The 287,451-nt window shown below is 32.3% G+C and overlaps 12 protein-coding genes across 35 annotated transcripts; 5 read left to right on the forward strand and 7 right to left on the reverse strand.

Moving 5' to 3' along the window:
• The first annotated feature begins 1,563 nt into the window (after positions 1–1,563).
• Rim (Rab3 interacting molecule) lies at positions 1,564–23,548 on the forward strand. Of its 13 annotated transcripts, none has more exons than XM_064220879.1 (23): positions 1,564–1,951; positions 6,204–6,408; positions 7,226–7,724; positions 8,135–8,155; positions 9,536–10,074; positions 10,499–10,715; positions 10,825–10,986; positions 11,188–11,324; positions 11,649–11,894; positions 12,014–12,148; positions 12,342–12,500; positions 13,432–13,509; positions 13,602–13,719; positions 14,724–14,851; positions 14,943–15,054; positions 15,641–15,827; positions 16,113–17,797; positions 17,939–18,085; positions 18,234–18,378; positions 21,449–21,611; positions 22,033–22,230; positions 22,557–22,691; positions 23,256–23,548. In XM_064220879.1, exons 1-23 carry the CDS (start codon positions 1,842–1,844, stop codon positions 23,256–23,258), a joined length of 5,529 nt encoding a protein of 1,842 aa, XP_064076949.1. In that variant the 5' UTR covers positions 1,564–1,841; the 3' UTR covers positions 23,259–23,548. The 13 variants fall into 13 exon arrangements, with proteins under 13 accessions (XP_064076949.1, XP_064076950.1, XP_064076951.1 ...); XM_064220880.1 differs by having other exon boundaries at positions 14,946–15,054; XM_064220881.1 differs by having other exon boundaries at positions 1,565–1,951; positions 14,943–14,994.
• Positions 23,549–24,641: 1,093 nt separating this feature from the next.
• LOC113392225 (host cell factor-like) lies at positions 24,642–29,997 on the reverse strand. Of its 2 annotated transcripts, none has more exons than XM_026628531.2 (13): positions 29,676–29,997; positions 29,409–29,504; positions 29,178–29,278; positions 28,885–29,044; positions 28,182–28,293; positions 27,734–27,868; positions 27,457–27,584; positions 27,089–27,294; positions 26,939–27,019; positions 26,705–26,866; positions 26,428–26,598; positions 25,514–25,700; positions 24,642–25,092 (listed from the first exon to the last, which is right to left on the reverse strand). In XM_026628531.2, exons 1-13 carry the CDS (start codon positions 29,824–29,826, stop codon positions 25,004–25,006), a joined length of 1,779 nt encoding a protein of 592 aa, XP_026484316.2. In that variant the 5' UTR covers positions 29,827–29,997; the 3' UTR covers positions 24,642–25,003. The 2 variants fall into 2 exon arrangements, with proteins under 2 accessions (XP_026484316.2, XP_026484315.2); XM_026628530.2 differs by having other exon boundaries at positions 28,864–29,044; positions 29,676–29,996.
• Positions 29,998–31,004: 1,007 nt separating this feature from the next.
• Positions 31,005–32,105, forward strand: LOC113392227 (small integral membrane protein 8). The gene is made up of 3 exons (XM_026628534.2): positions 31,005–31,262; positions 31,669–31,783; positions 31,854–32,105. The coding sequence occupies exons 2-3, from the start codon at positions 31,673–31,675 to the stop codon at positions 32,007–32,009; spliced, it is 267 nt and encodes an 88-aa protein (XP_026484319.1). The 5' UTR covers positions 31,005–31,262; positions 31,669–31,672; the 3' UTR covers positions 32,010–32,105.
• Positions 32,106–34,827: 2,722 nt separating this feature from the next.
• On the forward strand, positions 34,828–41,758 carry LOC113392226 (rab-like protein 6). Its single transcript, XM_026628533.2, has 11 exons — positions 34,828–35,098; positions 35,205–35,359; positions 35,649–35,839; positions 36,978–37,124; positions 37,628–37,802; positions 38,356–38,511; positions 38,658–38,806; positions 39,501–39,653; positions 40,141–40,421; positions 40,904–40,944; positions 41,053–41,758. The coding sequence occupies exons 1-11, from the start codon at positions 34,987–34,989 to the stop codon at positions 41,242–41,244; spliced, it is 1,752 nt and encodes a 583-aa protein (XP_026484318.1). The 5' UTR covers positions 34,828–34,986; the 3' UTR covers positions 41,245–41,758.
• A 6,332-nt stretch (positions 41,759–48,090) lies between these two features.
• LOC113392250 (uncharacterized) lies at positions 48,091–57,584 on the reverse strand. The gene is made up of 10 exons (XM_026628573.2): positions 56,228–57,584; positions 54,270–54,480; positions 53,876–54,029; positions 53,618–53,778; positions 52,707–52,873; positions 51,938–52,078; positions 51,685–51,849; positions 51,054–51,276; positions 50,299–50,455; positions 48,091–50,206 (listed from the first exon to the last, which is right to left on the reverse strand). The coding sequence occupies exons 1-10, from the start codon at positions 57,041–57,043 to the stop codon at positions 48,337–48,339; spliced, it is 4,065 nt and encodes a 1,354-aa protein (XP_026484358.2). The 5' UTR covers positions 57,044–57,584; the 3' UTR covers positions 48,091–48,336.
• Positions 57,585–58,015: 431 nt separating this feature from the next.
• Positions 58,016–114,590, forward strand: LOC113392315 (uncharacterized). Of its 9 annotated transcripts, none has more exons than XM_026628682.2 (14): positions 58,016–58,294; positions 60,442–60,732; positions 82,893–83,005; positions 96,451–96,568; positions 97,612–97,694; positions 105,461–105,585; positions 107,730–107,941; positions 108,113–108,465; positions 108,638–108,742; positions 109,767–109,939; positions 110,629–110,784; positions 111,993–112,329; positions 112,600–112,766; positions 113,116–114,590. In XM_026628682.2, exons 2-14 carry the CDS (start codon positions 60,662–60,664, stop codon positions 113,254–113,256), a joined length of 2,154 nt encoding a protein of 717 aa, XP_026484467.1. In that variant the 5' UTR covers positions 58,016–58,294; positions 60,442–60,661; the 3' UTR covers positions 113,257–114,590. The 9 variants fall into 9 exon arrangements, with proteins under 9 accessions (XP_026484467.1, XP_026484463.1, XP_026484464.1 ...); XM_026628678.2 differs by lacking the exon at positions 58,016–58,294 and adding an exon at positions 73,059–73,528 and having other exon boundaries at positions 60,443–60,732; XM_026628679.2 differs by lacking the exons at positions 58,016–58,294; positions 60,442–60,732 and adding exons at positions 67,137–67,431; positions 73,059–73,528.
• Positions 114,591–115,624: 1,034 nt separating this feature from the next.
• Positions 115,625–120,986, reverse strand: LOC113392503 (zinc finger CCCH-type with G patch domain-containing protein). Of its 2 annotated transcripts, none has more exons than XM_026628972.2 (10): positions 120,771–120,986; positions 120,496–120,699; positions 120,318–120,422; positions 119,616–119,753; positions 119,025–119,119; positions 118,493–118,610; positions 117,892–118,078; positions 117,517–117,677; positions 116,279–116,449; positions 115,625–116,118 (listed from the first exon to the last, which is right to left on the reverse strand). In XM_026628972.2, exons 1-10 carry the CDS (start codon positions 120,810–120,812, stop codon positions 115,696–115,698), a joined length of 1,644 nt encoding a protein of 547 aa, XP_026484757.2. In that variant the 5' UTR covers positions 120,813–120,986; the 3' UTR covers positions 115,625–115,695. The 2 variants fall into 2 exon arrangements, with proteins under 2 accessions (XP_026484757.2, XP_026484758.2); XM_026628973.2 differs by having other exon boundaries at positions 120,496–120,716; positions 120,771–120,850.
• Positions 120,987–121,990: 1,004 nt separating this feature from the next.
• Positions 121,991–124,162, reverse strand: LOC113392511 (uncharacterized). The gene is made up of 3 exons (XM_026628990.2): positions 123,740–124,162; positions 123,504–123,671; positions 121,991–123,386 (listed from the first exon to the last, which is right to left on the reverse strand). Exons 1-3 carry the CDS (start codon positions 123,787–123,789, stop codon positions 122,039–122,041), a joined length of 1,566 nt encoding a protein of 521 aa, XP_026484775.2. The 5' UTR covers positions 123,790–124,162; the 3' UTR covers positions 121,991–122,038.
• Positions 124,163–124,945: 783 nt separating this feature from the next.
• Positions 124,946–128,448, forward strand: LOC113392417 (cytoplasmic 60S subunit biogenesis factor ZNF622). Its single transcript, XM_026628845.2, has 6 exons — positions 124,946–125,609; positions 125,696–125,896; positions 126,109–126,263; positions 126,486–126,623; positions 127,644–127,772; positions 127,870–128,448. Exons 1-6 carry the CDS (start codon positions 125,133–125,135, stop codon positions 127,979–127,981), a joined length of 1,212 nt encoding a protein of 403 aa, XP_026484630.2. The 5' UTR covers positions 124,946–125,132; the 3' UTR covers positions 127,982–128,448.
• Positions 128,449–129,840: 1,392 nt separating this feature from the next.
• LOC113392563 (arginase, hepatic) lies at positions 129,841–133,399 on the reverse strand. Of its 2 annotated transcripts, XM_064215019.1 has the most exons (7): positions 133,146–133,399; positions 132,412–132,600; positions 131,920–132,106; positions 131,178–131,288; positions 130,670–130,797; positions 130,107–130,154; positions 129,841–130,061 (listed from the first exon to the last, which is right to left on the reverse strand). In XM_064215019.1, the coding sequence occupies exons 1-7, from the start codon at positions 133,312–133,314 to the stop codon at positions 129,916–129,918; spliced, it is 978 nt and encodes a 325-aa protein (XP_064071089.1). In that variant the 5' UTR covers positions 133,315–133,399; the 3' UTR covers positions 129,841–129,915. The 2 variants fall into 2 exon arrangements, with proteins under 2 accessions (XP_064071089.1, XP_026484842.2); XM_026629057.2 differs by having other exon boundaries at positions 129,850–130,154; positions 133,146–133,398.
• A 25,787-nt stretch (positions 133,400–159,186) lies between these two features.
• LOC135194842 (uncharacterized) lies at positions 159,187–161,928 on the reverse strand. The gene is made up of 4 exons (XM_064221021.1): positions 161,804–161,928; positions 160,179–160,346; positions 159,809–160,060; positions 159,187–159,544 (listed from the first exon to the last, which is right to left on the reverse strand). The coding sequence occupies exons 1-4, from the start codon at positions 161,841–161,843 to the stop codon at positions 159,318–159,320; spliced, it is 687 nt and encodes a 228-aa protein (XP_064077091.1). The 5' UTR covers positions 161,844–161,928; the 3' UTR covers positions 159,187–159,317.
• Positions 161,929–163,025: 1,097 nt separating this feature from the next.
• Positions 163,026–170,203, reverse strand: LOC113392486 (odorant receptor 4-like). Its single transcript, XM_026628947.2, has 9 exons — positions 169,927–170,203; positions 169,704–169,856; positions 168,736–168,918; positions 167,827–168,028; positions 167,116–167,209; positions 166,834–166,935; positions 165,727–165,815; positions 164,869–164,935; positions 163,026–163,085 (listed from the first exon to the last, which is right to left on the reverse strand). The coding sequence occupies exons 1-9, from the start codon at positions 170,201–170,203 to the stop codon at positions 163,026–163,028; spliced, it is 1,227 nt and encodes a 408-aa protein (XP_026484732.1).
• Between the last annotated feature and the right edge of the window lie 117,248 nt (positions 170,204–287,451).

The raw sequence follows: 287,451 nt of genomic DNA on the forward strand, positions 1-287,451 counted from the left end.
AAGAATGACGAAAATTTTAAGATTGACGACCTCCGTGGTCGAGTAGTGTGTACACCGGTTTTCATGGGTACGCCACTCCGAGGTCTCGGGTTCGATTCCCGGCCGAGTCGACATAGAAAAAGTTCATTAATTTTCTATGTTGTCTTGGGTCTGGGTGTTTGTGGTACCGTCGTTACTTCTGATTTTCCATAACACAAGTGCTTTAGCTACTTACATTGGGATCAGAGTAATGTATGTGATGTTGTCCAATTTGTATTTATATTTATTATCTTAAGAATAGTCATGAAGTCTGGAAGGATGTCTTGGCTTGGCATTCTGTTATTTAACAAAAGCCTATTATAAAAATCCGTGCTACATCTCAATAACTTTGGTTAGGCAATTATGCCACTTACAATTATTACACTTAGGTTTAAGCTCAGACTCAAGCTCAAGCACATGCTCAGACTCAGATTCGAGCTCAGGTTTGGACTCTGTTGGATGTTTATGAATGGGATTAGGTACAGCTAATACAAGAACAATAAAATACTTAGGAAAAGCTTACAGATTAATAGTTTCGGAGATATAGTTAAAAATATGTTTCCACCCCTTTTTTGAAGATGGCGGGCGCGGGTCAAGTGCGGCAACCCCACAAACTTGGGGTTAAGGTTGTATTTACACCCCCTACATGTTCCACAAATAAAATTGCGTCCTCTAGAAAATTTTCAGTTAATTTAACATTTCAATGGACTAAAAACATTTTAAGGCAAATAAAAATAGTAGTTAGACAATGACAACACATTTGAATGTGGACTGCCTATCCTAAGAGGTCAACTGTATGCAGGTTATATATTCAACGAAGCAAAAAGAATAGAACTGACTGATTTCTTTATATTACTAATGAATAAAAAGATCTTTATGTTTCGTCATTAGTGTCAATAGAAATGATTTAAAATTCTAAGTAGCTACTAAAAACTATGTAGACTTATTTATAATTTTTATATAAACAGTTATATTAAATCTAAAAAATAGTATGTCCATATATTTAACCGTTTCATATAGAGCAGTAGTAAACCGCGCGTTGAAATCGCGTAGTTACTACTGTCCACCTGGACCGCCCGCAGGCCAATGCGGATGTCCGCCTGTTATACCGGGAGCAGGTAATCAAATCAACCAACCTGTGTGCTGTCGACCATGCAATATACCACCTAATCCGTGTTGCCCTCGCTACCACAAGGGTAAAAACACCTGGAAAAAATATAAGTACCTTGCCTTATTAATATGTTTTCCACTTATTATCTTTCAAATGTATAATGTTTCTGGACACGCAATGCCATACAAGGGAGAGTGTAGAGATTATGAGTATATGCGCATACGCACGAAAAAATATCCTTGGAGAGACGGCGTACAAACTCTCTTTCACAATGACCGCGTCAACCATGTACCAGGCGAATGTGTGCCTCCGCCTCTTGACTGTGACTGAACATGAGCTTTCCACCTTGTGTACTTTTAATAAATAAATGATATTAAGCATTCGTTCAAGTTTAAAGATCGGATATGAAACAATGTTATTATTAATTAATATACGAGGAAAATATAAATAGACCCTTTGGTGTATCAACGAGGAAAAGGTGCGCACGCATTGGGATGAGAAAGGGCGTAAGTTGACGACGGCGCGCTAGGGTTGGCCTAGAGCCGACGATCAATAGCCGCGCTGACGTCAGTGTAGTGTCGCGCGCTATTGGCTCCCCCGGCATTATTAAATAAACCTCCGGAGCGAGTGGCGCGCTAAGCGACGCGCCGCGGGCACAGCACCGCAGCACGCGGCGGGCCCGCGCACCGCTCGCGGCTCGCCGCCGCCCGCCATGGACGACATGCCGGACCTTTCGCACCTCACGCCCGAGGAGCGCGCGATCATCGAAGGTGTCATAATGCGTCAGCGACAAGAGGAGCAGCGAGAACACGAGATTATGAGGTGTGCCCTTGTCTTGCGCCCCGCGGTCCGCCTCCACCTCCACTAACTCCCACCCACCCCGCTCGTTATATCTTTCTACTTACTGCACCATATGTGACAATGTTGTGAACGTGCTTCCATGTTATTTCATTACAAATAATATAATTTGGTTGTTGAAACGTTTTGTTTCTTTAATAACTCAAGTGTATTTTGGCTATAATAATATAAGCTTGATTGTTATGGAACCTGGGTATTGACGTGTATTCAGTGTCTCATCTGCGCGAACCAGCAATCGTGATTACGTATAAAAGTACGTATTCCAGGAGCGAGATTAGCACAGTAATATCTTTTATGCGTATTTTAGAATAATAGTTAAATGGAATAATAAAGTTATTGTCTAGAAAGAAAAAATAATTTATACGGTAAATATAAAAATAATATTTCTATTCAAATTAATTTATCCATCACCTAAAATAAGTTAGAATTAACAAATTTGAACAAGTCTGCATTAGTAATATAATGCAATAATTAAATTATACCGCATTCATGAACTTATTGCTTTGTGTGTTTCAGGACGCGTTAAAAATTAACAGTCTCAGAGCAAAACGCGTATTATTTTAATACTTGGTTGCATTTGTGACGATATTAAATTCAGACACGTTATTGATCTCTGTTTTACTTGGCTCGACATTTGCACGAAGTACTAGTGGTTATTGACGCTAAGTAGGCGCTTCGCTTGCGGGAGCGTGGATGCAGTAAGATATTTTAGTGACCTACTTTCTGAACTGCATAACTTTGTACTAAATTTTCTAAATGTATGTAAAAGTGAATAATAGATTGTATCGCACTATACACGATCTCGTATGCTCGTAATATTCACTTCTTTTTAACTATATATTTCTATTTGGGTAAAAAATGTTTCTGTAAGTAATTTTCGAGGCAGGGTATTAAATAAAGTATTATAATTCGGTTTTTATAATCATTATAAGACAAAAGAAACCTAAATATTCTATCTAGAGATTGCTGTTCGTCTTTTATACTCTAAAATAGAAATAAATTTCAAGCAATAACATTTAAGCAATAGTTTTGGTACTATCGGGTTTTTTAAAATAAATTTGTGTCCTGAGGAGCCTTTGTTTTTAGAATTATGTATTTTTACTTTGGATGTACAGATTTACCTTAGTTGTTTTATTTGTGTCGCATACCTTGAGTCGGTACAAATTACGCTATTGAATTTTGAAGTCATTTCAACGGAAGCGTATGTAATTACATAATCAACAACTGTTTTCGTTATGAAATACGATCCAGTATATTTGTTAAGGATATACCTATAATGATTATTTTTCTTTACTATTTATATTTTCTTTCATATTAAATTCTAGCTACGCCTGACCTGTACTAGGTTAGGCATAAGAATTACATCAAATGAAATGAAATCAAAATACTTTTTATTTAAGGGGGGCCCCTAAAAAATCCTCAATCGTTTCTTGATTAATTTAAATAGCCAATATTAATGGCTACTCGTTTCGCAACATGTATCATTCTCTGGACTTTGATTGGGTCCCCGAGGTAGTTACTTATTAAAAAAATTTGAGTCAAACAATAGGTGTATTTTTGACTAGAAGAGAATACTTCAAAACATATAATTAAAATGCAGTATAGCGGGAGTAATAATCAAATCTATATATAAATAGACAATGACAAAACAATTAATTAACCCTTTGCGATTAATTTTTTTTTCGTTTCGATGATTTTGAGAAAAAATTCATATTTAATAAGATTCCTCCAGTTTTCAACAACGGTTAGTCTTGAATTTCGACCACTGGGCTAACACTAGTATTTATAATCTGTTAATAAATTAGTTCAATGTACCTTATTTTAATTACTATTAAAAATATAAGATTATTGAAGTATGTATTTAGGACTATAAAATTAACGGTGTTTTATGTGCAATTTAATAAAATTTTGGCATTAAAATGACTACTCAAGTGAATTCAAATTAGACCATCTGCGAAGCAATTAAAATACAGTATAAATTATTTTTACACGAAAATATATGTTCTCAGATAAACTACAATTTATGAATGAAGCATACAAAATAATATTATTTATGAACACATTTTTAAATCGACGTTTTTGTACTATAAGCTTTAGTTCCCATTATAAATAGTTTTTGACTAGTTATATAGTCTTTGATTAAATACCTCATATGTGTGAAAGAGTAGTTATAAACATATACATTAAATATATAATGAATTTCTTTTGTTTGTGTTTTGTATCACATGAAAATTAAATATCGGTGTGAGACTATAACCAATCGACGCGGAATCGTCCGTAGATAGTTTGACACTATTCATTTTTTGAAATCCGGTCCTCTTTCCGTCTTTTTTCATTTAATGCTCAGCAAAGCGGGAGGTAATAGTCAGTATAGGTAAAGTCTAGTGACTGGAATTTATAAATTATAAATCTGTTAATTTTATTGGTAGGCTGACGGGAAAATGAGCTACCTGATGTATATAATGATGTATGTAATACGTACCTAATTGCCACTGTCTATGAACAGGGCCGGATCTACCATATGGCTTTTTGGGCTTATGCCCAGGGCCCCGTGGATTCAAGGGGACCCCTGCTAAGTCAAGTCAAAGTCAAAAATAGACGATAATGCGAAAGAATCTATAACTTTATTAAATTAAACAAATCGTATGGTTTGCAGCCCTGCGAGTCCTGCAATTAATCAAACCCATTCAATTAATTTAATTCGAGTCTACGTTCAGATATGTCTTAGGTGGGCCCCTAAGTAGTGTTAGCCCAGGGCCCCCTAAACTTACGATGCGGCCCTGTCCATGGACACTAGCTTCGTAAAAAAAAATCTTTACATCGTCAACGCCATCAACTTTGCCAGCAATTAAACCGGCTCTCCCCAACTGGAACACAACAATACTAATTATTGCTTTTTGGCAGAAGAATATGTGATGACTGACTGACATTTACCGAGACATGTTTGAAAAAAGCCCTATCACCAAGTCGTAGTTGTCGTGTTAAAAATGATATTAATCATAAAATTCTATTTAAGTATTTAAATACCTACCTATCTTCGTTAGTTATGAAAAGCTTAAGAGCTTGATTTCATACTATTTTCGTAAAAACTGAACAGTAAGTTTTGTTACCAGTTAAATATTGATCAATGAAATACTCAATAAAAAAATATATGTATAAATTATCTTATAAATCGCTTATTTATAAATCGCTACGTTAATAAAACGAATATTCATTTATTCGATTTAAACTTTTATTAGTTACATCCATAAAATAATTATATAAACGTTTAAAGTCGTACAGGAAAAACAGAAAGTAACCTGAAAATCACATTATAACCATGTTTCATCTTTGTTTTATGAAAATACATAAAGCTTTGTCGGATATCTATCTCATCTCTCAATAGGTACAGATTGATCTGATTAAAAAAACATATAATTTCGTTCGATTTTAATCATGAAGGTTAAATACCATTTAAAGTGCATTCGGTATATACTCGCATATAAATAAAAAATAACAAATGCCTATCTATTAATTTATCTATAATTTATGCTGTATCTATTAATAGATACAGCATAAAATATCGTCTGCTGTATTGTTTCTGTTAATGAGATATGGTAAAAAATAGATTTAAATTGATACTTTTTTAAATACATTTTTGAACAATAAAATCTAAAAAACGTAATAACTCAAAAACTAGCAATGATTCAATTTTGCACTATGCATATGGGGGTTAAAATTATCGCAAATACCCTCTTACCCCTATTACCCTAATACCTCCTAACGGGAATACGTCGAATTACCAATAAAACTATCTACATTTGCTTCTTCTATAATCCCACACTTAAAATTATTTGTTACGATTAACAAATACATACATACATATATAGTTAGGAAGAGTAAACCTCATACATATAGAGGATCTAGAGTTTATTTGTTTTTTCTTAATAAACTCGTGATATTTGGATATGAGGTTGATGTGCTTAGCTTGTTTATAAATAATCACCTGCAGCATGGTGTAATACAAGGCTGTGATAAAAAAAAAACTTAGTAAGGAAAAGTGCATTTTTTAATCAAATTTTGGTAAACACCCGCATTCTACCAAAGTGGTATATGTGGAATATCTTCCAAACCTTTTCATTAAAAGGAGAGGGCAACCTTATCAAGCAGTGGGACATTTATGAACTTTAGTTGGATTTTTAATTTACGAATCTATAAGTTACTTTATGAAACACAGACGTAAACAAGATGAAGTGGCAGTGCTCGAGCAGTCAATTCGCACGAGGAATGAAATGCAACGAGCAGCAGGCGTAGAGCTCGCGGCCACCTGTCACATTTGTTTGAAGACTAAGTTTGCCGATGGTGTCGGCCATTCCTGTCACTACTGCAGAGTTCGTTGCTGCGCGAGGTGTGGCGGAAAGGTTACTTTGCGTTCAAACAAGGTAACTATAACAATAAAGGTTTTAAAATTATAATAATATTATTATAATACAATGCCACTTTGCTTGCAATTTTTCATATGAAATTCCCTCTAGAAATTTTAGATTAATTTACACCAACACATTTTTTTTATAATTCCACTAGGAAACGTCGTATGTTTGATTAAAACAAATTTTAAAATGATTAAAAATACTTGTATAAGTATGGAAATTTGTTGCTGAATTACAGAAAAAAGGGCAGATAATGTCATTTAACTGATTACATTCACATCTGTGTGCATTCTCTATTCTCTTCAAATCCAACACAATCGGAGAGAGACATTCCGAGTTCAGTACAATCCTATAATTGTAAGCACTGCTATCTTCTAATCGGAATTTAAAATCTGCTCAGAATTTTTTGACCAAAAAATTCAATAACTGTATTTTTTTATTGGCCTCACCGATATTTTATAGTCTATAATTAACGATAGAAAAACAAATAATTTCGAATATGCATCTGGCGCAAAGATTACTTACTTATACTTTACGAATACTTAACAAAATACTTACTACGTTTATTTCATTCGCGCATTTTTTTTATTATTCGTCCGCACTTTGTTGCTAAAACTATATCAGCGCCAGTACTCAATACTAAATAATTTTTGCCCAGCTAACTTACAATGTAATTCATTATGAACATATAAAACATCAGAACACTTTTTTTAGTATCATTTTATACATATTATGTTTTTTATGTTAATGAAGCATATAATACTGGATATTACTATTTCCCTACTAGAATTAGTAGCTGCAAGGATATTCAAGGTAAATAAAATTACAGGTTATATGGGTTTGCATACTTTGTCGCAAAAAACAAGAACTTTTATCAAAAACTGGTCAATGGATACACAAAAGTGCCGGTCAAGATTCTATGCTTTGGCGCATGGAATCAGATTTGAGAGGCTTACCACCTCAAGGGGATACCTCATTGGATAAGAGACCAAAATTAGAAAGGGCCCACAGTGCCGCAGAAAAGGAAAATCAGCCTTTACAAAGATCAGGTAGTGCACTGCGTCGGCAGTACAGTCAACAGGAAGCACGGTGTTACGGGGAGCTCGAAGGACTGGCCCGGACCCATCCACATCTTGTACACCCGAGACAAAAAGCATCTTACGGTGTTGAAGACACAGGAATCCAGATGCTGCCACCTCAGGGCACACAACTGCTGCCACTGCCGCACACGCCCGGGTCGCATCCGCCGTTGCCGCCTCGTTCGTCCTCCTCGGACGATGAGGTACCGGAGTGTATCTCCGATGAGAACGACGAGTATCGCGACCGTGGTAAGTGCGCACGCTCTCCCAGCGCCACTCTATCCCACCTGTGTCGTCACAAATCCCTTCCATCCAAGCGATTTTTATTTGTCACCCACACGACAGCTACACTTTACAACACGCAAATATTTATACCGTAACTCTAGTGTATTAAGTACGTACGTTCATAAAAATTCTGATCAAAAGTTTAAAAGTATAATATCATATTATCTTTCAACATTTTGTAGCGATAAAGTTAAGGTGTTCCGTGCGAGGTATACTATTTTATTAACGGTTGTAGTTCTTAGATAGTGTCAGGTTAATTAAAAGTTCTAAACGAATAAGCCAATTTTCACAAAGAAGTCTGTTTTCTAGAGCACCTAAACTTATCCATAGGTACATATACATATTTTATGTTTACATCATGTCTGTTCATTTAGTATGTATGAGAGAAAAAATAAGTAAGTACTCTGACTAATCATTTCTCTGAGACCGTGTATAACTGATATTGTATATAAATAGTATTTTTTTCAGATATATACCTGTTATATGTACGTTTAACAATATATGTTGTTAATCATTCGTCGATATTCATATTGTAACAAGACTTGTTAAAAAAACACTTGAATGAAATAATGTTCAAAACGCCGCGAGCGTCTCGCGCGCCTCTGCTATACGCCCGGTTCCGCGCCGTGCTCCGCGCCGCGTCTTCTCGAACCTCACTTCGCCCTGAACTGTTCGCAGGTAATGCTAGAGATAGGAGCGCTCCCGAAGCTACCAGAAACCAGCGCCAAGCGATATTAGATGAAAAAATGAAAAAGTTTTTATCGGTGAGAGGGCGTATTTCGGGAAAATGATGCGTTGTAAACTAAGCTAAATATTATAGATGTTTCAGTATTGTTATTGTTCGTTTCTCGTTTTGTTGAATCTACTTCTTTGGTCGGCCAATTGTGATCGCTATTAAATTTAACTAAATTTCTATCTTTCCTAATACTTGAGTCATTATCATCATCAAAATCATCTTTCGCAGAAGTACATGATTATAATATGAAATAACATATAAATGTTGATTTTGTGTATCTAAACAGATAAATAAAATAAGATATCTTAGCATATATGAATGTACCTCTGCTTTTTATTGCTTGAACCAGTCAAAATTAACACGTTCCTTTTTATGTATATATCGTTGCGATAAATGCATCTTTTCTGGTCATGGATCTCTTTTGTTTAACCTTTTCTTTATGATATACGCCAAGATTGCTTTATCTTGAAATCATTATAAGTACTTATATGCGTGCAAACGACTACTTTATTTTTTAACAATGTTATATAGAGATGAAATAACTGATACATATTGAATTATTTTTTGTCAGGATGAGATAAATATACAATTGATCAGATTAGAAGGCAAATATAATTTCTGTGACATTTTTTTGTGGTTCAAGCAATGCATGTTTGGGCGAAAAGAAGTGTAACATACTTGGTTCAATGTAAATGTCTTAGATTTTGTTGCAATATTTTTTTGGAACGGTTGTTTATTACTTTATTAGTCTTAAATAAGTTGTCACACATTCTTTCCGCTTTTGCGTGTTCACCGCTTTACTTGCGTTTAATTTGTTTTGTGCTAATAACGTAAACGTAGGGTCGTATCGTTCTCAAGTAATCACCGTGATAAATGTCTAACAATAAAACTTCTACTCAAATTAAATTACAAATTAAACAATGAGTATCTAAATATTGAATTTATTGGTTCCGGGCGCGTACGGGCGCGCAAGTCGTTGGACGGTTAAAGAACATTGGCCCGTATCGACTAGTTGCTATTTAACCGTTGTCATTCTTAGGACAACTTGAGGCGTGTTCATCTCTTCGGAACCCACACCTGCGCAGTACCAGCGTGGCTACCAACAATTATTACAATTTCACTAATCATTCACCGGCTTCGTACATGCCGGAGGCGCGCGGAGCGTTCGATACGGCAAGAACGGCGCCGGCTGGCGGTCGTAGCTTCGACTCGGTCACAGATTGTCGGTGGCGCGCCCGTGACGATGGCGAGGGCTCGTACTTGCGACCCTACGTCACTGATGGGGGTCCGCGTCCTGATCGCGCCGTATATAAGAGTGCTTACTTGTGGGAAGACTCCTCCGATAACAGACGTTTCACGGAAAGGAGAAAAAAAACAGTCCGCTTCGACGGCCACGAAGGTGCTGCGACGTTCCCTCGTGGGGGTCGCGATGCATCTGGTGGCCCGCATGACTGGGCCTCCTTGCGCTGGGAGTCCGAGAGACAGACTAGCCAGGACTCTGCTACCAAAGACTCGGGCATCGATACGTCTAGCACTTTCACTTCCAGCGAAGACTCGAACAGGGGCGATTGCCCTAAGGTATATAATGAATATTGCACATTTCTTATACTATGGGTTGTAATTAGCTTGCTTTTAAATCGAGAAAATTATTCAAAGTTTAATTATTTAAAGCTCAATTATCGATGACTTTTTGAATTTCGGAATATTATAAATATATTTTTTTAAATACGTGCCCATAAATATTAACGGCTTGAAGTTCAAATAAACAGAAAGTTACGTAGTTTTTAACTTTTATAGTAAACAAAAACAAATGGAAAATATGAATGCGGGTAATATGGCATAGGATATTAGTGTTTGGCTGCAGCATGATTGCATTCGCAGGCATGAATCGTTTCACTAAGTGTGCACTTTCGTAATTGCGACACACTTTTAGCCAAATTTGCTGACTGTGATATAATTTTTATATGTTGACTTTATCCTAAGCGCGTTACATTTCTGACAGTTCCCACTTAACTGGCAAGTCTCCGCTGACGGAACGCGAATGATCGGCCATATGGTTTTGCGGAAGAGTTTGATGGAAGGAAGTTCCAATTACTCTTCAGCAATTCTAGGACTGAAAGTAGTTGGGGGAAAAATTCTACCAGACGGTACACGAAGTGCCGTCGTTGAAAAAGTGAAAAAAGGTTCGATTGCAGACTTGGAAGGGCAGCTAAGAATAGGTTATTAACATAAACTAATAACATTTATCTTAATTATGCACCAACATTTGTTGAATTGCTTTTATTAAAAATTGTTATTATATATCTAAAATAACGTTTAACTCTTCAGGAGATGAAGTACTACAGTGGAATGGATATGCGCTTCAAGGTCGTACAGCAGACGAAGTGGCTACAATAGTGGCCAACAGTAAACATGACTCGCATGTCGAGCTCGTAGTATCGCGGTCGTTGGCTCCCAACAGAACTGTCCAATCTTGGAGAGCGCATAAAGGTGACTTTTTTGTTCAAAGCACATTTCACCGCGAGGAAATGTTTTGATGATAAAATAATGCATTGAAAAGATATATTCTTAAGCTAATTTATTTCATTTTGATTTCATAATAACCACCTAGTTAACACACATATCACCCGAGATTCAGACTCAGAATTTCGGGATTGTATGCCAAATCATAACTTCACAATAATTATGTAGAAGTGTACACTGAAATCATGGGTGGCTGCGAGAAGCCGAGCGTCTTGGTGACTTCACCTGGCTCACCCGACATCCACTCCCGCCGCCGCTCCGCGCGACACAACCACAGTAACATCAGTGTCGCTGGTCGAATTCAGGTAATAATGGTTGAGCACGTACCACCCAGTCCTCAGTTATTCTACTGCCTAATACTAATACGTTGTTATGATAAGCTCCACTTTAAGGCGGAAGCAAAAGAGACATAACATAATGTAATATTTTTGTTCACATTAATGGTTCATATCACCTCCGTTTGTATAAAATGGAGTATAATGTTCTCAGGGTTCATATAAGTTCTGACGTGTTCTTCTTAAATTCACCATCAATTTTAAATACGTGACCAATTTTAATGTATAGTAATTCTTTTTTAATTACGACTTGTTATAAACGGGACAAAATCGAAACAATTTTGTTTTTAATAGTTAAAAGTAAACTTCGACATCCCGGCACTGCAACTGCTTGTAACGGTGCTATCAGCAACCGGTCTCAGCCCCAGGTCAGATGGTTCTCCGCGATGTCCGTATGCCAAAGTATTTCTGCTGCCCGATAAAAGCGAAAAGAGCAAACGCCGCACTAAGACCCTCGCAAATACCCTGGAACCGAGATGGAATCAGACCTTTGTATATTGTGGAATACGAATAACTGATATCAAGAAACGAACCCTTGAGGTAAGGATATAAAATAGTCTTAAAGTTGCGATTACTTAAATACAAGATTTTTCTTACTTTTGTCTCAAATATTTTCTTTGCTTAAAATATTTACATCTATAATATTTTGTTCTGATCAGGTCACTGTATGGGACTTAAATCGTTATGGCCCAAACGATTTCCTCGGTGAAGTTCTCCTTGATTTGGATAATATTATTAACCACGAACCTATCTGGCACATCTTGAAACCACACGAAGAAATAGTTGGTTATGGTGTAAGTAGATACATATGTATATACAAAGATCTTTATGAAATAAAATACCAATGTACAATAAATTTACCAAGTCGGATTCCTGTTTATATTTGTAAAATGTCAGTGCATTGAAGATTCACAATTTGAAATATATTTTTTGTCATAATATGTTTATATGAGAATTGTAAAATAAAAAAATCTTTATTCGTAATAGCGGTACCGCGACGATGACGTGGACGGAGAGCATCTGTCGCCGCCTTCCACATCGACTTCGCGTCTCTCAGACTCCGACACTCCAAGCGAGTGCGACCTTCGCAGACATCATTCACTCTCCAGCCTCGCCTCTAGCTCGAGTCCTCCGCCACCTCATGAGGTTACTTTATTGTTATTAATGACGTAAATGTCATCTCACTAAAACTTTGATGGACCAACCTGTTTTGTAAAAGAGATATAAAGCATACACCAGGCAAAATCACCGTAAGGTAATGTGTTTCTCATCGACAGTGGATACTATCCACAACCAAACCTTCGTAAGTTATAAGTCAGTGGATATTTTTGCATTTAAAGTTTTATTAAAAAATGACTTAAATAATCCTGCACATTGAATTTAAATGCATGCAAATCAAACACGTTGGCAAGTGAACGCTATAATCGCGTGGTAGACCTATTATTGTATTAAATATTTTTTTTATTTATATAGGTAGGCGGACAGGAAACTTATCCACTTGATGGTAAGTGATCACTACCGCCCATAGACACAGGCGCTGCACGAAATATTAACCATTCCCAACATCGCCAATACGTCAACAACCATTGGTCCAACATTGGTTAGAACGCGATTTTTCTGCGGCTACACTGACTCACTCAACCTTATTCGCTGGAAAACAACAATAATAAGTATTGCTGTTTGGCGGTAGAATATCTGATGTTTGAATGGGTAATGAATGGGTGACTGCATCGTCGGTCTAGTGGCTTAGAAGTCCTGATTTCAAACCTTGGGTTAGGCCATCAAAAATTATTGGGTTATTTTGTCGAGAAATTCTCAGTAGCAGACTGGAAGATATAGCACACTCGTTCTGAAAACACCCTGAAAACACAAAAACGACGACCGGCGTCCTGTGTCAGAACTCTGTACAAGTTGGATTTGATATCCAATCGGATGAAATGAGAATAGACTAAGGGAATAGATAATGCACTTAAGCTTGCCCACAAGATAAACATGCAACCACTTGTCAAACACACACACATATTATGCTCTGTGCAGTAGTGTAATAATATTATTTACACAAAATTTTGCTTTTTAGATTGAAGGAACGCGATGTAGTCGTCGGGACATGTCACCAGCGGGTCGAGTGAGAACCGCCGGCATGTCCAGAGATCGAGTGAGACTCAGTATTAGATACTTAAATTTGAGTCATGATCAAAATAATAATTTAAAATAATTGACAAAACAATCTTAATCGTGTACCCGCAGAGCGGGTGCGGCGTGCGCTCGCAGTCGGCGGCGGGCGGGCGCAGCGCGTCGCCGCGGCGCTCGCTGTCGCCGCCCGCGTCCGTGCCGCGCTACGCCGCCCACGACGCACACGCCTTACGTATGGTCACTTCAACACGGAACTGTCTACTCATATCGCTACTTCCGTTTGAATCACAGAAGTTTACCCGATATCGACTCTGTTATTTAGGAGCGTTTTTCTACTGAGACTGGAGAATGCGGTACACATTTTCACGATCTAGCCTTTTCGTTTTGAAGGCGTGCAGGTTTATATTGTAATTTTACGACCCAACTGTCCTATAATCGTTGGCTCGCAAAATTAATACAGCTATGATCAATTACGCGAATTGAGCATGATCCAAGTATAGATTTGCGTTTGTGTTTACTTAAACGCATACAATGACACGTCTTCTTCTCCTAAAGCTCAACATCGGTATGTACAAGTTAAACTTTAAATGTTCTGGTACATCGTTAAAATGTTTCTGTTTCCTTATCGTGGTCCTACAATTTCGCTGTGTATACGAATGCCACTCATAATGCGACGTATAGCGGAGGTGTTCGGCCACGGTAGACCGCGGGCCCGGACCCCGCACGGAACACATCGTCGCGACTTGCACGTATCGCGATCATCACCACTTTACTGCCACTTACTGTTCTACCTTCCTTCATTTTTGTTTCACGCATCTTCCGCCCTCGTCCTGTACCTAAGAGCACGCTAACCACTCGAATTATGATACGTTGTAATCATGATTCCTCATGAATGCAACTTTTATTTTCGTCAATCTCGCAGTGTTTATGATTGCATGCCATTCTACTTACTACCTTAATTCTCTTTCAAAGCCAACTTCGTAAGTTATTTTTCAACTTATATACTTATTCGGTGTTTTACTTCGATTAAAATCTTATATTATTTGTCATTGGTCATAACTATAACTAAAGAAATAACTTATAATAAAGCAATTTGCAATACTTTCCAATAATTTCCTTAAAAAAATCATCGATAAACAATAGTAGAAACAGATGTTTACTTTAGTCCGGGTCGATATTGAAACAGTCAAAGTTGCTGCTACTAAAAGGTGGAAAGCAGCTTACGTTACTTTGCAGTGTGTGAGGAGCGGGGCGACACCAGGCTACCGACGCATGCGTACGCGCCGCGATTCCAATCCCGCTCCGCCACCGCCACTCCCACCACTAGCCCCAAGAAGCGACAGCTGCCGCAAATACCACACCAGGTATACTGCACCAGAAAAATCATTGCGATCACATCGTTTCAGAGTTGCTTTTGGTAGTTATAGACAAATGTAACTATTATTTTATGTGCAGCAGAGTGGGCAGAGGGCGATGCGCGCGCAAGTGTCTGCGGATCTTGAAGAACGTAAGTGGATCGCCCCGCACCACATTGGCGCCACACTTACCTACCGCAGCACGCCACAAGGTCAATACATCCATACCTTCACTTGCTATTCCGTCGTCATCTGCAATCTTCTGGCGTTATTCGAAAACGCAGCGGCTTATTCATGCCGAAAAAATCCTATGAATGTCGATTCAAATCATCGTATCACTTGTTATAAAATAAAAATATATATTTTCAACATTCAAAAAAGGAAAAATGTAGGCGTTAGCACTTTAAAAAGGATCCATCCAAATTTAAAGTTGTGTTCAAAATTTGGAGGAAATGCTGAAATTAAAACATTGACTACACATATACTAACATGTTTTCACATAGTATGCTCGACATATATCTACATAATACAAAATACAAATAATATAATACCGATGAAATCGCTAACCACATAGACGACATAGCTCATTTAAGTAACATGTAAATTGTAGAGAATTATCTTAAATTCTTAAATGGTCGTAGCGAGGTCATATACTTAATTGGCGATATAGTTACACCACACACATATTACTCCATTACTATAGACATACAAACAGTTTGCGGTTGCTGAAGACGGTCTGTCTATCTGGTTCGTCCCACGAACTGTGGATAGTATAACAAATGCAGTAAAATTATATAGGCTGGGAGAGACACTATGCAGGGTTATCTGACTCTGAGCTTGCGGCGCGAGGCGGCGGCTGGGCGCCTCGGCGTCGCCTCTCGCCGGACGCGACCGCCGCCGATTCAGACCTCGAGTCTGTCGCCTCCGTCACCTCTAGTGCTTTCAGTACGCAATCTGAACGACCTCGTCCCACAAGGATGTTAAGGTGACATTATATTGAATAGTTTTCTACTATTAATTCATGATATACATTTTCTCTAACTTTTGAACTTATTGAAATTATTAATTCGAGCAGAACTTCAGATATCACAAAAATATAATCGATTTTACAATATACTATATTCGGCCTCTCCCACCTACATGTGACCAAAAATACATAAACCAAAAACATCTTATTTTGCTTTTCGTTTAGTTTAAAAAATAATAATATTGAAACAAATTATCTTGCATGAAAAAAATATTTATTATTGGTTGCTTCCATGCTTTACAGCCGGACGCAAACGCTTCCCACTTATAGCACATCCTCCTTTTGTGATAGTTCTCCATCCGCCCTTGAGTATCATTATGATCAGTCGGCGGTCGGGATATCTGACGGTACTCGACATTTTTTGCAATACAGTTTTATTGCACCATCGGAAAAATCGCACCGTGTGCGTCCCAACCGCCGTCAACGTCGCACCTTAGCACGCAGTCGTTCTGCCGGTGCCTGTCCTAAAAGCTTAACTGAATTAAGTAATAGGTACAATGAAAATCTTGAACTAAATAGTTATTATGATGAAACAAAACACAATAAATCACTTTATTGTAATACCGATAAACTTCATATACCTTGTAAAATACGAGTACAGAAAAATCCTATTAAAAGAAAATTTCAAAAACAGCCTCTTTACTATCAAAATATAAACAATGTGAATGAAAACGATCTATACCATAGATATGATGAACTAAACAGACTCCAAAACAAAATATTAAACACAGATAATATAAAAAAACTACACACAAGAACATTGCCCGACGTCACTTTTTTTGAAGATGCAAACGAAACCAATACAGGCGACTTAAGCCGCGATACTCATTTAACAAATAAAGATGAATACAATCACCATTATCACGGTTACGCAAGTGATGATAGCATACCGGAAACTACAATACACATTAGTGTCGAAAAACAAAATAGCTTAGACATAGAACCTTATAACATACATCGGGATGTAACTTTAAGTCCTAAAGTTTTGGATTTGCACAATAATTCTCATTCTTGCCCTTTAATTAGAGATATCGATAAGAATACTTTTGTATCGTTAGATCTAAGAACAAATTGTAAGGATCAAATTGACTTCTCAGAATATAATGCAGCGAGTGATGAATTTGGGTATATGGAAAAATACAAAATACCTAGTAAAATCATTAGAAGTCATTCAGACTCAATCGTTTCAACTAGAAGTTCTCCTTCTAACTCAAAACCTGTAACACCAGATGAATGTAGTACAATTTTTAAGAAAATGTACCCATCCAATGTATATAACCAAGCACCTGAAAGTATGCATGTTAAGGATTATAAAATAACGAGTAATTATAATAAAAATGTAAGCAATATCAAAACACCATCCTATAATATAAAAAATCATCAAACTCCAAAGTCCTTACCTAACCAGCGTAGTATAGATAACTCATTAAACAACCCCTTGTATATCGAAGAGAATGCTTACACCCCGGCTTTTCCTAAAGCTGAAACCTACCATCTAATCCCAGATTATAGTAAAATGGCTAATTCTTTATCTGTTGGTCTTTCTCCCACGAACCTCGGCTCGCCCTGTGGTCTGCTTACATCCGACGCCCCACACTTATCACCCGATGACACTCATCACAAAACTACCGAAGCGACGACATACCTTCCTGGGGATGGTGACTCTACTATTGCTGAACAAACCCGAATGCCGCGACACGTGGAGCATAATTCAAAACGAACTAACGAAAAATCTTCAATGGAAACCACAAACAAAAATTCTGAAATCAACTCGAATACCACTAACTTGGAATGCAGTAATGATTACGGAGGACGTGAGAATGGACGTAATCATAGCCAACAACAGCCCCTCGAGAGACGCGAGTCAAGGCGAGGACAATTCACCAGAAGTCTTAGCAATGCTGATGTTCCTCCTGATGAAAAAGCAGGTAAATTTTTAATTTACATTAATTTTTCAGTTATATCATTTGTACTCTTAAATTATAAGGTTTTGAAAATTATAAATTAATGAAATACACTTTGATATATTATTATGAAAATAATAATTCCCATAAAACATACATCTCAAGACGGCAGTCTCAGTGACACCGCTCTCGGCGGAACCAGTGAAATAGAACCTGCCAACGATGACGTTCTACTTAAAGCTGAACCAAGAGATTACTTCGGTCCGGGTATGGGGAAGAAAAGCAACTCGACCTCGCAGCTATCAGCCACAGGTAAACTATAGTAGAAGCTTTATTAGGAACCGTTGATGTCGAAAACGCATCCTACATAAATAACTTATATTTAATATTTTAGGATTAAATATTGTATTAAAAAAACTGGTAAAAATGCTATATTTAAGTGATGTGGATTGATCGACAGGAAGGAAAAGAAGGTTAGGTTTCGGTAAACGTGGGAAAAATTCGTTCACGGTTCAACGCAGCGAAGAAGTGGTACCCGGGGAAATGAGGGGGGGTACCGGCGTCTCACGAGCTTCCTCAGCCTCAAGCGAGAACGACGACGGCAGGTTCGCGGCGCTCATACCCGTCACATTGACACAATAGTGCGGGTTCTGAGGCGGTAGATCTTATGCGACGCGTTATATTCAATTTGTTCAATCATCCGATTTAGGCAGCCAGTTAGGACAACCTGTGTCTACGTTTAATGTATAATGTGTAATATAACACAGCATGCACCGAACATCCACTTCGATAGATGTATCTGTAATGTTGCTTTGCAGCGTCGGCTATGTAGAGCTTTTACTGGTAAATGTATTGGCCTATAAACGAGCGAGTATGTTTTAAAAATATAAAAGATAATTTCAATGCTCTGCTATAAACGTTTACATTTTTAAATAAAAAAAAACATACATTGTCGCGTAAAGTTTGTTTAATCAACATTGTCTCAAATGCTAAATCATTTACTACATGGTTTGGAAACTAGGTTAAATTTGTATAAAAAAAAACTAAAAAAAACATTGTATTATAATTTTGAAGAAAATTTGTTTCGCTATGATGGATAGAACTATTAAGTTCTATCCATTTGCAAAAAAAAATATATATATGTTAATATTGCTAATGATAACTCCGTTCGTGATATCGTATATACTAAACACCAATATAAAGCAGAAACCACAAAACATGTAATTAAGCAGTGGAGCAAACACATCAAGAAAGCCGTTCGAAAAGTATCGATCGATCCGGGGCAGACAATGTTGATTGACAATTAGAATGTACAATACAATCTCAATGAAATTGAATATGATTAAATATAGAGATAATTATATTTCAGGAATAATTAACTTAAGATATAAATGTATATACAAAATGTTTTTGTAAAGTAAATGTAATTGGCATAAATATATTACGGTATTGAATGTGTTGCGTGTCCGCGACGGACGCATTTGTCGCGTAGAGGGCGGGAAAGGCGCGCGTCGCAAGCGCTCCGGGGCCGCTACTACCTCCTTCCAGCGCTCGCACGAGGTGTACTCCGACAGCCTCGCCTCCATATCTAGCTCGGAAGGATCCTCGTAAGTCGCTCGCTCGCCTCGTCCTTCGCAGCTCCAAATCTCTGTGTGCATCGATGTTACTCGCGTCTTCTCCTCTAATCCCTCTTTACGCCTTCGTCTTGTAAGCATGATGCCATTTTGTATTGGTGTTTTTTACTTCACTATATTCCGTTCAGCGCACACGCGTCTTTTCACGTTTAGGCAACGCACCCACTCGGAACTAAAAGGTATATCAAACGGTGGTCTTGACAGTATTCATCAATAAAATTAAATTTTCAGAAGTATTGCAGGTGTTATGGCGCTTTACTGTAAACGCTGCACGAATGTTGATGGTAATTAAATGTTGCCTGAAAGCCTAACGATGTTTGCACATTACTGTTCTGGATCGTTTGTCTTCCATTTTATCTATTGTACACTAATTTTAATTTTCATTCATGCATGCATCACGATATTATTAATCACGTAATTTTACGAAACTTATTAACTTTATTCCATTGAAATACTCATAGTGAAGGATAAATTGTAACGTTCAATATTTGAATTAATAACGAACATAATTATCACATTATCTTAATACAAACATATATGTTTTTTCAACATAGCAGATGTTTAAAATATCTATTAGGTATAGGTAATAAATGGATTAAGTAAATCTATATAAATACAGGTGTGTCATAAGTTTCCTACAAAACTTAGCCGAAGCAATCAAGTGTACCCAGAATAATTTCCTGGATACGAAAATGTTACTATACGTACTTGCCGAGTTTAAAATGTTACGATCTGAGTCGTATTTTAGTTAATTGTTTTAAAATCATAAATAAAACCTAAAGGTCTTTTACGTTGAGATTTTTAAAACATTTCATTTAATTAAAGCAGCTGCAACGCTTTGTGAGTCATTGTTGTACACTATAAGGTTAAAACAATCGTTGAGTGTTTTACTTCTTAAATTTTCAACGTAAAGCTAAAACATAAAGAGCTTTTTTAAACTTATAATAACAGAGAAAATATGTTTCTTATTTATAACGTAACCTAAATTCCTTAAAAACCTAAAAATATATGTATACATATTATGTTAGAGAGGTATATTTTATCAGATAATAACTGCGACCATGCTTATCTCCTCGTAGTCAGCAATATGTATCAAGGACTGCTTAGGTTGAAGATCTATAATACTGATAAAAATTGCGATCTCTACAAAAATTAAAAAGTAATTATGATCATGAGAGGTTTGCTACGCAACTTTTACGTTACTCAAGTTCGATCGATTCGTAGTTTATGATTTTGGATAGACAGCGTTGCGGTGTTCAGTGTTTTGTAGTTAAAATATATTAGCTAGGTTTTTTCGTATTTAATAGGCATATATTCATTGTACATGAATACTTGCAATATATTATTATATTAAAGTATATAAATAAAGAAAATGTAAATTGAATTTGAATGTTAATGTGTAATTAATGTAATCTCCAAACCCAGCTACTAGAATAGATAATTAGATATATAGATAATCTGACACTATCCTTATATAATATTATTATACCCGCTCTAAAGTTTCGACTTCTAGACATAGTTATTATTCTTTACTGTAACCCAATGATAAGTAATTATTGCATACACCCGTTCCCAATAAAATGTAAAGCCATTCGTTGCATCTAAAGACTACCGCCCTTTTCTTCACTATTGTATCAATGTTGTTTTTTTTTAAGTCTTATTTGTTACTTACTATGTACCAATTCCGGTATTAGCAAAAATCCGAGTTTTGTTTACGTTTCAATTAATGTCTATAGAGATGAATAAGATATAGATTTTTTTTTCAATATTTTATTATAAAACAAAACTTGGTTTTATTTCTTTAATTTTATTCAATTAAAACCAATGCTTAAAATTTCAAACTGATATAAAAGTATATTTTTGTCTTTCCTAAGAATACTTAAAAATATTCTACGTGATTCTTTAACAGTTTAAGGTAAGTAAAATGAAATCTAATGAAATAAATGTATCTCTTTTGCACTAAAAAAATTACAAATTTACACATTAATTATATTAACTCATAAATAATTTGGTATCTTAACGGTTAAATATCAACAAACAGATTTTCCCCTGGAATGCGAGGTTCGGGATCTTCTGATGGCGGTGGCTTATCGGACTTTATAGACGGATTGGGTCCGGGTCAATTGGTCGGAAGGCAACTTCTTGGCGCGCCAACATTAGGCGATGTACAGCTCTCCATGTGCTACCAAAAAGGATTTCTGGAGGTAACGTTTATGTTCTATTTAAAATAACTTTATCTTTATCATAGCATATCATCTTTAGCATCATAGTGATAAATTATTTTTTATTACATAAAAAGTCAAAAGATAATTACAAAATCCTTTATTGTTAGAATATTACTCACATCCACAACAAAATTATATGTGCCGTAGTTTATAATGTAACTTAATTGTGGATTAGTCACGTCACGATATTATTAGGCTATTACCTACCATTCACACAGATAAAAATATAGTTTTATTAATTATATAAGTTCGAACAGATACAATGGCTAAGTAATTTTTATAACATCTATAGCATTCTCTATCTCATTAAATGTTTATAATTTAAAGATTTCCATCTAATGACTTAATCATTGATCATATCACTTCAACAAATTGTAGTGTCATAATTTAATTCACAAAGGTGGAGGTAATTCGTGCGAGAGGGCTGCAAGCAAAGCAAGGAAGTCGAACTCTGCCCGCTCCGTACGTAAAGGTCTACGTAGTGAGCGGCAAACGCTGTCTCGCTAAGGCAAAGACCGTTACAGCACGACGCACTCTCGATCCACTCTATCAACAAACACTCACCTTTAGGGAAAACTATAAGGGATGTGTTTTGCAAGTAAGTAACTTTTTAAATTGCTTCTACTCTTAAAGTGCATTCCGAATAACCAAAAGGCATATTTTTATAACTATAACAGTATGGTGCCGAGCCAGCCAGCCAGCCGTGCCAATAGATAGAAACTTTACCAAGGGTTGCGGATTTAAGTCCGACCAACCTTTTTTTTAAGTTAATTTTTCTGTTAACCTTCGAACTGTATTATATTTTTTTAAATAAAGAAATATACACATGTTCAGGTCCATTTAAATTGAAATAAATTATTAAAGTTTGATTTTATAAAAGTTAATATTAATAGAAAAATAATAATTTCCTTTGCTTATACCCAGGTAACGGTATGGGGCGATTACGGTCGTTTAGAGGGAAAAAAAGTTTTCATGGGCGTGGCGCAGATTATGCTAGAAGACCTCAATCTCTCCAACATCGTCATCGGATGGTACAAACTATTCGGAACAACGTCACTGGTAATGTATATTTAATAAAATTATTACTATAATGATTTACAAAATTCAAATTAATATATATTGATCTACATGCATTCTGTAATCACAGTAAAAAAATGTTTACAATATCTTATAAAGACAAATCTAAATTAATTAATTGTAAACTCTTTATTATTTTTAGTATAAAACATTATCGCACAAAAATATTAATTATTTGTTATGTTTTTAATAAATTAGTTTATTGTGTTATATCCTGCTGTGCATATTTATAATCATCTAATCTTTTCACGTAAATGTACAATGAAATATTTTTATCGAAAAATAATAAAGCCGACTTCAAAAATTTGCCTAAATGTACGCTTTAAATAAAAACTTATTTAATGTATAAAATAGATATGGGAACACCTTGCATTTAAACAAAAAAAACTTTAGAGTATTTTATCGGTTCGTAAATAAAACAGTTCTATCTGAACATACATAAATTGCAAGAATTTAGGAGCCATTTTTTGAAGTTGGTAGGAAATAATATTGCATGTTACTTTTGTATTATTTGCACATTTAATTCGGACATTTACTTGTTTTCAGTAACCAAAGTGCAGCAGTGGCTAGTGTGTTCGACGAACTTATATCAATACAATAAATATTAACTTTGTCCAAAAATACATTTAGTGATACTGCTTTAATATCATAATAAACTGCAAAATATCTTGAACATAGGTAATTTTCTATAAAACGAAAGTTGTATGTAAATTATTTGTATTATTATTTTCTTTTGGAATGCCTACCGGAGTTTTGAATAGATAGCATTTTATAGCAAGAAAATAAAATGTATAGTGTACTCGATAATATGTAATTAAGTATTAAAAGCCAAATGCTAAGTATTTTTTTTATTTTCCCAACATAACTTCCTTGTGTGAACATGATAACTAAATGCAATACACACATAATAAATCATATTTTATTTAGCGTTACATAGTTATAATGTTTTAATTTTAAAGATAAAAACTACTACTACTACAACTAACAGAAATTAAGTATTGTGATAATTCAAGACTACTTTTGTGAATGTTATATAGATTTATTGGTATTTATAATTAGGCTTTCTTCATAATATCTATACGAACTACATAATAACGTCTATGTACGAGAAAATCTATTGAAAACGAGAGGCATAGAAATTATACATATACTAAAAAAAAATATACATAAATAGTAATCCAACATTTAATGTTTCCATGTATCATGGAAAATGGGTGGCCGAACATTATAATACGATTAAGTAAATATTAAAAATGGGAAATACCTACTTATCTCAATGGTTCTCAATCCGTTATCTGCGAAAACACCGTTGCTTTTATTTAACAGTAACATTGAATCGAAGTTAGCTGCAAACAGTAACCGGTGTGTTTTATTATGAAATATAATTAAACGATTTTATATTTAAATGATCAATTTTTAACGTCGCTGTTAATTCGTTCTTAAACACTACAAAGTTATAATACGAGTTGATCTAATCTTAATTAGAGAAAGTAAACTGACTATAAACTTATTGTAATGGCGATAAAACTAATCATCAGTATCATAACTTCCTACCAATAACATCCTTGAATTAAAAATGACACCCCTAGTCTCCTTATGATGTAAAAGTGTATTAATTTAACGTGAAAGGTAATATGATGATGTAATAGATCTAAACACTCAACAGTGAATAGATCTATAAAATATTAAAGCCACTTCTACTTTTTCCATGCTTCACACATAAGATTGAGAACCATTGTATAGTATGAGCCAGCTTAAAACGTAACGACATTTATTCACGGCATTCTAGCCCAGGAACAACTACAAATTGTTTTTAATAAACTTCTGTATCGTTAATTGTAATGTAAGACAAAATTATATAATTGTTAAATTCAATTACTTAAAATAGTTCAACCTCAGATAACAATCTAGAATACAAACAAAACGCATATCTCTAAAAATCATGTTTATTTTCTGCAAGGATATTTTATATAACAGTTATAATTTTGCACTTATATATACTATTCACTTGAATACTTACAAAACATCTTATCAGTCACTTATTGCGTTAACAATAAAGGGAGTCAAATTATTTCATCATTTAAACACGTCACACTTGAACGCCGTCCGAGATGAACATCCAAGATCATCATTTTTAGTTGCTATACAACATTATTACAAAATATAGTTTTATTTGCGAAATGTGTACGATAAAAATGTGCTAAGAGCACATAAGGGCAGATTAATCTATTCACTTATTATCGATACATTATGTACTCTAAGTAAAACCTCAGAATTATAGTTAAAATTAATATTTAGTGCAATAATTGTTTTGGTTGTTTCGAAGGTGATGCGCCAGGTAACCGACCTTCGCCTGCTCTCTTCACCCCCGTCGATTTGATGTCTGCAACATAATTACATAGAAACATAACTGACATGCTACTTCTATACCTAGTTTATAAATTCATGAAATAATAGTTCTAGTACTATATTACAAATTATAAAAATATATTGTTTAAAAACTTGAAAAAGGTGCTAGATATTGGAATTAAAATTTGTCATGTCGAAAGCGAATTATAAAATGAATACATTATTGTTAGCATTCCATAGTATTATTTAAAAAGTAATTTTAAACCCTTAAAAAATCGTTGAGAGTATGAAAAAAAACTGCCTACAATTTTACATAAACTACTGAATTCCTTATTTCGTTGATTGCACTACTAATTGTACAGTGTCACTGGATGTATGCAGAATATCGCTTTGACAAATCGAAATAAAATACATAATGTATAATATAGGAAATAGTTCCCCCTTAGTCCTTGTACCTTGCAGCCACCTGACTTGCGTGGCGGGCCCGTAGCCCTTCTCGTTGCGCGCCGCGATGCGGAAGATGATGGCGGGCTTGGTGGAGGAGTCCACGTGCGCCGCGCTCAGCGACGCCTGCGGCACCACGCACGTGTTCGTCTTGCCGCAGTACACGCGCACGAACGCCAGCTGAGACTTCGACGCTTCCTGTGGCAGAGAACACAATACATAGTGTATGTACGCCGCTCACTAGTACCATAGTGATATAACGGAGTATTTAAATAAATATACTATTATACTAGCACAGAATGCAAAGGTATGTTATTGAAATATCGAATCGTGTATCTATTAATCAATTACTATTACCACATTAAACATACAAAACATTTTGTTACCTCCAAAATATGCAACGTAAAAGATCCAACACCCTCCACAATACATGAGGCACGGGGGAGAGATAACGAGGTTACAAATGTGCCATACAATTATTGCATACACGGAAACTTCCTAATTTGTACCGAGAACGCATTGAGGACACTGGTGAAGATGGCACAAATGGCGACCGATAAAGAGATTCTGGATTACAATCTAAAATGTGATGACCCACATATGGATAACCTGGCCGAATACCATCCAAACTCAAGAGACTCATTTCGAATCAATGTAGAAGTCGTCGATTGCATTAACATACAAGCACTTAAAATAAATCAAATAATAAATAAGACACAACAGCGGCAGGGCCAGCACATCTGTGAAGATACAATGATAACTATACAAAAAAAAATACCCAAAAACATTTTGTTTATCGTGTCGGGCTTTCCTTACATAAAACAGCATAAACAAAAACAGCAAACATAAAATCATATTCCTTCCTTCCAATCACATTCTTTACATAAAACAGCTTTCATAAAATAACAAACATAATCATAAAAACCTTTGGTTGTGAGTTAGATCTGACGGCGAGGTACACTGAGTATTCAAAAATGCCCTCGGCGGCCACCTGTGGCGGTTCCCATGACAGATGCGCACCCTCCACTGACTTGGAGATCTTGATGGCGGATGGGGCTCCAGGGAACCCAGGCAAACATGTCTTAAATGCTGATTCCTGTTGATGGTTAAAGTTAAGTTAAACATGAATAATGTTTCGTTGTTTTACATAATGATATTTAAAAGGTCAAAATATTGTTATTCTTTAAATACAAAATGATTACCTCACTAAACTCGCCTCGTCCGCACGAGTTAATTGCAGCTATTCTGAACTTATACGCCGTGCCATTTTCCAATGGGGAAGTAGGTAAGGTGGCCAAGTCCGGTAAACTATCCAGAGATAAATTTGAAAGGTCCACATTAGGATCCGATATGTAGTTTTGTACCTAAAAATAAATAATGTTTGAAAACATTCTGGTTCCCATATTGTACAAAAATTATCGCACGGTATCACTAACCGTAAACGTGGTTCCCTTCACGAAGCCGACGGTATACCAAACGTCCTCGTCGTTTTGTTGCTTCTGATCTTCCGGCTCCGACTATAATAAATATACAAATTACATGAAATGCTCTAACGACCTTTAACGAGATCGATCCGACGGGGCGACCTGCTCGTGCTGGTGGTGCAGCGCCGCACTGGCGAGCGTGGCGAGCGCGTGCGCGGCGTCCGTGGGCGGCAACGGCGGCGCCCCGTTGGCGCCTGGCGCCGCGCCCGAGCTGCTCACAGCGCCCTCGCCCTCCGCCCCCGCACCGGCCCCCGCGCCCTCTGCGCTCGCCGCGCCCGACGACGATACGCCCGCTCCGCTCTCCTCCGCTACCGGATGTCAAATAACGCTATGAGCTTCAATTTTAAATTATAAAATTATAAATGAGAAGTTTCTACATTATTTTTTATTTTGTTAAAAATATGTAAGGTATGAAAGTGTTCGAAAAAAAAGAATGAATTATATTATGTGAAAATTATCATAAATGAAACCTTGTAGTAAATTTGGTGAGAGCAAGGCGGATCCATTTGCAGACATAGTGAGAAGTGGCATCGACTCGCTCACAGAAGGCATCGTGTCAGCGGCACCTTCCATCTCAGATGTGTCGGCATCACTGAATCTAAATATGTATGTTAAAAATAATTAATAACAGAAATAAGATAGTATACATTAAAGACCACAATAATCAGTCATTTAAATTCTTATAAAATTAATATTTCAGAATATGCAGTATGCACATATATAAATAAATGAATACATGATACTGACTCATTGGCTTGCTGCTGCTGTGGTAATACAGAAAAAGAATGCAGAATAGCAGGGCCATTGGCCGTGGACGAAATGAGAGCCGCTTCACTCTGTCCACTGCTAGATATATCTGCACCACCTTCTGTTGTACTTGAACTATGAAAGAAATATTTATATCATTTCACTTTATTCTACCATATACACCGAAAATAAATGAATTGTGAATACAATGAATAGAATATTTTATTACACCAAATAGACTGTAACGAAAATAAATTAATAGTAGTGAATACAATCAAACTATTTTTTTAGACTGATTATTTTACTAATTAATTATTCAATAACTTCAAAAATAAAGTGAACTTATAGTTACCGGTTTAATAAAGACTAATTGACATTATCTAGAAAAAAATATTAGTTCTATTTTTAAAAAACTAAGTTTCTCTAAATGAAACTGATCTTGTTCTACCTGATGCCTGTACTGAGAACTTCGTGAGCAGCACTGCTTATATCATTCACATCATCACTACTAGCAACACCTTCTCCTCCGCCCATATCCTCATCCATTGTACTGGATTCCTCTGAAATGTACAACTTTCTGTAATTTAAAAACTATTTGAAACTAGTCTTATAGTAGTTATACCTATTAGATATTTTAAATCAGTTTTAAAAAAATAGCTTCAATGTTTTTTTATTTTACATTCATTTTAGAAATGACATTTTAATTAAATAATTCATGGTAATTGCAAAAATGTTATTCAATTAACTTATTTCAAGTTTTTTTTTACCCTAAATATCTGTAATGGTGCTGCCACACTGCAGTTATAAAATGTTATAAAACAATAGTGAACATTAAACAAAACTGTAACATATACTAACACACCTTATATTCTGTTATGATTCTTTAGATGTTTTTCACACCACATTGAAGAAAATATTTACATTGTTGTATAACATTTTATAACTATAACTTTAGTTTCCCAGGTAATTTGTTCAATTACATTTACATAATGTTATATTCATAAAAATATGACATTTATACATTTCATATTTTTGCTACAATTTGTGTCAAAATGTTAATCAACAAATTTTCAATAATATTTTATAACATTTTGTAACTAGAGTGTGATAGCACCATAATTAAACCATACCGTCTTGAATCAAAGGTGCACCTTCTCCTTCAATAGGCATAGCAGAGCTTATAGACTGATCTGGAGATTCTTCTTGTGCAGTATCTGCTCCTTCTCTCTCGCCATCCCCATCATCCAAACTTTGATCTTTTGACAGAGGTTCTAGATGTTCATCTTGAGGGGAATTGTCTTCTGTTTCTGCCTAAACACATAAAAAAAAATTACACATATTTTCAAATATTAATTATATTCTATCTTAAATACAATTTGTGAAAATACATTATTACTGAAAAAAAAATTGTAAAGAGAATAAGTTGATAAGTTAAAATACTTACTGGAGTTGATAAACAATTATCTCCAATATAGGCTGACTCATCACCAACAGTTCCAGGAGTTGTTTCATCTATATCCATTTCCTCTTCAGCCTCAGGATTTGCTACAAATATTATTGGAACATATTAAGACTTTACCTAATTAATACATTTTTACTGCGACCAATGATCATTAGTTTTTTTTCAGTGATAATTTATATGATTTCTACTGCCTTATTTATATATATATATTACCTGGCTCATCCACCGGTTGCTCTTCATTGTCAGGATCAACACCAGGTTCTAGATCCAAAACATCACTACTACTTGTTGGAGCACCTCCATTTGTTGCTACATGTGAATAATATTTCATATATTTTAGTATTAAATAATATAATTTATAGATGTATATGGTACTTCATTATTTTAATTATATTATAACTTAAACATTTAGAAAAACTTTAAAAAAACACGCAGCAACATGAGTTTCATGTAGAGTTTATCATTGTAATTATAACACACCTCCATCTTCTGTAGTTGGAACAGCTTCCGATTCATCGGCCGCAACATTATTTTCCGCCAGATCTCCTATTGTTTCTGCTTGATTTTCGATCAAAGGAGACATTTCCGCGCCATCGGGAAGATCACCATGAAGGGCAGAGTCAGACTCCATATTATACAATTTTTTCACACTGACTTTATTAAACACAAATAAACATTGAAATATAACAACTATTAAGCAATATAACGTAACATTTTAAAAAATATTAACAAATTTGCAACCTTTTTGACAGTTAATAAAGGTTGTCCATAGTGCCAAGCCAACTCGGCGTCATATTATTTTTTTTCACATGTACTGTATACATAGACAAAGGGCTCACTGCGAACAAATATCAAACAAAAAAATAATAATAAGTAAATAAATAAATTTAGAAGTACATATGATATAATTTAACATAAATAAATACTGTTTAGCATTGTCTTTGCTTGTATTTTTCATGCCCTCTAGCATGTACTTTATTTCAATCTTTACAGTTTACGCACATTCGTACTATATAAATAGCAATTTATTTTAATTTCTAAAATAGATTCTGCTTGTTTCGACGAGTACTTTTATTCATACGAATTCTTTAATTACTTACAGTTTTCTGTTGCTTACTCTACATTATAAATCTTCAACCACAACTTACAACTACCTCTAAATGTATTTTTTTTTTCATTCTGTCTTAGAAATGTATTCCTACTTACTGTTAGTACGATATTCATGATAATTTAATATAAAATATATTTTTTTGTGTCGACAAAGTCGTCATGTCGACAAAGAATCGAAAAAGTATAAAAAAGTTTTTAAGACATTTAACGTTATATAAAAGTTAATAGGTTTTTTGTAATTAAGTAAATATCTACCCGGATGTACATTTCAATTTTCCTAGTCTCATATTAATGTAACTTTCATATATCAAGAAGTCGCTGTAATCTAATTACATCAAACAGGCTAATTGATGATTTGATGAATCGATTATGAGGTGTCATTAGAAATCAAGGATATAGATATCGTTACTCATTAGTTACTAGTAGCGACTAGCGTACCGTAATAAATGTCTTTCGTTCCTTTAAAATTTTCAGTGTTGACGATCAATATTTATTATTATCTAAATCAGTTTATTATCTATTGTAAAGAATTTCATTTAAACTTAAGTATTTGCACGACTTATGATGCGAAGCGCTGGTATGTCAATTTATTAGACCATTATAAAATTATTGCGAAATTAATTTTTGATAATCTTCTTTAATGCTTCTAAGCGAAATAGATAAAATGTCAAGTGACCATGTGTCAGGTTTGTTGACATATTTGACACCTCAAAAATGTCTTAATAATTTTAGGGTTATGATTATAAAATATTTTCAAAATTGGCTTAATTACCAAAATAATCATTATTATCACAATTTTTAAATCTACTGTTACAAGAAAACTCCTTATTTAGTAATCAATAACACTGTTAATAATGTGTTATATCTATAAATTAATCAACACTAAAGTTAATTAATACTGAAAATTATTCTTCAGAAAATAGGAATATATAGAAAAAGTCACATTACAAATTGATGGTTTGTAGTTATTTAAGTAGTAGTACAATAGAAGTTGCAAATTGACTAAATTATAAAATAAAGTGTAGTATAAGACGGTACTATACTAAAATTAGACTAAATTGGTGAGCCAAGTATTCTTTATAAGTATGTAGTGAACTTTACACTGGCAGGTCATATTAAAAGTACTGGTATATTTTATGTCCGTTTTTATTTATTTAATCTACCACAAATAAAATGTTTATTATTTTATTATTATCTTTTAAACAACTGTTTTTATAGGTGTCTGTTATTATATATAAAAATAACTTAATAATAAACTGAGGAAAAACCAAAAAAAAAGACAGTTGACTTATGGCATTGCTAAATTAAACTTAATCATTGCTTAACACTATTAATTATAATGATAATTTTATTTTATTTACAGAAATATGTCTGAAAACAGTAAAAGTAATAGTAATGAAAAACCTGGTGATGGAATTCGATCAATGCGATCCTCAACTGCATTTCGAGTTGTTAACTTTGAGCTTTATGCAAAACCTGTAAGTAATTCTATAAAAAATATATAATAATCCAATAATATGTGAATATAACTATAATCTTTTATTTCAGAATATAGTCATTATGAGTATTGGCTTGACATGCTTTGGTCTAGCTCTTGGCTATATTGCCTATATGAGACATAAATATGAATCTATGGGTTATTATTCTGCTATCAATGAAGAAGGAAAAGAAACTTTTGAGAAAAAGAAATCTAAATGGGAATAAGACAATGGATATAAAAACAAATAAGAAGAACAATTTTATGGTTATGCTCTGTAATGTACATAGATAGTGTTAATTTTAGTATTTATAAATAAAATAGTTTTGAGCAATATGATATATTTAATCAATGTAATTAAAAATGTTATACTCATTGTTTAATTGTTTCTGGTGATATCACATGGTAGTTGATGGTTATTATTATATTTTTTAAAAGGTATTTTTTATTATAATTACCTACTGCCTATTATAGTTGGTCTAGTGGCAAACATCAAAGGATGTAGATTCCAAAGTTTTGAATACAAACTTTGGGTCAGCCTAAAATAAGGTACTTGTGTTTTTCTGTTAAGAATTCTCATTAAAAGCAGTATCATTATTAAAAGTTAGGACGTTGGCAGTATTTACACTCTCATGTTTAGCACCAAGTCTTCACATCTTGGACTCTTTGGCTGTGTTAGAAATATTTCAATTAATAATTAGTATTAAAATGATTGTATGTCAAAATCTCATTGTCTTTGATTAATACCAATTAGAATCTATTATATTTGACAGTGTGACAGAAGGCTATGTTAGAGTAGGGTCTATGCCTGTAGTAATAATCAAAACTAGTGAGTCGCCCGCGAAACTATTCGTTTATTCAAGAGATTTATAAGAATTTCGAAACCTATACCAAGGTTTTGTTTTGATTTAATTTCATTTGAAACTAACGACGTCTGTACGCAAGTTTTACATTTGTTTTTTTTTTATACAGCCATAACGCCGCTCTCTACCCAACCAGTAACTATTTCCTCGCTTCAAAATTAACTCTGTTAAATTGTTATAATTTAGTAAATTGCAATCAAGAATCTTCTTTATTTTTCTGCACATTTGCGGCTGGTGCTCTTCAAAATAAAACCATAACCGATCTTCTATGTGCAGCTATTGTCCCATAATCACTGGGACAATAGCCGAGATGGCCCAGTGGTTAGAACGCGTGCATCTAAACCGATAATTTCGCTGATTATGTTTTATGTTATGTTATTAAAATATAAGATAGTTTATTTAGCAGTTCCAAGACAATAACATCAGTCACATACAATAAAACAAATAGATTATGTCATACTATTGTATAAGCTAACGGCTAATATTTTTGTTAAACAGAGACACTAGGTAAAACTGATTACATTTAAAATAATGTTTTCTTATTGCTTTGTGATATTTACGACGACCACTGTCAAGATGATAGCAACAATGATAGTTTCATATTTTAATCACTGCTATCTGATAACTCCTACATTTATAGTAAAAAGGAAGGAACAAAGGCAGATATTTTCATACTGCCTTTGTTCCTTACTCTTGATTAAGTTTTTTGACTCTGGTAGAAGTGGAAGTTAAGCTTGTTGAATTGTTTAGCAAGTGTTGATCCAATTTATATTTTTATGCTTCTGTCTCTTGAGACTTTTCTTCTCTGTAATCTGTTCTTGAAAATACCATTTGAGTGAAACACTCATCTATCTTGCACATCCTACCATTGAGTTTATAAATAAATTATAGTTTGTATTATTATAAATCTTATATACATTTTATAAGTCTGTCATTAGATAATAGTTGATCTGATAACAGGGTTGATAGGTTAAAAAATAATTGATGTAAGCAAAAGCTTGGCACACAGTTGAGATGAGATTTTCAGATGATGATAATGTCCTCCTTACCGGCTTCGGTTAAGGCCAGGGCCGGATCTACCATATGACTTTTTGGGCTTCAGCCCAGGGCCCCGTGGATTACCAGGGACCCCAGCTAAGTCAAGTCAAAGTCAAAAATAGACGATAATGCAAAAGAATCCATAATTTTATTAAATTAAACAGTTCGTATGGTTTGCAGCCCTGCGAGTCTTGTAATTAATCAAACCCATTCAATTAATTTAATTCAAGTCTACGTTCAGATATGTCTTAGCTGGGCCCCTAGGTAGTGTTAGCCCAGGGCCCCCTAAACTTACAGTCCGGCCCTGGTCAAGGCGACCATTCTCAATAGAGAACAGCCAACTACGCACAAGTTGTTGTAGTGCAAATACAGCTGGTGCAGTCTATCACTCTTATAATCTAATGGGACAATTCGACGTGATTCGGTGGAGAGTTCAAATAATATACTTTTTCCGAATAAGTTTGGGCATTTAGTTGCAACCATTTTAAGGGGAAAAAATATTAATCGACCCGCAAACTGATGATGAATATGGAACGGCCCAATGATCTCTGGATATTCTTATTAAATTCAAACAGCTTTAACCAACGTGGAACCTCTGCTTTAATTGATTTGTATAAATTATGAAAAAAAAAAGATTTGAACAGTTGTTTGTAACGATCAGCTCTATTTTAAAACTGAAAGTATTTTTGTAAAGTTTTCGCGGCTCTAAGTAGCTCCGAGAACCACACTCTAATCGTTATTTTCTAGTTTAAACTGGATCTCATAAAAAAAGAAGATAGATATTAGCTTAATAAGAAAATGGTAGAGACTATCTCCAAACAAAATATTCAAATATCATTAACAGATCTTATAACAGCGATTTATCTGAAATTTAAAATATTTTTTTGGTCCAAAATAACATCAGTTGCAAATGGCCTGACAATTTTCAGCCCTCAGCTGAGTCTCAAAATACATGGAATGAGGATAACTTGTGTAGTATAACTACAGTTCCGAAATCCGCCTTTTTCTAATTTTATATAGATACTTTGCAGTGTTAATTGACGAACGTGCAGACACTGGGCCTTTAGTTTTCGTTTGTCAGTTGTCATTGTCATTATCATTTGTCCAATATTTCAAACAAATTAACAAAAGTCAAAACTTTGAATAGTGTCAAATAATTTATTACTAAATAATCTAAATACCTATACTATGTTAGTAACTTTGTAGCTTGTGTTCCACCTATGTCAGATTCATTTGTATTTATTTGTATTATTCAATTACATGTAATACTCTGATATTGTCGTTAGTACAAAAGTCATTAATAATGTTTTCTGCTCTTAAAAAATTAACAAAAAGTGGCGATGATCGCTGTCCAGCACCAATGCCGATGTCGTCTTCTTTACAGAAGAAATTCTCAAGAGGCGTGCATTTTAATAGTAAATATCAAATATATCCAATATGCAATATAATTAAAATATAGAGGAAAATAGTCATTAAATTTTTGTTTTTAATTATCACTAAGTGATGAAAAAATTGTTTTAGTGAAAATTTTAATAAAAGGAGATAGAAATGTTGGCAAATCTTGTCTCTTACAACGTCTACAAGGTGGAGCATTTACAGAGGAATATGTTCCTACAGAGCAGATTCAAGTTGCTCCGATACACTGGGCTTATAAAAACACTGATTATATAGTAAAAGTAAGTAAAATATTACTTAATATAAATATTGTAATATTACATTACATCTTAAATGAGCTTAAGTTATGTACATGTAAATTTTTTTTGATATAGATAGGATAGATCAAAATAATATTGAATTATTAATATTTTTATATTAAAAAATGTCTTTGAAATTAGTAGATTTCTAAAATATGCAACTTCAATCTTCTATGACCCCCATATTAGATAATTATATCCCAGAACCTCTGGGATATCATTATCGGGATATATATTATTGGGTAAAAATTTAATATTATTGATTTCTTAGGTTGAAGTATGGGAAGTGGTGGATAAAGGACGCACAAAGAAGAAACCTCCCCTTGGGCTTAAGCTTGAAAACCAGTCAGCACCATCAGCAATGGAGGAAGAACATGAAACTCCGGTATTAGATGCTACATTTCTGGATGTCTACAAAAATGCTACAGGTGTCATACTAATGATGGACATAACCAAACCATGGTAATTCTACATATAACTTATTTAAATGGTATTACAGCATTTATGATTACTTAATGAATTAAATAAGGGACAATATTATTTTTCAGTTCACTGTGCTTTCTATTTAATTTATGAAGTTAAGGCTAATTCAATGTAGTAATTCTGATTGGGTGCCCCTTTTGAATGACAACACACACTGTTGAATATTTTTTCATATGACACATCAGTCTTATTTTTTTTTAAACTGATAATACCAACCAAGAGACTATAACATGGAATCTATAATACTAATTTTATTGAAAAATGATTATTGGGATCACTCTGATTTTAATGCTTTATTATAAATACATTTCATATGCAATACACCCCTGGGAGAGATTTGGGGAATTGTTATATAGAAATATTAGTCGCAATTAAATATTTATTTTCTAAGAAAATCCAACAGAGATAACAGGAGCTATAATATATAAAACATATAAAATAAAGTGAATTGCCCTTCTAAATACAGGATGTTATGACTAGATAAAAAAGTTTGCTGTAGAAAACCTGGTCTAAGAGCGATTTATTTTGTGAGGTCAACAGTATATATGCATACATATATATAAATAAATAGTTAATTATGCCTATTTTAAAATTATTTTCCGTATTATCCAAACATGATATTGAAATAGTTTAGAATCATTAGTAATTTCTTGTATAATGATAGTCAAACATCACTGAAACATATAAATTAAACAGATTGTTGAATACATTTAAAAAATGGATATTTAAAATAATCATGAAGAATATGAACGTAATCTTTTAAATGACACTCAATGTTATTAAGCTTATATTTTGCTATCTCTTCATGAGAACAGAGTAAGGAGTTACGTCAATTGATAGTACGAACTTTATATATTGTTAAAGAAAGAGAAAAGAAAAGTATGAGTACATATTTTAATTATAATAAAAATATTTTTACGGCGTCACCTATAGTATCGTTCAGGGGAAAATTAGTTAAACAATGTTTGTGTTTCTTCTTTGAAATAACAAAACAATGATGTCAGAAACAGATAATTAATTTTTAACTTAAAATATTATCGTTTGTAACTTATATGTAAGGCCAGTTTTGAAAACAATCAAATTATATATTTAAGATTATTTTAAATATTGTTTTAAGGACTTTTGAGTATGTGGTAAAGGAGCTAACGCGTATACCAGCGGATTTGCCTGTTGTTATACTGGGCAACCACTGTGACATGCAACACCATCGCCAAGTGCATCCTCATCACATAGAACAAGCCATGCATCATGCTAAGATGACAAGGTAGAGTTTCTTGTTAAACTACACTCACCGCTACTATTTACGTCATAATTATTCACATTCAATTCTCTTGTGTTTCATAAAATTATCAGGTTTCATTAATTTAACATTAAATACAATAAAAATATTAAATTTGGATTATCTGTACTAACAATATAAATGCAAAAGTAATTGTTACGCTTTAACGGCCAAACCACTGAACCCCGACATAGGCTTATTTTTTTAAGCCTAACCCCTGACGACCAAACCGTAAAATAGGAGAGAAGTCAACAACAACAACAACAACAACAACAATCGATAACTACTATTATACATATATGTATGTTTTGGACAGTTTGCCGTAATCGCTGCGTTTACAGCAACTGTACCGTTTCCTGTGGTGACGTTAATGTCCATAATTTTCTTCAATAAAGAGGCTATCTAATCTAGTTCCTTAGAGTTTTACCATACAAATTCTCGAGCTATATAAGAATAATGTAGATTTAAAAGTTGTTTGAATAATATAGGACAGCTCCAATCCGTTATGCAGAGTCTTCGATGCGAAATGGTTTCGGTTTACGATTACTACACAAATTTCTAAGTGTGCCATTTCTAAGACTACAAAAAACGAGCTTATTGGAACAGTTGCAAAGAAATCAGAAGGATATGGAGGAAATTGAGAGAGAACTTGATGATTTTCAGGTAACAGTTTGACCTAATCAGAACTTATTTTGTCAAATCTATTGAGTTTAAAAAGTTAGAAAGTCTAGCAAAACTGGAACTGCGGTTTTTTTATAACAACAAAGTATTTTTTCTTTGAAGTTAGAAACATGAAAAGTAATTATCACTACGGGTCGAGAAGGGTTATACAATTTTAAACTTAAGACTCGTCGGTCTAGCGGCCGGCTTATAAGATTGATGATTTCGAAGACGCGTCTTCGAATCACAAATCGTGTCATAAAAAAATATTAAGTTTTCTTGCAGTATATAGTTTGAAAGTTAACACTTAAAGTCGTTGGTCCTGGACCTGTGTGCGTTATAACAGTATGTTTTTGGCAAACGTCTGCCACGGTGGCGTTGCCGCAACATACATTTTATACTGATCATAATATAAATTAACGACTCGACTTATAAACGTTGTTATAAACTTATTAGTGTTGTAAAGCGGGTGATTATTTGATCAATCAATTATTATTTCTTCATTGATTTCACATTCATGTCATTGTGTAATAACTTTATTCTCATATTTTTTTAGAATTCCGAAGAATCCCAGTATAATATATTCCTGGATCGTCTGGCGAATAAGCGTAGACAGAGTACTGAGCCCGAGACTCGTATCAGTACAGAACGCTCGCCGAGCATTGTGCTTGGAGGTGGAAAACCTATTATTCCACCAAGTGTCAATCCACTTGTAAGTACTAGTTTTATGACTAAATTTAGCCATTTTTGAAAATCGTATCTTTATAAAAGAAATGTATATATGAAATAAATAATGTATGTTCTAGTCTATGAACATTTTTTTCGAAATGTGCTAATTATGTTTTCATATTTTTGCAGTTAGCACAAGCCCTTAATCCGAATGCAGGAAAAATAAATATCAATGAAAATATACAGGTGAAACAAAGTCAATACGTAAGCTCGGAGTTATTAAAAAGTAAACCCCCGGTTAGTATGGACATGACACCGTCAAAGTTACCTCAAGACAGGTTAGTAATATTTAATTAATAATGTGGAATATTTTTGCGATATCGCTTAATAAACGTAATATTTAATGTCGTGCACATACGACCTCATTTAAAGCGACCTCTGACAAAACTATCACAGATAAAAAAAAAATGTTTGAGAGATTTGCGAGTCAACAAAATGTCTACAGATAACTTCGTTACATAGTTGTCTGTTATAGATGATTTATTCAAGATGTTAGTTTATTTTCGAATACATAACGAATACTGAATACATATTAATTTAGATATCGACAATGTCATGTAAATTCCTATCGTTAGCTCCGTTGAAATCGCGCCTGTAATAAAATTTACTTGTAAAAATACTTGTACTATACGTATAGTAAATACGTATGGTGTTTCTTCGTTACTTTTTAACTTATGATCACATTTATAACATATACTATTCCAATCGAAGAAGGAATAAAGGTAAACAAATCTTAGATTTGCGTATGCCACTCGATTTGCTTATAGCTCAGCCATATTGTGCGCTAGTTACAGTTGACTAATATATCTTTATTTTAAAATGCCACACTATTACACTAAATAGCTTATAGCTACTTTAATTTAACATGAAAATCGAAAATCCATAATGCATAGGTAGATTAATCAAGCTATCGACGAATGACATCGCTTTAATTCGATGTCAAATAAAAATAAGCAACCCATTTATTTCCAGTATTCCCAGCACACCATCCGGTAACAACATATCTATGTCAGGGTCCTCGGGAGCTTTGGACGAGTTCTACGCTGGCACCTTGGATAGCAGTTTCCTAGAAGACCTTGGACCGATTAGTAATAATAACCAGGAAACTACCTATGACAATGATAGGTAAATATTATTTTGACCGAAATTTTATACTATTATAATATACAACCCTGCGTGTGTGCCTTTTAATGCTTCTATAATTCTAAATAATATGAATGCCTGTAGTGTTGTATGGCAGATTACGGTCATGGTGGATTTCAACATAGACTTGCCAACTACGCAGGACATATCAGTGCACAAGTGTGCGTAAACAAAGGTGCAGTCTCATAATCTGTACACACTTCCAAACTATGGGGTGTTACTGAGAATTTAAGACAGAAAAATCCTCGGGCCACTAGACCAACGACGCAGTCAGTCACACTATACAAGAACTTGTTTCCTAATTGTATTCGATGATCAGTATATAAAAAATAAATAAATTGTCGATGTCGGAAAAGTAGCCATTGCTGGTCGAGTTGAGTTAGAATAATACGAGTATTGGAAATTAATTAATAGAATATTATTTTGTATTATAAATGTGGCTTAATATTATTTTTCGTTAATTTTTTAGCGACGATGATAACACAATAAATCCAAAAGTAATCGTAGATGAAGACGATCTAGACATTGAGAGCAGTCCACAGATAAAAACTAAAACGGGCATAGACAATTTAGATATTGAATCAAGGTCAAAACATGAAGATAATTTAAGAAATGATTTTATGAAACAAGCCGTCATAAGTAAAGACCACGAAGGGAATAGCATGTCTGTATTAAGTAATCAGAATATTAATATCCCTAGCGACTTCCCGCTGTGGGCTGGGGATTCAAGTGTGAGAAGATCTCCTGAAGGTGATGTAACTTTTGTATATTTCTTACTAATATTACAAGGCGAAATTTTTATATGTATTGATGTTTGTTACAAAAACAGTGTATGTACACAGATTATAATTTATAAAGATATTGTGTAAATAATACCTGCCAACCAAATCCTAAAACGCGCGCGTAGCCGCGGGCGAAAACTAGTTTATAATAACGACAACAGAAAAGACGATCTGGGCGTTGAGAATAGGACACATTTATGTTTAGAATAAATATTGTGTTTAGTGGAGAAAAATGTGAAATTACAGTCATGTGTGGGATGAAACCTATATGTTTATAACTATACATCACCCGTATATCATGTTAATTATATAATATTAGTTAATGAATCAGAAGGATGTTTCAAGATAATATGCAATAACCAAATATAGACGAGCCATGTTTAACTCCGCCCTTATTGGGCCTTGTTATTTCTACTAACATATATATTATATTTACATTGTTCATTTTAGGTGGCGAAGATCCAGATATAGCAAAAGAACCAGATCTGAAGGTTGGTTATTTTTTATGATGTTTTTAATTTATTCATGAAAAATTGTAGTACTAGAATTTGTCTAAGGAAATGAGTTCAGACGATAATACTATTTTATTTTTATTTTAGGCTGACAAAAAGCATAAAAAGAAGAAATCAAAAGATAAAGAAAAGGGCGATTATAGCGATAAATCTGAACGTAAGGAGAGAAAACATAAGCATAAAAAGGCAAAAGGTGAAAAACAGCCGCACCCACAGGACGGACTGCTGGCGCCCTCTGCGAGCGCTGGGTTTAATTACGAAGACTACGATAGCATTTAATGTCGCTATATTTCATGTCTACTGTGCTTACAGATGTATGTGTAACAATTATTATTACAGAAGTTATAATTATGGCGGAACTTCACTTGGTAACCTGTTCGCGTATTTGCATTGATTATCTGAGCACGGTAATTACAATAGCGGCAAAGATCAATAAACAATGTTGACCCTCGAATGTGAAGTAAATAGTTAAGGTTTTTTTTTATTTTTTATAATGTATAAATGGCAAACGGGACGCATGTGTGCAAATCGTGTTTATGGACCGGAATACGGATGGTGATTAGCAAAAATATATCCTTACACGAACACGCTATTCTAAGTGAAGTGATTGCTGCCTTTAAACAGGAAGTAAGAACCAGTCTATCGCGATATACAGACATAATCGACTGAATACCATAGAGATTTATGTTGTTCATATGTATTATTTTCTGAATAATGACGTTTACACTTGCATAAAATATATATATAAACGTAAATTTCATCTCGTATTTATGTATCACATAAGGGGGAGGTTTGATTTATGTGTTATGAACTAAGATGAAATGAGTAATATTATGTACTTATAATTAGTTAAATATTAACAGTGTATGTGAAAACATCGTCGGGAAACCTGTGTCTAGTTTCAATGAATTAATCCAGCAGTCGGAAATTTACAGGCTGTTTCTTTAGTTTCTTTCTAGCGTCTGTGAGGATTATAGAATTACGTTATCTGACTTGGATTCCAAGTCATGAAATTATAAGTAAAAGTTTGATCATAGTTACGGCTAGTATTCATCGTCCTCCATCGCTGCTGTTTAGGATAAAGTTTGGACCAAAATCTTCCAAGCTGCTCCAGTGTGAGCTGATAGATTTTTATCTGATACATCCAGGCTTGCTGATTTTCTTTACCGCGAAATTATAAGCAATAATAAAGCACATTGAAATTGATGATATTTAATATCGGCCCTGAGACTAGACTAATCTGATCTATATGTTTTATGTACTGGCCATTAATATTATTGTATAATGTATATTTTAAAGCAAATGTATATTTATACTTATTTACGTAAGTCAGTGATAGATAAACTATCATTATAAAACCGGTATTAAGTGTAAACCCTTTACACATTATCTCTTAATAAATAAATCGTTTTAAATGATAATAAAATCAGTTTCAAAACAAAAATTGTATTGTATGACGAACCTGGAGATCATTAAGCGAGTACATGACGGAGTCATTGAGCCAGTTATATAGCTGTCTGGGGATCTTAGGCTTCACTATTTTATTCATCATGAAAATTATAATCGAGTTACAAAGAAAACGTTACAGTTTTTTTTTTTTATTCTAGTATTTTTAAGGGGCCTTTATAGGCAGCCTATATATCGGCCCCATCGTTACACGCTAAATTAAATCAAAATTAGTTCAACAAGTATGACTAAATCAGTTTGAGAGAATCACTAACAAATTCATAGATTTTAATTGCTGAAATACATGTAGGGTTACTAAGGATAGAATTAAGAGCACCAATATTAAACAAATTTAAATTTAGTTCATATTTTAGTGTTTCTCTCAAACTATGGTTACGGACACGTGCCAATAACAAGTGTGAGACATCTTCTAATACACCGCATACTTCACAGTTGGGAGTGTCACTTTTCCTCATTAGATGTTTAAACTTGCCTAATGGAATGTGTCCAGATCTGAGTCTGATGCTATAACTAACTTACTTCTATTAATATTACTATTTATAAACCACGGTATCCGAGGAGGCTCGGATTGAATTGTCTTATACCAAATTCCCTTATCGAGCGATCTCTCATTAAAGTATTCGTTCCAAATTTTAGCACAAATAATTTTGAATATTGAAAAAACTTCGGTATAGTGTGGTTTTATATTATAAAAATCTCCAAGAGTATGAGCTAGCTTTGCCAATCGATCCGCTTCTTCGTTACCAATGTGGAATGGAATCCACTGTAACTTTAAAACAATGCCCTTATCTCGATATTTTGTATCAATCTAAGGATTTTGTATGCTATCGATACTCTAATATAGCCTTTTATACACCTAATAATATGTTGCAATGCACTTTTACTATCAGTGAGTATAACCACCTTTCGCACGTCCCTCGCATAAACATACCTAACCGCTTTATAAATAGCTAACAACTCAGCCGTTCATATAGATACAGACTCATTAACCGTAAATATTTTGAAGTAATTTTGTTTCGGATCGTATAAAACGGCACCTACGCAAGATTCACTTTTGGATCCGTCAGTATAGACCTTGTAAAACTCTCCGTAAATGTTATTGATTTCCCGAATAATTTCAATCTTTAGAGTGTCAATTTCATACAACCTCTTAGGATTTACGACGTTACAGTTAAAGACAAGTGTAATTATTATCTGACGTTCGAAGTAAATACTAAAATGTATGGATATTACCTAGATGTCATATTTACCACATTTCTTAGAAACGACGTACGTCAATACTTTTGAAGTATCGACTTGTTAATTAAGAAAGGATAATATTCCGCACAAAATCTAAATACAAACCACCGTTCATCAAACAAACAATCATTTCATTCGTTTGGCCCCAGGCACCTCATGCTAGGCTTATTTTTTATTTATTTATAGGCATTCTGTTTATAAATATTACGGAATGTTAAATTCGTAACTTGAATATAGATAAGTAACATCCATAAAACTTGATAAAATTTATCATATCAACCCTTGGTTGATTGGTTGGACGAAATTATTTAATGCTTCGAATGAGACCTCTTATAATAAAATTTACTTAAAATGGGAATTGAATTAGAATTGATATCGTAGTTACAGATTTTTTACTGTTGACCTGGGGGCCAATTCTATTAACAAATTTTCACTTAAAATATTAGCGTTGTCGTTCATCGGTTTTCCTAGAACATATCGTAACCGTTATATTTTAATAGAATTGGCCTCACATTTTTAAAGTACTATTACGACGTTAAAGCATAACAAATTGTCTAGTATATAATATATATTTTAAAGTATAATAACAAGTATTTAATTAAACGTGTTGCTTAATGTGTAAATTTTGTAAGACAAATTTGTTAAATTACAAAAACCAGCAAAACGTGTTTAAAAATATACATTTATTTATTGCGTCTTATAATTATGAGATTTAGATGTAATTTATATTGCTTATTATAATGGATTGTTTAAAACTGCTTTCAGTGTCTAAAAATTAAGTAAAAAGTATATAAGAAAACTTAAAAATTCTCATTTATTATATATGTAATATCGTGCCTAGCAGTGGCAGATTATCGATAGCGAAATAGGCCGAGGACATGGATGAGAAAATCTACAAAAAAATACATAAAAGTGCTATAAATGTCCACATCCTCGGAATTACGATTTTTTCGAACCTTCTTCGCAGCAATTCAGAAAAAAAAATCTTACAAAAATAATTAAAAAAAAATAACATAATGATCATGAATGATGAATTGGCATTAAATGAATTAATCCTGTTTTGATTATTAAAAACGGGGCAAAAGTTTAATACCTTGTTCTAAAAATGCGTCCTTTGTTGAATCCTTTGTTCAATAATTGGGCTGCCAACCTATTATAAATGTTAGTTTATGAATTTAATTGATATTCTTATATAACAATGTGCTAATGCAACCAAGTTAAATATAAATCCATGTATTAAAAACAGTCGTTACAGGGTGGAAATTTAAGATTATTTAAGTAAGGCTCTACTTTCTGAATCTATCTTGATGTTTTCTACGGAACATTGGATGTATAAGGCTTCATTGATTTTTTTAGATATTTTATCGTCAGATTTTGAAATCACTTTCAGTAGACAAACAGTAATTTCCACTAATATTTCAAATGTCCTTCGAGACTGTTTCTTTTAGTAAAACCTAAGAATCACTTAAGTACTAAAAAAATAACTTAATACGAAATATAATACTTTGTATCTGTATATATAAAACAGTTTAATTTTGTTAGTTGAATTTTTCTAAGTAAATAATCACAATTTGTATGATTTCATTCATTTAATCACGATTAAATGAAAACTGCTTTATATCTAACACCTTTATTAAAGATTAGCATTTGAATTCCACCTTGTAATACAGAAAATGTATTTTTATACGAAATATGTAATTTTATTTAAAAAGATAAAATACTTGTTTTTTTTTTAAATGGTGTAGCCTATTCAACGTGTTAAATAAAAAAAACATTCCAGTGATAGCAGTATACAGTTAAGTATCTGATATGATGTTTAATCTAGTCGATACAATAAAATATTATTTTGAAATATGATCTCAACTTTACAGAGAACAATGTTTCTGAATCTGATTTAAAAGTAAATTCCAAAATATTTCTATTTAAAAAATAATAATTGTTGTATCTACAAGCTTTTAGTTTAAGCATTTAAAAATTGTATGTTTGCAATTATTAAAGGTTAAAAAACTAATAATTTAACCAATATATTGTACTATATTTTGAAAAATAATTTTATTGTGCTTGTTAAATAATAAATAAAATATTGCAGTAATATCTTTGTATACTTTAAAATCCGTATTTTTACGTTGCATAGTAATGAAAAATAAATTTATTTGCATTTCAATGCATTCCAAATTTAAAGTAATTTTATTACCATTAATATCTCATATATGGTTTGTTGCTTTCTGATTTAGATGGGAGAAGGATTAAACTTTGGGTGGGCAAGGATAATTTGGTTTTGACAATGACGGGTGGTGTTGATTTCAACGAAAGATTTTTAATAAATAGATTACAATCTATTCAAAATGTAAATATACAACCACATCGATATTTTATTGGTTAGATTATAAAAATTGGACCACTTGTGTGAAGTCCACGCAGTAATGTAACAATATTACAAACAAAAATCTCTACATAACAGAACTTACAGATATTAGTCAACTTTATTTTATACATTCTATAGTACACGATTATTTAACATTAATATTTACCTAATATTATATTTTATACATTCTATGTATAGTAGATAATATTCTCCAATTTGTAATAAGTTAATAAAACTATAAAATATTCTCTTCAGTTATAGGCATTCAATAAGGCTAATGTAGGTAATGAAACAATATTTGGTGAATTTACGGTTCTCTTTGAATACAACACGAAATACTTAATTGATAAAAAATTTATACAAAGCACTTTGTACTCGCCTTTTCATATATATTTTTTTCAAATTTGATATTTACTTTTATATGCCATGGACTATTTGTTTAGAAACTTTCAAAACAAATAAGATTTCATGATTTATTTTTGTTGATATCATTTTTATGTACAAAAAAAGGTACAAAACAGTACAAAATGCTGTAAAATTATATTACAATAAAAAAACCAAAATCAAACAAGACAAATAATTAACGTAATTACTATATAATCTATTGTACTTTATTTTTAATTTGAGAAATGAAATAAGAGAAACCATAATGTTAGAGTGGGACATGATTTCATACCGATTCATTGCAAGTGAAACAATTTAGATATAGTTCATAATATTAATTATTGCGTGACTACAACTGATCTAAAAAATATTTGTGTCAAAATTATAAATGCAATTGATTTAATTATCAAAATAGTTCTATTACATGGATTGATGATTACTGGTAGATAGAAATTTAATCTTCTTGATATTATCATAAGAACAAAATGATAATATCGTATTTTAACAAATTGTTTATAAAAATATAAAAAACCTGCATTTGCATCACATAGATTAAATATTTTTCTGTCTTGATTCCGACTATTGACTAAGAAATAAAAAAAATGTGAAGTTCGAAGTCGACTCGCAAACCGGATGTTCCGTACAATATTGAGATTTAACATTGACAGCGAAGATAATTATTATATTTCATTGAAAATTTGTCACAAAAATATAACTTTTAATTTAAAATATTACAGGTAGATCAGTATTACAATGATTGCAAATTTTATCAAGCAATGATAACTGAGGTAATTCGCCGAGTTACACAGATAGATACGACGAACCTTTGAAATACATTTTTAATAATTAAGGTACAGAACATAAGGTAGATTTTATTAAAATAATTGAAATTGAAAACATGCTCCCAGTTGACAAATCCGATAGGATACTGATAGTGTTAAATAAAAACTTAATAACTGTATATGTCAAATGTTAATATTAGCAACATTGCATCAATAATAGCTGCATTTCCAATCATTCGTTATGTACGCATTGTCAAAGTATGGTTTCAGAAAAAACCAGGAAGCGTTCAGTTTCAATGATCATATTATATCTTTAAAATTGATTAGTTTTTTTCTGAATCTAGATATAAATCAGCATAGAAAGGAATGTCGTTTTGTTTTTTTTAAATGATATAAATGTATTGAGCTATTTAGGACATCAATATTTGGTATTTATTTGATATTGTATAATATATACTCATTTGATTTTTTTAATTTGTTAACTGCGAATTTGCACATTTGATTCTTTTATTTCTATTGTTATTGCTTTTCATAAGACCAATTTATATACAAAAAAACAAATAACCATAGCCAGTATTATAACACTCATTATATATACATTGTTTTTAAATAAACATTTCATTCTTTAAAGATATTAAGGCGATATGAACAATACAACAAATAATATTTTCGTTGAGTTTCCAGATCAGAAATATTATTTCATTTTTAAAAACAATAATGGTTGTGTAATAATTGGCTATGTAGGTATCATATATTTCAGTTTGACTATTTTAAATTCTCTACTTCCAGCTAAGCACATGTTTATGCACCTAGCGCTGTAATTTAAAACAACAATATCTATCTTGAATGAAGTATTTACTAATTACTATTAGTAATTAGTAATTTACTAATATAATTAATCTGTATCTCTCATAAACTATGGGCTGCAAAATAATTTGAATGCATTTCTAGCTTCCTTACACTTATAACTAGCTAGATAATCTTATTTACAATTACTAACAATAATTGTTCAAAACTATAATTACATCACCCAAACTTTCTCCGTGAAGAAGTCTCAACAGGTATTGTGAAAGGGATCCTATCGAGAATTGAAAATTCGTTCGAGGGGTAAGACGGTGCAGACAATTGGGATCGTCAGTCCACGCGTGAAGTTTCATTAAAACCATCGTCTAGATAACTCTGTAGCACATGTGACTGATGTCCTATATGGGCACTTAACGATTCAAAGCTTATATTTTGCTCCACAAAATTGTTGTGTACTTGATTAGGCGGTTCTACTCTAAACTGACCTAAGGTCCATGGATCACTTACATCGTTATGTCTTCTTATAGCACTGTCAAAAGGTGATAATTCATTCCATGGCTGCGGTGGTGGCGTGTTCAACATTGTAGGTATGTTGTCGACGCGCGATTGTAGAGGAGATTGCGTTGGCTCCGCATTGAACGAAGATCCACCCCATACTAAGGACTCCATTGCAGATGTTGGATTGCTCATATGATTAAATCCCCATGAATTTGGTATTTCAGGCGGTGGGATATTTGGAGTAATTTCGGGTACTTTAGGCACTGAGCGGCCATACACGTCCTGTGTTCTTCCACTTAAATGGGGTCTTGACGTAAGACCGCCATCAGGACTGGGCAAATGGCAGTCTGGGCGCATCATAGGGCTGTACTTGCCCACTCCCGGACTCTTTTTGTTATAACTATTCTCCACACTGGGTCGTGGAGAATATGGGCTGTGATGTTGTTGTCGTGACATTGGACTGTATTGACCTGGCGTTTTATTAGGATTATTTCGAAGACTGTCACTTTTCATTCCAAGGCCAGCATCGGGACTGGTATGAGTTGAAGGATGAGGAGAAAATGGAGCGTGATGTTTAGTAGGCATTGGACTATAATTGCCAGTATTCCAAGCCCCAGTTTTTTGCATATCTGGTTTAACAATTTGACTTGTGTCTGGACTTGGTTGCGCAGAGTAAGGACTAGGCTGCGAAGAATATGGACTAGGCTGTGTAGAATAGGGACTGGGCTGTGTTGAATATGGACTTGGTTGAGCAGGACTCGGTTGAGCTGAATATGGACTTCTTTGAGAAGAAAATTGAGTTTCCTGTCTTGGCATGGGACTGTAGCTACCATAATTCCAAGTATTAGGATTTTTTATATCTTGTTGCTTTAATGATAACGTTTCTGGACTAGGTTTATTTTCTAGAGAAGTTGTTGGACTACACTGCTCTATTACTTTGCTATGTCTAATCTTGGTATGGCTTTCTAGCCTGTTAAGTGGACTTGCTTCAGACTTATGGGTTGGAGTACCTTTGAACTGACCTAAATTCCAAGAATGATTACTTTTTATTGATTCAGGTTGAACATCGGGACTACTAGGTATTTGACTATCGGGTTTTTGGACGGGACTAAAGTGTGGACTTCCCAAGTCAGTCTTAGAATCTGACCTAGGAGTACATGAAGAATCAGGCTTTGATTGAGCAAGAGGACTCGAAAGATTTGGAGTAGTTGAGCCTTTTGGAATTAGCGTATTTTCCATAACATTTTCTAAATTATTTTTTGTTTTTTCTAAAACTTTACCGCTGGAAGTAGACATTGTTTGGATTTCTGAAGAAATTCGTTTCTCAGATACCCTCGTACCAGGATCAGATATACTTTTTGGCTCTTGAAACACACACTGGGAAGACTTTTCTGGAGATTTAATATCTGATTTGCTACCAGAACTTTCAGGAATGTCATTATTTGCATCATCTTCAGGTTTAGAAACGGACACTTTCGATTTTTTCTTTTTGGATTCGTCACTTTTACTGTCTTTAAGTTTTGCTTTTTCTGGATCTAAGCTATCTTTGAGGTCCTGAAGTTCTTGTCCGGTATAAAGTCGTTTCATACCTCTTGGTAAAGCTCGACATGAACTGAGATTTAAAGATTCTATATGAGGACATTTCAGTAAAACTTTTTTCACAGCTTCGTAAGACACAGATGATCCACACAAGTTGAGTATTCTGAAATGAAAAAATAATAGTTAGGTAAACATTAGTTATATATCTTTGAAAATAAAAAAACCAGTAACGAAATAATAGTCTTCAAATAGTACCTTAGTTTGCTGTTTGGTGAATCTGCGAGCGCGGATACAGCATCGTGTAGTACTTTTGCAGCGGAGGCCCAAGATAAGTCCAACTCTAGAAGACTGTGCGACCACTTCTCGCAGATCAGTTCGAGGCACGCGTTTGTTTGACGCAAAACATTGCAACCTAACAGAACAAAAAGGATGTATATAATTTTACGTCTATCATTTTTGCATTATTATATTTCGGTATGTTTTGAACAAAATATTATATTGATAATTTTGATAGAATAGGTGACACTCATTAACAGTAGTGAGGATAATATAACGTGAAGTTTCCAACTCCGCAAAATCAAATAAACTTTCCTGGGGTAAGGTGTTCGATTCAATAGTAAAATTCTGCAGATATTTTAACTTTGCTCCTTGATAAATCAAAATTGTTAGTTAAAGAAACATTAATTAATAAGGCATCTTATTCAATACAAGATAAAATAGATGATAAAAAGCAGCTAGTACTTTTTGAAATCTAATTGCATTGTATTGATATAACTTTATTTTTCAAATGTTGGGAAACAGAAATTACTCCTGAGTCACTCGTTGGCTCTTCTCGTAAAAATCTGAGCCAGTGGTAGCTTTAAGTTTACAATTCTGTAAATTCAATAGTGCCCGTAAAAGCCTACTCGAATACAGCATATTTTGATTCGACTTAATATACAATAATTTCTCACTAAGTGAGGTATTCTAGAAGAATCTAAAACGTCTAGAGACAGAAAGTAGTGACTTACCTCCCAGGAAGAGGTGCTGCAGGTCCCAGGCGGGCACGCGCACGAGGCCGGAGTCCGTGAGGCGCTGCAGGCCGCGCAGGTCCAGCAGGCGCAGGCGCGTGGCGGCGCGCACCAGCCGCGCCAGCGCGTCGTCGCCCAGCCGGTACTCGCCCACCGCCGTGCGCTCCGCCGCCGCGCTGCTGGCGATGGACACCTCCTCCAGCTGCGACCAGCCCGCCTCCAGCTGCCGACGCCACACATGCCACATTTGAGCCGAGTAAACACGTCAATCCTAACCGATGATTCCCACCTCAGACCTGGGCGAGCTTCTTTGAATGTTCATATGCTATAATTTCTGTTTATGACTCGACTCGTACACCGCAGTGATATCAACACACGTCTCGAGTGTGGATGAAAAAAGAAGAGGAAGCCCCAGCCCAGCAGTGATACATTTCCAGGCTGTTACTTTACTTTAAGTTGTATAATCTTTGTAACTATATTAATGGATTATTAAATACCTGTATATGTATTAGTAGATGTATGCCATGAAATAAAGTACAATTTATTAATCTGAAATATTTTTTTTCTACTTTTGTTCAAGCAGTTGTTTGATTAATATATAAACGTCATCTTAATCTTAAGGAGGCTTTACCTGCTGTGAAGTTGTCGCAGAGGCGAGTACTAATTGAGCGTTGGCTGCTCTGAAGACTCTCATTTTAGGGCAACCTTTCTGTAAAGCTTCCAACGGAATGGGCGCCGGATGCGACGTAGCCAAAGCGCCTGATATATCCAGTACTTCCAGATTAGGACAATGGGTCTGTAAATCAAAACGTATACAATCATTATACTTTTATTCAAGGATACTTGAACATTTAAGTGCAGCTAAGAAATTGAATGTAACTTACAGCAACAGAAGAGAGTATCTGCGGTAATGCAGAGAACTTGTTATTTGCTAAAGTCAGGTGCGTAAGACGAACGCCAAAGTTCGTCGCAATACGAGCCATCGATGCCGCCGACAAACAGGTACTCGATCCTCCGGTTTCGGACTGTTGGCAATATTATAGTCTATGGTGAGGTGCTTTGACTTATTGACGTTACAATGCAATTAGAAGCTTCCTATTTATTAATCTGGCTACTAGCAATGAGTTATATCTCCCATCACCAAACATATATAATGTATATTATGTGATGGTGTTTATGTTCTGCTAATTATTGTCAATAAATAGCACACTATATATTATTTTACATAAGACTGTACGAACAAGTGCACTCTATTCCATCAATTTTCTTATTTTTAGTCACTAAACCAACAAGGCAGTTAATATATTACATTTATATACATACAAAATATAATTACATTTTATTTGGCCGTATGACCCTTTTTATAATCACGTTTCGAATAAATATATCTTATTTATTTTGTAAAAAAACATTAGCTAATGAAGTAGCAAACAGACACAATTAAAGAGTTATATGATATAAACAGTGTAGATATACAACATTGTCAAATTTGAAAAATTAACTATAAATAGTGTTATCTATATTATTTCCCTATTATAAAAACCCATTGTCCTGACTGACTATCAATGCACAAACAAAATTAATGGCGTTGGGCGAACAACTTTTATCGAAGTCGGGTTGGGCAGATACAAAATGTTTTTTTTATATATATACCGTTAGAGAGAGATCGAGGCGTTGCAAGTTGGGCAAACCCTGCACTAAGTCATAGAGTTGCTCGGGCGTGATGCGGCTCCAGCCTGCCACGCTAAGCTCCACCAGTCCTGGGCAGTAGTCCACTACGCACGCTAGCACCCAGGACACGTTGCACACTTTCCACTGAGCTGAAATAACATAATAAACTTGACTTCATTTATGTTATATAAAAATAATATAAAACTGATACTAAATCGACATTAGGATAAGTTTTCCAAATCATTGTATATTGCCGTGAAATATAGAGTACATCCCACAAGAAAAAGAAAATTGGCCATTTATGTTTTCAACATGCACTTGTGACAAAAGTTTCTGTAATTTTCTGTAATTATATCAAATAATTTAATTATTTTTGTTTTTTCAATCTCTCTGTTCTCTCAGCCTAAAATAAAATAAAAAAAGATGTTAACTTCAAAGTGATTATTTCAATCGGGTGGCTATTATGGCACAACTATTGAGAGTTTTTAATTATGCTTATATAATTAAAAAAAAAAATACTTTAGAATTACTTATTTAGACAGATTAATAACAGTTACTATTTTTTTTGCTATTATTATGCTATTCATAATATTTCAGATAATAAGGTCTCCATTTAAGTATCCAGCCAGAGCTATACCCAATTAAGAAATGTATGCTTATTGTACTTGACCTCAGCATGGTCTTGAGCAAGATTTCTTCATCATTAACTCAACTTTTTAAAAGTTGCATATAGTAAACGAATTTTATAAATACTTGTATTATCGTTATTTGATACGAAACTTAAAGAAAAAATGTTCCATTCTAATACAATAAAATTGCAGGACACTACTTTAAAAACATCTAAAAATAATAATATAAGACATGCCTATATAATTATATACCATTCTCCTTACCAATATTTAAACTCTGGCATTGTGTTAAGCGATTTTCAAGAAGCCAGACCAGTTTGTAGTCTGTTTTACATTTTTCAACAGTATGTTGCGAAAGGTCCACATTCTTCCAGAGTTCTGGCCTACAACTGACACTGTGCCATAATTGACATACTCTACCCAATCTGAAATAAGATAATGTAATATATATTTTTTATATTAAAAACAAATACAAAGAATATTCTATAAATACATCTTTTAATAAGTTGAGAGTTATCTTACCTAATGATAGTTGGTAGCGTGCCTTGCTGAACAACATATTCAAATATTTTTGCTAAAATCTCCTCAGGCATGGAATATGCCCATGGACTTTGAGGTCCATTTTCCTTACTAACTGTTGTGCTACTTCTATTTCTCTCAGTCTTTTGAGCTTTATCTGCAATAACATTGATATAAAAATATTTTTATAGTTTACTTTAAAGTGATTAATAACATTACATGACAAAATATCATAATATATTTTTTTCCATAAAATACAATGCTTTTTCAATTTATTAATAGGATTAATGAATCACAAAGATACCAGTAAGATTTTTGATATTAAAACTAATGTCAGTTTTTTCAGGTAAAAAAACCCATACAAACAATTCAAAGTTTCTAAGGGACCACAACATACCTATAGTTTTGGAGTTATTATTGTTAGATTTCTTAGCCTTAGGGCGGGGTTGCCTTGGTTTTATCGCAGCAACGCTCATAGCAGCCGCAGTGTCTCCCCTAGAAGGATCATATTCTTCACCAGAGCTAGCACTGGCGATTGGTGATGCTGCTCTCTTCTTTTTCGATTTTCTTTGCCCAATATCCGCTATGGAAGTTGGTGTAGGTGTTACCTGAAAAAATTTTTTTTTTTTTTAACTTGTTGTTATCAGTTATTTCGTAACACATATTATATAATTAATACTAATATAGTGATAAAAGTACTAGTAGTCCTAAATCAATTGATAATATTTTATTTATATTTGTTTCCCTTTTTAATTCAAAATTAAATTTTTAGGTAACTATGTCAAACCAACAATAACAATTACTTGTTATAGATATCATAATTATTGTATGATATAAATAGTGTTTAACAGTTCAATGTATTCATTCAAATATCACTACACTATTCAAAGTTTTTGACAATGATATTTTTTTAGAATAATAAATTTAGATATACTTCAGAAGAAGGACATCTGAAACAGATAAGTTATCCAAGAATCTTCTATATAGATTATTCATTTAATTAATGGTATAATCTATATGACATACATAAAATATAAGTTTTTTATTTTTTTTACATGCATAAAATAAATTGGAAAGTAGATATTTTGAAACCACTACTTTGCCTACCAAATAAAGTTTAAATAATCTGTTGATTAAATTCAATACACATTTGCAATTCTTTTATATTTACATTCTACTATTAATAGTTGAGTTATATTTCATAGCCTATTGAAACTTAACACATCATTAACAAGAATAATTGTGTTTGTACTGTAAAAACTCTTAAAGGTATTATAAAATCATAAGTGAAAGTAACATTGAGGATAAACAGAAATACAAAATAGTTAGACACTATTACTATTTTGTTTATTTTTTATATGAGAATAATGTACATTTATTTTATATAAAACAACAGTTGATGGAGACTTTTTATGAGTACATGCCCTTGACAAGTTTTTTGTAGATGTTGAGATTTTAAGTAATAATTTGTTGTATGGTTAAAATATTATTTTCTAGTTCATCAATGTTGATCTGACTTAGATTACTTCATATGTACATATCCTGCATCCCTCATAGAAATTATAAATTACAGTTATTTACCAATCAACCACACCGCACCAATACATAGAATAATCTCAGGAATTTCTGTGGGAGATTGTTTTAAGAGGATAGTATAGGTGTTCTATTCAAAAATTATTTTATGAGCCTTCTTGAATACTTAATATTTTGATTTCAAATGTAATTAATGAAAATTTTCACAAATTAGCTAATGACAATAGCGATTCTTAAGTTCCTCCTGAGAATTTCCATTGTATATTGTATAAACAAATAAACAACATAAAATATCTAGTGAAATCATTCAATTTAATTTCTTCTAAAGAAAAGTTCACTGCCCTTTATCTGTATAAGTGATTTATTAAAAATATAATTTGGTAACATGAATAGATCTACCACTTAGATGATATAAAAATAAATTAATTTAAAATATTTTCTCTTTCTCTCTTTATCTTTCTTTTTTTTTGTCAAATAGTTAGTAGCTAAACTATATAGGCTAATAATCGACCATAATCTTATATAGCTTACACCTGATTAAAAACAAGCACAAGGAACAGGGAACTTATTAGCAAAAATGCATTGTCATTAGCATTTTATGATTATTATATCTATATTATCAGTGGAACCTAAGGCTAGATTACTTCAATTTAAGTTTGTATTAATTTTGATGTCATAGTGTACTGTGAAACACAGTTACACTATAAAACTTACAAGAGAATGCTCCTTTTTGACATATTACATCAGATTTATTACTATATTCTTCAGGGTTTTCCAATACGTAATATGTAGTTGTAAATTCTTATAAAAGAAAACACTTACCATTTCTTGAACACTTGTCCTTCTAATCTTAATCTTTATTTTAGTTTTTGTATCCACTATCTGACTTCGATATGTGGGTGTACAATCAGACTTCTTAGATTTCTTTTTGCTACGGGAACTACAGAGCCCCAACATGGAACGAGGTTTACCACTACAAGGTATTACTATATGAGTCCTTTGTTCCTTTGAAGATTCCTTTGACTTACTCTTTTTTGTTGATAATTGACTAAGTTCATGACTGTAAGGTTTGCCACTCTGTCGTGGCAAATTAATTAACGGTAACTTTACACTACGCTTTAGCACTTCATCATCTGAACTTTCACTTTCTTCTTCTTCTTCCTCTTCATCCTCGGCTTCTTCATCTCCCTGGCACTCACTACTACTTACTAAGTTTAAGTTTTTACCACCTTTCACCATAGACACTAAACTATTAGAGGTGTGCGTCCTTTTATGAGAATTATGAGAACTTTTTTTCCTTTTTCTCTCTTTAGGAAGACATCCATTAAGAGTTGAATGATCTGTATGGCGTCTGGAGTGCTGCTTATGTTTTCTGTGGCGAGGCCGTGTCGGGGACGGCAGTGCTCCGTTGACGACCTGCATCCTTTGATGAGCAATATCGTCGATGCTCTGTTCAAAATCTGTCTCTAATTTAACACAAGAAACGCTTTCTAGCTCATCTTGTGCCGTATCTGAGTCAGAGTCGGAACCTATTTTAGGTAGATGAATATCGGGAAACAGGTCCTTGCGGACAGAGAGCCTCATAGCGGGCTCAGCAGCATCATAGCCGCCGTTTACGGGACTCGAACGGCCCGACATACCGCCCGCCTCCCGCAGCCCTCACGTACCACTTCTACAATCCGCTCACCGTCACCTGTCCGTCGTGAAGTAAACAATCGGTTTGACACATCACATTTTCACTTTTGATGCTGAGACACTCACTAACTATTAAACGATAGTACTATTACGTTTGATTGTCGATAATCGATGTACCGACCTGCATCATATTTTTTAACAAGCACTTTTAAAGACAATTTAAAGCATCTTTTTTTCTTTACATATTCGCATTTTAGGTCATCCATGTTCATGTAACGTTGTGATTGCGAAAAACAAAGTACAGATCATTTTCGCGGACACTAACACTTTTATCTTAAATAAAGACAGATTGATTACACCAATTCTCAGACCACGTACTGATTATTAATTATTTTTGTCGACTGCGAGTTGATGAAAACTGTTGACCTTGTTAAAAGCTTATTAGGTTTCAAATTTTAGTCAACAGATGCAGACATTGTCACAAAGGTTGTTCTTTGGTTGTTCGTCGCAAGCACGCAATATACTTGTCGGGTAGTCATTGTTATTTTAAAAATAATTTTTTATAGTACTAAATAGCTATAAGAAAATTGAATTCAATACTATTTTTAAATCAAAATAAACTCAGTAAACTTGAAAAATATATGCGTGCCAATTTCGTAATAAAAAATAGTAAATTAAAGTTTGACTTCATTACAAGCATAACATTAATGTCAAAGGAATTGTCAAAATCAACGTAGTAAACTTTTCTATTTGGTAATTCCATAAACAATATTCGCACCAATCAGCGGACATCCAAACTCTTTTCCATGGCTTCTGATTGGGCTAAATACTAAACTATTTCTATGGTACCTATCAAAAATCTGAAACATTGAGAAAATTACCAAATTGCGCACTAAGCACATCTGGTTGGGTATGAATGTACGGATATGGATTGAAGAGTTTCTTTAAAAAGTTCATAGATGGCAGTAGTTGTATGATTTACAGAAATTCAATACAGAAATTGGAACATGACTATATTTTTTGTTGTTTCTCTCTATTCCTGTCTCATGAAACGTTAAGATTTATTTATATTTTGTCTTTCGAGTAATCTCTTTTATTTAAGAGAATGTCTTTGCACTATAACAATAGCATTATTACATTTAAGTCTCTGACCTCTTGAATAATATTGTAATGTGTGCTATCTATGACGTGTGTGTTGTATGTACTGTGATAATGATAACCTACACGGTCTTTCTGTAGCTAGTATATAAACGGGTGAGTCATATTTAAATTTATTTGCTGTATCGATGATCTCATAATACTGTAGGTATAGTACAATATTCTGTTGTGAACATCATTGCGATTGCCATTTGCTATGATTAGTGAGACAGAGATTTCGTTAATATCGTAGTGCGTAGTAAATGGCATATATATATTTAAATCTTAAATTAGTACACGCTTAAGATTTTCATATACATATTTAGTAAAATTTAAAAATACCGACATAAAATGATTCAATAAATGGCCTGTACTAAATACTACTATTTATTAAAATATAAACGTCAGTGCAAAGATTTAACAGAATATAAATGTATTTTAAATACCCATTATTATGCCAAGTGCCTTTGTTATAAAAGTTTAATGTAAGCACCGAATTATCAATTAGGTACTTCTTAATAGAAGATTGAATCAATATTATTATTTTAACAAACATTTAAATTGAGATGAAATCAAATCGATTTTATTTCATATAATTTTGTTCGTTTACTTAGCAGGAACTAGGGTATTACAGTATAGTCCTATTTCCTTAAATTTTTTATTTATAATGTTAAAATGTCCTAAATACTATCCATAAATTTGTAGGTTAGGTGTATGAAATGGACAGAGTAGGTATAGATTTTTTTTGAAGCATATATTGCTTAAATAAAAAATATAATAAAAAATATTTACTTAAAGGCACCATATATTTAATATAAATTATTTTACTGTATATAATCGCCTCACTAGAATATAATATCGAATTACAAACATATAACAAAATTGCCTAAAAATATTTTCTTTAATATTATATTTATTATTATATAATATGAATTTAAAAATACATCTTTATAATTATTATGTTTTAAATTTAATAAAATCGATTTTTTTTTGTGTATAATTTAATGACTTTTTGGCATTATTACTATTATTACTATGTTTATTTGATTTATTCTGTAGTAGTTTATTATAACTTAATGTATTTTATAATATTTTTCTTTTTATTATATATAAAAAAATGATCTTATTACTTTATTAATCTGTAGAATTATGATATTTAATCACCAATATTTATTTAAAAAAAAAAGAAAATATTTTTACTATTTATTCATTGTATAACTTATGTCCGTAAAATCAAATGTCTGTAAAAGAATATCAGACAAACAAAAAATATTTACTGGAATTATTGTCGCCAGGAGTAAAATTTCTGATCTATTAGTTGGATAAAACTGTTTAAAAATAAAAAAATAAAATTAAGAAACAATTATGTAGTGTAAAAACATGTCCTGAAACATTGTTATTTTTTAATATTTACAATTAAACTATAATTAAGATAGTTACCACACGTGCTTTAAAAAAACCGGACACGGCCGAGCATTGCCAAAAATATGTTTAAAATTAGAAGCAAAAACGAATACTTAAGTAGTAATAATTATAAAAATATTTAAAATCAATTAAAACACGAAAAAAACTGACACATTAAAATGTTGTTAAGTTTGTAAAATGTATTTCGTTAAGTTTTTAAATAATAACAAACACGCTTCGCTATTTTCATTTTGTAATTACTCAAAATTGCGTCGAATTTCCCAAAGAGGATTTAAATCGGTTGATTTAATGAATTTTATAATAAAAAGCTGGTACAAATGCGTCAGGTAAATAAAGATTCTATCAAACAAGTCATATTCGGTGAAATTTAATTTTATAATTGAACTGACCTTTTGTTTTTAAAAAAGAACACTGATAAAGTCGTTCTCCTACGAGAGGCTCTAAAGCTTAATTAATTCAAGTGGTTTTTTTTTCCTCTAAAATCTGAGCATGTATACAAAGAACAGTAAGCGGTTTTACGAATAACAGTATATACATATATACAACAGTATAACAGTACATACAGTACATACAGCATTGATAAAAATAATCAAAAAATGATTTTTAAGGTCAATGAAATTTAAGTTAACGTTGTGTCAAATTATATGTAATTTTCAATACAAATAATTACAACTAAATATGATATGAATCGTAGTTAATATTCTGGCTCTCTAATTCTAATTAATTGTATATATAGTAATTCGAATAAACAATTAAATACTAAAGGATAATTCTAGTAAATTTAAAACAATTTGTGCTACACCTAAATCGACGCTTCTAAAGCAATTTCCTTGTTACAGGTACAAACGGGTTTCTTCGTTCTAATGACAGAAAACCACAAGTCTGTGCGATTGCAATCCATAGGTGTTGAAAACTGACATTTTATACGAATATCGAGTTCTTAGATCAGGTATCGAACGGTCGCAGGGTTGTTTATAATGTAATGTATGTGCGTGTGAGTGTGGTAGTGGAGGTGCGGTGGTGGTGATCAGTCAGTGATGCACGCGGTGATGCAGAGGCATGGTGGACGCGGCTGCGGAGCGCCGGGCCGCCGCCGCCACGGGCTACGAAGCTACCTCCAGCCTCACCAAGTGAGTCTTCTAATCAAATTATTGACTTACTAAATTGATAATACATAAAAATAGGCCGGGGACTTTAGTTTTTATTTTCTCGGAGCTTTACTGCATGTGATAATTTCATAAAATAAGTAAGTTCTAATTAAATAATTAGCTAATTAAATAAGTAGTTAAACCGAAAAAAAATCCAACTACTTATCTATAATATAATAAATGAAAAAATGTGCATAAATAAATTACTGCGATTAAAGCGATTTTCATTATAATAAATAAATAAAAAAATAGTTAAAGTTTCTTTTTATTTAAATACTGACTCTAAAACGAATAGTTTCGATCGCGTTAAGTTAAAAAGAAAAAGGTTAAAGTTGAAAATTGTACAGTACAGAACCACTTAAAATCATAATTTCGACACATTATAAATACATGCATTAACGAATGTTTTCGCTAATTTTCGTGTTTCTGTGACTTATAGTTTATTAATTTTGCCTTTGAAATATTTAAGTACTAGATGGTAAATTCTCATCTATTACCGTAAATTATAATTTACGGCCTTAATTATTATCTATAGCCGTTGTTTGCCGATTTTTACTTTAACGTTGATTTTTCTTTTCTGTCATAGTTAAATTGACATTTTGAAAGGAGAAGACAGTAAGTATGTTTAATCGCCCATGCACTTTAATACTTTATTTAAAGTAACTTATTACCTACACATCAACTTTGGAACATCGTCAAATCGTTTAAAATTCGTAATTTTGTTGTTACATAACATGTGATATGATTTACAATTTATTGCGTAAATAGTATGTAATTAATTGTGTTTAAATTAAATTATGTCACGCGTAAAATATAACGCGAATACCAGCCGAAATAGTATTCAAGTGATATTTATTATACGTTTGTATGTCGATTCGTAACACTCTTCCTCATGAATCGGTGGAGAAGTTTCTGGAAGAGTAAGAGCAATAACACAAATCCATGTTTTACATAATATTGTGATGGATATGCTTCAAGAGTCAATAACAGTTCAATTAGGTACCATCATGTTTTTGGGATAAAAACCAGCCGAAATGTATTATATTCGCGGTAATACACAGCAATAAGACAGTGTGTAGTGCGTAAACGCGATTTAATCTTTGTTCCATTCCTCTAGTCGTGTCTTTAACTATATCATCATAACTTCTGTAGAGCAATTGTTTGATTACATGTAAACCGAGCCGGGCACGCAATATGAGTTCGTTAATGAGAGTACCGATACGTCTCGTCACGGCTGTGTGTTATCAGGGCCGTGGGCGACGGTGTGCTGTACGTACACGATTTAAACGTGTGTGCGCCAATAGTAGCGCTTCCAGGAAACACGGACGGATTTCTCGGAACCGATTGAATGTCGCACGCGTTTTCAGCAATGAATGGTCTTGCAAGACGCTTTCGTGAACGCTGAATATTGTAAAACATACTGAAATACAAACTGTTTACAGATTCGCTATCTTATCTGGGCCTAGCGCTATATGTATTATTTGTCTTCGTTTTAGTTACAGCAACGATAAAGTATTCCCATTTGAAATTGTTGAAAACGAATATTTTACTAGGAATATTATGCTTTATCAAAAATATGAAATAGAATAGAATCACATACATATTGATATTTAAATTGATAGTTAAAACAACAATGAATATTATTATTTATCGGATAAAGTATATACCTACCTAACTATAGTCATTTGACATCGGCATCGTCGGAGTTGTTTAAATCAAGTTTTTGTCATCGACAAATATGGACTTCCGGAAAGTAGCATCTGGTGTGAGCTGTCAGGAGTCAAGGTCGATAACATTTTATCGTGAGTGATCGTTTTGACGTTTCGATTCGCTTTTTGCGCCTTTAATTAATTACCAATCATTGAAAAAAACAAACGAATGAATGATAAATAACTAATAAAAGGCCAAAATGGTTTTAATCAACACATTAGCTTCACGACTACCATTGTTATTAGCGCATGTTAAACTAAATATTCCGGATAGCTAATTTTGCTTTGTGCAAAAACAAATAAAAAAATAAATCATTGATAATTACGTTATTCTGATAGTGTGTGATACGATTTGATCTTGGGAATTTATTTGTTAATTTATGGAAAAAACAGCCGAACACGAACGTCTCGCTACAGCTCTATAAAGACTTCCTTTCATTCCGTTAAGAAGTTGCTGCAATAAAGTTCATCCTCGTGATGTTTCCTTCAATGTCTTTAATTTTTTTTAAATCACTCACATGCTTAAGGGTTTCTACAACGTAACATTCAAAAAGTATTAATAACACTACTACGATTTAATACATTTCTTGGATAGACCAAAACTGGTTCAACATATCTTGTAACTTGTAAAGTTAATGTTTAGGATGTGATAATAATTATTCGATAATTTAGTTATTAATAGGAGTCCAGTGTGCGTCTCTCAAAGTAAAACTTGCTCACTACTAGTTTTACTGCCGTCTAATAACGGTGCTGTGCATTCCTGTGTTTCGGTATGAAGAGTAATTGGCAATGCAATGAACAGCACCTTACATATATGTATATAACAATGCCAAGATCTTATATTATCGATTTGTTCATTAACATTCCTACTATTAATATAAAAGTATTCTAAAACGTAATAGGTACTTAAACATTTGAAGTTGGAGAATTAAATACAACTTTTTTCTTTTTTTTTATGATATAGGTAGACGGACGATCAAATGGTCAGGTGGCCCCTGATGGTAAGTGTTGAACACCGCCCTAAGACAATGGCGTTGTAAGATATTAATTATTCCTTGCATCGCCAATGTGCGACCAACCTTGGAAACTAAGATGTTATGTCCCTTGTGAATGTAGTCACACTGCCTTACTTACCCTTTAACCTGGAACACAAAAATACTTAGTACTGCTGTTTGGCGGTAGAATATCTGATGAATGAGTGCTACCTATCCAGACGGGCTACTGCGCAATGCCCTACTACCATGTAAAATAAAGATAATTTATCATCTATTTATGTGTTAATTTTTAGTTAAAAATACTTCTATTTAAATGCTACCCTAGTTTTAAGAAGCAATCACCTCGTGATCACGGTAGATGCATTTTTGATGAAGCGTCAAGGAAAATAGTTATTGAAATAGATGCCAATCAATACCATAGTTATAGAAAAATAATCGCCTTGAAAGTGTATAGTGACAATATATTTTGAGGGAGAGAGAGACTACAGAAAAGGATATTATTTAAATTAATATACAATTTGTGCAACTGAATTTTTTTTAGTTAAGCTATTTATCAATGGATGCTCGACATGTTGGCGACGAGTTTTTTTCGTCCGCTTTATGGTAATACGAACCGTAATATTTCAATAATTATTAAAATCATAAACACCAACAATTTATTAGTAAAATATACAATTTAATGGGATATATATATGTAAAGGCTGCTAACTTAACTAACTTTTTAAAAATGTACACTGGATTGTGCTCATATTAAGACATCTTAACCACAAAACTTCATAAAGTATATGCCTGTAAACTTAACACTGCTGGGCTAAGGCCTCCTGCTCTCCTCTACTTTGAGAAGGTTTAGAGCTTATTTCACTACACTGATCCAATTCAGGTTGGTGGATACACACATGGCATAATTTTTAATAAAATTAGACACATAGTTTCCCCACGATCTCATTTACCGCCGAGCATGAGATGCATTATAAACGGAAATTTTGTATATGAAAATTCAACGATGCTTGCTTGGGATTGAACACGCAACCATCGGTCTAGATGCAACCGTTCTAACAAATTGGCCATCTCGGCTCAGAAAAACCCCATAGCGCGGCTCCGAATGATATTTGTCAAATTTCATTTATAGTCAAGTCGTCTTAGGCAAAATTAGGTAAGTACCAATTTCAGAATTCGAGATATTCGGCTATAAACTTTTATTTTGACACCCTAAAACCTAGAAATATGTACGCGAAAAAAGGTGTACGCGGCAGCCCTTAACAAAAGGCAAAACATCGATTTTGTGACCTTCGTTTATAGCCGGGTATCTCGAATTCCGAGGTGAATCTACTAAGATGACTGGACTATTATGTCAATTGTCAACTAGTGTTCATCCAGTGGTCGAAATTCGATCGTAATAATTTGAACTGCTCGAAACGCTGTGTACGTGAAGGATTATAATAAATATGTTATGATAAAAGCTCTTCAATAGCTACCAACCAAAAAAAATATTTATGGATTGATTTTATTATTATTCTACCAGGGAATTGAAGATCGAAGATTCATAGTCAAAGATCTCAACTGAAAATCTCTTATGTATTTTGCCTGTTGACTTTTTTTTGGTGGTTTGGGTAAGAATTTATGATGATGTACAAAAATAAAAATCACATTTAAAACTAAATTTATTTTACGATTATTATTTGAACACCGGCACCGGTGGGATAAGGTGGCACTTTACCTCCCTGAGTTTCTAGATTTGAGTTAGGTATGCTCATCAGTCATCAGAAATGTGAAAGGTTCTTAGAAATATTTCTTAATTTTTTCATGATGTACCTGTTAACAAATGTTAACAAAACATCAAAATCCATTCATTTTTATTCAGAGTAAGTTAAGTTTTTACAAGTAATTTTAAATTAAGTTTTTTAACGTAAAGCTTCCTCTGCTTGTATGTATGGAATGTATTTCAAAAAGAACTGGCAGGAAGCTTAGCTAACACGAAATTTATACACATTGCTAATACATTTTATTTACACAAAACACAACAAAAATAATTTTAATAGCTTTGGTTTTATTTAAATTAGCTGACACCTGTTATTAAAACAATATATATAAATATAATAAACTATTAAATTTGTGGAAAAAAAAGTTTGAAAATAGTAAATATTACAGTTACTAAGAAAATACAGAACTAGCTCAGCGTTCCGAGACAACAGTGCGTTCCCTTGTTGAATAATTTTGCGTAGTTTTTTGCATACATATTTATTAAGTACGGTATTAAATAGGTTTTGTGCCAATGTTCAAGGCTAAGTATAAACTAAAAAGTGTCGGATATGCAAGTGGATGGTTGTCAAACATCTGACTACGAAGGCTGTCCGCTTCGGGCCGACTCCGCTCGCTAATTTTGTCGGTGACGGTGTAAGGGGCCTGTGGTGGGGCGGGGACTATTTTCGTCTGGCGGCCACGTTTGGAAAATGCGCGGTGACGTCACGATCCTCCACGGCGATGCCATCATCGGGCGCTCGCGACTCGCACAGACCGACTTGCCAAAATATCGCAGCGAGCTCCCCGCAATCAACTTTATTTTGGTCATTGTTCCAAGTCGAAAACTTGCCTCACGCGATGTATTGAACGTCTTGGACGATGAACGCGCATTATCTTTCTGTATCTTGAAGCGGGATTTATAATATTATAATATATTATTTTATCAGAGCAAGTCGTTTAAATGATCTATTAGATAGTTTTGTATTGGATAATTAATATAAAATCATAACATAAAAAAGCTTCCTACTCTTTGAGGTCTCAAAACTAGACCAATTTGATTAAAGGACACGTAGTTAAAATAAACATTATACATACAAATGTGATTAACATAAATCTTTCAAAAAATCTCCGTGTATTTTTTATCATAACACTTTAGGGATTTTTTTAGTGATAAAATATAAAATATAAATCGTAATTGAACATTTACAAAATATGGAAACGCTAAAAATAAAAAAACATTTATATAATGAAAAATTAACTTTCATTTTATAAAAAATATACGGAACTATGCTTTATTCTATTTAATAAATAAATTATTTAAAATAAAAGCATGTAACTATGTATAGTGTAAACACGATTAAATTTTTTCTTGTGGCATTATGTAAGAATTAAAAAGTTATTTTTAGATATTTAATCGTTTAAAACGTGGAGGTGCGTTAAGACCTTTCCTATCACCGTAAGGTCTTTGACATTTATTGGAATAAACCTGCGACTTAATAATAATACTAATTTAAAACTATGCTATGCTATGCTGAACCTCCTCCGAATTGTACGTGACTGGCGTTATGTAGCTACCTTTGCGTCTCTCTTATATTAATACAGGTTTGTATAAATGCTTCGAAATATATTATTATGTTCTCAAAGTAAAACCGAGATCAGTTGTAAATATATCATGAACTGTCCTCCTACACGATACTTTAATTTGTACGCGTTTGTTTACCCGTCATATGTACATCTGTGTACTTACGAGTGAAACGAGAAGGTATATTATGTACCTGTTATCAGTGTCAAGCCAATATTGTGCGCCTCGTACCAAGTTGACTTGTCGTGAATAAGTTCACAATTTCTGTAAGTAAACTCAGCTTAGAACGAACGATAATGTAGCGTTTCTCTGTTTCGTCAGAGATGTCGAGGTAGGAGGTATAGGGTCGAGCACGCGCTATCGTTCGTCAGTCATCAGTGCTGCGCGACCGCCGCCGCAGCGTGGTACAGTCCGCCTAACAGTAATAATAGAAATGCTAATTTAACAATCACGTCCGTTTATTTACAGTGACGTTGTGTGAACTATACGATCATGGTGTTAGCAATGGAAGGTTGCCACTAAATTGTAAACAGGTGACTAAAATTCAAGTTATACCGATATCGCGTGGTTGGCGTGGACCCTTTGCGTCTTCTCCGAACGTTATCGAGTATCGAGGAGGGATATGTAAATCGTAAAATCGTGTCGTGCTATATATGTAATTGACATTTTAAGGACGTAATGTAAGTTTACATGTATAATAGTCAACGGCTATTTCCTATAAAATTCCTGTTCTTATTAAATCATTTCAACTTGTTTGATTCCTATAAGGTTAAATTACATTTATTATATTATTCATAGTCTAGTTTCCTTTACATTCCTTCGTAATCGTGTCGTTATTGTATCGAAAACATAATTAAAATATTTTGAATTTATCGTTATAATTTAGAATTGAAACGATTCTGATTCTAAGTTAAGCCTTTGGTTGTTACGTTCTACAATTTTTCATCATACGTTTATCACGTTCGTGTTATTCAGAGATTGATTAGAGAGAGAAGATGAATTAATAGTATCCGCTGTGAGTTACGTTACCTGGCAACTAAGCAAAAATTTTCCGACGACAGCGAAATAAATATTACATAAAGTATACTTTGAGGATTCTAGCATTTCTAAGGTTCAAGTACGGTCATGCCCGTCTGTCTTTTGGTTACATTGTTTCTAAAGTTTTAATATTTGATAACTATGTATTTGCTTCCGATTAACTGCTCAACTAATATACCTATATAGATACAGCATAAAATGATCATGTAATAATTTTACGATAGAAATTGTTTTTTTAGAGATTACAGCGGTTATGCTAATGTTGAAAGATACTTCAAGGTTGTTTGCTGTATCGCCCTCCAGTATTTATTTTAACTGGTTTGCTTGAAAACTGAACCAAAGGTATATCAAACGTAAAAACTGACGATAAAATTGAATACAATAGGATTATTGATATCTTATTGTGTACATATACCGTGGAGTTGTACTTATATAAAATAAATACGACATATAAATGAATTTGTTTTGTGTGATATGTGACTAAAGTATTACATGTTACCATCAGTATATCCGCAAACAAATCAAAATCTTCTCTTAGGTTATTACCATGTTATACTGAATCGTTATCTAGCATTATATTAAAAGGAAAGCTACCGCCGGATCGGAATGAAAATTCTAACAGAAATAACCAAACAGAAACCTAATAATACCTTTTTATCAATTATTTACATAAAGACAATGAGAGTATACACAAACTAGCTATAATTACTACTTTTGTACTTATTCTTAGAGAGAGGTCTGTTTTGAAAAGGACTACGAACACTCGGCAACATTATTTTATGATTTTTATTCATTTATTTTTATAAAAAACTTTTACATACCCACATATCAATATACAAATATACACAATATTTTTTAAATTAGATAAATATGTCAGAGAACTAAAATATTTCCTTCAGATGAATTTATATCTTAGTATTATGTTTATTTTATATCAATTCCAGTCTACGAGGTTTAATTTTAAATGATGTTATTAATATAATATGTTTATAAAATGTGTTTAATAATTTAGTTTTAAAATTTACTAAATCCGACGAGGTCAAATGATATAACCCAATGGATTTTATGAGCCTGTAACATGAAAGAGAGTTATTCATTTCGTAAAAATAACATAAACAGCAATTCTTTTATTAACTAAGTTTTTGATAAAGTTCCAGATCGCTCATTAAGATATCACGACACCGTAAAGTATCTAATCCAATATAAATATTAGGTAATTTCGAGAGAGTAAAATCAAATGAATGATACCTTTTAATTAAAACTACCAGGATGTCAACAAGACGAATGTCACATTCTTAACTTGTGTGGTTAACATAAGACATTTGTTATTGTGGGAATTTAATCTGATACAATAAATTCTTAGTTATTTCCGGGGTCGATGAGAGGGCAGTAGGTAACATTAATTCTGAATTCTAAATTATTATCTTTTTTTTTTCTATATGTAATAGATTTTTGTTAAGATATTGACATTGGTTTATTTTTTAATTTTAATAGTAATATTTTTAAATTATTTAAAGCGAGTAGGTATATATATACGATAAGAATATATAAGTGAGTGTGTACACTACGATTTATTTGGTTTTTCCCTATACGATATTTGATAGATATCATATGATAAATATAGATATTATACTATGTATAGTATATTTCTTTCGAGATGTAGCTGATGATGTCATTGTAGGCACGAATAGGCAGAACATTAATAAGGTCTTATTTGGTGAACATTGGCAATAATACTACAACTAATATCATGATATGACAAAACTTTACTTTATAAGTTAAGTTTATTGAAGTATATTTTCATCTTTCATCATAGTCATCATAGATATCAAAAGATATTTAAATAAGTTCTATAAAAACGTGAGGTTCATGAGTTCACACAAAATATACAATAGTAAACGACTATTACCATCATGTCTTCAACAGGATACGTATATCTAGCGAGCACACTGGTGCCAGGATGTCTTGAACTCGTTCGAGATGAGAGTACAATCGATACGTCTAAACCGTTGGCCTCTATCTATTATTCACTAACGGACATTTGAGTTCTCGCATCTTTTGTGAATAGGTCTCAAATTATCACATACCTTGAGATGCGTACTTTCAAACTTGCTCGGGTTATTTAGTCAACGGTTTTTATACAGCGATGATCTTATGTTAGTTGCATGACCAGTCGAAGTTACCGTTAGCAATTGTTTTTTTTTGTCGTGGACTTGTTACTTTGCAACAGTTAAAAAACTTTCTAAGTATCGACGAAATTTTTAAAAATGTTTTTTTTTTTTTTTTTTATTTTAGGCCTGATTCTCAAAATAAATAAAAACCTTGTGCCAAATATTATACTGCCAACGATATGACTATGCTGGGTTAAATATGCGTCACTCCTAAATTAAAACGAAAATGTATATATTAGGTCCTCACCATTAACATCTAAATTAAATTTCCAAACTATTTCAAGATTTATAAATCCTATATTTTATTTGAACGCATCTTAAGAAACCATCACACTGTAATTGTCACTTCTCCTTATAATAATAATAAATAATAAATGAATGAATCCTTGATACGCTAATCTGAACCGCACATATTTTATTGCTCGACTCTCGATTTAACGTACCTACATATATAAATTAATTTGCACTTAGATTTTCTTAATTCAAATTTTCAATATGCCGATCGAAACAAAGATATGTTTGTTATGTAAGCACATGGATGCACGACTTCGATCACCATATCCTCGTTCACGACCTTTAACTAATCGCAAGATGCGGCTGGATCTAGATAAACGTTCCGAGAAAATATTGATAATTTTTTTTTTCCATAGTTTTGCATATAGAGTCTGTGAGATGTGACATGTGACATGTCATTTCATTTGTCTTATTCTTTACTTCCTGTGATTCGCGGCTGTATCTGCGTTAATTTTGTTTTAAAATAGGGAGTACCTAATAACGATTTCTAAACATAACAATATTAACGCAAGCAAAACATTTTTTGTTATTATAATTGACTACTTACATAAATGTATCCAAAAAGTTATAAACAAAAATATGCCTTACACTTTGTAAAACTCCATGTAAATATTACTATCATTATTGGCGGTATTATTTACACATTATTACATCTGTCAGATTTTACAATTTGGCCTTTACAATTTTTTTTATATAGTAAATCCAAATTTTTCTTGTTTTGATTACGACATATTAAAATATATACATGACTTCAGTGTTAAGATTTATCAGTGGTTTAATGTTTATATTATATACATTCAGTGGTGAAACTGGGACCCTCCGCCCACGGACGCGTCGGCCACCGACACCGCGGAGCATCCGCCGCTCTGTGATTGATAAATCAGTTTAATATCATTGTCGTGAGAAATATAGGACACTCCTCTTTTCGCCACTGTTTCGCCACAATTTACCCCTGTTTCGTTCGATATACTATTAAAATCGTTAAACTATAAAATTCGGCAGCTTATAGTGGTTTTTCATTAAAATAGATACGCAGTTTATCGTACTTCAAAAATGTTCGTGCAATTAAAAAAATATACGGTCTGCGCTAACTTTGTATTATATATATGCTTCTCATATTAGTAAACTATCCCGCTCCTTATGGTCGTAGTGAAAACATGTAGTCTTGCTCAATAAACGGGCTTTTTAACTCAAAAGTAATTATTTAAATTTGGTAGTTTTTGTGATTATAGCGTACAATCTATCTAAAATATGATTATAAATATAAGGTTAAAATTATATATTTTGTTAACTCGCTAGTTGCTACTAATGATACTATTAAGAACCATTTATGTGACTTCTCCATGTGTGATGTCACTAAGTAAGAAATAGGCCGTGTACAGAAGCGGTCGTTATATTATTAAAGGAAACCAATTAGGACAATTATGAGTTAACTGACATGAAATCGAGTAACTGGTAGGCATAATTACAGATGTACTGTGGGCGATATTCGTCCTTGATCTCTTGGTACCGGTTTCTAAGCTGCGTTTAGTTGTGCTCATTAAATAACTGCTAATATTATGGTACTGATCACCAGCAACGATTATCAGGTTGTTATAATTATTTATTGAATGTTAAATGTTTATATCTGTAAGTGATATAAATAATAACAGTTTTTAATTTTAATGCAGAACGGGTTTCAATACTATAATGTATCGAGATTTCAAGCTAGTGGACTGCTAGTAAAAATACATGTTTTAAATGAAATCATAAATTATTTATTTATAACGATTGCGATATAAAAATAAACTGTAATCGTTCTCTTCGTTATTGCTGATAATAAAACTGATAACTAAATCAAATAAAGAGACTGCAGATCTATAATAATATCTTTATTGACCGTTCCCGAACAGAATGTGTCGACAATGATCTCGCATTGTCGTTTGAATGAACGTGGGCGGTGATAAATTGTTTTGTTGCACTTACAAGTTCGTCTATAACCTTTGTTTCTCTAACTACGATCATTGTGTTACGCTGTGCATATTGACATTTGGATTATATCAAAGTAACAGGTACTGTGACATAATGAGTTATCTAAATAAATTAATGTGTTCAATTTGCCTATTACATACTTTGTCTAATGACAAAATATTATCAATACTATTTTAAAAGAAAATCGAAGGTTTTGGCGTTCGTTCAACGCCAGCCTTCTGTCACGATGTGTCTTAGTGGCAGAAGGGGCGCGGGCGCGCAGGCGTCAGGCGGTGGGAGGCAGCTGCCAGCCGCTGATGTAAGAGCGGCTTCGACGGTGATGTCAGCGCGCCTACGCTTTGCCCCCACCGCACCTCCGCTGACCGCTTCGCCCGTGTCCTAAAAGCCTTCCGCAAATCTAAATGAAATATTTAAAACTAAAACCTGCCTTACCAATTTTGTATAAGTCGTCCAAGATTAGCTCCATCTTTATGTAATGTAGATCTTACAATTAGTTAAATCAACTAGCGGATCTATAAGAGTACATACCCGTTCTAGATTTGAGGCAGTGCTGCAAAATGATATTGTTCATTGTCAAATCGACTATTACTGAAATGCAGTCGAGCGACCTGTTAAGTAGACTAGAGATAAAGTTTATCTAATATTATTTAGAAATTAAAGTTATTTATTATATTACGTAATAAATATATAAAGTACAATGTAATTATATAGCACGATTACGATTTTATCAGTTTTTGCAGATTCATTCTCGGTTTTTTTTATTTATAACAATATTTAGCAATTCTTATTATTTCATTTTTTTTTGCAGCACATAATCGAGTTTGTTTGCATAAAATAATAAAAAATACAGTTTAAAATGAATAGTGCTTTATAATATTAATACTTTGGACAAGTGCAGTGAAAATAGAAACAATGGATACGAACATACACTAAGTGAAGTGATTCCTAAAAGTGTTAAAAAATGGAGGGTGCAATATTGAGCACCCAAAGTAATAATAGATTTCGTACGCATTTAAAGAATGCAGCCACAGTTTTGTGCGCTAGGACGCTACCGAAGTCAAGATGCAGCGAACAATCTGCTAGTTCTTCCCGACATCACACATACCCGCGGACAACTCCCCCGAAGAGGGCATCCATTCCCTGTAGAATGGAACCTCTCATGTGTGAATTACCTCAAGCATCGACGCTAAAGCAAGCCGAAACTGTTCAACGTGAAATTGTCTCTCAAACGACTAGTACAGCAAATGGCGTCGTTAAGTTGAAGAGTACATTGGCGAGGTAAGTGTTTTATTATGTTACATTAAAAAATTCTTTTGTTATTTTAACTTTTTAATAAGTATCTAAAACGTCACACAAGTGTCAATTCGCTTGAATCCGTTCCGTTAACCCATCTCCTACTTCCCATGTAATGGTGTTGCTAGCCCAATATATCGTTTTGGCATTTTCCTAAAATTTAAATAATAAAAAAAATTACGTTTATTTTAAATGGTGCAGTGAAAAAATTATTACAATGAGATTTTATTATCTAATTCGTTTGCTGTATTTGTGGGAAGTCATTTTGCATTTCAGATCAATTTATTAGCTGTACTTAAAAAAGTGTACTTAAAAAACTATCAATTTTGTTAGCGCGATTCAGTGCAGTTATTTGTTCTATATTGCCATTAATTTCATGTTTTGCGATTACATAAATTACGGTTTAGACAATTCGGGGAAAAAATAATCGTAAAAAGTTTATAAATCTAAATTCATAATTATGAAACGTCGGAACTAATTAATTTCATTTCGTTAAACTAAAACATTTTAGACTTTCTGTCGAACATTAAAAATAAATAATTGAAAACTAATTTTATAAAATGGTATTATTATGATTTTCTTATTAATAAAGGTTATTTGTATATTATAAGTGTTCATATCGTAAAATGTATTCAAAAAACGAATGTCGGCTCACATAGCGGTTGGGTCAACAACATGAACATGACATCATGGCTTGTTTACACCACGGGGCGGAGGTGATGTCGCTAATTACGTAGCCGCCGCTTTTGTTGATTCAATGCGCATTCAATTTTATCAGGTACACATTTTGAAACCAAGAGTTTTATTTCGGTGACACCAACCGATTTGATATATAAAATTAGCTTAAACTAATAACGTCCAATGACAAATCCTAAAATAATAATGATTAATATAAGGGTACTGAAGTAATCGATTTTATCTTGACATTGTACTATATTTGATAAAAATCGAAATTTGTTTTCTCATTTACACCTTCGAACGTTCTGATAGAAAGAAAAGGAATGTGACCATTGCTGATTGCTTCGTACCTACTTGGGTCAACAACATTGTATGACGTCAGATCCAAAAGCTTCGCACTTAGTCACGACCTTTTGGCATCAAACTGACATTATAGGTTTTTGCCTTATATGTACCATACGTACTCATATATGCGTAATCATGTGTTGTCATAGATGCCTTCTTAGTAAGACAATACTGGACTTTATTGTGCATAAATTTTGTGTTTTTATTTGTAATTAAATTAAGGCACACTTTAAAAACTTTTGTTTAATATTTCCTAGTAAATATGACAGGAGTGCTTATTCTGTTTCTGTGACGAGCGAAACGCATTTCATTATTTTTTATACATAATGATTGGAATGTACCGTTCGTTTTTCTTTTCGCATATATATAATCTATTTATTCACATTTTATAAATGAGCAAGTTCGCTTGATGATCCTCTGACTCTTAGTACTCTATTCGAGTACCGATAAAAATCTATGAATTGAATTATGTGCTAGTGGTTGAAAGAAGAGTGTAGTATTCGTACAGAATCACTATAAAATTATTAAAATTTTAGTTGAATATTTAACAATTTTATTTTTATATTAAAGGTTATAGTTTTTTATTTCCGTCGCCGAACACTTGTATAGAAAATATTTTTTTAAGGTAACGCAATTTATTTTAATGATAAAGTATTCGTATAATTCATCAGAAACCAATTTTAATTTTACCGTTATGTAAATGTTTCGTGTCGAAAGTAATCGACGAGGGGCCGTATGTCGGCGTTGTGGTATGCTTAGGACTTTCTCTTATCTCCTGTGAACGTCCGAATCGCGGAATCGAACGTTCTTAATTGAACGCGAATGGAGTAAATGCACTCGCTAGTGTATTTATAATAAGCGTGCTGTGTGCGAGTGGGAGGGAGGAGTTGATCTCCCTCGCACACCATGATGTCATGGTATATTTTTGTAGACGCTCGCCAGCCTGGGTCGCACGCTTGTTTCTAGTCTTTGCTCTTTTCCGACATTGGTATTGCTTTTGCGGTATAACATAAACTTTATAAATATATATTTTTTTTATTTCAGTTAAATTAGCTAAATTTAATATATTATTTTATTATTCTTGTACCAAAACGAAAATAATTTAGTGAACCATGTAGATTGTACTGTCACCAGCAGCAACATTTTTATTCCAAATTTCAATTCTATCAAGTTTTGATCCAAACATATGAATAGGTGATGTGTCAAATTATAAAATACATTAATTTATGTCCATTTTATTTTTATTTTTCAATAAAACAAATTCAATATTTGTAAGTCAATTAGAAATTACGTCATTTACATATTATTTGTACATACATAATGAATCGACTTTTAATTAAAAATGTTAAGTATTACTATAAAATTGCAAAGTTTTTGTTTCAGTTCATAGTTTTTTCTTTTGATTCTTAATAACTGAATTGCAATTAAAAAAAATATTCTATCTCTAACAAACGGTGTATAGCAGTTGTATTGTTATGCAAAATAAGTCTTTATGTTCTTCCGAATGTCAAATTTAAGAAGACCGAATAAGAGAACTCGGTATGTAACGTAAAATTATAAATACCGTTATATTATAATCTATCTTGCGAGATTGTAAACTGACCAAAAAATATGAAAGGTGATTCAACTTATAATGTAACGTTATACAATTTAGATAGTTTATAATGTATTAAGTTGTCCTTTCATGAGAGTGTTTTAATTGAACTGAAATTCATTTCGATAAACTATAATATTAAATTGTAAGCAGTATGTTAAGGTTCGCAATCTTTTGACAGTTTACAATCTCGCGAGATAGATTATAATCTTAGGGTTTTCCAATTTGATTTTCATATACATTATATAACTCACTCGCTATACGACATTTATTAGTGGGATCGTTAATATGTACATACATTTATCCTAATGTAACACTTTATGAAGATGCCATGTCACCTGAATCTTAGTTAAAGGAGTCGTGATCATTACATACCCCGGAAGTTATTAATTCTCACGAACTCAAGTAAATTAGAGTCTACTATATAAACAAGCTAGTGTTTATTATTTACTTTCATATGTGTAGATAAATATTAAAGTACTGTTGCTTATTTACTTAGTATATATATAAAATAATAAGAAAATTGCTATTGGTATATTATATAAGGTGTTGTACTGAATAACGTTATGTTGTTTTTAAAAAGCCTTTTACAGTTTTTATTGTATTTTCACGTTACACTCTATTTAATCCGTGTTCTAAAGTAATATGTACATATATTGTTTGAAGAAATAAATATTTAATGACATCGAGAAAGTAATTTAAGCAATATTTTGTACTATTTAAAGTATTTTGATTAACTACACTAGCACTAGACACCTAGTGCTAGCGTAGTTAACCATACAACCGGGAACATATTATATTTGAAAAAAAGTGTTCGCGTTTCACATAGCGTTTACAGATATATTTGAAACAGTTTGCTCTACTCATTAACGTGATACGTATTTTTAATCAAAGGATTATTGTGTGTAAATCTTATGTGTCGTAACATGCTATATGGCTTATAATATTATTTTGATCAAATGAACTAACAAATTAAATCAGACTCCTAGTTGATCTGATATTAGTAAGTTCAACCATATTTATATTTCTTACTAACATCTTAATTTCTTCTTTTTATTAGGATATGGTTGAGTCCATTTGAACACGGGGACAAAGTTGCTCCTTAATATATATCATGGAACAGTTTTAATTTGATTTTATAAAATCGGTTAAAAAATCTAGATTATATGCTTACAGACGGCTAGTATGAGAAACAGAAAAATATTAAAATTGCACTACAATATACCAATTCTAATTAATATTAATAAACATATTTGAAAATGTTATACGCAATACGTTGACTCAACAGTTTTTGTTTATATTTTTTGGTCTTCATTATACGTGGAAGTGATATCTCATAAAATAGTAGGTACGTTTGTTCTGACGAGATCGTCGATAAAGGAGCCGCGCGCTGACTCTACCCTGATTGAATTACTGCCACACTGACCTCATCAGTCATTTTTACGTTGGTTAATAATCACCGAACAATGAAAGGTTCGTTCTCTTTGTTCTCTGATAGTAAAGAATTAAAAAAAAGTCGTAACGACAAAATCATGATTTAAATTATTTGGGATTTTGTTTTCATTGATAGGACTTTTAATATCAGAAGGTAAGTTCTCGTAAAGATCGTCCAAATATAAAATTTGTGTGTGAAGAAAAACATTAGATTTAGGTCAAGGCTAAGGGACGGGTGTGTACACACTTGAGATACAAAAAATACTTAACTAATCAATTCAATGCTTGTAATTGGTTAATATGCTTAGTTTGAGAAAGTTTTAACCGCAAAATGAAATATAAAAACTTCTAAACGGTGACCTAACTAGAAAAAAACGAGAGATGTCATGGGACACCCGGTCGCAACGGAGTTCCTTTCGCTTTACATTGTGTATTAATTAATAGTAACAATAAAATTAATTAACTATCTTTAATTAACAATAAAAATAATTAAATGACACTGAAATTGTTATTAAAAATTAAATTTTAATGAAAACGAGAACGAGAGGGAATGATTAGGCAATCTGGAGGGGGCATAATGCTTTGTCTTGCGTGACGATTTCTCTCACTCTACTGTAAGCCGTGTAAAAGAACTTTGTACCAAAAACATTTACACTTATACAAGTAGAATAATATTTTGTATAAATCAAAATCCAGACGACGCGTCGAGAGTGTTAGCGCTGTGTCTAATTTTGTACGAGAATGCAGTATCAAGAAATGCAAATGCAAAGTTCGTAGCGTTAATTGTAATCCTAATTGCCATTAAGGTTGCCATGTTCTAATAAACTATTAGCAAATGTGCCTCCAGATTGGTAAATATGTAGTTACTTTCGCCCATAGAGATTCACACTGTAAGAAATATAAACCACCGGAAATGCGATGTCTAGCACGATATCTATAGGCCTACAAAAGCCAAGGATGTTATGGACATATTGTTTCGGATATGGATACGGATATATGAATAATATTTTTCGGTTTTAGATACAGTTGCTCATACGAAATTGTTTCGGTTTATCCGATTGTTTCGGAGAGTTTCGGTTACTGATATTACATTGGATGGACGAGAAATTGTAAAGGAAAAAATTACAAGACTAAATGATTAAAATAATTGAAAATTAATGTTACTTTGTTTTTAGATTCATATTTAGATATAATCACAAAAGAAAAACGATAAAATAGCTTTAAAATACAATTACATATGTACCTACTCTCTTTATGCGTAGCACAATGCAAATCAATATTATAATAAATATTTGTTATCGGAGTTTCTCTTATGGTTACGGATCTCCATAACTTATACTTACCGATATATTATAGTAGTTGAATAGCCATGGTGATCCAGTTGGGTAGGAATGTTACCCGATGATTGCGAGTTTAAATCCCAGTATTTAATTCAGTGTTGCTAGAATTTTCATGTTCTAAATTTCTGTTTATAATTTAACTCGTGAGGTAGTCTACTTGTGTTGGATGAACCATCAACTCGTATTGTAGCAGCCGTGTAATAAGTTTCAACCCTATAGGAAAGGAGGAGTTTTCCCAATGGTGAGACTCTTACTACCTATATATTTAATAATTATGTACAGGTTTTCGTAAACATTAATAAATCTCTTCCTTTAAATAAATCCCAATGAATCTCTAAACAGCTCGCTTTATTAAAATAAACAACCAATAGATCGCCTTAGTTGTTATCGCCGAGGTCATGATTGACTGATTCGTATGTTCACGTCACTCCCATTTACTGACAAATCCACTTAATAAACAATTAATTAAACGACGGTTGTCCACTTGTTCGGTCTCGTAAGTTGAATTACAATTCGTACTATGAAAATTTTCAGTAGTATTATTTTTATAATGTGTCATAAGGGTTCGTTGTTGTTGGAATATACGGCTGATCGTTGTGACTGTGATCTCCTATCTTCAGTGATACATTGTACGCCGTAAGTTTATTTGTATATTCGTTTTAGCACTTCAAACTATAAAATTAAAATATACACCAGAACTTACAATAATAACATGATGTGCTTCTGGCGGGTTTATCGCTAAGTTGTTTTCTCTTTGTAATTTAATTAATCGCATATTTCTATAATTATATAAAACATTAAGCAACTAATATATTTCTTCTTCTTCTCAATAAATATAAATGAATATTTGACGTCTATGCGTTGCTAAACCACTCATCCGATTTGTAACTTTGGTGAATTCATCTGCGTACGACCGCAAAGGTTTTGAAAAAAGAAAAAATAAGTCTTTTTTTTATATACGTACAAAATTGTAATTTTAAATCTCTAACGCGTCCGCGAATATTTCCCGTTTAGCTAGTTTATAAAACGCGAAAATAATAAAATTATTCTAAATTATTTTCATATTAAATTCGGTAAAGGTGTTCTAAAATTATTTTCGTCGGAAACGTTTCCACGATGAAGGCACGATCTATATCCGTTTAATAGTTTACAATAAACCCCCACGGCAATTAATGTTGGGCGACCAATAAAACATTTCTGTTACAATAGTAATTCTTAACATTGATGGGACTAAATTAAATTCGGATTTACCTAAACTATAATTTTGCAAACTGCTATGAAAAACTTGTTTAATATTTTTTTTTAATTGAGGACTTACATATATGTTGCCCACTTCTATTCTTATATAATTATATGTAGAATTATTATTAGTATATTTTAATAAAAAGATTTAAATAAACATTGTAATACACACAGTATCCCAGCTAGGCTACACATACATCTCTCCTCCGCACTGAGCATACATTTACGAGCAAATACGTCTCCCCCCACGCAAATAAAAAACGCTTTCGAGGTATGCAATAGCAATTTATAGTATTGGCATAACACTTATTATGAAGGTGTGTATATATCTATTTATCGCTTTATTTTAAACTAAAAATATGTACATATTATATAAGCTATGCTTTGATATGTTGTGATCTGTGGTCTTTTCAGATCTATACCCTTATTAAAGTTTAAGAAAATCTCAGTTTTCTAGAATACACCCAAATATATACAAAAACTCTTCTGTGTAAGACGAAATGATAGACGATATTTTGCATATTTTATCATTTGCGTTGGAATTACAACCTAACAGCTCAGCATCGCCGTATTAGTAAAGTACCAACTAAACCAACGTGTAATAAATGTTATTAAATACTATTTCACATCTTGCGTTTTCACTGCGTGGAATTTATTCTTAGTGGGGGGTTTAGCAACAAATAGTTTCTAATGACATTGCGATATGTCCCTTAATGTGTATATACTTAAGTTGTAGTTCTCTATTTTTCTATTCTTCTAGTTGTAATATTTGATGTATTATTATGGACAAATATTGTCTAAATTGATACGGTACAAGTCGCGAAATATTGAAAAAGTTTTTTTTTTTTTGTGAAAATAAAATCACTTGCATTTATTGTGCATAGTAATTTGCATTAAAAACATATATATTAATCTAAGCTTATAACAATTTGAATATATACGTGCTTGATTCGGACGTTCTTGATCATCATACTTTAAGTAAGTTTTATATGAAATACCTTTGATAATCTACGTAAGTACATACTTTCACAACACCTTATCTGTTAAACTAGCTGCCGACTCACAAACTTTCACGTGGGAACGGTTTAAAGCCGCAGCTTCTTTGGTAATCAGACCCTTGGCATCCATTGTTATGTCTAAACTGCGCTTATTAATCTATACCAAGTATAAAAAAGGAACTATTAGATTGACTGACTTGTATTTTACTGTTCAAGTATTTATACTTTATGAACAACTCTCATATAATACTTAAATAACCGTTCTTTATTAATTATTTAAAATCGTATTACAAATAAAAGTTTAAATAACAGGTTTTTATTTAATAACTACATAAATGAATATGATTTAATATAGGACGTCATTGTTCAGTTGCAAGATTTGACGCAGTTGTTGTCACGTGCAGTGGGTTTTTATGGTTCTACCATTTTGTTACTGTAACCCATATCCCAATGCTATCGATACCCAAATATAATCAGGTGACAAAAGTAGGAGATCTCGAGGTAAAAGTCGGCATGTTGGCATTTGCGTGCAGTTTTCTCGCATAGTATCAATGTTCAATGGGAATCGATGGGATCGCATCAAATGTAAAAAAAAATAATAGTAATTTCATCGAATTCATATAACATAACGGCTGTATATTAGGTAATTCATTACATGAATGTATGAATACGAGACTTGTTTTGTCTATGTTAAAAGCGGTCAACATACTCGTACTATGCATTTATGTTGACGTTACGAAATATAATATGTATTCAAAATAAAACGTTTCACCTTGACCATCACCTCGATATTTTTAATGATCGTATTTCAATTAATTGCATATTACGCTTACATAAGTCGGAATAGTTTTTAAGTACGTACATACTGTCAAATGTTAGTAATGAGTAGATATATCCATTTGTTTTTAAAATGTGTATATTAATTTGTATAATAAATAAATGTTTGTATTTTATATAATAATAATATTTATAATCACAATATAATGTACGTATTTATTTTCGTAAGGATAAAAATGTTTTCGTTACATCCTGGGACAGGTAGGTACTTAGAAACAAAGTTACGTTTTCGCTATAATTTTTTTAATGACTACCGACCCGCCCCGGCTTCGCCCGGGTGACATTTATTATTAAAGATAATAATTATATTATATAAATATAATTGATACCTTCGCGCTCCGAAATAATGTAGCTTTCTACCAGTGAAATAAAATTGTATTAGATTGTTATTAGGAACCAATGACGTATGTATGTACGGGGTAATCCCCCTTACATATAAACAAACAAATTGACGTGTGATATGATGTGTCCTAACCACTGTGACATCTCGGTTCATCATACATTATATCCCACGTCGACGTTAACAACTTATAATTTAGTCATATTAATAATTTCATAGTTTGAACAATTAAATAACGCAGGATAAATCACGTAACTTATATTTAGTTACTAAATTGTTATTGTGTAATCATTGTAGCTAATTTAATTCATTAACGATCTTATAAAAATATGAATTAAAGATGTGGCTGGGTTTGGGTTGGAAGATTATTTGTTTCAACACTGATTGTGTTATAAATTATAATTTTTAATAAAACTATATCGCTGTAACTTTAAAATCGGGAAACGGGATAGTAAGCTAGTTTTTAAGTCATGGCAATCGCCTCGTTCAAGTAAAGCAAGTAAGTTCTTTAAATGTATTGAAATTGAGTTTGTTTTCTCAGGGAGGTGGCGCATGCTTGGGAGTGCCGCATTGGCCCGCCCGACCAGCCGGCGCCCGCCCACCGAGTACAGAGCCTCTTCAACGATATCGAACTGTATCCAACTAAAACCCAGGGTAAGTTACTAATTTAACTTGCATTCTAAATTTAAATAAAAAAAAAAACTTGTTTTTTTTTTCGTAATGTATGCGTAACGCGCTCAAATCGATTAAAAATTTGTAGGTACCGTTTTTGTTGGCACTTGGCTGAAAGTATCCGCCGGGATCACGTTAAATCTGTTTTAGATAATTGTTTACGATATTATTTCAAGAGGAATTGCAATGCTTTCTGATTTTTATTAAAAACTGTTCTTTATAAAATAATGACGTTTGATGCATTGTTCATTTAACTTATAGCGAAACGGTAATTATGGTAATGACGTCAGATCAATGACTGAATACTGAAGGTATGATAACATGAAAGTATGATTTGAATATAAAAAACAGGTTATTAATAATTTCCTAATCTTAATAACTGATTGTAGAAAAAGAGTACTACTAAGTTACTTGCCGGTTCTTCTCGGTAGAATCTACATATATTCCAAGAAATTATAATAGTAGATCGATTTTATGTTCTCTTTACTATGTGGGTGTGAGATACATTTTAAAGGGCTAGAAAATATAACCAATAGGGCTATATAACCAACTATGGTATTTATGCCTGCCTTGTTAGTCTAATTATTATTACTGATAATAGAAATTAAATGAGCATGCCTTTAGAACTGGTCATTATTATTCAATGTAAATCTAAAATAATTATTTTAAATTTAGTATTTTCTTTAAGTAAATTCGATCGTCGCGTATTTTTATAATGCTTGGTTCGGCCTATAAATAATATGTCATATTGACAACCTTCTCGACTTTCATATCAGTTTGTACCTATGAAATCCGTCGCTCTAATAACGGGAAATGGAAAGCGGTGGAATCATACATTTTTTAACCGACTTCAAAAAGGTGATTCCGTTTGACATGTAAGTTTGTATGCCAGCAAATAAATAAAAAAAATGACCCGGTTTTCATTATAAAATATGTTTTTTTTTTCAGTGAAAGTTTTATTATGTATAAGGATCTTTGAAAATAGATTATTAATCTTTTCATTAACAAATAGGTCGTAGATCGTTTCGTAATTAAATTATTAAATTTATTTTTGAAGTCGTTTACTTTTTCTCATATTTTATTCAGTACGATTTTCTGCGAGAACTTTACAGAATCAAAATTTAATATAATAAGGTAACAAATGTAAATTATGAAAATTGAAAAATCGACTGAGGCACAATTTAGTATTGTGATTTGTCAACCTTTTATTTTTATAGTATAAGTGGTTAGGTATATTGATAGCCCAGTAAAATGTAGATATCATGACATCATCAGATATCGAATAAACTCGTTTGTTGAGAAATGACTCATAATAATAAATATATATATATATATATGGTTCGAAAATGATGTTTTGTTTTTGGGCTCTTTACCGGAACTATAATGACCAATCGAGCTATTCTAAAAGAATAAACTTGATAATCCCCGCGGAATACGATCGTGATATGTCAGCAGTTATATGCGACATTGACTATAAAATTATAACATTTAAAGGATCAAAATCGTTCGTTCCAACGTTTCAAGTGAGATACGAAGTGAGTTCTAACAGAATAGAACGTCTACGATCTATCAATGTTACGAGTTTACGACTAACAATATTGATGATCACGCTATTTTTTGAACGCCTGGTCTTTTTAGATCTATGGTATATTTTTCCGATTTGTTCGTGATTTTGATAATCATGAACTATTGAATAATGATTTTTGACTTTAGACTCTATGGTGTTCATTTTTATGTATAACACTAGTTAACACACATTGAAGTGCCTCTCAAGATTTTTTTGTAAACAATACGAATCGCGCTACACGTAGCCACTATTCCATATATTCCATATATTCTATATATACTAAACGAAAATTACGAAAAGTATAAAGATTTAACTCAATGAAGCGTGCGTTATTCTTTTAGTTTTACTGGTACCTAAAGATTATATAAAAACCATCTTAAAAACTTTAGGTTTTTAATTTAATACAAAGGAATGTCAAATAATATTAATGGCGTTCGTTCCTCTACGTGCCTTCCCTTTGCAGGTAAGCTTTTAAAAAACATAAATTTAGCGAAAATTCGATTATCAATATGTAAGATATTTAAGAGAAAATCGGTATTACGGAATTAAATGGCACACCCACTAATATGTTAACATAGTTATTAGGTAGTTGTGATTGAAAAGTAATATCCTTAAAACGACATTCGTCAACCTTTACAAGTTTATCAGCATGTGTGTGTTAACTAACTATACATGAACTAACTTTAGACTATTACATAGTATGTAATAAACTCATTCATTTGACCGTATATGATAATACATATGTATTATATTTTCAAAGCTAACGATTGAATATATATTACTTTTCGTATAGGATGTGAAATAAGCTTGATTAATATGTTGTTCTAAATGTAGAGTTCAAAATATTTCCTGGTCTACCAAATTAGTTTTGGTAATAAAATTTGAATGTCATACAAATCCTGGTACTCTCCGATAGTACGATGGTAATCGATAGTGTACGGTTTATCGAGCCGTGACGTCAGCGATAACGTAACATGTTATTATTAGAATGTACTCTCCTAAATGAACACTATACTGTAAGCTTCTTAGGATGCTAATTGCTACGCACGCATATCGTTCGAATAATTGAGTTCTAATAAGGAAGAGCACTTCTACTAGTCCATTTTATACTATATGAATATATAAGTCAATAAACAAGTACTATATTAGTTCTGAGGACTATTAGAACATTGGTTAGTTTACGTTAATCATGACCAATTATTGCGGATTCAAAGCCAATTTTCATGAATTTAAATATGTGTTTATAATTCATATAGTGTTAGATGACGACGGAGGTAAACGTGATGAAACCTGCACGTGTTAATTGAAAATCTACCTCATATTTCTCCACCAATTCGCATTGGAATTTGGAGCAGAGTGGTGGAATAAGCTCCAAACCTTTTTCTTATAAAGAGGTGAAGGCTCTTTCTAGTTATGGTACATTTACTTTAGTATGAGTTGTTTATTTTGTACTAGAGAATTCCACATGAAAGCATTACAATGTCTCTTTTATTTTATTCTAATCAATATATACCATACGATTAACGCGCCTCCAATTATACGTTACATAAAACATAATAACATAAACAGCCTGTAAATTTCCCACTGCTGGGCTAAGGCCTCCTCTCCCTTTGAGGAGAAGGTATGGAGCATATTCCACCACGCTGCTCCAATGCGGGTTGGTGGAATACACATGTGACAGAATTTCGTTGAAATTAGACACATGCAGGTTTCCTCACGATGTTTTCCTTCACCGCCGAGCACGAGATGAATTATAAACACAAATTAAGCACATGAAAATTCAGTGGTGCCTGCCTGGGTTTGAACCCGAAATCATCGGTTAAGATGCACGCGTTCTAACCACTGGGCCATCTCGGCTCTTAATTATACGTTGATGGTGCTATATCAGAAACCCTCTCATAACCGCCAATACAATTATAAAAGTTTCAATTCAATCGTATGAATGATATTTAAACACAGAGTACGAACCATTACTCATCTTCATCATCTCTAAGCAAATAACAAATGTGTCAAGATAAAGTAACGAATCACCTAAAATGATTTCTAAATTTCGATGTTATATTGACACTGTTATGTATGTGAAATTATTTTTTTACGTAGCTACTTTTTATTTGTATATAAATACTTTTTTTAATACTTACTATAAATGTTCGTATTTATATAAAATTATACTATTTATTTATATAACTGTGGTATATGTGCTATATAAACATAAAGATAGATCACAATAAGTTTTTCATACATTTCTTCTTATCTATATTTTTAACTATTTAAATTGCTTTAATCTTTGCTACGGTTTCATCGAATAGAGATTCGAATGAACTTGGTACATTTTAACCGCACAAACGACCTTTGTAGAACCAAACTGTCCTTTTATAGATGGCGTAACTTGTACACTTTCATATGATATTAAATATTATGTACTTAATGCATAGAATCGTTTCTGTCATGTGTGTCGCTTGATTGCTTTTTACTTTTATTTGTACGTCCGCTTGATAATCTTAAACGTCTCTATAGGTCTTAAAATATATATAAGACGTATTTAAAGTGTGAATTGCTATGATTATTTAGTTACTTATTATTCATTTCAAATAGGAAGATAAAGAAATGGTTTACCTGGTCGATTAACCACCCCTTAGCCCGTGGATGTTGTAAAGTAAATAAAAAAAAAAACCCTTATATCGAGCAACAATAACCTGAGGAGCGATCATATGTCCCTTGTGCCTGTAGGTACACTTACCCTTCAACACGCAACACAACTAAGTATTGCCGTTTGCCAGTAGGATACGTAATAAGTGGGCGGTACTTATCCAGAAACCCTCTCATAACCGCCAATATACGATAAGATAATAAGCCCTACCAAGAAGCCCTTGCTAATTAGGCGACCTCTGTAATCCGACATGAGCAAAAATATCAGTGTATACTTTAACACGTTGCATTGTCACGTATTGCAAGTTCGAATTGACTCGAGTTCTTATTGAAAATTTTAAGAATTCATTGCCTAATGTACTAATAAGTTGCCTTATTAGTATAAGTTTTAAATAACAACTATACTGAAGGTTTATACTGCACTTTGTATTTCAACAAATTTAATAATCCGTCATTGCTTTGTAGAACGTTTGATGAATAACCGAGGTTCTATTGAATAGAAAAAAATACTTCAATCAACAGTTCTATATACTCCGAAGTAATAAGATAGACAAGTGCAGACCACGACAAAATACATCTTGACCTGCTTGTCGTGAAAGGAAATCGAACTGATGACTTGTTTAATGTATATTATCCCAGAGGCCATTAACGACTGTGCCAATTAGTCGTCCGCCATTATGTTTTTTTGATTGACGTTTCGTTCGTTTCGTTTGTCGGGTCTTTATGACTAACCTATATTAACTTCAAAAGAGCCTTGTTATCTTATTATATATCAAAACATCACGGACCAAATAAGTTTAGTAACGATTTCTATTTCGATTGAGTCAATGAGTAATCGCATCAGTCATGTTTTTAAATCTAGTTACCACCAACGCTATTTTAAACAATGAAATGTTATTTGACTTATATTTAATCGTTAGTTGTACCTCGCGGTCTGAATCGTGTTCAATTATTGTTATACATCTATGGAAAATTTAATTCTATAGCCTTAAAATAATCACGGAACCATTTTTTTATCCTAGAAAAAATTGGACAAATCTTGAATATAGTTTTTAGTGATTACTTACGTCCTAAAAAAGAGTTACGCAATTATATATATATATATATTGGTTTAAAGGACGGCAATTGTTTTTTAATAACATACAGACAATTATATATATTTTTGTATAAAAATATACATACTTACATACACATTTCATATACACAATAAGATATATACTATATTTTTTTATAAATAAAGGTTAAAATGAAAGTTAAAAAAAGGATTAATGGTAACTTTTACTTGTTAATTTATCAATGAACGTGATCCAATGTGAATACTCACTTATTTATCTCTTTCTAACATCCTTGATTTGACATTTAAACGTAGAAGTCACGGCATTATTTAACTACTCGCCACATAAATAACCTTGTATAAGTAAAGCCGTCAATTTTCGCAGCTCTTATCATAAGACGGACAATTAACGGTCGTTAACACAACTTTTAAATGAAATAGTTAACACAATAAAATGTTCAGTATTTCTAATAGTTTTTTTTTATGTAAAATATATTAGCAAGTTTATTTGTCTATTTTATAAATTAAAAAAAATATATTATTCTTATTTTGAATGCACACGTTATGTTGTTGTAATATATATAAGTTTTACCACGAATATAATACGAATATTGGGTTGTACCCACGATGAGTTGACATCCTCGTCATATTCATTAATTAATACTATAAAGGCGAAAGGGAGTTTATTGGTTTGTTACGATTTCACTTGTTTAAAACTCAATCATCATGAAATTTTGTATATATAGTCAAGAGTACAGAAAAGGCTTACACCCGCTCAGTAAGTTATCAAATAAAGATCAGCCGTGCTCATATTTCTTTAACCTAACTCTCAGATTATTTGATTAAATTTGATGAGACGCTTAGTAATCTTATTTCGCGATACATCCATACATAATTATCACCAAAAAACTAATCGATTGTACGCGATATGGGAACGTCATCAATGAATCAGCCTCGATAAGTTTGATTCGGTTATATATTTAGTGTAGAATTGTAGATAGATTGAAATCACGCGTGGATACGATTTACAAGCAAATTGTTTCATATTAAAATGAATGATATTATACCAGGTAATTGAAATTTGGATTGTCCAGATAAAGGTGATTCTGAACTTTATCAATATTATATAGTATTTATTAATTACTGATAAGGATAATGAATTTTGTATCTTATGTGATTTATTTATTTGATTTAATAAGTTGTTAAATTGGTATTAATCTTTGGACTACTAGCGTATTTGGTGATTTTTAATTTTGATATATAAGAATTACGTTTGTTTTGAGAAGGCTTTATATTTTCCGACTGATTGTTTTCTACTTTGCATTTTTTTTATTTGGTCGTTAGTCGTAATGCAATTATCGTGCCGGCATTATTTGTTTTGCCATTGCAGTTACTTCTCAATACAATTTTGTCGATGAGATCCTACTCTCTTGATTCTTTTCCCTTTATCAACTACTATATTAATACATAAACATTAAGCGGTTTTTGTAATTGCAAGTAATTCCATGGCTCTATCAAAAGTTTTCAGTGAAATAAAAATAATATATTAAAATAATGACTGCTTTTTAATAAGAGATTTGTAACCAATTTCATCGGATGTTATATGTATATGTGAATATATTATTATATAAATTATATTTTAGACGAATAATAAGAACGTTTGAATGCAGCTGTAAAATGTATGTTTGCATTTGTATATATTTAATGAATAAGGTTGTATGTAGTAAGAGTTACTTACTAGCCTCGACATAAGTATCAATATTTATCTTTAGCAATTCACAACCTACACTTTTCTAGTCATAGACAATTCTAGGTTAAAATGATTACGATGATAATGATTAATGTTTTGTCATGTAGTTGTTGACAGTAAACTGTAGACATATGAGCAATAACCACTTACTTTTTTTTTATTTAATAATGACTAAGAAGTAAATTTAAAGAAAAAATAATCAATTATTATTCGCGTAGAATGACATTTTGAAAGCCTCGGTGTTTGTTGTTCGTTATATCCATAATATATTATTTAAGAATTTAAAATAGTTAATAAAAATACATAATATGACTCTTAACCTCTCTAGTAGAGGCGAGCAGAAATGCCTGTTAGTTGAACTTGAAGTCGGCTGATTTTATCATAAACGACTCAAATTGACCGACCAATATCCATGTCATATGAAACAATTTACAGCCGTATGGGGTTACGCCCCATTGTTAATTTGTGACTCATAAATCACGGCGATCACTCAGTTTACGTTCCCATTAATACTGGTTACGATGCTTTTGTTATGATATAAACGTTTGTTCAGATGCGACTATCATTTATTGACCTCAATGAAAGGGCAACGGAACATTAGGCAGCGTTATTCACATTTTTGTTCCAGTTGATTAGAAGTTATGTTTATTATTGTTACCTTGTTTGTCTATTGGTTATCTTCACAGCAATTAAATTAATTGGACTTTTCTATCCCGATCTAGGAAGCTGGTAGTGATTACAATCCCGTGCTTCGGCAAGCCCCTGAAACCTTTGGTCCTGAATTATTTCCGACCGAGGAGGATTACCGTCCCATTAAACCATGAGTTTGAGGGAATAGAAACTTTATGTGTGTGAAATACTTGAGCATTATAATATTCCCTGCGCAGTTAGCTAGCCTAGTCCTAGAAATAGCAACTGTGACCGAAAACGGTAATTTAATTTATATCTAATTTACTTTTATATCATCGAATAACTATTAAAAAATTTAAATTGCATATTAAAAACAATAAATATAAATAAAGCTGATTGTTTGATGAAAGATTAAATAGATTGTAAAAAGGGTGTAGTTAATCGCTGATAAACGTTGTATTTAATGCAGAATAAAATATAGTATTATATATAATATATCATCTTATATATTAATAACGTAAGCCGATTTTTGTCCTAGTGATTATGGGACGATAGCTGCACAGAAGTTCATTTATGGTCTTATTTTGAATAGCTCCAGCCGCTACTTTAATTTTTAATTAAAAAGGATTTTTGTTTGCAATTTACTAATTTGTTATGATTTAAGAAATAATTAATTTTAGCGGCGCTACGGTTGTATAAAAAAAAAGGTAAAACATGCGAACAGAAGTCGTCAATTTACAATGAAATTAAATCAAAACAAACTAGAATTAAAGAAAAATAAAAAAAAAAATCAGATTCAGAAGTCGTCAGTTTACAATGAAATTAAATCAAAACAAACCTGTCATAGGTTTCGAAATTTGTAAAAATATGTTGAATAAACGCGAAGTTTCGCATGCGACCCACTAGTGTAATATAATTGAGAGAAAAGAGTAACTACATACTGCGATTCTCTTCGAACTGTCGGTAGCAGTAACATTAAATTTTATCCTGTAACATAATGATTCAAAAGTGATAATAATAGCCTAAATTAATAAATAATATTTAGAATGTGTTTTAAGCACCTTAGTCATTTAGGAAGTACAAAGACTTACAAATTATTGCGACATATTTTTTTTCTTCCTTATTTATGAACGCATTTCAACATAATTGTTTACCATCTTATACGGATATCGTGCTTCTTATCTGTTAAATACGAAACGATTCACAACAGTATTGTGCGTGTTTAACAGATCTTAGTAGTTTTTGTATAAGTTTTAGTTAACTTCGTTCCTGAGAACAGTTGATTTGTTTTAAAATTAAACTAATTAGTAGGTGCTACCCTCCTTTGTGTTAACCATTTAAGTCAGATTTTATATGGTACACTGGTTGGTATTGAATTGGTATTTTTTGTTTTTATATTTTTGGATCATTATTTCTAGGCATTACTCTGGGGTTTCTGGGATGACCTATAACCTATTCTGTTACACTTGTGACATTTCGTACATTTATGTCGTCCATACTTTACAAGTCGGAAGTGTTAAGTATTTTATTTACGTCTTAATGTATAGTGCGTGAGGCAGGTGGCTATGATCTCATCTATTGCTCACGTTGGCAATTATTGTTTTATTATAAGTGGATGGCCCTTATAAGTATAATGGCTCGTTTATCGTGTTTTTTATATGCCGACAAGCGCCAAATTGTTTTTTAAGATATCGAATTTTAACACGTTTATATCCTTGGTCAATATTACGAATACAATTATATAGGCGTTGTTTTATAATTATTGTAAATCAAATATGTATATAATTTCAATTTAAATCAGCTTCTGATATAACTAATTCTATGAGTCAAAATAATTTGCGATATAATTCTCATATAATCAAAATCTAAGTCGTCAAATGACTTATTTATTTTCTGCCCCGTTCGCCCTGCTCGTAATCACTCTGCTCTTAGAAACGTCATTCACACTTGTTAGTTTATAATAAGTAAAAATGCAAATGTTTTTTATTACCAAACTACATGTGACAATTGATTTTGTAAATTAAAATACTTTTGTTACCGATGTTTGCCAATTCACAATATTTATCCTGTAGTACCTACTAACAGTACGATAGACATCATGCAAAAATATCACACGATTGTTGTAGCTCGTATTTCATACTATACGCAATAAAAAAATGAGTCCGAAAGAATAAATAAAAAGCATTTTTTTTTAATCTTCTAAACTATTATCTTGATATTTTAGTAGCCTTGAATCGTGCATTTTAAATATCGACACGCGGATGTACGTTTATAACAAATGCGGATTAAAAATATACATTACATAATAACTCTGTCATTACTACGCGCCGTGTTATTGTTGTATTATATTTACTATCATAGTGTAATTCATCGAGCGAGAGGTGGTTCACAAAAAGTCGGACCGATAGTTTCCTCGCTAGTCCACCGTCCATTCTTGCTAAACGTATTCTCCGGCCGCTGAGTATTTCTGGCAGGTTGAGCAGGTAAAACAAAACAATATTTGTTATATTAGCTGTTATTGTTTGTAGTGCATCAATAGAGAAACCAACGGAAATACTTCAAGAACGCATTTTCTTAGCGGCCGAACTTTAGCGTGGAACCAATCCAGCCTACTGCTTACATTTTTATCGATGACAGGATTGTCACAAAGCACTTGTTGAGTATGCTAATAATATCCGACCCGACGGTTAAATCGTGGAGGAACGTCCGGTAAATGTGTCGTGACTGACTTTGATCGTAATGGCATACGAATGTAATTAGTGCTAAAAATGAAATACATGTTCTATACCAACATCCGATACATTTGTCGGGACGATAAATATGTCGGTCCAGGTTTATGTAAACGAGCTATAGCAAATTAAATACTAAACTACTATTGTTATTCTAGTACCGTAAATAGTATTTTTTTCCATTGTCATTGTTATTGAGACACTAATAGAGTACAAATTTGTAAAATACATTAATCACATGGATGTTAGTTGGTTATTATCAAGCTAGGTTTGTGTAGAAAGAGCGATAAACGACACAGCTTTTTTTAAATATTAGATATAGTCGTCGGTACATAAATATAATATCAATATTTGAATACGAAATTAACGAGTACAGCTACCAGTATTGTTACAAATTTCCGTCCGTCCTATTAAATTAAGACATTATTTCTTTTGATTCTTATAATAAAAAAAAAAACTTGTACTGCTTTATTGCAAGTAACAAGTACGTAAGTGGTTAAGTGGTAAACAAAACGATGTCTGATCATATGGAAGAACATCTTAATAATTGTTGTTTCTAGTTAATGCGAATGAATATTGCTATATAGTCAGTTTAAGCCAGTTATTCTCGTTCAGTTGATAATGAAATGTTTAGGTATAATTGTATACAAAGAGATCTTACCTACCGTTATTAAATCCGCTTACAACCGTCACCATTATATTTAATCATCGTCTAATGACAGCATAAAGCAGTCGCTTGGAACTGTAATTGAAGGGTTTTCCTTTATTACTCAGCCCCCTAATGAGTTCATGACAGAATTTGTTCCACGAAGTATATTAGGGACAAAAAACTCGTGTTTACTACGGTTAACATTACACATTTATAAAAATAGTATTTGTATTTTGGTTGTTGATAGGTCTTTGTGCAAGTCCGCCGGTAGCCACCACCTCATCAGATACTCTACCGGCAAACAACCATACTTAGTATTATTTTGTTCCGTTTGAAAGGGTCGAATGAGCTAGTGTAACCACAAGTACAAGGGACATAACATCTTAATTCCCAAGGTTGGCGGTACATTGGCTATGTAAGGAATCCTTAATATTTCTTACAGCGCCAATGTCTTTGACGGTCACCGCTTACTGTGAGATGGCAAATCCTTCTTAGGATTTCTTTTAAGAGAAGGTAATTAAAAAGTAAACAAATATGTTTTTTTTATTGTACTTTTCAAGTCTTAACTTTTGTTTACTTGTTGTTCTGATTATTTTCGATGTAAACTTAGATTTTATTCAAATATTATCAATTTGATATTGCATATAATCAATCAAGATATACTTTACTCAAGTAGGCTCTTAAGGGGGAACTTCACATGATATTATTGGTTATTTTACACGATTACATTAAAACGTAAAGCTACCTATAATGTATGAAAGATTTTTTTGTATTTAACCGACCTGTGATTGTAAGTTATAAGAACGGTTGGGGAATAACTTTAACGAGTCTTATCTAGCTGATGATATGAAGGAAATATTATGATGTACGTCCTTATTGCTATATTTTATTAATAGTTTTTATATATATATAATAATTATAATTATAATAGATTGTTTTTAGTTATTGGTACAAAATTTAAATTAAAAATATCGTATGCAGATCAACATCGATTTTCTTTTTATCATTTAGTTTATAAAATAAATTCGTTCAAAATTATCTTCCTAAATTTCGATGCTTATGTATTATGTACTCAATTCTTTGTATATACGTTTGTATAAACGTATTTGCGTTTATGCTGTATAGGTAAAGCACCGTGACTAGTAAATACCATCATATAAATAATAATATATACTAGGCCTACATTCGTTTAATTGAATGGGAAGCAGTGGTTAAAAATACATTCAAGATTTATACAGAACATTATGAAATTAGCAGGAAATAAATTTTATAACTGTAAGACAATAATTTAACTGTAGGTAACTTTAAACATAATGTAGATACTTTGTATTATACATAATGCGTACTTTTTTGTGTATATGTATGTATATATAAAGCAAGGACGAAAATAATAATAAAATATAATTAAGTAGCTACAACCTACACCTACTAGTAGCTTAACATATTTATATAAAAAACAGGTACTATTAAATATGTATATTCACATTCGTAGATTAGAACCAGATCTTAAACCATCACATTATTAACTTCACTTAACTTTATTTTTCAATTTTTTTTTATCGGCCAATTATACACTTTTTACTTGGTGGTAGGGCTTTGTGCAAGCCCGTCTGGGTAGGTACCACCCACTCATCAGATATTCTACCGCCAAACAGCAGTACTCAGTATTGTTGTGTTCCGGTTAGAAGGGAGAGTGAGCCAGTGTAACTACAGGCACAAGGGACATAACATCTTAGTTCCCAAGGTTGGTGGCGCATTGGTGATGGTTAATATTTCTTATAGGACCATTGTCTATGGGCGGTGGTGACCACTTACCATCAGGTGACCCATATGCTCGTCCGCCTACTGATAACATAAAAAAATAAAATAAAAAAAAACTATTTAAGTAGTGGCATATTCAAGTTTTATGGAGTGACAGGAAAGGCAAATCCCTTAAGCCTTCTGCACAGATGGTATTATAGCGATTCAAATTAACTTTTTAAAAGTGGTAATCGAATTTCGCTACGAAATTTAGCACACTGCTTCATTTTGATTCATCATTTGATATAAGAATATTATATCGTGATCGAGTCACTTCTTACACGACCGAGTATAATATCGTTTGGGTACTCTTCGGAATCCGGTCTCAATTATACAGTGTTCGTGTAGCGTTCATTGTTTTTGAGTTGAAACTTTGAGAAGTTGTTAAGTTGCGTGAACCTGGCATAGTACCATTAATTTACAATAGCTGACGCGTATCTCGTACAACACATTAGCATATTACATTTCATACTTGTAATAAAATGATTTCCTCCCATTCCTCTTTTTGTTATACTCGCCTGCAAACAGCGTGTCTACTGTCCAGTTTTGTTTTAGACGTTTATTTCGTATCTGTGTGACATATAAAATTTTTGTTTCAGTTTTTGAAATGCTGGTTTGCGCGCGTCAATGTGCACGACGAAAATCTCTAATACTCACGTTTGGAGAATTTTGCGTTTTTGCAGCAGAGCTACGACGCTGTTCAAGACAAACTAGGCAGTAAGTTATTTTTTTTTTTAATATGATATTGGTTTTATAATGTTATATCAATAACATATTCATTCGTTTATAGTATATACGTTCAAAATTTGCACTTCCCAAAACGCGACCCAATACAGCAACTGCCGTAGGGAAAATTGATAAATTTTCTGACTCTGAAAAAATTTCTGACGCCATAGTCATTGTTTTTTAAGTAATAATATAAAATTCAATATCGTAACTACAATGATTAAGTAATTAATTAATTAATTTTATATCGAAACCATTTGAAACCGCAAACATAATTCTTAAAGGAAACGTCACAAAAAATATCTTTTTAATTTTATTTACATATATTTTATTATTTCTTTCACTCTATATCTATATATACCTATGTCTTGCGAATATGAACTTTATTATAACGTAGTAACTACTATTTTGTATAAATTGTCTTACGCAAAATAAAAGCAAGACGTTCGTGTCGCAACGTTCTACGACCTTAGGACGAGTCGATTGGATCATTATATAAATATAACGTAATGTTCAGGTGACTACTACTTGTATTCGATTTTAATGACCGCACTATACGTAGGTATTAGATGCGTTTTAATGAGGTGCGCATAGAGTTTTGGCAGTAAAAGCAAAACTAGGTAAGCTGGATCGTACGTAGTGGCCCGAACGTTACAGCATTCTATGCGAATATAAATAATAACTAAGTATAATGGCGTAATTAGTGCCCTCGATGTCCGCTTCAAGTGCAACATAAATCAGTTTAATTCTGTCGATGACGTTCACAATGGGCCGCCGTGTACAACGCTTGCCCGGTCTTGAACTGCAGAGTTACGGCTGGACTGCCGCACTGCCGCACTGTCGCTACCGCGAACGCGTACATTGACCCTTGAATGTCGCATAAAATGTTGGTCATGTACTGAATCACGACCGAGGCGACTTGCATTTTCTAACTTCAGAATGTCCTAGAAACTAAAGCCGTCGTCCTCCATAGGCCTTGTTTCTATCACACTACTACTATTTGCTTCAAATCTAATTGTATATTTTATTAACAGGACATCAAACAAGCCCGAGTCGCCCTTGTGGAGCTCGGACAAGGAACTTCGGGACAAGGAAGCCATATGCAAACATGTTAACGGTAATTGAAACTACTATGTTTAACTCGTGACTAATTATTTTGTTTCAAAAGATTGTTGAAATACATTAAGAATTATCTATCAACGTTAGTAAATTAATGAATTTAAGTTACTAATAAGAAGAAGCGCGTAAGCGAATCGCAAAACTTCCGCCACGACGTTAACCAGTTCCTCATTGCATGGCCTGCGTTTATTTTGTATTGCGGAAGGTCGACGTGAGACAGCGTTGTCCCGCTAACGCTAAACAAATCGTAAAATGAAATGACTAACTTTCCGCACGGTACCAATCCAGAAATACTTCAGATCGACTTCCCTAGCGGTGCGGCTCCAACATAAGTTCAGTGCCGTTGTGCCCACGCGCCACCTGTCACGGATGGGGATGTTATTCATTCTTCGCACTAACAATACCACAAAAACTCAATAAAAGCAATGATCCTATCAATCTTTCGATGGTATCTTATCTGAGGATGTGACTTCTCCGATTCAAATGGATTATTCCATAAAATAAAATATCTCTTTGTAAAAGATTATTTAAGTTTAATAGTTGGTGGATATAATTTAATATTTATAAATTTAATACTTTTATCGCGTATATTAAATCAGTGGTTCGATAGTATTTGAATGTCATACGAGTCATGTTTTTTTTTTTTGTTTTAATAGTTCTAATCAACGGTAATCTATCATAATTCCAGTAGAAATGATTAATTAATCTTACACCTCGATGTCAGACAATCGATAATATAAGGTTGCCTTTAAATGGACAGCGGGAGTCATTTGTCGCTTACCTTAATCGATGGTGACTTGCGTTTTTGTTTGTTAGTCAGACGAAACATTATTTCACTCAGAAATAATGAAATTGCGTTATTGCAAAAACGTGCAATTTGTTTACTAAATACTTATTTAAAAGGTCCTATCACTCCAGTTGGTAATACTGCTATTCTTTGATTATGAATGAATCATAATGTTGAAGAGGATTCTTCGCGACTGTAATTGCAAAACTATGTTAAGCTAGCTCAAGAACATTGAGCAGAATTTTCCGCCACGATTATTTTTATTTTAAATGTTGGTAAAGAGTAACTACTGAGTAAAATAGTTCTTAAAAATGAAGATTCAAAAGTAATTGAATAAAGTTTGTATTGATACATTGTTTGATAGACAATAGACTAGATTAAAAATAATTAAAATCTTAACCAAATGCGAACATCAATTCTACCGATGAGAATCGACTAGAATGTCCTAGAATTTACCAAATATCATCGCATTTATCCAATAAATATATAGGTGAATACAAACATATTAGTTTATATATCTTTAACTGTAACTTACAGGCACAAGGGACATAACATCTTAGTTCTCAAGGTTGGTGGCGCATTGGCGATGTAAAGAATGGTTAATATTTCTTACAGCGCCATTGTCTGTGGCATTTGCAAGTCCGTCAACCGATATCATAAAAAAAAAAAAAACTTGCATAAAAATTACCGAACAGCGACAGATAATCTTTCCTATCAACTTTCATAATCATGCGTCATATTTCTTGTCTATTAATAAGTTATTTGAATATCAAAGTAAATATATTATTAAGTTTTATTGATTTTGTATTGGCACTCGGTAATCGTGGAATTTAAACTAAGAACGATCCGTGAATTTGCGTCACGTCGATTCTCATCTTTGTTTATAATATTAGCTTCATTTAAGTCATCGAGGACCATAAAAATGTTATGTACCATTATCACATTGTTTTGTTTGACGTGATACAGTAACAAAGTAAATGTGTTTCGTATGTTTATGTACATAGCAGTCTTTACATGCTTAACAATAATTATACCTCTATTGTTTTTAACTCATAAAACATTAAAAAAGCAGTAGATAGGATATTTATGGTTGTATCTATTATACGAGATCAATATCATGATGATATGCTCCTGACCGTTTTCGTCCACGGCGAAATTCACAAGAGAAATTGCCCAATTGCGCAGGACATATTAAAGTACACAGGTGTGCACTATCTATGTATTTATCTCATTTAATCTAATGGGTCACCAATCTGATATATCTAGAAATAGATTAGACACAGGATTGACGGCTTTAAGTCAAAGAAAAATAGGTAGGTGTAAGCTCGAAGAAGGAACGAAGAAATTTAAAAATAAAACAGAACAAAAAACTATATCATAATTATCCCTCCCATTCTCTAAACCATAATGTAAAAGTATCCTTTAAAATTATAATTTATATATTTACGTTTTAAGCAAGCGTGATTGGTTCATTGAACTCTAAATTTCAAATGTTCGGAAGACCTGCAAAATAAAGTTCTGTCAGACCGACATACAAAACTAAGAGATCCTATAAGGAATTTTTACTCAATTTTTTTATAGATAGAAGAGATATCATAGGTTAAGATCGTCACTTTATTACCTTGTGTGTATTAAGTCAGATTACATACTATATTATTAAGAAAATGTTTTACTAATTTTATAATTTCGTCATTTAAATATTTGACACGTGGTTTCAGAGCTATTCAACGTTGTGTTGTGTGCTAGTCAAGAAATATCCTAAACAAGTACAAAGTACATCATCATTAATAGGATTTCGCTTTATATTTAATGACTCGTTAGTCTGACTGTGCGATGGGTATGCTATGGTTTATGACTCAAATGAAAAAATAACATTAAGTTCAGTTCCGCATTCCCATAGATTCACCATAATTACACGGAAAAACTAAATTAATTGTGAATCATAAAGTTAAAGTACTAAAGTAAGACTTTGTAAATGCTCCACCGCTGGGCTAAGGCCTCCTCTCCTTTAATGGGGAGCTGATCTCCACCCTTTTAAAAGTTTAGAGCCGAATTGTGAATACACATATGAATCTGCAATCATACAATTTTTATCCGATATTTGCAATTAATTAGCATTAAGCACGTGACAATTCAACGGTCTGCGCATGAATGATCAATCACTGCTTCAAATTCACATATTCTAAATACTTTGCCATCACGGTTCTACGAAGCATGTTAAGAAATAAATTTATTTTTAGATTATTAAGTGTCATTTTTTTATGCCAGTTTTAGGTAAATAGAAAGTAAAGTTAATAGCCAAAGCGATGTGTAATTATTGAACATAAATCAATCTGTTAAATCGGATACGTCGTCTTCATAATTCTGTAGTTGTAACTAAAGCCGATGACACATAGACATACATATGTGTATATGTTTATGTTATATTAACATAATTTATATCGTTTCCGTGTTGTTAATGTAATAATTTAAACATTTTTCTTATAAAACTCTTTTCCGGTCCTTATTTTTAATACGAAGTAGGAAGTAAATAAATAAATTCTTATTTAAATAATCAAATATTATGGAAAGGCTGTTTCGTCGTGTCAAAATACTCTTAAGATTTTTGTTATTACGATACTTGATTAAAAATATTTTTGAATTGAGTAAACTTATATCTTGTAATATTGTCGCACGTCGAGCTAAGGCTTCCACAGCTTGAGAAGGATTGTAACTTAGTCCACCACTTTGCTTCATTGTGGGTTGCTGTACGTTGTTGTGATACATTGGTTTTCCTACACCGCTAAGTACGAGATTAATTTATGAAACACTTGAAAATTAAGTAATTCATTCAAGAGTTTCAATTTGCAATCTTCGGTTAACATTCACGAGTTAGTATTCTATCATACGAAAACAATATTAACAAAGGGTATAGTTCCGCATATTACTGCATCTCAATCGTGAACAAAATCAAATAAACGGCGGGCGTGGCCTTCCTGGCTCTTCCGCTCAACTATAAACAGATTGCGGAAATACTATAATGTGCCCGAAGCAGATCGATTAATCCTAAATTTCTGACTATTTAGATAAGAATGAGAAGGTCAAAGATTATATCGTAAACTTCGATAATTTTATTTATAAAGCAAAATCAATGACATGAACATTTTCGTATTTTATTTTATATAAAAAATATATCAGTTCTATCACATAACAAAATTGAATAATGAATTAAATAGAGGGTATGTGAAGTTCATATTAACCGATTTTTAATAGTTTATACACATATGTTCTGAATATTTCAATTCATTAATTTCCGAGGATTTTTCGAATCTTTGCCTCAACTAACTCAGCTGCTCGTCTCGACTTCGTATTGGAAATAGGGATTGTATTTACTTCCCGATCGTAGCGCCCTAACCGGATACCTACAATCTCAACTATCTAGAGCTCCACTCAAAAATACACAAAACCATTCATCAACATCAGCCCCGACGTTCAGGAGGACTTCAATGAAATGAACACCAATAGAAGAAATTTAGAATTAAATAAAAATATACAGGACTGTTACGTATATTTGAATAATTATCACATAAGTCTATATTGTATTGGAATACATGATCAAATTCTTAAGAAATTTAATAATTTATATAGCTCATGATGCTCATTATATTCCGCTGTGAAAATTATTCAAATATCCTCACGTTTTTCTGTGGGTGACAATAAAACTGATTGTCATCTTAAACCGTTGCGTGAATACTAATAATATTTTAATTCGGAGTCAGTAACCATTTTCATACCCGTGTTGATTTCTTGACGGGATAAAGATTGCTATCTCAATACGTCCAATATTCACTGTCATATAAATTTATGATTGATTGTATTACGAAGGAGTTAATGATGATCTCGTGCGTGAACACGTTTGAATAGTATTAATTAATCGTTAACGTATCGGATCAATAATATCATAACCGCCCTATGGGATGGATCATCGTCGCGATAATTGTGTCATGTCTTTGTAGTGCTATAGAAATAACGGAATATTTTAAAATGCGGAATTGGCTAGTAGTCGGACGTAGAGTTTGCCGTCGCGACGCCAGTCGGCCGCCGACCGTCCGCCGGGACAGCGCGCAACGGCGCGAGTGTCAAGAATTAACCGCAGCCATGCCGCCTACCACAATGATAGTGCCCTGTGTGTTTTCAATTATCGTAACATTTATTATTTATAAACTTAAATATTCAACTGGAAAACCAACATATTCGACGATCACAAGTTTTAAGAGTACTAAAGTAATCCTATGATGATTTGTAATGTTCCCATTGAGTGACGTGAATACGTTTTACTACAAAGTCGCGTAGACTTAAAAACATTATCCCAACATATGTGCGGGCGGAGGCAGGGGTGCCCAGTGCGTTTGTTGAGCACGCGTTGTGTTTACGTTTTCATTTCTGGCATTCGATGTTGATCCCGAATTGGATTGTTTGCTGGCCACGTTTTTTGTGCTCCTAAATGTCAACATTGACATCTGGTTCATAAGAATGGTTGGGTGACATTTGTTTTAATAAAAAAAGATATATATAGTTCTATAAATTTGTCAAATGCAGTGCCAAATTATATGGTTAATTATAGTCACTGGAATATAGATTAAATTTCTCTAAAGTTAGGATTTCCTAAATATTAGTTTTCTATATATTTGATAACTGATTCGATAATCAGGAAGTTAATGGTTTATGTAGTTCAAGAATTCGCCAACGTGTTTGCAGCCCACGCTTTGCCATCAATCATTACCCATGGGCTCCAAGTTGAACGGACCGTTCACCTGTGCGGAACACTTTCTAAATTAAGGTGTATCATCACATTAGTCAGTAATATTTATAGCCACCCTATATTCGTAATCGGGTCTTCCGGAAAAATATCACGGCTGCTGTGGATACTATTTGATCACTATGAAATAAATACTTCATATTTGACAAAATTTGATATTCGCGTTTAACTGGGAGCGTTCCCAAAACTATTAAAGTTTCTAAAATAAAGATGTGAATTTATGAAATCACTTTGCGGTCACATAGTTGCGTAGTTTTTTTAACTTTCGTAATAATTAATCTCGCACAATCGCGTGTTCCACTACAGTACAATTGTTGACAATTAACCGTAGTTCTTTTGCGTGCTTCAATCATGTCTAAGAAAGAGGGTCAACTACTCGTATAATCACACGTATGTATATTATTCAAGGGATTATTCGAATTTAAACAAATGTCACATATACGAGGCCATGAACGCTTTTGTCTTCTTTTATCTTAATACTATAAATGGTATTATTCATATCCACAGTATTGACGTAGACACTACGTTAGACACGATACTCGTTAGATTTAAGAGCGTGGGTTTGTGCTTGAAACATGTGATAGAATACATTCTGTATATAGAATCAGTTGCCCGTTACTCCTACACGATGTGTTTTACGGAGTCGTGATATTAATTTATGATAACATTTTCAATTATAGTATGTAAATAAGTCTTCAAACCTCTTTACCATATGATGTTCTATTATATAATATACCGTTTATATAAATGTTTCATAAAATTATAAGTAATATAGTAAATTTTATATAATGTATACATTCACAAATCTACTTGCATACAAAACAAATACTTTGTTTAGAAAAATAATGATGATGTCAGTCGTATGACCTCACGCACCCGACGAAAGAATCTGGATTGTAAAAGGACGTATTTATAAAAAGCTGATAATTTTATGTCACCAGTTGAGAACGATATTATATTAAATATATATCTCAAATATTTACAACGTTCTCTCCAAAATACCTTTTCCTTTAAAATATATTTATATTTTTTAGAGTTCTCGGTACGGAAACTATAACTGAGCTATCACTTAGCGTGCGTCGTCTCTCAGTCTGTCACAGAGCTGTATATTTAGAACCGTAATAGATAGACAGTTGAAAAACACCAAAATACGGGTCTAGCTGTCATGACAAACAAAACAATAAAAAATCTAAACTCAAGGTACCGGACCCTTAGTGTGCGAGTCCATTCGCACTTGATCAGTGTACGTTACATTGATATAAAAAAAATAATAAATTTGTTAGATTGTAAATATGCTGACTTAATTTTTGTTAGATTTTTTTCCGATTTTACACAAAAACTATTTGTAGTTTTCGAATCTGATCTAATCGGATTAGTGACATTGATATGGATCCTACTAAATCTACTCATATTATAAAATAATATTTCATAGTGCGCTTTCAAGACAAATGCTGCTCATGCTATGGGGTATAGATATACGAATACTGTATTATTTTTAAATCTCTAAAATGTGTACAAAAATGTAAAGTGAGTTTTTTATAATATCTATCTATCTATCTTTTATGGAGTAGTAAGTGTATAAATAAACACTTTTTTATTGATGACCAAACGTAGACAAATTATAACACATATTGAGTAAAAAAAAACAAAACTACTTATTGCCAAATATCAAAACTAAACGAAAAAAAATACATAATAACTACTGAAACAAATTTATTAAAAAATAATGATTCGATTAGTGATTTTTTCGGAAGTGTTTTGATTTTTTGATTTAATATCCGTCACCTTTAACTGTCGCGAAGTATTTATAATTGAATATCAATGAATAACTCAGTTTTAAAAATTCATAAATACTGCCTTTTACTATTCGAACCAGTACATATATTTAACGAAATAAGTTTTTTTCAACAATAATGTGAAAGAATAAGCCTGGCGCGTTGTACGATATTTTTATGTTTATTTAAAATTGGTACGGTATTAGATCCTTTTTTTTCATACAAATTTGGAAGGGATTTACTATAATATAGATACGATATTAATTTATTCATTCGATTAGTTAGGAAAACAATTTCTAAATCAATTTGGTGAAATTGTAGCTCACAGAATTTTATATTTATCATAACAATTAAGTGTTCAATTTAAAAAATAAAAAGGTTTTAAATAATGTACCGTTGCGCAGGCAGCGAGGCGTCGCCACCTCCTCCTTGCGAGGTGTTCCTGGGAGGGTCCTGCAACCCGACCACATGGAGATCAGACATCGCTATTCCTATGCTTAAGAAGATGGGCATCACATATTTCAATCCTGTAAGTACTCTTTGACTTCTTATTATTAATAATATGATGTAAATAATCGTTTAACCTACCTCCCATACACCAAACACATATCCAAGGGTTGGCGGCGCCATTGACGGTGTAAAAAGAGGCTTATATTTATTGCAATGCCAAAGTCTATTGGTGTAGGTTACCACCTACCACCTAGTGGGCCATTTGCCCATCTCCTCTTATTAAAATATTTTATAAATACATATATAAAACGACAATAATAATTCATCTCTATTAAAAGTATTCATTTTTTAAAGAATAAAGTGGTTTATTTAAAACCGGCATTACAAGTTCTAAGGATGATGTCCTCGTGATTAATTTCAATAACGACAGTCATTCTTGAGGGAAACTCGCCAACTGCGCGAGATATACAATAATTGACAAGTGTACGAGCAAAAAAGGCACTCTATCCCCCTTACTCTCATTACACTATGGGTTACCAATCCGACTAAAATGTTGAGTTGCAGAACCAGGCTTTAAGAGCTTGCCTAGGCACGAAAGTGTTAAACTTGTTTTAATTTTATGGAATTAAAGCTTTTTAATACATCCTAATTTTTATCGGCATTAAAAGTACTCACTAAACCATTTTAAAAACCCCTAAACTACATAAATTCAAGAAACAGTTTCGATTCGCAGTGTAACGTTTGCATGAATTATAGACAAACCAGCAAGCACACTTTCGCATTTAAAATATGAATAGGAATTCGTCGAGTGAGAACATTTTGTGAATTCAATTTTATTTAAATATATGAGTAGTTTAAATCATAAATAATTTACAAGTCAATTTAGACATTACAAATTTAAATATAAAGGTCATACTCCTTACAATACTGTTGTAACTTAATTTTAATCTTTAGAATAATTAAAATATTATACAAACGTCTTTTTGTTCGTATTTTTTTTTAATGAAGTTTAGGCACATTCATATACCTGTTACCTGTTAGTTGAATGTGTGATTTTAATCCAGCATTTAAGCAACCAATTCGAATATGATATTTATTTTTCCCGTAGTTAAAGTAAGATTAGTACCAAAAACACTTAAAGTACCTACGGGTGAACATCATTACTCTAAATATTTTGTTAAATAAAATTGCTTACGTGTTCCATATTAAGGACACCGTACTATCAATGCTTATTTAAACCGCTATTAAGATAATTCGATTTAACAATATTTAAATAATAAGTTAAGTAATATATTGATTCCAATTCTAAAATAGTACAACATAATATTTATTTATCTGCTCGAATAACCTTAAGAACTAGTCCAGTATTAAATGTGAATTTGTATCGTTATCCGTCTCTGTCATAATAATTGTTATTTATTTTAAATATTTATAATCGTTGACCACATTCCACAACTGGTTTCCATATACCACAGATAGTAAAAAATCAATCGATTGCAAATCAAGGGCTTTTGAGGCCTTCTGAACGCTACATATAAATTTATTGCTAAACTAACGGTTTTATCTCAGTATTAATATTTGAATGGAGTTTACTCGTTCTCTCGGTCGGTAACAATTGCATATGGTTGCAGGCACTAGATTGAGATACCGGACTTGTACTAGAAAAAAAAAAAACGTTTTGATAAAATCGTACAGTTCCAAATGCTGGTTACATATGTATACTTTTACGGCAATGTTTTGCGATTCTTTTGAATACTTTTGTGTCGTGTTTTATACTTTTGATTTTTTTTTAAAGATTAATTATTTCTTAGTTTAGTTTCACATTGTGTCGTGTGGGAAAGGCCTTACTAATTTCTCAGAGTTCTGTAAAATAACGGAAAAAGTGATAATGCATGTAGCTGAATAGTTTATTTTTATTAAACGTGATCGAACTGAGTGGAACTGACATCATACAACACGTTTACATGTAATATCTATATATTAATACGTGAACGTCGAAAATTGTTTTAGATTTTTTTTTTATAAAAAGTATAGGAATTTAATTTATTCCATTCGAAATGTATTGTGTCATTGATGTGAACAAAAGCAATTCTATTTTCTTTATTGGTAATTCGATTATTCTATTGTTGGAGAATAACCCTTCTAGTTATACACATTAAAGATGTTTATTGATAGTAATTTAACGGTTTGATGAAATTTCACTAGTTCATTTTTATAATTTAGCAAGTAGACGACTGGTCGACGGAGTTAATAGAAGTGGAACATCGTGCTAAGGCAGAGGCACGAGCTCTATTATTCGTGTTGGACAGCGAGACCCGCGCTGTAGCCGCGAGTGTCGAGGCTGCGCATTTAGCAGCCGCGCCCCGAGACCTGCTGCTCGTACTGCGACCATACTCGCGTCATCAGAACATCGGCCGCGAGACCATCTCTGACCAGTCAGTTTACCTTATAAATCATCATTAATTATAAAGTATCCATTTTATTAACATACCTTAAACTCATATTGTATGAAAAAAAACAATTTGTTAATTTAAACCTCTCCAGACAATTTTATAGGTTAAAGATATTTTGAGATAAATTCATTAAAACAATCTTAATGATTACAGAGAGTACATTGAGCTGTCGCGAGCTCGAGCGACATTACAAGAAGCAGTCGAACGGCGAGGACTTCCCGCCTTCACAGATATACCAGCGGCGTTACGATGCGCACGCGCTGTTCTTCGAGGGGCGCGAACGCACCCGCGTCACTCTTTGGGTCACACGATTCTGCGACTGAAACGTGTATACGACGCAGCGGGCGGCAGAAACGCGCGATTACCTCGCGCACGAGCCATCGAAGCGCTCAAAGATGCGACGCGGGCGCCTCGCGATCTCGCTGAACGTTGCCTACCAGCAAACGCTGATACAATTGATTTCGAGTCCTTTTGTGCTGCCGTGGCGGAACTGGCCGCTGACGCAGGTGAGATATACGCAAATTAAGAGTTTCTAATATTAGTTTCAGATGCTGACAATCTATATAAAGTTTATTAATTACCTAATTATGTTAAAATGTTTAAGGGAAAGAAAGTTGGAAAGTATTTTGTAATAAAAAGTAGGACATTTCGGTTGGGTAAAGTAGATATTTGTTAAAGGTTCGCAATCACCGCGAACACCGTCCGGTTCGAGCGTAGCGGCGCGCGTGCGTCGCGCGTTTCGATCGCTGCGAGATTTGATCGTCTCGTCTGGCTTGTCCCCCGGTGCGTTTTGCACGCACGACATGCTTTGCAATTGACTTTTGAGGCTTTCCAAGCGTACCGTTACAATATCGGAACATAATAAAGTGACTTAAACGTACTAACGTTAAGTATCTCTCATTCAGAACAGAAATTGCAAATATTTATTACAAACGTCGTATGTACGGCTATAATCTGTATCGGTCATTAAACTTTATAATTTTACAATCACTCGTTTCAGATAACATATATCGATTGATTGAAAAATCCGACCTTGATATCGAAATTAAATATTAAATCATAGATGTGCCAGGAATGTGTCTATAAATAATATCGTGTGCACAAATAACCTTGCGATTTATTAAGTCACGTTCAAGGGATACTTCAAAGTTTTGGCCATGTCACTTGCTATGTGAGAAAGCGTAACGGTCCGTCTAAATCATTACCTTATTTTCTTCACTGTTATTCCATTTCATTCATTTCAGTTCGCCGTGTTCCGTGATCGTTATATTCTTCCGCAGATACATTTCAAACTGCAATCATTCGACAAAATAGCTTCATGTAAATATCGCTTATTTATCTTATCATTCTTCGCACAGAGGAAATACTCACTCAAGTTTCATTCTTCGAATCGAATCATTTTCGGTGTGATGATTTTGTTTTGTTTTGCATTCCTATCTAGTTGAGTTCGTTTGGAAAACTAATATGTTTATTTTATTATTTGCGGTTTAATTGTTACGACTTTTTTATCATTTAGCTAAACGCGTTATATTATAATAAATATATGCATTTTTTATGTATTTTATACAGCTTTGTTTATCTAGAAATCGTGAGAGAGAAATGCACGTACCAAGGTTTCTGAGTAATTGTATCGTTGTTATTTGTAACGTAGGATAGTTCTTGTTATTTCTATTTACATTTTTCAAATATCTATTCAAGTATTTATGGTTTAATTTTAGGTTTGGTATAAAATATTTTTATTTTTATTCAATTAAGTGACGAATACTTAGATATCAATGGAAATAATAATTTATAGTTTCAAAAACAGAATACCAGAGTCGTCACAACTCTGAGACGGAGAGCGCCGAGAGCGCCGCGGGGGTCGCGGGCGGAGTGAGCGGGACGGAGCGAGTGGCGAGCGCGCGGGAAGGGAACGGCCTGCGCGTGCACAACCCGCGTCTAAGAGCGTACGGACAGAAGCTCTCATTGTTTATACCCAAGGTACGATTGACTTTACTTATCATTGATAGATAATAACGCTACGTAATTAACCCACTGAGCCAAATTTTACGTAGACTTAACATATGTACTGGTATTCTTATACGGGGCCGTGAATATATTTATCTGTGAAAATAACTATTGAATTTTATTTGCATAAATGTGTCGCCTGTTGAACGAGCGATACGTATTCGATTTTCTAGACGTTACTTTTGTAATACAGGTATCAGATGTACACGATGACATTATAATTTATATATCTGTTTAAAAATTATCCGCTTATGTTAATTATATGTTTAACTTATGTTCATTATTACCAATGAACTCGGAAGAACTATTTTCAATCCCATTATCTTTTGATGTTTTGCCTATTAGATAATTAAAAGAAAATGATAAATTAATTATAATATATTATGTTAAAAGCGAGAGTTCGTTGGCTAATATAGATAGGCAAATAGGATAGCTGTTGGTAAATGGTCATAAATTAATAACTGCGCAAAGACATTGGCGCCTAAAGAAAGATGTCATGTCCCTTGTAGATGTATTTCCACTGGCTCACTCATTCTACAAACCGGTACAGAACAACACTAAGTATTGCTGCTTGACAGTAGAATATGTATTGAGTGTGTGGTACCTACAAAGATGGGCTTACACAAAGCCCTACCACAAAGTAAATGTTATTTATTTTATAGAATGGCAGCAACCGAAGTGCGGTAGATGAAGGTACCGCCTCTGGTGGTAGTAGCGGTGACTCTGTGTTCACACCGGGAACCGAACGACGACTGGAACGGTTACCGGCCATGTTGGGAGCGCCAATTCATGATGTATACCTCGGTGGATCTTTTCCTGTAAGTGTTATTGTAAATTAAAGAAATGTAAAAATATGAAATTTTAATTAGAAAGAAAGCCTAGCCTAAATATTAATAAATAAAGAGAAACAATTTCCATTCAAAACACAAAAATCTGTTCAAAAATACTCGAATTAAATTTACGAAATAAACTTTGTGTGTGTTAAATATATAATATGATTTATTTCAATATTATTAAGTACCTATAAATTATTTTTTAACTAAATGGTAGTCTACAAAAAAAATGGCAATTGCGTTCGAATATTTTAAAACATTTATAACCTTTTAAGTAACACTTACTGGATTATTTGTATTTATTTTTTTAATTTAAATCTAACTTTTAAAAAGTTGCTACTAATTAAAAATAATTGAAATATCTGTTATATTTACGTATGTATGTATGTTATCGGTCATCTAACAAGTATCACAATATTATGCCCATAAACAACACTACTGCGTAGTGCTTATCGCAAACGTGGGTTTATAAAGATTCCTCTATAAGTCAAAGAACATATTTTTTTGTAATGTTGTAATCGAAATGCATAGAGTACTTGTGTCTACTTATTACAATCAAGTATTCGTTAACGAATTAATGTGATGTAGTTATTGCATTGACGACTTTGTTCTCTGATTCACGTAACAGTGAGATAACGATCTCTTAACCAAAATTAATGCGTATCAATTGCTGAATGGCTCGTTGCGTTGTTAGCACACAATGCGTTTCGCTTGTTCCGCGAATGCTGTTAGCATAATGCGTTCTTAAACAAACCATGCTTACATTGTAACTGAATAATAATCAACAATGGGATCTTTATGTTTTGGCACAAAGCGTAATTTCATTTTCAACGATATCAGAGCGATTTGTCGTTCTACGTTAGGTGAACGTGTATGAGCTCATTTTTGATATCCGACTAATTGTTAGAATATCGTTTAAATACGTATCGGACCTTTTTTTGTGGCCGTGTTTTTTTTTTCATTTTTGACTTAATTAGCGGTAATTTTCTTTGAGTCACTCTCTGACTCATGATTTTTTACTGAAAACAAATTGAATTCGTTGATAGCGAAAACAGTACTTTCAAAATATAACAATGTTTTTTTTTGAGATATAATTAATTATTTATTTGATTAAAATTGTACATTATAAATTACAAGTAAAATATACTCAAGGAAATAAATATTTTTTATTGAATGTAAACTATTTTTTACAGTCTAATAGTGCACGTCCAGACGAGATCCTACGAAGGGAGGGTTTCACGTGCGTGATACCGCGCGTGAACGACTACACGCGCATGTTCTCCGCGCCCGCGCGCCGCACCGCGCCCGCGCCCGACTCGCCCTGTCGCGACAAGAAGCCGCGCCCCGACACGAGCGCGTCGCCGCCCGCCTCGCCCGCCGCGCCGCCCGCGCCCCCCTCGCCCGCCGCGCCCGCGTCGCCCGATGTCGTGCTGCGGGAGCGCGCCCCCGACGCCGACCGGCCCTGCGACCGCCTCAGCGCGTCCGACTTCTACTCGGTCACGGAGGACATCACGCCGCAGCCGTTTAAAGGTGAACTAGATCGTGCACATCATTTTTTATAACATTCGCCCCTTTGAAGACAAACAATTATTCAACGCTTAAATATAGAAGTAAATACATAAAGGATAACCTTGCCATGGTTTGAGGTAATTATAATAGCAATTATATTTTCGTTTAGTAACGACGAGTATCCTAAAGTTGTGACTACGATTAATATTAGAATTGAAAAATTATAGAAAAAAACCTGATCTAGAAAACTTAAGTACGTAGGACACAATTTGACATAGCTCGTGTTCTCAGGTACGTACGACGAGGAGCTGCTGCTGGGCTCGCGCGTGCTGGTCTTCGCGATGAGTGCGGAGGCTCCGAGCTTCGCCGCCATGGTGCTCGCCGCGCACTACATGGGCCTGCGCCCCAACCATACCGTGCTGCTCGTGCAGCCCATGGACCCGCAGCGGGCTCATCCCGTATGTATTTAACTATTCTCATATTGTTCATACCTATGTTTTTCCTGTATATGTTCGCAACCTTTAGCTACCACATTTCAAGTATTTTAGCTATGTAAAGTAACTAACGACACTACTTTTTATGATATTCAAGGAATGACTATTTCTTTTTTCCCTATGTAAGTGTAAAGCTCGCGTTAGGAGTAATGATGACAATAACTTTTATACCATAAGCGGATTGTTTAGTCTTCAATAGCTTGAAAAATTAAAAATGCCAAATAACATTTCTTACACCGCCAACATCTGTATTATAAAAAAGATTTAATTAATTTGAATACAAAAAAATAATAACCTATTATAAATTTCGCAGTACAGCGAGGCCGCTGTGAAAGATTACAACCGCGGCCGGCACTACCTGAGGGACCTCGCCCGGCGCGCCGGCGTGCCCGTGTTCGACTCCGTGGACGCGACCGTGGCGTGCGTGGTGTCGCGCCTGCGCGTGGCGCTCTAGCGCCCGCACCGCCCCTCACCGTGTATTCACTAATCGCTGCCTCGCCGACGTAGTACGTCCGAGGAGGATTTCTATGCTGCAACTGTGCATCACTGTCGGCCGTAAACTAGCCAATTTTATTACCGAATCAACGAAATCGTGAATCTCATTCATCCTTTCCATACGAATTTCGATGCTCAGATTCCTCATACGTAATTCCATAGTATATTATCACAAACTACGTAATAAAGACATCACAAACTAACCATCGTAACAGTATAGGTTATCGCGGCTAGGAGTCTCATACATGTGTACTTATTTCATACGTGTTATAATTTTGAACACTATAGTGTAGTACAAACAAGTCTCTCTTTTACTTCGTCACTCTCTATTGTGGTATAAATGTGAAAGTGTAGGCACTTATTTTAATACGGTTCAGTACGAAAGGGTCGAATGGAAGGCGATGGAATCGTTTCGAGTTAACAAATCTCTGTGATGAACTTGTTTAGGAAATTTTAATATTGTGAATTTTCAATGCATACATATAGGTAATAGCGTATGAATAATGTAGTGTAATAACGCAGGCGAGGAATTGAAGTCGCATGTTAACGTGTTTTAATGAATCTTAACATGACAAATGCATATGTCAGTACACGTCGAGCGGGGACGAATAATTGCTATTCTTGAATCCTTTCTCGAATTTTATTATCTTTGAATGAAAGATGTTATGATATTGACTGATGGTATTTTTAAAGTGCTGTTTGTCATACTTTTAGGATGTATAGTGGGTCTTGTAGACAATTTTCTCAAGTTAGATCTTTAGTGTATTGGCATACTGCTGTTAAAATTATTTACGTTATATATTTACTAAACCAGTTCGTATAATGGAAAGTACAAATGTGTTTTGCTCATGTAGCAAATTTAATAGTATGTTGTAATATCGTTAATCGAAAAGTTATTATGCAAAATTAATTGTTATTCACCTTATACTCATTTTTAATCTAGGTATTTTAGGATTCAATATACAAAAAAAAAAAATTGCTTACAAAATAATCAGGCTTTTAAAGCCTAGATTCCATACCTAAACTAGGTATAGCATAGGTAATATTAGTTAAATAAGTTGTAAAACGTTTGACCCACTGTCACTAAAATATTACAATTTTATATAATCAGCAAATATTATTTGCTAGTCACACTATCCATTAACATATATAAGTACTTTGTAATATTGTTTGATAGTACAAAAATCTAATTTATAGAAAAATTATTTCATATATTAATTGTAATTATATGCCATGTACGCTTATTTTAAACTAAAAACATCACATGTAAATATAGAAATTTGTAATTAGAAAGGTATTTTATTTTTCCCATCTCATTAGACGTCTTCGCTTTAAATTCAATTAATTAGGTTTTCATTTGACACATGACTTAACGAAAATCGTTTCAAATGGAAGTGAAGATAAATGATTGATAATTTTCCGACTTTTTTGGCAGCATGAAACAATTCTTAGCATAACATTAAGGCGCTAAATGATACAATAACTGTTTTAATTGCTCGGTCATATCATAATTTTCGTTAATCGAAAAAATTCAGAAATTGTTTTTCCTTTTCTATTTTTCTTAGTTTGTTAGAATATTTACTCTATCCATGACTACTGAAAATGTCTTTAATCATGATCCAGATGAAAAAATATTTTGTTTTAATACAATGGTTCAGTTCAATGCATCAAATTAAATTAAATGTTAAAATTCAAGTATAGATATACCTTTATTAACTTTATAACATACCAAGTTATTCTTATGATATACTAAATACAGTATTTTTTTGTCATTTAACTCAATTTAAGAAAGATTTACAAAAGGCAACATGGATGTCACCAATGTGAATTGTAATGCTTTCAATTATTGCAGATGATCATGTTTGTGGAGAAAAATATGGAGTATAAATCTAATTATTGCACAAAATGTAATTCATAACATTTTGAGCACATAGTAAATGTTGCTAGATTTCATAATAGAACTACATTGACCTCAAAAAAAAAAATTAAGTGAACTATTTAAAGTAATATATTAAACAAAAATTTCCAACAAAATCTACATAGAATTGATCCAATATCATTACACAATAACTTTGCAAAAAAGATACAGAACCATAAATCTAGCCGAAGTCAAATCAAGTTACCCTTTATTCGATATAGAAGCATTACACTTACTGATTGTCAAATTAAACATTTTACCGGTTCGGAATAGAAAATACCCTAACCAGAGAAGAACCGGCGAAAGAAACTCAGTGGGTTATTTTTTTGTCAATTTGTGATTATTTACATTCAATATCAAAAAGAAATAGCCAAGAAGTACTTTGATGATCAATATAAAAAAAAAACACTTTAAAAACAATTTAAATATATTTAATACTAATGTAATGATAAATATATATTCATAGTTAATACGCAATTGTTAAAAAACCGTCATTTTTTGCGTGTCCTTTCTTTGTTTCTGTTCTTTTACAATTTGTTTTTCTTTGTTCCGCATTAGATTTAAGTCTTTGTTTTTTTCAGCTATTTGTATACTTATGCTTCTGTGGCCACTGGTGCCTTGAGGATATTTTGGTAAAGTACTTTGTAACTTTAAAATTTCGTTTTCTATCTTCCTGCAATCTTCTTCCAACTTAAACTTTTCTATATTTAAATCTTTACTTGTAGATTGTTTGATTTCAACGGATGTTGCTGTTATTAATTGTTCTGTCTTCTCTGGCTTATCTCCCAGAGTATTGTTTAGGAAATTAAAAACATTTCTTTTCTCCCTTTCTTTTTCTCTCTCATAAGCTCGCTTATTGCGTTCCTCTTCTCTCTTTTGTAACTTTTTCAATTTTTGCTCTACCTACAATATATGCTATATTAATTCAAAGACTTATAAATAGTACCATTGCTGTTCTAAGATATATAAATATTCAAAAAAAGCTGGCCAAATAACTCACAGAAATGGGATAGCTTCATATATATAAAATTTTACAAAGTAATATCTGCAATGTTATGCGTACCTTTAGTGGGTCTTTTCCAGCATTCTTCTCAGACAACTCCATACAATGGTCGAGACTTCGGCCGGGCTGGACCGATCGAGCTTCGACAGGCTGCAGGCGACCATCGCTGGCAGCTCCTAGACCAGTGCCCGGAACATAACCCATTGACAACATAATCTTGGACCCCATGCCCTGTCGAAAAATACATTTGAATTATTCAAAGTACATAGAATTAGAGTGAGAGTCCTGATTGTCTTTTCACTATTTAATTTAGGATGAATGAAGAGTCTAAAGATAGAGAATCAAAGATCACTCCTGACACTTAACTCTGTGTCACTTATTACACAGGAATACAGCATATTGATGTTTTGCATTAAAATAAGTGATTAATATGCACCCAGAAAAGCTTACATAAATGTCTTCCATCTTTAGTTTCTTACTTTATTAAATTAATATAGACAGTCTTAAAATGACTTTCAAAATATACATATAGTATATATTGAGGGTAAAATAATTAATAAACTAAAAACCACATAACATACAATATATGATCAATGATCACATGGGAAAAGACTACAAGTTGTAACATTCATTTCATATTATAAATAATAAAGAAAGAATTGGAGGAACTATAGCGAGGCAAAGGCATGTACAAAATCAATTAAAACTGATTATTACAATATACAGATTTTCTTATCATTTATTAATCTTGAAGTTAAAAGGTCACAGACATTAATTTATTAATCAAAATCTTGTAAAACCTCAATTAATAATGATGTGAATTTAATATGAATATATTTATCATCTACTCCAAGTTTAATTATTAAAATTCTATAAAGATTAAGCATATGTACATTTTACTACATACTTAAATAAAAGAGCTCAATGAGCAAATTGAAAAAAAAGGTATATTAACAGAGCTCTATCATGTATCATTTTGTTGAATGAATCAAATGAACTCAACCATTAGAAAGTTATATGTGAATGTCAAAAGTGAAAGTCATAGTTTAAACAGAGAGCATACAAGTTTTAAAATGTGCTGCTTCTTTTGTAACTAAATTTTATTAAGTCTTTTGGCATAATAATTATATATACAATGGTTTATATCGTGTAATATAAAAAAAATATTTAATTCATAAATTCATATAAATAACAAGTTTTTATAATTTTAAATTGAAACATCTTTGTTTTTGTTATCCATAGTTAAAAACCTTTAAATTTAAATAATACTTAATAGTTAAAATGTAATACATACTCACTCTAGTATATTGCTCCCAACCGCCCATCGCAGGAGCGTTATTCTGTAAGCTCTTTTCTATTATTAAAGCTTTATTATCACAATCCACTCGCATTGTCTTGCTCTCCGGATACTCAGTATCACTCAAACTATCATCTGAATCTGTGTCTTCATCACCATCAACTAAAATAATGTAGACCATTATATTTAAAATAATCAAAAGAAATTTGTAATGTTTTTATATTTTAAAGGATTTGCTTAGATTTTTGTGTGATAATAAATTATATTTTTGTTTAAAATCTGCTTAGTTGTCACAAATAATAAATATTTATTTAATTTTTACTGATATAACATTATATTTGAAAATCTAATATTACCAAGTGAAATAAGAACTCACTACTAAGTGGAAATATTTCTTCAAACATTACATGATGCTCATCTGACATTGTTTTTCTCTTCTCTCCTGTTTTCACACCATGTTCCAATTTCACTACACAAGATTTTTTCTCTATATCTACACCTTTGACTATTGCTATATGCCATAGATGGTATTTCTCTGTTGATTTTTTTGCTGTACTCATGTCCTGTAACACACAATTACCAGAATTACTAGGCATATGAAGTCTTTTTATAGGGAAAGGAGGAAATGTATTGCATAAGATTGTGTGCAATTACAAGCATACTCTGTAACTAAATTCATAGGACTACAACTTCATTCTCACTGGAGGTCATGCAAAAAACTAATTAATTTTTCTGCTTTTGAGATAAAGGAGTGTAATAGCGGTAATTTTGGAAATCAGAGCTTTACTACGAAATCTTTAAGATAAAACATAATAACATTTTATTTGCTCAACATTTGAACTCAGGACCTTGAGTTCTGCAACTTTTAAGTTAATCTAATTAGACTAAGCTTAACATAAACTTACAATAATATATTGAAGTAAATCCCTTTTTTTGTAATTACAATTTAAATTACAATAAAATTTATAAATAATTACCTCATCGTCTGGTGGTTTCAACTTTAATAGAATTCTGCTACCTATTTTAACACTATTATAATTAGGTTCTATAGCCTCTTTTAAATCTGACAATTTTACTACAGCACCATGAGAATATCTGAAAAAGAAGAACAGTTTTTACAAGCATATTACTATCTAGACAAATCCATATAGATATTTGTTGAAATGAGACAATGTTGGTATTAATATCATGAACAAGTAACAGGTTTCATTCTGTAGTAAGTATATATTAAAAAAGCTCATTTAAAATTTATGTTCATGTTAATATTACAATTTAAGAAACTAGCTACCAATTTCAAATAAAATATTCAAAAGCAAGTTTTAATTTGCTTATAATAGCTTGTTGTCATTAGCGCCAAATGCATGTATATTTCCTCAATGAAATTGCGGCCACTGGCTTAAAATTAAATTGCAAGAATTCACCAAAACCTAATAAGCAGAGTAATTAGTAAAAAAAGTGTTACCGTTTTAAAAACATATTTTTAAAGACAATAAATATATCAAAACTCACCTACATTGATCATCACTGAACTTGCAATCACCATTTAAGTAGAAAGGACAAGGCAACATTTCTGCATGTGTGGGGTGTGTGAACAATACTTTCACCTATATAATTAATTTTATTATCATTAATATAATGTGTTGTTTACTATTATAAATAACATTATCATCCAGACCTCTATTATAAAGAAATTAGTTAGGAACTTATTTTCAATTAAAATGACATAAGTTTTTAAGTTAACCAATTATCAAGCTTGTTATATTAAGGGCATGCTTCATTTTTTTTATTTTTTTTTTTTTTCTGCTGACCAGCTAGATTTTATATGTTATAGGTTTAAAAAATGATTATGTTGGTCATCAAACAATAGAATATTTGGCTTATGAAAATTTGATGTAACTAGACTCACACATGTAATCAATAGGTAATTAAATTAGTTATATATATATGCCATTTAGACAGACCAATTAAATTTATTTGGCTCAAAAAATTTTAAATATTTTGTTAAATGTTTGAATGATAACCAGAATATCATCTGAATTAAAAAGAAGGTTTTTTTTTTATTCAATTCATATAATTTGCAATTTGGTTTATAATACACACCTGAAGGTCATTAAATTGATCATCATCTTGCCGAGGAACTACGGAGCTCACCATTGCATTATGCAGACTGGGTTTCCCACCCCATGTATGTGTGTGATAAACAGCACATTTCATTCCAAGAAGAGAAGACAATTCATCCTTGAATAAAAGAAATACACATTACATTATTAATATTTGCATAGGGATTTGTGTCTATTAATATTATCCTTCCTACATGATTAAATCCTGTATATATTCTGTATTCAATCATTTTGATTGAATGCTCAAAATAAACAGAATTATCAACAAATACTTGTTGTATGTATGTACTGATGTATGATTATCTTTATAACAATTACTATAAATACAGTGGACATTTAATTATTCTAAAAATGTAAATCATCAGTAAGTGGCCTATCACCACTTGCAATGTTTTCTTTTAGTAGGTCACCTACCGAAAGATAACAGTGCAATGAAGGTATCTGAAATTAATTTATAAGAGTTATATGGAACTACAATTATTATTGTTGTGTTTATAAATTTGGTGTTCCTAATATTTGAGCAATCTATTTGATTAAAAAGTTTCACACTGCCACTAAGCCAGTACATAAATAAATATTTATTTAACATCTGAAATAACTTAATATAGTATTCCACTTTTAAATTGTATATTTTTCAATTTATTGTGAGTTAATTGTTCATAGGTATTAAACAATATCATACCTCTATATCACTATTACTGTCAGTACTTTCATTTTGACCACTGTTTTCAGGCTTATCCTGTGAATCTTTATTCTCTTCATAAGCTCCAGTTTCAGCCATTTCTTTCTAAAAATGTAAAAAACAAAAATAATAACAATATAGAACCAATATTACTTTGTTATTTGTAATGTTTTCAAACCATAAATAAAGCGTATTCATCATCCAGTCCATTTGTATTGGTAGCATCATTTCCAGGATTACGGTCATCCTCTCTATTATTTTGAACATCTAAACTTTCTCGTGTCAGGTTAATAAGTTCTTGTAATTCTGATTGTAAAGCCAGTAAAGATTCACGTTCACCGATCTCTTGAGTCGCTTGTAGTGCTTGTTTGACCACACTGAGCTAGAAAACCAGTAAAACTAATTCAATGTCCTTAGATATTCTATTTAAACTTTGTTTGTTTCATTATGTACCTGATCTTCATATTGACTTATAGATAATGTTAAATCTTCCATATTTTTAATATTTAACAGGAGTAAATTAGATTTTTATAAGCATTAAAATGAAATAGATTAAATATTTCATGAAAAAAACGTCTTTACAGGATTATTTATACTCAAAAAAGGTTTAGTAAAGCTTATTTTAAAATGAGTAATCAATACATTTTCTACTGTGTTAAGTTTGACATATTTACGATATTTTCATTTTTCAAGCTCGTTTCAGTTCTTTTTTCTTAATATATTGGACGCGTTCATTGGTCATGTTACTATTTTTCATTAGAAAATTTAAATGCATATTATTTTTGTATGAAATTTTAAATCGAATTGTATAAATAAATATGTTTAACAAATAAAATTAAAAAAATATATATATATATTTTTTTACACATTTTAATTAAAACGCTGAGCGTATCAAAACGTAATGGTTATAAAATATTTGGCGTGTGTTGGTACAGGCCAGAAACGAAATATATATTATATTAAGAAAATAACAATAAAAAAAATTATAATTCAGTAATATTGTAACTTTTTTTCAAGTGTTTCATTATCATTCTACCCTTCTTTACAATTTCGCATTTAGAAACGGGTTAAAATAAAATACTCGTATAGTTTTCATTGGAATTATTAATATAATTAATAATATAATTTACTTACATAATTCTGTATATACAATGTAATGTGATATTTTAATGATAATTTTTAATTATAAAATAGTTATACTATTTATCTACAAACAAGTTATATTTAAAATCCAAAAAGAAACATGTAACACTATGAAGTATTCATTTAGTTTTTGTGTTATAATAATTATATTTTATATTATAGATGCTCTTAGCTATTTTTATTAAAAAAAAGAAAAAAGTTTATAACCTCTATAATCAAGATGAATATAATACAAATATATGGAAGATATAAAATGTTTTTGACATTTTTTACAAATTTATATGTAACTAGTTGTCAATTGATAAGATAGATAGATAGAGAATTAAGAAAAGGGAATTTGAAGCAACAGATGGACAGCCAGTTACTTTTGCATTTTCAGTATTAGTATAGATTAATGCATTCATAATTTAAAAACTTACTTACTTAGGTTACAATTTCTTAATATATTATTTTTAATATTTCATTTTTCTGAACACATTCTATACTATTCCTAAATAAATCTCAAAGTTACAGGCATTGTTATGTTTAAATATTAAAATATAGATAATTCAATAATTGAGCACAACATTTTTTTTTAATTAAAGCTCTTTCAGATAATTCATTGTAGTTTTCTTTATGACTGATGCAACTGTACTTTTTACAATTGCACCTGTATATTGCTTGTCACTATCAAAATTAATTGATATTTTTTGGAATGTTTCATTCATTATACTTTTAAGCTTGTTTGCGACATCCTCATTTTGAGCTACTTCAGTTCGTTCTCTATGTATAACTGTATCATTTATTTGTTCAGTCAAACTGTTTTCATCATTATTTTTAAGTTTTCTTTCCTCTAATTTTGAGGAAATCAATTGTATATCCCCTTCAAGTTTGTTTATTTGTCTATCTTTTTCTTCACATTTTTGCTTGCAATCACATGGTACATCTGTTTTACTGGAATGATTAATAATTTCAAATGTGTCGCAGTTAAACCCTTTTGATTTTATGAAATCTTGATAAGCTTTGATTTTTTTTTCATATTCATTTAACAATTTATATGTTATTTCATTTTGTAAGTGTGATGTGTGAACACTATCTAAACATTGCACTTTATTCAACATAATATCTAATTTATCCGTGATTCTGCTCATATTCATTCGTAATTCACTGTTGCTTACTCTTTGTTCAGAAATAAACAGTGACATGTCATTTTCATCAGATACAATATTTCCTGGGCTTTTTACAATATCCATTATTTTAACACCCACAGTTTGATAATTGTTTTGAAATGTATTTGTTTCAGGAGATAGTAATGGCTTGGTTGTCTTTAATTGTGAAACATTAACATTTTCTGTTTCTGTGATATGCTTTTCAATGTTTTTTTTATTGGCATTTTTAAATTGTTTGTGTCTGGCTTTATGTTGGCTTTGTAAGTCGTTTGAGTCTGACGAATCACTTGTTTGTGCTGTTATTATATGAGTAGATGGTAAAACTGATTGTCCCATAGTAGCCATTCTTTTTAAAATGGAATCCTTTGTTCTTCTATTTACCGAAGAATCTGTGTCACTTTCTTTTTCATCATTTTTAATTAGATTTTTTACTAAAGATGATGTGCTTTGTCTATGGCTAATGTCAATATCATCCTTTTTAGATAAATCATTTTCTGCATCTGTAGGATATTTAAGGCATACATTTAATCCTTGTAAAATATCTAAGATTTTGTTTATTTCATATGAATTTGTATAAATACTCCAATATTTCTGTTTATTGTCATAGAATGATATGCTAACATTTTCCTTTATATTTATTTCGGTACCAGAAGTTAGTGTCAAACATGATAATATTGTCTTATTAGAGTCATACAGTATAATGTTATGAAGGCTACTTTTAATAATTTTAATTATTGTAAAACCTATTCTTTCTTTAGATACATAGGAGTTTTTGAGCCTGAAAAGATTGTATAAATTTAATTATTATTTTTATTCAATAAATTATAAAGTGAAAGTATTATTTAGGATGATGTTGTTTAAAGTAATAATAAATAAGTAGGTTATTTTTTTTTACCATTCATAAGCATTCACAGTCATCACATATAACACACACTGGGTAGGCTTTTCCTCTTCAGGTTTTGGAGGAACTTGAGTTGGTAATGGAGGTATGTACTTTAGAGAGCTATTTTCTTGTCCATCCTCTGTTTGTAAAGTGTTACTAAATATCTTAGATAAAGATGTACTGAAAAAGAAAATTGATGGTAATTCAAACCTTAATTTAAGTTACTATAATGTATGAATGTCACATACCTAGAAGCTGGAGTAAAGTAATCTACGTCAACTTCTTCAGTTTCGAGCATTTTGGCTAATAATTTGTAAGTTTAGATTTTATTTTTATTTATTATAGAAGAAAGAACTAATTATCATTTGTCATTCTATAATTTTTTCAAACCCTAGCATATTAGCACCATCTTATATAAACCGGTTAAGTAAATCTTATTCCATAGATACTCTATGCAAGTTTTATTCTAAATATTTAAAATTTAAATAAGGTCGTAGCAAGTAGACATCCAATTATCTTCCGTGGAAGTTAATATACTCTTAGGCAACTTTTTTTCCAAGTTAAGCAGTATAGGTTTATGTAAACAAACAAAATTGCAATGAAAAAGTATTAAAAGCTTAAATTGTGTTTATTTGATTATTAGATTATTTATTTAAACATAAAAAATAAATATTTATTTGTATTAATTTAACAAATTGAAAATTCAATTCTTTGTTTGACACCTGACAGTTAACAGACAATATAATCGGTATTCAGAAACATAAAAAAAGAGTACAAAATATGTAATGTACGGTTTGTGTAATAGGCTATCGAATGTAGACAAAAATTGGCCAATAGTTCAATAGTTATGAATAATAAATATGGTTTCCTCAGAAATGTATATATATTAAAATTTCAAAACCTTATTACGGAATCATGTGATATTTTAAGTATTTAATTACTAAAGTATATTCAATGAATGCGTGTATTGAAATTTCAAACGAATATTTTTAACATTACGCATTATTGTATTATATATTTTTTTTTTATAATTAATAATTTACTATTTTTGAGGTGCTTTTTTCTTTATATTTATTCGTATTTTAAGCCTAAGAAACATTTTTTTGTGTTCTTTCCTAAATATATTTTTTTTATTTTAACTCTTTAAACACTACAAATAACTTCATCCTTCCATAATTCATCAATCCATTTCTCCATTTGAACATAAGTATGAAAATTACGCCAAGAAATATGTTTAAAGCTGCTTTTTTAGTCTAAAATACCAATTGTATTTATTTGCATATTTGGTCCAAATTATTTCCACGTCCTAAAGTAATTTTTGCCTAAAGGGGGTGTCCCCTTTTATCTAATGATAGATAAGAAACGGTAAATAAATAGAGAAGTTTTAAACTTACATTACAGCATAGATAATACATATGTACTGAAACATTACAGTTTAGTTTCTTAGTTTGTAGTAATCTGTTTCTGAATTCTGTTATGACTTATGACAATTGAATTATCTGTCAACTTAATACGGTGTTCTTTAATCTTAGGTATTTTAAGCGCATTAAAGATTGTTAAAGAATAAAATAAATATAAAACGTGTTCAATTAGCTTTGGCAGGCCTTATAAAAATTAACTGTGATAAAATTCCATTTGATCATGTCTAACACATACACGTGTATAACATGCCAGGTGTTCTTTAAAACAGCTGATTTACAGCGTGAGCATTACAAATTAGATTGGCACAGGTATAATTTGAAACGAAAAGTAGCCTCTATACCTCCAGTAACGTTAGAGGAATTTGAACAACGGGCAAAAGAGCACAGAGAACAAGCACAAAACGTTGATCGAGATGAGTCGGTTTATTGTAAATGCTGCTCCAAATTATTCAATTCTAAAAACGCTTATAACAATCATTTAAATAGCAAGAAGCATAAATTGGCTGAAGAAAAACATTTGGCTGATGAACAATCAAGCAGTCTCAAAAAACAGGAAGATGAAAGCCAATCAGACAGCAATAGTTTTGAAAAAATTGATGCAAGTAGGATAGTGCCGGCACAACCTGGAAAATTTGTTGTTGTAAATGCTGAAGACTCGGGCGATGATGATATTGAAACAGATTCTGATATAGAAGAGGTATTATTAAAATATATATATATAAACTGTAACAGTACCAATATTGCAAACTTAGAATTAAGTAATAATAATATATATTTTTTTAGCTTGACTCAGATGAATGGGAAGAGTGTCGCATCAAAGGTAGTGATTCTCTTATCAAACCTAGGGACTGCTTATTCTGTGGGAACCATAGTAAAAATATGGTGAAGAATTTGAAACACATGTCTGAGACTCATTCATTCTTCATTCCGGATGTGGAATATTGTACAGATATGAAAGGTCTACTATTATATCTCGGAGAGAAGGTATGAACTATACATAATATAAGGAAAAATTCTCATAACTTTGTAATTTTATTAAGGCTTTTGGTATGGTGGAGTACTATTTTCAAGGTATTTAAATACATTTGTAAAATTATCAAAATAGTATATGAATCAGATTAATCATTCATTCTTAAAGATTCAGATAGAATACTTACATTATAAAATAGATATTGACAAAAAAACACTTTTTATAGATTTCACAAGGGTTTATGTGTCTATGGTGCAATGAAGCTGGACGTACATTTTACTCTATGGAAGCTGCACGGGGGCATATGATTGATAAGGGGCATTGTAAGATATTGCATGAAGGACTAGCATTAGCTGAATACGCTGATTATTATGATTATAGGTAATTTTTATGTATTAGTACTTTTCGTTTCAATTACTCACTATTGCACAATAGATTTTAATCAAATACTTATAAATATATACTTGTATTTTGTTTACCTTCTGTAGTTTATACAGCTGCTGAATTGATATTGGCATTTGTTCAGTCTTTTAAAAGTAAAAAATGTTATAAAATATAATGATTGAAACATTTTATTGAAAGTTTGTATGGTTTTTTTTTAAGTGCATCATATCCTGATCATGGTGAAGAAGCTAACATGGATGTAGATGAAGAGGTTGAAGAGCCAGCAGCATTAGAATGTGATGACTACCAACTGGTGCTACCATCTGGTGTCACTGTGGGACATCGTTCTCTTATGAGGTAACACTAATATTTCTATATATCTCTGATTTTTGTTTCAAACAAATTATGAGTGTAGTTGAATAAATTGTTACTTTTGTGTGTACATACATGTAGTATTCTACATATAAAAATTAAGAAGGAAATATAAGCTTGTGCAGGTTTGGAAGGAAGGAATGGGAGGTAAACATGTTAAAAGAAACTTGAACAAGTTTTATTCTACTGTTTGGCCATCTTTAATTTATTACCCTATCCAAATTGTATTGTCATGTTCTTTATGGATGGATGAGCACTGGTGCACAGGCTTCTTTGCTTTTGAACATAGTCGAGAACACTTTTGAAGGGTAATGTTTGGAGGATCCCAGAAAGTGTTGTGTATGTTGCTAAATTGAAAAAAGAGTATTTCCATTCAAAAGATTATTCAGTGATTTATGCAAATAGTAAGCAAACAAAAATAATATATAGATAGTAAACAATCACAAAAATGGATAAATAACATCTGTCTTAGTACTTCATTAGGTCAGAGTATTTAGTTACAGAACTGTTGGTAATTTTTACTTCTATTCCTAAGTAGGTATGTAACACTCAACACAAAAAATTTGATTTACAGTTTTATTGGCATTAAGAGTGATATTTCTTGTATTGCCAATTTATATGGGCGAAGAAAAAGAGTGTTTTGGTGTACTTATGACGTGTATTTAGAATTTAAAATTAAAAAAAGTAGTAACTTTGTAGAATGAAGTGTTCAAATTTAATCTCTACAGCATAAATACTGATCGAATTGCAAATTTGACAATCATATTAAAAACTGCAGTGGAACTGGACCTGAAACATAGTTTGAAGTAATAATTATCATCATCATCATCATAATTTTTTGTCATGAATAAACCCAATGCTGGTCATCAGCTCTATTGTAAGGACTGTAATGCTTATGGTTGAAGCGAAATTAATTGAACTAAAGCACAATAAATAAAAAGTGTAAAACTATATTAGGATAAATGTGATAAATACATTAATTCATAACAATATGATATTTTCCAGATACTACAAACAGAATGTAACACAAAATAGCCAGGCCCTCGTTAAAAAATCGGATCGCAAACTTCATCGCTTACTAGGTGTCTATCGAGCTTTGGGCTGGGCTCCGAAGGAGCAAGCAGTAGCAGCAAAGTATGTTTTAAGTTTTTGACTTCATTTAGTTTTTTAATCATTTCATTCAAGTTTCTAACAATCTGGCAATGCTAATGTGTTAAAAATGTGTTTATAGGAAAGCCCGAGACATTCACTTCATGAAACGAGTACAAGCAAAATGGGAGATGAAAATGTCTATCAAGGCGAATAAGTTTCAAAAACATTTCCGGCAACAAGTCAACTTCTAGATCATTGTAGTTAAATGTACAATATACTGTTAATTATATTGTTCCTTAAGGCAGTTTGATATGAATTAAAGACAGAGATCACACTTAAATTATCTTGTTTACTGCTTGTGTTTATTATAGAATATACAATATGAAGGTGCAAATATTATATCTGAATGCAGCATTAGTTTTTTTAGCTACATTTTTTTTTAATAAAAAGGAACTGCTTGTTTTTCGTATAAATGTGGAATTCTATCACAGCAGCAGCATATCTTAACAATTATAGTATTTTTATTTACATTTATGACTGTGTTTATAAATATGATTGCTTATGAATTTGATCTGTAAATTCAATTGTATTTAAATGTTGGTCAATTTTAAGCATTTTACCTTTGTCATATCAATCTTGTTTATTTTAATTCGACCTTTGTTAAACCAAATTACATGTTATCCGATGTTATAAAAGAAACAATAAAATTTATACACAAAATATGGTATTTTTATTCAGATTTCGACAGCTGTTTGTGTTTTATGTATTTATATTTTTTTTTCATCGGCTTTTCGTTCGGTGGTTCTGCTTGATCTAAAGTCCATGGTATTTTAACTGGAGTCCGATCCATTTTAATGTTAATTTTAAATAGTGGAAATGCATTTACTTTACCATTGAAATAATTAGATATTGTTTTTGATAATTCTTCGTTAATTACGTATTTATTGCCTACGTCTGGTATTTTTTTGAAAAACATATTCATAACTTTTTTTATCTCTTCTTCATCATTTATCGCAGATTCCAAAGCATGCGACAGTGTGATAACGGTGAATATCTTAAAAGGAAAAAGCACCTTATTATATTTGAACAATGTTATGGATGTACCTAATGTTTTAAGACAATTGTCGATTTTTTTTAAATGCATTAATTTATTGGTAAATGATTATAATGTTAGAGGTCAACGTTATCTAAATATAGACACCAAAATTGCATACTGCAAAGGGAATTTTGGTGACCTATTCACAAGCTTTGGACTAACGCCTTGCATCAAAATACTAGCACCGCCCTAGCTTCGTATGGTTGCAATTTATTAATGTAAAAAAAAAATATAATTCATACCCAATATATATATAATAAATATATTATTGCCCCTATAGTGCATATTATGGTCAAGAATCATTATTCTCGGCTATATTTAGCTTTCTACCAATGAATATATTTTTTAGTTCGACGTTCCGGATATTAATCCCGATACATTAACAAACAAATATCTTTATAATATTAGTATAGATAATCGTAATATGTAAAATGTTTCATTTGTAAGTTGGATTACACAGTCGATTCAGGCGAATCAAAAAATGGAACCTCTTGAAGTAGATTAACGCTCTCTTGATGACGAGATATGAAATTGACATTTTAACAGAGCACACAGGTTGTCGTTTCATTGTGCTGATAATGATTAAAAATACATTAAACTATAATTTTTAAAACGTTTTAATCAGTTGACATATTGTACTTTAAATACCCACTTATTTTATTTGAAGCATATCCTTTGTACAGAGCGATAAAAAATGATGAATTAAAAACCTTACCATCACTATTACGTAAGTCGCCATAGCTTCTGATGCTGGTTAATCTTTACTTCAGATTTTACATTGAATGAATGCAGGTAGCAACAGGAACGAAATCAAAAACCTAATGCTTTTTGTTATTAATTGATAGTTACGCCAATTTACTACATATATGTAATTGTATCTAAGAGTATAATTTTATATAACATTGAAGTATTGTGGTTATAGGAAAAATAAGAATACTTGGGTAAATAAATATGGTTAGTTACTTTATTAAAAATAAAACATTTGCTAAATTATTTTTTAGATTTCAAGAATGTCACTACCAAGACAAAACAGAATAATGCTCGAGTGACCAAGGTCTTATCAAATTTGCTTCATGGTATATAACGGCATCAATTAGATTGTGGCGTCTGTACAGGTAGATCTAAAATGCCGCTCGGTATGGTACCGCGCCTGGAGAAACCCAAACCCGCTCGCAGTACACATAAACCTGCATCAATAGTCCTCTTTCGGTCCGCATCATTGCCGAGAGCAGGATTAATTTCCACGAGATCAATGGCACGAAGTCGACCCGTCCCGTGGATAATTTCCATTAACTGGATAGCTTCTCGAAGTGTAAGGCCACCGCGGACTAAAAAGTTAAATTGTACAACCTTATTTTAAGCATAGACACTTGGAAATGGATAACGATACCAATATTTTTTAATTTTGACATATGGTAAAAGGCGAAGGTAATTGTCGAATTAAATAGTTATGTGTTTACATCTTCGACATATATACCAAAGGTTTACATAAAAACAGAGAGTTTTTAGTTTTTTTTTCATTTAGCGTGTTTGACGTTGATTTAAAATAAACCATGTTAGGTATCGTGTTTTTTTTTCTACCACTTATTTATTTTATTGCCACAATTATTGAAACTATTAAAAGATCTTAAACCATTAATATATGATATTATGATTAACTAATCCTGATTCACTTACGTTTTTACCAAGAAATGCTTGAAGCGATTTCGATATATGCACTATATAATAATCGTAGAAATTGGTTAGGTTAGTAAGTAAGTCTTGATTACTTCAATTGGCGCCGAAGATTTGGCACAAACTCAAACAAATATTTCAAAGAAATTAGTAGATAATAGATACTAACCCGGAGTACCAGTGCTGGGGGCTTCTAACGCATCCAAGGAATCAATGTCGAAGCTGACGTGGATCGGCTTTTTCCCTTCAGGGTCGATACGGTGAAGAATGTGATTTATAGATTTTTGTATGCCGTGCCTGTTACATAGGGGTAAGAAAACTTTAATTTCAAAATATAAGTTTATAATATTATATTACAAAAATGCGTAGCTTTTAAAGAAAAGAAAATACTCTTTTAAAAATATAATTTTATTACTTACTCATATCTAAAATTTTGATCTTCAACTATATTAAGATTGGAATTGTCTTACTTGTTTTTTAATTAAATTTATATTTCATTACCCTTAATCTATTTAAATTGATTGTAATAATTTTATTATGCTATAATAAGTGTAGACGCATCCCTATTCAATGAAATCGGTAAATAATGGTATTGAAAAACCAAGTCAATGTGATGTAGCACTTGGAAACATTTACTTTCAGCCTGGTGCGCTTAGTGATGTAAATATTTAACTTACTCCTCGATATCTTCCATTGCAAATGCGGGCACGTCGTATTTTTCTATTGCCAGCCTCTCGTATTCGTCTACAGATCGCAAGCCAACGTATCCTAGATTCTTTATAGAAAATCTGTAAAGAATATTTAGATATTCAAATGTAGAGCGTATTTTATGTGGCAACTGTCATATTTTAATATGGGTATTATTAGTAGGAAGTGTTTATATTTATAAACTGTTATTGTTTTGGATATGATTCGGAAAGATTTTTGTATTTTTTATTATACCTTAATGTTTTTATATTTTCACGTGTTTTATACGTTAGTAGCTGCCTGTTCCGATTTTGTCCAGTTGAAATAAGAATTTTATTTACTACTCGTTCGTAGTGCTATCTACCAGTTCATTCTAAACCCTTCTAAGATTGGTCCTTGAATGGTTTAGAATGGACCCGGACCCGGACCCGGACCAAACACACAAACACAGTTTATCGAAATTGTTCAAACCGTTTAGTTAGTTATATACACAATTAAGTTCAGTTATATACACAACTACCCTAAGAAGATTTATGTGTATATATAGAGCTAACTATTCTTGGATGTTTTGAATAAATAGATAACTTTTCTGATATTGGTATTTTTATCATGTAGGTTTCCACTCGCAGCTTCGACCCGTTTCCAGGGTGGGAGTAGGCAGGTTTTAGGGTAGTCTCACTTAAAGATTATTATTTTTGATAACCGTTTTTATGTTAATAATGAAGATTTTACTTAGGAATCTGCCAATCCATCGATGGTAGGTAAGGCCAGTAGTCCGATAGCTCCTTGACGAGCAACGCAACGGGCATGCCGTGAACTGAGCCGGAGTCTGACGTTTTGTTTGTGTTAATGTCTGCGTGAGCGTCGACCCATATGAGGATCATATCTTCATTCACTCTATAGTGACCGTCAACGGTTCCTAAAAGTAATAAAGATATAAAATCAAAATAATTTAATTTGTAAAGGAAAAAATTTAACTAATTTCAGGAATCGTTAAATGTTGGATCGGATGGTCGAATAAAAATATATCATATGGTGTCTTTCGTTTAGTATTAGTTCAGTTTACTGGAGGCGTTAGCTCAGAGGTGTTATCCACTAGTTTGTCGACAATCAGCATACGTTCAGTTCACATTCCCAAATTTAAGAGTAAATATACATATGGAGACAATTTTAAAGAAAATACTGCTTAGTGCGCCTTTCAAGGAATCGTCATTATCGTCTTACCAACGCCAATCGAATGATCTCCGCCAATAGTAACAGCTACTCTCTCATCTTTGAGAACTTGTGATACTTTATTGGAAAGATTTTTATTACAAGCTGATACTAGAGAGAGATGCGCCATATTATCCACATTTACTGGTTCATTGCATGACGGAATGTCAATGTCACCGTAATCTTTAACATCTATTCCATCTGAAATTTTAAAGGCTTATAAGTATTCTTATATATGCATTTGTTAATGAGGAATATTAAATTGTAATGTAAACTTTGTAAGAAAATAGCAGATGTTACTTAATTGTGACTATCTTAATAGTATTCTGTTTTAGATTTAGAGTATGTAGGAATAATGACCAATATTGTTTTTAAACAAATTCAAAATTAAATTATCGATACATTTACTTGTTGATAGTCAAAGTAAAAAACAATTTTATTCAAAGAATAAAACACTTAGATACGACAAGAATAGACGTATGAAAATCAGAGAGTATTTTTTTCCATTCATATGTTTTTACAATTTAAAATAATGACATAGGCGGGAGACGTTCGTTCAAGACCCATGGCATGTTATCATCTGTATGAAATCACTAATTGTATAATAACGATTATTTACATTGTCTTTCAATTAAGCAACAGAGACAGTTTGTGAGTTTTCTGGATTCTGTTGTAAGCAGAATCTGTTATATGTAAGAGCTATCGACTCTGTGTAGTTTAGTAAGCATAATATTATATTTGCTCACCGATTTCCTTGAGTCGTTCGATGAGTCCTGCTGATCTGATAGCGGCCGGTGCAATACTGACTCCGTATTTCTTTTGACCCTTTTCAAATGGCACTCCAATTATGCCCACTTTTTTTAAGGGCTCCCACTTCTGACTCATATTTCTTGCGAGAACTCTAAGGGAATTCATTTTAAACTTAATATAAAGCACGTATATTAATACTGTTTCTTGTTAAGAATTATACTGCGACTGTCATTTTAACTGATAATTTCCTTGAGACCGAATATTTCATATTATCTCGTGAAGTCAAAGGTTAATGATAAATATTTTTTTAATGTTTTTGCATCGTATTTACCCATAAATACAGATATTGCTGCTTAGTTGATAATATATTTAGTTGTATAATATTTACTGTTGTATCAATTTGGGTACAATTATCTGTTATTCTTCAACAAAATCTCAATAGTGTGTTTCGTTATGAGGGTTACGTAAGGAATAGTTAAAATAAAAGTTTGTTCTATTCCTTCCTATTCCTTGACGGAGGTATTCTTTCCTCTTAAGAAATAGAAAATAATAATAATTTCGTGGGCGAATAGATGGTACCTACCTAGATAGGCGTTCTCTGTTAACTGCGGGACCTGCTTCTTTTTCTAATTTTTCAATACATAATAGTCCTACTATTTACTAATTCAGTGATATATAACTGGTTCTATTTGAAATTATACCTACACTTTCATTTTTAATGGTGTCCTTAGCACTATTACAAATAGTAATAATTACTCTCCATGTTTCTATTTCTAATTAGCAAATCTATGCTAATTTGAGTTGCAAAATTGGCAAAGCAATTTTCTTTTCTGTATGAACTTTTCTATTGAGAAAGTTATTATTTCGACCATTAACATTTACAGCGGATAAATTTGTGTACATTAAATATGACGCGAGGTAGCGACATACAGATTAGAATGTTTAAAATAATTTATGTCTGTGGTATTTTAATAACTATTTACTCTATGTTTCAAAAAAGATCCTTTACATTTGATAAAATGTTTTTATTAGATCAGTTATAATGCAAGGCACTACTAGTAGACGTGTTTTGTGTATATATTTTTAATTCTTTGCTGATCATATGTACGATAAAGTAATCGTAGGGCAGGATGAACTAGCATTAAATTAATTCCTTAAATAACTAATTTATTAAGGATAATATTCGCTAAAATAACAAGAAGATGATTTTCGCTTCCCGTTTGCTTGACACTATTGTTTCGTTTTTCTTTAAGTTCTATAATCGAGTTCCATTTTGATTTTTCAATCCATTGCAAATAAGGGCCTATAACGGTAAATATATTGTAGTTAATGTTTCTATTCAAAACTAAAGAGCCCGTTGTGCTGGCTGCAACGCCTACAACGACATTGTTGTACAAAACCGGCGCCCCTTCACCAAAAGGCTCTTCGTAAGTAATCGCTGAGTATTCGATTCCACAAATACAGTAATACCATTTTGGATTCTTGCACGCCATTTGGTGGTAAGCTTGCTGCTGTAACACGAGCGCTTCAGATGCCCCAATTTGCCCAAATCCGACCATACGTAGTTTCTTATCTTTTAATTCAGACGCATAATAATTTCCTATTACTGCGCTCTCTAGGTAGTAATCCAGAAAAGGCCGTATAGTGAAAATCAGACCAATATTGCTGTGCATTTGTTTGATATTAAGATTTTCTTCTTGTATGTCCAATATAAAATCCGCATGCAATTTCGAAAAAGAAACTTGAAATATGCTGTTGTTATTGATATTGTTACTAAAGACGGCAGTGCCGACTACAACGTAATGCGGTACAGGGTTTATGCATCCTCCTGAAGTTAGCACCGTCATCTTATTTATCACCGTCCCCGAGCATACATAATCCTTTGCTTGATTCAGAACAGCTACAACATATGGATGCTCTTCAGCTAATGCTTCAATTGTTTCCCAGTCGCTGCTGCTCGCTAATACTATCACGCTTCCTTTGTACAAGACGAGCATTACGAATACTGTGATGTCGTGTACGAAAATCATTTCTAGTAAATATGAACATTTCTAGTAAAAAAATCCTTGAGTAACATTGAAACTGACACATGAAATTCTTTCTGACATTAAATTATTTATAATATTCGTTCAAGTTAAGAAAGTATTTTTCTTTCTTTATTTTATATATTTTGATAACATATTTACATTATTTAGATGAAATGTTTTAATTGTAAAACATGTAGGTAATATGCACACATAAAAATAGCATTATTTTAGATTTATCTTATTCGTTAGAAGTGTTTAGTTGATTAGATCTTGATTACGATGGCATTTAAAAAATATTTTCTTAAGCATAGAACAACTGCAAGGGCATCGCGATGTTCGCATTTTAATGAACAATAGACGTGTGCCTTATCACGTTCATCTTGAACGTCTTGTGCGAAGAGCACCACACGGGGATGAGTCTTGAGTGCCATTAATAATTTGATGTTTGCTTATGAATTTCAAAGAGCTCTCAACCTTAATAAGTGAGATGGATTTCGAGGGAAATTGGATGTAGGTTAATAGGACTTTTAAAGGCAAAGTAAAGTAACTTTTTTATACGTTAATTTTACTTGAGAAGCGTTAAAACGCACATAAAATCACTCAGTAAAATTGGAATTTATTCAATATAAATTTCGTGAGTAGTTAGTTCAAAATAGCGAGTATAATCGAATGTTCGATTTAATGACACTCCAAGCACTTGAGTTTCGTTAACCTTTTTTTAGTTTTAAAAGATTAAGTTTATTTTGGAGCTGAAACTATTTCCGGTCAAATTCGTCCTATGCATTATTCATCAAACTGGATAAGGATGTGTACTTTTAGAAGACAAATGTCTACGACAAGAAGATGTATTGAACCTGTTCATAAGTTCTAAGAATTTTGATTTATTACACTTCGTCTAAAAATTTAAAATACTAAAAGATTATATTTATTGGATTTATAACTACGTTTAATAATATTTCCTTACAATTACATAGTAGGTATATTTGTATCAAACAAGATAGCTTTGACAAGGATATCGGTGTCAGGTGTTTGGAAACCTAATACAAAGCAAACCGTCGTTAAGCAATACTAGGTCGCAACATTTTGGCTATGGAATACGTTCCATAGCCAAAATGTTTATAAAAAACTAAATGGAATCAGGGCCTAGCACAGTTGGTGATTATATCAGCAGCCAGTTCAAATAATTATCTCGATCGTTAGTATTGTTAGTAAAATATCTAAACTAATATTATAAATTCGAAAGTTACTCTGTCTTTCTATCTGACCGTCTGTCTATAACGTTTTCACGGCCAAACCACTGAATTTGATGAAATTAGCTTGAACCTCAAGGCAGGACGTGGGATACTTTTTTATACCTAAAACATGAAGAACTATGCTTATAATGCGAGCGAAACCACGGGCGACAACTAGTATTATATATTTTTATACACAAATACATCACCAAATCCAGCTTAAAAATTTCTTAAACACACTTTTAAAAAGTATAAAGTTTTTAAGAATATGTGTAGATTGTAAAAAATAATTTATACTTTATAATTTATGTTCGTTCTAAAACTATCACAATGGAAAAATGCCACATTAACCGGATTACTAGTTTGTGTGTGTGTGTGTCTGTTAAATTAACCATAAATATTCAAATTTTATGATCATTTTGCGCTGAGCAAATTTAGTAGCATTTCAAAAAACCACTAAAGTGATCACGATTGAAGAGACGAGAAATTTTAATGTGCGGAAATTGAACTAGACTTTTAAAAATATGAACATTTCAGCACTTTTAAACACTTGTTGAATTAAGGTAGTTACAAAAAGTTGGGAGAAATGAAAGTATTTTTACTAATTAGTTCTTTGAGGTTTCGCTTTGAGATATTTAGCTTTTCAGTAATTCCATTACAACGGGCAATTAAAAAAGAATTCTTAAATTTAAAAAATTCCACATTATTTGTTTAAAAAAATTTTTTTGTTGCTAATCCTTTAAGTAAATGTTAGAGAAAATACATAACAAGTATCTCGCTTAAAGAGAACACTTACCATCTTATTTGCAAATAAATTAAACAGTTTAATATCACCCACAGCTTTAGATAAGGCGTTACCGATTCTAAGTCAGGAACGGCCCGTTAATCACATCTGTTTTCGCAGAATATGCTCTAAATTGAGTTTGCCCGGGAAAACCGGACTCTGCACTGCGGATTTTGTAACATACATATAGGTACTTAATAAGAATTAGTTGCACAATATTCCTACGAGAGATATTATGCTATGAATTGTTCAGTTCTTGTGGTCGTAAAATATACTAAGTTTATTCTCATGGCTATAATATATACCTTACTTTAGATAAAACTTTATCTTCAATAGTCCCCCGGGAGCCACTAACGCGGATACGACGATTATATCAACTTGTCCGGGAAGTTATACTATTTCTAGGATAGTGTGCGGTAAATAAACATTGTTTTTATCTTTAACTAATATTAAATATTGAGAGAAACTATACGACGTCTATCAGTGATAAAATCAATATTTTTTACTGATATAATCAACAAAAATACTTCTAAATTTAAATATATATAAATTGTGTAATTTTTAACATTATGTATTTAATAATAATAATTGTATATATTAAATAATTATTGTACAGCGGAATCGAAGGTCTTCAAAATAGTTTCTTAAATAGATTTTATAGATTGGTACGATATTCCCATAAATATACTGACATTTTAAGATCATGTTCAGTGATTTTATAAATTAATTCTCAAAAAATAGTTCTACGGTAGAAGAAATAGTAATAAATTAATATTTATTAGAAATAAAAATTTACGAATTATATATATTCATAAAACGGCTGGTATTTTTATTTATTGTAAATTTAATATATTCTACTTTAGATGTATATGGAAGTTTAAGATTATTAGATAATCTATTTGATACTAAATTAAATAAAAAATATGTATGATAAAATTAAATATTTTATTCACATTTTCGGTTGCAATAACCCCGTTCTACATGTTAATAAATGGCAAACGAACCGAATAAGCCACTTTTGGTAATACTATTTTCCAATTACTAATGTAATCGCGTCAATTCAGTGGATGCGATTTAATAACAATTAAACGTTTGCATTTCGGTTCTTACCATACACATTCAGTTCAATAACAAGAATATTAAAACGAAAGTCGTATTACCATTTATATCTTTATATATTAAGCAATATTATAACTGAACAAGAATGAAATTATAAAATAATTTAATTTATTTTTTATTTATATAAGAAATAGAAATACATAATTTTTAATTTTAGTTTTTTTTTTATGTCTAAGGTGGCAAACGAGCAGCAGGCTCACCTGATGGAAAGTGACTACTACCGCCCATGGGCATCTGCAACACCGGGGGGCTTGCAGGTGCGTGGCCGGCCTTTAAGAAATTAGTTCAGAATTCGCTGGAATCTTGCCTAGTCAGTTTTTGTTGATATATATATAACTAGTTGTCACCCACAGCATTTCACAGTTTAGGGCTTACTCGTCGGGTGTAAGGCATAAAAAGTAGGCTATGTCCTTGGAGTTCATCAAACTCGGGTCAGTGGTTAGAGGGCTATGAAAGAGCAACAGATAGACATAATTACTTTCGTTTTTATAATATAAGTACACATTAATATGTAATAAAAATATAAATAAAATATCGTGAATTTACTAGTGGTAGTGCCACACTGCATACCTTCAGGTTGCAGCCGAATGGACTGGCACGCCCGGGGAAGTACCACTCTCTCACTTAAAATCGGCGTAAAGTGGTAGCTATGCTACCGCGTTTATGCTAACGCGAATACCAGACGTGGAGGATCATATACCTTCCCTGTTGGACCTTCTGCTGAATTCCCATCCGGATGGCTACCAGGTTATCGTCGATCTCCCTCTGGGCTCGTCGGACCACTGTCTCGTCCGGAGTACAGTGCCGGTTGCGCGGTATTCACGACCTCGTTTCGTGGGCTGCCGCAGAGTGTGGCACTATAAGTCAGCAGATTGGGATGGGATGCGGTCCTTCTTTGCATCCTACCCATGGGGGCAGGTTAGTTTCAGCGTTGTTGCTGACTCTGTCGCCGATGTGGTACTTCAGGGTATGGAACTGTTCATTCCGTATTCTGCGGTCCCCATCGGTGGCAAGTCGCAGCCCTGGTTTGGTCGTTTCTGCAAAACTGCTTCACGCCGAAAATGGGAACGCTAGACAAAAAGCCAAAACTGGGTAAACGCATCGGCGTCTCGTGATGTAAATACCAGCGCATTCAGAAAGGAGTATAACTCTGCCTCTAGATCCTTCAAAAACGTGAATGCAGAATTGGCGAGAGACTGGTGCGCCTCCCTTCAGGAATATGTGCGTTCTGGTCTCTCGCTAAGGCTGTCTTAGGAAATTTTTGTCAGCCCTCTTTTCCATCTTTGCACAGAGACGGTGAGTTATTGGCCCATACAGCGATGGAGAAAGCTGATCTTTTAGGCTCTCTCTTCGCGGCGAACTCGACTCTGTATGACCGAGGAAAGTCACCACCAACAATCCCGCGGTGTGATACCACGATGCCGGAGGTTAAATTCCGGCAAAGTGCAGTTCGTAAAGCACTTCTTTCCTTGGATATTCATAAATCGAGTAGACCCGATGGCATCCCTCCAATCGTGCTACGGACTTGTGCTCCCGAGTTGGCGTTGGTCTTAACGCGTCTTTTCCGGCAATCCTAGCCATTCGGCGTCGTCCTGGAAGACTACTTTGATGCATCCGATCACTAAAAAGGGCAACCGCTCAGATCCGTCCAATTATAGGCCTATAGCCATCACCTCCTTGTTCTCCAAGGTAATGGAGTCCGTTATAAACTGCCAGCTCCTGCGGTACCTAGAGGAGTACCAGCTGATTAGCGACCGCCAGTACGGTTTCCGTCGGGGTCACTCAGCCGGTGATCTTCTAGTTTACCTTACTCATAGATGGGCGGAAGCAGGTGACAGCAAGGGGGAGGCATTAACAGCCAGTCTGGACATAGCGAAGGTCTTTGATCGCGTGTGGCACAAAGCGTTTTTGTCTAAGCTTCCTTCCTATGGGCTTCCCGGGAAATTATGCAATTGGATTACCAGTTTTTTGGCAGATCGGAGCATCAAGGTCGTTGTCGACGGTGCATGCTCCGACTTAAAATTCGTCAATGCTGGTGTTCCACAAGGCTGCGTTCTATCACCCTCTCTGTTACTTCTGCATATCAATGACTTGTTGCAAATCAGTAACATTCACTGCTATGCAGACGACAGCACCGTAGACACCTCATAAACCGGCCGTGCTAATATTTATCGGGAAAACGTCGAAGAAAACCGGAACAAACTTTTGTCTGAAATCGAGTCGTTGTTAAACAAAGTCTCGAACTGGGGTCGGCTAAACCTAGTCCATTTCAACCCCAAAAAGACGCAAGTTTGCGCGTTTGCTGCTAAAAAAACACCATTTGTCGTATCTCCACGATTCGAGAACATTCCGTTAGCCGCCACAGCTAGAATCGGAATACTTGGCGTCGATATTTCGAGCCTCGTTCAGTTTCGCGTCAATTGGAAGGCAAAGCCAAATTGGCATCAAAAAAGCTCGGTGTGCTCAGCAAGGCAAGACAGTATTTCACGTCGGCCCATCGTCTAAGACTATACAAGGCGCAAATTCGGCCTCACATGGAATACTGCTCTCACCTCTGGGCGGGTGCTCCCCAGTACCAGTTCCTTCCATTTGACCGTATCCAACGTAGAGCGGCTTGAATTATCGACGATCAAGCCCTTTCCGATCTGCTTGATCCTTTGGCTTTGCGAAGAGATGTTGGATCGTTCTGCATCTTCTACAGAATTTATCACGGGGAATGTTCTGAGGAATTGTTCGGATTAATCTCGGCTGCTGAATTTCACCTTCGGACATCTCGTCAAAATTCCAAATATCACCTGCACCACCTATATGTCTGAAAATCCACAATAGCACGATTTTTAAGACATTTTCTGCCTCGCACAACCACTCTGTGGAACCAGCTTTCGCCGACGGTTTTTCCGAACCGATACGACTTGGGAACCTTCGAGAAAAGAGCGTACTCCTTCCTGAAAGGCCGGCAACGCACCTGTAAGCCCTCCGGTGTTGCAGATGTCCATGGGCGGTGGTAGTCACTTTCCATCAGATGAGCCTCCTGCACGTTTGCCACCTCTAATATAAAAAAAATAATCTTTTATCTTTATAAATATAACATTGTCAGTGTTTGATTAATAGTAATTGAACTGGCTTAATAAAGAGTAACAGAACTGTTGCGTGAATTTTTTTATGTAGATCACAAATTAAAATTTTTCGCAGAAATAAACCGCGATTGCTTCGAATATATGGGATGTAATGTGTAAGGAATCACTTACAATCACTTCGAATATGATATTTTAATATAAATAGGTACAATTTGTGATAGCATATTGTATACATAAATGTATGTAGTAAAGAGAGTAAACAGTTTTGACAAATCCCTCTACAAGTGAGTGCTACACGAACCGGCTTAACCTAAGCCCTACAAACTGTTTCCCGACATGACTCATTCTATTAAGGTGCTTTAAATGGAAGTGAAAATATAAGTGAATCACAGACACAAGGTTTTTTAATGAAGTTATAAACTTACAATCGTATGTATATTAAGGGAAAATATTTCAACAATTTTTTCATTTCCTTTTTACCGTTTCAATCATTTTATAAACCTGGTGATAAGTTTTTAGTAAGTCTTTAAAAACACTACTTAAATTTTTTTGAAATCGGAACACAACTATACAAAGCTTTAATGATAAGTGCGTGGTTATATTGATGGCTGAGAATTAAGATTTACTTGTTGGTAGGGCTTTGTGCAAGCCCGTCTGGGTAGGTACCACCCACTCATCAGATATTCTACCGCCATACAACAGTACTCAGTATTGTTGGTTCCGATTTGAAAGGTGAGTGAGCCAGTGTAACTACAGGCACAAGGGACATAACATCTTAGTTCCCACGGTAGGTGGCACATTGGCGATGTAGGGAATGGTTAATATTTCTTACAGCGTCATTGTCTATGGGTGGTGACCACTTACCATTAGGTGGCGCATATGCTCATCCGCCAACCTATGCCACAAAAAAGAGTATTTATTCGCGAAATCAAGGTTTCTACTACCTACTAAATATATATTTCTACAATATCCAAGTTTCACTTGCACCACCTAGATGTCCGAAAATCCACATCAGCGCGATTTTGAAGCTTTTTCTGCCACTCACAACTACTCTGTGGGATGGAACCAGCTTGTAGTGGCGGTTTTTCCGAACCGATACGACTTGGGAACCTCCAAGAAAAGAGCGTATATATTTCTTAAAGGACGGCAACGCACCTGCAATCCCCCGGTATTGCAGAAATCTATGGGCGGTGGAAGTCACTTTCCATCAGGTGAGCCTGCTGCTCGTTTGCCACTAGTTCGTCTCCCTAGTTGTATGGTGTGCTGCCAAGAGTGATATAATAATAAATTGATGAATATGTACCTAAATGGGCCATCAAAAAGACCTACCAACTACCTATATAATATCTATTGGCTAAATTGTAAGTTATTTTACACTTATTAAATTTTTAATAAATTAAGAGTATTAAATTTGAATAAAGGTACTTATGTATGTACATACATGGATATTAACTAACTAACCGCGCAGAATTCGCACGGGTACAATTAAGCTTAACGTTTACTCTCTGACTAACTTAACTAACTTAAGGATTTTCACTTCGGCTACGTTTGCATAATTAATTATATTAGTTCCTGTATATTGTACAAAATATAAAACATAGTATTTATTTGCATCGAGGTTTTTTGGTAAGGATTTATGAATTCGGAAAGGTTGATTAAATATTATATTAAGTTTATATATTAAAGCATTAAAGACTTATGTAAAATTAAAAAAAATTGCGTTATTTTATCGTAATACAAAAATATTGCGAAAATAAACGAACACTTACTTTAAAAGGACAAAATATAAATACTTTGAAAGCTTTCATTCCGATGAATCAAATTTTACAAAGGTTGTGTCGTTCACAATTTGTTTTGAAACAAGTCACGTTTTACGTGGAAAGGACACGAAATTTTTGTCTAATATAAATAATGTCTTTTCTTATATAATAAAATCTTTTATTTTAATGATTATATTCTAAACGGAATACGAGTAACTTATGCCTGCAGCGTCGTGCACGTTGACCTTAATTATTACGGAGTAATTTCGTATCGAACAGGTACTCTTCATAAGTAATTTTATTACTCCAAGTCATTTTTTTATGTGTGTTAGTAATTTGAAAAATTAAAAAAAAAAATGTTCGGCAAGGCACTTTTAATATATTGTTATACTTAAAATTTTAATTATGATTATGATTGAATTTTGCCGAAGACTATTAGGTACATATTATAATCAGTGGCATTCAAAAGCCTTTTAGTCTAAATGGAAAGACAAGTGCTTTAAAATATTTAAGGTGGTACTTTAAAGAGTTGAATTGGGTCATTGGCTAGGACACGTGCATCTCAAGAGGATAATACGGGATCAATTTCGGGAAAAAACCGCTGAGTTTTTCTGTGCTTAATTTGTTTTTATAATTTAGTTTTTGGCAGTGGAAAAAAATATCTGTTAAATTATTCAACTTGAAACATTGGATTACCTTCTCCCTGACCATTTACACGTTATCACTTTTTTTATTTAAAGTAAGTAAAAGGGACACAGTGACAGATTCGAAAACTATCTAATTAAAAACCAATGAAACTACGTAGGAATTTAATCTCTACTGCAAATGCTCTAAGTTTATTCGATAGAACAGTCTACGTCTCTGGGCAAACTTCACGATACCATTGTTTAATGTTCTCGTTGATCTATTTGATTGGTAACAATATCCACCCGGTCAAAGGAGAAATCAGGGTAAAAGATGGATGCTGTGCGATTTGATAGGCGTATTGTGTCTGTTTATCTTAGTTTTCGTGCGAATATACTTCGTTATATATTTATTATAAGTTATTTACTATTTTAATTTATATCCCTCTTTACACATAAATAATAGATCATATTTAGTTAAACCTTTTTTTTCTTCTCGAAAAATAACTTAGTTGTATTGTGATAACCAAAATAGGAATTATAGTCCAGAGATACTTTCGACGAGACAAAGCTATTAAATTCCTTAAAAAAGTAATTCTAAATGATTTTAACGTGAAATATTGTTTCTTCTAGAATTTTTACTCTAAATATAAAATTAATTTTATTTTCCGCTTCGCTATGACGGCACAAAATATTGCTTATATACTATAATAACTTATATTTAAGCTAGTGTGGCTTACTGATTCTAAAGTAAATGTATTGTTTTATCTTCGTCGCCAATTTAAATGAATAAGGGTAAGCGATGAAGCAATAGAATTGTAAGATCTGGCCGCTGCAGTGAATTTCTATCCGTTAATTCAAATCTCTTGAATTCCGAAACTCCTAGCTTTGATTTAATTTAGGTCTTATCTGATATTCTGAATATTGGTCTGGCTAGATATTAATTATCGACTTATAAAGCGATTTCTTGATACTGCTGAGTGCTGATATTGGAAATGTTCAGCAACTCGGCGTAGTTTAATGGGATATCGTGACTATAAATGCTAAAAATCCCGGTACAATTTTATAGTTTTTTTTTTGTAATATATTAATTTGCTTAGTTTAAAATTCAAATCATTCGTTTTTTTCATCAGAAACTTGTGCATCAATTTTAAATAAAGTTTCTTCTACATATACCTACTCTAAAACTCTGATGGACAGTTCTTATCGTTGTGTAAAATTATCTATATGAGATGAAAAATAATCATACAGATTTTTTATTATTGTATAACGTACGCCTTACAATATCTACAATAACACCTTTAAAAACATAGGTTCCTATGTTTATATTTGGTTTTTCAGTGAGATTTTTAATTAATTTCCTGTTTGGCCGTGAATATAAAAAGTGCAAAGAGCAAACGTAATTTTTTTCGTGTGAAATTTTACCAGTTTTCTAACCATCGAATGCCATTAGTAATGAAATAAGTTTTAGAAAAAATAGTTGGCTGTTACAATGTTTTGATTAATAACTATTTAATAATGTAAGCGATATTATGCAATATATTAAAAAGTCAGATGCCATTGTCCAATATCAAATTCAATTATTAATATCCCAATAAATTTTCCAGTCCTGTACGAAAGCAAACTGAACGAAACAAACTTTCTGAAACTTGGTAAGACTTTTTTAGCTGTGGTCCAGTTTCCCATGTCCGTTGTAACCTTCGGTTGTAATAAACTCAAGCGCTCCCCGAGGAAATGATCCTCGGGTACAATTCTTAATTTAACTAAGGCCAGGAATGATTTCCCTATTGCATTCTTATACCGAAAGCTGGAAAAGAAGATGCGGCCACAGATAATATTTGTATGCAAACATTAATAATTAAGTTAAAAAGAAATTAATGTGAAAATTTAGCTATAGTCGTATCTATCAAACCGTTTTTATGACATGGCACAAATGGGAGATATTTGGAACTATAGATCCTAACTGCAAGCACCACTAAATATTGATATTTTTCTTTACTCTAGAGGAACTTTTAATTGACATATATTATTCAATTATAAGGCTATTATACACAAACACACACCCATATATACTATATACAATTTTAAGATTAAGTGTTATCACCTTAGAGTGTATATTCTATAACTTTGAGCTATTATGTACGAGAATTCTTTTTTCACGGACTTTTTTAAAGTGTACAATACTGTAGTACATTATTTTGATCTATCTCGTAGGGTTCAGCCAGCGTTGGCAATGTAAGCGCAAAAAAATGTGTTTATTGTACGACAACACATTACAAACCTCTAAAATTATCAGTGTTTCTCTACTATATTGTGCATTACACATAAACCTTTCTCTTGCATCACTCTATCATCTAAAATCCGTTCTATAATTTTAAAAATCTAAGCATATACAGTGAAAGACAGACAGCGGTAAGCGACGTTGTTTTTTTATTTATAAATGCCAATATAAATTTACCATTTTCTCGCTCTGTACGAAACAAATATGTATTTGGCATAGAAATATTATTCTTGAGAACAAAACAATTCGTAGTCGGTATGTGGATATTTATATTTGTCTATTCTGATGACAAATGTATAATATTTCGCGGAATAAGAATACTGATAAGAAAAAATCGTTTATTATATACATAATAGTGTATATATATATTTTGATAAAATTATTGTTTATATCTACGAAATATTTTTTTAAATGATTTACTGACATACCACGCACACCCTAAACCGGTAAGCACTAAAAAAAAGATTTTCCTAAATTCGTATCCCAATAGTTTAAATGGGGGATGAAAGTTTGTACAGAAATTCATGCAATCAAAATCAAAATATTCTTTATTCATTAGTCATAAATATAATAGTTTTGAATCGTCATGTTACAGTGTTGAATTAAAGTAGATTCCACCGAGAACAACCGGCATGAAACACATTTCCACTGTTATTATAGAGTATGTCAATAGAGTAGAATTTAATTTTTATATATCCTGCCTAGAAATCAACAAATACTTAGTCCAATGTAAGGATAACGATAAATTCATTAATGTATAATTTATTAAATGCTAACTTTTTTTGCAGAAGTTCGCCAGCGAGTAATTATTTTAATACGATTTCGATATTTTATTTCATTGATAACATTTAATTGAGCGTCAAATGTTACCTTAATGTCATATTTCTAATAATCCTTATTGTACTAACAACTTTTTATGGATATCTTATAGATATTGAACATGTAAAGAACTAATACAAGAGATAAACCTCACGCAAGATTAATTGTAGGTTCTCTTAACAAGATTCTTTAAAATGTTAAGATGTATTTAGATATACTGGACATACATACCTCTTCCAAGGTGCACCAAAATCCTTGTTCTCTACTTTCTGCATCCGGGTTGATCACACGATTATATTAACTATAAATCTTTTTAGACGATTTGTTTATAACATGGTATATTCAAATCCACCCTGGAGTATTACTTGATATTAAATATTATATTAATTATTATTATCTGTATATTACAGACGAGAATCTGTCAGTTTGCATATTAATCATTATATTATTATCTTTTTAATCTGGCAACATGAACGTTGACAGATACTCGTGATGGCGGGAAAATTGATTCTTGGATATATTTTTTTTATTGCGCATCGAGTGCAAAGCTATTTATTATACAATTATTTAAGAAATCTAATAAATATAGTTTTATTTCTGAGTTAAGACTAAATTCTTTCACGAACAAACGGCTAGACGACAGTTATAATATTAACAGATTATTTAAAATTAAGGAAGTGATATGCAGCTGTTCATCGCCACTGACACTCGAATAACAAGCTCTTACAAATGGATTACAGTTATCTTCTCTTGTCGGTGCTATGTTGTTTAACTTTCTGAAGCTAACGTGAATGATATCATAGTTTAAAGATAAAAACATTTTAATTTTTGTAGATATATGATATATACCCTTCAAGATACATTTGTAATTTGCTTGGAACGGAATAGTAGACGTACTACGCATTGCTATTTTCGTTTTCACCAGAATAAATATTATCTTACGAAAGACAAATCGTTTTTCTCCCACTAGTCACGAGGCATAAGTGTATACACATATATATGCAATTTCGTTTCCAACGCGTTTATGTATGTTGCGAAAGGATTATAGATTTATCACTGAGTAAAAAAAATCTTTTATAATGTAAAGTCAAGCAACAACCTTTAAAAGCTAAATTACTGGACATAAGCCTTTTCGAGTAGATAGTTTTGAACCTGAACAATGTAAAATCAATAGATCAACAACTAAGTCCGTATAAATGGTAGTCTGTGACGTTCTTTATACTAAGAAAAAAAAATTGTGCGTTCCTGCGTTTCCTTCGAGCATGACAAAGGAATAGGTATTCATTCGCCCGTGCGATTTTTATCATCTCAAATATGATATTTTCCTTGTCGATGATCAAAATATTTAAGCGTAAGCCCACGGAAGGATTTTATCGAGCACTCATGTATTATTCAGATGTTGCTGTACCGGAACGAATTTATTTTTCTGGTTGCTTATTTAGTAGTGGTCCCTGACTCATTCTTCCGGCATCAAAAGTTAAAATAGGTTTCCAAAATCGATAGCTACTATTGGTTAGATATCATGGAGCGTATATAACTTTAAGTAATTTGAAATTATTTAGTTTTATAAAATATAGTAGTTAAACATTTATTACGGCAAATGATCACCAGCGCTTATATTGGCGTTGCAAGAAATATGAAAGATGCATAGTGTAAAATATATTCATTTCGCAGGTATTCAAATTAAAACACTCAAATGGGTATATTATTATACAAAAGCTGTAAACCAATGTCATTACTACCGATCATCAGCAAAATGTTTGAAAAAATATCTTAATTCAATTTTAAGCTTACTTAAACAGACACAATATGCTTCGTAGAAAGCAATTTGGACTTACGACGGGTCGCTCAACTACCAATGTAGGTATCGAGCTTATTAAGAATATCTACGACTGACATATCCCAGGCTTTATTCCTGGGATATGTCAGTCGTATTTTATTTCGTCTTATATTTATTACTTACCAGATAATTATAAAGATCATTTGTTTGTAATAAAACGGTGTAAATTATGTTTATTATAACGGGCAACAATTTAAATTAAATTATAAGCACACTAACCTACAGTACCCAAAAATATTAGAAACTATTAAATTTGTATACGTTTTATTGTAAATTGAATGTTTCGTTCACAATTATGGTACAGTTTACAGTCTGTTCAGATTTATATTAGCCTAACGGCCTTCATAATTATTTGGTGACATGTACAATTATTAAGATATTTTGAAAATGTATCTTTTTGAATACATTATAATTTGTGCCGTAGACGTAGAGAAAAAAAAGAAAAGAAAGAGTAACTACTGAGTTTCTTGCCGGTTCTTCTCGGTAGAATCTACTAGTAGTGCTTGTAAATGTCTACTTGAATAAAGTATATTTTTATTTTGATTTTGACGAGTTGTAAAAGTAAAAACATTATTTGTTTTACGTTATACTTATTTACTATGTAACAAAGTTCAACTAAGGTTATTAAAGATATTGTCACTTCGTTCCTTATTTGTGAAATGTTGAAAACCGACTTATGATTATAACAACGCTATATTGATGGGTATGACATACTGATAAATATAGCGTATGTTGGGTTTTATGATTATTACAATAACATTAAATTTATAACTATTCTCTGAGCTTTCACGATTAGACTACAGGTCTCATGCAACTGAAAATGTTGTGTAAGTAAAATAATACAAGCCTTATTTATATATAAATATTGACCTAATATAGTACATTTACACATGATTCGACTTGATAATATGTATGTCTAAGATAAAATACTATATATTTTTTAACTTTTCTACGGTGATATACATATATATACTCTAGCGAATTCCTCAATAATATTATTAATTACTAGAAAGCATATAAAAAAAAAATCAATGATTTTTTTATGCTTTTTAATTTTTTGCAAGCATTAACTTTACTCAATTATAAGTACTGTAAGTGCCATAAGTACAAACATATTGTTCGAATAATGCCTATTGGGATGCAGTACAGTTACTCGGAAGGCTACACTGTTCAAATTCGCTTCTCGGGTTCAGAGGGCGTAAAAAAAATATTCCGTATTTCTTGTTATTTGGGTCGTAAATTTTCATACATAATGTAAGTGTCATGTTTACAATAATTGTATAATCAAATGAGTTCATATACAATAATGTATGAAAGGTAAGTCATAATCGTTATTAGCAAGTATAAGGCGTGAACTTTTGATAGTTTATAATGTTTTTGCGTGAGTAACCTTACCCTTTTTTTTTTTTTCTCGCTGGAAAAACGCGTTACGCGCTTCCCCCACGTGATGGAAGGTGGGGGGGTGTGTGGGACTCCCCGGAGCCCTGGACGCCGAGTGCGCCCAGGTACGCCGGGTTTACCCACTAAAAAACCAGCGGTACCCTCTCCGTCTTTCGCTGGGCGCCACGGAATCGCTTGCGCATGTTACCGTGACGCCCTGACGGTCGGCCCGCCTATGCGGGCCTCCAACACCTAGGGGGGATTCTCGGGGTACTGAGACCCCCCCTAGTCCCTGCGACGCCTATTGAGGCGGGGGGAGAAGGTGCGCGTAGCGCTTGAGTAACCTTACCCAGACTAACCTCAGAGTGCTTATAATTTTATTGAAATTGGCTCATCATAATAAAAATAATATGCGCCGTTTTATTTTAAACCAATGGACTTTGTTTTTTTTTTAACCGATAACATATATAACATGAAATAAAATACGCCAATCAAGAGTTACTTTTAAGTATTGCATTAGGTTACACAATAATACCGACACAGGAACATTACTAAAAAATCTGTATCGCAACGCTTGATGTTTTATCTATTTACTGAGCGTATATACAATTGGATATTATTTGTTGGTTATAGCTATACTTATAAATAGACTATAGTAGGCTATACTAAGCATAAAAATGCCTGTGTTCTGTTAACAATGCACGTTACTACCAATAAAAAGCTTATAAATTATATTTAAAACAAAAATACATACAATTATCTACACTAAGCCTATGTATTGCTTACTCATAGTGTACCTGTTTTATTTTAATTATAAAAATTAAGGAGTTCTCAAACAATACTATATCATGATTATTCCCTACAAAAGCAAGTAAAATAATTTATATGTATGATAAATGAATAAGATCTGAGAATTTATCCTTAAGGTACCTCTATACCAACAGAGTTCTCAGTTGAGACCTTTTTCTTTTAAAGTCAACCCTTTGAATTATAACGCACCTTCTCTTATTACACAGAGACATAGTTAACTGAATAGAATCATAGTGAACACAATCAAAGGATTTCGATAAGTTACAGAAACTCCCTAACATATCCTGACTCTCTCTAGGTTTTATGGATATTCATAATACGAACAACCAACCTTTTTTTTCAAGATGAATTAGTTATTTAAGTTTATTCTTTACACATGTTCATGTAATGATACTTCCCATCAATTCTAAGAACATGGTCAATATCATAAGCATAAATTTTATGATAAGAAAATATTTTCTTTACGACTGATTCTGTCAAATTGAACGTAATGACTTATCTGACTGCAACCTTATAAAAAGCCTCATAGCAATTATAGAAATAGACCACCATTATCCCGATTATATATTATTAGATACTATATTGTGTGTATATACTTTTGAATTAGTTTAGTTCACAGTCAATACCTCAGCCGTTTTTGGCTAAGAGCCAACTTCTATGTCTGTAATTCAGACCACTAAAAGTTTGTTTTCGGAGTTATAATTTATCTAAAACAACAGCGGCTACGTTATGAAATAATATGTTTTTTTTTGTAAATGCTATCGGCATAAGGATTAGCTGTATCAATATTGAAGTAATAGATTATAACAATTATATTTATAACTTGTTTTTTAATAATGTTTACTTACATTATCTAATTTGTAGTCTCTAATTTCAAGAAACAAGTGTTCCGATCTTTGTGTTTTCTTTCTTTGAGACATCGTATATACAAGAGTATGAGCCATAACTGAAAACTGGATTGTTTAAATTATAAACATACGTTCAAATTAAAAAAATGTGTAATAGAAAAATTGTGTTACATATTTTAGTTAAAACATCGAGCTTAAGCAATAAGTTCCAAATTCATGCGAAAATAAATAAACATGATGTAGTTTTAAGTATTGAAATCTGTTGTCACCAATGAAATCAAACTTGTTCTTTTACAATTTTCTAAAAAACTGTGTATACAAAAAGTATATGGCAATAAAATGTATCATTATCAAAACACTATAATATAATATTCTATGGATCGCTACATATCGGTAACCTTCTCCATTTTTTTAAAGCTATTACGATTAATATTGTATTCGATTAAATAATACTTTAGCTAATTGGTTAAACAGATTACTGGCTTTTCTTTTCTTAATATTCTTAGTTTTTTTTGAGCCAGTTTCCAAAGTATTATTTAGAAGTTTGAATTTCCGCCAAACCATTGACACTGTGTTTTTCGGTCATTGCGAGCAGCACTATTGGTTGAAGTCCAAAAAATAATACGGTACTTATTCTCGATTTCAAAACAAAAGTCGTCGTTGAAATTCAGAATAAGTCCAAACAACAATGCCAGGTAGTAATAAAAGGAATAGGCGAAACATCAAAACATTAAGCTTAAGCAATAAGTGTCAAAGGATTTGATTTTATGTCAAAAGAGTTTTTGTTGCGATATATATGAAAAAAAAAATGCATTATCATGCATACCATTAGGATTCATCGATTTTTTATTAATTTTAGCCACGAATAATAAGTTATAAAACTCAATTTTTATCTGCAAATATCTTTTCTATGAAATGGAATTTTGCCCTACATAACAAAAGTTGTACGGTTGGAGTTGACTATTGTATATTTATTGTAACGGATTCATACCGATAGATATTTTGACACGCAACTTTTTTTATATGTTGTAATAAAAGCAATTTTATTATACGTCATGCTTTTGCTTACAGTTGTTTTAAATGTATGTAATAAATACGAAATATCTTTAGGCTGCAAAATATTTTTGTTTATTTAATAGGCAGGCCGACGGGCAAAAGGACACATTGGTGGTAAGTGGTTACCACTACCCATACGCATGGGCACTTTAAGAAATAATAACCATTTCTTTCCACACACCCTCTGAAGCTAAGATATTGCGTCCCTTGTGCCTGTTACACTGGCTAACTCACCCTTCAAAATGGAACACAACAATATTGAGTAACGTTGTTTGGTAGTAGATTATCTGATGAGTGAGTGGTACTCACCCAGATGGGATTACACAAAGCCTTTTTGTTGAGAAATATCTATTGAGGCTTCGGAAGTAAGATCGACTCGTATGCCGTGATGGATAACGGCACAACGCTTTCTTATATCTTGGTCCCTTTTCGATGCCACTTTCTATACCCTTGTCCACCTGTACTATGTCGTGTATATCTCTATCTTCTCTTTTCTTTTACTTGATATATATTTTTATTGATTTACTTTTGTAATTAATTATTTCAATAACCATCATTCTAATGTAATGTCCACCGCGGGCTTTCATTAATTAGTACAGACCAACTTACAACCAACGAAGCCTTAAATTAGCAAAAAAATATTAATTAAGTAAAATTTTGTTCATAATTATAATGTAATCACGACGTCGACTGACGCTTCCGGTTCATGATATTTGATAGCAAAAATGTAATAGGACAATACAGGTAGTTACCTATTAAGCTAAAATAAAGGAGTGATACACACTCAAATTAAATATTAAAATTTTAAATTAGAATATATATAGAACAAAATAAAAGTTTAAACAACATAAACAATAATAATGCACTCACAGTGGATATTAAAGCTAAAAAAAATTGATTGTGGATATCGATTACAAGGCTATTATTATAAAATTATAAGTGGTGAGAATTTCTGGATACACCGAATTTATTTTTATTAAGGTACCGAGGTAAATTACTTGGGAAATGCAATTGAATTTTAGAGATAAGCTCTCGTGATTGTACTTTACCGTTCATTTATTTTCGTAAAAACAATAAATCGTAAAAGGAGTGGCGTTTCTACAATAAATCTATTTTAAAGTGTCTCTGATGTATTTGATCTGTGTGTGACTGATGTAGACAAATGCTATCCTTATGTTAGAAACCTGTATTATATAATAATAATCATTTGTAGTCACAGTTCATTTAGTAGCAAAATAATATTTACAAGAAATACATATAAATAAAATTATCCCAATTAAAAACAAATTAAACATTTTAACAAATGACATCAGGAATGTTTCTACCAAGAGTTACACACGGTTACATTGTTATCAAATCGAACTAGATTTTTTTTTAAATAAACCAGACAATTTATGTTTTCATGCTCGACGAGCACAATCTCGTTTCATAAATTCAATAGGATGTAACAAACAAACAAATAAAAATTCCTTTTTATAGTCTAAGTATATTAGTTTGAATAACATAACAGTTTCGTCTCACAATATCGAATGTAAACTTGTACTTTGATAGTAGATCAATACTAGTCTTATACCTTTAATGCACGTACGTATTGTAATTTGTAGCGTTATTTTGATAAAGGTATAATTTAAGCATGGATATAATAAATATTGGACAACATCACATACATTACTCTGACCCCAATGTAAGTAGCTAAAGCACTTGTGTTATGGAAAATCAGAAGTAACGACGGTACCACATACACCCAGACCCAAGACAACATAGAAAACTAATGAACTTTTTCTACATCGACTCGGCCGGGAATCGAACCCGAGACCTCGGAGTGGCGTACCCATGAAAACCGGTGTACAGACTACTCGACCACGGAGGTCGTCGGATATGCTCTTAAGGTAATAAAATATATTATTGGTTACCATTGAATTGCAATTAATGTATACTAGCTACCAGACCCGTCTTTGAACGCGTAGAATAAGTGTCTACATAAAAGCTCTATATCACAATATACATCTCTAGTTACCACATATTATTTCCGACAAACTCAACGATCATCATTATATTTCAGACAAATTACATAAAATCTTAATTAAACCTTACTCATGAATCACTCCGTCCATTAGTGAGAATCGTATAAAAATATTTTTGGCAATTTTAGAGTTGTATAGCGTTTAGACGCGACAGGATTACTTTATTTTATAATATTGGTTAGAACGAGGCAAGCACCACTAAATTACCATACGCTTAATTTATGTTTATAATTCACTTCGTGCTTCGTGTTTGAAGACCGACTTGTGTATCCACCAACTCCCATTCGAGTAGAGTGGTGGAATTGCTCCAAACCTCCATAAAGAGAGAGGAAACCTTAGCCCAGCAGTGGGACATTTACAAACTGTTTCTAAATTGTTACTTTATTCTAATATACTTGTTGGGTGTCGGTATTATATATAGTAAGCGATATGCAGATATAAGCGAAATTCACATTGAACGTTTGCGATTAGCTATCGTGATCCCAATCAGTTGAAGCGTTCGCTTGAAATGCACTTTATTTGACTAATCTAACAATAACACTATTGAAATACGCATTACAGTAAGCTTAATTAATATTTTTATGTGGTTACATCAATTTTCCGCGGGGTTACGATCCAACGTATGACTTTCACATCGCGAGGCAACTGACCTTTGAGTTATTGTGGTGTCATAAATTCATTAATTTTTAATTCTGACGACCACTTTAATTTCTAAATTTATGATTATATTTTTCGTTTTTCTTTACGAATAAATGTAAAAAAATATTCAAACAATGTATCAAATTATTCTGGCCAATATCCAGATAATATATAATATAAGCTAAATATAGAAGCGTAGAAGTTTATCATATTTATTTGCCATGCTACACACACAACATGATTTATGTACTATAATGTGGTATTATTTGTAAAAATAAGTAATTATAAAAAGATACCAACGAACACTTTCGTGCACACAACTATTGGCCAAACAAACTGGTGGCCAGTCAGAGAGGTTGTGATAAAAAAGCACTTGAGCCCAACTCAAACTACCTAGTATGTTCATATGAAATCAAAATAAACTATACTCGGTTAGGTATTTCCAAGCTATTGTTTATTAGTAATTGTACGAGTGGAATTAAATGTAAAGCTGAAACTGGTTGAACTTGTAAATTCTAACGAACAGAGGCGTAAGGCGTGGGGGACGTGGGCTTGTGGAAAATAATAAAATATCTTAAATGAATAAAAAATAAAAATAAATCTTTTTTGAGAACGGACTGATTTTTTTGCGGTATAAATCACCAGTGGTCCTCGGAATATCTATCATGCGTACCTACATAAAAATTTGGGCTTGCTTCGCCATGCCACTTCGAATTCGAGCAGACGAGCCTATTTATAGAAAACGCGCGTTATTATTTTCGTTACATTAAAAATATATAATATTATCATTAAAATGTTTGTAATCTTTAAAGTGTTCAAAACACGCTCGGACCACAGCGCTCGGTTTGTTTAAATGATTTCACATCGCGCTTGTATCGAGACAAACATTCTAGCATCGCTTCATAAAATCGGGAAAAATCAAAAGCTTTCAGAATGTAGATTGTTTTTCCTGTTTTTTTTGTATGGAATTCATGTAACGACACATCTGTGCCAACATATCTGTGCGTTTGTTTTCTACTAATATTATCAATGTGAAAGTTTGTATTTGGAATTGGTCAGGCAAACTGCAGGGCAGATTTAGATTAAATTTGGAATAGAGATGAATTTATTATCTAAGGCAGGCTACCTAACATCTTCTTGAGAAGTAGCTAGTTTAATTTTAGCTAATATATAATAGAAAAATAATTCTTAATAAGTTTTATGGTTGAATTTGATAAATAGTACCCTAAAAGTTGTATCCTTACAATAGTATACTACTAGTATTTAAATCTCATGTCAAAAAAACAATGATGAATAATGCCTTATTAATCAAAACAAGATTGTATTAATGACAAATGAGCGTGGACTTATTGTTTGTTGATTACCATTGGGATATATGTTTAATTGTACACATTGTTGACATACTCTGTAATTATAATGGTGGAAAATAGCAACTACTGAGTTACTTACAGCTTCTTGTCGGTAGATTCTTTAAATTTAATTCAACACTGTAACATAACGATTCAAAAGTAATTTTATGAGTCAATTTGAATATATAATACTTTGATTTTGATTTTCTAAACCAATAAAATATTAGACAATACAATAATAGAGTCTTTTATATGTTTCGTTAAAAAACGTGTTTCTTTCATATTAATTCGCTTCTTTAAGTACCAGATATGTTTTTCTTGGGATTCCACGTCAGTACGAAGAAAGAAAGAAGGGGAAAGAGCTCTCGTGAGACAGACACAAGCGCCCTCAACAAAGACTACTTTGTAAGCGTTTTTATTAATGAATACTTGTATTTCGATAGTAAGTTAAGAATCTTTCAACATTTCGGTAAGAAGGCCGACTTATTTAAGAGTTAGGCGAAAGATTTTAAACTAATAATAAATTACTGCTGGAATATTCCTAAAAAATAAAATAGACAATTGACAAAAAAAAATCTAACGGTATTTTATTGTATGTACTATAATCAAATATTGCGATTTACATCTTAAGAGGTACTAAAAGTATAATAATGAAGTTAATTGTTACTTCACTTTGTCGGTAATGTTTTGCCCGTAAATGTATTACGACTCGGCAAATACTTCCTTTCAATTTTAAAAAGCTTGCTATGAGCTTTTTCACCACGCTATTCCAAGCCGTTTGGTGGATTCACATTTAGCAGAATTTCGTCCATCGCATACCGTTTCGTCAGGATGTACGAAATTAATAATAAGTAAAACAAATGAGCGTCTCGGGAACACGCGAGAAGGACCGACAGAAGAGATAACTTAAACTAATCTAAGTTGAACTATTTAATATTGAAATTGTTAAACTTGAGAAAGCTTAGGTTATTACTTAAATTGTATGTATATTAATATGATAATGTAAGGAAAGGTTTTTTATTAATAAAATCTTTTATTGATTATAAAATATATTATATTCTTAGTTACATATCTTGACGTCGTGTACGTAAGAGAAAGGGACAGACTGACAGCCAGATTGGCGTAACGCGTTACGTAACGAAGCGGTTTACCCTCCCATAAAAAGTTATCACTTCGAAATGTGTCCATGAAATCTTAGAGATGTTTACTCGGTCTCGAATCCTCGATAAGATTATTTGTATTTTATCCACTGGGACATCGCGGCTCTTAAGAAGTATTAAATTGTAATAATTTAGGTGGTCGTAAATCCCGCATCTCCAGATAATAATCTAATTTATTGCTTCAGATTACAGATTATAAAATGATCCTTAAAATAATGTTGTATGAAAAAATATTAGACGACAATTTTAAATTTTATTATACTCGCAATTGAACATTTTATATTTTTTGCATACGAAATGATGTCATACTACAAAATACTACTAGGCAAAGGATTACTGAATCACTACAAACCTATAAAACTGACAAAACATATAAAATTGTTAATAAATAAAATCCAATTATTTCTCGTATGAATATTGTTAAAAAAAATATTGTATAATTTTAGAACTAATATTTTAAATAGTTGTTGTTATATTCCCCAAATATGAATTTTTGGATTACAGTAAAAATTACGAATAAAGACTTTTATATATTTCAAAAGATCTTGAAAAACTTCTGATCTTGAATTATCATGTATAAAAAGTCGAGATAACACTCGGATGAAATTAGCAGAGGGTAGATGTAAACAACTGACTGACGTCAGTATAGAAGCGTCAAATTGTGGGATTGTTGAGAGGGGGATTAATTAACAGCTTGATGGTGAGTCGATATTGGAATTGGCAGACGGAACGGTTTGAACAGTCGTACAGTGTACGATTGCATTCCCTCTGCCGCGATCATCGCGTTTCATAAGTTCATTTGTAATTACACAACCGAAACTACGCAGCTGTGTAATTTTTTTGGTTAGCTGGCATTTCGGATAGATAAACTTACAATAATAAAGGCATATTTAATTTTATAGCGAGACTTGATCAATTAATGTATCAAAATTATAAAAGATTTATATTTGTTTTTAAATTTTGCATAGTCTTAGATATTTTTACATATGGCTACGAATCGCCGAATTAGATATGAAAACATTAGTCATTAAAATAATTTTTAATTGGTGACTTAAGTAATTTATCTTATAATTTTAATTAAAAATAAAATTGCTCATTTAGAAATTGCATAAGGCCTCATAAACGTAATTCAATGTTAATCTTCCCAATGAGCTTAGTAAGGTTATGAAAGGCAGTATTTTTTTACAAAACAGTGTAGGTATGGAGAAGGAAATTTAATTAAACCTCTAGATTGGCCATTAAGATTATAAAAGCGTCCGGAACGTTTTCGTCCACAAGATGAAATGTTCGCAAAGTAATATTGAAGAATAATAATATGAAAGGCAATTTTAAGGACTTTATTATCCAATCATTCGAATGCGGTTACCAAGACTTTTAAGGAAATCTTTAATTTCCTTTTTGGTAATTCGGTTTACATTAGCTCTTCGTGAGGATCTCTTTCCAGTGATCTGTTCTGAGGGCGGCTCGTCGAGTAGCTTGAGGGTTTTCAACGAGGCAATGTGGAACATGAAGTTTATTGCGGAGGGATTCTTGTAACATTTACCGATTAAAGGTTGAATGGTGACGTCTGAAAATAAACAATTTATTTAGCTTGCGAATGCTGTTCGTACAAAAAACCAAACTGAACATTGGAAACTCGAAACCCATCGTAGAACATAATCATAAAATTTCAGAAGGTGATATACGACATTGATATAAAAAGTATAAAGTTTCAATAGAGCATCTATATGTATGAATACAACCATCAAAATAGCATATCACCATATGCCTATTTTTTAATATCGTGAGATATGACATTAGTTCTTAGAGTTACTATTAAGTAGGTACTTACTAACTCCAACAACGCAAGAATATAGATCGATATGACAATGGTTTATCATTGGTCTATAGACGTAGCTCTGCATGTTATGGGCCCATATTTGTGCACACGCCGGGTCATATGTGTCTAAGCAGAAAGTTGGGCACGTGTGGTTGCAAGCCTGATGAGCTCCAACTATGCTAAAATCTTCGAGTCTGCGGCCATTTACAGGATCAACAAGAATTTTATTGATATTGCACATATCGTCAGGAATTCGTTGAACGTCTGAAATATAATATTAATTAGTAGAATATGCTGTTGAGTCAGGCCTTGAATGATTTTCTTTGAAATATATATTTTTATTTTAAGGATTATTAAAATAGTATGTCTAATTTAAGTTTACCTGCAATTTTAAATTGGCATTGTATCATTCTTAAGTAACAAATATTGTGGTATCTTTTGATAACTCTTTTGCCGTTAAGCGCTGTTGCTTCACCGCACACTGGATCGTATACATTTGAACATTGTATGTCGTCACAAGATTCTTCAAATGTGGAAAATATAGCATTCGCTAAAAATAATCCGTGCAGGAAAGTTATATTACATAGTCAATGTACACTAACAGTCTCGTTATAGAAAAACATTTAAAGATATAATTAAAATTTATATGAGACCAAAACGATATTGACGACCTCCGTGGTCGAGTAGTGTGTACACCGGGTTCCGGTCCCGGGTTCGATTCCCGGCCGAGAGGACGTAGAAAAAGTTCATTAGTTTTCTATGTTGTCTTGGGTCTGGGTGTATGTGGTACCGGCGTTACTTCTGATTTTCCATAACACAAGTGCTTTAGCTACTCACATTGGAATCAGAGTAATGTATGTGATGTTGTCCAATATTTATCATTATTTATTTATCACATTCATAGCTGGCCCAATATGGAGCCGATTAGCAAGAAACAGGAATACGTGGAAATCTTTAGAGGAGGCCTTTGTCGACAGACAAGCTGTTCAACTAAAGCAACCAGTTGCCGATCACTTTAATACAAATTAGAATTAGAATATATATTTAGTTTTTAACAAGTAGGCATGTATCAATTTATTGTAAGAAGAAGCAGCATTAAAGGCTATTTTATTTTTTTATTTTATTTATTTATCATATTTAAAAAAAAAACTTTACATTTGTTAGTTTGTTCACGCATTTTATGGAAGTACTGGTTTGTAATTAGATGGACAAGCGAATGAGCCACCTGATGGCAAGTGGTAATTCACCAGATATTAGCCTGATGGTAAGTGGTCACTACCACATTTAACTATATTAACTATTACTTATAAGCCAATGCGCCCCAACCTAATGTCCCTTGTGTCTCTAGTTATACTGGCTTATTCACCCTTTAAGCCGGAGCACAACAAATACTAAGTATTGGTTCGAGCCGTTAGCATATTAGAGTGGGCGATACCTACGATGGGCTTGCACAAAGCTCTACTAACAAGTAAAACCCAGCATGCGTTGCTTTGCTTTGGTTTGCGTTGCGTTATTATTTCTTGGGATCAATTAGTCGGTACAATTTACGCACCATCGACGATGTCGGAATAGATCAACCAGATTAAAAATATTCATATTACAAATGAATCATTATCATTTTTTATGGCTGCGTCTTATAATTGACCTTCATGTTATTAGTTATTAACGGACAACGTTCAGTAATTATAACTTACCTTGTAAGAGAAAATTGATACATAATTGTTGGTGAAGTTCTGATAAATTGTAAATCTTCCAAACAAAAAATCAATCAAAACAAATACATTCTATCCCACCATTGTAAATAAAAAGTTTTTTTTTATCTGTGAGTGGGTGGGCGTGTCCTTTCATGCAGCTACGGAGCCGAGAATATACGTATTTGATTTTTTTTCATAGATAACTGGATTACGAGTCGGTAAATGACTTGGGCTACAATTTATCTTACACAAAATCTTAGTCGAAATCTTGAGTATAGAACATTATAAATTTCTTTGAACGATGATAACTTACCTTGAGAGATTAAAAATAAAATTATTCCGTAAATGACCATACTCGCATAGACGTAATTAATTCCAATGCCATAAAGAAACCATTTTTATGCGACTAGACTTTCTTACAGCGCTGAGACATGACTAAGGTTTTAACGTTCGTTTTTTATAATTAAAATTTAATTGAAACTCTCATGCATTACGTTCTTTGACTTTTTATTATATTCTAAAAATTTTGTATAATTTCATTAATCTCAACTCAAAGCTAATATGAATTTTTATATTCTTTAATCTCTGAGGAGAAAATAGTTTTTTATTTTTAATTAATAAAATATAATTTGAAGCGATTTATTTTTATGCAGATTTTAAAAAAAAAAATTTATGTCAATTTAAAAAAGGGAGGTATAATCGGACATCCTATTAGAACGAAGTTACCTTTCCTATACAGTATCTCGTGTATCAAAAACAACAGACACTATTAAATAAATTAAAAACGATTGAAAATAATTCGATGACAAGAAATTACATTGTTTATAAGAAATGTCGCATGAATTAAAACAATAACAACGAAATACAAAACAAAGGGTTACTTTATTAAAATGCGTTCAAATATAATTCCTTTATTATACGATTAAGTCTAGAACTATTTAATTACACATTTAAATCATCATACATAAAGCTTAAATTATGAAACTAAGTAATAAAATCATACGCTTAAATTAAAAGTAAGGTGATAAACTAAAAAAAGATGTGTATCTCAAATGTTTTGGCTTATGTCTGCGCAGAAAGATCTTTATTCCGCTGCACGAAATGGGTAAACAACTAATGAATTTGTAAAATGAAACTGCCTCGCCTCTCCTCTGCTTTAAACAAAAGTTGTGACTTATGAATTTTTCCAAGCTCATCTTAGTTTGTGAACGTTACATTATTTTTTCACCTGTATACGTAAAAATGTGCATTATAATAATTTCCTTCTTATCTTTATATTTTCTACATTCTTTCGCGTTTTACATCTTCGTGTTATTTCGCTCCGGTAATTATATTCGAATATGTGAAATTACATATATATATATATTAAATAATATTGTTATTTTCTAATCTACGTTGCTTCTTTGTGGTGCAGCTTTGACTTCCATTTTGTCGAGTTATTCGCGAAGTTAGAATAAATTAAGCAAACTCGGAAACCACAATGTCTAATGTTTAGTCTTAATAATATATAATTATGTCTGAATGACTCTGTTTAATTAGTCACTTATGTATACGGTGTATAATAATGTGAAGTAGGAATAAGAGTTAATGAGAATCTGAAACAAAAAGGTTTAATGTGGGTAACGAAGGTCCATCCGTATTTGAGGAAAAAGTCAAACATTGAATATAATTTAAACGTGGAAGCGTGCATAAGCTGTGCTTATAGTACGTATGTAGCGGTTATATTATTTGTACTGGTGTAAATTGCGAATTATATTTTTTTATTGTTAAACAATGGCCAGTACTTCATTACTTATTAAGCTTTGTGGAAAATAATGATACTACTACTACTATGATGAATAATTACTTCAATGTCTACTGAGTGAAGGAGAAGTGAAGTAAAGTATTCAACTGTAAATAGACCGATAGATCAAGACGTCCTCTCTTTGAGAAAATGTGTGTAATGTTCCTCGCGGTTTCAAAGCGGGCTGGTAAATACATACGTGGCATGTTTTCATCCAACACCTGCAGTTTTCTTCATGATGTGTTTATTTACCAAAATGAATTTAAAAAATATGACTTTTCAGTTGTGTTTGCATTACTTTGAATTTATGATAGTAATTGCATATTTTAAATCATAGTATTTATTGCTTTTATATAATAAAACAATCCAAATAAACCTAATAATTTCAGCTTCATTATTACATATCACTGTCTTTCCCTGTGTATGCTTAGATCTCTAAAATTACACAACGCATTTTGATACGGTTTTTTTAAATAGATAGTTTGATTCAAGAGGAAGGTTTATATGCAAATACATGCACAATATAGTAAAAATAGATCCATCTCTTTGGGATAGCCCACGTGAAACATTTTTTAGGCTTTACTTTTTATAAGAAACAATTGCTTAATTTCGAAGTGATTTTAAGCAATACAATATTAGTATTTATCCAAATAAGTAAAGTCCTTAAATGCACTGTGCATTTAATATAGATCAATATAACCCTGTACAGTATGTAATTTAAATGAATATTTTCGAAGATATTACAGATTTAAAACCTAGGGACATAGCGGTTTGTATTTTCTAATGACAAAAAAGCTGTGAACGCTGTAAGACTTTCTGTAGTTAATTTAGTATCAGCACTGCACCCGTGCGAAGCCGGAGTGGGTCGCTAGTTACATAAATAATATTAAAAAAGTATAATGTCAGTATAATTAATTCACGTTGAGCGTTGACCCACTAAAAATTATGTGCGTATTATCTGACCGGATTCCGTCAGCGAATGCCAATCTTAAAGTCTATTCATGCGTTTGAGATATTATAATAACCTATTTTTTATATTGATCTTTCCTTGGATTCGAACAGCGGTAGCTCGGAAACAACAGTTCGAGATTGCCACTAGAAAAACAAGGTTAAAACTAAAATAAAAGTTAAATAAAATAAGTTGCCAAGAAAGTAAAATACATACGTTAAATAACAATTACTGTAACAATTTTAGTGCAAACTGGCAAATCCTCATGAGCAATGTCTTTAGAAATTTTCAATAAAAATCATCATCATAGCAGTACAAAGATGAGTATATGCAGTTAAGGACGAGCGAGGCGTAAACGAATCGAGAAGAGAAGGTCAAACCCTGCCAAGGAAAGTGTTCAGTTTTTGTTTATAATTCATTTCGTTAACGGCGGAAAAGGATATATGCGAAGAAGTCTACACCTGTTGGATGAAGTTTTGCCATATGTGTCTCCACAAACCCTCATCGAAGAAGCACACGCAACCTTATTCTTAAGTCAAGGCATCTGCCTTACATAAGGAAAAACGCGCTGTTACTACTTTAAAACAAATATTTTTAGAATAAAAACAAACACGTTTACTTTGATTTAAAAGATTATTCTACTTACCGAACTGTAGGTTGACATGGTGATGGAGCTGAATTTAAGTGCTGTAAAATATAAAGGTTTCTGGGATCTGCAAAATGAATAAAAAAGTTGAAATGTCGCTAGGGATCTTCTCGCCGGATTGGAATGAAAATTAGTCGCTATTTGCTGAGATTTTCCTATTGCAGAAAATAAGGGTTGGCTTTTTTACAGCTTCATGGTTATTCTTTGAATTATGTTAATTATAAAGAATACAAAGTCATCCAAGGAAAAATATAAACATAGTTGTTTTTGCTGTTGAAGATTACATTTTATTGGTGAGTTGTTTGAACCAATATTTTTTACAAGCGTTGATTGGTTTATTTTAATAAAAGTTATAAGTCGACTGGTTGAATTTTTCCCAAAAGAATCGGAATTACGATTCAACGGGGAATTGTTGCTAACGTGCTTGCCACAATTCCACGCAATCATTATTTATTTTGAAGTTTATTTAATTTTGGTATATATAGTTAAGTCCTGTAAATAAAGACTGACAAAGTATGTAAATCTTTCAATCCCTTAAGCTTTCAGATAAATAGACTGTATTTAATTATTATTCTTCAAAGGTTTAACTTCATTTGTTAGTGTGTTACAACGGGTTAAAACTTCTTCTAGAGCCAATGACAATGCGCAAACGTGACTATTCATCAGCTGATGAAAATTTGCTTATCTGTCCTTCTAAAATATTTGAATTAACATTAAACATATTATGTCTATGTTGCATACTTAGCTGATTTAATCTTCAAATCGGTATAAAACGATACGAGTTCGCTAGAACATGTTATCTACACAACTCATTGGTAGAATATCGTGTTATTTTATAGGCCTTCAACGTCTACTCACCTTTGTATCATGACTAGCAATGCTCGCTGGCATTGGATGTCACTGTTATACCATCCGCTATTGTACACCGCGTCTGCTACGCCTGAGCTCTAGAATGTAATAAATAAAACATTTATATACTGTATTTTCAGTTTTTTAATTGTGATTGTATTGTAACTGACTTTTGACGCACAGCTTACATTTGTTCGAAATGAAATCCAGTGTTATTAAGATATGTAAAAATAAGATTCATAATAAAATATTTTAACATATTTACGGAAAAGGGGATTGGTTAAAATTCAAGTGTTTGAAAAAATTTGCGTTCTTTTATAATTATAGTCTTTTAACGTCAGATTTAAAATAATTCCATTGTTGAAATACGGTTCGATAATAATATTGTTTTTCTTGGTATATTATTTGTAGGATACAAATTTATCTACTGTGGTTATCTTCCAATAAGAAAAAATCATTCTATTTATCATAATGCAGAACTTTCATACTGCTGCTCCTCGAATGCATAAATCGATCGTGAGAGAAGCTTCAAGTTCAAATATTATTTCTCTAAGCGTACCTAACAAATGCATTTATAGTAGTAAATCAGCAAGTTTTATAAACATTTATCGATTTATTTCTATTATAGGTATACTGAAAAACCTTCAAGACTTTAAAGTTCACACAGTAAACTTGCTTTGAGGTTTACTACCAAATAAAATATACTTATATAAATACGTAGTACGTTATGTACATTACTCCTCGTTCATAACAATATTGTTAGTGCCTTCGCGCAATCTACGTCGGCCAGCCTAAAGTTAGGCAGACGTTCGCTCATGTAGCACAGTGAAAATAATAATAATCAATTAATTAATTAATTGTAATACTGCAATATGCATCTCATCTCTACTTATTGAAGAATGTACGATATTTATCGTAGAATGCGTGACATATTTTGGGAAGACCGACTATAGCCGACTGCCGTCGATCACAAGATATCTATTAGTAGTATCATATCGTCGTTATCGTGGAATCCTCAAAAATCACATCAAGCATTAAACAGAAACCTTAAACAACAATGCTGCAAAATGATTTCATGGTTATTATTTTTTTATTTATTTATTTTTATTTACTCACTGATGTAAAAATGTCATCAGCATACCAACACAGAATACCAACTTGAGTTAAAGCAGCGCCCAAGAAGAACTTATTACTCATTGCCATCCATGGATCTAGAAGCTAAAATACGATTTTATATTAAATATCTAACGTGCATTATAATATCGAGATTTTTGGAGCAGGAATTGAAAAAAATAGTTTAACGATGTCATATTAATAAGCATTGCAATATAAGAAATTGAAAGAATAGCTTTAGTGGCACGTTTATAATATAATGAAATAAATGTATTCATAACTTACTATATTGAAAACAACACAGCAAATGTTCACGGAGCTCAAAAGAACGTTGATTAGATTGACAATTGAGAATGCGTCTTCCAAATCATTTCCGTACCTGAAACAATTTTGGAGCAAAAATTTCATCTTAATTAATCCAATAAACCATTCTTTCAACTACGACGATAATTCTCAACAGAAACTAGCCATGCGCAGGAGATATATAGTAAGTAAATATGTGTTGAACTTGTATTTCCAGACAGTTCAGGCACAGGATCACACAGAATCCCAGATATGGTAGTGTAAAAAATCCATGCTTATAAATTTAGACCTGAGAAATTCGCTACAGAATAATATTTTATCCGCTTGACCCCGGATTCGAGCCTGGAAACAGCATCAATCTGCAGTCTAACGACCAAGCCACAATAATAAATTGGCAGTCATCCAATAAACACAAAGTAAATGTTCCAAGGATTTCTCTCGATATATATTTCCCTACAATAATTGAAATCCCCGTGATTCCTTGCAAGTTCTGACTCGTCACAAGATCTCCGAAACTATAGGCCCGATTAACTTGAAATTTAGCATAGTTACTCCTAAGTGCCGTAGATGCTCAATGAGAAGGAATTTGGGAACTTTCAACTTCAGGGGGAGGCAATAGGAAAAGTAACTTTGAATTTATTTTATCCGTACAAATTCGAGACTATAAATAAAATAAACATAAGATACACTTACATTATAAGTCTCTGGTGTGTTTTAATAACAGATATAATTTCTTGATAATGATCGCCATGTTTAAACTGATTAATAGTGCCGCCATTTTGTGTACCCAAGCGTCGGATCTTTAACTGCAAAAGCCGCAGCAACATGCTAATGTGACTCGCCATCGTCATGAATAGAATATCTGAACCGAGCATTGACCATACTGACACAACGCCTGCAGAGAAATTGTAAACATCAAATTGGCTTCTAATTTACCATTGAAAAAATAAAGATAAAATATAAGACAATGGTTAAATGTTAATAGAAATGGAACACTTTATTAGTCGTAAACACACACTATTTTAGTCTTAAAGTATATTTTTCACCATAAATAAATTATATACCATGATACAGCGCGTTAATGTGTATTGATATTAATGGCGATGCTTCACTTTATTAGCAATGTTTGACTTTGCTTATAATGAAACCCAGCGACGACTCCTCTAAATAAAATGATTTTCCACTAAGTAAGTAAATCTGTGACCTTAATTAAGAATATAAGTTATATTAAGGTACTAATTTATATTTGATTTTTACTGCAATGTATAATTTTTCACTTTTTATCTTAATTGTATTTAATTTTTTTTTTGCTAAGCATAGACCATGCTGTGGTCCCTATAATTGAAGGAGAACACAACTTGTAACCTTTATATTGTTTAATTTTAAGAATATGTATTTAGTGTGTATCTTTTGTTGGAGACTCGTAAATTAAATAAATAATTATTTTATTGAAGATACTTTCAGTTTTATAAACAACTGGCAGCATATATATGGCGTAAGTAATTAAGTGCGTGGGCGACGCTAAAGGAAACCTTAGTTTTGAAGAATTAAATTCAGGCTTAATTAAAATGGATAAGGTTCTGGAATATAATATAAGCTTACCTCCAAACGTTTCAAAGACAAAAGCAAGTTCGTGGTATACGGGTTGAGTCTTATCAAAGGGATACGATAAGTGCCAGATGTAGCCTAAATTAGCAGGTGTGCCTTGAATCTTGCGGTAGACGTAAATCACTATTGGAGTCAAGTTGTATAGCCATACTCCTAATATATTCCAAAAGGCATACCCTGTAAAATATTCAATTGCTAAGTTACCCATCGAATATGTAGTCGTTTCTGGGAGGACCTAAATACTGAACTAATTTTTTTTATTTCGATAGATGGGCATATGGATCATCTGATGGTATATTGTCCCTCTGTCCGTAGATATTAGAACTGTAAAAAATATTAACCATTCGCCAATGCCTCACTTACCTTGGGAACTAAGATTTTATATTTCTTGTGTCCTATAGTTACACTGGCTTACTCACCTTTGAACTAAGTATGTACTAAGTATTGCTGTTTGGCTGTAGAATATCTAATGCAATAACTAAGCCCTGCCCCCAAATTAATCTTGTCGATGTACTCTTATTTAATATACGTCTGATAATTTCATAAAGCGATTTAAAGTACTTGTAAGGGTGTACTGTTTAATATAATTATGTTTATTTATAGTCCAATACTATTCCACTAAACAGAAATTTAATTCGTCTCACGGATTTAATTTAGAGCAAATTATTAATAACGTTTATTTACATTGAAGCATAACAATTGACAGTCTACTTGAATTTGATTTAATATTGATTCAATTTGAATTTTAAATTCACTTAAATTGCTTGTAACAGAATCGTGTTATATCACACTGCGTCATGCAATGAAAGCTATTAAAAATTAATGGCCGGCAGTTCCCATCCTATTATTTTACATACAATATTGAATTTATAAATATTTATATTTAGAATTTAAATATTTTTTTGTAAAATATTGCCAAATTTAGGTCGAGGATATAAAAAAAAGAAAAGAAAATCACACACAGAATTGACCGATTTGAAGTCTAGAAAGTTTCTTTCGTTTGATGTCAATAGAATCTTTGTCGCGGTCCAATGTCGGCCACAGGTCGGCGAGTTCATTGAGAAGGTTTCGAAATATATTCCTTTTGTACCACATCGTCAACATCTTACCGAAACCTGTAATAGAAAATTTTTTGATTAATTTCATAATATTTTGTATTATTAATAAAGTTTTTTGTCAACTGACTCATGGTGTCGTAGCCAATAATATGTAAGCCTGCAACGAATTCGACGACTGATGCTGAATTGACGAGCTTCGTCACAGCGTAGTCCACTTGACCGGCTAACTTTAAAAATAATATTAACGCAGATCCCAGAAACCACATATATGTCCATATTTTACTAATTAAATCTTTCGGTTGTTCATCGGTAAAAGAAATTCCTATTTTTCTTGTGCAAAAGTTACACAGTTTTAAAGTTTTATGAATTTCCTGTTTCGCCATAACTTTGTCTTTGCTTGACATTGTGATGTTTCTTTTTCCACGACTCTTATGCTTGAACAATGAAAGTATACTAACCAAGAATATTCCCTTTATGTAAGAACTTAGTAATTCTGACGAATAATTTATAAGTTAACTGTGATTATAACGGTAACAGAACCAGTTACATAAGAAGTGGAGAATTAATAATAGTAAGACCATAAAACTTTTACCCTTGCCTATATTTAATAGTTATTTATTATATTTATTATAAGGAAAGTTAAATTGTTTTTTATATACTGAAATGAAAAAGTGGTAAATATTTAATTTTAAAGCTCCTCTTTTCATCGGTCTTTCTTGAACAAAACCGTTAAGTCAATAATTACAATCGTCTACGCTTTACACAGTTAAATTGTATTTTGTATACACGAAACGGAGTCGAATTAATTACTAACGAAGATGTCCAAATAGAGCCTGAATGGCTTAATTTCAAACGTACTAGGTATGGTTTCTTGTTTGTCTGTTTAAATTGTTGCTTGTTGCAATCAGTTTCTACCTAGTTCACTTGGTTGACGAGCCTTAGCTCACTTGGATTATGTTAACTTTCTAAATAGTATAAAATATTGATTACTTAATGATTTAAATTCAGAATATAAGTAATGAATTGTGATTTTAAATCAAATTCAACTCTAAATTTGTTTGTTTTTATAAAATACCTTATAAATATTTCAGATGTGTTTTATTGCTTTGCAACCGTTATTGGCTTCACACTAGTCATAAGCTCTTCAAAGATGAAAAATGTAAGAGCTCTTGTCGACTTATCTCTTTATGTGCAGAGCAAATCCTCTCGGTTCATTATTGGATCATATTAAAGTACAATTTTATAAGCAAAATGTTTATAGTTTATAAATTTTTCTTTGAATGAGAAAGCTATTAGTTTTTAACCTTAAGAACTATTATGTAAATGTGTGAAAAAAAAACACATTTTTTTTTAACATTAACAAGCCTGTAAATTTCTCACTGCTGAGCTAAGCCCTCTCCTTTTGAGGAGAAGGTTTTTGGAGCATATTCCACCACGCTGCTCTAATGCTAGTTGGTGGATCTCCGATAGATATGTCTGTCTGTCTATCTGTTATTCTTTCACGACCAAACCACTGAACTGAATTTGATGAAATTTAGTATGAAAGCAAGGTTGAAACTCAAGGCAACTTTTTTATAAACTATGAAGTAACTAATAAGCTGGCAATAACTAGTCCTATGTAAATTGATCACCAATTGATGACCTGATAAACAGTTCATTATTGTTGTCCCAAATACAAGTTTCGGTATCGTCAAAGTATGCACGAATAAACAAGAGCATATTTATTTCAAGATATATATCTAACTTTGGCGAGAACTCTCAATAGGCTTAAGAGATCGTACAATATGACTAGCACAGACGATAAAGGGGTTGATTTCAGTAAAAAAACATTTGAATAAGTAATAGGTTAATTGTTTTTCCTTTTTTATACGTATTTAAAATTATTGTTGTTGTGAAATTTGTCACATGTTAATACCGATAACAAAAACCTATACTAATGATACCGCCACTAATACAGGTTGTATGGGTTTATATGATATTTATCTAATGAATAAATACATGTATATTTTTCATCCGATTTTGAAAAACGTTATTTAAATATTCCTTAAAATAGTCCCGTCGAGCTTCCAAAAATTTAACTATTTTCGACATCAAAGCTTTGTACAATCGTTACGGTTTAAGTGGTTAACCACTTTAAAATGGTTACAGTTGCTTAATACATGTGCTTGATTGTTATTTTTATAATATCTGTCATATATAGCCTATTCCAATGGAATTAGTAATAAAGATAAACAAACCATAGTATATAAATACTTACAATAATATAGTTACGAGGTACTAATTAGAAGCATACGTCAGCAACCAAAAATTGGAATGCGCGCTACGGACGCTCGCAACTCTCAACTTTTTAGACTTTTTTTATGCACTGGGATGCCGGAAAAAACTGACGGTAGGATAAACGAGTCTACTGTATTACTATTTTTTATCTGTGCACACCTCACGAGAGAACTACGGATTAAATGTATGAAGGTATAATAAAGTAATTTTAAATTAAACATTTCTGTATATAAATTTGCAGTTTACGCATCTTTATGATTTGATAATAATTAATTGTACGCTTAATGAAATTAATTATTTAAAATAATAAACAAAAATTAACACTATAATTTTTTTTAATATACAATTCGAGTATTGGTATTTCAATTGGTTTTCTTTGAAAATATTTTTTCAAGCCAAAAAAGTAGTGTAGTAAGTAGTGAATTTAATATAAATTATTATTATTAAAATGACGCAATATTTGTAATAACGAAAGGCTTATTTGTAATGCCTAACTGATAATATATATAAATGAACATAAAATTTATGGTGGAAGTTGCAGTGCGTTTTGAAGAAGGTTTTAATGAATAATATGTTTATATAAGTAATCGTTCTTCGCAGTTTGAATGTAGATTATTGTCGTGGTACGCATTGATTTCATTTTTTTGTTAATTGATTAATTTTAGGTTATATATTTTAAAACTCTTGTTAGTGGTAACAATCAATACGAACGAAATGAATTTCTCAACAGTAATTATGGTAATAGGCGGTTGTCGTTTCTAGGAACTTATAATCTTACCTGTATAACCCTCGGGAAAGGCTTTTGGAAACGTTAGCCGGGGAACTGTTGTAAGGCTACAAGAACTTTCATTTACCTTGGAGACTAAAATATATTGGTGCAAGTAAGTAATACCACCAATAAATTGCGTGATGTTTTTTTAATTTAACAATACTTTAAAAAAAAGTAACATCTTGTAAATATCCCTCTGGCGAACAGAGGCCTCTTCATTTTTAAAGGATCCATGCTTTTTTAGATAGTTATAATATTTCAACCAATACATGCAGTGTCTCTCAAGATGATATTCTTCACCAACGAACACAAAATTAATACATTATAAACACAAATTAAGATCTGATTCCGCGGTGCTTGAAGCGAAGTGCGGTGAACCAAAACATCGTATCGTAGAAAAGCCGTATGTATCGGATGAAATATCTGCAACATTTGTATCCAACCACATTTTTGAAGAGTTCTTGTTTTGAAAATATATTAGAGGGAATTTTTATTTTGCGCTCAGTCATAAATACTACATGAGGATGTTGCTCCCTAATTACCAAACTTTCAAGATACACCAATTCACACCTTTTATTTATTTTATTATAAAAATATATGAGTAAGTATTATAATGTTGGCGTAAAAAGAAGAAAATACCTTTGTCATCAAAATATTATTGTTTTACTATTAATAAATAGGTTATTATGAGTATGTTGTAATTAATTAGAAACTATTTTTAATTAAACGGAAGAAGTAGAACTTCTAATAGGAGGGTAATCCGCTTCGTTATGTAACGCGTTACGGCGTCTGTCAGCTTCCCTTTTTCTTACGATTACATCAGCGGTGGGCACTCCTCTCTCACTCTAACTCATAGTCCGAAATCGTCTGCGATTCTTTTAAGTTATCCCTTCTGTCGGGCGTCCCGAGACGCATACGTATTTTTATTTATTTGTTATCTGTTGGTCTTACTCAAGCGGTGGGATGTTTACAGGATGTTACTATGAATGATTAAAAATATTTTGTTGCAAATATTTTAAGAACCTGATATTATTAGTGTAATATTGTATCGATATCGTGAACACGCCAAGTGTTCAATCTCTTATCCGCTCTCATCATTGAAATTTCCATCTGACTGGAGGCAAGTAAACGAGAAAAATGACATTTTTAAGAAAATATTTCAATTCTGCAATTGAACTTTGTCTGCGATTCGAATTTTTCTATCAACATTTTTAAATTTATGCTTCGAAAAGTCTTTTATGTATTAAATCCGAGTCAAAATTTTATTTATATATAAAAGAAGTTCAATTATAAATATATTATAATTGTGTATAATTTGCAAGAAAATCGGTTAACTATTTTCTGCCGTTATTAAAGTCGATTGAGTTTAAATTATGTACATAGTTATTAAGCACGTGTCAAGTGTTGCGTTCTAGGTTAGTTCATAAGACTTTATTGCCAGGTCTTTCGCACTCGCCAAGCGTAAATTGAAATATATATATTACTTTACCGATATTATAAATGCGAAAGAAACTGTCCGTTGGTTGCTGTTTAGTTTTGAGTGCAACGTCTCTTTGTGCAACATTATAAAATGAAACTTATATTGAGTTTTTTTATGATATAGGTAGGCGGCCTGCAGCTGATGCTAAGTGGTTGCCACTGCCCATTGACATTGTCGCTGCAAAAAATATTAACCATTCCTTACATAACCAATGCGCCACGAACCTTAGGAACTAAAATGTTCTGTCTCTTGTGCGTGTAATTACAGCAGAACACAATGAAACTAATAGGGCTTGCATAAAGTCTTAACATTAACTGTTTTTCATTATTTTTTTAACTTAAAGCTTACAAAAGTCCTTTTTAGACAATCATTCCAAATAAGATCTGATCAGTAAGTATTATTTATTGCAACGGTGATTTGAATTCCCCGATCATTATAGTCGTAACGAGTCAAACAGTTACAGTTGTAATTTTTTTATGATAAAGTTAGGCGGACAAGCAAATGGGCCACCTGATGGTAAGTGATCCTCACCACCCATAGACAATGTCGACGTAAGAAATATTACCATTCCTTGCATCGCCAATGCGCCACCGACCTTGGGAACTAAGATGTTTTGTCCCTTGTGCCTGTTGTTACACTGGTTCACTCACCCTTCAAACTGAAACACAAAAATACTAGGTCCTGCTGTTTGACGGTAGAATGTCTGATGAGTGGGCGTAGACGAGCTAGCACAAAACCCTACCACCAAGTAAATGACATGATTGTTTGTCGCCGACGGTAAGTTGTTTAGCGAAATAATAATAAAGTACAAATAAATATATATATGTCTCATCAGTATTCAAATGTTTTCAATCCAAATCTACCAGCAATTACATTTAAAAAGTTAGTAAAAAAATCACTCTGAAATGAAGACATTTGCCTTCAAATAACAATCATACTCATGATGTTTGCTGTTGTTATTTTTGCATGAATAATAACCACTTTCGAAAACTTGATTCATTTAAAACTTTTACAAAGAATGGCTTAATCATATTTTTTTAGAGAATATGTATACTCTATATATTAACTGAACTAAATACAAATCTTTTCAGTGAACGGTTTAACGTTTCGAATAATAAAAAATATACCCTAGAAAATAATCTTAAGTATATGTGTTCAAATAAACGATAAAAGCAATCATCAAAAATAGAATTCTTTGAAAAGCAAGGGCTTGGCAATTTGGATGTTAAAATGTTGGCACAAATAAATGTTGCCCCTTTAGAAAATACTAAATAAATTTCTCGGCCGGCTTCAGAGTATATAAAGAGATTCCTGTTCAATCACACATGATATATTTAACCTCAAAGTCGGTAGGATCTTCTATTTGCGATCCCTTTCAACATTCGAATCCGTTTAAGCTCTTTGAACAATAACTAGGATACTAAATATTGATTTACTTTGAAATACGTGTAATTAAACTTTATATTTTAAAAGGTTAAAATTAAAAATGAAATAAGTACATATATATGGAAACTCCTTTCCACGTCTTAAGTTATTTACTTATTTATTTTAATATTCGTTGCAATCACACTTGATCATTAATTTTCGCATTAAATTTATCGTTGTGATAGATGGAAAAGTGTTTGAAATTACTAATCACTAAGGCGTTAACACAAATATGAGAACAAGTTATTCTTCCTACTATACTTTGCAATATAAATTATCAGTAATCAATAATCTTTGAATTTATTACATTAATTTGAAAGCCGCCATTTTTTTGCTATCATAATTTTCCACAGATAATAAAATCTATGTTCGGTCTTAATTTGATTAACAAAATGAACATTGGAATCCAGTAAACATCAATAAAATTATTTGTTCGTAATATATTATAAAGTTAACAATATGAGCAATTATAATAATTGGTAATATTATATATTTTGTTTTTGCATTACGAATAATAACATTTTATTTCTGTGACTTGTACTGGAGCTACTGTCAATCAAAAAAATCACAATCAAAAAAATCTAAGTTTGAAAGAAAATTTATTTGAATCTTGCTTGCAACCTCAACGTCAGTGTTCGTGGAATTGCGTATTTGTGTAGAGAAAGACGCGAGAACATACTAAAGCCTTTTAATTATAATAAATATACCTACAAGCACTTTTGAATCGCAACATGAAATAAATTACAAATAAAACTTTGCTTACGTATTATTTTAATTGCAGCTTTCTTATAGATTACACGTGAGTTGAAAGGAACGATAAATAAAAATAAATTTTTAATTATTATTATTATTTTTAATTATTTCTACTAATGATAAAAAAATTAGAACAACTTCCATCAAGCACCCTTTTAAATTAAGTCAATTTAAATTTAATTTAAAATATTTAAATATGTTTTTTTATCTTATCCAATTCTAGATTAGCAAAACTATTCTGGTAATGCGTGTATGATTAAGAAACATATTACACTTTTTAGTGGATATGGTATTTTTTTATTTTGTGAACATTTATTTCACTTAAATTAGATAGCCATAGCACTGACCCCTAAGGAGATGCTATATACGAGTAAATAAAATCGATTAGATCGAGGGAATGTCGTGAAATGCCTACCGTAGATATTTTGTTGAATACAATAATAGTGTGTAGTAAATCTACTTATTAATTTATTTTTTGTGATATTTACACCATGAATTTATTACTAAACACATAAAATTAACAACTAAGATAAGTAATATTCGACGTGATACGTCTTTAAAGGTGTAAACAAAATACAAACCAAACTAACCTATATAAACTATAAAATCAAATTTTGTTATGGATTGTACACACTGCTAACTTCCAGACTGAAGGTTGCTGCAGGAATTTTTTCAACAGAAAAACCGAATTGTTTTTCATCGGCCCGACCTTTAATTCACGACTTCCACCATGATGGAACTCATCTAGATGGATAGATAGAATGTCCATTCTTAGATATATCCTTATACCACTTTTATCAATATTCTGCCAACCATGATAAGTTTAGAGGAATTTATATTTTCTATATTGCTTCATTCACCTTTTAATACCCATACATAACATAATCAGCCTGTAAATTTCCCACTGCTGGGCTAAGGCCTCCTCTCCCGTTGAGGAGAAGGTATGGAGCATATTCCACCACGCTGCTCCAATGCGGGTTGGTGGAATACACATGTGGCAGAATTTCGTTGAAATTAGACACATGCAGGTTTCCTCACGATGTTTTCCTTCACCGCCGAGCACGAGATGAATTATAAACACAAATTAAGCACATGAAAATTCAGTGGTGCCTGCCTGGGTTTGAACCCGAAATCATCGGTTAAGATGCACGCGTTCTAACCACTGGGCCATCTCGGCTCATTTAATACCCAATCTTGTTATATAGAATAATTACCAAAATGATAGTACTTACTCAATTTAACCAGTACAGATTAGATCTCTTTTATACTAGTGTAAAGAATACACAATCTCAGCAAACTATCGCTCAGGAAACACAGTCGGTAACAGCAAGTATCTATGGATTGAGCATAATTTACCTTTTCACAAGTCCACAGTCGGTACCTTTGTTGGTTTTGGCTGAATGCCAGACTCTATTTGTGTAATTCCGGCCACTAAGAGTTTGCTCGCTTGGGGAGTTATAACTTAGCTCTTCGACGGACATACCGTTTGTTCTACGAAGTATTATATTAACCAGTTTGTAGGAAAATCGATAAATTTTATTTTATGCTTTGAAATAAGGAAACTCCTGTTCTAAAAAGTACATAAGTAGATTACACAGTTGGAAATAAAATACGTTACACTATTTTATTAGTAATTACAGTTTCACAATATGCTTCATTGTAAAGATTGATGTGAAAAAAAATATCACATATGTGACGTAAATTCATAATTATATTTATGTCCATAGTATTTTTACTCATAAAAATCTAAATTATAGAACAAAATTGATAAATGCTAGATATCTTCACGCTCATAAATAAAGACGATCGTCTTGGATGGGTCATCATTGTCAGTCTTTTATATAATTTTTTGGGTAAGCATTTTATTACACTATTAGGAAAAAGATTTTGCAAATATTCAGATCCTACTGCTCGGCTAAGGTTTTCTCTTTTGAGAGGATTGTTTGGAACTTTTTCTACTCATCCGCTCTGATGCGGGTTATGTGCTGTCACGTGATAGATTTTCATCTGATTCGTGCAGGTTTCCTTACAACATTCAGTCTTTAGTGCTGAACTTAAGACGAATTATGCAAATTAAGCACTCGTAAAAATTCAGTGTTGCTTGCCCGGGTATGAACCTACAATCATCGCTTTAGATTGCGTTGTAACCAGTTGGCCATCCTGGCTACTATTTGGTCACAACACGACAGTTTGTCTGTGACATAACTTATATTCTTAAATAATAAGTTAAGAGATTAAAATTTTAATTAAAAACTTTCATAAGTTATGCATTAGAATGTTCGTGGGTATAAGAAAAAAAAACCTTTTATAATAATGCTTAGGAATGTAACTCATTGCTCTGAATTTAATTTCGCTCGAAGCGTCGCGCTTTGACTTTATATAACTTTTGATAAAAGGATGAATTTACACGTAAAATATTACGAGTGCACGTGAAAGCGATGCTTGCACAATATTTGTGTTACGTTTCTATTTATAAATGAAAATAAACGGTATTAAATTAATGTACTCTTTTCAAATATAATTTTATTAAATTTTGTTTTACATTTCTATAGTCTATTTATAAATGTCTGTCATAACTCCGTGATGTTATTAACTGCTAGTATTTCTGATGAAATGTTAAAATAGCAACTGTTTAACAATACAGTTATTAATGGACTGTAGATGTAAAAATGTCATTTAAATATTCTTCGAGATAATTAACATGAGCTTACTTATTGCCACGTTTTTTATATTTATATAATTGATGGTTGTAAAACTTTAACTCCTTACTAATATTATAAAGGCGAAAGTTTGTATGTATGGATGTTTGTTACTCCTTCACGCAAAAAATACTGAATGGATATTAATGAAACTTTACAATAATATAGCTTATATATCAGAATAATACATAGGTTATAATTAATAAAGATATTGTGTTAATAATACCTGACAACCAACCCCTAAAACGCGAGAAAATAAAAAGATGGAAATATAGTTCTAATCAGGAGGAATCCATTAAATACGTCTGTATTTAGCAGGATTAACGGCTTAACGTTTCTTTCGAGGCACGCGAAAATACAATACAATTTATTCGCCTCGCCCAGGATTCGAATCTGGGAATAGTAATACTACTAGATTAAAATGTCAATTAAAATGAGCAAAGCCCAAAATGTTTTCTGATACATATGAGTTTTTATATTTTAATTTAATACGTATAAGTTATTTGTGTTTATATTTATTGTGCTATGAGATATATGTATCTATTTGTTGTATAATACCTTAACACAATTTTGCAAGTAACAAGAACTGACGTTAAATAAACGTTGAAAAAAAAATCGCGTTGACTCCACCGTTACCCTCGACACCAATCTTCAAGTAATTGCTTCCTGCGAAGCCAACCACCAATAAAAACATCCTAGCTCCTACAGTAAACATAAATTATTTATATTTCACGGGAAAATCTTTTTACATGTTTAACAATGTGGCATCCGTATCGTGCATCAGACGAATGTAAGTTTAAAACATTGCTTGTTATCTAGGTATTATCAAATATATTCCTATATGTTCTTAAAAATAGTCTCAAGCTAATGCTACGAGATGGTGCTATAATTGCTACGAATCTACGCCTTTCACTTTCTTAACAAAATTTATTTAACTAATTTTAGAAAGTACAAAATTGCATTCTTTTCACGTAAATAACTTCAAAATAAAATTATGTTGCCTCCACTTGAGTTTATTGATAAAAAAAATAAAACATTTTTTTCTAAGACTGTGTACGAATAATATTAATATCTGTTTTAATTTATTTTAATTTTACTTTAAGTACTAGCTTGTTTATTACAAGTGTGCAATGGAGTACTTTAGACTGAGAGAGAGATTCTTACAGATTGGATTACGTATTTTTGTGTCACCGGTGCGTTTTCATTTTAGTTCAAACGTAAAGTAATTTTGAAATGAACATCAATTTAACTTAGGCAAATAAACTAAAAAAAAACTTTATTTAAAATAACGTAAAATAAATAAGGTATATTACTCAATACAAGATTATTTAAATTATAAAAGAACGTGTAAGTTAGTGTCTTTGTTTTAATGTTGAGTTTCAAGCTGATAAATAATTTCCAATCGACGAAGGAGCAAAGATAAAATACCTTAGATTTACATATCCCAAGCGATTTCCGTATAGTTCTCCCATATTATACTCTACATACAGCTCTTGATTAATATATCTTTAGATCTCATACAACACTATTCCACATCATCACTTGTGTATATCCACTTTACCGATATTCAAAACGCCATTTTGTTCACAAATCCATGTTGAATATCATAGATTAATTAAGTTATTCAAGATCTAAACCAATGATATTGCGTCAATTCAATGTTCATTTTTTTTGTTTTACTTGTTTTGCGGTTGGAATAGAGTAATGCTATTTAATTGTTGGAAAAAAGTAACTACTGAGATTCTTTCAATAATATCTACGATGCGAATCTGGGGGTAGCTTTATATTTCATATAATCTTATAAAAGTTGACTAAAAAGAGCCTATTTTAATAATATTTGTTTTAATATCGATAATAATAATTTTTATAAATCTATTTTTATTTAATATTATTTATTCATAATTGGAACTGTCTCTGCTTATAGGTGCCTGCATTGTAATTATACCTTATATTGCAAAAACAATTAATTTGGGTCAGGAGGTGCGTCAAAGTTCCCGATTCTCTGCCTTCCGTATCCAGTTGGGTACCACTTTCTGCAGCTCATCGGTTTCAATGTCATATACATTATAAAATTTAAAGGATACCCGCGTCAAAACAGTGTAAAGCTGTTTGTTGGTTTTCCACCTTTCACAAGTCAGATACTAAGTGAGTTTTTACAGAAAGGAGTACTTATTAGTAAGCTGTATTCATTTTACTGATACTACTATCTATATCTTCAGATATTGAAAGAGTAGTTGACAATATTTTTTCGAAGACATTTTTGTCGCAACAGCTGACAGTTCGCAGCAGGCTTTATCGTTTATCGACTTCCCTCCATAGACACGCGTGGAAATGTGACAGATATCGTTACAATTTTCAATGAACGCACGCCGCGAATTGTCACCGTGAGCCTTCCTCGACCCATCGGAGCGTTCATTGGAAACGAGCAATATTGTTTGCCTCACGTAACCTGTTCATGAAATCAGAAATCTCAATATTACGAACGTTCAATATAAATATAAAATGTTTTAATATTATAATCGTTTACAGCCCATCGCGTCAAAGAGATTTCATGTTAGAGATGATTTATGAGAAAAATATAAGGAACATTTAAATAAATCAAAAGGCCTGAATCTGCGGGTTAATCATACCATATTGATATATACCTACATAGTTGACTATGTATTTTATACGAGAAAAAGAATCTTTATTTCGAATCGGTGCCGGTGGTAGCTTTACATTCAATATTATCCTGCAAGGTGTCGATTCAAAATTACTTATAAAAGCTTATTGGAAATAATGTTTCGACTTTGATACAGTTGTATACTCAATATAAAGTTATAGTAGCGTGTGTATTGATTACGAATACTGTTGTTAATTATCTCGAAGGTTTTTTTTCATTTATTGGCTCGCCTATAATTATTTATTTGGCTGGCTGAAAAAATCATAAACGTCAGTCAATAGGTGACGAGAGGTAAACATAGTTACCTTTTTAAAATTGTGGTTTTTGTGTATGTACAGTATGTACATATCTGAAGTTTTTTTTTTTTAATAAATGCAATTTGAAAACTTGATATTTGCTTATGAAATGAAGTAAATGAAAAGGGGATATAATAAAGAAAATATTTACATACAGAATTGGGCATGAATCAAGGCACTCGGCGATGTTGATGGATGAAGTAGTATTTGTACTATCTTATTGATTTACATTAAAGGGAAGTACAGTTATACGAAATGTTTTTTAAAATCAATGAAGTACAACGTTGCCTTAATAAAAAATGAGCTACAGTTAATGAATACAGTAAAATTATTTTTAGCGCAAGGTTTTACTTTATTATGTTTAGACACATTTGAAAATCACACTGTTATTATTAATATATTCAACATGAGCTATTATGTTGTTTCATTTTTGTTGTAGAATCTCTACAGACTTCCTAATGAGTTCAAGATATCTCCTAATAATATAGAGACTAAGTGTCATCATGACATGACTGCTGAATTCATGGTTGACTTCTGACGAGCCTACTCCTTAACAGATAACAAAACAATCACGTATTAAATTGTCAGAGCCCATTTTAACAACATGACGTACCTGCTGCACTCCTAGGCTCTTTACAAGGGGACTCGTCTACAATTAAGAACACCGCCACGAAATCGTATTGGGATTAAATTATGAAAGTTATAAGTGCTACCATGACTTAGCTACTGTTATCAGGGTTGTCTCCCGATGAGGGAACTGCTTAACCGTCAACGGCATAAACACGAAATTTGTATACGGATTCAATAATAATACTCTGTTCTTAAGTCAGGCATGACTCAGATAATGTTTACGTTAACTGTATGTATGGTATCTACTGTACCATACGAGCTTAAAATTATATTCTGCTGCATTTTGTGTAACGTGCTATGTACACAAAAGTACGGTCAAGTTACTTAACGTAGACGTATCGAAAAAATTTATTTCTTAAAATGTTTCTAAAAAAGCAGAACTGAAACTTTGACAGTAATTAAAACATAAATTTTGTTACATTATATTTTTTTATATAATATAAATGCTCGTCGCGAGAACACATATTTATGTCTTAATACAAGTTAAAAATCTAATCAGAAACGTACATACTTTTTTTTTAAAAAATCGACATGTACATCTCGCGATTACGGGTTTTATTTACATCCAAAGTTTATTTTCCCAGAAGGTTAGCAGAAAAATGTGCTCCATCCCCAGGACCTTTTATTATTCTTCGCGTCAAAGACGAAAATCACACGACACGATATCCGAAATATTTTACCATACAAATGTATTAAGCGATATTCTAAAACCAAATACTCAGTTTTAAGCTAATCAAAATTAATAAATCAAAGTTAAGGTAACCCTTGAGTGCGAATCTGTAAGAATTCACTTCGTATCTCACTTTTCAAATGTTGACTAGCGACTTACGTTGACACAACATTTTTATATACATATATATCGTGACATTTCACGCTCGTGTTACGAAGTGAGTTTCGAGTTTCCTCTTACAAAATAGCTCTACTAAATCCTATTACGTGCAATGAGTCAACATAGATAATGAAATTATTTTATACTAGATTGTATTGTCATCAGCACTAAAAGTGTGTGCAAAGGTTGAGGTTAAAGTTGAGTGGCTTTAATAATTGACTTAAATTCCAATTGTATTATTTCACCCACGTACACTTACCGGTGAAATTAAATAAAAGTATGCAAAAAGTATGTCAGTATTTCAAATACTGTGCTCCTGGAGCTATTATTAATAAATATAGAAGGAAATATTATCACCGATTCAAAAACAAACACAACAAAAATAAAAACGTAATAACCAACAACGGGGAGAATTTTGTACACATGTGACATCACTAGTTTTATAAAAACATATTTTTTACTCGTAGCAAGTATTCAAATCCTATTAATAATTTGCCCGTTATTTTGCGAGAAACCGCATAACGAGTTTTGTATTTCACGAACGTACAATCTCATGTGTTTCAAAATGAAAGGATATAAATTGTTAAAGTAAGTTCGTTACTGTGAAAAATATACTTGCTCAACATTATCGCGAGTCGAATGATTAATGCTTTTTGGTCATAAAGAAAAGCGGTTATAAGACGAAGTGTAACGATCGAAGACATTTCGTTTTGATGGATGCTCAATTTTAACACGTCGCTATTACGTAAAATGATAAGACAAACAACAAATGTGACTAAAATATACAACACTAAAATCGTAAATACTAGAAAGAAATAAAAAATATAAATATTAAATATTGATTGTCATATTATATGCAGTAATTTTGTTTTTTGCAGAAAGTAAAAAACAAATTTAAGATACAACAAGTATTTATTTTTATTGTACCGCTGCTAAATATAACATGCATGTTATTTAATTTAAGAAAGTCCAGTATTATTATAACTAATATTTTAATAAAAATAAAATACGCAAAAACTAAATTTATATCGAGTATTTGTCATTATTTATGATATTATATATTTATAGATTATTCAAATGAATATATAAGATAAAAATGAACATAAATTAATAAAAATATTGTATTAAGAACCTGCATAATATGTGTCTATCCTCGTTTGTGTTCTCTCGAAAATTTCTCATTAACAGCCTAGAGACTGAAAGTTGGAAGTGTGTACATTTTCGTAGCGGAAAACACGTAAAACCGTTGGTCCTACGCTGAACTCTTTCCGGTCGTGTCGGCTTGCCAACTCATCGGGTTATGAGTAAGGAAACAGAGAGTGTATCTGTGTCGCACACACACGCCTGCATTGTATATGTATCCTGCGTAGTTGGTTGATCTTCCGTAAGATTGGTTGCTGAGGATAAAATTGATTAGGATTACATTATTATTTACCTAGTGGCAAAATTAAAATGTAACATTTTAGTTACAAAAAATAAGTATGTATTATTAACACAGCTACCCGACTTATTACGAGTAAAATAAGGACTATTCATGCTTCTAATTTCATAGAACAAAGAACCTCCCTACATACCGACTTTTTGAAATTTTCAAAAATCCTGTCTTAATAAGCAGATGCTTACGTTATAAAATAAACCTATGATCCAAATTTAAGATTTCTAGAATCAGCGAGGACAAACGACTTTGTAATATATGGCATGCCCATAATCGTGAGTGAATTTACTGTAAAAGTTAATATTTTACGTTCGTGTTACATAAAAAATTGTGTGCGAAAACTCCAGTACGTCACTTAGGAATGTTCTAATGTAAATGAGTTTTTAAATGAGCCATTAAAGTATGAGCTGTGACAATTTATGGAAGTTGGTAGGAACATTTTAATTACTATCACTCCACAGATTGCCCGCTGCGCAGCTTCGAAAGCGGAGGTATTAGCGGCATAATAGGCGTATACTGTAGCATATCGTTCGATTCATTTACATAATATTAATTAAATATTTTGATTTTAATAATTCATTCCTGAAGTGATACATTTTAGAGTGCAGGTCGAATTGGCCTGCGACGTTTTTAAATATAACAATTTAAACGGTTTGATTATATCATCATTATCGTCATATTCTACATACATTAATAACCTGTAAATCTCCCACGGCTGGGCTTAGGCCTCCTCTCCCTTTGAGGTTCTTCCCAAACGGACAGGAGGCCTTAGCCTAGGTTTGGAGCATATTCCACCACGCTGCTCCAATGCGGGTTGGTGGAATACACATATGGCAGAATTTCGTTGAAATTAGACACATTCACAATGTTTTCCTTCACAGCCGAGCACGAGATGAATTATAAACGCAAGTGCTTGTCCGGGTTTGAGCCCGAAATCCACTGGGCCATCTCGGCTCGACTGTTCTGCGTGCAAAGAGTCCGTACTATCAGATTTTTTTTTCCTATTTTCATATACTCCTCATATTAAGCTTCATAAAAATAATTTCGTTCATTATACGGCACGTGAGTGCCATAATTATCCAAAGTTTTGCATTATAAATTCCGATAAAAATAACTGTGATAGATGTACAGTCTAACACAGATTAACATTTAAATTGAACGTCATCATGTCTTTTACCATACACGAAAGACGTTCTTATTATGAATATTAAGACTAGATTTGGCTGCTGTTTGTAATAAAATCACTAAACATAATATTTTTGTAAAAGAAACATCACTAACGAAATAACTTTTAAATAAAAACTGGTGCTGGGTCAGGGCGTCTTATTGAATTCAAAAGTTGAAATTCAGTTCGCAAACAAACTCAGAAAAATGTAAGGTGTCTTTTATAAGAAGCATTCGTTACAAATTAAAAAAGTTTTAAGAGTGTCCGACTGTATTTCTTCTTTGAAAACCAAGAACCTTACAGAAATCGCGTCGAGAATTAAGCTTTACAAAAGGAGTAAATATAAGTAAAGTTGCCGTCGGTTCATTTCCGCCCTAAAGACCATCTGTGCCTCGAGGTCTGGCTGTTTGTGGACTAGTTAAGTAACTCTGGGGCGTTGAATATAAATAAAATTTCCGCAGTCAAAACTGGTGACTGCGTTGAAAGTGAGGGAGTTGTTTTTTCGGTAAGTAACGCGATGAACGTAATTGAAATGTTAATAAATCGTATTCATATTAAGAGGTAAGTTTTGTACATGTGATTTTTCCATATTACATATATATATAAAAGTTAAAATTTTCACTATCTTAGTTTATAGTATCAGGACAATATATATACATATACAAACATACATACCCAATTGTTCGTTCGCCTACGTGTTATTTAAAAAAAAGAATGTCATAAAAAATAAGTGTTGGCGACAGCTGATACTTATTTGTTTTTAATAAAAATACAACACGAGTCATTTGATAACAATCTAATTAATTAAAAGTAAAAGCAAAATAAAAATTTAACAGCTAAAAATCAAATGACAACATAAATTATTTCAAATATAATTGGAAAACCAAAAACAATTAATAAATGAAGAATGAGCGAATGAAGATACTGAACATTTTCAACACCCTTTTGTTCTAGTATCGTCATACCTCTATTGTTATAAATATTCAAGTGTAATCACTTGTCATAACAAATAAGAAAAATAAATCGTGGCATACCTTCGTGGTCGAGTAGTGTGTACACCGGTTTTCATGGGTATGCCACTCCGAGGTCCTCGGGTTCGATGCCCGGCCGAGTCGATGTAGAAAAAGTTCATTAGTTTTCTACAAATGTTGTCGTCGTTACTTCTGATTTTCCATAACACAAATGCTTTAGCTACTTACATTGCGGTCAGAGTAATATATGTGATGTTGTCCAATATTTATTATTATTCATTTATTCCATTTCTAGTTATTGTATTTGTAAATTTATTTAATTAATAAGTACTAGAGTGAGTTTTCGGATTGCCATATCTAGTGCGTGATCGATGTTTATGTATATTGTTATTTTTTATACACTACGAATTATCTACGTTAGAAAATTTAATGTAAGATGTGATGTAGATTGTAAATGAGTACTGCTGGGTCACGATCTTCTGAAAGAATAAGAAAGAGAAGGAGGAAGAGAGAGGGAAAGATAAAATTTGGCTATAATCCAAATACGTACGTGATACACACGCGACAGAGTCAGAGCTGTGACAGAGTACCAACCGAAACGATTCCTTAGGGATTTTTTTGTTGCACAGCACGAGATAAATTATATTATAAAGATAAATTATGAATACTCTGTAGTGCTTGTCCAGGCTTGAACTTGCAATTTTCGTTTAAGAAAAGTATTCGGACGTATAGTCGTGCTAACTATGGCGACTAATCTTATTGAACTGAAACATAGAACATACCATATACGCACTTGCTGTAAAAAATCTTAATGTATTCTATTCAAATCGAGATGGTAGGGCTTTGTTGTAGCCCGCCTGGTAGGTACCACCAACTTATCATATATTTCATCGCCAAACTGAAATACTTAGTATTTTTGTGTTCTGGTTGGAAGTGTGAGTGAGAGTTAACTATAGGCACAAATCTTATCTTAGTTCCCAAGGTTGTTGGCACATTGGCAATTTTAATTGCTTATTATCACCTCGCAAATGTCTATCAGCGATAGACATTTGAAGTGACACATGGTAAGTGTATCATCATGTGGTACCCACTTCTTCGTCCTACTGGATTACCGCTATAGAAAAAAAAACTTAACTTGTGCAATAGGGGTGACTACTGAAAATAAACGATCGTTAGGGATCAGAATTAACATTTGACGTAAAGATGTACGTATACCTTGGCTTATAATTTCGTCGGAAATTCAGTCGGTGGACGCTAAGAAGCAGCCCGTGTAATTGGATCAATGTGTAAATCTGGTGTAATATGATCCTGGAATGGGTTGGTCGATGTTATTCTATCATCAGGCTCTCGCAGACTTGTATTTGAAGATGAGCGTCATATACTTGATGGTTAATTATTATGATTGAATGTATATCTAATTTTTTTTTTTAATGACCATAGTATACTTTATAAGAGTATATAGATCAAATAAGATAATAAATTACGTATTCGTTGATTTCCAAAGAGGATACATATGTACATTTAAATAAAAAATATTATTATGTAAGTAGGTAGATGTAGGTATACCCATGATTATTGGAAAAAGAAACTTCGGAATTTCCAGCTTTATATTAAATCTTATAAAATGTCGATTCAAAAGCTTGTAAGAGCCTACTTGAATAGAGTATAATTTGATTTTGATGCTATCTAGGGTGAATTATTTTTATACAAAGGATGCCCATTCACTCTACTGATAACTGTTGACTCAGTTGGAAAATATAATACACTGTTGAATCCTTCATAGAAAGACTCAATTTGAATTATGAACTACCACTAACATAATCTTGTGATAGTTGGATAGTAGTATTATTCATAACCATGATTCGAATTTTAAACTAAATTATATTTATCCCTATTTTACATAATTTAAAACAAATGTAAATAAAGCATAAGTTTAAAATTGTCTAACGGCTTTACGACGGGACAAAGTTATATCATTAGGAACTCTCAATCATCGTGACATATTTGAAAGCAGATGCTTTGACGAGGGTCAAACTGTCCAATGATTAATTTATTGCTTAAAACGAAGTCATTCGATAATATTGTAGTAGATTTTTTATCATCTTCATTATAATATATCTGAGAATAGAAGTAATAAAAAAAAAACATTAAAAAAGTTTGGCTCAAAAAAGTGATCGTAAGGGTGCAGGCCCGTCTGGATAGGTAATTCTTGGTATTGTTGTGTTCCGGTTCGAATGTCGACTGGTCATAGTGAGGGTAACTAAAGGCACGAGGGATGAAACATCTTAGCTTCCAAGTTTGGTGGAGCATTGGCGATGTAAGGAATGTTTAATATTTCTTATAGCTCTAATGTCTACGGGCGGTTGACCTGGTTGTGACCGTTTTGGCCTCTTTTTATTATGATTTTTATCCACTTTTTCACTCCAATAATGTTTATTGTGATAGTTAGTAATACCATCTTGATCAAATTTGAATTCGTCGGTCCCGAGGATTTTTTTCAAAAAAGATGCATCTTCTAAATCCTCAATAAGCATGAATCTACAGAAAGCAACTCTTCTTTCAGCATCCTCTTCGTAAATAACTTGCACAGTATTAAAATGATAAGACAGGATTAAAATGACAATACAAAATATCTTAATTGTAACTTACATAACTTAACTGTTTATGTATCTAAATTTTATTTTAAATTTGTATTAAGTAAGTTAAGTAAATAAGTAAGTTTTTTTACATTGGTTATTATTTTAAATCAATTTTGTGGGAATTTTAAAGAGCGACCTTTAGTCCGAATTCGGTCATGTTCGATAACGAATTTCCACCAGCGTCCTTTCTAATCATTTTATTTCGGTTGCTTTGAAATAAATTCCTAGTTTTTATACATTTTCGGAAATCTATTTAAACGATTATGTTTTTAAAATAATCTGCAGAACAAGTTGCATAATGATTTTTTTTGTTTTTCAGGTATATTTGAAGGAAAAAAATAAATAAAATAAATCGGTTTTCCGTCTCGTATTTTTAAATTTGGACCGATAATTATTGTTTAAATATTGAAAAATATCCAGTGTTTAATCGTTTTTATAAATCAGAAGAAAAAAATAGATTTTAATTGATACTTTTTTTAAATAAATTTTTGAAGTTGCATTTTTTACTTATTTTCAAAAAATCTAAAAAAGGCGATAACTCAAATATGGTGCACTTTTGCATCATGCATATGGAGGTTAAAATTATTGCAAATAGTCACCCCTATTACCTCCTAACGGAAATACGTCGAATTACCAATAACCCTGTATATATATTTCATTTGTATTGTAGATAGATGGAGAAAACTATCAGGATTTGTTCCCGTATTTAATTTCCGATGACGTAATAACGCATCACATGGCCTACCAAAATAACATCTCATTAGTTGCCGCCTGAAGCGTTTTAGTTTAAACCAGTTGTCTCTCTTGGTTTCGCCTTCGGGTAGTACATACATAATATAACATCGCTTTGATGGCATTATTCTGTTCTCCAATTCCAGCTCTAATTTACGGCCAGAGCAAAGTGGCTATTAGCATTGCTAAACGAGGTCGATATTCCTGGGCTGGCACAGGTTTGTTTGCATCTTTGATTTAGGTGTTGTGGGGAACATTGCAAACAACAGCGACATATAATGTTCGCTTTGCCTTAGCTACGGATTGGTTAATTATAATACAGAATTGTATTGGATTTCGGTATTGACATTTGACAATTATCCTAATTAATTGATCACCTTTAGACTCCCGAGGGTCATAATGTTTTCAAATATTGAATATGATAAATGTTTCAAGTCTGATTAAATTATGTTCAAATATAGTTTAATATTTGTATAAATACATTGTTTTTTTATTTTATTATTATTTTCTTAATTTAACTTATCTCTAAAAAGGTTTTATATTTCATATATTTTTTTTGTTGATTTTTTTTTTTAAATATATGTTACAGTATATTTTGAAATTATTACAATCATACGTATTTATTTGTAAATTAACGTTAACTATTATAATTATATTAATATTATACATATAATCTTACTTGTTGGTATGACTTTGTGCGTCTTTGTTGGCAGTCTGTGGCGTTACCACCCACTAAGGTTTAAAGATCTTTATTTCTCAAAAAGATTTACAAAAAATCACTTATATGAGAAACACAAAAAAAAAATACAAAAATTGTTGGGACAAAACGGAAATCCCCAAACACTCATTAGATTACATAAAACTTTATAAAAAATTTAGTATTCAAATATTTGGATGTTAAATAATACAGTTATAAAAATATTGTGTGGGTAGAACTGAAACAATATAGTCTGACCAGCACGACTCATTCAACGTCTTCGCGACCGTCTTATTTGTTACGATATAAAACCCATATAAAACTAGATATGCAACAACTTATATTTTTATTTTAACAATTTATTTATTTATTTTTTCATATTACTATATAAAAGTTTTGTAATAAATATTTTATATTTATGCAGAAAATAATGTAACATGTGACATATTCATTTATTTTTTGTGCTGTTAAAAGAAAAAAAAAAATAATAATATGTTTTTAATTTTTTTTTTTAGTTATTAAATACGTTAACCTTATTTTGAATGTAATATTTAAGTAGTCTTTTAAACGTCAAAGCAGATTTAGTATCCTTAATATCCTTCGGCAACTGGTTATATAGTTTAGCACCTGTATACAAAATATTTTGTTTGCCATGATTTCTTGTTGGTGCATGTAAAATTAGGTCATTAGCATTCCTTAATTGAATTTTTTGTATTTGATGTTTATTAGTAAAAGTAATTTGTGTATGTATGTCTCTGTTTACAATTTTACGTACTAAAATGCAGGTTTTATATATATAAGATTGATTTATGCTCATTATTTTTGTTTCTTTAAAAATTTTATCTGTTGATGTTAGGTAGTTATAACTGAATAGTCTTTTAATTAATTTGTTTTGTGCCGTTTGCAACGAATTTATATGAGTTTTAGCGGCAGTTCCCCAAACTTCGTCAAGATAGTCTAAGTGAGGCTTAAGAAGAGAATTATAAATAATAAATCGTACTCTTTGTGGAAGGCATCGAACTATGCCTCGCAAAGCTCCCGTGAGAGAGACAAGTTTAGTTTTTATTTTATCCAAATGAAGTTTCCACGTCATGCCACTGTCCAAAATAAGTCCTAAATATTTTTCATTATAAACTCTTTTAATAGTAATATTATTAATAACATGAGGCGTAAATGGTGGTATTTTTTTGTTTTTAGCTGCAAAAACAATTAAGTTAGTTTTCGCAATATTTATAGTCAGAAGATTAGACTGAAACCACGCGTTTAATACATCAAGATCGCTCTGAGCATCAACCAAGATTGAATTTATAGTACTCCCAAAATAAAACAAACACGTGTCATCTGCATATAGGGTTACATCACCCTTCAAACCAATATCTTTTATACTATTTATGTAAATGAGAAACAAAAGGGGGCCCAAAATCGATCCTTGAGGCACCCCATACGTCAAAGAACTAATATAACTCTGTGATTGACCTATTTTAACTAATTACTTTCGATTATGAAGATAACGCTTGAAAATTTGTAGTGCAGAATCCGTGAGACCAATCTGGTTTAATTTTTCTATAAGTAAATCATGGTTAACCGTGTCATAACTAATTATATTTTATGTTTCGTTTTGAATGGTGAGTGAGCCAGTGTCACTACAGGCACAAGGAACATATCATCTCAGATCCCAGGGTTGGTGACTCATGTTTGTGTAAAAAATGGATTATAGTATAATTTTAACTGAAGGAAGGTTCAAGTCATAATTTTTTTATAGATCGGGGATTGCCTTTACCTAACAGTCAGCCATTATAGGGTTGTTAATTGATTTTTATAAATAATTATTGTAATTACAACTAAAATAATTTAATTAATGTTTCAGGAACTATTTTGCTATATATTTTAGCAATTAATAATGACATTACGACAGCGGATACGCTTTGGGAACACTGAAAATTAAAGGGGGCCAAAAGAATGGCAACACATAATAGAGATCATCCAATTCTGGAAACTGAACACAGTCCAGACAAACAATGAAGTCAGCAGGCACATATACCGAGTTAACGAGGAAGTCGTTTGGATTCTACGTCGTCCAATGCAATCTTGAATTTGCATATAAATAGTGTCGTCAAATAATAATCTTAAAATTTAGATTGTTATGCTGTCTGGCTGTAAAAACAAACAAGCGCATTAAAATAAAGTAAATACTAATTATACATGTATACGATACATCAAAGGCTGTGAAGAAACATCTACATAATCGAAAAAACAAATAATATATATTCATCTACATAAAGATATTGCGAAGCTATTATACGAGTAATAGCCTGTAAATGTTTAACTGGAAAAGGTTTTGGGGCTATTCCACCACGTTACTCCAATGCGGTTTGGTGAATACAAATGTGGCAGTTTTCTCACGATATTTTCCCTCGCTGCCGAGCACGAGATAAATAATAAACACAAGTTATGCACTAGAAAACTGAGTGATGTTTGCCTGGACTTGAACCCGCAATCATCGATTAAGATACCACAACTACTGGGCTATCTCGGCTCATATATATTTTGTATAAAATAATAAATTCTTAGGGTGAGAAATGTTAAAATCCTGTCAACAACAGTTGACAGATCAAAGGTGTTTTTGAAGTTCAAACTTGAGTTATAATACGCTATTGTGTAAGAAATACGAATTGTATAAAATTGAAATGTTATAAATTGTTTTTCTTATTCAATTCGGTTTCAGTATATTTGTGTGTTCTTTACAATAATGTATATATTTATCTTGATAAGAAATATAATACAAAAAGGAAATACGCGGTATGATTATATTTTTGTTTTGGTTATTTACTTGGTAGTAACTCATTTGGATAGGGAACACTTATAAATTATTCCACTTAACAACAAAAATTTGTTCGCGAATGTAATTAAAGGCGCAAGGGACGTAACATCTTATTTCCTTAGATTGATGGTACATTAGCAGTGAATGGTATCGTTAATATTTATTAGAATGCCTCTACATATGCTGTGATAGCCACTGTGATATAATTTATCATAACAACTAAGTAACGATGGCCTAGTAGATAGAGCACTCAATCTTTAACGAAAATCACGGATTAAAACCCGGGTCACTGAGGGTCAATGATTTAACAATAGTTGATCTGGTTGTCTGTTACATTTTATTTGCGTGTCTGTTCAATATTCATGTTTTTATATTAAATTATGCTGCATTAAAGTACTAGATTACAAATAACAGTATATTACAGATATTGTAAGAAACACTATTGATTAAGCTTGGTTAAGTTTATAAAGCCAGGTTTCCGACTTCGCAAAGTCAATGAATCCTTCTTAGGGCAAGGTATTCGTTTCTATAGTAAAATTATGCAGATATTTTTAACTTTGCCGATTGATAAATTCAAATCATTTGTTAAAAATTATTAATAAGTAAAGCATATTCAACACAAGATTCTATAGGTGACAAAAAAAGGGTGGAGCTGTTGTTGATTTTCATTCAGGATATATTGTATGTATAATTGTATTTAACTAAAATTACTTTGTATTTTAAATGTTGCAAAAGTGTAACCAATGAGTATCTTCGCGGTTCTTTACGGTAAAATCTACATTCCAAACCGGTTACTTAATATAGTCCTTTAAAATGACGATTCAGAAGTGCTTGTAAAAGTCTACTCGAATAAAGTATATTTTGATATTGGTTTTGATTATATTGCAAAAACGATACGGTGAAAAACAACGTTGAAAAAACAGAACCAAGTCCTAACAACAAAACAGATCGTAATAAAATAAATAACAGAATAATCAAAACAATGAGCGTAGGCAATACGTGACAAAGGACCGTTCGTGACAAGTCATCGATTTTAAATACACAAACCCATAAACAGTAGAGTTTTGGACTACATTCTAACCTAAATTTTTTGAAACGAAATGACGCAATTGTTAGACAGGTAAATCTTATCCAGGTTCAAATCCGGGCTAGTACTACTGGATTTTGATATTCTTAATATTCATTTGTGTCTGTGATTCATCTCGTGCTCGGTTGTGAGTGATAATGATGAATTAAAAAATATATTTCCTTCTGAAATTATACGTGGTGACTGCAGAATGAGCACTCCTCTTCTTCTACTCACTAGCGAAACATCGGTGGTCCTCTGTGTATATAATATACACTAAAATAAATGTTAAATACATTTTTTATCAATTTGTGAATTAACTGTAATTTATAATATGTGTACATACGTCTTCGGGGACGTTTTTGCGGGCTTTTTATAATCTCTATAACATTTTAATAGAGCTCATTCATGCATACAGATATCCTTTAAGGCAGCGTTCGTAATAGCGCGTACACTCGACCGTTTTTTCATCGACTTACGCTGCAAAGTTATTCTCCACGCAAAACCTTTTTATTTCAACAGGATAATATATATATTTTTAAATCGGATGAGCAGTTTCCGAGATTACCTCTTACATCCTAACTTCCAAACTTTACCTCATTTTAATACATAAGATAAATCGTATCGTAATTATGTTTATGTATGTAATGTTAGTACCATCGTGTTATATCGATGGCGTATTTCAACTGCTTTAATATTCAATGAAATAATCTGGTATTACGTTTAGCCTATTTCACTACGAACGATTAGGCTTAGCGCGATTAAATTAGACGAGAAATTTTGCACGATTTAACATCGGCTCAACGTTAAATTGCGCCTTATATCTCGATTAGCTTTTAACCGACAGCGGAGATAAAAAGGCGATTTTCTTTAATGTTTTGATAATACACGAATCGGTTTGTGCGTGCGTGCTTGCGTGTAGAATTACGTACACGTGCGTGCGATTCAACGGTTTGAAATTAATGTGATATCGTTCGCAGGTAAAATTAAATTACATATGGCAGAATTGAAATGTTCTTTGTATGTAAAGATTCGATTATCGGAACGTTTGTTGTATTTAAGCACTTATTGATGTATTCAATCAATCAATTTTGAATTAATTTATGAAGATTTCATAATTTACATGACTTTTTAAATTATTTTCTCTTAATACTACTAAGAGTAACCTACAATAAATTAGATATGGAAATAATGTATTTACAAATATTTTATATAAGAAAGAAAGAAAGAAGAAAGAGCCGAGATGGCCCAGTGGTTAGAACGCGTGCATCTTAACCGATGATTTCGGGTTCAAACCCAGGCTGGCAGGCACCACTGAACTTTCATGTGCTTAATTTGTGTTTATAATTTATCTCGTGCTCGGCGGTGAAGGAAAACATCGTGAGGAAACCTGCATGTGTCTAATTTCAACGAAATTCTGCCACATGTGTATTCCGCCAAATATATGTTATGGTGTATCGAATATGCTCCAAAAACCTTCTCCTCAAAGGGAGAGGAGGCCTTTAGCCCAGCAGTGGGAAATTTACAGGCTGCTAATTCTATATAAGAAAAACCGACAACATCGTTGCTGCATTTATTCGTATAAAATGTATGCACAGGGGACACATAAAACCCCTCATTATATAGATATACTGCATGAGAATCCACGAATACTAATTCCTAGTCTTTTTATTATCATCTTTTTAAAAAACCGTGCCTTCTATTGATGTTTTTTTTTAATATCACCTTCCGCGGTAAATGTTAAAATGTCTGCGAGTTTTTATTAAAGAAAACAATACTTTGTCCCAGTAACACTGCGTTGACTTCGCAAAGACGAAACTTCATGGTATAAGATTATTTATAATAGATTAATTATGTCCGCTTCGAAGGTTGCCTGGAAGAGATTGCTCTCTTAGCGAAAAGAGCACTTATTTTTCATTTCTTTTTCTGAATGGAACTTCATTTTTTTATTTATAATTAAGGATCAAATATAAATACCTAAAAAAACGTAGCATAATCTTTTAATGTTCTTGTTTTCCGGGGAATTTTTAAATATTATTGCACCACGCTGCTAAAATGGGTTGGTTACCTGACGTAGGTGATTCCGTTATTATATATACGTATCGGAATTGATAGGTTATAAATAATAATAATGTTCCGTGATATTATTCCCGCGTGATATTGGTTACGGAGTGGCTGATTATTTTTTGTTTATAGTTTCGAAATTGCAATTCAACGGGAACACGCTGCTGGCATTCTGGCCACCATTCACGTGGAATGGATACATATAAATTTATATTTGTATATAATTAAAGCCTTCATGCATATACTTCTTATGTCAATAAATTTATCAATTATTTTAAAGCGTGGATTTGTTTAATTATAAAAAAAACGGAATCCTACATAATCTCATTTAATTTAAAAAAAAATTCAATACCGTTGCAGATTTATTAAGAAGTGTGAGAATATATTTCCTTTAACTTGCTCTCAAATTCAACGTTTCGCATAATATTAAGCAAATTTTCTTTTGCTTCGTGTCGGGCAATGCTTATTTATTAAATGTATTAAAAAACTTATTGACATTTGAAATTAAACCAACATTAATTTAAATGGAATCCCAATCGAATATAAAATACATTAAATTAAAATAAGGCTATTACATACAAATGTTTCACTAGTAGGCTGACCTCTTTTCTTCACAAGAAAAAGGTGTTTTGGCCCTCGATCCACCAACCCAAATTGTAGCAGCGACCAATAATCTCCAAAATCCGTCTCTTTGAACGGAGAAGAGACCTTATTCCAATGGGATATTTACAGGCTTTATTTTAAGGCATTATTGTCAACGTATACATTAAGGTATCAACAACGAGATATATCTTCAAAGTATCGATTAGTCTTCGATGACAGACAGATTGTGTTTGAAACGTGACTGTAGTCACTGAAGCTCGGAGCTCGTTCAACTGAGCGTCTTATTAATTCAAGTTAAATTTCTAGTGTGTAATTGCGTAACAAAATAATTAAAATCTGACTATGGAATGGTTCCAATACGTCGACGAACAGAAGTGTTATAAATATATATCTTAACTACATAAAGAATACGATAAATGCGAAAGCGAGTTTGTTCGTTACGTTCACGTCTTAACTACTGAAGCGATCATTTTGAAATTTTGCTTATATATAATAATTATATATATATAAAAGGCATATTTTCCTTACTTAATGAGTTTTAAACTTTATTATCGTATACCTATATTTAAGTTCGTTACATTATATTAATAAGAAATATTTTGAGGAGGGAGGGGGGAGGGTTGTATGTGTTATACTACATCTCAGGGACCAGGCAAATAAAATGTTTAGATAAGATAAACGTAACGCGATCTGAACGCATGGATAACTTATAAGTAACGTACGAATAAATAACGTGAAACATAGAATTCGCCGAATTTCTCCTTTTCGATATATATGTATTTTTTAAGCTAAGAGTAATAATTGGTTATATAAATGTTTCAGATTGCACAAACATTATTCGTTTAACAATATTTTGCAAAACGATCCGTGCAATGAGGGTTGTACGAAATCGTAAGCGGGGCCTAGGCCAGCGAGCACTTCTGAATTAACTCGAAATTCGAAATTCGCTACGCTTATAGCTGTGACCGACCTGCGACCTGTGACTGACCGGAAAATTGAGAAAATCTAGCGTTGCTTATTTTAATCGAGTCGTTGCACTTCTCAATTGCTAACTTCGCCTGACTGGCTCGGTCTAAAGTTTAAAGTTTCATTTTACCCAGCTCGCCAAGACCAATATCTGGGATTATATACTTTTTCGCGATAAGAGAAAACAGGGCCTCCTAAATGAATCATATTATATATTATTCAAGTAGGCTTATGCAATCACTTTTAAATCATCATTTTACACAATTGTATAAGCTACCATCGGTTTGGAATGTAAATATTACCGGAAAGAAACAGCAAGAAGCTGAATGTTACTCTTTTTCAAATATTTGCAAATATATATCAATAAAATACAACTATATTTAAAGAATATCCTGCTTGAAAGTAATCAAGATTTAGGTCTACACTTTTTCATCATCTGTTTAATCTTGTGTTGAGTAATAATGCTCTATTTATTCAGGTTTTTTTTTAACAAATAATTTGAATTTATGAACTGGCAAAGTTAAAACCTCGGACGGTACTAAATTAATTTTCCGATGAATGTAGATGCAGATAAACATAGGAGATTACTCAACGATCAAAGATTAGAAGTTTCGTTCTTGATATTAATCTTATAGTTTTAACTAACAGCAAATAATAAAATATGGTTACAGGATCAATATTATGCTCATTACACGTGTAAAATGGCTTGGGGGTTAATACTCGCTCTTCTATTCGGTGACGCTGTCAAGTACAGAATTTCCAATATTCTAAAAAAAAGGTTTGTTTTTCTGAGCGCGTGAGAATTTCACCTACTATAGCGTAATTAAAAATTGTTTCGAATTGCATGCGAATAATTAATTACAATAAAATAATAATAATTTATTATTATTATGATAAATGTAATTTATTATTTTCCGCTCCTAGTATAATACTCACCCACAAATCTAAACAGCTACAATTTAAATTTTTAATAAAATAAACAACGTAAAAAAGATAAGGTGTGAAATTGTCTATTTTCAGCGACTTGGCACTTAATTGGCGGTTTGGTAAGCAACTTAATCATGTAGTTTTCATATCACCCTGTGTGGACTCATTATACAAAATCACATTATTATACATTATACAAATTTCTAATTTTTTTTTTCATAACGCGCCAAAAGGAAGTACAACTTCAAAAACTGACCATGTATGAATTTTCATTTAGCAGGATTTTTTTATCAGTTTCATTTGCGCAATGAATAATTGAAGATTTGAATAAGGTTTCTCTAACGTACAATATTACATTTCTTTTCCAAAATGATCTGGCGGTTTTTCCGAACCGATACGACTTGGGAACCTTCAAGAATAGAGCGTACTCATTCCTTAAAGGCCGGCAACGCACCTGCAAGCCGCCCGCTGTTGCAGATGTCCATGGGCGGTGGTAGTGACTTTCCATCAGGTGAGCCTCCTGCTCGATTGTCGCCTATAACATAAAAAAAAAATCTGTTCGTAGAAGGACTTCCGATGGCACATACAAAGTTCTTTGTCCATTCTTAACTTAACCTTCAAAGAATTAGTCTTACTAGAGTAATACTAAATCACATACATATTATCATAAATATGCCATTATTATAGCTCATACTTATAATAATATCAAATGAGCTCATACTCATAATTTCATCTACTTTTCCCGCAAATTTACTTACAATTAGGGAAAAGTATAAATATAATTTATTTAATTGATATATTATTTATAGTTTGAAATCATGGGTTCGTAAGATTTGTGAGAAAAAATAAAACGAACATACAAGCTTACCTGATGAGAATGTTCTCCTGACAGTTCACGTCCAACTGCACGGGTGTGCTTCTCTTTACCACATTCATTCTCAAAATCTGATGAGATGACAATCCTACACCACAACACCGTGATACTTTCGGAGCACCGTTGTGTTAACACTGCCATATTTCAAACTCCGAATGTTGAAGAATTTTTTAAAGGAAAATCCGACTTAAATCTAATAAATTTTACAACCAACCTGGGTTTTTAATGAAAGAAGCTAGCCACTAGACAAACGAGGTAAAATTGGTGTTATAAAAAAAAGTTGTACAATTCCTAAATGCACCAAAGACAATGTAAATGTGCAATACTAAATAAATATTTTAAAACTGCAATACTGTCTATGCGGCAACTTCAGTCACGTAAAGCAAGGTATTCATAAGTGCATCTCAATTACATCACTACGAGGCTACAGTTCATGCTGATGGTACTTATGCTACTTATGAGACGCAGCGCCTGCACTAAGAGTCTTAATAAAGTTGGAACCAAGTTGAAATTCACATTCCGCTAAGCAAGCGAGTCTGAAGTTTCAATGTAGCCGCAAAAATTAAACTTAAATGTAATATTGCGCTACAACATTGAGCTTGAACCTAATTAATATAAAATACAGTAATAGCAATAGTCTGTAACTGTCCCACTAGTGGGCAAAGAGATCCTCTCATCTTAAGAAGGCTTGAAGATTATTCCACCACTGTTTTTTGAATTTGGTGTCATGTTTTGTCTAAGTACTTGGAGATGATTGATAAACCGGGTGCAAAACTGACGTAGGCTCCTAAACGACGCGTCTACTGTAAATCCAGTGCGTCTCAAAAGTTAACACTCTTAACCGCCAACTACGAGCCTTTTTGATAACATATGATCTTGAGCTAAATTAAATTGAATATTTTTATACTTAAATAAACCAATTATATGCAAGTTAGTGACTCCCTGCTGAGCAACGATTGCCTTTCAGCTCAAGGAGAGGGATTGAAGCGTATTTTACGGTTGGTATGTATATGGCATATACACATATATATATATAATTTTATCTTACACAAGCAGGTTGCCTTAAGCACGATATTAATCAAAAAAATAAATTAATATAACAAATATTTAAAAAAAAAATGTTCTGATTTTGAACCTATAAAGATATTTTTCAATTATGATCCCGTATTTTGTAAAATATATAAAATAATCATTTTATATATTTTTATTGTAAATGGTTTTCCCCTTACCAGGTATTAGGGTTAAAAGGTAAGGTGTAATAAATTAGTTTGTGAAAAGGGTACCTTCGATGTGTCACATTGAACACACGTGACGCTGCCTACGATAACAATCGTTGAATTTAATTCCTTCCCAGGGTGTGAAATGTACGACACGTTTCAGCTATAGATGCCGTTTAAGAATTTATTTTATTACAAGCTTAACTTGCGACTTTACTCGTAAATTATGAAACTCTAGTACACAAACCGTCAATTTACTACCATTTTACCCCCTCGACGGGTCAAAATCAAAATATTCTTTATTAAAGTAAGTAAAAACACTTTTTAATCGTCATGTTACAGTGCTGCATTTAATGTAAAGCTACCACCGTTTCCGAAAGCAGATTCTACAAAGAACCGGCAAGAAAATCAGTAGTTACTCTTTTAAACCATTTTAATTACAGAGTATGTCATTACAGTAAAATTATTTTTTTACATATCCTGCTTTAGAAATTAGTAAATACTAAGTTCATGCTTTTTATTCTTTAATATAATCTTGTATTGTAACATGCCTTATTTATCAAGGCCTTTTTTGACATGACCGTTAAATTTTTTAATAGGTCAAGTTAAAAATAACTGTGGAATCTTATTATAGAAATGAATACCGTGCCCCAAGAAGGATGAAGGACTTTGCGAAGTCGGAAACTAGGTATTATTAGTTTGCCTTTCCTCGTCGCGTCTATACAATGATTGTCACCGTTTCTTTCGGAAAGATATACATATATATTATTGTGAAAATACATAACATTGTTGTAAGGCGAGGTGTTATACTATTAATGAAGCTTTTTGCATCCGTTATAATTTAAAGATTTGATAATTAAATTAGGACATAGGATTAGGAGGATTAATTACAGAATAAATAAAAGTTATGAAAAGTTTTTGAAAATAAAACGTGTAATATTGTGTAACAGAATGTGAGTGTACAATGATTGTTTTCTCTTTTAAATCTTAAAAGCTATTATTTGTGTTGCCGTGGGTCGGAAGATTCTTGTACACTTGTACTTGGACCGTTCTGGTATAATTTTATTAAAATACAAAATTACGAGTATCAATTGAAAATATAAAATTACACGTATCAAAATAAATTTACAAATTTGGTAAGATGCAAATCAATGCAAAAACTAGAAATTATTTGTTCAAATATATCGCACTGAAAACATACATTTACATTCAAAATGTTTGCGGCTCGAATAGTCTTATTAATATCTTGAAAGTAAGTACGTTTGTTCTTCGAAGTTATAAGCGTAAGTTGGCAAGTCGAATGAGTCCACGTAAGCAGGTGGCACGGAATGCACTTAAAATAATTAGTTCGTGGCTTCGTGGGACGCCAGAGAATAGCAATGCAGCAAATGATGTTGGACTGCAGCTTAGGGGCTGTTTTCAAAAGACATACTTTACTGTATAATGAAATGCATGTTCCAAATATGAGTCGTTATTAAAGTGTCGCAATCAAAATAAAATCTCGTCTTGATTTAATAGAGCCGAGGTGGCTCAGTGGATAGTATTCATGAATGTGCTTAGACACGAAGATCACTGAATTTTCATGGCCTTCTGCACTGGAACAGCGTGTTCCTAACCTTCTTCTCCAACGAAGAAAAGACAGTATTCCAGCAGTAGGATATTTACAGTGTCATGAACATAACCAGTTTATCAGAATGCAAATCCTTAAAAAAGTAAAAATGTGATTACGAATTCAAAACATTATTTACGTTATATAACACAAACATCGCAGAACGAACTTCGGACAAAAGTTCGTAGCAATAAATTGGTATGGAGATGTGGCAATTTATCTTGCTCCAATTATTCAAGAAAACAGATATAAAACTTTGTTTTTATGGCGTTGATCCATTCATATTATTTAAAGATTTGTCATTACCTGATATTATAAATAAGTCATTAATCTAAAATATTTTATACGTTATATAAATAAACACAGGTCTTTGAGAATACCGTTACTAAACACTAGTAATTTTTAAACATATATTCCTTTCTTTTCTTAAAATACTATCGAAAAATAACTACTTAGATATTAAATACTATACAATTTTAGAAGTCTTTTTTGGTATATTATTGTTATTTATTAGTAATTTTTTTGTGAAAAAAAAAAAAGACAAAACACGTATTAATTGAAAAGAAACCACTTATAACATATTACAATATAAAAAATATCATACGATCAGAAAGAAATAAATATATTTTTAATATATATTAATAAAGATTTATTAAAAAATATAAATTAATTATTTGTTTGTAACATATCATCTTCGTTTTCCTGCTATCCGTGGCAGTGATTTCGTGAAATGGGACGGAAATTTGACCAATGAGCGCGTGCAGTGCTAGAGGCGTCAGATGGTACCAAACCATTCCGAGAGGTTATGTTACTGTTGCTTATTTCCAAGGTGAGATGGAGGTTGCAACATATTTTACTAGACAACTGCTGTAAAGCTCACTCGGTTTTTTATAAAACAATATAACAGTCGTGAGTTCAATCTAGTATAGTATCAAATGTTGGATCTCAAGTTTACGACGAAATTGCTTATATTTATATAAGTCTACTTTGAACAAGTTGTGAAGTTTTCATTAATGAGATCGTGTAATGCGCAATTCCTCGAACAATACCTTTGATATAACAGTTGTTTTGAGGTTTTATGACTTTACATTGTATAAATTCTATCTTAATCTAAACTTTGAAACTTAAATTCATACGCTAAAATTATAAATTTACATGTTTAAATTAGCAGCCTGTAAATTTCCCACTGCTGGGCTAAGGTCTCCTCTCTCTTTAAGTAGAAGGTTTGGAGCATATTCCACCACGCTGCTCCAATGCGGGTTGGTGGAATACACATGTGGCAGAATTTCATTGAAATTAGACACATGCAGGTTTCCTCACGATGTTTTCTTGCACTGCCGAACACGAGATGAATTATAAACACAAATTAAGTACATGAAAATTCAGTGGTGCCTGCCTGGGTTTGAACCCGAAATCATCTAACGTTCTAACTGGGCCATCTCGGCTCTCATGAATATATTATGAATACTAATTTCAAAATGATTATGTGTTCACATTTCAAAATATAAGAGCTTACTTTTTTACGTTAGATGTAGACGGACGCGCAAATGTACCTGACATCCCATCATCCATACCATCCTTCAAACCGGAACACAACTACGTTGTATTGCTGCTTGGCTTGGCATATCTGATGTATGTCAAAACTACTTGGTGGCAAATTATACTATTATTAAAAAGGGTGTATTTAGTTAACTTGCCTATTTTTTTATTGCTATACACCGATTTTGATAATAAAAGATTACAAGTAATAAATTTAATAGAATGTTTACTTATTCTAAAGGCATTTTCTTCACGAGTTTGGTACCATTAAGTTTACCTGGTTTTTTTCGTCGCTGACATAAGCAGTTTAAACGAATTGTTATATTAAATCATGATCCATCAATGGTAGTTTCAAAAAGCAAACGAATACGTGATATTCGTTTGAAGAAAATACGAGAAGGTATAGAAATATCGGAATGATTTGTTAGGTCAATGAACAAAGATTGACGAAAAGAAGACAAAAATCGCTTGAAATTGAATGCAGCTCCGCTTAACAACGATGAAGTCGGCTGACTAATGGGCGCATTGAAAAAGACGGAGATGCAATTACTTCGCGTATTATTACATGAAACGACTATTAAACCGAGCGCGTACTCGGAGGTCAACGACTTAACGCTAAACAACATTTTTTGTTAACAAAACTACGCAAAGTATTTTATAGATTATTTACTATGTTGTCTGATTTTGCTTGACTTTATTATTTTTTCTTTAAATCTAAGAGATCTAGAGAAGTCACTTTATTAACATATTTCGAAATTCAAAAAAGGTTTTTTACATGAAATGTAATTGTTTTTTATATTGTCATATGCTGTAAATATAACAACAATGTGCAAAAGAATACGTCATATATTTCGAACGTAATCACACACATTTAAGGGGAGCAAGGCATTCAATTCTCCCCTGGGTGAACCGGAATTTTCGTAGCTTAAGGATAATCATCCAACGCTTTAATATCGATATGAGGAAACAATAATAGCGTATACGAAAAAATATGGCAATCACGGACGACCAGCAGATCTTCAATTGATATTGGAAAACATATGCACTTAAAGAAAACCGATGAATAAATAAAATAAAATATATAATAGTAACGTTTTAAATATATATGATATGAAACGTAGTATATAGTATAAAGAAGTAGAGAACGGGGGCGAAGAAGACCCATGCGAGTCGGTCCTTCCTCCGAAGCGTGTCAATAGATGTCTCAATAATTGCATAAATTCATTATTGTTTTGGTCTTGTTGTTAATCAACAACCAATAAAACGATCAATATGCAATAACTCTTCGACAAAGACACTTTGTCTAACAAATCAATACATAACGTTTGATGTTATAACTGACATGCACGAGGAAATATGCTCTAGTGTTGAAATAAAGAGATTTGTGATAAGATTTATATATTAAATTAATGAATAACAGTAAGTTTAGCGTATGATTGTTTGTATATACAATACATAAGAGTAAGACAACTTCTTTTTCGTCCTGGATTCAGAAATATGTATATGTATAAATATACGTTTAATTTTAAATAACAAATGAGACTCATTTGGTAAGTAACCAATCAAATGAGTCTTTTGATAACGAGGTTTTTTAATCTCAGGCTTTTACGGCTACGGTGGTCATTTTATAGGGAGACAATTGCGTTCCAAATACAAGTACACACTCTATTCTGTCTCTCACATAAATAGTTGGAATGCAATTTTTTTTTCACGAAATAGAAACCTTCGGAAAGTTAACCGGGCCCCTGGGGGGAAGACCGTTTTATGTGGGACTGGGATGTACTAACCACTAAAGCCGCTGTGACGTTTACTTCCATAATATAATATTTTATCATAGGTTTTGTTTAATAATTATACTCGTACTTTGCTACCAGCTTTAAATGCATATATAATTTTGTTGCATATCTTGCTATGATTTATTGGTAGGCAAGTATTCTGTGGACGATAAACCTAATATCAATCTGGTGTCCCCATTACGTAAGCTTCGTTTGAACGGGTCACATTATTATTGCTTGCGAGACTGGTCACCGTGTGATAAAATTGCACCCCTATTCAGTGATACGTGGCATACAAAAAGGATTTCGGTTGGTAGCTTTTTCATTTGAAAAGGAAAATGACTTGGGTTTTCCTTCCGTTATGTTAACGATCTTTTTGTAGATAAAAAATGACATTAACATCCGTTGTTAAGATTTTGTTGTTGTTTATTGTTGTTATCGTTTATATATTTTTTAATTTTATTTATTTATTTTGTCTCAGACATAGTCCATATTTTAATTTTAGTATTACATGGCAATCTTATAATTAATGTTAGTAAAAAAAAATTATAATAATAAAAGCAAACAAAACAAAACAGAAACAAATACAAAAACAATAATCGCCATTCTTAGACAACATGTAGCCGTATCCAGTGGCGTAGTATTTCCGAGTCCCAGCGGTCAGCCAGTGCACACAGAATGAAGTTCGAGCTAGCTCGTAACCTCTGAAGCGCAGATGCACTCCTCTTGCGAATAATAGCATAAAAGCTATCAACACGCCTCTCAGCAAACATTTCGGAGCCGCTACAGTAGCGCGGCAATCCGAACAGCACTCTGAATGCATTGTTGCACTGAACTCTCAGAGCGCTGTACGCGCGCTGCGTATACTTAACCTAAAGGCTGCAGGTGTAAAAGGATTGGCAATATGCCTTGAACAAGGTTACATTTACACGTTCACTACACCGTGCAAACCTTCGGGCCAGCATGTTACAGCGCACGGCCAGCCCGCTGCGGTCTCGCTCCAAGTCCTCGTCATCGCTGAGGTTGTCTGAAACCCAGTGACCCAGATACTTAAACCGTTATATTCTTCTTAAAGCAGTGCCACCAAGATGTAAAGGTGGAACATTAGTATAAACTTTCTTACCGGCTTTAAACACCAGGAGTTCACTTTTTTTCGCGTTGTATCTCAATCCCTGGGCACCAGCATACCTCTCACATATACTTAATAATTTTCGTAACGCGCCGATAGAGGGACTTAGCAATACCATATCGTCAGCGTAATTGATGTTATTTACGCAGACGCCCCCCACATGACAACCGATACTGCTATTACCCAGCTCACCAAGCAGCCCATTAATGTACAGGTTAAATAGATGAGGCGAAGTCAAGCCCCCTTGTCTCACACCGCACTTCAACCCATACATTTTCGAGTGCTCGCCTGCCCATTTTACTACATTGCGTTGGTTGTGGTACCAATATTGCAAAACAGATGTAACTTCGAAGGGTACATCCGTCTCCTCCCTTAGTTTATTCCATAGTACATCATAGGTTATAGTATCAAAAGCCCTAGATAGATCCAAAAAACAGGCATATACAGGAGTTTTTCTAGCTGTATAGTACTGTACAGTCTGCTTGAGGCAAAGGATGGCGCTCTCTGTAGAAAAACCGGGTCTAAAACCAAATTGAGAATCGTGAAGTTTAATATGCCTCTCCAAATGTCCATCAAGCAGCCTGTCCAATACCTTAGCTATGATCGTGGCTAGTGAGATCGGTCTATAATTCGCAACATCGGATACATCCCCCTGTTTTATTTTTCAATATTGGTACCACTACAGTGTGCATAAGATCCTCCGGCAGGTAACTATGGCTCAGACATAAATTAAAAAACATAGCAAGAACTCTTGTCAAGTCAGCTCCAGCATACTTCAAATGCTCAACACTCAGCCCATCGTGACCAGGCGACTTACCTCGCACCAATCGACTTAATACTTTGCTTATATCGTCAGCGGAAAATCTAACGACCATTGACTTTGGTTGCTCAGTGTTCAGCATCCGAACACCATTGCCGCTCGGTGGCTCAGCCTTGAAATGTCATTTAAAGATGTTTGCTATATCTCGGGGTTCATGCGAGCCAGCAACGCTCACAGGACGGCTATTTGATTTTGGGTTTAATTTATTTGTTGTTTTCCAAAACTTACTAAATTTTTTACCAGCGTGGTGATGCGCTATTATATCTAATTTTATTTGATTTTGATTGTCCTGACATAACTTTAATTTCGATTTAAAAATTCGTCTACTTACCCTCATGTCGTTATAAACCGATCCCCCATCTGCTTACCCATTTGTAAACAATTTTGATAACATAACCGCGCCGCCCTGTGAGCGTCACTGACGTGCTTACTCCACCCCGGCACAGGTCTATGTTTTCGAAAAGTAGGCCCTACATAGGAGTTCACAGCCGCCTCTCGAAGTATTTGAACAATATTAGTATACATTTGTTTTAAGACATATTTATGGTTCATTACACTACAAAAACTATCACCGCATTCATAAAAATGCTCGGATAAAACAATTTTACTTAGTTCACGTTGACATAGTTTCGAATATTCACTGATCTGTTCTGGGTTTCTTTCCCCCCATATGACTTTATTAACCAATAAATTATATGTTTCCATTATATTATTTTACATTATATTATGTTTCCATATTATATTAATAAGTATATTTATTTGATTGTAGTAGTTTTTGAATTTCTTTTTCTTTTTGCTGGATACAAGCTATATTTCATTAAATTCATTTTAGAGGTTTGACTGTGATAGTGTAACAGAAAGACAGAGTTAATTTCGTATTTATCTCGAGCACTGTAGACTGATATATATTTTTAATGAGCATAATTTTGGTGAGGAATCTGCAATCAATTATATTTTACTAGTTGTCGCCCGCGGCATCGCTCGCGTTTTAGGTGTCGGTTGTCATGTGTTAGGCAAAAAAAGTAGACTATGTCCTTCCTTGGAGCTCAAATTTGCTTCATACAAAATTTCATCAAATTCGGTTCATTGGTTTTATAGTGAAAGAGCGACAGACAGACAGAGTTACTTTCACACACATTTATAATATTAGTATAGTAGTATAGATTTAGTGGTTACAAAAAAATCAATCATACTTATTACTAGGTTATAGTATATAGAATATAACTAATAAGTTATAGAAGTTTATAATATAAATTATTAGTATTCTAGTCATTTGGTAGTTGTAACTGAAAAGTTTTACGAGAGTTTTGAAAATTAGTAATTTAATTAATTTCGCCGTGCCCTTTTAGAATTTCTACTTTGCCACATCGTACCTTTGTCGCTTACGCCGACATATTTGAAACCAACAGTTTCGCATGCATTATAAGATTAAAATAGTTATGTACTAATTTAATTAGAGAAAAATTCATATTATTTATAAACTAACCTATTTTTGTGAAATGATTAATATTAGATTTAAAATGTTTATATTGTTTTATATAGTTATGTATGCTGAATCAATATGCAATGTACTGTAATGTGTACGGCCAGAACTGAGTTATGCCACATATTTACTATTTCCTTTAACGCATTTTAACATATAAGTATTTATTGATTTATTTGTAAGGTGAATAATTTTGTGCATTGATTTTTATTTTGTGATTGTGATGAAAAAGAATTGTCCTTGTAATGTTATAATAACAGATTATGTATTACTAGAATAAATTGTTAATTTTAATTCTGATAATATACTTATTAAAAGACGATAAAACGTGTTATTGTTTTTTTTTTTATTTAGTTGATCAATTGGTACTTATTATAATACCAATGTCTAGCAAGGAGTTTTTATAACGAATACTAAAATCCATTTAAAAATGAATGCGTTAAGGATTAAATTTACGAAATACCATATCACATCGTAAAGATAAGTATTGTGGTTATAGCTATTATAATGCTACCTTATCTTAAGTGTTATATTCGCAAATATTATTATTAACGTTAAGTCTGCAATAATAGAAATTCTAAAGTTCGTAATACGATTTCTTGTATAATTATGATAATATGGTTAACTTTGTGAATTTAAACATTGCAGTTACGTTTAACTTTCCTTTTAAAAGTAACTTTTAAATATCCCACAAGTGCACAAGTATGAGCGGAAGGATAATTGCCCTCTTTATTAGTTCTCTCTCACTCTGATCTGGGGCTTATGTCAAGAACGTCAAGGTCTTTGATCTTATAAGCCATAGCCATAGATCAACGAATATATACATGAACACTATTATTAATATTTTACTTTTATTTATATTAAATAAGCGATCTCAATTAAATTGTAACGTTTTTTTATAGATTTAGTCAGAGCCATAATACTAGAGAGGTATAATGAATTAAATAATTATATTAGAGGTATAATAGATATACTTGTCTCAGCAAAATTATACATTTCGATTATGAATTTAATTTTAAATCGAATAAATTAACGGTATTTTTAATTTTTAATGGATTCTTAATGTTGAATGAAGTTGACGATGGATTGATTGAATTGCCTAGTCCTATGAAGTTTAATCCACCGTCCTTTATAATCCAGAATAAGTTGTCAATTATCTGATATTCCAAATGAATTGGATAAGCGTTTTTCCGACATTCGAAATAATACGCAAACAGGAAAAACTCTTTGCATAAAAGCAGTATAATGATAATAATAATTTATTGTCTTTCTCAAGTCGTTAATGTTTTACATAAACGACTTCAGAAATCGTTCCGAATGTTACGAACGAACTGTAAGAATTTTGCTTCTAAAACTCAGCTTCTCAGCTGTAAAACTTGGAACTGATGAAAAGGCATTAAGTGTGTACTCTATTAAGTAAAGCTTGGCTGAGATCCGCAGGCTCCATTAGGGCTCTCAGTTCAAGCGCCGCGAGCTACGAGTGGCGAAAGTACTCCGTTGCATACGTAGTCTGCTTACCTAGGCGGTAATTAAGAAATACTAACGTTGGTCGGTTGATTTATACAGCTTTTCATAGATAAATGTTTCATACCGCTTCCTCGTTGATTATGTTTTTTTTTTTTATAATTGTAAGGCGAACGAGCAAATGATTGGAACTGACCACCACCGCCCATATAGATGGACAAGGCTTACCAATCGAGCATATTATCCTATCACCAACATATTCAGGTAATCACAAAAATATGATTTTTGTCATAGAGTTCATCACCGGTACATTGATTTTATTCATTATTAAATATATTTTTAGAAAATGTTTTATGTTTCAGTTGCGATTAGGGAAATAATCAAGCGGGCTGAATCAACCAATCCTTTCAGACCTTTGCCAGGAGTCTGATTAAAAATCCACTAGGCAGACACATAAATTATATTTGAAATAAGAATATTGTATTCTTTTTTCATAAGCGAAATAAAAAATACAACACAAAGAACACATACATTTAATATAGGAAAGGAATAGAATAAAATTGATTTTACGCTGAATTGGCTTAAAAGTGTCGTCAGTTCGCTTACACTACACGTCTCACTGCAATCTCATTACTTCTGCTTGAGACGTAAATCACTTCAAGTTTAGTATTTCGCCATAAAGTGGTAAATAGTCTTGGAGCGCCCCGTCATCGTGACTGGATTTATGTCATCGTTTCATAGGATTTGCTTTTGTGTTGTGAGATGGATTGTTTTAAATAAATAGATGCTAAGCTCATTAAATATAATTATAGCAAATAATTCTGATTTTACTTTTAGCTTTGGTTGATAATATATATAGATTAAGATAAATTATAAACGATAATCTCGAGCCTTATTCTTTGAATTTGACGGTTGTTTTCAAAATAGTTTTCATAGGGCTGAGTATTTTCCACGATTAATCAAACAATTTTCATTAAAAAAACTCTCGATTTTTTTTTCTAAAATCTTTCTGTCATTTGAAAAAAAAAACATTATGAACTTTTATTTAACAGGAGATAGAATTTCAAAATTGCTAGTATACTTTTGTTTTATATTTATTTATACATAAGATTATGGTAAAAAAAAATAACAGAGTGTAAATAACCTTCAGCAAAGACATTGTCTTCTCGTAATGGAAAGATCTGTATTGCATTCTATCACGTTCCATTTTCGATTGGCAGAATTACGTTCAATATACGCACATTTTCTTACATTGTTTTCCAACACAATTTAAGCTTACCCTGATTTGAATTTGAAGCCCGAGATCTCCTAATAAGAAACATGTTTTATATCTACTAGGTCATCTTAGCTTGATTAAATAGTAAAATTAATTATTACTGAGAAGACCTCAGTCACTAGGGTCTGACACAAATCTCGCTAAAAACCTATAAAATTAGATTAAGTACTATTGCAATATACATAATGAAAAACGACCAGATCAACACTGAAATATGGAAGGTCCTTATCATTGTTATGAAAATAAAGTAAGAATTAATTAAAAAATATATAAAATGATTTTAAAAATAGAATGACAGAAAGAGAGAGAGAGAGAAAGAGAGAGTTATATACAACAAGAATAAATTAAAATTATTGTATTAAAATTATGATTAACGAAGCATACACTTACGAATGAGGTATATTGTAATATACATATATTTTTAAAAGTGCGTATAGTTTATATGCATCTCTGGATCAAAAATCACAATTGAAGTTTTAATTTCAGATAGAGTATAATCATAATTTATATTTAACAGTCAGACGGTCATAATTGATGCTGGAAAAGCTTATTTCTAATAACGAAGTCACTTTGAATTCTGTATGTTACATTTTTTATCCGCATGCAACGAATATTAAATTTTCAGCCACAACTGTTCCGAAGAATTTTATTGTTATTTTGTTTCAAAAGGAATTTGTTTGTTGGATTACAAATTTATTTTTAAAAATGACTTGAGGCCAAATTTTTTAATAAAAATTGGTTTTTGTTTAATTGTTTAAATATTTTCTGTTTTTGAAATAAAATTTGAAGTGACAGTGAAATGACAACTTATGCAACGTAAAAATATATTACGATAATATTCAAAATCAAAATCAAAATATACTTTATTCAAGTAGGCTTTTACAAGCACTTTGTCAGTTAAATACTATTATGCTTACATGTATGTAACCCATCCCGCCTGGAAGTCAACAAGTATTAGCTCCACTACAAACAATCTTGTATTGAATAATATGCCTTCTTTACCGATGTATTTTTTACAAATGATTTGAATTTATGAATCGGCAAAGTTAAATATATTTGCGGAATTTTAATATATTTGTTAATATTTCACGATAACAGACCAGTGATAGGTTATATAGGTAATGTAATATCGTCTCCGTAACGTCCAATTATCAGTTAATTCCATGATGAGTTACGAATTTGTGCAGCTAAAACTTTCAAATCTTATCTTCTTTTTTCTCATTAAAAAAATGTAGTATACAAAACTGTTACCTAATTAACATAATTTTATAATCTTTATAAATTTTAATTATAGCCTTTTTTTTGAAAACTCGATGAGCGACTGGGTATCTAGGTCAGGAGTCTTTGGCCATATATATTAGAAGTATAAATCACTCTTTACTCCATCACTGTATCGATGCACACGGGATTGAAGACGTTCTCTCTAATCACCACAATTACACTGGATAACTCATATGGTAACTTATTAAAACATCAAGGTCAAGGGTCATTGAGTAAACAGTTACACGGCAGGTCCGTTGAAGTCCGTCCGTTATCATAATTAGCCTGTTTCAGTCCACTGCTGGAAATAGGCGCGTCACTGAGACCAATCTTTGCCCTTGAGCCCTTCTCATTCAATTTCTACCAGTCACCTTCCGTACATCATCGCTCCGACACAGACCGGTGACGGGCAGTAGCATCACCGGTGTGAGAAGTTACCGAGAATTACCCATTATTACCCACCATTACGCGGTGGTAGGCGTTCGACTTATCATAGGGTAAGTCTTATCATAAGCTAAGTATCCTATGATAAATCGAACGCCTATCACCGCGCTAAATTTATGCAGATTTTCATACCACCACAGTATAAATTTAAGTTTCGAAATGTGTATTATTACTTAATATCATTTGTTTTTTTTACAATTTATTATACATAATATGATACTTAAAAAAATATTACACGAATATTCATTGCTAAAAAGTGAGAGTAGATTTCCTTGTAGTTGGTAAAATTATGAAGGTGTATTATTATCATCCTGTTAGGTTCAGAGAGGATTTGCTCTCCACATAAAGAGATAAGCCGGGGTGGGCTCGTACATTTTTCCTCTTGTAACTTACGAGTCCAATTTTGTTAAATTTGAAAGAAGTTTTCCCTGATATATTTTAATATTTCATGTATATACTGTCATAAGTATTAAATATTTTTTATTATATAGTACTAAGCGATAGAGTATTCTTTGCGCAATTACTCATTATATAATAAGTAAGAAACACTTGTACCTTGAAGTAATACTGCAATACTAAAACTATAACACTCCGTTTTGACAGGAGTACTCATTTTTCGTCCGTAGTTCGGTTTAATAATTATAGACCGGGAGATGATGACACAAAATACTAGGTCTATTACTCGTATATATGCTAATCGTTCAATATTTTTATCTAAAAAAAGTATTAGATTTGAATATTACTTCACTTGACTTGTTTTAAATCTGTCTAAGAAATAAAAATATATCATATAAAACTGAATGTTAGTCTATTTGAAATCGTTTGAAAAATTTCCATGAAAATGACACATGTTTTTCATGGAGACCTGATTTTATTAATTAGTTATTTTTGTTATGACCGCTAGATGACGCTGCTGCTCTTTATAGTTCAACCGATCGCTATCATCATCATCAGCCAATCGCGGTCAAATGCTGCACATGGGCTAGCCAAAGTGCACCGAAGATCTTGGTCTTTGGCATATTTTCCATCCTTCACCTGATTCCATCTACTGGTTGAAGAGCCATGTCGTGACAATTACTATATATGAATGTTTTCTGCCTTTTGCCAATTTCATAGAAAGATAATCACTTTCTTCTATTCTGGGATAGGTGTCTTCGTAGGTCGTCACAAAAGTCATTATTACAAATACGTGTTTGGAAAGACGTAGGAAACGACAAATGTTCTTTGTTTGTCGCTGGGATAATGTGATCGCACGACATTTCCACCGACTCCAGCGTAGCGGAAAAATGTCGATGTCGTGTATCTGATGCGCCTGAGCTAACCTGCCGTTATATACTTCACCGATTTTCGCCAGTATACAATTTGATGTTTCTCTTGTACGGTTCGAAAGGTCAACGTTGTGTATATAAATATTAACTATTCTAATAGCTGTGGAATCTTATTATAGAAACGAATACCGTAAAGGATAAATTAACTTTGCCAAGTCTGAAACTAATTATTATTAATTTACCTTTCCTCCTCGTGTCCATACAATGATTGTCATTGTTTTTTTCAAAAATATTGATAGTATTGTACCACCCATGTATATTGGATACCACCCATTTATCACATATTCTACCCACAAACAGCAGTTCTCAGTATTGTTGTACTCCAGATTTAAGGGTGTAAGCCAGTGTAATTACAGACACAAGAGATATAACATCTTAGTTTCCAAGATTGGTGGCACAATGGCGATATAAGGAATGGTTAATGTTTCTTACAGCGCCATTGTATATGGTGGGTAATGGTGGGTAATGGTGGTGACCACTTAACACCAGATGACCCATTTGCTCGTCCGCCTAGCTACATACTAAAAAAGGTATATTTACGTTAATTAAAAAAGGTAGAAAAAATAACTTACTGTTGGAAAAACATCTCTCTACAAAACTCAATCCTTAAAACTGCTCGTATACCTATTTTTACATACATAATATGCTTTTTATATATGAGTAAACAAAGATTTGTCCACAATATTTTTCAACGCCATGCACGAAATGAGTTGTAAACATAAATTTAGGTCTTCAAATACACAATGGTGCTTACGAGTAAAAAAAAAAAAGAAGAAAAATTTCGATTTTCCTTATTAGAAAAATGAATATTTCCATGCATTCTTATTAACTAAATTGTTAAGTGTAAGGATCATATTGAACTGACATTAAATAGAACAAATATATTACTGCTATATTTCTTAAATTCTTATATATAATTTATATAATATGGTATCAAATTATTAATTTAATATATAACAATATTGACTTACAAATAATAATAATATAATATTAATAATGCTATTCCATATGCATGATAACATTTAACATAATGAAAACATTTTATATAGTGTTACAAAACTCAGTTTACTTTTCTATGGAATTGTACCTAACATTGTTGTACTTTTGGATCTCATTTTTTTATATAGTTGGAACGAGAATATAAAATATTATTTGAATATAGAATGTGGAAGAAGAAAAAAAATTATATTTTTCATTTATGTTTCATATTTTATAATAACTAACGGACTTATACAATTTATTTTTCTTTTAACCAAACTACTTGCTATTATAATTAAACAGCTTTTATTTTTTAATCTGTAATTATTTAATTAAATAAATGTCAAAATAAAATAAAAACTGTATAATATTAAAACTAAGAAATTTAATTTTACACTTAATATTAGCAAAAAATGGCGGTGCCGTAAGTTATAAAATATTGCATGAAAGTTCAACCTGAAGTTGGCCAGGCGACTAAAGCGGAGATAATAGGCAAAACTTTGCTACTTATCAACTGAAACGTTCAAGAGGCGAAAAATTAGCAGCTTCCTTTCTGCAACTTTTTTTATGTTCCTTTACTGTAGCCTTCCTTAAATGTAATTCGTATAACTTGAAATTTTGACACAAAGCGTAAGGTTAATATCATTTGATACGATTTACGCGGTAGAGCTCTGTACAAGCCAATCTGGATAGTTACCACCCACTCGCCGCCATTTTCTACCATATACATAACATAAGCAGCCTGTAAATTTCCCACTGCTGGGCTAAGGCCTCCTCTTCCTTTGAGGAGAAGGTATGGAGCATATTCCACCACGCTGCTCCAATGCGGGTTGGTGGAATACACATGTGGCAGAATTTCGTTGAAATTAGACACATGCAGGTTTCCTCACGATGTTTTCCTTCACCGCCGAGCACGAGATGAATTATAAACACAAATTAAGCACATGAAAATTCAGTGGTGCCTGCCTGGGTTTGAACCCGAAATCATCGGCTAAGATGCACGCGTTCTAACCACTGGGCCATCTCGGCTTTTCATTTTCTACCGCTAAACAGCAATGGATCATGGATGGAACATCCCAAGCTTGGCGACGCATTGACGGTTTAACATCACGAATGTCTATTTAAGAATGCCTTCTTACAGGGGAAAGTAATCATATAAAATTATTAACTATATTTATGGACTGTATACTTTTTATAATCTATAATCACATAATAGAGCAATGCTAATGTCCTCCTAATCAAATATTAGGAACAGCAGTTGTTTAAAAGATTTAGTAAAGAGGAAATACTACTTAATAGGAGTTTATAAAGTTGCAGATTGGGGGTCCTTACTTCCAATTTCAGGTTCGACGAATAAGGGGATTATTAAGTTTTCAAATATATTATCAGTAATGGCCCATTGTGTGGAAGTACATAGTATTCACACTCTTTTGTATTTTAACCTAGGATCTGCAGGCTGTAGCCTCATAGGCTAGTTTCTTAAAGGATGAGGCAAATAAAGATTATATGAATATAGGGGAAAAAATACAATCGTTGTAAAATATATTTTTTTAATGCGTAATCGATCGAGCAGTTGGGCAATTTTTTGGTTTGTGGTTACTACCACCCATAGACATTGACGCTGTAAGAAATATTAACCATCCTTATATCACCAACGAAGCAACAACCTTGGGAACTATGATGTTGTTACCTTGTCTCTATGTTTACTCTGGGTCAGTTATCATTCAAACCGGAACACAACAATACTAAGTATAGCTGTTTGGCAGTAGAATGTATAATGAGTAGGTGGTCCTGCCACCAAGTGAGTTTCTTATTTTAGCACAATAATAAACAATACATAAGATGATCTTAATTTATTTTATATTTTTATACTTAAAGATAGAAATTTATGTTTGAAAACATCATATTAGAAATACGAGTCAAGGTTCATTATTTAAAAGTACTGAAGTGCTGTGTTGGTCTGAGCTAATATCTTTTAGGAACAATGTCCACTTAGCACCAATATATCCAAGTATTTATTGATTTTGTTACTGTGGATAAGCTTCCCGGTAACATGAAAACATTATATATCTTCGACGTCGGATCACTGCAGTTACGTAGAAGCCATATTATTAAAGGATGTCAATGCACAAAAACAAATAACTCTTGTATGTAGTAAGTTTCATCTTGTGTCAAATATTTTGCATTAACTTAGATACTTTTAAAATGTTATGATTTTGATTTTTACGACTTTTGGATTTCATGTAAGATACATCTTTGTCCTTTGATACACTTATTTGTTCTAAAACACACGATGGAATTCGATGCGATTTTATTCCTTAACGTGTAGCCGTAAAATAAGCGGCTTGTATAAAACTAAAGATTACGTTATTATTTTTATAGTTTCTGATCCGTCTTTTTATGAGTTTAGCTCGGTTCCCTAATGTTTGTCAAATTTGACAAGACATTGTCAGCCAGACTTGTCTTATTCTGCAAAAAATTTCGCGTGATGCGAACACGAACTAAAAGCGCTTAGCGATTTTGTTTATTAAAAGTTAATCAGACAGATTTAAGGCAGATGTTTGTTGAGAGATGTCACCGTTGTAGCGATAATGCCTTTTTGTTGGCTAAAGTAAATAAGCCAGTGGATTGTGGGTGAATAGGACACGAGAGACAACGAATAAAAACTACAGCTTGTAGCGCATTCCAACGTGAAACAGGTTCATTGTTTCATTGTTACAATGCTATTGTACACACTCTTTAATCTCGTCCATCAACTTGCTTGTATTTTTGGTAGTAAACATAAAAAAAAATAATTAACAACTGGGTTTTGCTATTAAGTTTTAACTTTTGAATTTATTTTGATACATATCTTTGAATAAGCGATATTATCATTGATAAAATTTGCTATTTAAATTAAACGTAAAAAATTAAAGTAGTCTCTTATAAATCACTTATATACTTTTGAATCAAATATAAAGTAAAGCTTCGACCGATACGAAAGTAGTCTACTGTTAGAAAATTACGAAGTCTACAAGTATTTCAAACAATAATTATTTTTTTATATATCCTGCCTAGAACACAATATTAGGTCCACGCTTTTTTATTTTTAAAATAATCTTGTATTGTGTAATATTTCTTACTTATCAATTATTTTTTGTTATGAGCTTTTAATTCTTGAAATATTAACTATTCTAATAGCTGTGGAATCTTATTATAGAAACGAATACCGTGAAGGATAAATTAACTTTGCGAAGTCTGAAACTAATTATTATTAATTTACCTTTCCTCCTCGTTTCCATACAATGATTGTCATTGTTGCTTTCGAAAATATTTATATTACTAGCTGTTACCCGCGGCTTTGCTCGCGTAGAATATGAATATATTTACAAATTAACTTAAAATATTACGTTAATGTAAGACCTCTTTGTTTACTACATTAGTGTGTATTTCAGCCCTTAAGGTAGAACATCCAGAAACGCTTAAATGCGAATCAACTCATTTTTAATCCGTAGCCCAAAAATAAAATTTCATTCTTCTAACTTCAAATAGACGGACTTCCAGACTAACCTGTATACGAAATGTCAAACTCTATTTCTCCTCTTAGGCATAAGATATCCAGAAACACTTAAATACGTATCAACTCATTTTTAATCAGTGGCACAAAAATAAAATTTCACGCTTTTAACTTCAATAATGACGGACTTCCAAACTAACCTGTATACGAAATGCCATATCAAGAAACGCTTAAATACGTATGTACTCATTTTTAATCAGTAGCCCATAAATAAAGTTTCATGTTTCTATCTTAAAAAATGACATACTTCTATATAAACTTTTAACCCTTATTTTCCCCCCGTAGGGGTAGAATATGCAGAAAAATTTAAATAAGTATCTACTCCTTTTTAATTAGTATCCCAAAACTAAAGTTTCATGTTTTAACTTAAAAAATTAAGGACTTCCAAAGAAACGTTCAACCCCTATTTCACCCCTTTAGGGGTAGAATTTCCAATTATTGGTTGGTGTCATGATATTATAATTTATAAGTGTACAGCCTAAAATAAAAGTTTTATGCTTCTAGTTCTAAAAGCTACTTTTTTCCAAACAAAAAGTATCCTGAGTCCTTTCTCAGGCTCTAGACTATTTGTGAACCAAATTTCCTTTTAATTGGTTCAGTAGTTTTGGCGTGAAAGCGAGACAGACAGACAGAGTTACTTTCGCATTTATAATATTAGTATGGAAGTTTGGATTGTACCACCCATGTATATTGGATACCACCCATTTATCACATATTCTACCCACAAACAGCAGTTCCCAGTATTGTTGTATTCCTAAATCTTATTAATATTATTTATGTATTTATTCATGATAAATTATAATATATTTAATTAAATATTATTATTATGTTTCATAACTTTAATTTTATATTCTTAAAAATATTATAATATTAATATTATAAAATGTTACGACTCGTATCTTATTACATATTAATTACCTTTAAATTTAATTATTTGAATAATTTATTTTAACGGTTGAACAAAAATGACTATTCAAAGATTCTAAATTTTAGCTTGTTGTTTTAAGAATGATCAAAGGAAAACGTAGGAGTTGGAATTATTAGTAAAAAGCTACGTAATTTTAATTGAAATGTACTGGTAAATAAATTAACTACTCTATGTTACTACTGCTGTGTTACTTTGAAAATCGACTTATGATGATTTAACGCGTGTCTTATTATATACGTTGATTACACAAAAACAAGGTTTTTTTCATTAAAGCCGAAATCATTGAAGGTGAAATTTTGAATTGGTAATGACAAATTTTATATTTATTATCAAATGTTACAGTAAAATAATATAAAATCTTCTTTCTTATAAGATTTTGTTTTGGTTTGCATTGCGGTTGCTTCTACGGCCAATCATTTTAAGGTATCTAACAATTTAATATTATAAGACATTCGCGTTCATATTATGAATTTCAATTGTAAATTCCAACCGGTTTATTAGCTTTTAATTCAATTAAACGAAGTTTTTATTATAAAAATCTTCGTTAATACAATATATAAGAATAAAAAATATTTATTTTGTAATTTTGTAAAGAAGTCCGCGTAGAGCAAGATGAGCTGAGATGAATATGATCTTAAACGAAAATTACATTTTCAAATCCCGTCTCGCGCCACTGAGTCTACAGGTTATTTTCTGTTTACAATCATCTCGTGACTACGGTATAGAGAAACACATTGTAAGGAAACCTGCATGTGTAGGGTGGAATTTTGCCACATTTGTAGCATTTTCCCGTATTGGAGTAGTGGAGTAAGGTTCTTATTGGTAAAAGAGGAAACATTTGTCCCGAAGTGGAACACAGGCTTTTATTTGATTTTATTTTAACAAAACCAGTTATAGGACATTTTCTTTCTTCACGAAGTTTTTAGTATAAAATTGTTCGTCCACAAATTTGTTATTTGCTTAATTTAACAAAATATTTACCTCTAAAATGTAAATGGGTCCTCGTTGGCAAGAGAGGCAGTTTATCGGTGCTCGGTTCCGTCGGAAGCAATTACTTGAAGACTGGTGTCGGAGGTGCTGAGGTGGAGTCGAACTAGGAATAAAAAGGCAAAGAAATTTTGAAAAACTAATTATACTTCTATGAAAGCATTCAACTGGACGAGTAAAAACAAGTTAGTTACAATAACATAAATATATAAGATAACAATAATAATAGTTAATACAAATGTACTGTTACTTTTTGGCGGTAGGGCTTTGTACAAATCCACCTGGGTAGGTACCACTCATTCATCATATATGCTACCGCTAAGAATCATTACTTATGATTGTTGTGTTTCAGTTTGAGTGAGCCAGTTTAACTACAGGCAGGGATATAACATCTCAGTTCAAAAGGTTGTTGGCGCATTGGCGATGTAAGAAATGGTGGTGACCATTTATCATCAGATGGTCTATCGGCACGCCTGCTTATATATGCTAAAAAGTTTTATTTTTTATTATGATATAATAAAAAAAATCTAAAACAAAGAAACTTCTTTTATTGCATCTCGGGTTTTGATAAATTATGAAAATATTTTTTAATGATTATTATTGAGGGGGTAATCGAATATGTACGAACACTTTATGTTGAATGAAATTACGTGGTTACGATTATATTTGTAACTTTTCCCTATTTCGAAGATTATCTCTAACAAACAGATAGGCGGGCAAAAATAAAAATAACGATTGATTTGGTTTTGCTAACCTGTAAATTAGATCAAAAATGACAGTTTACATATAAAGACTTTTAAATCAAAAACAGACACTTTTATTTATAATTATAATTTTGAACTAGAAAAATAACAGTTGAATAAAATAACTTGTAAATTAATATACAAGTTAAATTGTAATTTACTACAACTGGAGCAGTAGAAATTAACTTTGAAGGTGGAATATCCTGTATAATTGTCTTTGGTGGGAGCGCTAGTTGATTTTGTGTAGAGATTCGAAATAGCAACAGGAATGCTTCGTGAATTCTAGTGACCATTCCAAGCTGTTATAATTAGTAGAGTAAATATTTCAAATTGTTTGATTCGTATTTTATATCGAATACGGTCTCGTGTGATTTATTGATATCACAAGTAAAACAAAATATTCATCTACATTCTATTCAGCGCCCCGCCACGTTTTATTTTTTTATGATGCGGGACGAGTTAAATAGTCAACCAGATGGTGAGTGGTTTCAACCACCAATAGACATTGGTACTGAAAAAACATTAACTATTGCTTACATCGCCACCATCGCCATCGCTTAGTCCGCCACCAACCTTGGGCTAAGATGTTATGTTTCTTGTGCCTGTAAATACACTGACTTACTCAAACTGGAACACCACAATACTAAGTATTGTTGTTTGGTGGTTGAATAAGTAATGAGTGAGTTGTATCTACCCAGACGGGCTTGCACAAAGCCCTACCACCAAGTAATTCCTCTATTTTAGTTTTTCTAAATTACTATATTGTACTGGAATCCTCTAAAAGATTCCTTGTTAGAAGAGTAATATGTTTTGTAACCGAAAGCGCAACATATCGTAGAGCTTTAAAGGAAAATCTATATAACAATATTATGTGAACATTGAAAATTGTGTTACATTTTCTCAGTAAATTTTATATTTTCCTCCTTTACAGACGATACTATTATCTATCAAGCTTTGAAGAACTTTGAATCTACGTAGATACATTATGATATCGTATCACCTACTTTATTGGTATTAGTTAGCTTAAAGCACATCCCGGGTGGAGCTTAGAAAAAGTTATTGGGTTTTATGTCAAGGGATTCTCAGTCCGAGCCTGGAGACTGGAGCTTAATGCAAGCTCTTGCTGGAGCTGGAACGAGCGAATTTCAAAGGTGAAGCTCTCTGACTAATCGTGCTGCATCCACATAGGAAATCTTCGAATACGAACTGTTTCTATTTAAAGTTAGTAATACTTGTAATGTACATTTATTGTTTGTTAAATTCTTCGTTAAAATATTTGTCAGCAATCAAAAAGTTGTAGCTGCGGCATAACAGAACAATCAGCGGATGGAAAACTTCGAATTTGACGGTTATTGAAATAATTTATAATGAAAGTTAATTAGTAAATTTAAAAAAAACATAGAGTTTGGTTAATAAATTATTATTTTCGGTTTATTATAACAATATATGGGAACCCAATATTATATAGAGTACGCGGCGTTTTTCATTTGTCGTCACGACTTATGATTCGCGCCAATGGATGTATTACATCAATAAAAGTATTTAGCAATTTGTTTAAGAAAAATACATGGACAAACACGTTAGGTAAGTCTTTGATCTTGCCAGTCGTGTCGTATTACTGTCAAAGTTTACGTTAAGAATGGCTGGTGAAGCTGAAATTGGAAGGGAGGTAATGATCTTCATCAACGTTTATAACATAGCAGAAATGCCCCCACATTGGATAAACTAAAACAGATTTCTACTCTATGAGGTTAACTTATGTAATATTCTCGAATAAGTATTAAGAAGGTTCTCGGCAAAGTAGGCCGTAGAGAAACTTTGGCGTCATGAAGTTCATATTAAATAAGGATTTATTGGTTTCATCGCTGTATACATATTATATAATATTCCTGTAATATATTTCGTTCACAGTCACAGACAGACAGATAAAATCAAACAGAGAGAGTTACTTTCCCATTTATAATATTAATATAGATAATAAAGCAGTCACATAACGCTCATTTACTAATGTTTTACCATTTCCTGAGTTTGAATTAAAGTTTGGTTAAAACTATTTGAGACTAAATATTAATCCATTTCAATTTAAGTTACATATAAATTTGAAACGTGTTCTGCAGATATAAATTACAGTTTAATCTTGCAATTTGCGTATACTCTCGTAGGTATAATATATTACATGATATTTTAAAAATCCTTTAAGAAAAATAGTCTTTAATTGTATGGTAAGATATACCGCTTAATCGTTGATTTCAATTATCAATACTTAATAATTATTCCAATTAATAATTTCCAATACTAAAATCTAATTGATAAGAGTTGTTTTTTTTTTTGTAAATATATACTACGAAATGGTATAGGACACAATTAAGTATATTTCTGTTGTATTTGTATATGATGCTTTATTTTAATAGTATTTTATTAAATGTATCATGCCTTGTGCAAAAGCAATTAATATTTATAAAACTATTTGAAAATCTGCTAAAAAATGGCGTTAACCGCGCTGGCTAGAAGCACTAGCATTAAACAGGCTTATTGTGTATGTACGGACAACTTTCTTGGCGTCGTTTTGATTGTGATTCATTTTATATAAAAAAAGAAGCAAACGTAAAACTGTATTCATTTATATTATTTTATTTTTGATCTTTGAATTGAATTCAAATTTTGATTAATATGTAAAAATAAATGTACATATAAGTATGAAGAATATACTATATTAAAAACTAGCTGCCCCTCGCGGCTATAAACCCATCACTGTTCCAATTCCTTGGGTCGTAATATAATGATTTATTGTCTATTCTTTCCTCAATAAATGGGCCAGATTATGCAAAAAATAAAATATGACTCGTAGATACCGAGATTAGGCGTTCAAACATTTTAATAAAAAATAACTTTTCAGATTCATAAAAAATATTAGTATACCGTGTGAAGTTAGGCGGGTGGCTAGTTTTTCTATATTTATTCAGTTCTATTCAATACTCGTGCGTGTATCAATATATATATCGGACTCGGCACGTTACAAAGGGATATATGCATTCATTATAACGGCTGAGTTGCAATTGAATTTGAATACTTCCACTGGCTACTATGTAATTCACTAGACAATGTTCTGCAATTCTAATGAAGGTTTAGATAGATTGTTTAACTGCAGGTTGTCAATTAGTTTGATATAAAATAGATACTATGTTAACCTTTACAGTTTTATTTCGTAATATATATTGAACTAGTTATCAGTCTCGGCGTCGATCGCGTTTTTGGATCGGTTGCAGGTGTTAAACATTTTTGGGGTTCTAGCTTCATACCAAATTTCATCAAATTCGGTTCAGTATTTTGGTCACGAAAGAGCAACAGACAAACAGACAGAGCTAGTTTCACATTTATAATGTTAGTATTGGTGTTGTCTATTTTTTTTAGTTATATTTGTTGTGGTTTAATGTTAGCACTATTTAAGTTTTCAGATGTTGAATTTTGATTTAGAACTCATCTCATGTTCGGTGGTAAAGGAAACTTATGCATTTTTGTTTTACTAGGTTGTGGCTTTTACTTGTACAAGCCCATTTTATCATATATTCTAATAAACTGCCATTACTCAAGTCATGTCTTTTTTATTTTCTTATAAAGCAAAACCGTTCTTAGATCTAAAAAACGTGGTAGTCGACATTGACTCAGTTCACATTCTAGGGCACAGATTCCGATTAAATCAATGACACGGTGTTATAAATGGATAGCTGAATTCACTTATCGGTTATAATATTTTATGAAAGTAATTGAAAATGTCTAAAACTGGTTTCACATAGCAACTATCGGCGACTTCTGGAACACTCCTACAATAACAAGAAACTAGAAGACAAGTATTTGCTACAGCTGGTCGGCGTTAAATTGAAATGGCGATAACACACACATACGGAGCGAACTTGCAAACGTTGTGGATTAAGTGAATTATTTGTATCTAATTATGGAAACAAGAATTTGTCATGAATATGGCTATATTATAAATCCGATGGGAATATTGATATGGATTGAATATCTTCATTGAAATATTCGTATGCTAATGAACCATACAATAATTTACATTTTTTTTGTATTTTTACATTAACAGCCTATAAATTTCCCACTGCTGGGCTAAGGACTCCTCTCCCTTTGAGGGGAAGGTTTTGGAGCATATTCCACCACGCTGCTCCAATGCGGGTGGGTGGAATACACATGTGGCAGAATTTCGTTGAAATTAGACACATGCAGGTTTCCTCACGATGTTTTCCTTCTCCTCCGAGCACGAGATGAATTATAAATAAAAATTATGCACATGAAAATTCAGTGGTGCCTGCCTGGGTTTGAACCCAAAATCATCGGTAAAGATGCACGCGTTCTAACCACTGGGCCATCTCGGCTCATAATTTACATTATGTTATGTTATGCCATAATATAAATAACATTGTTAAGAGTCTAGTAAACATGGTCAGCGTCGTATAATTTTTGAGTATTTAGTTAAAGCTAAAACGTACCTACATATATTAACTTAATGAATTGTTAGAGTCGCCGCTGTGTATGAGTACGATACCTTTAGTTTTATGAATTTTAACTTCACAGTAAAAATATAAGCAATACACAGACACATAATTGAGTATTAAAAAAAAACTTGACTTCTTTATGAGAACCACCTCGAAACCTATCCCGATAGAATGAAGTTTAAATTCAAATCTACTTCGACCAACTGTCTATCATTTATAGGAATAAATGATAGCCTTTCAAAATTGAAATTGACAACTATTAAGCGACGAATACACTAGGGAATATTTTGTCCCGCAACATGTCCTGCGAAATTTTACGTGACGCGAAACATGTTGCTCGCTCCCGCTCTGAGAGTGAGCGCACGAGTTACACGTCATTTATAATCCGCAAGCTGGTTACATTTCATCATTCCCAATAAGTATGTTCACACCACTAATCGTCGCAACCTCCTCGGGTATTTCTATAAATACTGACTAGTGTTTCTTACAATATTTTGAAGGCATATCCAGCACCATGTTGCTCCATTCGGTCCCAAGTGTATCCGGGTTACTAGGGAAATAATTGTCGTATTTAGTACAGATTCCGATCTTGATCATAGCAGTGTGACAAAGCCGTGTAGCGCATATTCAAAAATCTGATTTAAGCTATAATATTTCTTACAGTGCCAATGTCTATGGACAATGGTGTCCCATTTACTTTTCGACATTAAAACTGCCTTTGGCGTTCCGGGTATTGCATGCCCCCCCAGATACTACAACTCTGGTTGAAATAAATAACATAAAATTTATAAATAACAAGAGGTATACGCAACCTGGTATGAGATGTTTCTTTAGTTTTCCTTTAAATCTATAGACCTATAGAATTAATGCGTTGTTTTGTTTGTAATGTTTTCTTAATTTATAATATGTATGTACATCATAAACAAACTCAATGTCATTGATAGCGTATATTTGGCTGATATAAAGACATCCACATGGATAGAGATTTACAAAAATAGACTTAGAGAAAATATTTATTTTACTAAAAAACGGTATTTTACAGTTAATATGTTATTTTTGTATTACGTCAATGGTAACGTAGTTGTGACTAAATGTGACATACTTAGCTCTAAAATATTTTAATCTAAAGGTCTGAATAATGTATTTAACTATTATATGTTTGTATGTATTTATCCATTATCCCAAATAAAATACTTAAATATTTAAATATTTCAGTATTTTATTTGGTATAATTGAAACAATATAACAAATATTGTTTCAATTATACCAATTGTTACATATACCTATATTACTCCAGTAAAACCCCAAATTTGGGAACTGAGATGTTATGTCCCCTGTCTTTAATTACACTGGCTCACTCACTCTTAAAACCGAATACAACAAAACTAAGTATTGCTGCTTGTCGGTAGAATATACGAGCGAGTGATGATCATAACAAAATTGCATAGACATAGACACGTTTTAAAATGTTGTCTTTGATTTAACACAAAAACCTAATGACATACAATAGTTACTTCGGCAAAAATAAATTATTTTAAAACTTCGCATTAAAATTTATGCTCTTCTGTACAAATTAATTCAGGATCTATATCTGTGTTACATTAATCATTACTGGTCGACATGAGCCTAAGGCAGTTGGGAATCTGTCAGAAGCAAACGTTTATTTTCATTCGATTAGCCGTTCGCTACCAAATAACGTTGTTAGTTGGAATATATTGTTAATTAATAGTTAAGGATTTATATTGTTCGAAGTAATTAAGGCGTGTTTTGTAAGTGAATTACTTTGTCACTTAGTAAGCTTTGTAAACATAAATTGATTTATAAATTTGTTTAGTAAAAAAAATCAAACTTCGATTTAAAAAACAATGAGTCAACAATAGTTGAAAGATAAAACTATTATTAAAAGTAATTTCATATACGACTATTATTTTTTATAGGCACGCACCACGCACCACGCATCTGCAAGCCCTTGTTTTGCTGAGTACTATGGGTGGCAGCCATTTTCCATCGATAAGCCTCCTTCTAGATAGCCACCTGCAAATTAATGCATTTCAAAAATCTTTACCAACATTATAAATGCGACATTAACTTCCGTCTATTACGCTTTCATGAATAATCCACTAAACCGATGTTGATGAATTTGGTACGAAGCAGGCTTGACTTCATGGACGTAAAATAACACAACATAGGCTACTTTTTTTCTAAATCTACTCTTTGGGTAAAGGTGGGTATGTAGTGTTGTATGCAAGTTCTTCAGTTTACAAGATTAAACTATAAATAATGATTTTCCATACGAATAAAAAGCAGGAATATCACCGTTTTTTTTAGATTAGACCCAAAGAGAGTTCAATTGAGAGGGTGTGAAATTGTACAATTTAATATAATATATTATTTTTTGTGTCACTTAAATTTAATTAATCTTTTTCTTTTAAATATGTATATTCGTTTATTTAGCTAAGTATGTATTTAAACACATAATGTGAATATAACGTTTTCGTTGATTTTAAAATTGTTTAAATATGGTAAGTTAGTATGTAAGTCAGTATGAGGTCATTCTCATTCTTAAAGTTATTAATTTGAATCATTATTAGTTTATTTAATTTAAATTATATTTAAAAAGTATAATAATTTAATGTATCATCTATTCTGAATATGGCTCTATTCTCAGCATTGGAAAAACCATACTGGTCCAGTGCTGTTTAAAGAGAAGACTTCACTTCGGAAGACGGAAGTGCGTAACAGTCCCGCACTCACGCTTCTCCCTAAAATTTTATTTTTTTTGTCTATAATTTACGTGTACATAATTATTATAAAATGACATAAACGTCAGAAAAACACGACGGTAATGGGTAACATGCTGTTGAAGGCGCCAGTTCAGGTTATTAAAATAAAGTTGTTCAATTGTAAATTGTCATTTGAAGAGTGTTAACATTTGTATTTGTATTCACGAAATAATACAACGAATCGATAGCTGGATTATCGTATATGGATATTTATATCGTATATGGATACTTCTTTCATAGGCCGCGACACTATCCTTCATATCCTTCTTGACAGCTGATACTTCTAGTTATTTTAATATGACAAACAGCGATTGACCTCACTAGCCATCCAGAATCAAATCTCGAAACTAAGTGTTTACAATCAAAGTATTTAATTATCTGACGCTGCGACATATATGTGTATTAAAATAGGAATGATAAAATTAATCATGAATTCTATACACATTTATTCATAGCGATTGCTGGTATTCGTTATGTAACAGGCGCATGTCATAACCAAGTTTCGTATATTGCCCATAACGTTTCTGGCCAATGCAATAACGTAGGCAATATGTGTACCTATAAATACTGGTACTGGTGTTATTGCTTTTAGCCAAAATAAATTGGACTATTATATTAGGCTTGTGGGTTCTCGGAATTCGCAAGCGGTTCTTCGTCACTTTGGTCGCCAATAATTTATCAGTGTCACCATCAAGCTCCCGTCTGACCTCGACTTGAATTATCCACATCTTTACTCGGAATTCAGCAAAACTATAATCTCGTGAAATAGATTTAGGTTAGGGTAAGATAAGTTGAAAGGGAATGAGGTCATAAATCCTTTATTGTAATTGAGACTGTTTTTTTATTCGAAAATTTTTGACATTTCTGCTTATTTATTTAGTTCGGATCGTATCATTCGACCAATACTAGTATTAGGGCTGACATTCTATTTTTACGGATGAAATTCTGCCATTTTTCGTGCTCGTTCAACGCACAAAATCTTACGATATATATATTTCATTCCACTTTCGTCTATAATAAATAATTTAAAAAATATCTACGAACATCATTAGGTATATATATATTTAATTAAACACTTTTTACCTTTATGTTTTTTTTTCGAAAATCTGCTACAAAAAGGTTCAATTTCAGTCTTTTGATCTCCAAGTATCGCAGGAAAAATTGAATAAAAAGCTCGAGTAACATTTTGGCCGTCTCAAAATTTCATCATTCTCAGAAAAGTGATTGACAAAAGTCAAGCGAAGCCTGATTATTTGTCAAAGACTTTCGTAAAGATTCTGCGATATTTTTATGATTTCATATTTAACTCCATATAAAAAGAAAAAAGTATGACTTTGATGTGATTATAATCTAAGCCTCATTCATTCTATTCTAAATCTAATTACATTTTTCGTTTTAAGAACTTTTTTTAAATCATCGATTTATTGTTTAACCGTTTTAAATTTCATAACGCTGTGTTTTAATTAAGTATAATTTATCTTGTTACTAAATGCATAACCTCTTGGACTTGTAAGTCCAAGTAATATTCACAAACTTTCCTCTAAAATTACTTAATGTCGAGTAAAATCCTATATAAAGATTATTCAATAATATGGTCTTTCAAAGGAAGTAGATCGGGTAAACTTTATACGCAATTATTTGAAGACACGTAAAATCAATAGCGACGTGGAAATTTAATGAAGTTTACAAACGAACGAATGAAAGTTTGATCGTAGCAGATTGTAGCGAGATCGTAGATTCTTTGCTATTTATTTTCATCTCAGATCGCTACAGTAATTTTTAATTAACATGTTGACGGAACTTATATACGGTTATTTTGAGTTTAGATTCTTGAATAGAAAAATAAGTATCACGGAGATGTCCCGGTACTGGGTGAAGGCCTAAAAGAAGTTGAGGAGCTAATTCTACCACATTGCTCCAATGCGAGTTAAAATTTTTTGGTACTTACCCGGACTTGATACCACAATCTTTTGGTAAAAATTCAAGTTGGGCATGGCAAGTTGGCATTTAAAGTTGCATCTTGGGGGTCATGAATAAACTATTTTATTTATGGTGTTGGAGGATTATTATTGGGTTTTCGAACAGTAATTGTTACAATGGTTAATATTTGATTGATAAATGTTAATGTTGATTATAATTATAATGTTAATTCGTCTTTACATCAATAAAAGTGGTTAGATAATTCTATAGGCCTCCGAACATAGCATGATCAGATTTAAGGTAACATAATGTAGATAACCCGTGATTGCTGGTACATCTGTTACAGGAGAAAAAATCTCCGGAACTACTGCACTAAAAAGTTATTACTTTTAGCAATTTCTTTGTCAAGAAAATTAAAAGTAAGTGACTCAATTATGGATATATAGCGTAATTATAAATTCAAATTGAGGAGATTAATTTTGTGGTTTTCGCTCCCTTCCTCCCAAATGGGAAACAAATTGAACTGAATCATCTGTCATATCAATTGATAGGTATACGATTATTTGTTATAAGAATCATAAATATATTTTAGTTATCATGTTAAAATGTCAAGTTTAAGAGATATGAATAATGAGGTTCCCTCTTTATCTATAAAGACATTAATATTTTAATAAGAAAAATGGAATACACAATACATCGTCAAAGGATCACCATACTGGAACACACCGCAAAAACCTAAGTTTAAAAATTAGTACTGAACCCACTCTCGGCGAGACCGACTTGCACTTGGTTGCTTTGATTTCGCCTTATTCAATTTTATATAAAATAACTTTTAAAATAAAATAACGGTGTCTTCACTTTTTTGTTTCAAGTCTCCACTATTGTAATAAGAAAAAAATACTAAAAACGTCTATATTAAGTAATGTATTGGATTATTTGAAAAGAATTTTTTGAGAATATTCTAAATATGTGGTGGTGGGCAGAAGAAAAAGATATACATTTTAAAGTAAGTTTTTATATTTTACGCCCTTTTATGTATGGGATAACGTCTAGATAGATGATAGAGGTAGATTCCTAGGTGCTATAATATAATATTATCTTTGATGTATACTAGCATACCGTATAAAATGGAAACAAATATATTTAGAAGTTTGTCTGTTTTAGAGAAAAATGAAAAAAAAATTGACCTTCAAGAGGTAAGATTAGGTATGTCGATTGTAATAGTACTCCTAAGACATATACCAATTTTCAGCTCAATGCAAATTATAGTCAATTGAAATGCCTACTTTGATTAGTAATTCAGATTACAATACTGGATCTCTTACTTTCGCTCGCCCACTTAACTTTACCTAGTTTAAATTATTTGGGGTAGTATTATATTAATTATTATACACTTTATTATATAAAAATAATTTCTTATATTTTAAATACTATTGAAATGTATTATTATACTTATAATGTATATATTTGAGTTGTGTTCTACAACTTGACTAAAATTAAAATATACTGAAGCGAACGTTTATGCAAATTATAGTTTCTGTTTTTGTTCGCATCTAGTGAAATGTAATTAGGACTTTGGAAGGAATTGTTTAATTTGCCTGCAACAGCAGATACGTGACGTTGATAATATCAATATAATATGTCATTAATATAAATAAGCATTTCGAAAATTTAATTAAATTTTATATATAATTTATATCTAATTATATACATACATATGTGTATCCATGTTAGGCATCAAGTACTGTACATTATTTTATTTTAAATATATTATTATTTCACTGTAATGTTTTTATATATTATATGTTTATATCTGCTACGTACACTCCTACCGCGTTCTATCTCTTTTTCTCTCCTCTGCCTTAAGGTTTCTCGGAAGAGATCGCTGTTTTAGCGACAAGGCCGCCTCTTGTGCATTTTTCTTGAACGTGACTAAAGTATGTGTTTATTGGTGTACAATAAAGAGTATTTTGATTTGATCGTTTAATTATATTGTTACACTAGCCACTTGGCATCGTAACAATAATAGTGGACCGTGGAAGCGTGGGGTGGGGTCTCGCGTGTCTTATTTCAGGCGACCCGGAGGACGATGGCAATCGGCAAAGTCTCGCGTTGGCGTACGTATTAGTGAGGAGTTTGTTGTAGTGTGATTGTCATTGTCGCTCCTTGACGAGACCTCCGATGAGCCACGAGCGAAGCATAGCATGCGTTATATCAACACGATCACGAAGCCTCTCCGATCCGTGCTATGAAGACGGCCATCGCAGTTTTAGTGGGTAAGATTCCCACATTACACAGATCCCTTCTCCTGAGACCCAGGTTTTTTTTGGTCATATTAGTGAATATTAACGATTTCGACAAGCCTACTCAGTGCTAACATATTATGTAGTTTCAAGCAAATGTTTTTCAATTTTACCGGGTATTCTGTTAAAATAAAATCTGTGTACCGACAAATATACGTTGTTAAATTGAATAATTTTATTGTAAAAAGCAACATTGGTAAGCTCGACATCTGACTCTTGCAGACATTGGACGTTCAGAGATATATATATTTTATGAAATCTTAAAAACAATAACCAAATTTCAAGCTTTTCTTAATCGTCATATAGTATCATAAGTGGTTGAAAAATCCTTATTCTTGTGAAATTACGATTTGGAAGTGCTTTTAAGAGATTTCATGTAATATCAAATCCAAATGGGAGTAATATTTTTACACGATTGGTGATCGAGACAACAATACACGTTTGTACACTAACAACATCTGTTGACTTTTTGATGTTTTTTTGTTTAATAAAAACTATTTGATTTGTTTTGTAACAATTGTAAAGGAGAGAAATTAACTGATTAACACATGAACTTTTCACTTATCACCAATGTAAAGGAAGCAAGAATTAAGCAACGCCTCGTTAAGCAACATGACTCACTTGAAACCGCTGTAACGGTTTGCTAACTTTTGATGTAATTACAAATACAAAACAAAGCTTTTTATATATACACACATATATATATATATATATATATATATATAAAGCGAAATATTATATATTATAGCGACTCGCCACACCGTCGCTCGTGTGCAATTTATTAATATAAACAACATGACAAGAACAGTTAGAAAATGTAATTTATTGAAGTATTATTTGATACATTTGATTACGACAGATGGTCAAAAACACCCTTTTTACTAAGCATAATAATAGTTAATTTAACCAAACTGCTCTACTACTGATTTGTAGTTATATATAAATATATATGTACGTGTGACAGAAATTTATTCGATACGAAATTTCGTCAATATTCTTTTCTCACTCAGCTTCACCTTCGTTTCGTTTCGATAGATATTGATTATAGTTACATACAATATAAAATTATAAAATTTATCTAACAAATCCACAAATGCTAAATTCATTTATTTAAATAAGAATTATTAACATTACGTCAAAATGGGAAATGCTACTAGCATTCTCGCCATTCCACGCCGTCAATAATTATACAGTAACTATTTTTAATTCAAATGCTATTAATCATATAATGTTTACTTTATCTTTTCTAATTGTATTTTATTTTATTATATTATAATTAAAAATACATTAAAGCTTGTAATTAACATTAATATAATATTCATAGCGAACAATATATACTTTGGTGTATTGTTCGATATGAATATTATATGGTCGGTATATATTAATAACTTTATATCAGGACAATGAAGTAATATGCAACTCACAAGACTGTGTCCACTCATAACACAAGCTATCAAATAAAAAAGCTGAAAAATAAGAATTTGTTCCATAAAAACACGATTAAAATATCTAATGTTTTAGAGATTGATCATATGCCCGATTTCAGCTAATAGATTGAATACGTATCACAAGACAAGCAATCAATCGCAACGTTCAAGTTTCGTCACGTCGTCCCAGTGTAAGATGAATATTTGTCTAAAACTCCAGTTGCCAAATGCGCTGCGTCTGCAATTTGAGAATTAATTATTCAATAATTAATTTGTGTAATCAACATGTTAGCAGTAATAATGCAAAGCTAAACAGGTACGTTACGTACAATGCACTATATGTGTATCTGTGTTTTCAATATTATGTTTATAAGGCAAATTTATAAACCGACATGACCCGGTTGGAACACGTGAATCAGTATCGTGAGTTCAAACCTGGGAAAGTGAAACCACTGAATATTTAAGTGCTTAATATTCATAATATTCATCATCATTTTGAGCTTCGTGGTGAAAGAAAGCATCGTGAGGAATTGTGTGCCCCTACGTGTCTACCAACCTCTACTATAGCAGCATAGAGGAATAAGCTTTTCAAAAGAGGAAGAGGCCTGGCTGAGAGACCACAGATATACAGTAGGCTAGATACCGCAAGCAGTCCAACCGAGCCCGAAGCTTGTGCTATGCACAAACTTGACACGTTACCAGTTTAGTATATATGTAGCCAACATTGACTAATTGTGCCGTTATAAACTACAAAAACTCTTCTTGGGTAGTAAATTCAGTCGAGGGAGGTATGACCAACCATCGGTAATTTTGTTGCTCAAATAGCTGTAATAAATTTTAATAACATGTATTAGGATGTATGGCTGGGGTGATGTCGTCGTAGGTATAAAATAGATGACACGCTTGGTTTGTCTGTTTAATGAACATGTAGTACCTATCCTGGCTCTAAACCAGTAACAGGCTGCCATCTTACCTTCTTGCTTGAAATCTATATATCTAATCATATTCTTTATGCAGGAGAGTCAATTTTCGAATGATTTTATTTTAAGATTACATTGTCTACACAATTCGAATTTATCGACGATATATATCACTTATAAACAAAACGTGATTAAATTTCAAATATTTTAACGTAATGCAAAATGTATGCTGCGGTTATTCACTATTCGCAACAATTAATTAGATCTAAATCGTGGATAAGCTGTACATGGCTTAATTATTCATAGCTCGACTGGCGCTTACGAAAAATTAATAGACAAATTAATTAAAGGTTTGGATATTCTAACAATTTAAGCGGTTGAAGCTATTTAAAGCGCGAATTTCTTCCGTAATCTACACTAATATTATAAATACGAAAGCAACTCTGTCTGTTACCTCTTCGACTTAAACCGCTGAAGCGATTTAGATGAATTTCGGCATGGAGTTAGTTTGAGTCCAATGACACGGGATACTTTTTAAGTTCACTCCTCGAGGTAAAATGAGGGTGACGATTTGTGAGCTAAAGGAAAAATTTCATAAATTTCGTTCGGGTAAAGCCGCAGGCTCAGCTAGTGTTGGATATATTACATATGATACGATATGCAGCAGTGCTCATTTGTATACCTCGCATCGTATCTCACTCGTGAAATGCTGGGAAGCGATTAAAAGTGTTACGCTATTTAGATACTTGTAACCTTAAAATGTTATAATCATTTTGGCCAATCTCTTTTATCACTCTTTAACATTTCATACATTGTATAGCTTTACGAGTCCACGAATATTTTGATACGATTTTTTGGCATGGTTTAAATATTTGACTGTACTCTGTGAAAATATAATTTTGTAATTAATATTTATACAAACCAAAATAGGATGATGATGTCACCCTGACCGATTTCGGTCACGGTGTCCGATCTCAATCTGGAGTCCAGCCAACGACGTACATATTATGGTGCACAAGTCTGTGCGTATGCACAGGTGCATTCTCTATTCCCACTCTCATAATCCGATGGGACGGCAAATCCGACACGACCGGAGGATTTCTCCGAGCAAGCTGAGTTCAGGTGCAAGACCAACGGCTTTATGTGCTTTTCGAGGCACAGGAGTGTACACACCTCATCCAGACTCCGGGTTGTTATTGAATAACTTTTTTGATAGGAGAAACCCAATAAATTTTTATTGGTCCGACCTGGGGTTTGAACCCACGACCTCGAAATCTACTTTATATCTAGCCACTAGAACAACGAGGTAGTCAAAACTTTTACTATTACAGTAAATGTTTAGCCAGAGATAAGATCAGCAGTGTGGAACGAAATTTGTTCAGCTGAGAACAAACGCAGACTGATGGCGCATATTCCCAATCGATTTGTTGGGTTTATGCTATGACTTAGATTAAATTGAAATGGGGTACACGAAGAAAATTCGTGTAGTCGGCTATGACGTGCGCCAGGAGCTCCCAATCAAGGTAGATGGAAATATGTCGAAGCGGCCAGCAAGATAATAAAATATATTTAATTATTTCTCATTGTTTAACTATAACCAAACTAAAACTATAATATTAATCCTAAATACATGCCGTATATATTGTTTTCTTCAAGATGTACCTAGATCAAACTTATTTACTAATTAATGCGTGTGTATGATGATTTGCTTGGTCATGCCCGTAAATGGTTTAAAACAATACCAACTTCCATGCTGAGAAAAACGCTTACAAATAAACAATAATAATATTTTCCACAAAATATATATTTATTAATTACATGGTTGATTTAGGATAAAGTAGGTCCACAGGGCGTCATGGTAGCATGCGAAAGCGATCCTGTGGGGCTCACCGAAAATATGGAGGGGTACCGCTGATTTATTAGTGGGTATTCCGGTGTACAGAGCGCACTAGGCACTCACTCACATTCCCCACTTCATGTAGGCGAAACTCGTAATACTTATTTCCAGCGAGAAAAAAAAAGGACAATGTAGGTCCTAGTGTATAATTACATAGTCATCAAAACTAAAACTATATTTTAATAATGAATCAATATACATTACAAAGTTTTATGTTATATAAAAGTTAAAGCTGTTTTCACCGAAGTTTGTCCCATAATCTCAAATTTTAGACGAGGTTCGGTAAGTTTGATTGAACCTGTCAACTATTATTGAGTTTTAAATTATGTTTAGCGATTATACCTGAAGTTTAGGATAGCAGTGGAACAATGTTTAATTTTAAATTTGGCATGGACATAGTTTTGGCGAACGAAATATGCTCGTAATGAATGTCATGTTATGAGCGTTTAATAGTCATTTATTATAACAAAATATCTATGGTAGCTACTAATAATTGTTAGAACCATTAGTTTATTATAAATGATAGTCATATTATAAAAAATAGTCTTTACAATTTCATAGAATTTTCTATGAATATATTTATACACTATAAAATTATTTTTGAAAAGCGGACGAACAACTGTGTCGTATAATATAAACTAATGTTAATTAAGTAATGAACTCATTAACCCATTAATAGTATAATAACTAACTAACTTGCTAAGTAGAAAATAATATATAATCCAACAAAGATACTTTATAAACTTGCCGTGACGTGACGATATTAAAAAAAACGAATACTACACAGTGAACTCAAGTCAAATATGTATTGTAGTTTAATATTATTACCCTTCTTAAATTCGTATAAGAAAGGGATAACTGTGAACACAGAACACAGAATCGAGCTAATTCTTAGAAATACATTGAAGTTTACATTAAAGTATACAAATATTTTGGTTATATGATAATATACATAATATAATAATAATTATATAATACATATATATTTTAATATTGGACAACATCACACACATCACTCTGATCTCATTGTAAGTAGCTAAAGTACTTGTGTTATAGAAAATCAGAAGTAACGACGGTATCACAACCAGATCCAAGACAACATAGAAAACTAATGAACTTTTTCTACAATGGTTCGGCCGGCAATTGAACCCGGGACCTTGGAATGAAAGCCGGTGTAAACACTACTCGACTACAGAGGTCGTTAATATATCTTAACTATAATATATCCTAAATATAATTTTGTCTAACATTATCTATTAATTTGAAACAAATCTATTACCCTATTTAAAAAAAACACTACTGCTTAAAACTCCTTATAACTTATCACAGTCACGAATGCCTGCTACGGACGGATACCCAAGATTTTTCCCAGCTAGTTCGAAAACTGAATAAAACTTTTGAATTCAATAAAAAGTCCTGACACGACATTTAAATCGTTTTTGCTCATTCGCAGTGCACTCACAGCAAAAACGACGCATTCGAGAGGAAATGTAGTTTGCCTAATTAGTTTATTTCTGAATCAAACCGTGATAGTCTCTGTGTTTCAGGATTTAATATCTTATAAATGAATAAAATATTCAGGTAGAATTCTCTAGAAACGGATTATCATAAATAGCATCGCACTACTGAAGTGACCACTTCAGCCATTGATGATAACATGATAGCTGGACTTGGTGCAATCCTGTCTGAGTAGGTTACATATTCCATCAAAAGCAATACAGTCCAGCTTAAAGGGAGGGTGCCAGCCAGCGTAACTACTGACACGAAATTAACATATATGACGTTGGCGTTGTAAGGAATGGTTAAAATTTCTTAGGGTTCCAATGTCTATAAACTATGGCGTAACTAAGCGTAATCACTTCATATGAGACGGCCTATTTTTGGTTTTTAAAATATCGATTATTTTAAAAATCGGTATATATACTTTGTGCGAATAATATGTTTTAATCAAACACTAAATTATGAAGTTCAAATTAAATTTATAATTACTACCACTAAGTAGATGAAAAGTCAAGGCGAAATAGTTACTAATTATTACCAAATAAATTAAGCTTTTACTAATAAGCCAAGTTGCTTTTTCATCAAAATATAATTCATGAAAATATAATTTAGAAAACGTCATCTTCATAGTTCAGTTTATACTCAGACATAAACTAATTAAATCTTAATAGCTATCAGCGCATCTCGTTCATCATTGATCTTTGCAGGCTATTTGAAGTCATAATTAAAATGTTCCCAGCTCGAGCATCGTTGCCGCAGATTGTCACCTCTCGTGCGTTTGTTCGAATAACGGCTCGTTTACACTGTTCAAATTGGGTCGTTATGCTGAATTTGGCTCCGAAAAATGAAGGTCTAAATATATTTACACATACTTATTATCGTTAACATATTCATATATTTCGTGATATGGGCGACATAAAATGTTCATGCTTTTGTGTATTACAATGTGCTCGTATATACCTATTAATTTTACAAGCGCAATTGTGAGTTTATTGGTTTCGACTTCTTCCAATTTGCAACAGAGCAATGTATCGATGTAATATAAAAAAAGATTAAGGGATAAAGAGGGACTTTTTATAAAGATAAATAAATGAATTAATAATAAAACTGCCGGATTTCAATGAATTTTAGTAAGAAAATCTCTACCTATAGTCGTCGCTAGGGAATGCCTCTAGAGCCTCACGCAGCAAACTCAGACAAGATGTGTGTACGCCGTGTCTACTGGCGCACCACACTCGTAGCAGGAGGGTGACACCTCCCGCCGCGCTATCCCTTACAAGTTGCCGTTGCTGGGCTAGAGCCCTGATCCGCCCGATAAGAAATTGGGACCTACCTAACTTGCATATAACAATTTCAATAATTAATCCAAATCAGTTCACGATCGGCGAAGATATCGAGTAATATGCACGAATAACAAATAAGCTAAATTTAAAGCCGCCATATTTTTGTTTCTAAAAAAACCAACGCGACACCAATATAATTTACCTTGCATTACAATATGAGACAGATGTACATATCTATATGTCTCTGTTACGCGTAAGGACATTAATCACATTATGCTGCGATAAAGCGAGACGGCCTCTTTTAAATAATTTACGTGACAGGATTCCGTGTCATAAATTTCAATGTAATCTCATCGACACAGCGTTATACGTTAATACCGTTTCAGATTATCCTTAATGACTTAATGAGCAGCATTTTGCCTCAATTTTTGCAGATTTCATTCGTTGCATATAAGATTTTTTTTTAAATTCATGAATAGTCGTTCCCGTAAGCTGAGATTTAATCGATCAATAATTTTATTATTGTTGGGGCAAAATTAAAGATGTTTCAGCTTGCTGAGATTTGAAGCTTTGAACTGCACACTTGAATAATGTATTTTGTGCTAAACGTAGGGAAAATAAATAAAAAACTCAAATCAGCTATTGTTCTGTGTTTATCACACCCTGTTTTAGTTTTCATTAATTATACGCATTAAATAAAATGTTTAGTGACAATTTCATTGTCTGTTATAAAATGGTGCCGACTTACAAACGTCAGTATTGCCATGATTTTATTATGTCACCTATTTATTGAGTTGACATTATTATAAATTATAAAGTTGCACTATGGATTCATCCGCATTTACTCATTAACAACTACTATTTAATGAATCAGAATATTTAAAATCAAGTTCGAGTTTTTTTTCTCAGTTTATTTTTGTTTATTTTATTGGCACCCCATGACGTTATACTCAGCCTGCTTCCATATTATAATCACGGAACTAAGTCCTATATTGCTCCTATTCTATTTATGAAGATTTTTTTTTATTTCTCTTTTCCTTTTATGTGAGGTTGGTCGTTTTTTTTTGTTTTATAAGTTCAGAATGTAGTACATACTTAATATTTTATTAAAACGTTTTAAAAGTATACAGTTATCACTTGCAATGTATAATTTGGCATTAAAAAAAAAATCACTTTCATATTTTTAATTGGTTCAAACGATAATATTTTTCTTTAAATTTAAAATGTCCGTTAGAAATGCTTGTCTTTCTTTTTGTTTGTGCCTGTCACTATCAAAACGATCAAAAATTTGAATATAATTTATTTGATTATTAATAGGCTGATTTCTGAAGTGCCGTTTAGTCTTTATATCGTTAAAAACGTTTAAATATAATCATTTGAAGCATTCAGGTTTTTTCGATTTTTCTTCAGGATAGGATAATGGACGTTATTTACATCGCAATTGTTAGTTTTTATTTCATGTACATAATATAACGTCTATAATTATAAACCGGGTGAAACCGCGGCATTGTATCCAATTTAATAAAAATAATATCAATTTCAGGACGCCATTTTGTATTGCTTTGTCATTAAAAAAAAAATCCCCGCGCTTAATTAAAAAATAAAAGAGGGTTATCGAATGAATGTAAATGTGATATTTTGTGAAATGAGAATTCAGAATTGCAAGGTTGATAAAATAAACAAATAATAAAAAAACCTTATTATACCTATATATAATTAAAATATATTTGATTATATTTTAAGTATATATATTAATATAATTATAAACATGATATATATATTTGAATATTAACAAAAACTATATATTTAGTTATCTTAGTAAATTTTTTTATGAAAAATAAATCGGATTATTTGATCCTATACACGGTTTTTTAATGAATTTTCGTATTGTGTGTGTTGGTTATAAAAATAGAAAAAAAAACATACAAAAACTTATAGAATAAACACCACGTGCAACGAACTCATACCAATTAAACATTTCTTTAACAAGCAAACTTCGATGCTAGTTAGGAGAATTAAATAAAAGAGATCATAATTACACAAGAAGTTCTTTCAAAAAAAGCTAGTATTCAATTAAAATATATATAATGGACTAAAATGTGTTGTTGTTATTAACGAAGCGCTCATAATTTATGTGACATTAGTTTATTATATTGATAAGGACTTTACACTGTATGAATAACACACAAACAAAAAAAAATCTTTATAATATCAGTTTGGTTAATTCAATAACAATTGAACATCGAATAGCAACTGTTTTTGTATTTAAAATAAAAATATTGTGTTTTTTTAATATTGTGTATTTTAACTATTATATATTATTTACTAAAGGTGGATGATACATAAATGATATACGAGTATGTTTTATTTAAAAACAATATTATTCAAATTTATTTCTGTTACTGATTATAGCCCAAATTAATATTAAATACAAAAATGTGTACAACAAAATTATAAAAAAAGTATTTTTGGATACAATTATTTTCACATTTAGATCTATTTAAATACTGTTACTTGAATGAAAAGCAGGATATTTAATATAGTCTTTTGCTTTGTATAGTAGACAGAAAAAAATATAAAGAAACATTTACAAGCGTATAAATATTACTCACCCATATTCATACCCCAACTCAACCTTCCTAAAATTTTTATATGTACAATTGGGAAATTAATTGTATATTTGGTTCTTTTTCTATTATAACAATTAGTTAATTCTTAACTCATTTATTTTTTATTTTATTATATTAATTGCACCCTGGTCAACGTAAGACTTAGTCGAAGAGAATGCTTTTTGGCATTATGTCTTACTGCCTTTGCATAACAATTCGAAAGTAGAATCATCTTACTCGTAAAATATTTACTAGCATGGAAGAAACCGAGTTCGTATATAAAATTGTAAGATATATTTTATTACTTTAGAGTTTAGATTATAGCTCCTTGCTTTATTTTAAAATATAAATTGGATATATTTATGTGTGAGTACACTTATACACTGATTATTTACCAAAGAAAATCTTTATTAACATATATTTTAATTCGTTAAAATTATAAAATGATAATAAATATTTTTGTTCAACCTTCGTTGCATATACTTTATACGATAACGTAATGCGGTTTTATTTTCTTTTACTCTTTATCAAACCAAAGGCATTAGGAATTTATGTACATTACATTTTATCAAAACGAGTTCAAACCCAAAAAAAAATTATCACGACGAAAGTTTGTTTTTAAGCTCTGCACGATTCATGGGGTTTTTTATAACTAACATTTCGTTTTTAAAAGTGCTATTTAGCCCAGATAAATTTGCATATTGCAGTTATAAATCACATTGTTGAATATAATTAAATGTTTGTTTAGAAAATATTTTATATATATTGATTTTATTATATTTCAACAACAATCTCCATGGAGTTTTTTATATAATGAAATAAATTATCCACCTGTTTTGGCGCTTACAAATTTGCATTATATACATACATATATAATGGCTACAGAATATTATATTATATTATAATTTTGTTACCAATATTTATGCAAACGACATTTTGATACATAAATTCATTTTATCAGAAACCTTTTATAGCATAGCGTAATAAATTGTTTGAAATATTTTTTTAGTAAAATACCGTAGTGTTTTATTATTTTCGAGTAAAGAATTTTATTGGACAGAAATTGTAGGCGAATTACATGCTCGTATTGATGTTGGAACTAACGTCATTGCAGGTTACATAACGGTCAAGCGATTTGAAGCTTTTGTTTTCGGACAAAAATGAAATGGCTTCTATATTCATTGTCACATAAAAATTGTGGTTGTGAGTTTTGAAAGGAATTGTTGTTATTTGTTGAAATATCGCCATTTTAAATTATGTTTCAGAATTTATTTCCTCAAAAGAAAATACAATCATTTTTCAATAAAATGCTTTAGCGTGAACGTAGCACCGTGAAGTGCTTGTTGAAAAATAAACTAAGTTCTATGTAGTTTGTCTGTACAAACAAATAAAATTGAAATTTCTGGCAGTGATTTCAAAAACTGTTTTTTTTTTGTTCATGTGACTATTCGGATTTTTCCAAAACAAAAACAAACATTGTTTTAATTTTGATCTGTCTGTTTGCGCGTGGTTATTTTTCAGTTCTCATTCAATTTAATTTACTTTTTATTTCAAGGTTATGATGTCATCCTGATCGATTACGGTCATTGCGACCAGTCAAGGAAGACCAGCCTACGCAGGGCCAGACTCCGCTATTATAGAGCACAAGCAAATACAAGTGCACTCTCTATTCATTCGTTCTCATAATTTGATGGGACGGCTAATCCAAGAGACAAAAGCCGCAGGACCAACGGCTGTATGTCCTCTCCGAGGTTCGAGAGTGTACACACTTCCAACTTCCATACTCCGGGTTGTTACTGGAATATTTCGATAGAAAAAGCAAATAAATAAAAATGGTAAAAACAAGCTACCGTTTAGAACAAAGACGTATAATAAAAAATTGACACGGTTAAAACTGCAGGTCACAACTAGTTTCAAATAAAACTTACGGCCGTAATTATAAATGTTGTTTGTGGTCGTCGTGCTTATTATTTAAACTAGCTGTGTCTTCTTTTTTTGAGAGTTTATAACTAAACGACCGCTAAGTAACGTTTTAAAGACGTACACACATATCGTAATCAAGGCAAAGTAAATTTATTTTCTTTATTAAAAAATAAACACTGATTAAAACATGTAATACATATATTTATAAGCATACATAGATGATGAAAGATTGCCTCTATGAAAAACTTTATGATACAATTCGTTAACATATTTTTTAGAGAAACTTCTACATAAGCAATTTTATTTAACTTATGGAGTATAGACTAAAGATCAAAGATTTTATTCAGATATGTGCCAATAAAATCAATCGACGACTGATATAAGAATATATTTAAGCAAAATATTTTTGCTCTTCGAATCGTACAAGGTTGGTATTTTATGAAGGCTTCAATTTATGTCAAAGAATTATCAGTCTTATGAATTTTGGTAACAAACTAACAGTGGAAAGCGATTATCACAGCCAATGGACATTTGCAACACCTGGGGGCTTGTAGTTGCGTTTGTTGGCCTTAAGAAGTGAGTATACCTCATTCAACTTTGTTTGAAATATAAAACAATTTTATTATTAATTCTAAAAAATCTCTTTGTAAAGATACTAGAAAAATCAACATCATTCAAAACCACTATTTTTTTAATAGTAAAACATTTTCGGTTAAAATTGAAGGAGACAAATGATCTCCAAATATATCTGCTGTTACTAGGGATACCATAGTAAAAAAAAAGTATCGCTTGATTGAAAAAGGATTGACAGATCCGTAGTTCAGTATGTGACAGTTCAATTTCGGTATTCGGACGCAGATTGAAGATCAATCTATCGATTGCAACATATCTAAGATCGATTTAAATCATGGATTGTAGATATAATATTCATTTCAGTTGTTAATGGATTTGAATAAACCAACGTAGTAGATAGTAGTTAGATATAAAATCATAGAAAGGTACTAGTAAATTAATGACATTAAATATAATCAATTCTTTCTCTCTTTCTAAGGAGACAACATTAATTAATGGTAAAGTCGGTTTTATTTTATTGAACGTTATCGATTATATTATTATATATATGGACCAAATAAGGGGTAAGTTAATGTTATTATACTGTATTTAAAAAAGAAACGAGGTATGCCACCTATGTACATATATTATATAGTTTGGTCAAAATAGATTTTAATTAAAAATAATTGGTATAAAACTGATATTGTTGGATACCTTAAATATATTATACAAACATAATATCGAATACATTTTTACAAACAAAATACCGAAATTTTATTCAAGAAGAAAGTATTGGTTTTTATTCATTAATCTTGCAAACGGTAAGGGTCATAAAATAGACTTGACAAAATTGATAGATAGGAAGTACTACGAAAAATGTTCAATACCTTTTATCCGAGAACCATCATTCCTGAAATATCACCATTAGAAACATCGCCTTCATTCGGTGATGTATATTGTATGGGTTGCTCTACATAGAGGTGTCCAATAAATAGTGGATAACCTGGCGTGTACTTGCAGAGTAAAGTGCAATATTTGCTTCCCATGTTCACATTATTGGGCACTGCTTACACAAACTGGGGAAATATAATATATTTCTTTTAAATATCTCTGAATATTAGATCACACTCATCACAGAATATTAGGTTAGCACACATAAATTTGAAAAAAAGTCATAGACAAAATATATAAATATTAGATAAACGATTTTACTATAATACAGAATAAATAAATTTAACATAATTTATACTATTACATTTATATGATTGACACAAAGATAACTGCTCAGTTTCTTACCGATTGTCGGTAGAATCTACATTTCGAACCAGCGGCGGCAGTTAAGCTTCAACAGAGTTGTCGTGGTCACAAGCTAACTTCTGCGGCTGTCGCTATCTTTTGAATAGGCATATATATTAATAATACCAACAGTAATTAATTTCTAATGGAAACAATTGTCAAATTAAATTCGTAGTCATGAAACATTGCTAGACATTAATTATAATATCACACACGCCTGGTGTTCTGGATGGTTGGGTATGTCTATTTTCGAGATGACTTCTTAATTAAACTAATTGTTTGATAAAGAAATATTTATTTAGAACAACTCCATATTTTTATTGGAACATTGTAATGAAAAACCCTTTTTTATTATTTTACCTATTTTAAGAGAGAGTTAGCCAGAAACGGAAAGTGTCATCGCTTATTTGCATCAATAGGAATGTAAAAATAATTTAATAATAACCAATAAAAAATAAAAAATTAACATCATTATCATCATTTTAGCTAGAAGGCGTTCACTGCTGGATAAATATCGCCCCCAAAGATCACACGAGATCCTTTCTGTTCTAATAGCCGTCTTTTTTTTTATGTTATAGGAAGCGAACGAGCAGGAGGCTCACCTGATGGAAAGTGATTACCACCGCCCATGGACATCTGCAACACCAGGAGGGTTGCAGGTGCGTTGCCGGCCTTTTAGGAAGGAGTACGCTCTTTTTTTAAAGGTTCCCAAGTCGTATCGGTTCGGAAAAACCGCCGGCGAAAGCTGGTTCCACAGAGTGGTTGTGCGAGGCAGAAAATGTCTTAAAAATCGCGCTGTTGTGATGCCAATTTGGCGTTGCCTTCCAACTGAGCGCGGAACTGAACGAGGCTCGAAATATCAACGCCAAGTATTCCGATACTTGTTGTGGCAGCTATCGGAATGTTCTCAAATCGTGGAGATACGACGAATGCTATTTTTTTGGCGGTTAACGCGCAAACTTGCGTTTTTTTGGGGTTGAGGTGGACTAGGTTTAGCCGGCCCTAGTTCGAGACTTTGTTTAACGAAGACTCAATTTCAGACACAAGTTTGTTCTGGTTTTCTTCGACGTTTTTCGGAGAAATATTAGCACGGCAGGTCTACAGTATTGTCGTCTGCATAGCAGTGAATGTTACTGATTTGCAAAAAGTCATTGATATGCAGAAGAAACAGAGTGGGTGATAGAACGCAGCCTTGTGGAACACCAGCATTGACGAATTTTTGGTCGGAACATGCACTGTCGACAACGACCTTGATGCTCCGATCTGCCAAGAAGCTGGTAATCCAATTGCCTAATTTTCCGGGAAACCCATAGGAAGGAAGCTTCGAAAGAAGTGCTTTGTGCCACACGCGATCGAAGGCCTTCGTTATGTCCAAACTGGCTGCTAATGCCTCTCCCTTGCTCTCAACTGCTTCCGCCCATCTATGAGTATTCACCGGCTGAACGACCCCGACGGAAACCGTACTGGCGGTCGCTAATCAGCTGGTTCTCCTCTAGGTACCGCAGGAGCTGGCAGTTTATAATGGACTCCAATACCTTGGAGAACAAGGAGGTGATGGCTATAGGCCTATAGTTGGACGGGTCTGAGTGGTTGTCCTTTTTAGGGATCGGATGCACCAAAGCAGTCTTCCAGAAGTTCGGGACGACACCAAATGCATAGGATTGCCGGAAAAGACGCGTTAAGACCGGTCCGTAAGTCCGTAGCACGATTGGAGGTATGCCAACGGGTCCACTCGACTTATGAATATCCAAGGAAAGAAGTGCTTTACGAACTGCACTTTGCCGGAATTTAACCTCCGGCATTGTGGTATCACACCGTGGGATTGTTGGTGGTGACTTTCCTCGGTCATCCAGAGAGGTTTTAAGTGAGAGAGTGGTACTTCCCCGGGCGAGCCGGGCCGCCACTTAAAACTTAAAACCACTTAAAACTTACTAAAGATTCTACGAGCATAACCAAAGATTCTACGTGATATTCTAATTAATAAGAAATAAAAAAAAACAATTTCATTTAATTAGTGCATTTTAGCTATGGCACTTCGACCACAGTTATAACATTTAATGAAATATTTCGCACATACGAGTATAATATGACATACAATTATTGTCACATATTATTATTAACCAACTTTTTAATCGGGGTCTATTGTTAGCCGTATAAAATACATACAAATTATGAATTTTAAGCGTTTTCTAAATTTAATTGGTAATGGCTATTGGTATATTTTAATCTATGTTTTTAGTCTTAATAAAATATATTATAATATACTTATTTTAGGAATAAATATATCATTTTTTTTTACATACATACATTAACAGCCTGTAAATTTCCCACTGCTGGGCTGAGGCCTCCTCTCCCTTCGAGGAGAAGGTATGGAGCATATTCCACCACGCTGCTCCAATGCGGGTTGGTGGAATACACATGTGGCAGAATTTCGTTGAAATTAGACACATGCAGGTGCTTGCCTGGGTTTGAACCCGAAATCATCGGTTAAGATGCACGTGTTCTAATCATATATAATATAAATAAACATTAAAAAAAACAGTTAAATGTATTAGCATATTTAAAGAACAGATGGATAGGACAATTTTATTGTTTTCACTTTAATTTCATTAATTTACGCTGCTACGACATATGTACATATATTTGCCAAAAATTAAACTTAAACAATAAAATAACTTATTATTATTATATATATATAATAAAATAAAAATAAATAAATAAAAATAAATTGGTTATTCTTTATTTCTTTTTCTTTTTTGAATTATAATATAAATGTAATGAATACTTTTTGGTTTGACATTTTTAAAAAAGTGAAAAGGAATATTTTTGAATATGATAGGAAAATTGTGAATGGGATTTTGACAAAGACGGAGGATAATGAACTATTGTACTAAAAACTGGAAAATATAAATATTATACTAAAATAAATATTGTTAATCATTTAATGCCCTGAGTACTTGAAACTGAGTCTTCAGTTTCAGAAGTGGGATAATAATATATAATATAATATATCAACAATGACTTTGATAATGTTACAGGTAAAGCAATTTTTACGCACACACTACTCTACGTTATTATGGCTACACCATAAAAAAAAACATTTTAGAAAATGCCCTAAGGAGCGAAAAATAACTCAATAAGGTTTTTATAAAGAGGTTTTATACAAAGCTGTTGAAGTGGTTGCCAAGCCCTTGAAGATTTTAAACTTTTTTTTATACATTTACATACTAAGTTAGCCATCATGTCGCATGCTATCGTTGTTATTATTTAGTAATATATTTTTAAGTAGGTTTTTCTTTATTTGTTTACATCTTAAACAACCTAACTCATACAAAGTATTAAATTAACAAACAAAATATTTAAAATCATATTATAAAATGCGTAAAATACTTTTAAACGCTATATCAGAAATGTTTTCTCTATTCATTGTCTTTTAAATTTATTTAATTAATTACTTCGGCTCCTGTCACTTCAAATTGTCCTGTTGAAACCGTAATGTGTACACCTACTACAAAAGCCAGGACTTTGCGGGGGTAGAATACATAAAACGTTTATGCTGTAATACATATAAATCTATTTGTTTTCGTGATATATTTTTTTCAGATATCTACCACAATCATCGTTATATTTGAGCCAATTTACAAAAGAAAACATCTTACATTTAAACCTTATTCATGAACTACTCCGTCCATTGGTCAAGACCGTATGAAAATCCATTCGGTAGTTTTTGAATTTATCACGTTTAGATTGACAGACAAACTCAGAGGGGGATTTTTATAATATGTAGTGATTAACGATATGGATTTCAGACTACCTATGTATATTAAATTTCATCACGATCGGTTCATTAGTCGTCAAAGAGCTGAAAAAAGACAGACGCTTGTCATATCTAAAAAAGAAAAAAAAATACTTAAAATAAACTTAACACTTTCTATTCAATTTGTTGTAATAATAATGAGCATTACGCTAAATTGTCACAGTAATTTAACATCTCGTTCTGAAAGCGCGAAAACAGGAAATATTTAAGCGAAAAAAATCCACTACAAATGGGCACTTTCGAGAGTAGTTATTACCCCATTAGAGTGAGCGACTGCGCCGCTCAAACCAACTAGTGGAGATTGAAAACATAAATCTAACAAACTATGTAAGCTATTGATAAACAGGAAAATGAGGACAAAACTGCTACTATCTAAAATAACACAAGAGTCGTTATTGAGAACCACCAATATTAAATATAGATCTACTCACTCACGAAGTCGCGCCCCATCACATTAAATGATTATAAGTGTGCTTTAGTATGAGTGTATCTTTAATATATACAGGGTGTATTTGTGTGTACTAAGTGCAAAGACAGGATATACTTTATTAAAGTAGGTTTTTACAAGCACCATTGAATTGTCATGTTACAAAAGTAACATGGTCTACTTGGTGTTAGGGCTTTGTGCAAGCCCATCTGGGTAGGTACCACCCACTCATCAGATATTCTACCGCCATACAGCAATACTTAGTATTGTTGTGTTCCGGTTTAAAGGGTGAGTGAGCCAGTGTAACTACAGGCACAAGGGACGTAACATCTTAGTTCCCAAGATTGGTGGCGCATTGGTGATGTAAAGAATGGTTAATATTTCTTACAATGCCATTGTCTATGGGCGGTGGTGACCACTTACCATCACTTACCATTTGCTCGTCCGCCTACGGATGTCATAAAAAAAACATTTTTACAAAATAACATGTTAAAGTTAAGTAAAGTTCGGTTCGGAATGTAGATTCCGAGAAGAACCGGTAACAATCTCAGTACTTGCTATTTTCCAACGTTTAAAATACATACATGATTACATTTACAAATTACAATTAGACATCCTATATAATATGTATATGAAAATAACCATTAATTATCCCTACATTTGTACGGATTATGTTTCACCTTTATGTTTATAAATAAAACATCGCTGTGACTTGTAACGATATTATAAAAACATACTTTTCAACCCAAAGGGATACAACCCTGTTACACTTTATTACAGGCTTGTGTAGCCTGTCTAAGAAGGCTTACCTCAACCGGTGTAGAGTACCAAGTATTTGTTTTTATTGTTATTGTTAATATAAAATATTTTTACTCAAACGAAGTCAGTACCAACGAGCTAGTTAATTTGCGCAGTATACAGTTTCTGCCAACTAAGGAATCTCTGGGAACCAGACCTCCCGTGAGTTTCCAGTAAACTTGATGATTTGTTTAAAATTAATATTCTACAATTGTTATGTTTAATTATTCATTACATGACTGGCATCCAACTTTGCCACATATTTTCATTTTGGAATTAAGTTGTAATTTTAGTTTTTATAAATTGAATTTTGAAGTGACTTCTTATGGCAGGATTAACCGCTTCGTTACGTAACGCGTTACGGCGCCAGTCTGTCTGGCTTCCCTTTTTCTTACGCATACGGCAGCGATTAGTTTAAGTTATCACTTCTTTCCCGTCGTCACGTCCCGAAAGGCACACGATTTTTTTAAATAATATTTATTATTTTTAAAAAGTCTATTCTAAGCTCCCAAATCTTGATTAGCTAGTCCATAATAATTATGATGAGAAATAACCTACCACAGTTAACGATTCCGCTATGGTTTGCTTTGCTCAAGTCTCTCGGTAAATTGGTCTAATTACGGATAGAGAAGCAAAGACATTGAATAAGATGTTCAAAAAGTTATTAAAAACAAAAAAAAAATGTTACAAAAATATATTACATTACATTAGCAGCCTGTAAATTTCCCACTGCTGGGTTAAGGCCTCCTCTCCCTTTGAGGAGAAGGTTTGGAGCGTATTCCACCCCGCTGCTCCAATGCGGGTTGGTGGAATACATATGTGGCAGAATTTCGTTGAAATTATACACATGCACGTTTCCTCACGATGTTTTCCTTCACCGCCGAGCAGGAGATGAATTATAAACACAAATTAAGCACATGAAAATTCAGTGGTGACTGCCTGGGTTTGAACCCGAAATCATCGGTTAAGATGCACGCGTTCTAACCATTGGGCCATCTCGGATCGGTACAAAAATAACATGATCTCGATAGAATATCTGATGAGTGGGTGGTACCGACCTACGCATTCAGAAGTGCTTGCATAAAGCCCTACCACCTAGTAAAATGAATATTATTACTGTAAATACTATTATTATAAATGCGAAAGTAACTCTCTCTGACTGAAAACTTAACCAATTTTGATCAAATTTCTTACGGAGCAAGTACGAACCCCAAGGACACAGGTATTATTATTATTTTTTTTTTTTTATTATTGTCCAATACATTATAGTAATTTACACTTTTTTTTTTTGCACGTTAAGTGCCACGAAAACCTTACGGGTTTATTTGGGTACAGAGAGCGATTTTATTTCTTAAGTTATTTTATGTAAAAAATATTTTTTAAAGCGTGATTTAGTTTTCGTGGCACTTATATACAGCTCCTGCAATTCCCTAGGCAGTTCATTAATAAGGACAGGCACCAGGTAGTCATCAGTTCTCTTTCCATACAAATTATTATTAGTTTCAGGTAAGTTATATTTATGCTTAGTATACAGTTGTCGCAAGCGTAGGTTAGTAGTAAGTAAAATTGGTTATGAGCCACGATAGTGGTCTGATATCTGTCTTGTTATGCGACGGGTGGATGTGCATGAACTTGGTCTTTTTGCGTTAATTATCAGACCCACATCGTGAGCCCATTTACAAAGTTGATCAAAATTATATTGCAGTCTGTCCTGCGCTTGTGTGACGTTTTTTTCGGCTACTACTAAACTATAAGTTAAGTTGGAGATGAATTGTATGCAACTTCTTGAAGGATGATTGAAAGAAAATTATTATTGTTTATTACATGCGCATTATAGTAATTTAGATATTGAGTTTTGGAGGAGGATCTTATGCTTTTTAAGTCTATAGTTAAAATAAAAAAAAATAAATGTAATGTTCATAATAATTAATCATTATGACAAATACTCACCCTCTACGGCGATGTGAAGAAATACTTTATATAGATAAGCTTTTTTAATATTAAAAATCATAAGAACGTTGGAAAGTATGGTATATCATATAATAAATAATAAACTACAAGTATGATATCTTACTCATATGTAGGTTAGTATTACAACATAATATATTATTAAAGTTTCACAAGTAATAACTAACGTAAAACAAACTGAAGTAGAAACTGGTCCGTACTGGTGGTACATTTTTCGCGTCCGACTGCAGTATTTTTAAAGATTAGTAAGAGAAAATGGATGTTACTGTACTAATCCTTAAAAATACGGTAACAGCTACGGGCTCTCAGCTTTAAATGAAATAGTTATTAAAAGTTGAGTTTAAACTTGCTATTTGTAAGCGTTAAGAATATAACATTATAAAAATACCGTTAAATTCTTTCCAAAACAAATAATAATTTTTAATGTTCTTAATATTTCTAGAATATACGCCTAAGTAGAACAAACGTAGGTGGACTACAAAGTTTTGATGCGTTTCATTTGTGTATGTCGTGCTTGGTGAAAACATCATAAATATGTATCCAGCAACCCGCATTGGATCGGCGTGGTTAAGTGTGGAGTGGTGGCTTCAAACCTGCGCCTTAGTATGAGAGGAGGCTTTCTATGAACCACGGGTTGTAACTTTATTTCTTTTACTATTATTATAATCATATTTTGTTACGATAGTAATAAATAAAAGTACAATTTAGTTTTTTTCTAATCACAGAAAAGTACGTCCATATGTAAGACGACGGTAGGGCGAGAAACTTTTAGGATTTCGTGATATTCGTCTGTCCGCGTTTAAGCCCACGCGATTTCTACAATCGGGGTCCTGTTCTGTATTGAATCTATTGTTACAAGTAGCTGGCTCAATCTTACTGCAGCATTTTATAGTCTTATTTTAAAAAATGTAAAACATAGCCATATATATATACAGGGTTATTGGTAATTCGACGTATTCCCGTTAGGAGGTGATAGGGGTGATTATTTGCGATAATTTTAATCCCCATATGCATGATGGGGATTAAAATTAAACCATTGATTGAACCATTTTTGATTTATCACGTTTTTAAGATTTTTTCAAAATAAGTCAAAGGCGCACCTTCAAAAATTTATTAAAAAAAAAAATTTCGATTAAAATCTACTTTTTTCTTTTGATTTATTAAAACGATTAAACACTGGATATTTTTCAATATTTAAACCATAATTATCGGTCCAAATTTAAAAATGCGAGATGGAAAACGATATTATATCAATATTTTTTTTATTTTTTTCCCTCAAATATGCCTGAAAAACAAAAAAAATTATTATGAAACTTGTTCTGCAGATTATTTTAAAAACATAATCGTTTAATTAGCTTTCCGAAAATGTATAAAAACTAGATCTAACAGGGAGTTAGAAAAAAGATATATATTTACTCATATATAAATATATATCTACGAAGGACATAGTATAGGAGCCGACATAAGAGAGAAGGTTTATGGGAGCGTTATACCGTTTGCCGTCCCGGTATACGATTAAATCTTAGCCCCAAGATATACTAGGACTAATTTAAAAACGTTCACAGCGCAATATCCAATACAGTATTAGGTATACTACCTTGTTGACCCTGCTAACTTATAAGATTACAAATCCCGAGGTTCTGGGCTTAAATCTCGAGTTTCACCGATAAAAAGTTATTGAGTGATTCTACTAAGAAATTCTCAGTTGCAACCGGAAGTTTAAAGCTGGTAGCACTTATACTCCCTTGTCTCGTATAGCCTTTGATCCTGCACTTTATCTCTTTCCAGGCGTGTTGGATTTGGGTACCATCTCATTGGATGATAAGATTGCCCAAGTTTGTGTGTAAGCAAACACAACACAATAAGATATCCTTCGCAGTTGCCTAAACTCTCTTAAGTTGTTACAGTAATAATACATTATATACAGTAATAATACAAAAATACATTATTAAAAAGTTATTAAATGTCACGTTTCTTGGCAAGGTTTTATTTACAACTAGCTGTGCCCGCGACTTCGTGCGTGTTTTAATTAAACAAATTTGTTATTGTCGTAACCTAAGTTACTCCTTATTACATCAGCTATCTGTCATGAAAGTTCCGTCAAAATTGGTCCAGCCAAACTCAAACTCAAACTTTATTACATTACTCCAATTTTATTATATGTATATAGATAAGTTCTATAACTTACTAATTTTCAACAAATTTCAGTACTTGTACACCAATGTAATCTACGTCAACTAGCAGCCACTTCTTAAAAACTACGCATACATAAAATTAACTCAAATATTTCGTAACGTCTAACTAAGATGACATATGGATAGGATGCGTGGATCTTATCCGAAGATTGCAGGTTTGAAATCGTATTTACCGATATATATATATATATTATAGAGGCAATGTGGCCTTGGTTCGGGGCGGCGCGCTGCGAGGGGGCGCGAGGGTCAGCTTTAGGTTCCTTTCGTTCTACTTATCTATTATTTTTTTGACCTATTATTTAACTTGCCTTAAGAAAATTAAAAATCCAAATCTGCCAAATAGCATAATGATTTGTAAGAATAAAACGTAAAAGAAACTACAAAATTCTTTATACAGAGTAACCGTTAATATTTTCATGCCATTTCTGCTAATTCAAATCTAAAGAGGAATTTGTGTTAACTGTCTGAGGATTTAAAAGACGGTGATAAAATCCAATAACTGTTCATATTACGATTTATTTTGATCGTTACTAAGTTGTAATAAATTACATTGCGACGTCAAATATTTCGCACAACAGAGGGCAGACTTTTTGCTGTCGACTGAAAACTACAATACATCTATTAATAAAATTCTTCTTGTTAGTTCTTGTTACATCGTATCATGCTATCCCATTAATACAAACAATATGATGTATAAAGTCTGGATTAGTTCATATATACGACTAAAGCTTAACAATAAAAGGTTAAATAATTCAAATTAAGTTTCCAAAGTGAAATCCGATAAATAAGAACTATAACCAAGTTAATTTTCTAAGTTCGACAGTTTCACAAATAGTTTTAGACAAACTTTACTCTCATAGAATTTTACCTTCCTACGCCTTTCCTCATTCGGATAATTTATATTGTTTTCATTACTTTTATATATGTTTTTTGTCTTTTTTGTTATTCGTTATTGCTATTACATAATGTGAATTCAACATAAGATTAATAAGAATACTTCAAACATTAAAGAAGCAATTTGAATTGAGATGACTTTGTGTATAATCTTTCCTTTTCATTGATCAGTCGTATTATGAATATCAATTCGAAATGACATGAAATAAAACGAGAAATTTAATTAAAACCTAAATTGGCTATTTAGATAATGGCGGCCGTAGTTAAGGGGTCGTCGTTGGGATCAGTCGTTAGCTTTGTAAAGTACTATATAAATCATAATTCCTATCTCATTATGTATTGAGATTAATAACATTATATTGAGTTTGTTTTTGTTACAACATTTTTAGGCAGACTTATAAACGTATCAACTAATAGTAAGCGGTTATATTGCTTATAATGCGCGACCAACCTTGGGAATTAAGACATTATGTCCCTCGTGCTTGAAGTTGCAACGACTCATGCGAGTGAACCATTGTAACTGTTCTATATCAACTATCATTTAAGTTTCTTTCATTAATACACACAATCTCAATCAATCAATCAAACAAAAAAATCAATTTCATTAATACAAAAATGTGTAATTAATGAGATTTTTACCAGTTTTTTTCAGTGAATCTATTTTTTGAATAGTTGGTACCGATGATATGGATTGTAGATACTATAATGTATAAATATTTACAGAAATTGCTAACATATTAACCAGTACTTAGACATGATAGGCAATTTCAAGATAAGTTCACTATTATAATTTTCTAACAAAGTTTTGTTTCTTTTAAATGTAATATTTTTGATGCTTTTAGAACTCCAATAACGAGTTCATTAACCTGATTGATTTATATAATTTCAGAATACGAATTTTAAAATCAATTAAAAATACGATTGATTGTTGTGTTAATAGAACACCCGAAATTCGATTAAAGAATGAATTAAAGAATGTCAGTCGAAGGAGACGCGAAGAGTTATGTTCTGTGTTTTAAAGCATATTTTAGCCTATTTTAGTTAAAGAAGAATTAGGAAGTATTAAGAAGCGAAATGGTTCAAAATTATTCAGAAAACAAGTAGGTAAGCTTAGTTCTAACTACGTCTTTGTAATAGGGCTGTAGCTTCCTCGTGGGTACTCAGTAACTTATGTAAACTAATGCTTTGTTTGTCTAGTGGCTAATTATGAAGAAGCTGACACCGATGTTGGGTTCAAATGCTGAGTTTGGGTTTAAATTCAAATAGTATTGGGTCAAATTTGAGAAAGCTACTGCTAGTACGTGGCAACAAACGAATATTTGATACTTAATTATGTTTACGCAATCACGTCTATCACAAAAGGTATTTACTTAATTAAATTAAATAATGTTTATTTGTTCGTATTTCTCTTTGAACGGCTAGTTTTTCAAATTAAGATCATAATTCAAAAAGTATATTGTATAAAAAAATATTATTACTTTTAAAATTGGTTACATAATATTTGTGGAACATAAATACATAAGAACTTTTATAATGAAATACTATTACTTTTAAATGAAAATAAAATACTCCCGTATACAAACGCATAAATATGGCGAAGCCTCGAGATTTTCCCGAATTTAGTACTTGCTTTTCAAAATTTATTGCCCAACCATTGACGGCTAATTTGGCTTTAAAACCACCAGCTGTAAATCGAAGCGAGCGAGGCATTCATCACAAGGCTCAAGTCTGACTGACGGCTTAAACCCGGATTGTTAAATACTAACAAATAAGATATTACTTAGGAATGGCTTTATTAGAATTGAGGATGTTCTTTAGAAGATATACTTTGTTATTTTGTCGTATAATCATTAAAATCTTTAAAAATAATAATAAGCTTAACTCGACTGTGACTGATTGAAATGTTAAGAATTAGTATTATAATGTGAGTACAAGAAAAAAATTAATAATTAAATAAATAATTAGGGTTAAAATGAAATACATTTCAACAACAACTAATAGTAATTATGTTTATTTATTCGTCTTCCATGAGTATAATCGTAACTTTAATTTATTTGTTTAGAGGTTGTGGTTTGAAAGCTAAATATATATTCGTACTAACCCCATGTCACCATAAAATATGATTTTACATAAACCGGTAGGAATTCAAAGTTGTCTTGACTTGACACATGTGTTTTATGTATTTTGGTTTAATTTATTTTGATTTGAAATCACAATTAATCGATATTATATCTGTTAAAGAGATAAAGATTATATAACTATGTATTAACTACTGCAATATTCATCAGTAAGTCCAACGAAAATGTATAAATTATACCCTTTTAATATATAAGTAAATGTATGTATAATATTTAACGTACTTACGAATTCATAGTTTGAATTTCATTTATGAAAGAGAATGATTTATGAGTTTACGTTTGATTGTAGCAAACTGAATGCATTTTCAAATAAATACAAGCTTTATATTTAGCTTATTTTATATTGAATATTGTTTTTTTTAATATAAAGTACGCAGTTGGACTGACGAATGGGCTACCTAATCTAAGTGGTCACCACCGCCCATTTGAACCGCCCGTTCCGCAACGTTTCGGCGACTACTGACTTAACAGGCGTGAATATCATGTTTTTACATAAAAATGTATGCTGATATATCTGTTTCTTAATATACTTCGACACCATTTGACCGATCACACTGAAAATTGGCACATATTTCTCACGGAAAAGGTTTTTATATGGTTCTGTTTTATTTTTCTACAGGATGGCGGTGAAGCATTTCACCTTATATTCCGTTCAATCGATCGCTATGACAATTATATATTATCTATGTAGAATTAAACAAAATCGGTTCGTAGACGTGTATACTTAGATCTTTAAAACGAAGCAATGGATTTCCATGCGATTTTCGTCGACGAACAAAGCAATAGCTAGTGTAATATAGAAACGATAATGATTGGGATAAAATAAAACGAAAAGCACGAATTTTTTTTAATTATTCTTAGAAGCAACGACTCCAAGTAAGAATAAATGTTATTATTATTATTTGAAGGCAATTTCAGCATAATGTCCTTACATTCTGGAGAAATCGTGGAGCTTATATTTATATAGAATGCTACGTATATTAACTCAAGTTAGGCTACGCCCCACGACTTTATTTTTGTGTCTGATTAAATATTAAAAAACGTTTCAAAACAGATTCAATGTTTTTTTTTTTCTATGTAATTGAAATCGGAATACAGCCGTTCGTTTCATTTGCTGTTAACAATTCGTGTGTCCCAATTTACTTTCGCCAAACTGCTCTTTAATTATTTCATTTTGTACTCTATATATGTTCGAATATATTTAAAAACGATGTGTTTATTTCAATTGGAATCAAATGAGCCCAGATATTTTTTATATTTATAGGACCGAGGTGGTATAGTGGATAGATTACGTGCTAACCGAACATTGCGAGTTCGAATCCGAACACTTCATTTTTAAATGTTTAATTTAAATTTATTATAGAGTTTATTTTACCTTTGTAATTTATGTACCGGAAGAGAGTAACTCCTAAGTTTATTGTCGGTTCTTCTCGTTAAAATTCATATTTCTAACCATTAGCAAACTTTAAATTGAATTCAATTTTGTAAAATGGCGATTCAAAATTGCTTATGCTACTTCAATAAAGTATATTTTGATCTCTATTGTTCCAATTGATAGCTGTAAGATAGGGTACGTTTGAGGTAAGTAATGGACCCTTAGTAAAACACAAACGACCCTGATAATAACCATTGTGTAGCGGGTAAGCGGGGGTAATCAATAAAGTTCTACATTCGAAATAAAAAAAAAACTATACAATAATTGTATTAATTCGCACGTGACCCTAATGTCACGTGCGAATTTGTATACAAAATAATTTGTGTATAATAAATCTAGATCAATTTGTGGAATGTGCGATAGTTTTAAATATAGTTTAGTAGTTCAAAGAATCTGACTTATCTTGAAAATATTAAATGTAAGTACATAATTATATCAATTCGCTTTCAAGTATATAATATTATGATTATATAATATTATTACAATATTCTTGTCTATTGCAAGCTGTTAAATGGTTTCAATTTAGTGGTTTACTATCTCTGGCAATAATTTGCCCATTTAATATCGTTATCTTCGGCGAAACACGTCAGAGTACCATAAACAATGTCCCATTTCGCTTATAACTGTCAGTCGTAAATTGCATTATGCTGATCAAAATATGACGGTTCCCTCATCTCATGAGTAGAAAGGCTATATCAGTACCTGTTGCGATTTATGTTTTGTGGGTAGGTTATTTATATCGAACATGTTCCTTTTTCAAAATATTTAATTGAAAATTTGTAAACATTAAGAATAAATTATGACGGTTCGATTGATTCATTGAAAAATATTTTAGAATGGATATTTTAGATGGATCTATACCCTTGACACCATGTATACAAAATATCACGATGATCGGCTTAGTAATTAAGAATTAAAAGCATAACATCAATTCACAGTTATAATACAAGTTCGGATTATTATTGTACTACGTACTTATAATTTTACACTGTACATTCATTTATAATTAGTGGTCGCCCGCGGCTTCGTTCACGTTTTAGAGGTTGTTCGTAACGTTAGGCATGTAATGAAGTCTGTTTACTTGTACCTCGGGAATGCATTTAATTAACTCTTGTTACTATAAAATGTAATTATAAGTATAAATATTATGAATTGAGGGCAATGCGATTCGTTTTGGAAACATAATTTATCCATGAAGACAGCTTGAACACACATTCAATGCTATGAAACATGAAGGAAATATTTCAATAATAAATTGTTCTATATTAAGTTCATTATGTTTTATTATTAAATTACCTTAAATGTATATTTTTTCTATCATTTTTTTAAAGTCTATCGTTAAATTTATATTTAGATTGACTGGTAAGGGGTGCCTCGGGCATTCAGTCCACCTTTTTTGTAAATAACAAAAAAAAAAAAGATTTTTAAACATCTCGAAATAAATGATGTCAGGGAATTGATGTTTTATTTAAAGCATACTGTTTAACTCTAGAAATATAAGATAGGCTGCGTAATTTTTTTTTTTTTTTTTTTTTTTTTTTTTTTTTTTTTTTTTTTTTTTTTTTTTTTTTTTTTTTTTTTTTTTTTTTTTTTTTTTTGTTGTAAAAACATATTGTTGAATGAAAAGGAGGTGATTAGCCATAGTTAGGTTAGACCCCCTCAAATGTTAGGTTAAACACATTTGAGGGGGCTGGGTTGGGGCAGTTCCCTCTTGTCGGAACGGCTCTCACCGTGGACCGTATGGGAATGCTGGGCTTGAGGGTCTCCATATCCAAAACGGAGGCCCTCCTCTTCCACGGTCCACGGAAAGGACCCCCACGAGGGGCGAGTATCACCGTCCAGGGGACGGTGATCAAGGTGCAGGCCCAGATGAAGTATCTGGGCCTCATCCTGGACGGTCGATGGAGCTTCGGGCAGCATTTTGTCCATCTCGGCCCGAGGCTCATCAACGCCGCCGCCGCTCTCGGCCGCCTCCTTCCGAATGTGGGGGGGCCGGGATCGCTATGCCGGCGTCTCTACTCCGGCGTAGTGAGGTCGATGGCGCTGTACGGTGCCCCGATCTGGGTCGACGCCCTCACCGCTGACAACCGGGCCCTGCTGCGAAAGCCGCAGAGGGTCATAGCGGTGAGAGGCGTCAGAGGGTACCGTACGGTGTCGTGGGCTGCGGCGACACTTCTCGCGGGCGATCCGCCCTGGGAGCTCCAGGCGGAGGTGCTCGCGGAAGTGTACCGGTTCCGGGTCGAGGCGAGGAACCGCGGCGACCGTCCAGGGTCGGCGGAGGTCGGGCGGATCAGGGCTCTAGCCCAGCGAGCCCTGATCGCCCGATGGCAGGAGGACCTGGGGTCACCCACGGCGGGCCTGGCGACAGTGGAGGCGATCCGCCCCCACTTGAGTCGCTGGGTCGAGAGGAAGAAGGGCACACTCACCTTCAGGATGACGCAGGTACTTACCGGGCACGGATGCTTCGGTAAGTACCTGCACGGGATAGCGCGGCGGGAGGTGTCACCCTCCTGCCACGAGTGTGGTGCGCCAGTCGACACGGCGCTCCACACCCTGAGTGAGTGTGCTGCGTGGGGGCCCCAGAGGCACACCCTTGCGGCGACTATGGGCGGAGACCTCTCGCTGCCGAGCATCGTCAACGAAATGCTCGGTAGCGAGACGTGTTGGTCGGAGATGCGCTCCTTCTGCGAAAACGTGATGTCGCAGAAGGAAGCCGCGGAGCGGGAGCGGGAAGAGGATGCCGCTGCAGACCCGCTCCGCCGAAGACGACCGGGGAGGAGGAAGAAGCGCTACGCGCACCTTCTCCCCCCGCCTCAATAGGCGTCGCAGGTACTAGGGGGGGTCTCAGTACCCCGAGAACCCCCTCTAGGTGTTGGAGGCCCGCATAGGCGGGCCGACCGTCAGGGCGTCACGGTAGCATGCGCAAGCGATCCCGTGGCGCCCGCCGAAAGACGGAGAGGGTACCGCTGGTTTTTTAGTGGGTAAACCCGGCGTACCTGGGCGCACTCGGCGTCCAGGGCTCCGGGGAGTCCCACACACCCCCCCACCTTCCATCACGTGGGGGAAGCGCGTAACGCGTTTTTCCAGCGAGAAAAAAAAAAAAAAAAAAAAAAAGGGGCAGTTCCCTCTTAACCGAGATGCAGAGAGCGGTAGATCCGGCTAGAATAGACCGCAGGTTTCTCAACCTGTTCTCAACCTCGGTCTGGTTTTCCCGGTGGGAGCGCAATTGTGCTACAAAAACAAAATTAGTGTGAATAGAACGTAACTTTATACATATTTATATTATTTAAGTAAATTTATTCCGTTTTTGTTTATGTTTTGATATGTATTATTTTGTAAGCGGGCGTGATGGTTTAAATTATAATAAGAAGGTAAATAAGATTTCTTTTATTTAGTTTTTATACGATAAATAACATCAAAGAGTACCGGGATCAACTCAAATAGTCGCTTAAGGTGATTTAAATGTTATTTGACTCGGGACTGGGAGCAAAAGAATTTGAATGAATATCGATTTAGGCTGGATGTATAGCTGATAGCAGTATTTCCAGTAAGGTTTACGTTTAGACTTTTAAAAAGGTTCATTTAAGTGTCTGTAAGTTGTGATTTTCATTATTAGCGAATATAGTTTTTTTTTATATCATTCCATTGATCTTTTATCATTTATATTAATCAAGATAGCGACAGTTTATTTATATATGATTCCGATCAAGTTATCCCGAAAAATAGGGGTGCCCTTGCATAAATTCCAAGAAGCTGAAAATTTATATGAACGTTAGGTATACCATTATAATGATATTGGCGAAAATTCGCCATCGATCCCTTGCGCACATTTTTTTTATTAGGTCAAGGTTCGCGAACATGTTTTTTTTTGCTTTCATAATGAAACGGTTACTTTATGATAAAAATAGCTCAAACTAAAATTGTAGACGATTCAATTCAATCTACAAGATTTTTTTTATACTTTTTCCCCTAAGATTTAACATTTCGGAGAGAACTGATTTTAAAATTTACTAATTATGTATTCCGCACAATATCCACTCATCATCACATTCTAACCAACTGCGTATGAAATTATTGTTATAATGCTATGTGCAGTCTCTATTGAAAACGATACGTTACGTTTCATGTTTCAAAGGTACGGGAGTGTGCACACTGGGCTACTACTGACTCTACCCGGGGTTTTCACCTCGGGATATGTAGCCTCAGAAACTGGACCTCGTTTTGTTGGTTTCTAGGCTACATATATTTAAGATTTTAAATTAACACGGTTATTTTATTACTATAAGTATTTGTTCACGAGACTGTGAACAAGACATTCGTAGATAATGTCGAAATATCGAGCTCCACCAATTAAAAATAAAAATCATGGTAAGGGTCCCGTTTCAAATACTTATAGGATATGTTTAATTTTACTTTGTTAACATATTCTGTAATTGGAATGACGGAAAAGAGTAACTACTGAAGTTCTTGCCGGTTCTTCTCGGTAGAATTTTCTTTGTGAACCGGTGGTAGTTTCGTATTTCATTCAACACTACAACATGACGATTCCAAGGTCTGCTTTTACGCACGAAGTCGCGTGCACAGTTTAAATATATAATTAATGTGTTACGTGGCAGTGTGCGCAATATGTGCAGTGTATGCAAAAATGGGCCACCTGATCAGTGGTCACCATCGCCCATAGATAAATATCCATGTGTGTAGTGCCAATGTACTTTAATAACGATTTCCTTACTAGGCCAATGTGCCAACGTTGGAAGCTAAGATGTTATATAAGGACACTCTGACTTACCTTAAGTATTATAATAAAAACTTTATTTATTTTAATTTTATGAATAGTTCCCTGGAACACATAACGAACATATACATTGTCACTTATATACATAAAACAGGTGTTTTATATGACTTATTAATATTCAAGTTTAAAAAGACAACAACCCGATGAATATTAATTTACAATGATATGTTTATATAATGTTTACTCAATATATACGTATTAAATAAAAAAGGTATGTATAACATAGAGTAAGTGAGTACAGTGAAAAAAGAAATATTCTTATTATTGAAATCAATACGACCTTTTCTGATTTATTGAAAAGTTCCAACACGTCCGCATCGACTCGAGTCGGCGAATATTGATATGAAAAAGAAAATATTTTCTCTTTGAACGCGTAATTTTATGATTACAGTAATTCTTGTAAAATATCCCGATAATATAATTTAATTTATATCGTACGTTATGTATACATCGCTCGATTAATACGTGTTTAATTCCATTCCATTTTTGAGAATCTTAGTCTTAGAAAATACAAGTATATATGTTAACTTAGCGTACTCGTGTAAACTTAAAAAGTAAGGAGGGAAAACAAAATTATATTAATACGATTGATATGATTTGAAGATCGTTTTTATATTTTGAATCGTATTAATAAGTCTTATAGTATATTAATGTGCAGTATATTTGAGATATTGAATCAGTCTTAATTATTTGCGGCCTTAAATGCTGGTCAGTGGACCAACGTAACAGACAACTATAGGTATAAAAAGTAACACGTATAAAGATTAATGTATTATACAATACGGGACGCGTATTATTTCATGCGTTCATTTAAATATCCCGTAATATTTCTTAAACTACCGGTTTGAATTGGTAAGTGTAATAGGTTATAATAATCTACTTAACACTGTAACTACAAATATGTTACTTATTTTGATAAGGATTCATGTTTTGTAACAATTAAATTAGATTACTTTATTTATATATTTTTTTCTTTTAATTCATAGTAATGTTTACTATGAATAATTTATAAAATAAATATTTTATATATACAGCCACAGAATTTGCTGTAGATAATTTGGAGGCCTATTAATCCATTCTACAAAGAATGAAATTGTGATGCTGTCTGGTAATAAAAACGTACAACACACGAAATAAAAAATAGACATATTTTTTTGTATCTGTTATAATTTTGGTAGCTGTCGCTTCAAAAGCACCTGAACCCACAATTTTATCTACGAACTCGTCAGCATATTAAGTAATATCTCAAAAAAAAAAATGTCATTAAAATTTTTTAAACACATGTCTGACTTAAAACTATAAACTAATATAATATGAAAGTTTTACATCAATTGGTTTAGTAGTTTTTCAACGGGGGTGAGACATTTACGTGACTATATTTTTTCTCTATGGCAGTATTACGGATATCAGCCAAACTTCTTTCCAGCAATCCATAAGGTCGGCTATTAAAGAAAGCTAAATTTTGTACAGCAATTACACATTTGTGTTGTTTATAAAGTATGAAAAGAAATAAAAAAATTATCGATTACAATACGAAAGCTTAAAAAGTCAAATAGTATAAATACAATAAAATATTGTAATTTATAATTTTTTTAAGCGTATTCATAATTCAGCTTAAAGTAAAATGAATTTTATTTTATTCGTGCGGAGTCACAATAGACTATTGTTATTGTTACAGAAAATATTCCACTCAATGTTGCTTTGAAACGAAAATAACAATTGACGGGTCTTTCACACACGAACGCGTAAACATATCACGCAAAATAAATAAACGTGAAAATATAATAAACCTCACGTACGAGCAGATTAATGTTTATTGAGTTCAAATTTGATATCTATATTTGTTAAAAATAATTTAATTATACATATACACTTACATAAGATATATTTTGTGTATTACGATTAAACTACATGCATCAAAACATATTATGACATATTACCCTAAGTCGGTTTTCAACATTTCACGAGTGAGATACGAAGCAAACTCTTGAAGAATAGCTCCACTGATAGAAGATCTTAAGTGCAACTTACTTAAAATAATGCAATAAACTCGGATACACGGCTTTTGTTGAAAACAAACAATATCAAAACAAGATCCCAAAGTTATACGTTAATTGATTCAAAACAAATCCTGGAGTTAATATAATTGCATATCATTTATGAAAACTTGACACGGTACTCATACGTTAAGTTTCCAAGTTAAAACCAATTTAAAAACAAGGATTTACTTAATACATAAAGTAAATAATAAATAATAAAATGATTTTTAAACTTCAGTGTAAAATAGATGTGCAAAACTAATAAACTCAAAGAACAGCTTATTCGATATTAAAATAAATAAAGGTAATTAAATTTTGCTCCAATCTATTCTTGATCGGGTTGACTGGTATAAATGGATAATAAGCTTCGAATTTCAATAATTAATGAACGATATTAGTCTTAATAATTTTTCTTTAATGTTATTTATGAGGTGTACAATAATATATATATATTACTAATAACACTAATATTTGTATAAATTATTTCTTTTTTTGGGCAAATACTTTTGAGTGAGCTTTCGTCCGCGGCTTTGCTTACGGCCTTTAATATATTATCGTGCCGGCAAAGGCGGTTTTTATTAAGGGTTTCCTTGCCAAGAGCGCAAATGTGCTAGTACCTACGATTACACTCCCCATACCTTTTCTAATTTTCTCATAATCTAATGAGAACAGTACCCCGCGGCGATAACCCACATAAAGTAAGTACAGTGACTTAAACTCAGGAATAAAATATTTCCCTCCCTAAAAAAATTGTCTCCCTGAAATTACGAATTAAGAAATAAATCATTGATAATTGTGTCAAGCATAAGCATTATTTTCTTGTGCTCAGGTAAATTAGGTCGCAAAGTGTAATGAATGTTGCGATAAATTAAGATACATAATAAAAAATGACATCGGAGTCTACTCGTATCACAAGCAGTTGCAAATAAGATAAAGTAAGCGATTAATTAAGCTGGACAATATTTCGGGCCAAAATGTAGAAATGCACATTCGGTGAATTGGAGGCTAAATTAACATAGGATACGATGATCATCGTATCCTATGTCCAATTATTAACTAATCAATAGTTTTCAATAATTTATTTATTTGTCCAGATTATCGAAGAGACGTAACGATTATCTTAATATATAAAATATACCAACAAATAAAAAAAATTAAAGAACTTCTAATTAAAAGTATTATGACTTGATAAAAATAGTTTAATACGTATGATTTATTTATTTCAAAATTAGATTATGTTTTATCAGGATATGGACCTTCAGTACAAGGAATGCGGTCAAACTAACTTTATATCCAAATGGCGCCTTGCGCTTCATTTACTTGCTTTTGCAGCTACGGAATAAGTTACATATAATTACAAAATATTCAAAACTAGCGACCCGCCCCTACTTCGCACGGGTGCAATGCTCATACTAAATATACTGCATAATGTCTTACAACGTTCACAGCTTTTTTGTCATTAGAGAATACAAACCGCCATGTCCCTGGGTTTCAAATCTGTATCTTCGAAAATATTCATTTAAATTACATGCTGTAAAGGGTCATATTGATTTATATTAAATGCACAATGTATTTTAGGCACTTAATTGGTAAGGATTATTGCTGTATTGCTTAAAATCGCTTCAAAAATAAGCCATAATTTCTCGTAAAAAGTAAAGGATAAAAAATGGTTATTGTAGGTTACATCTAAGAGATAGACATATACCATCGCAGACTTTGTTGAAGAACTTTTTAAGGTGTACAATACTGTAGTACATTATTTTGATCTATCTCGTAGGGTTCAGCCAGCGTTTGCAATGTAAGCGCAAAAAATGTGTTTATTTACGACATCACTTTAGAAACCTCTAAAATTATCAGTGTCTCTCCACTATATTGTACATGTATTATACATATAAACTTTCCTCTTGAATCAATCTATCTATTAAAAAACCGTATCAAAATCTGTTGTGTAATTTTAAAGATCTAAGCATACATAGGGACAGACAGCGGTAAGCGACTTTGTTTTATACCATGTAATGATGATGTCGAATCGTTTTGATGTTATTTTTAAAAATTGAACAAGTTATAAAATATAATATTTTACGATATATAACAACCACTATATTATAAAAAACGAATGTCGTTTTTTTATCATGAACTATAAGCAATTAAATTAGTGTTCTATTTTTAAACAATTAGTAAAACTTATTTTCGGCGGGCGATTTAACGCTTCGATTCCCAAATATAGTGTTGTGTAATGGACTGTACCGTTTTTATTAATTTTATCGATACATCTATTTCCATTCCTGTATTTCCAATATAATGTCCTTCAATATCTTGAAGGCTTTAGTTATTTCATGTTTTTAATAAGACATGTGTAACAAATGTCAGATAAAAAAATTACACAAATTAATTTATACAAAATAAAATTCTAATTATTTGTTATTTAATGTTTTAATTTTATAATAATTTGGTAACTGTAATATTAATATTATGGTTATATGTATAAATTTAATATTTTATGTTTTGACAAAATAATATCGATAATTTCATGAAAACTGCTCCCAATTCCCTAAATGTATCTGTGTGCTATGACTGTAGTCTACAAAAGCTCCACCCAAATTATATATGTTCTCTATTGGAGAATGTATTCGTAATATGTGTGTTAAAATTTTGTTTAAATGTGTGTCGTTCTTATACATTTGTCTATGTAGTAGTTGATTAGGCGGCGAAAGAGCAGCGACTCTTGGACTCATACTAATACTCACTAATGCCATATCTTTCAGATATCTATGGCGGGAGTGTAATCACTGCTAACGCCCGCACCGGACCGCTACTGAGAAATTCCTGACAGAAAAGTCCCAATAAATATTAAAAGGTCCGACCCTCGATTTGTGCTCAAGTCTTCGGGATTTTATGCTCTAATATAAAGATAGCCATTACGTAAACAATGCAATATATAGAAAACGAGTGGTTGTTGGGCGTCAGGAGTTGGGTATAAAGAAGCCTATGTCTTCCTTGGGATTCAAGATTGCTTCAGAACAAATTTGATCGAATTCGCTTCAGTGGTTGTACCGTAAACGTAACAGACAGACATACAGACAGAGGTCCTTTCACATTTATAATATTAGAACAGATAATAATTGTCGTTTATGTAGATGAGCAGTTTCAGAGATATAGTATGTTTCGAGGAATATAAAAACGTACAGCAAGGGAATTAGATATAATTGCTCAGTATTTAAAACAAATATATTGCGTTTAAATACTAATTGTACTGAAAGTCACGATCGGAAATAATGACATAAATTTACTACTCATCGAAAAGTCTACTACAAAGGTTTCAATTATGAGTTTTTATATTCTACTAAATCTCAGCATGAATTAACTCGGATTGTATTAACTTAAAATTTTTAGCAGTAACTAAAATTTCTATGGTTTAATAAAAATATCCGTTCCGTTTTTATTTTCAGTTTCAGCACGTGCATTTTCTTTAAAACTTGTAACTTTATAAAGCAAATAGTCGGTGTAGACAATAGTATCGGTTTTTGATCGGTCAATTTACTCCAAGCTCGTTCCACATCGTTGTCTAAGGAAATTGTTCCATGTTCATTCATGTAAAAAGTTCGTGTATATTGACATAGATGAAAAATTATAAAATAATTTGTTACGTTTAATAAAATTGGGGGTTTTAAATTGTTTTAAATAATAAGGCTTAAATAAATATTATGTTACAATCAGCGTAAAGTCGAGAAATCTATCCGTACTGTGCTTATACATCTAACCGCAGGCTCAATATATTCAAATATGTTGTAATCTCTAAAATTACTCGTCCAAATTTTAAAGTGGGTTGCCTGGATGGAAATTATTGAAGTGATATTAATACTCGAATTTCATTTCAAATTATATTTTTATGATGTTTATACTGGAATAGTAAATTGAATATGACTTAAATAAAAAAAAAAATGATTTCGCAGTTCGTTCTATTAGGCAACAAAGTCGGTGTCGAGAAGGCTGCCTAAATTTTCGTTCGTAGAATGGAAATTGCGGTGATAGTTTTCACTTTGACTTTCAATACGTAAATGTAATGCTTTTATATTGAATACAAGAATTTAATTTGATATGGGGATATTAAAAGCGTTCATAATACTGATGTTATTTGGCTTCATGATCAGATCTGCGTATTTTCGTTTATTTTATTAGAAAATTAAAACTTTCAAGGTGATATTGTCTGTCCTTTAGTAGTACACCACCAACCATAGACAATGGCGCTGTAAGAAATATTAACCCATTCCATACATCGCGAATGCGCCACCAAACTTGGGAACTTAAACTTGAGAAATGTTATATCCCTTGTGCCTGTAGTTACACTGGGTCATTCATCCTTCAAACGGAACACAACAATACTGATTACGTCAGTAGAATATTCCATGAGCGGCACCAAACTAGACTGGCTTGCAAAATAAACGTCAATATATATTTTTATAGATTTAGACTTCCATAATATTTGAAGCCACGATGGAACAAAGACATAATAAAAACATTATTTAAATCTGGCCAATTTTAAGCTTACTTTTATAAAGGAACGTGACTCGTTTTAGAAACAATTTTTAAACACAGCTATCTTACAATTTAATGACGTCTTCGCTGCGAAGGCGAGAGGCCGGAGGGCACTTGAAAGAAAATAAATATATATATTTTTGCTTCTGAGTGTAATTTCTCATTTCGTTTCAATTGTTTTCTTTAAACAAGTTGCTAATAAACATTTTTAAATAAAATAAAAACATCTACTATTAATTGGATATTGTCAAATATTACATTTTATTTTAGACTATTCCATATATAATATAAACACAACTATGAAAATATCTTATTATATGTTTAAGAGGAAGTAAGTGGCAACTAATTTAAACTACCATTTTTTTTTGTATTTATTTGAAAATTTTATTACAGGCAACATATAATAATACTAGTTGAGCACGTGGGTTCAACTAGTATTTTACTAATTCAGTTTGTGATAAAAAATATTTATGGTCTTGCATACTATCCCTCCTCTACAACTTCACCCCCTTGAAATTCTACTTCTCAAAAAATTTCATTAACATTAGTGCAGTGGTTAAGCCGTAACAGAGAGACAGACATACATTATAGGATATTCAGAAGGTTAAAAGTGTGTATATTTATTTACCCGTTTACCTTTTTAAACTAAGGAAACAGCCTGTAAATATTCCTTTGCTGGCTTTCTGTTTGAGGAGAAGGTTAGGAGCTTAACCCATCACGCAATTTAATCCGCCAGACATGTGGCAGATTTTATACAAAACATGCAATCCCGTGGGGATGTTTTTCTTGTATCTAATTTGTATTTATATTTGTGCCGGGCTGTGAAGTAAAACATCTTTGCTTCATTACCTTTTTTATTTCTTTACTCTTCAATACCGCGATGACACTTACATGTGACGTAATTTTTATATCTGTCAGTTAAATATCCACCAATTCGCACTGGAATAAGCTCGTGTTCTATTTAATAAGGTAATGAGGCCTTTGCTTTTTAGACAGTTGGAGGTAGTTACTTAAGAAATACGTAAGTCATTATTTTAAAAACATATATTTATTTATATGTATACAAACAGAATACAAACGTAACATACATCAAAATTACGGACTTATACAATTATGAGCTAGATTTCATTCCTATGGCTGTGTAAACGGCTTGCTCATTACAATAATAATAGTCAGGTGCTTTTAATATAATAATCAAATATTAATAAATTGCACCAGAAATAAATAAAACGAAAATTATGTAACAATAATAATTATTTATAAAATTATCCAAATAACATTGAATATGATATATGTCATCTATATGTCTATCTAAATTTTTGTTTGTAATGTTCACATTAGATTAAAAAAATATATTATATTACTTTCCCGCGCTTTCGCGATGTCTGTCGAGTTGACAGATGCATGCATAGATAATATATATTGATATAAAGTATAAATCTAATACTAATTCACATGTTATTCTAGATATGTGTACACTAGACGGTTATCCTGTAGTATCAACATTACCCTCTTTTTTTAACCTAAATCGATTACGGACAGCTTAGAAAATTTATTTAACAGTACGATTTATCTGCCTTTGTTGTTTGTTGTTCATTTGTTGTATAAGCATTTGTTCACCAATCTACATTTCCGTTAAGTGTCTATTTGTAAATGTGCGATTCAAGCGATTCTACGTCATGATTACAAATAAACAGATATATTTCTGACATTTTGGGATGAGTAGTTACTTTGTTTGTGGATAATTATTATTATTAAATATAAAAATTATTTGCAGTTTGCTAACTGTCAGCCCGTTCAGACATAAAAGTTAAACAAAAAATTCGGTAGATAATGATTTATTATGACTAAATAAAACCTCACAAACATTTATTAAAAGACACTGCGCATACTGTTTAAGCGTTTATTTGAGAGTGATTCGTTAAATTCGTATGCGATAGTTTTTGTAAGGATACCACTGAAAATCTGCGTTGGAATTCCAGCCAGATATAATAGCTTTCAAGCTGCCAATATCAACTGCGTGACTATCCTATTTGTGACGTCATACACACCATTGCTATGTGGATATTTTTTTGAAATTCATTATTCAATGAGAGATTTATTTTTCTTGATTATTCCAAGTTAGGGTTTATTACATTATTCTCAATTCTACCAATTTGTAGAACAAACAAACGGACCCTGATAAATTAATTTACTCGCATGGTTTCAGAACGTAAAAAAAACAATGGAGTGACCCCTTGTTTCAAATTGTTGTTGTTTTGTATTCTTTATTTCTTGTATATTCCAACGGAAACATGGGACACGAAACAGTTGGTAGGGTTTAGTTTAAGCCTTTTCGTGCCCGGAAGTATTCACTAAATTACTGACACACATACAAAATATTTACAAACACATGCACGAATCACTCACAAACTAGTACTATAATTTTGTTAGTTCATTATGTCATGCTACTTTGTGACGATCTCTGACTTGATTGATACAGGTTAACCCAGTTAAGAAGCCTAAATAAGTTTATTTATACTAATTATAACTTTAATTTAATATTTATTTGATGCATAGATTAATTATTATTATTCTTTTTAATATACATTGGTCGAATGGAAATTAAAAAATAACAAGAAATAGGTTGATCTTTTGTTCATTTCAGTTGTTTTGTTTTATTTCCTGCTCACTCTGACAGAATGAAACATGGAACGGGAAACAGTTGGGAGGGCTTAGTTTAAGCCTGTTCGTGTAGCGCTCACTTACAGACAGATTTACCAAATTGCCGACTCGTTGTGCGTTGCGCATAAAATTATGCTTGAAATTGTTGCTTTGTGTTGCCAGTTTACGTTTTAAGAATAATATATGTTTTTTAATAAACATTTGCATTCGAAATTTAGTCTGGTAAATATTTTTTTATACTGAATATTTAGTCTACATATATTATACATTCTTAATTGTCATGTTGATGTACGGCTAGATGTAAGCTCGTCGAATATCTGGTTGGTTCTTTAAACGTTATGTAGTTTTTTCTGTTAATAAGTTTTATCTGTCAGTCGCAGTTCGGGTTAATTAACTTTTCGTTAAAGCGGTTGCTGGATCTAGGTAGTTTTTGGACCTGTTGTTCACTCTGTCTCTCCCTGTTCGTCGTAGAGACCTATCCTATAGAACCATGAGAGAGGAGTACAAGTGAGTTGACCTGTGCTTGAGTTCACAATTATGCAATACACTAAAGCATTTCCGTTGTGGTTGGCTAGACTTTAAAAATTGAAAAATTCACTTGGTGGTAGGGCTTTGTGAAAGCCCCTTTGGGTAGGTACCATCCATTCATCGTATATTCTACCGCCAAGCAGCAATACTTAGAATTATTGTGGTCCAGTTCGAACCGATGAACCAGTGTATCCACAGGCACAAGTGACATAAAATCTCAGTTCTCAAGGTCGGTGGCGCATTGGTGATGTAAGCAATGGTTAAATTGATTTACGTCGCCAATCACTGTGGGCAGTGGTGACCACTTATCATCAAGTGACTCCTCTGCCTATCTAGCCAAAGGTTCAAGCGAGGCACACATACATAATTAGATAAATAAAATAGAGCTTTATCACATAGTTCGTTCACAAAGAAACAAAGGAAGCAATTTAAAAAAGTAATTACGACCAATTTTGTAAAATAAATTTACACAAGGGGCTTTAACTTTTCCGATTTCCGAGTTCATTGAAAACAGTACGAATTATTCACCGTTATTAAATCTTGTCAGTTGTATGTACATCAGGAAAATCGGAAATGAATTTATTGTTGATATTGATTTGATAATTATTGCCTTTGCGATATCAGTGGATAGAGCGCTTAATTGAAACTTATCAGTTTTTAAAGTTATTCATTGGAAATGTAAACTCTGTTATTCGTGATTCATTTCACCGTGAATACCGATTTTTATTCAAATCTATGTCTAATTTCATTACGATCGGTTCAGTGCTATAGTCGTAATGAGGTTACCAATAGACAAATTGAATTGCTTTTACATTTATGATATGTATGTATGACGATGTTACTCAAAGGTTGACTTTTTTCATGTTTTAAATCTTATACATTACAAATGTTGTGATTGACCATAATATTTAGTGTTTTCAAAGATCATTGGTGGTCACGCTGGAAAATTATCGTGGTCAGAGGCGACCGAAAGTCGATACAACAACATGTAAAATAAAATTGCCACCAATTCTCACCTTAAACTAATATAGATATTTACAGAACCTATGTTAATAAATTACTGTACAATACATTACATATCAAATATTTTTTAACATTATATCAAACTTCTAAATTTCGGTATGTTAACACTTCCAGTTGCAACAGTTTTTTGTTTCTATGCATCGAATGTACCATACGAATTGTCGAACTACCAACATAATTTTTATAATTGTATTATTGTTTTTTAAGTTACTGTAAATTCTTTAAATAAAGTTCTTAAACCCCAATTCACCGGCGACTACTCGATCATGACGTCAGAAAATTGCCAATATTTCTAGTAAAATTACTTAAAATACAAAGCAACCTTATCTTACAACATTATCTTCAACGAGTCTAATAGATCAAAGTATACTTCATTAAAATAGGCCCTTACTTTGAAATTAATTTATAAAATTATGTTATTTTATTATTTAAATTTAATATACATTCTACCAAGAAGAACCATCAAGAAACTCAGTTTTTTTTCTGTTTTCACTAATCAAATTACATTGTTATATTTCTATTAATTTATTATCCATCGTGCGTGAATATCAACAAATTTGAACTCCTTGCTTTATAAAATCTATTTAATATAAACGCAGGAGTATGATACGATTACATTTCAACCAAGTAATATTACTCTGACACGTTGAGCATTAATGCTTTGACGTAGTCAGCTCTATCATGGTTACGTGCAATACAAATAGGTATCGATGTGTTGAAATCGATATAACGAAGAAACGAGCTTGAATTCAATATGTTTTGATAGTCAGATATATAATATAGAGCCTCTCCATTAATAAGTTACCTACGTAAGCAGTAATCTTTTTATCGCACTTCCTTTGTCATAAGCACAGTTAAAAAAAAAAAAACAAAATCTTACTCACAACTAGTTAAAAAATATATACTTAGATTCCTAGTTAAAGTAGGTAGTTAGGCAACTGGGCAAATGTATCCTCCAATGCGGGTCAGTGGTCACATGTAGCGGATTCTCAATGATCACGTGCATATATTCTAACGATGTTTTCCTCTTACCGAGCAAGAGATGAATGATGAAACTCAGTGATTCAACTCATAATCATCCGTTACGATTCGCGCCTTGCAACCAATAGGCCATCATGGTTCCAAATAATTATTTGTCTTTAATCGTGTCAGTCATTATTTGTACACATACGAAAGGAATGTTAATTTTGTAATCAAAGTAGCAGTGGTATTTTATTTTATTATGTTGCGTTTTGACCTGACAGCTTGTTGAGTGAGCGAGCCAATATAAAAACAGTCATAAGAGACATAACATTTTAAGTCACTACCTTGCTGACTGGTTAATGAAGTAAGGAATAATATGTAGATGTACTAATATCATAAAGATTTTTTTTTTACGTAAAAACAACTATTTCGATTGACATTTATTTTTTTAAATTATTTTAGTTTGTAGTTTCTGATCGGTCATAAGCAACAGCTACTACTGTATATGGTATATACTACTGTATATAGTAGGTTAGTGCGTTGCTTATGTTTGAGATACAGCTCAGCGTGCTGACGAACTTGAAAAGAAAATTGTCGCTCCAAGCGCTTTCGAAACAAACGTTGCCAAAACTGTAACAGATACACAAAAACGTTATATGAAAGGTGTCGTATTCAAAATAATAATATCCCAATCTGTACTAAATATCCTTCTATATTAGTAAACGTGGGTAATAACAAAGTGTTAGGCTGTATACTTAAATAATTATGACGTTCCTTCTGACAGACTAGACTAAAAGATTTTAAATTAACATGGTTATTTTTATTACTATCAGTATTTAAAACGGGATATTTACCACGTTTTTTATTTTTATTTGGTGGAGCTAGATTTTTCGACATTCAAATGTCTTGTTCACCCGCAAACTTCAGTCTCGTGAACAAGACATTCGTAGATAATGTCGAAATATCGAGCTCCACCAAATAAAAATAAAAAACATGGTAAATATCCCGTTTTAAATACTGATAGTAATTCTCAAAAGAGATAGGCCAATTAAACACAAGAATAAAAAAATATAGCATACATAAGTATTTATACAGTTAGTTTACTTCAGTAAAAGTTAAAATATCTTGTATTTAAAATATTTACCTACTTTTCTTTCTAACATTGCATAGATAAAGATATAAATTTACCTTTATCTTATTTTTTCAACCAATGAAATTGATTCAAATTATATAACAGTAAGTATTTAAGCAAAGTGTATTTTATGATAGTATTAAAAAAAATGCAAGCGTTTATTCAAATGCCTTGTAATATATCTAAAACTACGAGTCAAATCAAATTGAATTATTTACACAGCAATTTAGAATAACAGACAACGAATGAAATTGCCAAATTCATATTGCTAATTAATATTGATTTGTGACACATATGTGTCCAATCATGGAGTTACCGTTTCATTTATTCTGTTGATTAAAACATAGAATCAAAACGGTTACTGCGAATTATTAATGGAAGGTTGGTAGAACAGAAATATTTGGCAAGAATTCTAGAGTCTTATACCAAGTTAATCTCTTATAGTTTTAGCAGATTGGTCAGTACACGGTCCTAATGATATCAACAAAGACAATCACGATAGCATATTATTAAAACTGTTACATGGGCTGTAACGATTAGCTTTTAAAAAAACTATTATATTTAAATTATACTAAAATATTATTGTTATGTAATTTCATTCAAACAGAGTATTAGACTTCTAAACCGTAACGAGATAAAGACAGCCAGTCTTCCCCATTGCAGCTTATTCTTGGCCTATTAACAAATCAAGAGATGATGGTTAGCTCGTGTAGTGACGTCACTGGGACATAAAAGAACGATATATATATAATATAATAGGTCGGTTCTTAAACTACAACACAATATATACAATACAAACCCTACCGCTTACTATTAGTTTGATATAATAATAATTATTATGGAAAAGTAATCTAACTTGTACATTTATCTTATCTCCCTATCTATTTTCGGACAAACTTAACTGATTCCTTCCTAACTCGTCTTTTGTTTACACGTATATCAATGCAATGCCTTAAGGATTTCCACAAATATATTCATACATTAAATGATATATCTAGAACTTCGAAGGCTATAGAGAGTTTTTGTTTGTGATGTAATGTTATATAAAAACTTTTCTTTGATTAAATTGAGCCAATTTTATTTGCGTCCTTGCTAATATCCTTCAAAGTTACGAGGATTTTATTTATAGATAGATAAACAATAAATCTTTCAAACAATAGATCTCTATTTTCTTAAAAAGTAAACTATTCAACTAGTGTTCTTCAATAGTTAAATGATAATTATTTCTGTAACCCCCTACTCTAGAGACTTTAGAGTTGATAGTTTTATTTTGAAAAGAGCCTGTGGTACCGATTTCTAAGACTATTTAAAAATTAAGCGCTTTGTTTTAGACCTTGAGAGTCCAAATACAAATTTACTATAACTCCAATGTAATCGATTACCTAACAATTAAAGGAGTGGAATATTAAAAAAACCATATAATGTCAAAATGGCGGCTTGGTCTGTAATTATTTAGTCAGGAGATATGATTATATACTCGGCACTACGGAAAGGGTAATCTAAGAGGGGTGGGCTCTATCCAATACTCTGGCTTCGTAAAAATAATCTAACCGCCTCGCCTCGGAAACGGACGGCGCGAACGTTGTGCGATGGGCGAAGCGGCAATTTGTGCAGCACGGAGAGTTGCGATCACCGCCGCGTCTATTATAAACCGACAACGTAATATTGTGTATTAACGTTGTCTGGACTTTGCTGGAGAGTAGTGGTTTTTATATTCAATATACTACAACATTTTAAAGAAATTGTGGAGAACACGATGTAATTTGGAAATTGCATATTTATTTAATTCCACTTACTATTCAATGTGCGGTTAAATATCGTATATACCTGACATTGCACTGGTCACGGCAGCCGTGTTATGCTCAGTACGTTTCCATATATTTTTAACCGCGCGAATTATAGCTGCAGTGAATTTTCCGTGGCCATGCCTTAAGGGTATGACCAGCAAAATAACAAGGAGCTGGGTTCGACTGTATAGTTACAGTCAGTTCTTTGACATAAACATGAGTGATTATAAATTAAATAGTGACTTATTCAGTACAATACAGTGTTGGGCATAAAAAGCAGCCAATGTTGGATATATGTTCCTATTTTCCTTCGAGTTGAAGTTTGCTTCATAGCAAATTTCATCAATACAGCTTCTGTGATTTCGCCGTGAAAGAATAAGAGACAGACAGATGGACAAAGCAACTGTTGCATTTACAATATTAGTATAGATTAATCAATTTGAATCAATTTGAATAGTTCATCTACTGCGAATTTATTTGTCTGTATAATTTCAACCGTTCTCTTTGCCCCGTTCCAGAAACTACATTGTTACTTTCATAAACTTACACCAACAGAAAACCTACAACCTAAGCCGTTCTACTAACAAGAAATTTAACACCGAAGGCCTTTATTCAAGATAAGCATTAAGGATTTTAACTGATTCCTACGTTAATTAAGATTTCGTTTAGGGGTTTGGATGTTTTCAAGTTTGGGCTGCTGTTTATAAGTATCAATTCTATAGACGTGCTTGGAAATTAATACACACACAAATATTTGAAATAAGAGGTAACATACTCACAGTACTTAAAATTCTCTCTTCAACTTTAGCCGACATAATATGAAATTCAGAGGACGCCGTACCCGTGATCAGAACCACACGAAGACGAACTTCATAATCTGTTTGCTCTTTAACTTTCGATCGATCTCAACGTCGACGCTGTAATAATGTTTGCGACTCAATATTGTTGATTATCTCTTAATAACTTTAATCGCTTAATCAACATTCATGCAACATGTTTACCAACTTGTTGAGTTTTTATTTAAGTCTGTGTACTATCCATAAAAATATAACAAGATTAAATACATTGATTGCCATAACTTGCCATACTTGATTTGGTATTAGGGCATTGTGCAAGCCCGTCTGGGTAGGTACCATCCACTCATAAGATATTCTACCGCCAAACAACAACAACAACAACAAGTACTCAGTATTGTTGTGTTCCGGTTTAAAGGGTGAGGAGCCAGTGTAAATACAGGCACAAATTGGTGGCGCATTGGCGATGTAAGGGATTGTTAATATTTATTAAAGCGCCATTTTCTATGGGCGGTGGTGACCACTTAGCATCAGGTGGCCCATATGCTCGTGCGCCAACATAACCATAAAAAATACCTGCAAGCTAACTAACAAATCTCAACAAAAACGTAACCATTTATTATGAGGCTTCCCTTGTTTTTTGCCGACTTCAAAAGGGAGGACATTATAAATTTTGGCTTATTTATTTATTCTGTATACTGTGTGTAATGTATGTATTCCTCGATAGCTACGCTGATTTTGAAAAAAAGTTGTTTATTTTTTATTCGTTCTGCTATCTTTTTAGAGTAGTTCCAATTTATTTTGAAAAAAGAATCCCTACAAGCTAAATAAGGCTAAATAAAGAAGGATTTGTTTCATCTAATAATATTCAATTTATTTACTTATTTCAAGCGATTTTATTGTTTCTTATTTAATTGAAAAGATAACGGGTTGTGCTTATAAAAGAAAAAAACGCCATGATGGTAACGCTATATTTCTCTTAGTAATATAAGTATTTAACACTAATTTAAAATTAAAATAAATTTATTTATAATATATGTATATTTAAATAGACTGTCGCTATTGCCCAATTGTGTGTCAGTCCAGAAGATTGACATCTGGCGTGAACTTACCTCATTATTTATACAAATTTGATATATATTTAAAATATACGTGTAATTCATTTCGAGTAATATAGTTTAAATTTAATATCAACCCTATTAAGCTGGTTACACACACGTAGTTTTCAATTACAGAGCGTGTTAGTAGAATTTCTCGAGTATAATCCCTTTGATGGAAAATGTATGTTGCGGCTGTAGGAACGCCCGTTGCCTTTAAATTAATTACAGTCGAATCTCGTACGGTTCAATTATTCATAGCCCTTAGGAAAAATAGCTACCGAAATTAATTAAACGTTTTCAGTAAGTTATGAAAAGCGCGGTAATCCCTCGCAGCAATTAATTTCGTGGAAAACAATCCATTACGATACCTAGGAGATTTAGGTAGTAACTTGATTAAAAGTTTCTAAAACATAATACTTAGAAAAGAGCTGATTGGATAACTCAATAATTATACTGTTTGAAGTAACAAATTAAATAGGAACGATAAAGTAACTGGGCGCCTTTTCATTCGCACACAATTGCCGGTTAGGCGGCACAACGCGAGCGGTGGTCTTTCACGATCTAAGTAGTAGATAGACTGGTCATGCAAGTAACGTTGTCATTGTCGACGTCGCAATATGTGAAAATAAATTGTATCATCACTGTTTATAATATGACTATATCGATTTTTGTCTCTCGTAGATAGTCGCGTATAACAAATACATGAACGTATACTTTGTCCATTTGATCAAATTATCCAATTTGCGTGCGTATCAGCTCATGTTTAAGTAGCTCATAAAAGTTTCTACTAGCTCAAGTAGTAGTCCAAACCCAAGGTCATTGGACACAGATATCAATTTTTTTTTAAAGATGGTAAATGGTGACCACCTCCCATAGACATTAGCGCTGTAAGTAATATTAACCATTTCTTATATCACCAATGCGCCATCAACATTGGGAGCTAAGATGTCACGCCCCTTGTGCCTGTAGTTACACTGGCTCATTCACCCTTCGAACTGGAACACAACAATACTAAGTATTGCTGCTTGACTATAGAATGTATGATAAGTGAGTGGTATCAACCCAGACATGTTAGCACAAAACCCTACCACCAAGTAATTGTAGCGCAATTAGGGCAATTTGGCAACTCATTGCATGAGTTGTCTCTTGGACTAAATCTGGTTGCCTAGGAGCCATCCGAATTATTTCTTTCTTTTTTCTCTTCAGTGGTAAACGGCGAAGTAGAAGTTAACACGGTTGCCGCAATTAGTTGATTTTTCATACACCCAAAAAAAATAAAGTAAAATAAGAGCTCCTTTGGGACTCACGTACTTGTGTAGGACCAAAGTCCCAAAATTAAATAAGAAAAAATAAGAGCTCTTTAGCCATGGAGCCTATATAATATGCGTGAAATATAAATACTTTAATCAAACTATGTCCAAGCCATTTTGTATGATAAACATAGAAAACGTGTTGTCACTTCGACTGTACGTAGAACAGTTACCACTCGCTGATCTAGTTGGTCAACGATTGATAGCAAACGGTTCATACAAACGCTAGAAATATATGATTGCCTACGCAAACACTATATGGATTGAACTAAGTGTATATTTTAATTAAGCGACCGATCCCTAGATAGTCTTATGATGTCGTTAGCCTTAAGTATTAGATTTGGACTTCTAAATACTCGCCAATACATTACTGTAAAGGTGATCGCTACGACGAATCGGTGCTTGTGTCAACGCCCACGGTAATGATAAGGTTTAATGACATATAATAGAAATATGTCATTAAACCTTATACTGAAAAATAATTTAAAGGCTCAAGAACAATTTTCCGAGGTTCCGAATTTCAACACGCCAAGCCAAGAGTCTTGGAATAACTATATTGATAATATTTTTATTGGAATTCACTTTAATAAACTATAAAAGCTATTTCTGTATACGCATCATTGGAACCCATATCACGCCTCGGGTCGAATATTATCATTCCATTATGAGTCTCCTCCATTGAACAATCCAAGGAACCATCGACAAAGATCGTTTAGTGGTAATTACAGACTCGCACGTGAGGAGATTAACTGTATGATAAAATATATTTCTTAAATAAACAGAAAATCTTTCATTTTTCTTACCTGACACTGCAGGAGTTGGCAATTTCGGATTGGAGTTATAAATATGTGCTGCAATCAGTATTAAATCAAATCAAATGTATTTTATTCAAGTAAACTTTTCAATGAAGCGTTGTTGAATTAGGTACTTATATAGTGGTAGCATACATGTATATATGTATGTTTCATTATATACCTGCGTTTCTAGTGATGTCGTTTTTTGGTATGCTCTATTTGCAATTGCAAAGTCAACACAATTATAAAATATTGCATATTCTTTGACGAAAACCAAAAGGACTATCATAGAAATTTGTCAGCTAAATATCATTTATTTTTGTGACAAATATTGATTTTTTGTAAAATAACAGAGTTATTTATTAGAGAGAAAGTAGTAAATTGAAAGGTGCCAGCTTCCCCGAAGTTGCTGGCATAGGGGGAGAATTTCAAGGCAGCTAAGGAGTTTACCGACCTTAAATAGAGTCGCATAAGACGGAGGCGTTGCACAGACTGGAATGAAATTATAAAGAGTTCAGGATTTTATTTAAACACTAAATTATTTGAAAGAGTGAGCTCAATTTAATATGATGTTGGTAATAATGTCAAATGTAACCGTTGAGCTTATACTGAAAATCATTGCTTCATAGTTAATATTACATTAATTACGCACATCGGTTTGTGGTAATTTATCATTGTTATCGATGTGGTATATTCAAGCTGCAACATTAGAACAAATAAAGGCTTATTTATTAATAACATACACATATAAAATTAAAATAAAAACCCTATAAATGTAAAGTCCGACCTCTGGGCCTCCTTCTTTTAAATATAAGTGACGTCACGATGCTCGATCAGCCAATACACATTTGGCAGGTTTTATCCGATAATTTCTTTTTTTCCACCGTTAACAGGAGATGATTTTACAAACAAAAATAAAGTACGGTAAAATTCGTTGCTGTTTGTCTTGGTTTCATACGCTATCATCGGTTAACATTCAGACGAAGTTTTAACTGTTGTAAGATTTCATTTTATCACACATTTCCGGTGTAATAATTACGTAACTATAATTTAACATTATATACTAAATACCAAAAAAGCTATATAAATATATAGACTGTATACTATGAAAAAAGGCTCGGTTAAAAAAAAGGCAAGAGTTATTGTACTATTTTCTGAACTATTATTAACAAACTTTTGTTTTTAAGCGTAGTTTGAAACTAAGCGAAACATTCTGTGAAATATCTATTTTAGGATTGTGTTTTCTTACACTGTACGGATTTATTTAATTTTAGTTCAACGCCAAGTGTGATTGCGATTAAAGGGGTAGATGTAAATCGAGAAGTAATGTGATTGAGAGTTTTGAACTCTTCATGAGGAAAGTTTCAGAAATAATTTCTGTTGAGTGAAATGAAAAAAAAATCAATCATATAAAATATCTTAAATCTTTATTTATTTAGCTGGAAGTGCAATTAGCGCTTACAATAATTAATCGTTTGGAAGGTTTTTTGTAATTTTTCGGTATTTTTAATTTTTTTTATTATCTTCCGGTATACTGTAAGGGACAAGTACCGACGCTATGTTCGAACTTTAAAAAAGTATTAAGATAACACTTTTTTTATATCATCGTCATAATATTTGTTAAAATCATTTGTTTATTAATTTATTTTTAGTTTTTAAAGAAAGACAAAAATGTTTTTAAATAATAACGAGAGTTAACACAAAAATATAGTTATTCAAAAATAACCCTGAATGTAGGATTCTCAACTTAATACGTGTATAACTTTTATTACTAACTATACGGATCTAAACAGCTTTTCTATACGGATGCAATGGAATTTGATTAATATATATGATAGAAAAATATGTCCTATACGAAAGTATAAAATGTTAAGACTATGTAATTGCATATTATTATGAGTCACAAGAAATAAGCCAAGCAACTCATGTTTCAAGATCTCTTACAAATAACAGTAGCTTAAAGAATTCGCGCTTTACTTCGACGGTGTTTACCCCCGCAAATACTTGCTGAACTATGTTAACATTGTGGCAAGTTGGTGCGCCGAGTCGAGATAAAAAGATTTCGCACAGGATTCGTTATGAGATCGCTATTTAAAAAGAGTTATGAAACTCTGATGTGGCCAGATTTTAGCTTATTTCATGAATTATATCAGATAAACAATGTACCATTTGTTTTATAGTATTCATTAAAGTAATAAAATTCATAAATATTTATTGTTTTGATTATTTATAATTAATTCGATAATGTCTGGATTTTGCAATGCCTTTTTATTTATTTGTA

This window comes from Vanessa tameamea, chromosome 5 (assembly GCF_037043105.1).
Source record: "Vanessa tameamea isolate UH-Manoa-2023 chromosome 5, ilVanTame1 primary haplotype, whole genome shotgun sequence".
Lineage (NCBI taxonomy): Eukaryota > Metazoa > Arthropoda > Insecta > Lepidoptera > Nymphalidae > Vanessa > Vanessa tameamea.

Excerpts from the sequence above, each read along its gene's own strand:
- Rim (XM_064220879.1), top strand. The coding sequence starts at position 1,842 with ATGGACGACATGCCGGACCTTTCGCACCTCACGCCCGAGGAGCGCGCG. Across the intron at positions 1,952-6,203 it reads CGAGAACACGAGATTATGAG|ACGTAAACAAGATGAAGTGG; the intron begins GTGTGCCCTTGT and ends TATGAAACACAG. Across the intron at positions 6,409-7,225 it reads TTACTTTGCGTTCAAACAAG|GTTATATGGGTTTGCATACT; the intron begins GTAACTATAACA and ends ATAAAATTACAG.
- LOC113392225 (XM_026628530.2), bottom strand. The coding sequence starts at position 29,826 with ATGGAGTCTGACTCTGCCCTTCATGGTGATCTTCCCGATGGCGCGGAA. Across the intron at positions 29,045-29,177 it reads ATAATTGTTTATCAACTCCA|GCAGAAACAGAAGACAATTC; the intron begins GTAAGTATTTTA and ends TTATGTGTTTAG. Across the intron at positions 27,869-28,181 it reads GTTCTCAGTACAGGCATCAG|TTCAAGTACAACAGAAGGTG; the intron begins GTAGAACAAGAT and ends TTTCTTTCATAG.
- LOC113392227 (XM_026628534.2), top strand. The coding sequence starts at position 31,673 with ATGTCTGAAAACAGTAAAAGTAATAGTAATGAAAAACCTGGTGATGGA. Across the intron at positions 31,784-31,853 it reads TTGAGCTTTATGCAAAACCT|AATATAGTCATTATGAGTAT; the intron begins GTAAGTAATTCT and ends CTTTTATTTCAG.
- LOC113392226 (XM_026628533.2), top strand. The coding sequence starts at position 34,987 with ATGTTTTCTGCTCTTAAAAAATTAACAAAAAGTGGCGATGATCGCTGT. Across the intron at positions 37,125-37,627 it reads CATCATGCTAAGATGACAAG|GACAGCTCCAATCCGTTATG; the intron begins GTAGAGTTTCTT and ends TGAATAATATAG. Across the intron at positions 38,512-38,657 it reads CACCAAGTGTCAATCCACTT|TTAGCACAAGCCCTTAATCC; the intron begins GTAAGTACTAGT and ends ATATTTTTGCAG.
- LOC113392250 (XM_026628573.2), bottom strand. The coding sequence starts at position 57,043 with ATGTCGGGCCGTTCGAGTCCCGTAAACGGCGGCTATGATGCTGCTGAG. Across the intron at positions 54,481-56,227 it reads GGACAAGTGTTCAAGAAATG|GTAACACCTACACCAACTTC; the intron begins GTAAGTGTTTTC and ends AAATTTTTTCAG. Across the intron at positions 50,456-51,053 it reads GCAGCACCTCTTCCTGGGAG|GTTGCAATGTTTTGCGTCAA; the intron begins GTAAGTCACTAC and ends TTGTTCTGTTAG.
- LOC113392315 (XM_026628678.2), top strand. The coding sequence starts at position 73,212 with ATGGAGGGTGCAATATTGAGCACCCAAAGTAATAATAGATTTCGTACG. Across the intron at positions 97,695-105,460 it reads CATATGCAAACATGTTAACG|GCAGCGAGGCGTCGCCACCT; the intron begins GTAATTGAAACT and ends ACCGTTGCGCAG. Across the intron at positions 109,940-110,628 it reads TCTCATTGTTTATACCCAAG|AATGGCAGCAACCGAAGTGC; the intron begins GTACGATTGACT and ends TTTATTTTATAG.
- LOC113392503 (XM_026628972.2), bottom strand. The coding sequence starts at position 120,812 with ATGGAAGATTTAACATTATCTATAAGTCAATATGAAGATCAG. Across the intron at positions 120,700-120,770 it reads TAAGTCAATATGAAGATCAG|CTCAGTGTGGTCAAACAAGC; the intron begins GTACATAATGAA and ends CTGGTTTTCTAG. Across the intron at positions 118,611-119,024 it reads TTCAGTGATGATCAATGTAG|ATATTCTCATGGTGCTGTAG; the intron begins GTGAGTTTTGAT and ends CTTCTTTTTCAG.
- LOC113392511 (XM_026628990.2), bottom strand. The coding sequence starts at position 123,789 with ATGCTCGAAACTGAAGAAGTTGACGTAGATTACTTTACTCCAGCTTCT. Across the intron at positions 123,672-123,739 it reads TACTTTACTCCAGCTTCTAG|TACATCTTTATCTAAGATAT; the intron begins GTATGTGACATT and ends TTTCTTTTTCAG. Across the intron at positions 123,387-123,503 it reads ACTGTGAATGCTTATGAATG|GCTCAAAAACTCCTATGTAT; the intron begins GTAAAAAAAAAT and ends CAATCTTTTCAG.
- LOC113392417 (XM_026628845.2), top strand. The coding sequence starts at position 125,133 with ATGTCTAACACATACACGTGTATAACATGCCAGGTGTTCTTTAAAACA. Across the intron at positions 125,610-125,695 it reads CAGATTCTGATATAGAAGAG|CTTGACTCAGATGAATGGGA; the intron begins GTATTATTAAAA and ends ATATTTTTTTAG. Across the intron at positions 125,897-126,108 it reads TATTATATCTCGGAGAGAAG|ATTTCACAAGGGTTTATGTG; the intron begins GTATGAACTATA and ends CACTTTTTATAG.
- LOC113392563 (XM_026629057.2), bottom strand. The coding sequence starts at position 133,314 with ATGAATTCCCTTAGAGTTCTCGCAAGAAATATGAGTCAGAAGTGGGAG. Across the intron at positions 131,289-131,919 it reads ATGGATTGGCAGATTCCTAA|ATTTTCTATAAAGAATCTAG; the intron begins GTAAAATCTTCA and ends TATTCTTTACAG. Across the intron at positions 130,155-130,669 it reads CCCCAGCACTGGTACTCCGG|TCCGCGGTGGCCTTACACTT; the intron begins GTTAGTATCTAT and ends TTAACTTTTTAG.
- LOC135194842 (XM_064221021.1), bottom strand. The coding sequence starts at position 161,843 with ATGGTCATTTACGGAATAATTTTATTTTTAATCTCTCAAG. Across the intron at positions 160,061-160,178 it reads ATGCCAATTTAAAATTGCAG|ACGTTCAACGAATTCCTGAC; the intron begins GTAAACTTAAAT and ends ATTATATTTCAG. Across the intron at positions 159,545-159,808 it reads TTCTTGCGTTGTTGGAGTTA|ACGTCACCATTCAACCTTTA; the intron begins GTAAGTACCTAC and ends GTTTATTTTCAG.
- LOC113392486 (XM_026628947.2), bottom strand. The coding sequence starts at position 170,203 with ATGTCAAGCAAAGACAAAGTTATGGCGAAACAGGAAATTCATAAAACT. Across the intron at positions 168,919-169,703 it reads ACTTCAAATCGGTCAATTCT|GGTATGCCTTTTGGAATATA; the intron begins GTGTGTGATTTT and ends AATATTTTACAG. Across the intron at positions 168,029-168,735 it reads TGTCTTTGAAACGTTTGGAG|GCGTTGTGTCAGTATGGTCA; the intron begins GTAAGCTTATAT and ends ATTTCTCTGCAG.